General features: G+C 48.9%; 6 protein-coding genes across 10 annotated transcripts; all 6 read right to left on the reverse strand.

Moving 5' to 3' along the window:
- Positions 1-3,670: 3,670 nt before the first annotated feature.
- LOC142906484 (complement C1q tumor necrosis factor-related protein 5-like) lies at positions 3,671-7,785 on the reverse strand. The gene is made up of 3 exons (XM_076054365.1): positions 6,504-7,785; positions 6,117-6,179; positions 3,671-4,235 (listed from the first exon to the last, which is right to left on the reverse strand). The coding sequence occupies exons 1-3, from the start codon at positions 6,664-6,666 to the stop codon at positions 3,739-3,741; spliced, it is 723 nt and encodes a 240-aa protein (XP_075910480.1). The 5' UTR covers positions 6,667-7,785; the 3' UTR covers positions 3,671-3,738.
- A 7,260-nt stretch (positions 7,786-15,045) lies between these two features.
- LOC142906501 (complement C1q tumor necrosis factor-related protein 2-like) lies at positions 15,046-21,422 on the reverse strand. Its single transcript, XM_076054395.1, has 4 exons — positions 20,422-21,422; positions 19,626-19,797; positions 19,222-19,284; positions 15,046-17,098 (listed from the first exon to the last, which is right to left on the reverse strand). Exons 2-4 carry the CDS (start codon positions 19,795-19,797, stop codon positions 16,602-16,604), a joined length of 732 nt encoding a protein of 243 aa, XP_075910510.1. The 5' UTR covers positions 20,422-21,422; the 3' UTR covers positions 15,046-16,601.
- A 34,334-nt stretch (positions 21,423-55,756) lies between these two features.
- Positions 55,757-59,043, reverse strand: LOC142906522 (complement C1q tumor necrosis factor-related protein 2-like). The gene is made up of 3 exons (XM_076054526.1): positions 58,878-59,043; positions 58,491-58,553; positions 55,757-56,392 (listed from the first exon to the last, which is right to left on the reverse strand). The coding sequence occupies exons 1-3, from the start codon at positions 59,041-59,043 to the stop codon at positions 55,896-55,898; spliced, it is 726 nt and encodes a 241-aa protein (XP_075910641.1). The 3' UTR covers positions 55,757-55,895.
- A 21,612-nt stretch (positions 59,044-80,655) lies between these two features.
- On the reverse strand, positions 80,656-86,800 carry LOC116956596 (complement C1q tumor necrosis factor-related protein 2-like). The gene is made up of 3 exons (XM_076054396.1): positions 84,973-86,800; positions 84,586-84,648; positions 80,656-82,487 (listed from the first exon to the last, which is right to left on the reverse strand). Exons 1-3 carry the CDS (start codon positions 85,133-85,135, stop codon positions 81,991-81,993), a joined length of 723 nt encoding a protein of 240 aa, XP_075910511.1. The 5' UTR covers positions 85,136-86,800; the 3' UTR covers positions 80,656-81,990.
- Positions 86,801-90,080: 3,280 nt separating this feature from the next.
- LOC116956608 (complement C1q tumor necrosis factor-related protein 5-like) lies at positions 90,081-227,415 on the reverse strand. Of its 4 annotated transcripts, XM_076054398.1 has the most exons (5): positions 227,146-227,410; positions 109,545-109,577; positions 98,053-98,176; positions 97,666-97,728; positions 90,081-95,567 (listed from the first exon to the last, which is right to left on the reverse strand). In XM_076054398.1, the coding sequence occupies exons 2-5, from the start codon at positions 109,575-109,577 to the stop codon at positions 95,071-95,073; spliced, it is 717 nt and encodes a 238-aa protein (XP_075910513.1). In that variant the 5' UTR covers positions 227,146-227,410; the 3' UTR covers positions 90,081-95,070. The 4 variants fall into 4 exon arrangements, with proteins under 4 accessions (XP_075910513.1, XP_075910512.1, XP_032834306.1 ...); XM_076054397.1 differs by lacking the exons at positions 90,081-95,567; positions 97,666-97,728; positions 98,053-98,176 and adding exons at positions 103,161-106,232; positions 109,038-109,100 and having other exon boundaries at positions 109,406-109,577; positions 227,146-227,415; XM_032978415.2 differs by lacking the exons at positions 90,081-95,567; positions 97,666-97,728; positions 98,053-98,176; positions 227,146-227,410 and adding exons at positions 103,161-106,232; positions 109,038-109,100; positions 111,433-111,565 and having other exon boundaries at positions 109,406-109,577.
- Positions 137,038-146,380, reverse strand: LOC116956602 (otolin-1-like). 2 transcript variants are annotated; one of them, XM_032978315.2, is made up of 4 exons: positions 146,206-146,380; positions 143,891-144,053; positions 143,525-143,587; positions 137,038-140,539 (listed from the first exon to the last, which is right to left on the reverse strand). In XM_032978315.2, exons 2-4 carry the CDS (start codon positions 144,051-144,053, stop codon positions 140,043-140,045), a joined length of 723 nt encoding a protein of 240 aa, XP_032834206.2. In that variant the 5' UTR covers positions 146,206-146,380; the 3' UTR covers positions 137,038-140,042. The 2 variants fall into 2 exon arrangements, with proteins under 2 accessions (XP_032834206.2, XP_032834205.2); XM_032978314.2 differs by having other exon boundaries at positions 146,230-146,379.
- Positions 227,416-234,657: the final 7,242 nt, after the last annotated feature.

Consider the following 234,657-nt stretch of genomic DNA (forward strand, 5'->3'; position numbering starts at 1 on the left):
GTTATTTGTGATCGGGTATTACTGAGGCAGACTCCATCTCCTCAGCAACCCGTGACCAACACCCATCTTTGCAGCGCTGTATGGTTCTCCAAATCTATGAGAGAAGGCTGTGGTAAGCCTCCTCATTCTCTCAGCCAGCCTGAACACCTCCTCTGTCCGCCAGGGTCTCTGGGGAGATTTGGACAGTGCAGCCAAAGCAGCCATTGCAGCTGCATGAGCCACAGTCCAATAACTCGCCCATTTCCCCTCGGCATCAGGAATGGTGGAAGGTCAAAACCCCAGCTACAAGTGATCATGAAATTCTCACTTGCAACTTTCATGAGATAGCTGAGACCAGGCCGCTCTTTGTTCGAATAGGTCCCTGGATGTACACCCACTACCGGAGTGGAAGAATAGCATGCACATCTTAGAAATGATAAGCCGATGGTCAGTGGGCAGATCAGCCTCACGTTTGGGCCTGGTGTCAAGGAAATGGGCGCGTATCCACTTTTCCATCATTATGTAGTCCAGCAGATGTTCTTGATTGGACCCGGTATGCATCCATGATGCTGTGTGAATGCACCGATGCTGGAACAGCGTGTTGGTAATTACAAGCCCATGGGCTGCACAAAAAAATAGCAGCCTCCAACCGTTGTTTTTTAGATGATCTGTCCGATGACTTCCAATCACTCCAGACCAGGTGCCAGCATCATGACCCACTCGTGACTCAAAGCCACCTAACAAGAAGACTATATCTCAAGGGGTCACTTTAGCTAGCACCTGTAACAGGAGGTCTGTAAAGGCATCTGATTCATCGGCCTTGCCTGCATCCCTCCACTGATGTTCATCTTTGGTGGGGGCATAAATAACCACGACCACCATACCTTGCCTTTGATTGAAGGGAAGGAGAGCTCACAGTGGCCTGGGGCTTCCAGTTTCCCACACCTCACCTCTATGCTCCCATACCCCCTACATTCTTTTGTTCAGAAGAAAATGCACTCCCTGTTGTTTGGCAGTCTTCTGCCCCGAGTAGAGGACTGTCCACCCCTCATAGTGGCTGGAGCCAGTCCACCGGACCTCCTGAATGCCGCAGAGATCCAGGTGGTACCAGTCCAGCTCCCGACAGAGGAGTGGCAGCCTTTCCTCCACAGTGAGCGTTTGAACATTCCACGTGGCCACTCGCAATTGCTTCTTGCTGTTTCTGGAGGAACCCCAATGGTAATGATTCAGACCTCTGGCTCCAACAAATTGGGTTTGGCCAGGAGTTGTCATAGATACTTTTCCCCCCGGGACCTCCGGAACAAGATTAGTTAGATTTTTTACATGTATTTTAGTGGTATATGTATTGTATCATCCCCTCACACCCGTCCAAAACCCTGGTTTTGGACCTATGGTGGCTACAACCACCATTAACGGGTATCGGCAATTTTGGAATTGTCCTTTCCTGGATGGCATTGCTCACATCCACCACAGCGTTACCATCTGGCACCAGTGAGGAGATAGGTGGTGGTTTTTGCTGGAAACATGAACATGCACACACATGTACACACACAGGAACAAAGAAACATACAGATACATACACATGCACATATCATATATATACACACAACACATGAACATGCACACAACAACACCAACCGCCATTCGCCACTAAGTGACGGTGATGTCACCACGACGCTTGTGCCAGGCTATGTGCACCTTGAGGCCACGTGAAGTGTCGAACGCCTGCTGGCAGGAGGTCATGGGGCAGACCCAGCAGGTGCCACGGGTTGACTGACTGAGACGACTGGCTGATGCCCCCTACTATGCCAACTTGCTGTGATTTAGCCACCCGGTGCTTCGCTCGATATTGTGAGCATCGGTCCTGCACCCTCCGTTGTTGCAAGAGGGTGATTGTCTCCACTGCCCAGTAGCGTCCTTCACAAGCCTCCTCCACAGAGGCCGATCTTGACACCGCTGGTACCAGTCATCGGCAAGTCCACTCAGCTCCGCGTCCTCCTGTACCACATCACTCCATCTTTTCTCTAGCCCATGCCACGCCTGTTTACCCCCCTCTATCCGGCCGAACAAAAGCTGTTAAGGCATGCGGTGACTGGGCATGCAGGCTACATGGCCCAGCCAACGTAGCCTTGCCTGCCGGAGGAGCTCACCGATGGGACTTTGTCCACATCTTTCAAAGATTTTTGAGCTCCTTACACAATCCAGCCTGGTTCAACCCAGGATGGATCGTAAGCAGGCCAGCCTAAATATTTATCACGGGCGAAGATGTTCCATTAGGGGTGTTCACGTTTCGCAAGCATGGAAAAGGGAGGGAATGACTGTGGCCGAGAAGACCTGAAGCTTTGTGCGGAGCGACAGACCAGGTAGCTTCCACACAGCGTTATGCAACCGATTAAAATATATTGCCGCTCGACTGATTCGGAGTGAGACCTCTGCTGCTAAACAAGAGCCGGTCATGAGCACACTCGCCAGGTATGGGAAACTTTCCACTCTCTCCACAACTACCCCATCACCGATTGGGAGTTGTGGCCGTGGAGTGTCCGATGGTACAAAATACCCAGGCAGTTGCTTAGTATTGGTGGGGCTGATTGTAAGGCCCCACCTCTTAGCGGCAAGCTCCAGATTAAGCAGCAGTGTCTCCAACTCCTCCTCTGAATGAGCAGCAATTACCAAATCATCGGCATACATAACGTGGTTGACCAACAGGGAGCCATCCCTTGACCGCACCCGGGCATCGATCAGCCTCCCATTGCATCTTTACCAAGTTTAAATTTCTCCGGTACAGCTATTGAAGGCTTCATGAACTGCGTGTTCAAAATAGATGTTGAATAATGTGGGAGTGAGAGGACATCCCTGTCGCACCCATGACTATGTAGTCGACCTCGACGGTGAATTTGCATATCCTGGGCTTCTGGTGCGTTGCCTCGTCACCCAGGAGTGGAGGCGTGCGTCAGGGTTGTTGTGAACGTTCCTCGCGGTGGTCTCTATCTGTTTAAGTCGATGCGGTGTTCCGTCATTGTCGACACGCGGGGTCGTTGGGTGAAGTCGGTGAACTGCAGGGTTTTGTACTCGCGTGCTATTACAGTCGCTGAGAGTTTTAAGAGTTGGTTGTACTTGGTTGTCAATGAAGTATTATCCGCCACAGTTTGTTCACGTCCTTGTGCATAACGAACCAAGGCATAATCAATACATTCCAAATCTTGTTAAAATGATCAGAATTCCAGATCAAGCTATTGTCCTTCTTTCTGTTGCCGTGAAATAAAAAAAATTGAGGAATTGCACGGGAGAGAAAATGGATCCGAACTCCTCTCTCTCCCTTGTTAGAAATGAGCAACCCTCACAGCTATCAGCTGGAATTGAAATATTTCCTCCTTCACTGCCGATGCCGGATGGGAAAATTGCTGAGGTTTCAGGACTTTTTCAGTTGGTGCAAGCTGCTATGCCTCTCTGCGTTGTCTAACCGATTAATATATCGCCCAGACACCCTGGAGGACAAGGAGAAAGGTGGCTGAGAAAAGTGCCAGGCCTATTTTTCCTCTGGTGAGAAAATTTCCCTTCCGAAAATTAGCAGTCATTACCACAGCATTGGGCAAGCCGAGCACATTTGCAGATTTTTGCTGGGTATTTTTCCGAGATATTGCCCAAAAGCTTTGTTTAATACGTGGGGGGGGGGGGGGGGGGGTGGGTGCATGCGTGTGCGTGTGAGTGAATGTGTTCCCAATCTGTTTTCTCAGATGCGCTGATGGAAACAAAAACGATTCACTCAGGGTACAGGAAAAAGCCGCTGAACACGGCGTCTCTGTGCACGTTGAAGAACAAATTAATGTACGGAGCCTCCAACTCCAGCCAAACCTCGTCTCCGGCCTTGAGACTCAGCACGACGCTGCCGCTTATTGCGTCGTATTTTTCACCGCACACCTTAGAGATGACCTTCCCGTTTTTCATGATCATAACCACGAGATAGTGTTCTTGGGAATGCGCGGACAGCGTGAAATAGTAAACGCCTGGGTGGGCGCAGGTGAACTTCCCCGTGCCGGCATTGTAGTGGCCCTGCGGGTTGGTGATGATGACGTTGAACGTCACGGGGGAGCCGGCCGCCGGCGTGTAAGCGTCCACCTTCGCGGAGAAGGCCGACCTGGGCCCCACGCCGCTCTCTCCCCGCTCGCCTTTCTCGCCTCTTTCGCCCTGCTCACCTGGGACTCCCGAAGTCCCCACGCGCCCCGGTTGGCCAAGAGGGCCCAGCTTTCCCGGCAGACCTAGGTGGACCACACGGTCCAAACGCATCGGTGCTCACGAACAGCACTTGCGACAACAGTTTGATAAGGCTATATAGAGGATCTTTGATTTTTGTGTGTTTATCCCAACAATTGAGTCGTGTCCTGTGACAAATGTCTTTGTTTTTTTACAGGAAAACCTTGCACGACGTGTCTGTATGGAACACGTGTTTCAGCTCTACATGGTGTACTGAGTGAGTTCTGTTTTCCAGAATATGTGGGTCATGTTCTGGCTATACACGGTGTACCTAATGAGGTATATTTTCCAGAGCATAGGGTGATGTTACAGCTATACACGGTATACCGAGTGAGCTCTAATTTCCAAAACATGAAGATACATAGAGACCCATGACTAAACTTGGAACTAAACTATTTGTTATTTTACCAGGTGTAAGGTCCACTGAGCTGCTGTGTTGCCATTTTTTTAGAAGTGACCTGCCTGTCGACAATGAAAAGGCTGATATCATCACGTGGCATTTTGTAGCAGCCAAATACTCTGAAGTCTAAACGTTGAAGGGAAAACGAGAGGACCCGAAGAAAAAATTACATGACCACGGAGAGAACATGCAAACACCGAATTAACATCAGGAATTGTCAGGGTTGTGATCGAATCGACGACCTCCTGTGTACCAGACGAGGGAGTTAACATCTCCAAGCTACCGCAGTGAAATAAATAGAGCAGTGAGCTCGGTTATTTCCTACCTCGATTATATTGAGTTGCTTGGCCCCTTCTCGTGTCTTTTAACTTCACGTAAAAATAATAAGAGAAGTGATGAATCGCTCTGTGACACATGCAGCCTGTCGGTGGCTAGATCTTAACTACCTCACTTGGTTTACAGGACGTCGTGTGCTTGATCACAATCCTGACACCTGCTGTTATAATGGAGTTTGCATGCGTCTCTCCCCGTGGTTGCGTGAATTTTTCACCGAATCCTCTGAATTTTCTTCCTTCCATATTTAGAAATTGATTTAGTAGACTAAATGTCCACGTGATGATGAGTCCACTTCGTCGAGCTAACATTACGTGTGGCCAGGTCGCTTCTGAACAAGAGTTACATTTGTCGTGTGGTGGTTATTCACGTCTAAAACTTAGTCTATTTTTGCTGTGTTACTTTATTGGCAGCATCCCACACGGATGCTCCTCACGTTCAGCAACACGCACTCTTGTAGCGAACTCTTGCTTTTTTCCTCCGCTAGCCTGCTACTTCGAGCTTACTCTCTCTTGCTCCACTAGCCTGTTACTCCCCGCTCTCCTAGCCTGTCACGGACACTCTATCTGTATACTCTGATAGCTTCTCACCCCTTTAGCCTATCACACTCAGGCTAAAGATTCTGCTCGCCTCTCCTCTGCTAGCGTGTCTTGCCCGTGCCCACCAGCGGGGGCTCAGCCATCACCGCTGGCGAGGACGAGGTGTGGAGGGCAAGGTCCCGGACTTCTCTTGAAAAGTGTTCACTGCTTCATCTCCAACCAACTTAACCCCGTTGCTTCACACGTTTCCCATTTATCGCCCTCCTCATTAAGTGCCCTCAGATGGCCCTCATTAAGCCGGCGTCCTCCACCTTATCGCCACTGTCTCGCGCCTCCGTAGCGCCTACCCCGCGTTTGAATTTGCAGCCAGCCAATCGTTGCCTCGGTCACTAATTGCTGGCGTCTCTCTGTCTGCTGTCACCCAGGCCACGCGCCTGCACCTGCTCGTCCTGAGGTGACCTCACTGTCTGCAACCCGTACATAAATGCAAATGTTGTTTGCAATCTCTGCGCACGTTATGCCACTACACATAGCTCAGTGAGGATTACTTGGTAAATCAAATAAGTATATGGAATCAGCTGCTAGGAGCACACGAGTCAGTGTCACAGTCCCACCTGGGTCCCCAGTCAAGCCTCGAGCCCCGACGTCTCCCTTGGCTCCGGGTGCTCCGGTAGTGCCTGCGAGAAGAACAAAGCATGGCTCGTCCACTCCTCAAGCCACTCTCAATTCACTCCACTCCCCTCCACGCACTCTCCTGCCTCTCCCCTCTCACCTCACTCTACTCCACACGAACCACTCTCCTTCGAGAATGAGCGAGTGAACGATTGAGTGAATGAGTGAGTGAACTATTGAGTGAGTGAACGTGTGAGCGAATGAGTGAGCGGGTGAACGATTGAGCGAACGAGTGAGTGAATGAATGAGCGAGTGAACGAGTGCGCGAGCGAGTGATCGCGTCGCACCACGAGCGCACCGTGGGGAGTCTCTGGGACCCGACCCCTCACCGTCTCTGCCGTCCCTCCCAGGGACCCCAGGAGTCCCGTGCTGCCCTGGGGCTCCGGGCTGCCCGGGGATCCCGTTGATGCCCGCGCAGATGGTCCTCTCCTGCTGGGCTCCCACCACCACCACCAGCAGCAGCAGCAACAGCGGCAGGGCCGAGATTGACATCTGGGGACAGCAGTGGCGAGATGTTAACTAGCTTGCCCGGTATACAGGATGGATCTAAACTACGAACTATTATTTTATCTTACCAAGTGAATTACAAATGAGCTGCTATATAGTCGCTCTTTTTTTCACAAGCGCACTGCCCCTCACAAATGAAAGTTCAATGATGTAGTGTTATCATCGTCACGTGAAAATGTACTCGTCTCTGTGCGAGTCTGTGGGTCATTGTGTGAGTCTGCTCGTCTCTATGTGAGTTTATGGGTCTCTTTGTGAGTCTATGGGTCTTTCTGTGAGTCTGTGGGTCTCTGTTTGAGTCTATGGGTCTCTTTGTGAGTCTAAGGTCGTTTTGTGAGTCTATGGCTCTCTGTGTGAGTCTGTGCGACTGGTTGAGGAGTTTATGGCCTTTGCGTGAGTCTGTGGGTCTATGTGTGAGTTAACTCGTCTTTATGTGAGTCTACGGGTCTCTGTGTGCGACTTTGAATTTTTGTGTGCGTCTATAGGTCTGTGTGAGTCTACGGGTCCCTGTGTGAGTCTGTGGGTGTATGTGTGATGAGTCTATGGGTCTCCCAGTGAGTCTATGGGTTTCTGTGTCAAGCTATGAATCTCTGTGTGCATCTATGGGTCTGTGTGAGTCTGGGGGTCTATGTGTGAGTTTGTGGGTCTATGTGTGAGTTTACTCGTCTCTATGTGAGTCTATGGGTCTTTTTGTGAGTCTATGGGTCAGCGTGTGATGATTCTTTGGGTCTGGTGTGATGAGTCTATGGATCTCTGTGTGAGTCTTTATACTTACGGTACGCTGAATTTTCTTTCGGACCACCGTATGTAGCAGCTGAGCGTCCTGCTAATCGGAGGTTGTCGGTGCTCAGCGTTCGTCACCAAGTCACTGGAATCCTCTCCCCCGTCTCCTCTTTTAAACATTACTTGAGTCACGTGGTCCTCCATTTCTAACTTGGTCCAGACCTCCCACATGTGACGTCACAGTCAACACGCACGAGCACAAACAAGAAAGACAAAGATCCCTCGTGTAGCCTTTAACAGACTGCCGGGGTCAAGTGGCTGTTAGAGCGAGAAGTAGCAGCGCCTATGAAGGCCGGCACTGTGGCACACGAGGGGGTGGGTGGCCAGCACTACCACGCCCATTCGCCTTCATCTCCCTTAGTGGTGATATTTAGCAGTGACGTGCGGTGAGGTCAATGGGTGGGGAGGCACTGGCTAGTATCAGTGCCAGATCTCCAAACTGAGGGGTGGAGTGTCCTCACTGAGGGCGTGTGTCCTCACTGAGGGGGGCGTATCCTCACCGAGGGGGCGTGCCCTCACTGAGGAGGGCGTGTCCTTAGTGAGGGGGCGTGTCATCATTGAGGGGGGCGTGTCTGACACGTCCCCGTCAGTGAGGCAGATGTGATAGCTGCCTCCCCTGGTGCTTTTTCAATACAGTTTCATGACGAGACCAGCGAGCCTAAATATCTTTATACACATAATACGTGAAATAAGTTACCTGGACTATGGAAGGTTACATACAATGAAGGGGTCTACAAACATTACATTGGTGACATACTGAGATAGTAACAGGCATGCGCTTATTGCCTGCGCTCCATCCAGTTTCTGAGGGGTTGCGCAATCAGAGGGGAGGCTGAGCTCGTCGCTGCCTCACATCTCGTCTCTTCCTGCATTTGCAGCAGAGCTCAGCAAAATTGGCGATTTTAACTATAAAAATTATTGGCTTCATACAGAAATTATATTTATAACACAGATCAGTGTGGAAATCATACTATTTATTCTATTTCATGATTTTTTTTGTACTTGAAGTAAAGCTATTTTCATTGCAGTTTGACAGGTGAGGCTCTGACTCCCCTGCCTCGCCTTACCGCACGTGACTGCCCCTGTATAGCCTGTAATAGACTGTAGGGGCAAGAGCTGTTCGCGAGCACGTATGAAGGCCGGCATGGCACATGAGGGGGTGGGTGGTCAGCACCACTCCCGGTCGCCTTTGTCTCCCCAGCAGCGATGATTTTATGTCCCAGGTACTCATTTGAGACTGAGGCGACTTCGCGGAGGCTCAGGGCCAGTTTAGATTCTCGAAAGAGCCAATGTTGGCCGTGATTTGAACTCGGGTCGTCGGGTTCGCAGCGTGGCGTAGAGCTAACCGCTACACTATCGCGCTCTCACGCGCTCACTTTGACAGCAACACAGAGAACACGTGATGGAGTTAGTGTGACCCTGTCCGCTTATTGCATTTCTCGATTTGGAACCAAAACACGCACGCGCGTGCGTGCGTTTGTGTGTGATATCTCACCCTTGCCACTACTGCTATCATCATCACCATCTGCCAGGGACTATCCGCTGCTGGATGAAGGCCTCTGTAATCAGCCGCCGCCACCTCTTTCCATGCTGTGACACGTGTGTATGCACGTTCAACTTCTTTCGCACCATGCGTAGTCAACCGTGCTAATCGAAGGTGCGGGGGAAGGAAACTTTCACACACACACACGTGTGCTTGCACGTGCACAACAACAACCGCCTTTCGCTACTAAGCGGCGGTGACATCACCACCGCGCTCGCGCCAGGCTATGTGCACCTTGAGGCCACGTGAAATTTCGAACTCCCGCTGGCAGGTGATCACGGGCAGATCCAGTGGGTGCCATGGGTCGACTAACTGAGATGACTGGCTGATGCACCATCTGTGCCCTTTTATGTGCAAACTTCTTGTGTTTGAGCCACCCAGTGCTCCGCGTGTTGTTGTGAGCATCGCTCCTCTGCCCTCCGTTGTTGCTGGAGTGCAATTGCCCAATAGCATTCTTAACAAGCCTCCTCCTTAGATGCCCATCTTGACACCGCTGGTACCAGCCATCGGCAAGTCCACTCAGCTCCGCATCCTCTTGTACCACATGACTCGATCTCTTTTTTCACCTTTGCCACGCCGTTTAGCCTCCTCTATCCGGCCGAATAAAAGCTGTTTAGGCATTTGGTGGCTGGGCATGCGGGCTACATGAACCAGCTAATGCAGCCTTGCGTGCCAGAAGAGCTCACCGATGGATTTTTTCCAGATCTTTAAAGATTTTTTGTGAGCTCCTCACACAATCCACCCTGTTTAAACCCAGGATGGATCATAGGCAGGTCAGCCTAATGTTTCTAACCTGGCAAGATGTTCCGTAAGGGGGGGTCCACGTTTCGCAAGCGTAAAGAAGGGATGGCATGACTGGCCGAGCCGATGGGAAGGTTCGTGTGGAGCAACAGACCAGGTAGCTTCCACAGAGCATTACATAACCAATGAAAAGATAATGCCGCTCGACTGATTCAGAGTGAGACATCTGCTGTGAATCCGAAGCTGGTCATGTGCTCACTGCCCAGGTATGGGAAACTCTCCACTCTCTCCACAACTGCCCCATCAACAATTGCGAGCTGTGGGGGTGAATTGTCCAATTGCACAAAATAGCCAGGCAGGTGCCTAGTTTTGGTGGGGCTGATGGTAAGGCCCCACCTCTTAGTGGCAAGCTCCAAATTAAGCAGCAGCGCCTCCAACTCCTTCTCTGAGTAAGCAGAAATCACCAGATCATCGGAATACATAACATGGTTGACCAGTAGGGTGCCATCCCTTGACCTCACGTGGGCATCGATCAGCCTCCCATTGTATCTGTACCAGAGAGAAATTCCTCCGGTACGGCCATCGTTGGCATCACAAACTACGTGGTAGAAATAGATGTTAAATAATGTTAGAACCAGAGGACATTCCTGTCATACCCCAAGGTGAACAGCGAAAAGCTCCGACTCCTGGCCACGTAGTTTTACTAGGGCCTGCCCACATTCATGAAGACCCTTAATAATTTTGAGCAGAGAGTCACGGACTTCAAAAGCATAGAAGAACAACCGAGAGCCCAGGCCTACTGATAGTATCATAGGCCTTGACCAGGTCAATTAAGGAGAGATGTAGGTTTTGTTGGAATCCCCTACACCTCTGTTGTAGCAGACGGACAGAAAATATAGCATCTGTGCATACGGCCCTTTCCTGAAACCACATTGGGCTCCACAAGCCTCACCTCAGCATGCCTGGCTGATTAATCCTTGCCAGGACCTCTCCCGCAACACTGAAGAGGGAATTGCCCCTGTAGGGCATCCTTCCAATCCTGCAGAACCCGTCAGCTTGTCCAGACTGTTATTATGATGTCATGTAAGTTTTCTCACAAACGCCACCATCCCTCAGAATTTCGCTTGGGAGATCATCTCTGGCTGGTGCTTTTCTTGTTCTCAGATTTTGGATCACCTTCTGTACTTCTTCAACAGATAGCACCTTAGCCAGCCACTCACAGGAGATGACTTCTTCTATACTCTTTGGTTCTTTCGGTAAAGTTACGTAGGTGGAAATAAAACAAAATAAATAACGACGTTTCGATCTCAACACATGCAATCGTCATCAGGTGAATATCTGATGACTATTGCTCGTGATTTTACCTAAATAACCAAACAGTATTTATTCCTGCAGTCACGAAAGCATCAAATCAAGATGACTACTTCTTCCAATATCTGAGGCACGACAGCCTCAGCATGGTCATTCCTATTTTTCCCGATGATGTTTTCCAGGCTGAGGGACTTACCCTCCCCTAAGACCTCACAGAAATGCTCAGCAAATCTACAAACCTGTTCCTGGGGGTCGTAGATCATATCACCTTTTTTCCCTGTTGCAAATATTGTGATTTAAAAAATATAATAAATAAAAAATAGGTACAATTATGAAATAAAAATGTACTATTGGCTCTCTCGTTGTCTCGGGCTATGTTTCACCAATCGTGATAATGCCAATGATTCTTGCTTCAACATGTACGATTCTTGCTTTAACGTTAATGGTTCTTAGCTTTAACAATTACCTGTGCAATTGTGTCAGGTCTTGGGATTCAGATCTCACCGCAGGATACAGTTCGTTATTACGACAATGATGCACGAGTTTAGGAAAGAAGCACACAGAAACCTGTTTTTAATCTAAGTAACTTTAATGTCAACTTCCCCGAACACATTATCATCAAAACACCAACAATATTGCCCATGCAAATGTAGTGTATCAGAGCCGACTGGCGACTAGAAGTAGCAATTGCGGGTGTTTCCACCCAAGGGGAAGAACTGGGTCAAGGGTCATGGAAGCAATCCATGTTTGAGCTCTCAGAACCAGCTAGAAGGTTCGAGAAGGGGGGCGTGGCCAGGGCGTGGCCAGATCCCGCTGGAAGTATAAAAGGGGGCGAGAGAGGGAGCTCGGGGCTGTCCGTGGGAATCAGGGTCGTCTCGCCGTGGAAGTCGTCCTCGTCGTCGACGTCGTCGCTGCTGTCATCTTTGTCATCGCCCGACGCCGCCACTGCTGGATAGTCAGCCAGCTATGCAGTCAGTTAGCGTCGTCGAGCTGGGTGGTCAGGTTAAATTTCCCACACTAACACAGCCACCTCGCACGCCGAGCTCGACATTGCTGCTCTGCGATCTGCCATTAACATGCTAATATCTCACATTAACATAGCCGCCTCCGCTCCCTCATTGTGGAGGCCACTGTCCGGTCACATTAACATAACTAGCCCTGCCCACTTCGTTTATGACCCTTGGGCTACACCCATTTCAAACCTTTTAAAACAGTCTGCATCAGCAGCTTTCCCCCTCTCTCCTCCACCTGATCACGATTGCTTGTGTTGTGATCAAAAAACATTATTTTTCTTTCAACCGATCTTCGTGACTTTTCCGAAAGACCCAATAATATTAATTCCTGCAGTCACGAAAGCTTTAAGTCAAGATTTCTGCCAAATAGTCACTATGAAAACCTTTTGCTCCTGGGCTGCACCGCCATATAACAGCACATTCTATCATCAAGCTAACGTTTAATACCATAATGTTGGAAAATATTCCTTCACGGTGGTGGTCAATCCAAACATTATAACTTTTCAAGCAAAGGCTTGTGAGTAAGTAACCTCTACGATGCCCGTCTCCTTTGTGTTCGGGACGCTGCTAAAGCAGCAGGGGGTGCGCCTTTTGCCCTTGTTGTTTCAAGGGAGGAGTTCACAGGCCTCAGTTACTGGGTGTTTTTTTAGAACACGCTAAATCCATATATATGTAAAAAGATAACTATTACGTGAAAAGTAGGCGATATCACTCTTCATATAATTTCTTGAAAATGGCATATACAACACCCTAATGATGGTGATAGGTGTGGCACTAGAAGTTACTTCTTCATGGAGTTGAACAGTTATTTGTGATCGGGTATTACTGAGGCAGACTCCATCTCCTTAGCAACCCGTGACCAACACCCATCTTTGCAGCGCTGTATGGTTCTCCAAATCTATGAGAGAAGGCTGTGGTAAGCCTCCTCATTCTCTCAGCCAGCCTGAACACCTCCTCTGTCCGCCAGGGTCTCTGGGGAGATTTGGACAGTGCAGCCAAAGCAGCCATTGCAGCTGCATGAGCCACAGTCCAATAACTCGCCCATTTCCCCTCGGCATCAGGAATGGTGGAAGGTCCAAACCCCAGCTACAAGTGATCATGAAATTCTCACTTGCAACTTTCATGAGATAGCTGAGACCAGGCCGCTCTTTGTTCGAATAGGTCCCTGGATGTACACCCACTACCGGAGTGGAAGAATAGCATGCACATCTTAGAAATGATAAGCCGATGGTCAGTGGGCAGATCAGCCTCACGTTTGGGCCTGGTGTCAAGGAAATGGGCGCGTATCCACTTTTCCATCATTATGTAGTCCAGCAGATGTTCTTGATTGGACCCGGTATGCATCCATGATGCTGTGTGAATGCACCGATGCTGGAACAGTGTGTTGGTAATTACAAGCCCATGGGCTGCACAAAAAAATAGCAGCCTCCAACCGTTGTTTTTTAGATGATCTGTCCGATGACTTCCAATCACTCCAGACCAGGTGCCAGCATCATGACCCACTCGAGACTCAAAGCCACCTAACAAGAAGACTATATCTCAAGGGGTCACTTTAGCTAGCACCTGTAACAGGAGGTCTGTAAAGGCATCTGATTCATCGGCCTTGCCTGCATCCCTCCACTGATGTTCATCTTTGGTGGGGGCATAAATAACCACGACCACCATACCTTGCCTTTGATTGAAGGGAAGGAGAGCTCACAGTGGCCTGGGGCTTCCAGTTTCCCACACCTCACCTCTATGCTCCCATACCCCCTACATTCTTTTGTTCAGAAGAAAATGCACTCCCTGTTGTTTGGCAGTCTTCTGCCCCGAGTAGAGGACTGTCCACACCTCATAGTGGCTGGAGCCAGTCCACCGGACCTCCTGAATGCCGCAGAGATCCAGGTGGTACCAGTCCAGCTCCCGACAGAGGAGTGGCAGCCTTTCCTCCACAGTGAGCGTTTTAACATTCCACGTGGCCACTCGCAATTGCTTCTTGCTGTTTCTGGAGGAACCCCAATGGTAATGATTCAGACCTCTGGCTCCAACAAATTGGGTTTGGCCAGGAGTTGTCATAGATACTTTTCCCCCCGGGACCTCCGGAACAAGATTAGTTAGATTTTTTACATGTATTTTAGTGGTATATGTATTGTATCATCCCCTCACACCCGTCCAAAACCCTGGTTTTGGACCTATGGTGGCTACAACCACCATTAGCGGGTATCGGCAATTTTGGAATTGTCCTTTCCTGGATGGCATTGCTCACATCCACCACAGCGTTACCATCTGGCACCAGTGAGGAGATAGGTGGTGGTTTTTGCTGGAAACATGAACATGCACACACATGTACACACACAGGAACAAAGAAACATACAGATACATACACATGCACATATCATATAGATACACACAACACATGAACATGCACACAACAACACCAACCGCCATTCGCCACTAAGTGACGGTGATGTCACCACGACGCTTGTGCCAGGCTAGGTGCACCTTGAGGCCACGTGAAGTGTCGAACGCCTGCTGGCAGGAGGTCACGGGGCAGACCCAGCAGGTGCCACGGGTTGACTGACTGAGACGACTGGCTGATGCCCCCTACTATGCCAACTTGCTGTGATTTAGCCACCCGGTGCTCCGCTCGATATTGAGAGCATCGATCCTCCACCCTCCGTTGTTGCAAGAGGGTGATTGTCTCCACTGCCCAGTAGCGTCCTTCACAAGCCTCCTCCACAGAGGCCGATCTTGACACCGCTGGTACCAGTCATCGGCAAGTCCACTCAGCTCCGCGTCCTCCTGTACCACATCACTCCATCTTTTCTCTAGCCCATGCCACGCCTGTTTACCCCCCTCTATCCGGCCGAACAAAAGCTGTTAAGGCATGCGGTGACTGGGCATGCAGGCTACATGGCCCAGCCAACGTAGCCTTGCCTGCCGGAGGAGCTCACCAATGGGACTTTGTCCACATCTTTCAAAGATTTTTGAGCTCCTCACACAATCCAGCCTGGTTCAACCCAGGATGGATTGTAAGCAGGCCAGCCTAAATATTTATCACGGGCGAAGATGTTCCATTAGGGGTGTTCACGTTTCGCAAGCATGGAAAAGGGAGGGAATGACTGTGGCCGAGAAGACCTGAAGCTTTGTGCGGAGCGACAGACCAGGTAGCTTCCACACAGCGTTATGCAACTGATTAAAATATATTGCCGCTCGACTGATTCGGAGTGAGACCTCTGCTGCTAAACAAGAGCCGGTCATGAGCACACTCGCCAGGTATGGGAAACTTTCCACTCTCTCCACAACTACCCCATCACCGATTGGGAGTTGTGGCCGTGGAGTGTCCGATGGTACAAAATACCCAGGCAGTTGCTTAGTATTGGTGGGGCTGATTGTAAGGCCCCACCTCTTAGCGGCAAGCTCCAGATTAAGCAGCAGTGTCTCCAACTCCTCCTCTGAATGAGCAGCAATTACCAAATCATCGGCATACATAACGTGGTTGACCAACAGGGAGCCATCCCTTGACCGCACCCGGGCATCGATCAGCCTCCCATTGCATCTTTACCAAGTTTAAATTTCTCCGGTACAGCTATTGAAGGCTTCATGAACTGCGTGTTCAAAATAGATGTTGAATAATGTGGGAGTGAGAGGACATCCTTGTCGCACCCATGACTATGTAGTCGACCTCGACGGTGAATTTGCATATCCTGGGCTTCTGGTGCGTTGCCTCGTCACCCAGGAGTGGAGGCGTGCGTCAGGGTTGTTGTGAACGTTCCTCGCGGTGGTCTCTATCTGTTTAAGTCGATGCGGTGTTCCGTCCTTGTCGACACGCGGGGTCGTTGGGTGAAGTCGGTGAACTGCAGGGTTTTGTACTCGCGTGCTATTACAGTCGCTGAGAGTTTTAAGAGTTGGTTGTACTTGGTTGTCAATGAAGTATTATCCGCCACAGTTTGTTCACGTCCTTGTGCATAACGAACCAAGGCATAATCAATACATTCCAAATCTTGTTAAAATGATCAGAATTCCAGATCAAGCTATTGTCCTTCTTTCTGTTGCCGTGGAATAAAAAAAAAATTGAGGAATTGCATGGGAGAGAAAATGGATCCGAACTCCTCTCTCTCCCTTGTTAGAAATGAGCAACCCTCACAGCTATCAGCTGGAATTGAAATATTTCCTCCTTCACTGCCGATGCCGGATGGGAAAATTGCTGAGGTTTCAGGACTTTTTCAGTTGGTGCAAGCTGCTATGCCTCTCTGCGTTGTCTAACCGATTAATATATCGCCCAGACACCCTGGAGGACAAGGAGAAAGGTGGCTGAGAAAAGTGCCGGGCCTATTTTTCTTCTGGTGAGAAAATTTCCCATCCGAAAATTAGCAGTCATTACCTCAGCATTGGGCAAGCCGAGCACATTTGCAGATTTTTGCTGGGTACTTTTCTGAGATGTTGCCCAAAAGCTTTGTTTAACACGGGGGGGGGGGGGTGCATGCGCGTGCGTGTGAGTGAATGTGTTCCCAATCTGTTTTCCCAGATGCGCTGATGGAAACAAAAACGATTCACTCAGGGTACAGGAAAAAGCCGCTGAACACGGCGTCTCTGTGCACGTTGAAGAACAAATTAATGTGCGGAGCCTCCAACTCCAGCCAAACCTCGTCTCCGGCCTTGAGACTCAGCACGACGCTGCCGCTTATTGCGTCGTATTTTTCACCGCACACCTTAGAGATGACCTTCCCGTTTTTCATGATCATAACCACGAGGTGCTTTTCATGGGCATGCATGTACAGCATGAAATAGTAGACGCCTGGGTGGGCGCAGGTGAACTTCCCCGTGCCGGCATTGTAGTGGCCTTGCGGGTTGGTGATGATGACGTTGAACGTCACGGGGGAGCCGGCCGCCGGCGTGTAAGCGCCCACCTTCGCGGAGAAGGCCGACCTGGGCCCCACGCCGCTCTCTCCCCGCTCGCCTTTCTCGCCTCTGTCGCCCTGCTCACCTGGGACTCCCGGAGTCCCCACACGCCCCGGTTGGCCAAGAGGGCCCAGCTTTCCCGGCAGACCTAGGTGGACAACACGGTCCAAACGCACGGCGTGTGCATGTGTATGTGTCACCCCACGGTAGTGTAGCGGTTACCGCTATACACTCGGCAGAGACCCGAGTTCGATTCCCGCTCATGGTCAACACGAGTGATGATTATCTGAACCGGTCCTGGGACTCCTTCCCTCGGTCGACTCATCCTCAAATTATTACCAAGTGTGATGTGTTAACAACGCCACTTTGGAGACAAAGGCGTGCCGGCCTTCATCGGTGCTCACGAACAGCACTTGCCACAACAGTCTGATAAGGCCATATAGGGGGTCTTTGATTTTTGTGTGTTTATCCCAACAATTGAGTCGTGTCCTGTGACAACCGTCTTTGAATTTTCTACAGGAAAACCTTGCCCGACGTGTCTGTATGGAACACGTGTTTCAGCTCTACATGGTGTACTGAGTGAGTTCTGTTTTCCAGAATATGGGGGTCATGTTCTGGCTATACACGGTGTACCTAATGAGGTATATTTTCCAGAGCATGGGGTGATGTTACAGCTATACACGGTATACCTAGTGAGCTATACTTTCCAAAACATAAGAACACATAGAGCCCATGGACTAAACTTGGAACTAAACTACTTGTTATTTTACCAGGTATAAGGTCCACTGAGCTGCTGTGTTGCCATATTTTTAGAAGCGACCTGCCTGTCGACAATTAAAAGGCTGATATCATCACGTGGCATATTGTAGCAGCCAAATACTCTAAAGTCTAAACGTTGAAGGGAAAACGAGAGGACCTGAAGAAAAATCCACATGACCATGGAGAGAACATACAAACGCCAAATAAACATCAGGAATCGTCAGGGTTGTGTTCGAATCGACGACCTCCTGTGTACCAGACGAGGGAGTTAACATCTCCAAGCAACCGTAGTGAATTAAATAGAACAGTGAGCTCGGTCATTTCCTACCTCGATTATATTGAGTTGATTGGCCCCTTCTGGTGTCTTTTAACTTCGCGTAAAAAATAATAAGAGAAGTGATGAATTGCTCCATGGCACATGCAGCCTGTTGGTGGCTAGACATTAACTACCTCGCTTGGTTTACAGGAGGTCGTGTGCTTGATCGCAATCCTGACACCTGCTGTTTATTTGGAGTTTGCATGCGTCTCTCCCCGTGGTTGCGTGGATTTTTCACCGGATCCTCCGAATTTTCATCCTTCCATACTTAGAAATGTATTTAGTTGACTAAATGTCCACGTGATGAAAAGCCCGCTTCATCGAGCTAACATTACGTGTGGCCAGGTCGCTTCTGACCAAGAGCTACATTTGTAGTGTGGTGTTTATTCACGTGGAAAACTTCGTCATTTTTTCCTGTGTTACTTTATTCACAGAATCCCACACAGATGCTCCTCACGTTCAACAACACGCACTCTTGTAGCGAACTCTTCCTCTCTTCCTCCGTTAGCCTGCTACTTCGAGCTTACTCTCTCTTGCTCCACTAGCCTGTTACTCCCCGCTCTCCTAACCTGTCACAGACACTCTAATTGTATGCTCTGCTCGCTTCTAACCCCTTTAGCCTATCACACTCAGGCTAAAGATTATGCTCGCCTCTCCTCTGCTAGCGTGTCTTGCCTGTGCTCACCAGCGGGGGCTCAGCCATCACCGCTGGGGAGGACGAGGTGTGGAGGGCAAGGTCCCGGACTTCTCTTGAATACTGTTCACTGCTTCATCTCCAACCAACTCAACCCCGTTGCTTCACACGTTCCCCTTTTATCCCCCTCATCATTAAGTGCCCTCAGATGGGCCTCATTAAGCCGGCATCCTCTGGCGTCTCTTGAAAGTGTTCTCCCCCTTATCTCCACTATCTCTCGCCTCCGTGGCACCTACCCCGCGTTTGAATTTGCAGCCAGCCAATCGCTGCCTCTTTCTCTAATTGCTGGCGTCTCTCTGTCTGCTGTCACCCAGGCCACACGCCTTCACCTACTCGTCCGGAGGTGACCTCACTGTCTGCAACCCGTACATGAATGCAAATGCTGTTTGCAATCTCTACGCACGTTATGCCACTACACATAGCTTAGTGAGGATTACTTGGTAATAAAATAAATATATGGAATCAGCTGCTAGGACCACACGAGTCAGTGTCACAGTCCCACCTGAGTCCCCAGTCAAGCCTCGAGCCCCGACGTCTCCCTTGGCTCCGGGTGCTCCGGTAGTGCCTGCGAGAAGAACAAAGCATGGCTCGTCCACTCCTCAAGCCACTCTCAATTCACATCACTCGCCTCCACGCACTCTCCTGTCTCTCCCCGCTCATCTCACTCCACTCCACACGAGACACTCTCCTACGAGAATGAGCGAGTGAACGATTGAGTGAATGAGTGAGTGAACTATTGAGTGAGTGAACTATTGAGTGAGTGAACGTGTGAGCGAATGAGTGAACGAGTGAACGATTGAGTGAACGAGTGAGTGAATGAGTGAGCGAGTGAACGAGTGAGCGAGCGAGTGATCGCGTCGCACCACGAGCGCACCGTGGGGGGTCTCTGGGACCCCGACCCCTCACCGTCTCTGCCGTCCCTCCCAGGGGCCCCAGGGGTCCCGTGCTGCCCCGGGGCTCCGGGCTGCCCGGGGATCCCGTTGATGCCCGCGCAGATGGTCCTCTCCTGCTGGGCTCCCACCACCACCACCACCTCCAGCAGCAGCAGCAGCAACAGTGGCAGGGCCGAGATGGACATCTGGGGGCAGCATTGGCGAGATGTTAACTAGCTCGCCTGGTATACAGGATGGATTTAAACTACGAACTATAATTTTATCTTACCAAGTAATTTACAAATGAGCTGCTATATAGTCGCTCTTTTTTTCACAAGCGCCCTGCCCATCACAAATGAAAGTTCAATGATGTATCATCGTCACGTGAAAATGTACTCGTCTCTGTGCGAGTCTGTGGGTCCTTGTGTGAGTCTACTCGTCTCTATGTGAGTTTATGGGTCTCTTTGTGAGTCTATGGGTCTTTCTGTGAGTCTGTGGGTCTCTGTTTGAGTCTATGTGTCTCTTTGTGAGTGTAAGGTCGTTTTGTGAGTCTACGGGTCCCTGTGTGAGTCTGTGGGTGTATGTGTGATGAGTCTATGGGTTTCCGTGTGAGTCTATGGGTTTCTGTGTCAAGCTATGGATCTCTGTGTGCATCTATGGGTCTGTGTGAGTCTGGGGGTCTATGTGTGAGTTTGTGGGTCTATGTGTGAGTTTACTCGTCTCTATGTGAGTCTATGGGACCTTTTTTTGAGTCTATGGGTCTGTGTGTGATGATTCTTTGGGTCTGGTGTGATGAGTCTATGGATCTCTGTGTGAGTCTTTATACTTACGGTACGCTGAATTTTCTTTCGGACCACCGTACGTAGCAGCTGAGCGTCCTGCTAATCGGAGGTTGTCGGTGCTCAGCGTTCGTCACCAAGTCACTGGAATCCTCTCCCCCGTCTCCTCTTTTAAACATTGCTTGAGTCACGTGGTCCTCCATTTCCAACTTAGTCCAGACCTCCCACGCGTTACGTCACAGTCAACACGCGCGCGGACAAACAAGAAAGACAAAGATCCCCCGTGTAGCCTGTAACAGACTGCCGGGGTCAAGTGGCTGTTAGAGCGAGAAGTAGCAGCGCCTATGAAGGCTGGTACTGTGGCACACGAGGGGGTGGGTGGCCAGCACTACCACGCCCACCCGCCTTCATCTCCCTTAGTGGTGATATTTAGCAGTGACGTGCGGTGAGGTCAATGGGTGGGGAGGCACTGGCTAGTATCAGAGCCAGATCTACACACTGAGGGGTGGCGTGTCCTCACTGAGGGGGTGTGTCCTCACTGAGGGGGGCGTATCCTCACTGAGGGGGCGTTCCCTTACTGAGGAGGGCGTGTCCTTAGTGAAGGGGCGTGTCCTCATTGAGGGGGGCGTGTCTGACACGTCCCCCTCAGTGAGGCAGATGTGATAGCTGCCTCCCCTGGTGCTTTTTCAATGCAGTTTCATGACGAGACCAGCGAGTCTAAATATCTCTATACACATAATACGGGAAATAAGTTACCTGGACTATGGAAGGCGAGGACATGCAATGAAGGGGTCTACAAACATTACATTGGTGACATACTGAGATAGTAACAGGCATGCGCTTATTGCCTGCGCTCCATCCAGTTTCTGAGTGGTTGCGCAATCAGAGGGGAGGCTGAGCTCGTCGCTGCCTCACCTCTCGTCTCTTTCTGCATTTGCAGCAGAGCTCGGCAAAATTGGCGATTTTGACTATGAAAATTATTGGATTCATACAGAAATTATATTTATAACACAGATCAGTGTGGAAATCATACTTTTCATTCTATTTAATGATTTTTTTTTGTACTTGAAGTAAAGCTATTTCCATTGCAGTATGACAGGTGAGGCTCTGCCTCCCCTGCCTCGCCTTACCGCACGTGACTGCCCCTGTATAGCCTGTAATAGACTGTAGGGGCAAGAGCTGTTCGCGAGCACGTATGAAGGCCGGCATGGCACATGAGGGGGTGGGTGGTCAGCACCACGCCCGGTTGCCTTTGTCTCCCTAGCGGCGATGATTTTACATCCCGCACCAGCTACTCACTTGAGACAGGCGACTTCGCGGAGGCTGCGGGCCAGTTTAGATACTCGAAATCACCGATGTTGGCCGTGATTTGAACTCGGTTCGCCGGGTTCCCAGTATGGCGTAGACCTAACCGCTACACTACCGCTCCTTATACACTCACTTTGATAGAAACACACTGAGAACACGCGATGGAGTTAGTTTGATCCTGTCCGCTTATTGCATTTCTCGAATTGTGACCAAAACACGCACGCGCGGGCTCGTGTGTGTGATATCTCACCCTCGCCTCTACTGCTACCGTCATCACCATCAGCCAGGGACTATCCGCTGCTGGATGAAGGCCTCTGTAATCAGCCGCCGCCACCTCTTTCCATGCTGTGACACGTGTGTATGCACGTTCAACTTTTTTCGCAACATACGTAGTCAACCGTGCTAATCGAAGGTGCGGGGGAAGGAAACTTTCACACACACACACGTGTGCTTGCGCGTGCACAACAACCGCCTTTCGCCACTAAGCGGCGGTGACATCACCACCGCGCTTGCGCCAGGCTATATGCACCTTGAGGCCACGTGAAATTTCGAACTCCCGCTGGCAGGTGATCACGGGGCAGATCCAGTGGGTGCCATGGGTCGACTAACTGAGATGACTGGCTGATGTACCATCTGTGCCCTTTTATGTGCAAGCTTCTTGTGTTTGAGCCACCCAGTGCTCCACGTGTTGTTGTGAGCATCGCTCCTCTGCCCTCGGTTGTTGCTGGAGTGGAACTGCCCAATAGCATTCTTAACAAGCCTCCTCCTTAGATGCCCATCTTGACACCGATGGTACCAGCCATCGGCAAGTCCACTCAGCTTCGCATCCTCTTGTACCACATGACTCGATCTCTATTTTTCACCCTTGCCACGCCGTTTAGCCTCCTCTATCCGGCCGAATAAAAGCTGTTTAGGCATTTGGTGGCTGGGCATGCGGGCTACATGAACCAGCTAATGCAGCCTTGCGTGCCAGAAGAGCTCACCGATGGATTTTTTCCAGATCTTTAAAGATTTTTTGTGAGCTCCTCACACAATCCACCCTGTTTAAACCCAGGATGGATCATAGGCAGGTCAGCCTAATGGTTCTAACCAGGCAAGATGTTCCGTAAGGGGGGGTCCACGTTTCGCAAGCGTAAAGAAGGGATGGCATGACAGGCCGAGCCGATGGGAAGGTTCGTGTGGAGCAACAGACCAGGTAGCTTCCACAGAGCATTACATAACCAATGAAAAGATAATGCCGCTCGACTAATTCAGAGTGAGACATCTGCTGTGAATCCGAAGCTGGTCATGTGCTCACTGCCCAGGTATGGGAAACTCTCCACTCTCTCCACAACTGCCCCATCAACAATTGCGAGCTGTGGGGGTGAATTGTCCAATTGCACAAAATAGCCAGGCAGGTGCCTAGTTTTGGTGGGGCTGATGGTAAGGCCCCACCTCTTAGTGGCAAGCTCCAAATTAAGCAGCAGCGCTTCCAACTCCTTCTCTGAGTAAGCAGAAATCACCAGATCATCGGAATACATAACATGGTTGACCAATAGGGAGCCATCCCTTGACCTCACGTGGGCATCGATCAGCCTCCCATTGTATCTGTACCAGAGAGAAATTCCTCCGGTACGGCCATCGTTGGCATCACGAACTACGTGGTAGAAATAGATGTTAAATAATGTTAGAACCAGAGTACATTCCTGTCATACCCCAAGGTGAACAGCGAAAAGCTCCGACTCCTGGCCACGTAGTTTTACTAGGGCCTGCCCACATTCATGAAGACCCTTAACAATTTTGAGCAGAGAGTCACGGACTTCAAAAGCATAGAAGAACAACCGAGAGCCCAGGCCTACTGATAGTATCATAGGCCTTGACCAGGTCAATTAAGGAGAGATGTAGGTTTTGTTGGAATTCCCTACACCTCTGTTGTAGCAGACGGACAGAAAACATGGCATCTGTGCAGTACGGCCCTTTCCTGAATCCACATTGGGCTCCACAAGCCTCACCTCAGCATGCCTGGCTGATTAATCCTTGCCAGGACCTCTCCCGCAACACTGAAGAGGGAATTGCCCCTGTAGGGCATCCTTCCAATCCTGCAAAACCCGTCTGCTTGTCCAGACTGTTATTATGATGTCATGTAGGTTTTCTCATAAACGCCACCATCCCTCAGAATTTCGCTTGGGAGATCATCTCTGGCTGGTGCTTTTCTTGTTCTCAGATTTTGGATCACCTTCTGTACTTCTTCAACAGATAGCACCTTAGCCAGCCACTCACAGGAGATGACTTCTTCTATACTCTTTGGTTCTTTCGGTAAAGTTACGTAGGTGGAAATAAAACAAAATAAATGACGTTTCGATCGCAACACAAGCAATCGTCATCAGGTGAACATCTGATAACGATTGCTCGTGATTTTACCTAAATAAGCAAACAGTATTGATTCCTGCAGTCACGAAAGCATCAAATCAAGATGACTACTTCTTCCAATATCTGAGGCATGACAGCCTCAGCATGGTCATTCCTATTTTTCCCGATGATGTTTTCCAGGCTGAGGGACTTACACTCCCCTAAGACCTCACAGAAATGCTCAGCAAATCTACAAACCTGTTCCTGGGGGTCGTAGATCATATCACCTTTTTTCCCTGTTGTAAATATTGTGATTAAAAAAATATAATAACTAAAAAATAGGTAAAATAATGAAATAAAAATGTACTATTGGCTCTCTCGTTGTCTCGGGCTATGTTTCACCAATCGTGATAATGTCAATGATTCTTGCTTCAACATGTACGATTCTCGCTTTAACGTTAATGGTTCTTTGCTTTAACAATTACCTGTGCAATTGTGTCAGGTCTTGGGATTCAGATCTCACCGCAGGATACAGTTCGTTATTACGACAATGATGCACGAGTTTAGGAAAGAAGCACACAGAAACCTGTTTTTAATCTAAGCAACTTTAATCTCAACTTCCCCGAACACCTTATCATCAAAACACCAATAACATTGCCCATGCAAATGTAGTGTATCAGAGCCGACTGGCGACTAGAAGTAGCAATTGCGGGTGTTCCCACCCAAGGGGAAGAACTGGGTCAAGGGTCATGGAAGCGATCCATGTTTGAGCTCTCAGAACCAGCTAGAAGGTTCGAGAAGGGGGGCGTGGCCAGGGCGTGGCCAGATCCCGCTGGAAGTATAAAAGGGTGCGAGAGACGGAGCTCAGTGGCTGTCTGTGGGAATCAGGGTCCTCTCGCCGTGGAAGTCGTCCTCGTGGTCGCCATCGCTGCTGTCATCTTTGTCATCGCCCGACGCCGCCACTGCTGGATAGTCAGCCAGCTATGCAGTCAGTTAGCGTCGTCGAGCTGGGTTGTCAGGTTAAATTTCCCACACTAACACAGCCACCTCGCACGCCGAGCTCGGCATTGCTGCTCTGCGATCTGCCATTAACATTCTAATATATCACATTAACATAGCCACCTCCGCTCACTCGTCGTGGAGGCCACTGTCCGGTCACATTAACATAACTAGCCCTGCCCACTTCGTTTATGACCCTTGGGCTACACCCATTTCAAACCTTTTAAAACAGTCTGCCTCAGCAGCTTTCCCACTCTCTCCTCCACCTGATGACGATTGCTTGTGTTGTGATAAAAATTTTTTATTTTTCTTTCAACCGATCTTCGTGACTTTACCGAAAGACCCAAGAATATTAATTCCTGCAGTCACGAAATCTTTAAGTCAAGATTTTTGCCAATTAGTCACTATAAAAACTATTTGCTCCTGGGCTGCACCGGATATAACAGCACATTCTATCATCAAGCTAACGTTTAATACCATAATGTTGGAAAATAGTCCTACGCGGTGGTGGTAAATCCAAACATTACAACTTTTCAAGCAAAGGCTTGTGAGTAAGTAACCTCTACGATGCCCGTCTCCCTTGTGTTCGGGACGCTGCTAAAGCAGCAGGGGGTGCGCCTTTTGCCTTTGTTGTTTCAAGGGAGGAGTTCACAGGCCTCAGTTACTGGATGTTTTTTTAGAACACGCTAAATCCATATGTGTGAAAAGATAACTATTACGTAAAAAGTAGGCGATATCACTCTTCATAAAAATTTTTGAAAATGGCATATACAACACCCTAATGATGGTGATAGGTGTGGCACTAGAAGTTACTTTTTCATGGAGTTGAACAGTGATTTGTGATCGAGTATTACTGAGGCAGACTCCATCTCCTCAGCAACCCGTGACCAACACCCATCTTTGCAGCGCTGTATGGCTCTCCGAATCTATGAGAGAATGCTGTGGTAAGCCTCCTCATTCTCTGACATGGGTTGCTGTAGACTGTGAAAGTGGACTTCGTTTTTTATCAGCCAGCCTGAACACCTCCTCTGTCGGCCAGGGTCTCTGGGGAGATTTGGACAGTGCACCCAAAGCAGCCATTGCAGCTGCATGAGCCACAGTCCAATAACTCGCCCATTTCCCCTCGGCATCAGGAATGGTGGAAGATCCAAACCCCAGCTGCAAGTGATCATGAAATTCTCACTTTCAACTTTCATTAGATAGCTGAGACCAGGCCGCTGTTTGTTCGAATAGGTTCCTGGATGTACACCCACTACCGGAGTGGAAGAATGGCATGCGCATCCTAGAAATGATAAGCCGATGATCAGTGGGCAGATCAGCCTCACGTTAGGGCCTGGTGTCAAGGAAATGGGCGCGTATCCACTTTTCCATCATCATGTAGTCCAGCAAATGTTCTTGATTGGACCCGGTATGCATCCATGATGTTGTGTGGATGCACCGATGCTGGAACAGCGTGTTGGAAACTACAAGACCATGGGCTGCACAAAAATATAGCAGCCTCCAACTGTTGTGTTTTAGCTGATCTGTCCGATGACTGCCAATCACTCCAGACCAGGTGCCAGCATCATGACCCACTCGAGACTCAAAGCCACCTAACAAGAAGACTATATCTCAAGGGGTCACTTTAGCTAGCACCTGTAACAGGAGGTCTGTAAAGGCATCTGATTCATCGGCCTTGCCTGCATCCCTCCACTGATGTTCATCTTTGGTGGGGGCATAAATAACCACGACCACCATACCTTGCCTTTGATTGAAGGGAAAGAGAGCCCACAGTGGCCTGGGGCTTCCAGTTTCCCACACCTCACCTCTATGCTCCTATACCCCCTACATTCTTTTGTTCAGAAGAAAATGCACTCCCTGTTGTTTGGCAGTCTTCTGCCCCGAGTAGAGCACTGTCCACCCCTCATAGTGGCTGGAACCAGTCCACGGGACCTCCTGAATGCCGCAGAGATCCAGGTGGTATCAGTCCAGCTCCCGACAGAGGAGTGGCACGCTTTCCTCCACAGTGAGCGTTTGAACATTCCACGTGGCCACTCGCAATGGCTTCTTGCTGTTTCTGGAGGAACCCCAATGGTAATGATTCAGACCTCTGGCTCCACCAAATCGGGTTTGGGCAGGAGTTGTCATAGATACTTTTCCCCCCGGGACCTCCGGTACAAGATTAGTTAGATTTTTTTACATGTATTTTAGTGGTATTTGTATTGTATCATCCCCTCACACCCGTCCAAAATCCTGGTTTTGGACATATGGTGGCTACAACCACCATGAACGGGTATCGGCGATTTTGGAATTGGCCTTTCCTGGTTGGCATTGCTCACATCCACCACAGCGTTACCATCTGGCACCAGTGAGGAGATAGGTGGTGGTTTTTGCTGGAAACATGAACATGCACACACATGTACACACACATGAACAAAGAAACATACAGATACATACACATGCACATATCATATAGATACACACAACGCATGAACATGCACACAACAACACCAACCGCCATTCGCCACTAAGTGACGGTGATGTCACCACGACGCTTGTGCCAGGCTAGGTGCACCTTGAGGCCACGTGAAGTGTCGAACGCCTGCTGGCAGGAGGTCACGGGGCAGACCCAGCAGGTGCCACTGGTTGGCTGACTGAGACGACTGGCTGATGCCCCCTACTATGCCAACTTGCTGTGATTTAGCCACCCGGTGCTCCGCTCAATGTTGTGAGCATCGGTCCTGCACCCTGCGTTGTTGCTAGAGGGTGACTGTCTCCAACTGCCCAGTAGCGTCCTTCACGAGCCTCCTCCACAGAGGCCGATCTTGACACCGCTGGTACCAGTCATCGGCAAGTCGACTCAGCTCCGCGTCCTCCTCTACCACATCACTCCATCTTTTCTCTAGACCATGCCACGCCTCTTTAGCCCCCTCTATCCGGCCGAACAAAAGCTGTTAAGGCATGTGGTGACTAGGCATGCAGGGTACATGGCCCAGCCAAAGCAGCCTTGCCTGCCGGAGGAGCTCACCGATGGGACTTTGTCCACATCTTTCAAAGATTTTTGAGCTCCTCACACAATCCAGCCTGGTTAAACCCAGGATGGATCGTAGGCAGGCCAACCTCAATATTTCTCACTGGCGAAGATGTTCCATTAGGGGTGTTCACGTTTCGCAAGCATGGAAAAGGAAGGGAATGACCATGGCCGAGACGACCTGAAGCTTCATGCGGAGCGACAGACCAGGTAGCTTCCACACAGCATTATGCAACCGATTAAAATATATTGCCGCTCGACTGATTCGGAGTGAGACCTCTGCTGCTAAACAAGATCCGGTCATGAGCACACTCGCCAGGTATGGGAAACTCTCCACTCTCTCCACAACTACCCCATCACCGATTGGGAGTTGTGGCCGTGGAGTGTCCGATGGTACAAAATACCCAGGCAGTTGCTTAGTATTGGTGGGGCTGATTGTAAGGCCCCACCTCTTAGCGGCACGCTCCAGTTTCAGCAGCAGTGTCTCCAACTCCTCCTCTGAATGAGCAGCAATTACCAAATCATCGGCATACATAACGTGGTTGACCAATAGGGAGCCATCCCTTGACCGCACCCGGGCATCGATCAGCCTCCCATTGCATCTTTACCAAGTGGAAATTTCTCCGGTACAGCTATTGAAGGCTTCATGAACTACGTGTTCAAAATAGATGTTAAATAATGTGGGAGCGAGAGGACATCCCTGTCGCACCCATGACGCTGTAGTCGAACTCGACGGTTAATTTGCATATCCTGGGCTTCTGGTGCGTTGCCTCGTCACCCAGGAGTGGAGGCGTGCGTCAGGGTTGTTGCGAACGTTCCTCGCGGTGGTCTCTATCTGTTTAAGTCGATGCGGTGTTCCGTCCTTGTCGACACGCGGGGTCGTTGTGTGAAGTCGGTGAACTGCAGGGTTTTGTACTCGCGTGCTATTACAGTCGCTGAGAGTTTTAAGAGTTGGTTGTACTTGGTTGTCAATGAAGTATTATCTGCCACAGTTTGTTCACGTCCTTGTGCATAACGAACCAAGGCATAGTCACGACATTCCAAATCTTGTTAAAATGATCAGAATTCCAGATCGAGTTATTGTCCTTCTTTCTGTTGCCGTGGAATAAAAAAAATTGAGGAAATTGCACGGGAGAGAAAATGGATCCGAACTCCTCTCTCTCCCATGTTAGAAATGAGCAACCCTCACAGCTATCAACTGGAATTGAAATATTTCCTCCTTCACTGCCGATGCCGGATGGGAAAATTGTTTAGGTTTCAAGACTTTTTCAGTTGTTGCAAGCTGCTATGCCTCTCTGCGTTGTCTAACCGATTCATATATCGCCCAGACACCCTGGATGACAAGGAGAAAGGTGGCTGAGAAAAGTGCCGGGCCTATTTTTCCTCTGGTGAGAAAATTTCACATCCGAAAATTAGCAGTCATTACCACAGCATTGGGCAAGCCGAGCACATTTGCAGATTATTGCTGGGTATTTTTCCGAGATATTGCCCAAAAGCTTTGTTTAACACGGGGGGGGGGGGGGGGGGTGCATGCGTGTGCGTGTGAGTGAATGTATTCCCAATCTGTTTTCCCAGATGCGCTGATGGAAACAAAAACGATTCACTCGGGGTACAGGAAAAAGCCGCTGAACACGGCGTCTCTGTGCACGTTGAAGAACAAATTAATGTGCGGAGCCTCCAACTCCAGCCAAACCTCGTCTCCGGCCTTGAGACTCAGCACGACGCTGCCGCTTATCGCGTCGTATTTTTCACCGCACACCTTAGAGATGACCTTCCCGTTTTTCATGATCATAACCACGAGGTGGTTTTCATGGGCATGCATGTACAGCGTGAAATAGTAGACGCCTGGGTGGGCGCAGGTGAACTTCCCCGTACCGGGGTTGTAGTGGCCCTGCGGGTTGGTGATGATGACGTTGAACGTCATTGGGGAGCCGGCCGCCGGCGTGTAAGCGCCCACCTTCGCGGAGAAGGCCGACCTGGGCCCCACGCCGCTCTCTCCCTGCTCGCCTTTCTCGCCTCTTTCGCCCTGCTCACCTGGGACTCCCGGAGTCCCCACGCGCCCCGGTTGGCCAAGAGGGCCCAGCTTTCCCGGCAGACCTAGGCGGACAACACGGTCCAAACGCACGGCGTGTGCATGTGTATGTGTCACCCCACGGTAGTGTAGCGGTTAGCGCTATACACTCGGCAGAGACCCGAGTTCGATTCCCGCTCATGGTCAACACGAGTGATGATTATCTGAACCGGTCCTGGGACTCCTTCCCTCGGTCGACTCATCCTCAAATTATTACCAAGTGTGATGTGTTAACAACGCCACTTTGGAGACAAAGGCGTGCCGGCCTTCATCGGTGCTCACGAACAGCACTTGCCACAACAGTCTGATAAGGCCATATAGGGGGTCTTTGATTTTTGTGTTTATCCCAACAATTGAGTCGTGTCCTGTGACAACCGTCTTTGAATTTTCTACAGGAAAACCTTGCCCGACGTGTCTGTATGGAACACGTGTTTCAGCTCTACATGGTGTACTGAGTGAGTTCTGTTTTCCAGAATATGGGGGTCATGTTCTGGCTATACACGGTGTACCTAATGAGGTATATTTTCCAGAGCATGGGGTGATGTTACAGCTATACACGGTATACCTAGTGAGCTATACTTTCCAAAACATAAGAACACATAGAGCCCATGGACTAAACTTGGAACTAAACTATTTGTTATTTTACCAGGTATAAGGTCCACTGAGCTGCTGTGTTGCCATATTTTTAGAAGCGACCTGCCTGTCGACAATTAAAAGGCTGATATCATCACGTGGCATATTGTAGCAGCCAAATACTCTAAAGTCTAAACGTTGAAGGGAAAACCAGAGGACCTGAAGAAAAATCCACATGACCATGGAGAGAACATACAAACGCCAAATAAACATCAGGAATCGTCAGGGTTGTGTTCGAATCGACGACCTCCTGTGTACCAGACGAGGGAGTTAACATCTCCAAGCAACCGTAGTGAATTAAATAGAACAGTGAGCTCGGTCATTTCCTACCTCGATTATATTGAGTTGATTGGCCCCTTCTGGTGTCTTTTAACTTAGCGTAAAAAATAATAAGAGAAGTGATGAATTGCTCCATGGCACATGCAGCCTGTTGGTGGCTAGACATTAACTACCTCGCTTGGTTTACAGGAGGTCGTGTGCTTGATCGCAATCCTGACACCTGCTGTTTATTTGGAGTTTGCATGCGTCTCTCCCCGTGGTTGCGTGGATTTTTCACCGGATCCTCCGAATTTTCTTCCTTCCATACTTAGAAATTTATTTAGTTGACTAAATGTCCACGTGATGAAAAGCCCGCTTCATCGAGCTATCATTACGTGTGGCCAGGTCGCTTCTGACCAAGAGCTACATTTGTAGTGTGGTGTTTATTCACGTGGAAAACTTCGTCATTTTTTCCTGTGTTACTTTATTCACAGAATCCCACACAGATGCTCCTCACGTTCAACAACACGCACTCCTGTAGCGAACTCTTGCTTTTTTCCTCCGCTAGCCTGCTACTTCGAGCTTACTCTCTCTTGCTCCACTAGCCTGTTACTCCCCGCTCTCCTAGCCTGTCACGGACACTCTATCTGTATACTCTGCTAGCTTCTAACCCCTTTAGCCTATCACACTCAGGCTAAAGATTCTGCTCGCCTCTCCTCTGCTAGCGTGTCTTGCCCGTGCCCACCAGCGGGGGCTCAGCCATCACCGCTGGCGAGGACGAGGTGTGGAGGGCAAGGTCCCAGACTTCTCTTGAATACTGTACACTGCTTCATCTCCAACCAACTCAACCCCGTTGCTTCACACGTTCCCCTTTAATCTCCCTCCTCATTAAGTGCCCTCAGATGGCCCTCATTAAGCCGGCGTCCTCTGGCGTCCTCTTGAAAGTGTTCTCCCCCTTATCTCCACTGTCTCGCGCCTCCGTGGTGCCTACCCCGCGTTTGCATTTGCAGCCAGCCAATCGCTGCCTTGTTCACTAATTTCTGGCGTCTCTCTGTCTGCTGTCACCCAGGCCACGCGCCTGCACCTGCTCGTCCTGAGGTGACCTCACTGTCTGCAACCCGTACATAAATGCAAATGCTGTTTGCAAACTCTGCGCACGTTATGCCACTACACATAGCTCAGTGAGGATTACTTGGTAATCAAATAAGTATATGGAATCAGCTGCTAGGAGAACACGAGTCAGTGTCACAGTCCCACCTGGGTCCCCAGTCAAGCCTCGAGCCCCGACGTCTCCCTTGGCTCCGGGTGCTCCGGTAGCGCCTGCGAGAAGAACAAAGCATGGCTCGTCCACTCCTCAAGCCACTCTCAATTCACACCACTCGCCTCCACGCACTCTCCTGTCTCTCCCCTCTCATCTCACTCCACTCCCCTCCACACACTCTCCTGCCTCTCACCTCACTCTACTCCACACGAACCACTCTCCTACGAGAATGAGCGAGTGAACGATTGAGTGAATGAGTGAGTGAACTATTGAGTGAGTGAACGTGTGAGCGAATGAGTGAGCGGGTGAACGATTGAGCGAACGAGTGAGTGAATGAATGAGCGATTGAACGAGTGCGCGAGCGAGTGATCGCGTCGCACCACGAGCGCACCGTGGGGAGTCTCTGGGACCCGACCCCTCACCGTCTCTGCCGTCCCTCCCAGGGACCCCAGGAGTCCCGTGCTGCCCTGGGGCTCCGGGCTGCCCGGGGATCCCGTTGATGCCCGCGCAGATGGTCCTCTCCTGCTGGGCTCCCACCACCACCAGCAGCAGCAGCAACAGCGGCAGGGCCGAGATGGACATCTGGGGACAGCAGTGGCGAGATGTTAACTAGCTCGCCAGGTATACAGGATGGATCTAAACTACGAACTATTATTTTATCTTACCAAGTGAATTACAAATGAGCTGCTATATAGTCGCTCTTTTTTTCACAAGCGCACTGCCCCTCACAAATGAAAGTTCAATGATGTAGTGTTATCATCGTCACGTGAAAATGTACTCGTCTCTGTGCGAGTCTGTGGGTCATTGTGTGAGTCTGCTCGTCTCTATGTGAGTTTATGGGTCTCTTTGTGAGTCTATGGGTCTTTCTGTGAGTCTGTGGGTCTCTGTTTGAGTCTATGGGTCTCTTTGTGAGTCTAAGGTCGTTTTGTGAGTCTATGGCTCTCTGTGTGAGTCTGTGCGACTGGTTGAGGAGTTTATGGCCTTTGCGTGAGTCTGTGGGTCTATGTGTGAGTTAACCCGTCTTTATGTGAGTCTACGGGTCTCTGTGTGCGACTTTGAATTTTTGTGTGCGTCTATAGGTCTGTGTGAGTCTACGGGTCCCTGTGTGAGTCTGTGGGTGTATGTGTGATGAGTCTATGGGTCTCCCAGTGAGTCTATGGGTTTCTGTGTCAAGCTATGGATCTCTGTGTGCATCTATGGGTCTGTGTGAGTCTGGGGGTCTATGTGAGTTTGTGGGTCTATGTGTGAGTTTACTCGTCTCTATATGAGTCTATGGGTCTTTTTGTGAGTCTATGGGTCAGCGTGTGATGATTCTTTGGGTCTGGTGTGATGAGTCTATGGATCTCTGTGTGAGTCTTTATACTTACGGTACGCTGAATTTTCTTTCGGACCACCGTATGTAGCAGCTGAGCGTCCTGCTAATCGGAGGTTGTCGGTGCTCAGCGTTCGTCACCAAGTCACTGGAATCCTCTCCCCCGTCTCCTCTTTTAAACATTACTTGAGTCACGTGGTCCTCCATTTCTAACTTGGTCCAGACCTCCCACATGTGACGTCACAGTCAACACGCACGAGCACAAACAAGAAAGACAAAGATCCCTCGTGTAGCCTTTAACAGACTGCCGGGGTCAAGTGGCTGTTAGAGCGAGAAGTAGCAGCGCCTATGAAGGCCGGCACTGTGGCACACGAGGGGGTGGGTGGCCAGCACTACCACGCCCATCCGCCTTCATCTCCCTTAGTGGTGATATTTAGCAGTGACGTGCGGTGAGGTCAATGGGTGGGGAGGCACTGGCTAGTATCAGTGCCAGATCTCCAAACTGAGGGGTGGAGTGTCCTCACTGAGGGCGTGTGTCCTCACTGAGGGGGGCGTATCCTCACCGAGGGGGCGTGCCCTCACTGAGGAGGGCGTGTCCTTAGTGAGGGGGCGTGTCATCATTGAGGGGGGCGTGTCTGACACGTCCCCGTCAGTGAGGCAGATGTGATAGCTGCCTCCCCTGGTGCTTTTTCAATACAGTTTCATGACGAGACCAGCGAGCCTAAATATCTTTATACACATAATACGTGAAATAAGTTACCTGGACTATGGAAGGTTACATACAATGAAGGGGTCTACAAACATTACATTGGTGACATACTGAGATAGTAACAGGCATGCGCTTATTGCCTGCGCTCCATCCAGTTTCTGAGGGGTTGCGCAATCAGAGGGGAGGCTGAGCTCGTCGCTGCCTCACATCTCGTCTCTTCCTGCATTTGCAGCAGAGCTCAGCAAAATTGGCGATTTTAACTATAAAAATTATTGGCTTCATACAGAAATTATATTTATAACACAGATCAGTGTGGAAATCATACTATTTATTCTATTTCATGATTTTTTTTGTACTTGAAGTAAAGCTATTTTCATTGCAGTTTGACAGGTGAGGCTCTGACTCCCCTGCCTCGCCTTACCGCACGTGACTGCCCCTGTATAGCCTGTAATAGACTGTAGGGGCAAGAGCTGTTCGCGAGCACGTATGAAGGCCGGCATGGCACATGAGGGGGTGGGTGGTCAGCACCACTCCCGGTCGCCTTTGTCTCCCCAGCAGCGATGATTTTATGTCCCAGGTACTCATTTGAGACTGAGGCGACTTCGCGGAGGCTCAGGGCCAGTTTAGATTCTCGAAATAGCCAATGTTGGCCGTGATTTGAACTCGGGTCGTCGGGTTCGCAGCGTGGCGTAGAGCTAACCGCTACACTATCGCGCTCTCACGCGCTCACTTTGACAGCAACACAGAGAACACGTGATGGAGTTAGTGTGACCCTGTCCGCTTATTGAATTTCTCGATTTGGAACCAAAACACGCACGCGCGTGCGTTGCTTTTGTGTGTGATATCTCACCCTTGCCACTACTGCTATCATCATCACCATCTGCCAGGGACTATCCGCTGCTGGATGAAGGCCTCTGTAATCAGCCGCCGCCACCTCTTTCCATGCTGTGACACGTGTGTATGCACGTTCAACTTCTTTCGCACCATGCGTAGTCAACCGTGCTAATCGAAGGTGCGGGGGAAGGAAACTTTCACACACACACACGTGTGCTTGCACGTGCACAACAACAACCGCCTTTCGCCACTAAGCGGCGGTGACATCACCACCGCGCTCGCGCCAGGCTATGTGCACCTTGAGGCCACGTGAAATTTCGAACTCCCGCTGGCAGGTGATCACGGGCAGATCCAGTGGGTGCCATGGGTCGACTAACTGAGATGACTGGCTGATGTACCATCTGTGCCCTTTTATGTGCAAGCTTCTTGTGTTTGAGCCACCCAGTGCTCCGCGTGTTGTTGTGAGCATCGCTCCTCTGCCCTCCGTTGTTGCTGGAGTGCAATTGCCCAATAGCATTCTTAACAAGCCTCCTCCTTAGATGCCCATCTTGACACCGCTGGTACCAGCCATCGGCAAGTCCACTCAGCTCCGCATCCTCTTGTACCACATGACTCGATCTCTTTTTTCACCTTTGCCACGCCGTTTAGCCTCCTCTATCCGGCCGAATAAAAGCTGTTTAGGAATTTGGTGGCTGGGCATGCGGGCTACATGAACCAGCTAATGCAGCCTTGTGTGCCAGAAGAGCTCACCGATGGATTTTTTCCAGATCTTTAAAGATTTTTTGTGAGCTCCTCACACAATCCACCCTGTTTAAACCCAGGATGGATCATAGGCAGGTCAGCCTAATGTTTCTAACCTGGCAAGATGTTCCGTAAGGGGGGGTCCACGTTTCGCAAGCGTAAAGAAGGGATGGCATGACTGGACGAGCCGATGGGAAGGTTCGTGTGGAGCAACAGACCAGGTAGCTTCCACAGAGCATTACATAACCAATGAAAAGATAATGCCGCTCGACTGATTCAGAGTGAGACATCTGCTGTGAATCCGAAGCTGGTCATGTGCTCACTGCCCAGGTATGGGAAACTCTCCACTCTCTCCACAACTGCCCCATCAACAATTGCGAGCTGTGGGGGCGAATTGTCCAATTGCACAAAATAGCCAGGCAGGTGCCTAGTTTTGGTGGGGCTGATGGTAAGGCCCCACCTCTTAGTGGCAAGCTCCAAATTAAGCAGCAGCGCCTCCAACTCCTTCTCTGAGTAAGCAGAAATCACCAGATCATCGGAATACATAACATGGTTGACCAGTAGGGAGCCATCCCTTGACCTCACGTGGGCATCGATCAGCCTCCCATTGTATCTGTACCAGAGAGAAATTCCTCCGGTACGGCCATCGTTGGCATCACAAACTACGTGGTAGAAATAGATGTTAAATAATGTTAGAACCAGAGGACATTCCTGTCATACCCCAAGGTGAACAGCGAAAAGCTCCGACTCCTGGCCACGTAGTTTTACTAGGGCCTGCCCACATTCATGAAGACCCTTAATAATTTTGAGCAGAGAGTCACGGACTTCAAAAGCATAGAAGAACAACCGAGAGCCCAGGCCTACTGATAGTATCATAGGCCTTGACCAGGTCAATTAAGGAGAGATGTAGGTTTTGTTGGAATCCCCTACACCTCTGTTGTAGCAGACGGACAGAAAATATAGCATCTGTGCATACGGCCCTTTCCTGAAACCACATTGGGCTCCACAAGCCTCACCTCAGCATGCCTGGCTGATTAATCCTTGCCAGGACCTCCCCCGCAACACTGAAGAGGGAATTGCCCCTGTAGGGCATCCTTCCAATCCTGCAGAACCCGTCAGCTTGTCCAGACTGTTATTATGATGTCATGTAAGTTTTCTCACAAACGCCACCATCCCTCAGAATTTCGCTTGGGAGATCATCTCTGGCTGGTGCTTTTCTTGTTCTCAGATTTTGGATCACCTTCTGTACTTCTTCAACAGATAGCACCTTAGCCAGCCACTCACAGGAGATGACTTCTTCTATACTCTTTGGTTCTTTCGGTAAAGTTACGTAGGTGGAAATAAAACAAAATAAACAACGACGTTTCGATCTCAACACATGCAATCGTCATCAGGTGAATATCTGATGACTATTGCTCGTGATTTTACCTAAATAACCAAACAGTATTTATTCCTGCAGTCACGAAAGCATCAAATCAAGATGACTACTTCTTCCAATATCTGAGGCACGACAGCCTCAGCATGGTCATTCCTATTTTTCCCGATGATGTTTTCCAGGCTGAGGGACTTACCCTCCCCTAAGACCTCACAGAAATGCTCAGCAAATCTACAAACCTGTTCCTGGGGGTCGTAGATCATATCACCTTTTTTCCCTGTTGCAAATATTGTGATTTAAAAAATATAATAAATAAAAAATAGGTAAAATTATGAAATAAAAATGTACTATTGGCTCTCTCGTTGTCTCGGGCTATGTTTCACCAATCGTGATAATGCCAATGATTCTTGCTTCAACATGTACGATTCTTGCTTTAACGTTAATGGTTCTTCGCTTTAACAATTACCTGTGCAATTGTGTCAGGTCTTGGGATTCAGATCTCACCGCAGGATACAGTTCGTTATTACGACAATGATGCACGAGTTTAGGAAAGAAGCACACAGAAACCTGTTTTTAATCTAAGTAACTTTAATGTCAACTTCCCCGAACACATTATCATCAAAACACCAACAATATTGCCCATGCAAATGTAGTGTATCAGAGCCGACTGGCGACTAGAAGTAGCAATTGCGGGTGTTTCCACCCAAGGGGAAGAACTGGGTCAAGGGTCATGGAAGCGATCCATGTTTGAGCTCTCAGAACCAGCTAGAAGGTTCGAGAAGGGGGGCGTGGCCAGGGCGTGGCCAGATCCCGCTGGAAGTATAAAAGGGGGCGAGAGAGGGAGCTCGGGGCTGTCCGTGGGAATCAGGGTCGTCTCGCCGTGGAAGTCGTCCTCGTCGTCGACGTCGTCGCTGCTGTCATCTTTGTCATCGCCCGACGCCGCCACTGCTGGATAGTCAGCCAGCTATGCAGTCAGTTAGCGTCGTCGAGCTGGGTGGTCAGGTTAAATTTCCCACACTAACACAGCCACCTCGCACGCCGAGCTCGACATTGCTGCTCTGCGATCTGCCATTAACATGCTAATATCTCACATTAACATAGCCGCCTCCGCTCCCTCATTGTGGAGGCCACTGTCCGGTCACATTAACATAACTAGCCCTGCCCACTTCGTTTATGACCCTTGGGCTACACCCATTTCAAACCTTTTAAAACAGTCTGCATCAGCAGCTTTCCCCCTCTCTCCTCCACCTGATCACGATTGCTTGTGTTGTGATCAAAAAACATTATTTTTCTTTCAACCGATCTTCGTGACTTTTCCGAAAGACCCAATAATATTAATTCCTGCAGTCACGAAAGCTTTAAGTCAAGATTTCTGCCAAATAGTCACTATGAAAACCTTTTGCTCCTGGGCTGCACCGCCATATAACAGCACATTCTATCATCAAGCTAACGTTTAATACCATAATGTTGGAAAATATTCCTTCACGGTGGTGGTCAATCCAAACATTATAACTTTTCAAGCAAAGGCTTGTGAGTAAGTAACCTCTACGATGCCCGTCTCCTTTGTGTTCGGGACGCTGCTAAAGCAGCAGGGGGTGCGCCTTTTGCCCTTGTTGTTTCAAGGGAGGAGTTCACAGGCCTCAGTTACTGGGTGTTTTTTTAGAACACGCTAAATCCATATATATGTAAAAAGATAACTATTACGTGAAAAGTAGGCGATATCACTCTTCATATAATTTCTTGAAAATGGCATATACAACACCCTAATGATGGTGATAGGTGTGGCACTAGAAGTTACTTCTTCATGGAGTTGAACAGTTATTTGTGATCGGGTATTACTGAGGCAGACTCCATCTCCTCAGCAACCCGTGACCAACACCCATCTTTGCAGCGCTGTATGGTTCTCCAAATCTATGAGAGAAGGCTGTGGTAAGCCTCCTCATTCTCTCAGGCAGCCTGAACACCTCCTCTGTCCGCCAGGGTCTCTGGGGAGATTTGGACAGTGCAGCCAAAGCAGCCATTGCAGCTGCATGAGCCACAGTCCAATAACTCGCCCATTTCCCCTCGGCATCAGGAATGGTGGAAGGTCCAAACCCCAGCTACAAGTGATCATGAAATTCTCACTTGCAACTTTCATGAGATAGCTGAGACCAGGCCGCTGTTTGTTCGAATAGGTTCCTGGATGTACACCCACTACCGGAGTGGAAGAATGGCATGCGCATCTTAGAAATGATAAGCCGATGGTCAGTGGGCAGATCAGCCTCACTTTAGGGCCTGGTGTCAAGGAAATGGGCGCGTATCCACTTTTCCATCATTATGTAGTCCAGCAGATGTTCTTGATTGGACCCGGTATGCATCCATGATGCTGTGTGGATGCACCGATGCTGGAACAGCGTGTTGGTAATTACAAGCCCATGGGCTGCACAAAAATATAGCAGCCTCCAACCGTTGTTTTTTAGCTGATCTGTCCGATGACTTCCAATCACTCCAGACCAGGTGCCAGCATCATGACCCACTCGAGACTCAAAGCCACCTAACAAGAAGACTATATCTCAAGTGGTCACTTTAGCTAGCACCTCTAACAGGAGGTCTGTAAAGGCATCTGATTCATCGGCCTTGCCTGCATCCCTCCACTGATGTTCATCTTTGGTGGGGGCATAAATAACCACGACCACCATACCTTGCCTTTGATTGAAGGGAAGGAGAGCTCACAGTGGCCTGGGGCTTCCAGTTTCCCACACCTCACCTCTATGCTCCCATACCCCCTACATTCTTTTGTTCAGAAGAAAATGCACTCCCTGTTGTTTGGCAGTCTTCTGCCCCGAGTAGAGGACTGTCCACCCCTCATAGTGGCTGGAGCCAGTCCACCGGACCTCCTGAATGCCGCAGAGATCCAGGTGGTACCAGTCCAGCTCCCAACAGAGGAGTGGCAGCCTTACCTCCACAGTGAGCGTTTGAACATTCCGCGTGGCCACTCGCAATGGCTTCTTGCTGTTTCTGGAGGAACCCCAATGGTAATGATTCAGACCTCTGGCTCCACCAAATTGGGTTTGGCCAGGAGTTGTCATAGATACTTTTCCCCCCGGGACCTCCGGAACAAGATTAGTTAGATTTTTTTCATGTATTTTAGTGGTATATGTATTGTATCATCCCCTCACACCCGTCCAAAACCCTGGTTTTGGACCTATGGTGGCTGCAACCACCATTAACGGGTATCGGCAATCTTGGAATTGTCCTTTCCTGGATGGCATTGCTCACATCCACCACAGCGTTACCATCTGGCACCAGTGAGGAGATAGGTGGTGGTTTTTGCTGGAAACATGAACATGCACACACATGTACACACACAGGAACAAAGAAACATACAGATACATACACATGCACATATCATATAGATACACACAACACATGAACATGCACACAACAACACCAACCGCCATTCGCCACTAAGTGACGGTGATGTCACCACGACGCTTGTGCCAGGCTATGTGCACCTTGAGGCCACGTGAAGTGTCGAACGCCTGCTGGCAGGAGGTCACGGGGCAGACCCAGCAGGTGCCACGGGTTGACTGACTGAGACGACTGGCTGATGCCCCCTACTATGCCAACTTGCTGTGATTTAGCCACCCGGTGCTCCGCTCGATATTGTGAGCATCGGTCCTCCACCCTCCGTTGTTGCAAGAGGGTGATTGTCTCCACTGCCCAGTAGCGTCCTTCACAAGCCTCCTCCACAGAGGCCGATCTTGACACCGCTGGTACCAGTCATCGGCAAGTCCACTCAGCTCCGCGTCCTCCTGTACCACATCACTCCATCTTTTCTCTAGACCATGCCACGCCTGTTTAGCCCCCTCTATCCGGCCGAACAAAAGCTGTTAAGGCATGCGGTGACTGGGCATGCAGGCTACATGGCCCAGCCAACGTAGCCTTGCCTGCCGGAGGAGCTCACCGATGGGACTTTGTCCACATCTTTCAAATATTTTTGAGCTCCTCACACAATCCAGCCTGATTCAACCCAGGATGGATCGTAAGCAGGCCAGCCTAAATATTTATCACCGGCGAAGATGTTCCATTAGGGGTGTTCACGTTTCGCAAGCATGGAATAGGGAGGGAATGACTGTGGCCGAGAAGACCTGAAGCTTTGTGCGGAGCGACAGACCAGGTAGCTTCCACACAGCGTTATGCAACCGATTAAAATATATTGCCGCTCGACTGATTCGGAGCGAGACCTCTGCTGCTAAACAAGAGCCGGTCATGAGCACACTCGCCAGGTATGGGAAACTTTCCACTCTCTCCACAACTACCCCATCACCGATTGGGAGTTGTGGCCGTGGAGTGTCCGATGGTACAAAATACCCAGGCAGTTGCTTAGTATTGGTGGGGCTGATTGTAAGGCCCCACCTCTTAGCGGCAAGCTCCAGATTTAGCAGCAGTGTCTCCAACTCCTCCTCTGAATGAGCAGCAATTACCAAATCATTGGCATACATAACGTGGTTGACCAATAGGGAGCCATCCCTTGACCGCACCCGGGCATCGATCAGCCTCCCATTGCATCTTTACCAAGTTTAAATTTCTCCGGTACAGCTATTGAAGGCTTCATGAACTGCGTGTTCAAAATAGATGTTGAATAATGTGGGAGTGAGAGGACATCCTTGTCGCACCCATGACTATGTAGTCGACCTCGACGGTGAATTTGCATATCCTGGGCTTCTGGTGCGTTGCCTCGTCACCCAGGAGTGGAGGCGTGCGTCAGGGTTGTTGTGAACGTTCCTCGCGGTGGTCTCTATCTGTTTAAGTCGATGCGGTGTTCCGTCATTGGTGACACGCGGGGTCGTTGGGTGAAGTCGGTGAACTGCAGGGTTTTGTACTCGCGTGCTATTACAGTCGCTGAGAGTTTTAAGAGTTGGTTGTACTTGGTTGTCAATGAAGTATTATCCGCCACAGTTTGTTCACGTCCTTGTGCATAACGAACCAAGGCATAGTCAATACATTCCAAATCTTGTTAAAATTATCAGAATTCCAGATCAAGCTATTGTCCTTCTTTCTGTTGCCGTGGAATAACAAAAAAAATGAGGAATTGCACGGGAGAGAAAATGGATCCGAACTCCTCTCTCTCCCTTGTTAGAAATGAGCAACCCTCACAGCTATCAGCTGGAATTGAAATATTTCCTCCTTCACTGCCGATGCCGGATGGGAAAATTGTTGAGGTTTCAGGACTTTTTCAGTTCGTGCAAGCTGCTATGCCTCTCTGCGTTGTTTAACCGATTCATATATCGCCCAGACACCCTGGCTGACAAGGAGAAAGGTGGCTGAGAAAAGTGCCGGGCCTATTTTTCCTTGGTGAGAAAATTTCACATCCGAAAATTAGCAGTCATTACCACTGCATTGGGCAAGCCGAGCACATTTGCAGATTTTTGCTGGGTATTTTTCCGAGATATTGCCCAAAAGCTTTGTTTAATACAGGGGGGGGGGGGGTGGGGGGGGGGTGCATGCACGTGCATGTGAGTGAATGTGTTCCCAATCTGTCTTCCCAGATGCGCTGATGGAAACAAAAACGATTCACTCAGGGTACAGGAAAAAGCCGCTGAACACGGCGTCTCTGTGCACGTTGAAGAACAAATTAATGTGCGGAGCCTCCAACTCCAGCCAAACCTCGTCTCCGGCCTTGAGACTCAGCACGACGCTGCCGCTTATTGCGTCGTATTTTTCACCGCACACCTTAGAGATGACCTTCCCGTTTTTCATGATCATAACCACGAGATAATGTTCTTTGGAATGCGCGGACAGCGTGAAATAGTAGACGCCTGGGTGGGCACAGGTGAACTTCCCCGTGCTAGCATTGTAGTGGCCCTGCGGGTTGGTGATGATGACGTTGAACGTCACGGGGGAGCCGGCCGCCGGCGTGTAAGCGTCCACCTTCGCGGAGAAGGCCGACCTGGGCCCCACGCCGCTCTCTCCCCGCTCGCCTTTCTCGCCTCTTTCGCCCTGCTCATCTGGGACTCCCGAAGTCCCCACGCGCCCCGGTTGGCCAAGAGGGCCCAGCTTTCCCGGCAGACCTAGGTGGACCACACGGTCCAAACGCACGGTGTGTGCATGTGTATGTGTCACCCCACGGTAGTGTAGCGGTTAGCGCTATGAACTCGGCAGAGACCCGAGTTCGATTCCCACACATGGTCAACACGAGTGATGATTATCTGAACCGGTCCTGGGACTCATTCCCTCGGTCGACTCATCCTCAAATTATTACCAAGTGTGATGTGTTAACAACGCCACTTTGGAGACAAAGGCGTGCCGGCCTTCATCGGTGCTCACGAACAGCACTTGCGACAACAGTCTGATAAGGCTATATAGAGGATCTTTGATTTTGTGTGTTCATCCCAACAATTGAGTCGTGTCCTGTTACAACCGTCTTTGCTATTTTGCAGGAAAACCTTGCCCGACGTGTCTGTATGGAACATGTGTTTCAGGTCTACACGGTGTACTGAGTGAGTTCTGTTTTCCAGAATATGGGGGTCATGTTCTGGCTATACACGGTGTACCTAATGAGGTATATTTTCCAGAGCATGGGGTGATGTTACAGCTATACACGGTATACCGAGTGAGCTCTAATTTCCAAAACAAGAAGATACATAGAGACCCATGACTAAACTTGGAACTAAACTATTTGTTATTTTACCAGGTGTAAGGTCCACTGAGCTGCTGTGTTGCCATTTTTTAAGAAGTGACCTGCCTGTCGACAATGAAAAGGCTGATATCATCACGTGGCATTTTGTAGCAGCCAAATACTCTAAAGTCTAAACGTTGAAGGGAAAACCAGAGGACCCGAAGAAAAATTTACATGACCACGGAGAGAACATGCAAACGCCGAATTAACATCAGGAATCGTCAGGGTTGTGTTCGAATCGACGACCTCCTGTGTACCAGACGAGGGAGTTAACATCTCCAAGCAACCACAGTGAAATAAATAGAGCAGTGAGCTCGGTTATTTCCTACCTCGATTATATTGAGTTGCTTGGCCCCTTCTGGTGTCTTTTAACTTCACGTAAAAAATAATAAGAGAAGTGATGAATCGCTCCGTGACACATGCAGCCTGTCGGTGGCTTGACATTAACTACCTCGCTTGGTTTACAGGACGTCGTGTGCTTGATCACAATCCTGACACCTGCTGTTATAATGGAGTTTGCATGCGTCTCTCCCCGTGGTTGCGTGGATTTTTCACCGAATCCTCCGAATTTTCTTCCTTCCATACTTAGAAATTGATTTAGTTGACTAAATGTCCACGTGATGATAAGTCCACTTCGTCGAGCTATCATTACGTGTCGCCAGGTCGCTTCTGAACAAGAGTTACATTTGTCTTGTGGTGTTTATTCACGTGGAAAACTTCGTCATTTTTTCCTGTGTTACTTTATTCGCAGCATCCCACACGGATGCTCCTCACATTCAACAACACGCACTCCGCTAGCCTGCTACTTCGAGCTTACTCTCTCTTGCTCCACTAGCCTGTTACTCCCCGCTCTCCTAGCCTGTCACGGACACTCTATCTGTATACTCTGATAGCTTCTCACCCCTTTAGCCTATCACACTCAGGCTAAAGATTCTGCTCGCCTCTCCTCTGCTAGCGTGTCTTGCCCGTGCCCACCAGCGGGGGCTCAGCCATCACCGCTGGGCAGAACGAGGTGTGGAGGGCAAGGTCCCGAACTTCTCTTGAAAAGTGTTCACTGCTTCATCTCCAACCAACTCAACCCCGTTGCTTCACACGTTCCCCTTTAATCTCCCTCCTCATTAAGTGCCCTCAGATGGGCCTCATTAAGCCGGAGTCCTCTGGCGTCTCTTGAAAGTGTTCTCTGCCTTATCGCCACTGTCTCGCGCCTCCGTAGCGCCTACCCCGCGTTTGAATTTGCAGCCAGCCAATCGCTGCCTCTTTCCTTAATTGCTGGCGTCTCTCTGTCTGCTGTCACCCAGGCCACGCGGCTGCACCTGCTCGTCCTGAGGTGACCTCACTGTTTGCAAGCCCGTACATAAATGCAAATGCTGGTTGCAATCTCTGCGCACGTTATGCCACTACACATAGCTCAGTGAGGATTACTTGGTAATCAAATAAATATATGGAAACAGCTGCTAGGAGCACACGAGTCAGTGTCACAGTCCCACCTGGGTCCCCAGTCAAGCCTCGAGCCCCGACGTCTCCCTTGGCTCCGGGTGCTCCGGTAGTGCCTGCGAGAAGAACAAAGCATGGCTCGTCCACTCCTCAAGCCACTCTCAATTCACACCACTTGCCTCCACGCACTCTCCTGTCTCTCCCCTCTCATCTCACTCTACTCCACACGAAACACTCTCCTACGAGAATGAGCAAGTGAACGATTGAGCGAATGAGTGAGTGAATGAGTGAGTGAACTATTGAGTGAGTGAACGTGTGAGCGAATGAGTGAGCGAGTGAACGATTGAGTGAACGAGTGAGTGAATGAGTGAGCGAGTGAGCGAGCGAGTGATCCCGTCGCACCACGAGCGCAGCGTGGGGGGTCTCTGGGACCCGACCCCTCACCGTCTCTGCCGTCCCTCCCAGGGGCCCCAGGAGTCCCGTGCTGCCCCGGGGCTCCGGGCTGCCCGGGGATCCCGTTGATGCCCGCGCAGATGGTCCTCTCCTGCTGGGCTCCCACCACCACCACCAGCAGCAGCAGCCACAGCGGCAGGGCCGAGATGGACATCTGGGGGCAGCAGTGGCGAGATGTTAACTAGCTCGCCAGGTATACAGGATGGATTTAAACTACGAACTATCATTTTATCTTACCAAGTAATTTACAAATGAGCTGCTATATAGTCGCTCTTTTTTTCACAAGCGCCCTGACCATCACAAATGAAAGTTCAATGATGTAGGCTTATCATCGTCACGTGAAAATGTACTCGTCTCTGGGCGAGTCTGTGGGTCCTTGTGTGAGTCTGCTCGTCTCTATGTGAGTTTATGGGTCTCTTTCTGAATCTATGGGTCTTTCTGTGAGTCTGTGGGTCTCTGTTTGAGTCTATGGGTCTCTTTGTGAGTCTAAGGTCGTTTTCTGAGTCTATGGGTCTCTGTGTGAGTCTGTGCGACTCTGTTTGAGGAGTTTATCGCCTTTGCGTGAGTCTGTGGGTCTATGTGTAAGTCAACTCGTATTTATGTGAGTCTATGGGTCTCTGTGTGTGGCTTTGAATTTTTGTGTGCGTCTATAGGTCTGTGTGCATCTACGGGTCCCTGTGTGAGTCTTTGGCTGTATGTGTGATGAGTCTAAGGGTCTCCGTGTGAGTCTATGGGGTTCTGTGTCAAGCTATGGATCTCTGTGTGCATCTATGGGTCTGTGTGAGTCTGGGGGTCTATGTGTGAGTTTGTGGGTCTATGTGTGAGTTTTCTCGTCTCTATGTGAGTCTATGGGTCTTTTTTTGAGTCTATGGGTCTGTGTGTGATGATTCTTTGGGTCTGGTGTGATGAGTCTATGGATCTCTGTGTGAGTCTTTATACTTACGGTATGCTGCATTTTCTTTCGGACCACCGTACGTAGCAGCTGAGCGTCCAGCTAATCGGAGGTTGTCGGTGCTCAGCGTTCATCACCAAGTCACTGGAATCCTCTCCCCCGTCTCCTCTTTTAAACATTACTTGAGTCACGTGGTCCTCCATTTCCAACTTAGTTCAGACCTCCCACGTGTGACGTCACAGTCAACACGCGCGTGCACAAACAAGAAAGACAAAGATCCCCCGTGTTGCCTGTCACAGACTGCCGGGGTCAAGTGGCTATTAGAGCGAGAAGTAGCAGCGCCTATGAAGGCCGGCACTGTGGCACACGAGGGGGTGGGTGGCCAGCACTACCACGCCCACCCGCTTTCATCTCCCTTAGTGGTGATATTTAGCAGTGACGTGCGGTGAGGTCAATGGGTGGGGAGGCACTGGCTAGTATCAGTGCCAGATCTCCAAACTGAGGGGTGGAGTGTCCTCACTGAGGGCGTGTGTCCTCACTGAGGGGGGCGTATCCTCACCGAGGGGGCGTGCCCTCACTGACAAGGGCGTGTCCTTAGTGAGGGGGCGTGTCATCATTGAGGGGGGCGTGTCTGACACGTCCCCCTCAGTGAGGCAGATGTGATAGCTGCCTCCCCTGGTGCTTTTTCAATGCAGTTTCATGACGAGACCAGCGAGCCTAAATATCTCTATACACATAATACGGGAAATAAATCACCTGGACTATGAAAGGCGAGTACATGCAATGAAGGGGTCTACAAACATTACATTGGTGACATACTGAGATAGTAACAGGCACGCGCTTATTGCCTGCGCTCCATCCAGTTTCTGAGCGGTTGCGCAATCAGAGGGGAGGCTGAGCTCGTCGCTGCCTCACCTCTCGTCTCTTCCTGCATTTGCAGCAGAGCTCGGCAAAATTGGCGATTTTGACTATGAAAATTATTGGATTCATACAGAAATTATATTTATAACACAGATCAGTGTGGAAATCATACTATTTATTCTATTTCATGATTTTTTTTGTACTTGAAGTAAAGCTATTTTCATTGCAGTATGACAGGTGATGCTCTGCCTCCCCTGCCTCGCCTTACCGCACGTGACTGCCCCTGTACAGCCTGTAATAGACTGTAGGGGCAAGAGCTGTTCGCGAGCACGTATGAAGGCCGGCATGGCACGTGAGGGGGTAGGTGGTCAGCACCACGCCCGTTCGCCTTTGTCTCCCTAGCAGCGATGATTTTACGTCCCGCACAAGCTACTGACTTGAGACTGAGGCGACCTCGCGGAGGCTGCGGGCCAGTTTAGGTACTCGAAATCACCGATGTTGGCCGTGATTTGAACTCGGTTCGCCGGGTTCCCAGTATGGCGTAGACCTAACCGCTACACTACCGCTCCTTATACACTCACTTTGATAGAAACACACTGAGAACACGCGATGGAGTTAGTTTGATCCTGTCCGCTTATTGCATTTCTCGAATTGTGACCAAAACACGCACGCGCGGGCTCGTGTGTGTGATATCTCACCCTCGCCTCTACTGCTACCGTCATCACCATCAGCCAGGGACTATCCGCTGCTGGATGAAGGCCTCTGTAATCAGCCGCCGCCACCTCTTTCCATGCTGTGACACGTGTGTATGCACGTTCAACTTTTTTCGCAACATACGTAGTCAACCGTGCTAATCGAAGGTGCGGGGGAAGGAAACTTTCACACACACACACGTGTGCTTGCGCGTGCACAACAACCGCCTTTCGCCACTAAGCGGCGGTGACATCACCACCGCGCTTGCGCCAGGCTATATGCACCTTGAGGCCACGTGAAATTTCGAACTCCCGCTGGCAGGTGATCACGGGGCAGATCCAGTGGGTGCCATGGGTCGACTAACTGAGATGACTGGCTGATGTACCATCTGTGCCCTTTTATGTGCAAGCTTCTTGTGTTTGAGCCACCCTGTGCTCCACGTGTTGTTGTGAGCATCGCTCCTCTGCCCTCGGTTGTTGCTGGAGTGTAACTGCCCAATAGCATTCTTAACAAGCCTCCTCCTTAGATGCCCATCTTGACACCGATGGTACCAGCCATCGGCAAGTCCACTCAGCTTCGCATCCTCTTGTACCACATGACTCGATCTCTATTTTTCACCCTTGCCACGCCGTTTAGCCTCCTCTATCCGGCCGAATAAAAGCTGTTTAGGCATTTGGTGGCTGGGCATGCGGGCTACATGAACCAGCTTATGCAGCCTTGCGTGCCAGAAGAGCTCACCGATGGATTTTTTCCAGATCTTTAAAGATTTTTTGTGAGCTCCTCACACAATCCACCCTGTTTAAACCCAGGATGGATCATAGGCAGGTCAGCCTAATGTTTCTAACCAGGCAAGATGTTCCGTAAGGGGGGGTCCACGTTTCGCAAGCGTAAAGAAGGGATGGCATGACAGGCCGAGCCGATGGGAAGGTTCGTGTGGAGCAACAGACCAGGTAGCTTCCACAGAGCATTACATAACCAATGAAAAGATAATGCCGCTCGACTAATTCAGAGTGAGACATCTGCTGTGAATCCGAAGCTGGTCATGTGCTCACTGCCCAGGTATGGGAAACTCTCCACTCTCTCCACAACTGCCCCATCAACAATTGCGAGCTGTGGGGGTGAATTGTCCAATTGCACAAAATAGCCAGGCAGGTGCCTAGTTTTGGTGGGGCTGATGGTAAGGCCCCACCTCTTAGTGGCAAGCTCCAAATTAAGCAGCAGCGCCTCCAACTCCTTCTCTGAGTAAGCAGAAATCACCAGATCATCGGAATACATAACATGGTTGACCAATAGGGAGCCATCCCTTGACCTCACGTGGGCATCGATCAGCCTCCCATTGTATCTGTACCAGAGAGAAATTCCTCCGGTACGGCCATCGTTGGCATCACGAACTACGTGGTAGAAGTAGATGTTAAATAATGTTAGAACCAGAGTACATTCCTGTCATTCCCCAAGGTGAACAGCGAAAAGCTCCGACTCCTGGCCACGTAGTTTTACTAGGGCCTGCCCACATTCATGAAGACCCTTAACAATTTTGAGCAGAGAGTCACGGACTTCAAAAGCATAGAAGAACAACCGAGAGCCCAGGCCTACTGATAGTATCATAGGCCTTGACCAGGTCAATTAAGGAGAGATGTAGGTTTTGTTGGAATTCCCTACACCTCTGTTGTAGCAGACGGACAGAAAACATGGCATCTGTGCAGTACGGCCCTTTCCTGAATCCACATTGGGCTCCACAAGCCTCACCTCAGCATGCCTGGCTGATTAATCCTTGCCAGGACCTCTCCCGCAACACTGAAGAGGGAATTGCCCCTGTAGGGCATCCTTCCAATCCTGCAAAACCCGTCTGCTTGTCCAGACTGTTATTATGATGTCATGTAGGTTTTCTCACAAACGCCACCATCCCTCAGAATTTCGCTTGGGAGATCATCTCTGGCTGGTGCTTTTCTTGTTCTCAGATTTTGGATCACCTTCTGTACTTCTTCAACAGATAGCACCTTAGCCAGCCACTCACAGGAGATGACTTCTTCTATACTCTTTGGTTCTTTCGGTAAAGTTACGTAGGTGGAAATAAAACAAAATAAATGACGTTTCGATCGCAACACAAGCAATCGTCATCAGGTGAACATCTGATAACGATTGCTCGTGATTTTACCTAAATAAGCAAACAGTATTGATTCCTGCAGTCACGAAAGCATCAAATCAAGATGACTACTTCTTCCAATATCTGAGGCATGACAGCCTCAGCATGGTCATTCCTATTTTTCCCGATGATGTTTTCCAGGCTGAGGGACTTACACTCCCCTAAGACCTCACAGAAATGCTCAGCAAATCTACAAACCTGTTCCTGGGGGTCGTAGATCATATCACCTTTTTTCCCTGTTGTAAATATTGTGATTAAAAAAATATAATAACTAAAAAATAGGTAAAATAATGAAATAAAAATGTACTATTGGCTCTCTCGTTGTCTCGGGCTATGTTTCAATAATCGTGATAATGTCAATGATTCTTGCTTCAACATGTACGATTCTCGCTTTAACGTTAATGGTTCTTTGCTTTAACAATTACCTGTGCAATTGTGTCAGGTCTTGGGATTCAGATCTCACCGCAGGATACAGTTCGTTATTACGACAATGATGCACGAGTTTAGGAAAGAAGCACACAGAAACCTGTTTTTAATCTAAGCAACTTTAATCTCAACTTCCCCGAACACCTTATCATCAAAACACCAACAACATTGCCCATGCAAATGTAGTGTATCAGAGCCGACTGGCGACTAGAAGTAGCAATTGCGGGTGTTCCCACCCAAGGGGAAGAACTGGGTCAAGGGTCATGGAAGCGATCCATGTTTGAGCTCTCAGAACCAGCTAGAAGGTTCGAGAAGGGGGGCGTGGCCAGGGCGTGGCCAGATCCCGCTGGAAGTATAAAAGGGTGCGAGAGACGGAGCTCAGTGGCTGTCTGTGGGAATCAGGGTCCTCTCGCCGTGGAAGTCGTCCTCGTCGTCGCCATCGCTGCTGTCATCTTTGTCATCGCCCGACGCCGCCACTGCTGGATAGTCAGCCAGCTATGCAGTCAGTTAGCGTCGTCGAGCTGGGTTGTCAGGTTAAATTTCCCACACTAACACAGCCACCTCGCACGCCGAGCTCGGCATTGCTGCTCTGCGATCTGCCATTAACATTCTAATATATCACATTAACATAGCCACCTCCGCTCACTCGTCGTGGAGGCCACTGTCCGTTCACATTAACATAACTAGCCCTGCCCACTTCGTTTATGACCCTTGGGCTACACCCATTTCAAACCTTTTAAAACAGTCTGCCTCAGCAGCTTTCCCACTCTCTCCTCCACCTGATGACGATTGCTTGTGTTGTGATAAAAAATTTTTATTTTTCTTTCAACCGATCTTCGTGACTTTACCGAAAGACCCAAGAATATTAATTCCTGCAGTCACGAAATCTTTAAGTCAAGATTTTTGCCAATTAGTCACTATAAAAACTATTTGCTCCTGGGCTGCACCGGATATAACAGCACATTCTATCATCAAGCTAACGTTTAATACCATAATGTTGGAAAATAGTCCTACGCGGTGGTGGTAAATCCAAACATTACAACTTTTCAAGCAAAGGCTTGTGAGTAAGTAACCTCTACGATGCCCGTCTCCCTTGTGTTCGGGACGCTGCTAAAGCAGCAGGGGGTGCTCCTTTTGCCTTTGTTGTTTCAAGGGAGGAGTTCACAGGCCTCAGTTACTGGGTGTTTTTTTTAGAACACGCTAAATCCATATGTGTGAAAAGATAACTATTACGTAAAAAGTAGGCGATATCACTCTTCATAAAAATTTTTGAAAATGGCATATACAACACCCTAATGATGGTGATAGGTGTGGCACTAGAAGTTACTTTTCCATGGAGTTGAACAGTGATTTGTGATCGAGTATTACTGAGGCAGACTCCATCTCCTCAGCAACCCGTGACCAACACCCATCTTTGCAGCGCTGTATGGCTCTCCGAATCTATGAGAGAATGCTGTGGTAAGCCTCCTCATTCTCTGACATGGGTTGCTGTAGACTGTGAAAGTGGACTTCGTTTTTTATCAGCCAGCCTGAACACCTCCTCTGTCCGCCAGGGTCTCTGGGGAGATTTGGACAGTGCACCCAAAGCAGCCATTGCAGCTGCATGAGCCACAGTCCAATAACTCGCCCATTTCCCCTCGGCATCAGGAATGGTGGAAGATCCAAACCCCAGCTGCAAGTGATCATGAAATTCTCACTTTCAACTTTCATTAGATAGCTGAGACCAGGCCGCTGTTTGTTCGAATAGGTTCCTGGATGTACACCCACTACCGGAGTGGAAGAATGGCATGCGCATCCTAGAAATGATAAGCCGATGATCAGTGGGCAGATCAGCCTCACGTTAGGGCCTGGTGTCAAGGAAATGGGCGCGTATCCACTTTTCCATCATCATGTAGTCCAGCAAATGTTCTTGATTGGACCCGGTATGCATCCATGATGTTGTGTGGATGCACCGATGCTGGAACAGCGTGTTGGAAACTACAAGACCATGGGCTGCACAAAAATATAGCAGCCTCCAACTGTTGTGTTTTAGCTGATCTGTCCGATGACTGCCAATCACTCCAGACCAGGTGCCAGCATCATGACCCACTCGAGACTCAAAGCCACCTAACAAGAAGACTATATCTCAAGGGGTCACTTTATCTAGCACCTGTAACAGGAGGTCTGTAAAGGCATCTGATTCATCGGCCTTGCCTGCATCCCTCCACTGATGTTCATCTTTGGTGGGGGCATAAATAACCACGACCACCATACCTTGCCTTTGATTGAAGGGAAAGAGAGCCCACAGTGGCCTGGGGCTTCCAGTTTCCCACACCTCACCTCTATGCTCCTATACCCCCTACATTCTTTTGTTCAGAAGAAAATGCACTCCCTGTTGTTTGGCAGTCTTCTGCCCCGAGTAGAGCACTGTCCACCCCTCATAGTGGCTGGAACCAGTCCACGGGACCTCCTGAATGCCGCAGAGATCCAGGTGGTATCAGTCCAGCTCCCGACAGAGGAGTGGCACGCTTTCCTCCACAGTGAGCGTTTGAACATTCCACGTGGCCACTCGCAATGGCTTCTTGCTGTTTCTGGAGGAACCCCAATGGTAATGATTCAGACCTCTGGCTCCACCAAATCGGGTTTGGGCAGGAGTTGTCATAGATACTTTTCCCCCCGGGACCTCCGGTACAAGATTAGTTAGATTTTTTTACATGTATTTTAGTGGTATTTGTATTGTATCATCCCCTCACACCCGTCCAAAATCCTGGTTTTGGACATATGGTGGCTACAACCACCATGAACGGGTATCGGCGATTTTGGAATTGGCCTTTCCTGGATGGCATTGCTCACATCCACCACAGCGTTACCATCTGGCACCAGTGAGGAGATAGGTGGTGGTTTTTGCTGGAAACATGAACATGCACACACATGTACACACACATGAACAAAGAAACATACAGATACATACACATGCACATATCATATAGATACACACAACGCATGAACATGCACACAACAACACCAACCGCCATTCGCCACTAAGTGACGGTGATGTCACCACGACGCTTGTGCCAGGCTAGGTGCACCTTGAGGCCACGTGAAGTGTCGAACGCCTGCTGGCAGGAGGTCACGGGGCAGACCCAGCAGGTGCCACTGGTTGGCTGACTGAGACGACTGGCTGATGCCCCCTACTATGCCAACTTGCTGTGATTTAGCCACCCGGTGCTCCGCTCAATGTTGTGAGCATCGGTCCTGCACCCTGCGTTGTTGCTAGAGGGTGACTGTCTCCAACTGCCCAGTAGCGTCCTTCACGAGCCTCCTCCACAGAGGCCGATCTTGACACCGCTGGTACCAGTCATCGGCAAGTCGACTCAGCTCCGCGTCCTCCTCTACCACATCACTCCATCTTTTCTCTAGACCATGCCACGCCTGTTTAGCCCCCTCTATCCGGCCGAACAAAAGCTGTTAAGGCATGTGGTGACTAGGCATGCAGGGTACATGGCCCAGCCAAAGCAGCCTTGCCTGCCGGAGGAGCTCACCGATGGGAATTTGTCCACATCTTTCAAAGATTTTTGAGCTCCTCACACAATCCAGCCTGGTTAAACCCAGGATGGATCGTAGGCAGGCCAACCTCAATATTTCTCACTGGCGAAGATGTTCCATTAGGGGTGTTCACGTTTCGCAAGCATGGAAAAGGGAGAGAATGACCATGGCCGAGACGACCTGAAGCTTCATGCGGAGCGACAGACCAGGTAGCTTCCACACAGCATTATGCAACCGATTAAAATATATTGCCGCTCGACTGATTCGGAGTGAGACCTCTGCTGCTAAACAAGATCCGGTCATGAGCACACTCGCCAGGTATGGGAAACTCTCCACTCTCTCCACAACTACCCCATCACCGATTGGGAGTTGTGGCCGTGGAGTGTCCGATGGTACAAAATACCCAGGCAGTTGCTTAGTATTGGTGGGGCTGATTGTAAGGCCCCACCTCTTAGCGGCACGCTCCAGTTTCAGCAGCAGTGTCTCCAACTCCTCCTCTGAATGAGCAGCAATTACCAAATCATCGGCATACATAACGTGGTTGACCAATAGGGAGCCATCCCTTGACCGCACCCGGGCATCGATCAGCCTCCCATTGCATCTTTACCAAGTGGAAATTTCTCCGGTACAGCTATTGAAGGCTTCATGAACTACGTGTTCAAAATAGATGTTAAATAATGTGGGAGCGAGAGGACATCCCTGTCGCACCCATGACGCTGTAGTCGAACTCGACGGTTAATTTGCATATCCTGGGCTTCTGGTGCGTTGCCTCGTCACCCAGGAGTGGAGGCGTGCGTCAGGGTTGTTGCGAACGTTCCTCGCGGTGGTCTCTATCTGTTTAAGTCGATGCGGTGTTCCGTCCTTGTCGACACGCGGGGTCGTTGTGTGAAGTCGGTGAACTGCAGGGTTTTGTACTCGCGTGCTATTACAGTCGCTGAGAGTTTTAAGAGTTGGTTGTACTTGGTTGTCAATGAAGTATTATCTGCCACAGTTTGTTCACGTCCTTGTGCATAACGAACCAAGGCATAGTCACGACATTCCAAATCTTGTTAAAATGATCAGAATTCCAGATCGAGTTATTGTCCTTCTTTCTGTTGCCGTGGAATAAAAAAAATTGAGGAAATTGCACGGGAGAGAAAATGGATCCGAACTCCTCTCTCTCCCATGTTAGAAATGAGCAACCCTCACAGCTATCAACTGGAATTGAAATATTTCCTCCTTCACTGCCGATGTCGGATGGGAAAATTGTTTAGGTTTCAAGACTTTTTCAGTTGTTGCAAGCTGCTATGCCTCTCTGCGTTGTCTAACCGATTCATATATCGCCCAGACACCCTGGATGACAAGGAGAAAGGTGGCTGAGAAAAGTGCCGGGCCTATTTTTCCTCTGGTGAGAAAATTTCACATCCGAAAATTAGCAGTCATTACCATAGCATTGGGCAAGCCGAGCACATTTGCAGATTATTGCTGGGTATTTTTCCGAGATATTGCCCAAAAGCTTTGTTTAACACGGGGGGGGGGGGGGGGGTGCATGCGTGTGCGTGTGAGTGAATGTATTCCCAATCTGTTTTCCCAGATGCGCTGATGGAAACACAAACGATTCACTCAGGGTACAGGAAAAAGCCGCTGAACACGGCGTCTCTGTGCACGTTGAAGAACAAATTAATGTGCGGAGCCTCCAACTCCAGCCAAACCTCGTCTCCGGCCTTGAGACTCAGCACGACGCTGCCGCTTATTGCGTCGTATTTTTCACCGCACACCTTAGAGATGACCTTCCCGTTTTTCATGATCATAACCACGAGATAGTGTTCATTGGAATGCGCGGACAGCGTGAAATAGTAGACGCCTGGGTGGGCGCAGGTGAACTTCCCCGTGCCGGCATTGTAATGGCCGTGCGGGTTGGTGATGATGACGTTGAACGTCACGGGGGAGCCGGCCGCCGGCGTGTAAGTGTCCACCTTCGCGGAGAAGGCCGACCTGGGCCCCACGCCGCTCTCTCCCTGCTCGCCTTTCTCGCCTCTGTCGCCCTGCTCACCTGGGACTCCCGGAGTCCCCTCGCGCCCCGGTTGGCCAAGAGGGCCCAGCTTTCCCGGCAGACCTAGGTGGACAACACGGTCCAAACGCACGGCGTGTGCATGTGTATGTGTCACCCCACGGTAGTGTAGCGGTTAGCGCTATACACTCGGCAGAGACCCGAGTTCGATTCCCGCTCATGGTCAACACGAGTGATGATTATCTGAAACGGTCCTGGGACTCCTTTCCTCGGTCGACTCATCCTCAAATTATTACCAAGTGTGATGTGTTAACAACGCCACTTTGGAGACAAAGGCGTGCCGGCCTTCATCGGTGCTCACGAACAGCACTTGCGACAACAGTCTGATAAGGCTATATAGAGGATCTTTGATTTTGTGTGTTCATCCCAACAATTGAGTCGTGTCCTGTGACAACCGTCTTTGCTATTTTGCAGGAAAACCTTGCCCGACGTGTCTGTATGGAACATGTGTTTCAGGTCTACACGGTGTACTGAGTGAGTTGTGTTTTCCAGAATATGGGGGTCATGTTCTGGCTATACACGGTGTACCTAATGAGGTATATTTTCCAGAGCATGGGGTGATGTTACAGCTATACACGGTATACCGAGTGAGCTCTAATTTCCAAAACATGAAGATACATAGAGACCCATGACTAAACTTGGAACTAAACTACTTGTTATTTTACCAGGTGTAAGGTCCACTGAGCTGCTGTGTTGCCATTTTTTTAGAAGTGACCTGCCTGTCGACAATGAAAAGGCTGATATCATCACGTGGCATTTTGTAGCAGCCAAATACTTTGAAGTCTAAACGTTGAAGGGAAAACGAGAGGACCCGAAGAAAAAATTACATGACCACGGAGAGAACATGCAAACACCGAATTAACATCAGGAATTGTCAGGGTTGTGATCGAATCGACGACCTCCTGTGTACCAGACGAGGGAGTTAACATCTCCAAGCTACCGCAGTGAAATAAATAGAGCAGTGAGCTCGGTTATTTCCTACCTCGATTATATTGAGTTGCTTGGCCCCTTCTGGTGTCTTTTAACTTCACGTAAAAATAATAAGAGAAGTGATGAATCGCTCTGTGACACATGCAGCCTGTCGGTGGCTAGATCTTAACTACCTCACTTGGTTTACAGGACGTCGTGTGCTTGATCACAATCCTGACACCTGCTGTTATAATGGAGTTTGCATGCGTCTCTCCCCGTGGTTGCGTGAATTTTTCACCGAATCCTCTGAATTTTCTTCCTTCCATATTTAGAAATTGATTTAGTAGACTAAATGTCCACGTGATGATGAGTCCACTTCGTCGAGCTATCATTACGTGTGGCCAGGTCGCTTCTGAACAAGAGTTACATTTGTCGTGTGGTGGTTATTCACGTCTAAAACTTCGTCTATTTTTGCTGTGTTACTTTATTCACAGCATCCCACACGGATGCTCCTCACGTTCAGCAACACGCACTCTTGTAGCGAACTCTTGCTTTTTTCCTCCGCTAGCCTGCTACTTCGAGCTTACTCTCTCTTGCTCCACTAGCCTGTTACTCCCCGCTCTCCTAGCCTGTCACGGACACTCTATCTGTATACTCTGATAGCTTCTCACCCCTTTAGCCTATCACACTCAGGCTAAAGATTCTGCTCGCCTCTCCTCTGCTAGCGTGTCTTGCCCGTGCCCACCAGCGGGGGCTCAGCCATCACCGCTGGCGAGGACGAGGTGTGGAGGGCAAGGTCCCGGACTTCTCTTGAAAAGTGTTCACTGCTTCATCTCCAACCAACTTAACCCCGTTGCTTCACACGTTCCCCATTTATCGCCCTCCTCATTAAGTGCCCTCAGATGGCCCTCATTAAGCCGGCGTCCTCCACCTTATCGCCACTGTCTCGCGCCTCCGTAGCGCCTACACCGCGTTTGAATTTGCAGCCAGCCAATCGTTGCCTCGGTCACTAATTGCTGGCGTCTCTCTGTCTGCTGTCACCCAGGCCACGCGCCTGCACCTGCTCGTCCTGAGGTGACCTCACTGTCTGCAACCTGTACATAAATGCAAATGTTGTTTGCAATCTCTGCGCACGTTATGCCACTACACATAGCTCAGTGAGGATTACTTGGTAAATCAAATAAGTATATGGAATCAGCTGCTAGGAGCACACGAGTCAGTGTCACAGTCCCACCTGGGTCCCCAGTCAAGCCTCGAGCCCCGACGTCTCCCTTGGCTCCGGGTGCTCCGGTAGTGCCTGCGAGAAGAACAAAGCATGGCTCGTCCACTCCTCAAGCCACTCTCAATTCACTCCACTCCCCTCCACGCACTCTCCTGCCTCTCCCCTCTCACCTCACTCTACTCCACACGAACCACTCTCCTTCGAGAATGAGCGAGTGAACGATTGAGTGAATGAGTGAGTGAACTATTGAGTGAGTGAACGTGTGAGCGAATGAGTGAGCGGGTGAACGATTGAGCGAACGAGTGAGTGAATGAATGAGCGAGTGAACGAGTGCGCGAGCGAGTGATCGCGTCGCACCACGAGCGCACCGTGGGGAGTCTCTGGGACCCGACCCCTCACCGTCTCTGCCGTCCCTCCCAGGGGCCCCAGGAGTCCCGTGCTGCCCTGGGGCTCCGGGCTGCCCGGGGATCCCGTTGATGCCCGCGCAGATGGTCCTCTCCTGCTGGGCTCCCACCACCACCACCACCAGCAGCAGCAGCAACAGCGGCAGGGCCGAGATGGACATCTGGGGACAGCAGTGGCGAGATGTTAACTAGCTTGCCCGGTATACAGGATGGATCTAAACTGCGAACTATTATTTTATCTTACCAAGTGAATTACAAATGAGCTGCTATATAGTCGCTCTTTTTTTCACAAGCGCACTGCCCCTCACAAATGAAAGTTCAATGATGTAGTGTTATCATCGTCACGTGAAAATGTACTCGTCTCTGTGCGAGTCTGTGGGTCATTGTGTGAGTCTGCTCGTCTCTATGTGAGTTTATGGGTCTCTTTGTGAGTCTATGGGTCTTTCTGTGAGTCTGTGGGTCTCTGTTTGAGTCTATGGGTCTCTTTGTGAGTCTAAGGTCGTTTTGTGAGTCTATGGCTCTCTGTGTGAGTCTGTGCGACTGGTTGAGGAGTTTATGGCCTTTGCGTGAGTCTGTGGGTCTATGTGTGAGTTAACCCGTCTTTATGTGAGTCTACGGGTCTCTGTGTGCGACTTTGAATTTTTGTGTGCGTCTATAGGTCTGTGTGAGTCTACGGGTCCCTGTGTGAGTCTGTGGGTGTATGTGTGATGAGTCTATGGGTCTCCCAGTGAGTCTATGGGTTTCTGTGTCAAGCTATGGATCTCTGTGTGCATCTATGGGTCTGTGTGAGTCTGGGGGTCTATGTGAGTTTGTGGGTCTATGTGTGAGTTTACTCGTCTCTATGTGAGTCTATGGGTCTTTTTGTGAGTCTATGGGTCAGCGTGTGATGATTCTTTGGGTCTGGTGTGATGAGTCTATGGATCTCTGTGTGAGTCTTTATACTTACGGTACGCTGAATTTTCTTTCGGACCACCGTATGTAGCAGCTGAGCGTCCTGCTAATCGGAGGTTGTCGGTGCTCAGCGTTCGTCACCAAGTCACTGGAATCCTCTCCCCCGTCTCCTCTTTTAAACATTACTTGAGTCACGTGGTCCTCCATTTCTAACTTGGTCCAGACCTCCCACATGTGACGTCACAGTCAACACGCACGAGCACAAACAAGAAAGACAAAGATCCCTCGTGTAGCCTTTAACAGACTGCCGGGGTCAAGTGGCTGTTAGAGCGAGAAGTAGCAGCGCCTATGAAGGCCGGCACTGTGGCACACGAGGGGGTGGGTGGCCAGCACTACCACGCCCATCCGCCTTCATCTCCCTTAGCGGTGATATTTAGCAGTGACGTGCGGTGAGGTCAATGGGTGGGGAGGCACTGGCTAGTATCAGTGCCAGATCTCCAAACTGAGGGGTGGAGTGTCCTCACTGAGGGCGTGTGTCCTCACTGAGGGGGGCGTATCCTCACCGAGGGGGCGTGCCCTCACTGAGGAGGGCGTGTCCTTAGTGAGGGGGCGTGTCATCATTGAGGGGGGCGTGTCTGACACGTCCCCGTCAGTGAGGCAGATGTGATAGCTGCCTCCCCTGGTGCTTTTTCAATACAGTTTCATGACGAGACCAGCGAGCCTAAATATCTTTATACACATAATACGTGAAATAAGTTACCTGGACTATGGAAGGTTACATACAATGAAGGGGTCTACAAACATTACATTGGTGACATACTGAGATAGTAACAGGCATGCGCTTATTGCCTGCGCTCCATCCAGTTTCTGAGGGGTTGCGCAATCAGAGGGGAGGCTGAGCTCGTCGCTGCCTCACATCTCGTCTCTTCCTGCATTTGCAGCAGAGCTCAGCAAAATTGGCGATTTTAACTATAAAAATTATTGGCTTCATACAGAAATTATATTTATAACACAGATCAGTGTGGAAATCATACTATTTATTCTATTTCATGATTTTTTTTGTACTTGAAGTAAAGCTATTTTCATTGCAGTTTGACAGGTGAGGCTCTGACTCCCCTGCCTCGCCTTACCGCACGTGACTGCCCCTGTATAGCCTGTAATAGACTGTAGGGGCAAGAGCTGTTCGCGAGCACGTATGAAGGCCGGCATGGCACATGAGGGGGTGGGTGGTCAGCACCACTCCTGGTCGCCTTTGTCTCCCCAGCAGCGATGATTTTATGTCCCAGGTACTCATTTGAGACTGAGGCGACTTCGCGGAGGCTCAGGGCCAGTTTAGATTCTCGAAATAGCCAATGTTGGCCGTGATTTGAACTCGGGTCGTCGGGTTCGCAGCGTGGCGTAGAGCTAACCGCTACACTATCGCGCTCTCACGCGCTCACTTTGACAGCAACACAGAGAACACGTGATGGAGTTAGTGTGACCCTGTCCGCTTATTGAATTTCTCGATTTGGAACCAAAACACGCACGCGCGTGCGTTGCTTTTGTGTGTGATATCTCACCCTTGCCACTACTGCTATCATCATCACCATCTGCCAGGGACTATCCGCTGCTGGATGAAGGCCTCTGTAATCAGCCGCCGCCACCTCTTTCCATGCTGTGACACGTGTGTATGCACGTTCAACTTCTTTCGCACCATGCGTAGTCAACCGTGCTAATCGAAGGTGCGGGGGAAGGAAACTTTCACACACACACACGTGTGCTTGCACGTGCACAACAACAACCGCCTTTCGCCACTAAGCGGCGGTGACATCACCACCGCGCTCGCGCCAGGCTATGTGCACCTTGAGGCCACGTGAAATTTCGAACTCCCGCTGGCAGGTGATCACGGGCAGATCCAGTGGGTGCCATGGGTCGACTAACTGAGATGACTGGCTGATGCACCATCTGTGCCCTTTTATGTGCAAGCTTCTTGTGTTTGAGCCACCCAGTGCTCCGCGTGTTGTTGTGAGCATCGCTCCTCTGCCCTCCGTTGTTGCTGGAGTGCAATTGCCCAATAGCATTCTTAACAAGCCTCCTCCTTAGATGCCCATCTTGACACCGCTGGTACCAGCCATCGGCAAGTCCACTCAGCTCCGCATCCTCTTGTACCACATGACTCGATCTCTTTTTTCACCTTTGCCACGCCGTTTAGCCTCCTCTATCCGGCCGAATAAAAGCTGTTTAGGCATTTGGTGGCTGGGCATGCGGGCTACATGAACCAGCTAATGCAGCCTTGCGTGCCAGAAGAGCTCACCGATGGATTTTTTCCAGATCTTTAAAGATTTTTTGTGAGCTCCTCACACAATCCACCCTGTTTAAACCCAGGATGGATCATAGGCAGGTCAGCCTAATGTTTCTAACCTGGCAAGATGTTCCGTAAGGGGGGGTCCACGTTTCGCAAGCGTAAAGAAGGGATGGCATGACTGGCCGAGCCGATGGGAAGGTTCGTGTGGAGCAACAGACCAGGTAGCTTCCACAGAGCATTACATAACCAATGAAAAGATAATGCCGCTCGACTGATTCAGAGTGAGACATCTGCTGTGAATCCGAAGCTGGTCATGTGCTCACTGCCCAGGTATGGGAAACTCTCCACTCTCTCCACAACTGCCCCATCAACAATTGCGAGCTGTGGGGGCGAATTGTCCAATTGCACAAAATAGCCAGGCAGGTGCCTAGTTTTGGTGGGGCTGATGGTAAGGCCCCACCTCTTAGTGGCAAGCTCCAAATTAAGCAGCAGCGCCTCCAACTCCTTCTCTGAGTAAGCAGAAATCACAAGATCATCGGAATACATAACATGGTTGACCAGTAGGGAGCCATCCCTTGACCTCACGTGGGCATCGATCAGCCTCCCATTGTATCTGTACCAGAGAGAAATTCCTCCGGTACGGCCATCGTTGGCATCACAAACTACGTGGTAGAAATAGATGTTAAATAATGTTAGAACCAGAGGACATTCCTGTCATACCCCAAGGTGAACAGCGAAAAGCTCCGACTCCTGGCCACGTAGTTTTACTAGGGCCTGCCCACATTCATGAAGACCCTTAATAATTTTGAGCAGAGAGTCACGGACTTCAAAAGCATAGAAGAACAACCGAGAGCCCAGGCCTACTGATAGTATCATAGGCCTTGACCAGGTCAATTAAGGAGAGATGTAGGTTTTGTTGGAATCCCCTACACCTCTGTTGTAGCAGACGGACAGAAAATATAGCATCTGTGCATACGGCCCTTTCCTGAAACCACATTGGGCTCCACAAGCCTCACCTCAGCATGCCTGGCTGATTAATCCTTGCCAGGACCTCTCCCGCAACACTGAAGAGGGAATTGCCCCTGTAGGGCATCCTTCCAATCCTGCAGAACCCGTCAGCTTGTCCAGACTGTTATTATGATGTCATGTAAGTTTTCTCACAAACGCCACCATCCCTCAGAATTTCGGTTGGGAGATCATCTCTGGCTGGTGCTTTTCTTGTTCTCAGATTTTGGATCACCTTCTGTACTTCTTCAACAGATAGCACCTTAGCCAGCCACTCACAGGAGATGACTTCTTCTATACTCTTTGGTTCTTTCGGTACAGTTACGTAGGTGGAAATAAAACAAAATAAACAACGACGTTTCGATCTCAACACATGCAATCGTCATCAGGTGAATATCTGATGACTATTGCTCGTGATTTTACCTAAATAACCAAACAGTATTTATTCCTGCAGTCACGAAAGCATCAAATCAAGATGACTACTTCTTCCAATATCTGAGGCACGACAGCCTCAGCATGGTCATTCCTATTTTTCCCGATGATGTTTTCCAGGCTGAGGGACTTACCCTCCCCTAAGACCTCACAGAAATGCTCAGCAAATCTACAAACCTGTTCCTGGGGGTCGTAGATCATATCACCTTTTTTCCCTGTTGCAAATATTGTGATTTAAAAAATATAATAAATAAAAAATAGGTAAAATTATGAAATAAAAATGTACTATTGGCTCTCTCGTTGTCTCGGGCTATGTTTCACCAATCGTGATAATGCCAATGATTCTTGCTTCAACATGTACGATTCTTGCTTTAACGTTAATGGTTCTTCGCTTTAACAATTACCTGTGCAATTGTGTCAGGTCTTGGGATTCAGATCTCACCGCAGGATACAGTTCGTTATTACGACAATGATGCACGAGTTTCGGAAAGAAGCACACAGAAACCTGTTTTTAATCTAAGTAACTTTAATGTCAACTTCCCCGAACACATTATCCTCAAAACACCAACAATATTGCCCATGCAAATGTAGTGTATCAGAGCCGACTGGCGACTAGAAGTAGCAATTGCGGGTGTTTCCACCCAAGGGGAAGAACTGGGTCAAGGGTCATGGAAGCGATCCATGTTTGAGCTCTCAGAACCAGCTAGAAGGTTCGAGAAGGGGGGCGTGGCCAGGGCGTGGCCAGATCCCGCTGGAAGTATAAAAGGGGGCGAGAGAGGGAGCTCGGGGCTGTCCGTGGGAATCAGGGTCGTCTCGCCGTGGAAGTCGTCCTCGTCGTGGACGTCGTCGCTGCTGTCATCTTTGTCATCGCCCGACGCCGCCACTGCTGGATAGTCAGCCAGCTATGCAGTCAGTTAGCGTCGTCGAGCTGGGTGGTCAGGTTAAATTTCCCACACTAACACAGCCACCTCGCATGCCGAGCTCGACATTGCTGCTCTGCGATCTGCCATTAACATGCTAATATCTCACATTAACATAGCCGCCTCCGCTCCCTCATTGTGGAGGCCACTGTCCGGTCACATTAACATAACTAGCCCTGCCCACTTCGTTTATGACCCTTGGGCTACACCCATTTCAAACCTTTTAAAACAGTCTGCATCAGCAGCTTTCCCCCTCTCTCCTCCACCTGATCACGATTGCTTGTGTTGTGATCAAAAAACATTATTTTTCTTTCAACCGATCTTCGTGACTTTTCCGAAAGACCCAATAATATTAATTCCTGCAGTCACGAAAGCTTTAAGTCAAGATTTCTGCCAAATAGTCACTATGAAAACCTTTTGCTCCTGGGCTGCACCGCCATATAACAGCACATTCTATCATCAAGCTAACGTTTAATACCATAATGTTGGAAAATATTCCTTCACGGTGGTGGTCAATCCAAACATTATAACTTTTCAAGCAAAGGCTTGTGAGTAAGTAACCTCTACGATGCCCGTCTCCTTTGTGTTCGGGACGCTGCTAAAGCAGCAGGGGGTGCGCCTTTTGCTTTTGTTGTTTCAAGGGAGGAGTTCACAGGCCTCAGTTACTGGGTGTTTTTTTAGAACACGCTAAATCCATATATATGTAAAAAGATAACTATTACGTGAAAAGTAGGCGATATCACTCTTCATATAATTTCTTGAAAATGGCATATACAACACCCTAATGATGGTGATAGGTGTGGCACTAGAAGTTACTTCTTCATGGAGTTGAACAGTTATTTGTGATCGGGTATTACTGAGGCAGACTCCATCTCCTCAGCAACCCGTGACCAACACCCATCTTTGCAGCGCTGTATGGTTCTCCAAATCTATGAGAGAAGGCTGTGGTAAGCCTCCTCATTCTCTCAGGCAGCCTGAACACCTCCTCTGTCCGCCAGGGTCTCTGGGGAGATTTGGACAGTGCAGCCAAAGCAGCCATTGCAGCTGCATGAGCCACAGTCCAATAACTCGCCCATTTCCCCTCGGCATCAGGAATGGTGGAAGGTCCAAACCCCAGCTACAAGTGATCATGAAATTCTCACTTGCAACTTTCATGAGATAGCTGAGACCAGGCCGCTGTTTGTTCGAATAGGTTCCTGGATGTACACCCACTACCGGAGTGGAAGAATGGCATGCGCATCTTAGAAATGATAAGCCGATGGTCAGTGGGCAGATCAGCCTCACTTTAGGGCCTGGTGTCAAGGAAATGGGCGCGTATCCACTTTTCCATCATTATGTAGTCCAGCAGATGTTCTTAATTGGACCCGGTATGCATCCATGATGCTGTGTGGATGCACCGATGCTGGAACAGCGTGTTGGTAATTACAAGCCCATGGGCTGCACAAAAATATAGCAGCCTCCAACCGTTGTTTTTTAGCTGATCTGTCTGATGACTTCCAATCACTCCAGACCAGGTGCCAGCATCATGACCCACTCGAGACTCAAAGCCACCTAACAAGAAGACTATATCTCAAGTGGTCACTTTAGCTAGCACCTCTAACAGGAGGTCTGTAAAGGCATCTGATTCATCGGCCTTGCCTGCATCCCTCCACTGATGTTCATCTTTGGTGGGGGCATAAATAACCACGACCACCATACCTTGCCTTTGATTGAAGGGAAGGAGAGCTCACAGTGGCCTGGGGCTTCCAGTTTCCCACACCTCACCTCTATGCTCCCATACCCCCTACATTCTTTTGTTCAGAAGAAAATGCACTCCCTGTTGTTTGGCAGTCTTCTGCCCCGAGTAGAGGACTGTCCACCCCTCATAGTGGCTGGAGCCAGTCCACCGGACCTCCTGAATGCCGCAGAGATCCAGGTGGTACCAGTCCAGCTCCCAACAGAGGAGTGGCAGCCTTACCTCCACAGTGAGCGTTTGAACATTCCGCGTGGCCACTCGCAATGGCTTCTTGCTGTTTCTGGAGGAACCCCAATGGTAATGATTCAGACCTCTGGCTCCACCAAATTGGGTTTGGCCAGGAGTTGTCATAGATACTTTTCCCCCCGGGACCTCCGGAACAAGATTAGTTAGATTTTTTTCATGTATTTTAGTGGTATATGTATTGTATCATCCCCTCACACCCGTCCAAAACCCTGGTTTTGGACCTATGGTGGCTGCAACCACCATTAACGGGTATCGGCAATCTTGGAATTGTCCTTTCCTGGATGGCATTGCTCACATCCACCACAGCGTTACCATCTGGCACCAGTGAGGAGATAGGTGGTGGTTTTTGCTGGAAACATGAACATGCACACACATGTACACACACAGGAACAAAGAAACATACAGATACATACACATGCACATATCATATAGATACACACAACACATGAACATGCACACAACAACACCAACCGCCATTCGCCACTAAGTGACGGTGATGTCACCACGACGCTTGTGCCAGGCTATGTGCACCTTGAGGCCACGTGAAGTGTCGAACGCCTGCTGGCAGGAGGTCACGGGGCAGACCCAGCAGGTGCCACGGGTTGACTGACTGAGACGACTGGCTGATGCCCCCTACTATGCCAACTTGCTGTGATTTAGCCACCCGGTGCTCCGCTCGATATTGTGAGCATCGGTCCTCCACCCTCCGTTGTTGCAAGAGGGTGATTGTCTCCACTGCCCAGTAGCGTCCTTCACAAGCCTCCTCCACAGAGGCCGATCTTGACACCGCTGGTACCAGTCATCGGCAAGTCCACTCAGCTCCGCGTCCTCCTGTACCACATCACTCCATCTTTTCTCTAGACCATGCCACGCCTGTTTAGCCCCCACAATCCAGCCTGATTCAACCCAGGATGGATCGTAAGCAGGCCAGCCTAAATATTTATCACCGGCGAAGATGTTCCATTAGGGGTGTTCACGTTTCGCAAGCATGGAATAGGGAGGGAATGACTGTGGCCGAGAAGACCTGAAGCTTTGTGCGGAGCGACAGACCAGGTAGCTTCCACACAGCGTTATGCAACCGATTAAAATATATTGCCGCTCGACTGATTCGGAGCGAGACCTCTGCTGCTAAACAAGAGCCGGTCATGAGCACACTCGCCAGGTATGGGAAACTTTCCACTCTCTCCACAACTACCCCATCACCGATTGGGAGTTGTGGCCGTGGAGTGTCCGATGGTACAAAATACCCAGGCAGTTGCTTAGTATTGGTGGGGCTGATTGTAAGGCCCCACCTCTTAGCGGCAAGCTCCAGATTTAGCAGCAGTGTCTCCAACTCCTCCTCTGAATGAGCAGCAATTACCAAATCATTGGCATACATAACGTGGTTGACCAATAGGGAGCCATCCCTTGACCGCACCCGGGCATCGATCAGCCTCCCATTGCATCTTTACCAAGTTTAAATTTCTCCGGTACAGCTATTGAAGGCTTCATGAACTGCGTGTTCAAAATAGATGTTGAATAATGTGGGAGTGAGAGGACATCCTTGTCGCACCCATGACTATGTAGTCGACCTCGACGGTGAATTTGCATATCCTGGGCTTCTGGTGCGTTGCCTCGTCACCCAGGAGTGGAGGCGTGCGTCAGGGTTGTTGTGAACGTTCCTCGCGGTGGTCTCTATCTGTTTAAGTCGATGCGGTGTTCCGTCATTGGTGACACGCGGGGTCGTTGGGTGAAGTCGGTGAACTGCAGGGTTTTGTACTCGCGTGCTATTACAGTCGCTGAGAGTTTTAAGAGTTGGTTGTACTTGGTTGTCAATGAAGTATTATCCGCCACAGTTTGTTCACGTCCTTGTGCATAACGAACCAAGGCATAGTCAATACATTCCAAATCTTGTTAAAATGATCAGAATTCCAGATCAAGCTATTGTCCTTCTTTCTGTTGCCGTGGAATAACAAAAAAAAATGAGGAATTGCACGGGAGAGAAAATGGATCCGAACTCCTCTCTCTCCCTTGTTAGAAATGAGCAACCCTCACAGCTATCAGCTGGAATTGAAATATTTCCTCCTTCACTGCCGATGCCGGATGGGAAAATTGTTGAGGTTTCAGGACTTTTTCAGTTTGTGCAAGCTGCTATGCCTCTCTGCGTTGTTTAACCGATTCATATATCGCCCAGACACCCTGGCTGACAAGGAGAAAGGTGGCTGAGAAAAGTGCCGGGCCTATTTTTCCTTGGTGAGAAAATTTCACGTCCGAAAATTAGCAGTCATTACCACTGCATTGGGCAAGCCGAGCACATTTGCAGATTTTTGCTGGGTATTTTTCCGAGATATTGCCCAAAAGCTTTGTTTAATACGGGGGGGGGGGGGGGGGTGGGGGGGGGGGGTGCATGCACGTGCATGTGAGTGAATGTGTTCCCAATCTGTCTTCCCAGATGCGCTGATGGAAACAAAAACGATTCACTCAGGGTACAGGAAAAAGCCGCTGAACACGGCGTCTCTGTGCACGTTGAAGAACAAATTAATGTGCGGAGCCTCCAACTCCAGCCAAACCTCGTCTCCGGCCTTGAGACTCAGCACGACGCTGCCGCTTATTGCGTCGTATTTTTCACCGCACACCTTAGAGATGACCTTCCCGTTTTTCATGATCATAACCACGAGATAATGTTCTTTGGAATGCGCGGACAGCGTGAAATAGTAGACGCCTGGGTGGGCACAGGTGAACTTCCCCGTGCTGGCATTGTAGTGGCCCTGCGGGTTGGTGATGATGACGTTGAACGTCACGGGGGAGCCGGCCGCCGGCGTGTAAGCGTCCACCTTCGCGGAGAAGGCCGACCTGGGCCCCACGCCGCTCTCTCCCCGCTCGCCTTTCTCGCCTCTTTCGCCCTGCTCACCTGGGACTCCCGAAGTCCCCACGCGCCCCGGTTGGCCAAGAGGGCCCAGCTTTCCCGGCAGACCTAGGTGGACCACACGGTCCAAACGCACGGTGTGTGCATGTGTATGTGTCACCCCACGGTAGTGTAGCGGTTAGCGCTATGAACTCGGCAGAGACCCGAGTTCGATTCCCGCACATGGTCAACACGAGTGATGATTATCTGAACCGGTCCTGGGACTCATTCCCTCGGTCGACTCATCCTCAAATTATTACCAAGTGTGATGTGTTAACAACGCCACTTTGGAGACAAAGGCGTGCCGGCCTTCATCGGTGCTCACGAACAGCACTTGCGACAACAGTCTGATAAGGCTATATAGAGGATCTTTGATTTTGTGTGTTCATCCCAACAATTGAGTCGTGTCCTGTTACAACCGTCTTTGCTATTTTGCAGGAAAACCTTGCCCGACGTGTCTGTATGGAACATGTGTTTCAGGTCTACACGGTGTACTGAGTGAGTTCTGTTTTCCAGAATATGGGGGTCATGTTCTGGCTATACACGGTGTACCTAATGAGGTATATTTTCCAGAGCATGGGGTGATGTTACAGCTATACACGGTATACCGAGTGAGCTCTAATTTCCAAAACAAGAAGATACATAGAGACCCATGACTAAACTTGGAACTAAACTATTTGTTATTTTACCAGGTGTAAGGTCCACTGAGCTGCTGTGTTGCCATTTTTTTAGAAGTGACCTGCCTGTCGACAATGAAAAGGCTGATATCATCACGTGGCATTTTGTAGCAGCCAAATACTCTAAAGTCTAAACGTTGAAGGGAAAACCAGAGGACCCGAAGAAAAATTTACATGACCACGGAGAGAACATGCAAACGCCGAATTAACATCAGGAATCGTCAGGGTTGTGTTCGAATCGACGACCTCCTGTGTACCAGACGAGGGAGTTAACATCTCCAAGCAACCGCAGTGAAATAAATAGAGCAGTGAGCTCGGTTATTTCCTACCTCGATTATATTGAGTTGCTTGGCCCCTTCTGGTGTCTTTTAACTTCACGTAAAAAATAATAAGAGAAGTGATGAATCGCTCCGTGACACATGCAGCCTGTCGGTGGCTTGACATTAACTACCTCGCTTGGTTTACAGGACGTCGTGTGCTTGATCACAATCCTGACACCTGCTGTTATAATGGAGTTTGCATGCGTCTCTCCCCGTGGTTGCGTGGATTTTTCACCGAATCCTCCGAATTTTCTTCCTTCCATACTTAGAAATTGATTTAGTTGACTAAATGTCCACGTGATGATAAGTCCACTTCGTCGAGCTATCATTACGTGTGGCCAGGTCGCTTCTGAACAAGAGTTACATTTGTCTTGTGGTGTTTATTCACGTGGAAAACTTCGTCATTTTTTCCTGTGTTACTTTATTCGCAGCATCCCACACGGATGCTCCTCACATTCAACAACACGCACTCCGCTAGCCTGCTACTTCGAGCTTACTCTCTCTTGCTCCACTAGCCTGTTACTCCCCGCTCTCCTAGCCTGTCACGGACACTCTATCTGTATACTCTGATAGCTTCTCACCCCTTTAGCCTATCACACTCAGGCTAAAGATTCTGCTCGCCTCTCCTCTGCTAGCGTGTCTTGCCCGTGCCCACCAGCGGGGGCTCAGCCATCACCGCTGGGCAGAACGAGGTGTGGAGGGCAAGGTCCCGAACTTCTCTTGAAAAGTGTTCACTGCTTCATCTCCAACCAACTCAACCCCGTTGCTTCACACGTTCCCCTTTAATCTCCCTCCTCATTAAGTGCCCTCAGATGGGCCTCATTAAGCCGGCGTCCTCTGGCGTCTCTTGAAAGTGTTCTCCGCCTTATCGCCACTGTCTCGCGCCTCCGTAGCGCCTACCCCGCGTTTGAATTTGCAGCCAGCCAATCGCTGCCTCTTTCCTTAATTGCTGGCGTCTCTCTGTCTGCTGTCACCCAGGCCACGCGGCTGCACCTGCTCGTCCTGAGGTGACCTCACTGTTTGCAAGCCCGTACATAAATGCAAATGCTGGTTGCAATCTCTGCGCACGTTATGCCACTACACATAGCTCAGTGAGGATTACTTGGTAATCAAATAAATATATGGAAACAGCTGCTAGGAGCACACGAGTCAGTGTCACAGTCCCACCTGGGTCCCCAGTCAAGCCTCGAGCCCCGACGTCTCCCTTGGCTCCGGGTGCTCCGGTAGTGCCTGCGAGAAGAACAAAGCATGGCTCGTCCACTCCTCAAGCCAACTCTCAATTCACACCACTTGCCTCCACGCACTCTCCTGTCTCTCCCCTCTCATCTCACTCTACTCCACACGAAACACTCTCCTACGAGAATGAGCAAGTGAACGATTGAGCGAATGAGTGAGTGAATGAGTGAGTGAACTATTGAGTGAGTGAACGTGTGAGCGAATGAGTGAGCGAGTGAACGATTGAGTGAACGAGTGAGTGAATGAGTGAGCGAGTGAGCGAGCGAGTGATCCCGTCGCACCACGAGCGCAGCGTGGGGGGTCTCTGGGACCCGACCCCTCACCGTCTCTGCCGTCCCTCCCAGGGGCCCCAGGAGTCCCGTGCTGCCCCGGGGCTCCGGGCTGCCCGGGGATCCCGTTGATGCCCGCGCAGATGGTCCTCTCCTGCTGGGCTCCCACCACCACCACCAGCAGCAGCAGCCACAGCGGCAGGGCCGAGATGGACATCTGGGGGCAGCAGTGGCGAGATGTTAACTAGCTCGCCAGGTATACAGGATGGATTTAAACTACGAACTATCATTTTATCTTACCAAGTAATTTACAAATGAGCTGCTATATAGTCGCTCTTTTTTTCACAAGCGCCCTGACCATCACAAATGAAAGTTCAATGATGTAGGCTTATCATCGTCACGTGAAAATGTACTCGTCTCTGGGCGAGTCTGTGGGTCCTTGTGTGAGTCTGCTCGTCTCTATGTGAGTTTATGGGTCTCTTTCTGAATCTATGGGTCTTTCTGTGAGTCTGTGGGTCTCTGTTTGAGTCTATGGGTCTCTTTGTGAGTCTAAGGTCGTTTTCTGAGTCTATGGGTCTCTGTGTGAGTCTGTGCGACTCTGTTTGAGGAGTTTATCGCCTTTGCGTGAGTCTGTGGGTCTATGTGTAAGTCAACTCGTATTTATGTGAGTCTATGGGTCTCTGTGTGTGGCTTTGAATTTTTGTGTGCGTCTATAGGTCTGTGTGCATCTACGGGTCCCTGTGTGAGTCTTTGGCTGTATGTGTGATGAGTCTAAGGGTCTCCGTGTGAGTCTATGGGGTTCTGTGTCAAGCTATGGATCTCTGTGTGCATCTATGGGTCTGTGTGAGTCTGGGGGTCTATGTGTGAGTTTGTGGGTCTATGTGTGAGTTTTCTCGTCTCTATGTGAGTCTATGGGTCTTTTTTTGAGTCTATGGGTCTGTGTGTGATGATTCTTTGGGTCTGGTGTGATGAGTCTATGGATCTCTGTGTGAGTCTTTATACTTACGGTATGCTGCATTTTCTTTCGGACCACCGTACGAAGCAGCTGAGCGTCCTGCTAATCGGAGGTTGTCGGTGCTCAGCGTTCGTCACCAAGTCACTGGAATCCTCTCCCCCGTCTCCTCTTTTAAACATTACTTGAGTCACGTGGTCCTCCATTTCCAACTTAGTCCAAACCTCCCACGTGTGACGTCACAGTCAACACGCGCGCGCACAAACAAGAAAGACAAAGATCCCCCGTGTAGCCTGTAACAGACTGCCGGGGTCAAGTGGCTGTTAGAGCGAGAAGTAGCAGCGCCTATGAAGGCCGGCACTGTGGCACACGAGGGGGTGGGTGGCCAGCACTACCACGCCCATCCGCCTTCATCTCCCTTAGTGGTGATATTTAGCATTGACGTGCGGTGAGGTCAATGGGTGGGGAGGCACTGGCCAGTATCAAAGCCAGATCTCCAAACTGAGGGGTGGCGTTTCCTCACTGAGGGGGTGTGTCCTCACTGAGGTGGGCGTATCCTCAACGAGGGGGCGTGCCCTCACTGAGGAGGGCGTGTCCTAGTGAGGGGGCGTGTCCTAATTGAGGGGGGCGTGTCTGACACGTCCCCCTCAGTGAGGCAGATGTGATAGCTGCCTCCCCTGGTGCTTTTTCAATGCAGTTTCATGACGAGACCAGCGAGTCTAAATATCTCTATACACATAATACGGGAAATAAGTTACCTGGACTATGGAAGGCGAGGACATGCAATGAAGGGGTCTACAAACATTACATTGGTGACATACTGAGATAGTAACAGGCATGCGCTTATTGCCTGCGCTCCATCCAGTTTCTGAGGGGTTGCGCAATCAGAGGGGAGGCTGAGCTCGTCGCTGCCTCACCTCTCGTCTCTTCCTGCATTTGCAGCAGAGCTCGGCAAAATTGGCGATTTTGACTATGACAATTATTGGATTCATACAGAAATTATATTTATAACACAGATCAGTGTGGAAATCATACTATTCATTCTATTTAATGATTTTTTTGTACTTGAAGTAAAGCTATTTCCATTGCAGTATGACAGGTGAGGCTCTGCCTCCCCTGCCTCGCCTTACCGCACGTGACTGCCCCTGTATAGCCTGTAATAGACTGTAGGGGCAAGAGCTGTTCGCGAGCACGTATGAAGGCCGGCATGGCATATGAGGGGGTAGGTGGTCAGCACCACGCCCGGTTGCCTTTGTCTCCCCAGCGGCAATGATTTTACGTCCCGCACAAGCTACTCACTTGAGACTGAGGTGACCTCGCGGAGGCTGCGGGCCAGTTTAGATACTCGAAATCACCGATGTTGGCCGTTATTTGAACTCGGTTCGCCGGGTTCCCAGTATGGCGTAGAGCTAACCGCTACACTACCGCTCCTTATACACTCACTTTGATAGAAACACACTGAGAACACGTGATGGAGTTAGTTTGATCCTGTCCGCTTATTGCATTTCTCGAATTGTGACCAAAACACGCACGCGCGGGCTTGTGTGTGTGATATCTCACCCTCGCCTCTACTGCTACCATCATCACCATCAGCCAGGGACTATCCGCTGCTGGATGAAGGCCTCTGTAATCAGCCGCCGCCACCTCTTTCCATGCTGTGACACGTGTGTATGCACGTTCAACTTCTTTCGCAACATACGTAGTCAACCGTGCTAATCGAAGGTGCGGGGGAAGGAAACTTTCACACACACACACGTGTGCTTGCGCGTGCACAACAACAACCGCCTTTCGCCACTAAGCGGCGGTGACATCACCACCGCGCTTGCGCCAGGCTATGTGCACCTTGAGGCCACGTGAAATTTCGAACTCCTGCTGGCAGGAGGTCACGGGGCAGATCCAGTTGGTGCCATGGGTCGACTAACTGAGATGACTGGCTGATGCACCATCTGTGCCCTTTTATGTGCAAGCTTCTTGTGTTTGAGCCACACAGTGCTCCGCGTGTTGTTGTGAGCATCGCTCCTCTGCCCTCCGTTGTTGCTGGAGTGCAACTGCCTACAACTGCCCAATAGCATTCTTAACAAGCCTCCTCCTTAGATGCCCATCTTGACACCGCTGGTACCAGCTATTGGCAAGTCCACTCAGCTCCGCATCCTCTTGTACCACATGACTCGATCTCTTTTATTACCCTTGCCACGCCGTTTAGCCTCCTCTATCCGGCCGAATAAAAGCTGTTTAGGCATTTGGTGGCTGGGCATGCGGGCTACATGAACCAGCTAATGCAGCCTTGTGTGCCAGAAGAGCTCACCGATAGACTTTTTCCAGATCTTTAAAGTTTTTTGTGAGCTCCACACACAATCCACCCTGTTTAAACCCAGGATGGATCATAGGCAGGTCAGCCTAATGTTTCTAACCTGGCAAGATGTTCCGTAAGGGGAGGTCCACGTTTCGCAAGCGTAAAGAAGGGATGGCATGAGTGGCCGAGCCGATGGGAAGCTTCGTGTGGAGCAACAGACCAGGTAGCTTCCACAAAGCATTACATATCCAATGAAAAGATAATGCCGCTCGACTGATTCAGAGTGAGACATCTGCTGTGAATCCGAAGCTGGTCATGTGCTCACTGCCCACGTATGGGGAACTCTCCGCTCTCTCCACAACTGCCCCATCAACAATTGCGAGTTGTGGGGGTGAATTGTCCAATGGCACAAAATAGCCAGGCAGGTGCCTAGTTATGGTGGGGCTTATGGTAAGGCCCCACCTCTTAGTGGCAAGCTCCAGATTGAGCAGCAGCGCCTCCAACTTCTCCTCTGAGTAAACAGAAATCACCAGATCATCGGAATACATAACATGGTTGACCAATAGGGAGCCATCCCTTGACCTCACGTGGGCATCGATCAGCCTCCCATTGTATCTGTACCAGATAGAAATTCCTCCGGTATGGCCATCATTGGCATCACGAACTACGTGGTAGAAATAGATGTTAAATAATGTTAGAACCAGAGGACATTCCTGTCATACCCCAAGGTGAACAGCGAAAAGCTCCGACTCCTGGCCACGTAGTTTTACTAGGGCCTGCCCACATTCATGAAGACCCTTAATAATTGTGAGCAGAGAGTCACGGACTTCAAAAGCATAGAAGAACAACCCAGAGCCCAGGCCTACTGATAGAATCATAGGCTTGACCAGGTCAATTAAGGAGAGATGTAGGTTTTGTTGGAATTCCCTACACCTCTGTTGTGGCAGACGGACATAAAATATGGCATATGTGCAGTACCGCCCTTTCCTGAAACCACATTGGGCTCCACAAGCCTCACCTCAGCATGCCTGGCTGATTAATCCTTGCCAGGACCTCTCCCGCAACACTGAAGAGGGAATTGCCCCTGTAGGGCATCCTTCCAATCCTGCAGAACCCGTCTGCTTGTCCAGACTGTTAATATGATGTCATGTAGGTTTTTCTCACAAATGCCACCATCCCTCAGAATTTCGCTTGGGAGATCATCTCTGGCTGGTGCTTTTCTTGTTCTCAGATTTTGGATCACCTTCTGTACTTCCTAAACAGATAGCACCTTAGCCAGCCACTCACAGGAGATGACTTCTTCTATACTCTTTGGTTCTTTCGGTAAAGTTACGTAGGTCGAAATAAAACAAAATAAATAACGACATTTCGATCGCAACACAAGCAATCGTCATCAGGTGAACATCTGATGACTATTGCTCGTGATTTTACCTAAATAACCAAACAGTATGGATTCCTGCAGTCACGAAAGCATCAGATCAAGATGACTACTTCTTCCAATATATGAGGCACGACAGCCTCAGCATGGTCATTCCTATTTTTCCCGATGATGTTTTCCAGGCTGAGGGACTTACCCTCCCCTAAGACCTCACAGAAATGCTCATCAAATCTACAAACCTGTTCCTGGGGGTCGTAGATCATATCACCTTTTTTCCCTGTTGTAAATATTGTGATTAAAAAAATATAACAAATAAAAAATAGGTAAAATAATGAAATAAAAATGTACTATTGGCTCTCTCGTTGTCTCGGGCTATGTTTCACCAATCGTGATAATATCAATGATTCTCGCTTCAACATGTACAATTCTCGCTTTAACGTTAATGGTTCTTCGCTTTAACAATTACCTGTGCAATTGTGTCAGGTCTAGGGATTCAGATCTCACCACAGGATACAGTTCGTTATTAGGACAATGATGCACGAGTTTAGGAAAGAAGCACACAGAAACCTGTTTTTAATCTAGGCAACTTTAATCTCAACTTCCCCGAACACCTTATCATCAAAACACCAACAACATTGCCCATGCAAATGTAGTGTATCAGAGCCGACTGGCGACTAGAAGTAGCAATTGCGGGTGTTCCCACCCAAGGGGAAGAACTGGGTCAAGGGTCATGGAAGCGATCCATGTTTGAGCTCTCAGAACCAGCTAGAAGGTTCGAGAAGGGGGGCGTGGCCAGGGCGTGGCCAGATCCCGCTGGAAGTATAAAAGGGTGCGAGAGACGGAGCTCAGTGGCTGTCGTGGGAATCAGGGTCGTCTCGCTGTGGAAGTCGTCCTCGTCGTCGCCATCGCTGCTGTCATCTTTGTCATCGCCCGACGCCGCCACTGCTGGATAGTCAGCCAGCTATGCAGTCAGTTAGCGTCGTCGAGCTGGGTTGTCAGGTTAAATTTCCCACACTAACACAGCCACCTCGCACGCCGAGCTCGGCATTGCTGCTCTGCGATCTGCCATTAACATTCTAATATATCACATTAACATAGCCACCTCCGCTCCCTCGTCGTGGAGGCCACTGTCCGGTCACATTTACATAACTAGCCCTGCCCACTTCGTTTATGACCCTTGGGCTACACCCATTTCAAACCTTTTAAAACAGTCTGCCTCAGCAGCTTTCCCACTCTCTCCTCCACCTGATGACGATTGCTTGTGTTGTGATCAAAAAATATTATTTTTCTTTCAACCGATCTTCGTGACTTTACCGAAAGACCCAAGAATATTAATTCCTGCAGTCACGAAAGCTTTAAGTCAAGATTTTTGCCAAATAGTCACTATAACAACTCTTTGCTCCTGGGCTGCACCGCCATATAACAGCACATTCTATCATCAAGCTAACGTTTAATACCATAATGTTGGAAAATAGTCCTACGCGGTGGTGGTAAATCCAAACATTACAACTTTTCAAGCAAAGGCTTGTGAGTAAGTAACCTCTACGATGCCCGTCTCCTTTGTGTTCGGGACGCTGCTAAAGCAGCAGGGGGTGCGCCTTTGCCTTTGTTGTTTCAAGGGAGGAGTTCACAGGCTTCAGTTACTGGGTGTTTTTTTAGAACACGCTAAATCCATATGTGTGAAAAGATAACTATAACGTAAAAAGTAGGTGATATCACTCTTCATAAAAAAAATTGAAAATGGCATATACAACACCCTAATGATGGTGATAGGTGTGGCACTAGAAGTTACTTTTTCATGGAGTTGAACAGTGATTTGTGATCGAGTATTACTGAGGCAGACTCCATCTCCTCAGCAACCCGTGACCAACACCCATCTTTGCAGCGCCGTATGGCTCTCCAAATCTATGAGAGAATGTTGTGGCAAGCCTCCTCATTCTCTGACATGGGTTGCTGTAGACTGTGAAAGTGGACTTCGTTTTTTATCAGCCAGCCTGAACACCTCCTCTGTCCGCCAGGGTCTCTAGGGAGATTTGGACAGTGCACCCAAAGCAGCCATTGCAGCTGCATGAGCCACAGTCCAATAACTCGCCCATTTCCCCTCGGCATCAGGAATGGTGGAAGATCCAAACCCCAGCTGCAAGTGATCATGAAATTCTCACTTGCAACTTTCATTAGATAGCTGAGACCAGGTCGCTGTTTGTTCGAATAGGTTCCTGGATGTACACCCACTACCGGAGTGGAAGAATGGCATGCGCATCCTAGAAATGATAAGCCGATGGTCAGTGGGCAGATCAGCCTCACGTTAGGGCCTGGTGTCAAGGAAATGGGCGCGTATCCACTTTTCCATCATTATGTAGTCCAGCAAATGTTCTTGATTGGACCCGGTATGCATCCATGATGTTGTGTGGATGCACCGATGCTGGAACAGCGTGTTGGAAACAACAAGACCATGGGCTGCACAAAAATATAACAGCCTCCAACTGTTGTGTTTTAGCTGATCTGTCCGATGACTGCCAATCACTCCAGACCAGGTGCCAGCATCATGACCCACTCGAGACTCAAAGCCACACAACAAGAAGACTATATCGCGAGGGGTCACTTTAGCTAGCACCTGTAACAGGAGGTCATAAAAGGCATCTGATTCATCGGCCTTGCCTGCATCCCTCCACTGATGTTCATCTTTGGTGGGGGCATAAATAACCACGACCACCATACCTTGCCTTTGATTGAAGGGAAGGAGAGCCCACAGTGGCCTGAGGCTTCCAGTTTCCCACACCTCACCTCTATGCTCCCATACCCCCTACATTCTTTTGTTCAGAAGAAAATGCACTCTCTGTTGTTTGGCAGTCTTCTACCCCGAGTAGAGGACTGTCCACCCCTCATATTGGCTGGAGCCAGTCCACCGGACCTCCTGAATGCCGCAGAGATCCAGGTGGTACCAGTCCAGCTCCCAACAGAGGAGTGGCAGCCTTTCCTCCACAGTGAGCGTTTGAACATTCCACGTGGCCACTCGCAATGGCTTCTTGCTGTTTCTGGAGGAACCCCAATGGTAATTATTCAGACCTCTGGCTCCACCAAATTGGGTTTGGCCAGGAGTTGCCATAGATACTTTTCCCCCCGGGACCTCCGGTACAAGATTAGTTAGATTTTTTTACATGTATTTTAGTGGTATATGTATTGTATCATCCCCTCACACCCGTCCAAAACCCTGATTTTGGACCTATGGTGGCTACAACCACCATTAACGGGTATCGGCGATTTTGGAATTGGCCTTTCCTGGATGGCATTGCTCACATCCACCACAGCGTTACCATCTGGCACCAGTGAGGAGATAGGTGGTGGTTTTTGCTGGAAACATGAACATGCACACACATGTACACACACATGAACAAAGAAACATACAGATACATACACATGCACATATCATATAGATACACACAACACATGAACATGCACACAACAACACCAACCGCCATTCGCCACTAAGTGGCGGTGATGTCACCACGACGCTTGTGCCAGGCTAGGTGCACCTTGAGGCCACGTGAAGTGTCGAACGCCTGCTGGCAGGAGGTCACGGGGCAGACCCAGCAGGTGCCACGGGTTGACTGACTGAGACGACTGGCTGATGCCCCCTACTATGCCAACTTGCTGTGATTTAGCCACCCGGTGCTCCGCTCGATATTGTGAGCATCGGTCCTCCACCCTCCGTTGTTGCTAGAGGGTCACTGTCTCCACTGCCCAGTAGCGTCCTTCACAAGCCTCCTCCACAGAGGCCGATCTTGACACCGCTGGTACCAGTCATCGGCAAGTCCACTCAGCTCCGCGTCCTCCTGTACCACATCACTCCATCTTTTCTCTAGCCCATGCCACGCCTGTTTAGCCCCCTCTATCCGGCCGAACAACAGCAGTTAAGGCATGCGGTGACTGGGCATGCAGGCTACATGGCCCAGCCAACGTAGCCTTGCCTGCCGGAGGAGCTCACCGATGGGACTTTGTCCACATCTTTCAAAGATTTTTGAGCTCCTCACACAATCCAGCCTGGTTCAACCCAGGATGGATCGTAAGCAGTTCAGCCTAAATATTTCTCACCGGCGAAGATGTTCCATTAGGGGTGTTCACGTTTCGCAAGCATGGAAAAGGGAGGGAATGACTGTGGCCGAGAAGACCTGAAGCTTTGTGCGGAGCGACAGACCAGGTAGCTTCCACACAGCGTTATGCAACCGATTAAAATATATTGCCGCTCGACTGATTCGAAGTGAGACCTCTGCTGCTAAACAAAAGCCGGTCATGAGCACACTCGCCAGGTATGGGAAACTCTCCACTCTCTCCACAACTACCCCATCACCGATTGGGAGTTGTGGCCGTGGAGTGTCCGATGGTACAAAATACCCAGGCAGTTGCTTAGTATTGGTGGGGCTGATTGTAAGGCCCCACCTCTTAGCGGCAAGCTCCAGATTAAGCAGCAGTGTCTCCAACTCCTCCTCTGAATGAGCAGCAATTACCAAATCATCGGCATACATAACGTGGTTGACCAATAGGGAGCCATCCCTTGACCGCACCCGGGCATCGATCAGCCTCCCATTGCATCTTTACCAAGTGGAAATTTCTCCGGTACAGCTATTGAAGGCTTCATGAACTACGTGTTCAAAATAGATGTTGAATAATGTGGGAGCGAGAGGACATCCTTGTCGCACCCATGACTATGTAGTCGACCTCGACGGTGAATTTGCATATCCTGGGCTTCTGGTGCGTTGCCTCGTCACCCAGGAGTGGAGGCGTGCGTCAGGGTTGTTGTGAACGTTCCTCGTGGTGGTCTCTATCTGTTTAAGTCGATGCGGTGTTCCGTCATTGTCGACACGCAGGGTCGTTGGGTGAAGTCGGTGAACTGCAGGGTTTTGTACTCGCGTGCTATGACAGTCGCTGAGAGTTTTAAGAGTTGGTTGTACTTGGTTGTCAATGAAATATTATCCGCCACAGTTTGTTCACGTCCTTGTGCATAACGAACCAAGGCATAGTCAATACATTCCAAATCTTGTTAAAATGATCAGAATTCCAGATCGAGCTATTGTCCTTCTATCTGTTGCCGTGGAATAAAAAAAAATTGAGGAATTGCACGGGAGAGAAAATGGATCCAAACTCCTCTCTCTCCCTTGTTAGAAATGAGCAACCCTCACAGCTATCAGCTGGAATTGAAATATTTCCTCCTTCACTGCCGATGCCGGATGGGAAAATTGTTGAGGTTTCAGGACTTTTTCAGTTGGTGCAAGCTGCTATGCCTCTCTGCGTTGTCAAACCGATTCATATATCGCCCAGACACCCTGGATGACAAGGAGAAAGGTGGCTGAGAAAAGTGCCGGGCCTATTTTTCTTCTGGTGAGAAAATTTCCCATCCGAAAATTAGCAGTCATTACCTCAGCATTGGGCAAGCCGAGCACATTTGCAGATTTTTGCTGGGTATTTTTCTGAGATGTTGCCCAAAAGCTTTGTTTAACACGGGGGGGAAGGGGGGGTGCATGCGTGTGCGTGTGAGTGAATGTGTTCCCAATCTGTTTTCCCAGATGCGCTGATGGAAACAAAACCGATTCACTCAGGGTACAGGAAAAAGCCGCTGAACACGGCGTCTCTGTGCACGTTGAAGAACAAATTAATGTACGGAGCCTCCAACTCCAGCCAAACCTCATCTCCGGCCTTGAGACTCAGCACGACGCTGCCGCTTATTGCGTCGTATTTTTCACCGCACACCTTAGAGATGACCTTCCCGTTTTTCATGATCATAACCACGAGATAGTGTTCATTGGAATGCGCGGACAGCGTGAAATAGTAGACGCCTGGGTGGGCGCAGGTGAACTTCCCCGTGCCGGCATTGTAATGGCCGTGCGGGTTGGTGATGATGACGTTGAACGTCACGGGGGAGCCGGCCGCCGGCGTGTAAGCGTCCACCTTCGCGGAGAAGGCCGACCTGGGCCCCACGCCGCTCTCTCCCCGCTCGCCTTTCTCGCCTCTGTCGCCCTGCTCACCTGGGACTCCCGGAGTCCCCTCGCGCCCCGGTTGGCCAAGAGGGCCCAGCTTTCCCGGCAGACCTAGGTGGACAACACGGTCCAAACGCACGGCGTGTGCATGAGTATGTGTCACCCCACGGTAGTGTAGCGGTTAGCGCTATACACTCGGCAGAGACCCGAGTTCGATTCCCGCTCATGGTCAACACGAGTGATGATTATCTGAAACGGTCCTGGGACTCCTTTCCTCGGTCGACTCATCCTCAAATTATTACCAAGTGTGATGTGTTAACAACGCCACTTTGGAGACAAAGGCGTGCCGGCCTTCATCGGTGCTCACGAACAGCACTTGCGACAACAGTCTGATAAGGCTATATAGAGGATCTTTGATTTTGTGTGTTCATCCCAACAATTGAGTCGTGTCCTGTGACAACCATCTTTGCTATTTTGCAGGAAAACCTTGCCCGACGTGTCTGTATGGAACATGTGTTTCAGGTCTACACGGTGTACTGAGTGAGTTCTGTTTTCCAGAATATGGGGGTCATGTTCTGGCTATACACGGTGTACCTAATGAGGTATATTTTCCAGAGCATGGGGTGATGTTACAGCTATACACGGTATACCGAGTGAGCTCTAATTTCCAAAACATGAAGATACATAGAGACCCATGACTAAACTTGGAACTAAACTACTTGTTATTTTACCAGGTGTAAGGTCCACTGAGCTGCTGTGTTGCCATTTTTTTAGAAGTGACCTGCCTGTCGACAATGAAAAGGCTGATATCATCACGTGGCATTTTGTAGCAGCCAAATACTCTGAAGTCTAAACGTTGAAGGGAAAACGAGAGGACCCGAAGAAAAAATTACATGACCACGGAGAGAACATGCAAATACCGAATTAACATCAGGAATTGTCAGGGTTGTGATCGAATCGACGACCTCCTGTGTACCAGACGAGGGAGTTAACATCTCCAAGCTACCGCAGTGAAATAAATAGAGCAGTGAGCTCGGTTATTTCCTACCTCGATTATATTGAGTTGCTTGGCCCCTTCTGGTGTCTTTTAACTTCACGTAAAAATAATAAGAGAAGTGATGAATCGCTCTGTGACACATGCAGCCTGTCGGTGGCTAGATCTTAACTACCTCACTTGGTTTACAGGACGTCGTGTGCTTGATCACAATCCTGACACCTGCTGTTATAATGGAGTTTGCATGCGTCTCTCCCCGTGGTTGCGTGAATTTTTCACCGAATCCTCTGAATTTTCTTCCTTCCATATTTAGAAATTGATTTAGTAGACTAAATGTCCACGTGATGATGAGTCCACTTTGTCGAGCTATCATTACGTGTGGCCAGGTCGCTTCTGAACAAGAGTTACATTTGTCGTGTGGTGGTTATTCACGTCTAAAACTTCGTCTATTTTTGCTGTGTTACTTTATTCACAGCATCCCACACGGATGCTCCTCACGTTCAGCAACACGCACTCTTGTAGCGAACTCTTGCTTTTTTCCTCCGCTAGCCTGCTACTTCGAGCTTACTCTCTCTTGCTCCACTAGCCTGTTACTCCCCGCTCTCCTAGCCTGTCACGGACACTCTATCTGTATACTCTGATAGCTTCTCACCCCTTTAGCCTATCACACTCAGGCTAAAGATTCTGCTCGCCTCTCCTCTGCTAGCGTGTCTTGCCCGTGCCCACCAGCGGGGGCTCAGCCATCACCGCTGGCGAGGACGAGGTGTGGAGGGCAAGGTCCCGGACTTCTCTTGAAAAGTGTTCACTGCTTCATCTCCAACCAACTTAACCCCGTTGCTTCACACGTTCCCCATTTATCGCCCTCCTCATTAAGTGCCCTCAGATGGCCCTCATTAAGCCGGCGTCCTCCACCTTATCGCCACTGTCTCGCGCCTCCGTAGCGCCTACACCGCGTTTGAATTTGCAGCCAGCCAATCGTTGCCTCGGTCACTAATTGCTGGCGTCTCTCTGTCTGCTGTCACCCAGGCCACGCGCCTGCACCTGCTCGTCCTGAGGTGACCTCACTGTCTGCAACCCGTACATAAATGCAAATGTTGTTTGCAATCTCTGCGCACGTTATGCCACTACACATAGCTCAGTGAGGATTACTTGGTAAATCAAATAAGTATATGGAATCAGCTGCTAGGAGCACACGAGTCAGTGTCACAGTCCCACCTGGGTCCCCAGTCAAGCCTCGAGCCCCGACGTCTCCCTTGGCTCCGGGTGCTCCGGTAGTGCCTGCGAGAAGAACAAAGCATGGCTCGTCCACTCCTCAAGCCACTCTCAATTCACTCCACTCCCCTCCACGCACTCTCCTGCCTCTCCCCTCTCACCTCACTCTACTCCACACGAACCACTCTCCTTCCAGAATGAGCGAGTGAACGATTGAGTGAATGAGTGAGTGAACTATTGAGTGAGTGAACGTGTGAGCGAATGAGTGAGCGGGTGAACGATAGAGCGAACGAGTGAGTGAATGAATGAGCGAGTGAACGAGTGCGCGAGCGAGTGATCGCGTCGCACCACGAGCGCACCGTGGGGAGTCTCTGGGACCCGACCCCTCACCGTCTCTGCCGTCCCTCCCAGGGACCCCAGGAGTCCCGTGCTGCCCTGGGGCTCCGGGCTGCCCGGGGATCCCGTTGATGCCCGCGCAGATGGTCCTCTCCTGCTGGGCTCCCACCACCACCACCAGCAGCAGCAGCAACAGCGGCAGGGCCGAGATTGACATCTGGGGACAGCAGTGGCGAGATGTTAACTAGCTTGCCCGGTATACAGGATGGATCTAAACTACGAACTATTATTTTATCTTAGCAAGTGAATTACAAATGAGCTGCTATATAGTCGCTCTTTTTTTCACAAGCGCACTGCCCCTCACAAATGAAAGTTCAATGATGTAGTGTTATCATCGTCACGTGAAAATGTACTCGTCTCTGTGCGAGTCTGTGGGTCATTGTGTGAGTCTGCTCGTCTCTATGTGAGTTTATGGGTCTCTTTGTGAGTCTATGGGTCTTTCTGTGAGTCTGTGGGTCTCTGTTTGAGTCTATGGGTCTCTTTGTGAGTCTAAGGTCGTTTTGTGAGTCTATGGCTCTCTGTGTGAGTCTGTGCGACTGGTTGAGGAGTTTATGGCCTTTGCGTGAGTCTGTGGGTCTATGTGTGAGTTAACTCGTCTTTATGTGAGTCTACGGGTCTCTGTGTGCGACTTTGAATTTTTGTGTGCGTCTATAGGTCTGTGTGAGTCTACGGGTCCCTGTGTGAGTCTGTGGGTGTATGTGTGATGAGTCTATGGGTCTCCCAGTGAGTCTATGGGTTTCTGTGTCAAGCTATGAATCTCTGTGTGCATCTATGGGTCTGTGTGAGTCTGGGGGTCTATGTGTGAGTTTGTGGGTCTATGTGTGAGTTTACTCGTCTCTATGTGAGTCTATGGGTCTTTTTGTGAGTCTATGGGTCAGCGTGTGATGATTCTTTGGGTCTGGTGTGATGAGTCTATGGATCTCTGTGTGAGTCTTTATACTTACGGTACGCTGAATTTTCTTTCGGATCACCGTATGTAGCAGCTGAGCGTCCTGCTAATCGGAGGTTGTCGGTGCTCAGCGTTCGTCACCAAGTCACTGGAATCCTCTCCCCCGTCTCCTCTTTTAAACATTACTTGAGTCACGTGGTCCTCCATTTCTAACTTGGTCCAGACCTCCCACATGTGACGTCACAGTCAACACGCACGAGCACAAACAAGAAAGACAAAGATCCCTCGTGTAGCCTTTAACAGACTGCCGGGGTCAAGTGGCTGTTAGAGCGAGAAGTAGCAGCGCCTATGAAGGCCGGCACTGTGGCACACGAGGGGGTGGGTGGCCAGCACTACCACGCCCACCCGCCTTCATCTCCCTTAGTGGTGATATTTAGCAGTGACGTGCGGTGAGGTCAATGGGTGGGGAGGCACTGGCTAGTATCAGTGCCAGATCTCCAAACTGAGGGGTGGAGTGTCCTCACTGAGGGCGTGTGTCCTCACTGAGGGGGGCGTATCCTCACCGAGGGGGCGTGCCCTCAATGAGGAGGGCGTGTCCTTAGTGAGGGGGCGTGTCATCATTGAGGGGGGCGTGTCTGACACGTCCCCCTCAGTGAGGCAGATGTGATAGCTGCCTCCCCTGGTGCTTTTTCAATGCAGTTTCATGACGAGACCAGCGAGCCTAAATATCTTTATACACATAATACGTGAAATAAGTTACCTGGACTATGGAAGGTTACATACAATGAAGGGGTCTACAAACATTACATTGGTGACATACTGAGATAGTAACAGGCACGCGCTTATTGCCTGCGCTCCATCCAGTTTCTGAGGGGTTGCGCAATCAGAGGGGAGGCTGAGCTCGTCGCTGCCTCACCTCTCGTCTCTTCCTGCATTTGCAGCAGAGCTCGGCAAAATTGGCGATTTTGACTATGAAAATTATTGGATTCATACAGAAATTATATTTATAACACAGATCAGTGTGGAAATCATACTATTCATTCTATTTAATGATTTTTTTTTGTACTTGAAGTAAAGCTATTTCCATTGCAGTATGACAGGTGAGGCTCTGCCTCCCCTGCCTCGCCTTACCGCACGTGACTGCCCCTGTATAGCCTGTAATAGACTGTAGGGGCAAGAGCTGTTCGCGAGCACGTATGAAGGCCGGCATGGCACATGAGGGGGTGGGTGGTCAGCACCACGCCCGGTCGCCTTTGTCTCCCCAGCAGCGATGATTTTACGTCCCGCACCAGCTACTCACTTGAGACTGAGGTGACCTCGCGGAGGCTGCGGGCCAGTTTAGATACTCGAAATCACCGATGTTGGCCGTGATTTGAACTCGGGTCGCCGGGTTCCCAGTATGGCGTAGAGCTAACCGCTACACTACCGCTCCTTACACACTCACTTTGATAGAAACACACAGAGAACACGTGATGGAGTTAGTGTGACCCTGTCCGCTTATTGCATTTCTCGATTTGGAACCAAAACACGCACGCGCGTGCGTGCGTTTGTGTGTGATATCTCACCCTCGCCACTACTGCTATCATCATCACCATCAGCCAGGGACTATCCACTGCTGGATGAAGGCCTCTGTAATCAGCCGCCGCCACCTCTTTCCATGCTGTGACACGTGTGTATGCACGTTCAACTTCTTTCGCAACATACGTAGTCAACCGTGCTAATCGAATGTGCGGGGGAAATAAACTTTCACACACACACACGTGTGCTTGCGCGTGCACAACAACAACCGCCTTTCGCCACTAAGCGGCGGTGACATCACCACCGCGCTTGCGCCAGGCTATATGCACCTTGAGGCCACGTGAAATTTCGAACTCCCGCTGGCAGGTGATCACGGGGCAGATCCAGTGGGTGCCATGGGTCGACTAACTGAGATGACTGGCTGATGCACCATCTGTGCCCTTTTATGTGCAAGCTTCTTGTGTTTGAGCCAACCAGTGCTCCGCGTGTTGTTGTGAGCATCGCTCCTCTGCCCTCCGTTGTTGCTGGAGTGCAACTGCCTACAACTGCCCAATAGCATTCTTAACAAGCTCCTCCTTAGAGGCCCATCTTGACACCGCTGGAACCAGCCATCGGAAAGTCCTCTCAGCTCTGCATCCTCTTTTAGCACATCACTCGATCTCTTTTTTTACCCTTGCCACGCCGTTTAGCCTTCACTATCCGGCCGAATAAAAGCTGTTTAGGCATTTGGTGGCTGGGCGTGCGGGCTACATGAACCAGCCAACGCAGCCTTCGGTGCCAGAAGAGCTCACCGATGGGACTTTTCCAGATCTTTAAAGGTTTTTTGTGAGCTCCTCACACAATCCACCCTGTTTAAACCCAGGATGGATCATACTCAGGTCAGCCTAATGTTTCTAACCAGGCAAGATGTTCCATAAGGGGGGGTCCACGTTTCGCAAGCATAAAGAAGGGATGGCATGACTGTGGCCGAGCCGACGGGAATCTTCATGTGGCGCAACAAACCAGGTAGCTTCCACATAACCAATGAAAAGATAATGCCGCTCGACTGATTCAGAGTGAGACATCTGCTGTGAATCCGAAGCTGATCATGTGCTCACTGCCCAGGTATGGGGAACTCTCCACTCTATCCACAACTGCCCCATCAACAATTGCGAGTTGTGGGGGTGAATTGTCCAATGGCACAAAATAGCCAGGCAGGTGCCTAGTTTTGGTGGGGCTGATGGTAAGGCCCCACCTCTTAGTGGCAACCTCCAGATTGAGCAGCACCGCCTCCAACTCCTCCTCTGAGTAAGCAGAAATCACCAGATCATCGGAATACATAACATGGTTGACCAATAGGGAGCCATCCCTTGACCTCACGTGGGCATCGATCAGCCTCCCATTGTATCTGTACCAGATAGAAATTCCTCCGATACGGCCATCATTGGCATCACGAACTACGTGGTAGAAATAGATGTTAAATAATGTTAGAGCCAGAGGACATTCCTGTCATACCCCAAGGTGAACAGCGAAAAGCTCCGACTCCTGGCCACGTAGTTTTACCAGGGCCTGCCCAGCAGAGAGTCACGGACTTCAAAAGCATAGAAGAACAACCCAGAGCCCAGGCCTACTGATATTATCATAGGCCTTGACCAGGTCAATTAACGAGAGATGTATGTTTTGTTGGAATTCCCTACACCTCTGTTGTAGCATACGGACAGAAAATATGGCATCTGTGCAGTACGGCCCTTTCCTGATACCACATTTGGCTCCACAAGCCTCACCTCAGCATGCCTGGCTGATTAATCCTTGCCAGGACCTCTCCCGCAACACTGAAGAGGGAATTGCCCCTGTAGGGCATCCTTCCAATCCTGCAGAACCCGTCTGCTTGTCCAGACTGTTATTATGATGTCATGTAGGTCAGTTTTCTCACAAACGCCACCATCCCTCAGAATTTCGCTTGGGAGATCATCTCTGCCTGGTGCTTTTCTTGTTCTCAGATTTTGGATAACCTTTTGTACTTCCTCAACATATAGCACCTTAGCCAGCCACTCACAGGAGATGACTTCTTCTATACTCTTTGGTTCTTTCGGTAAAGTTACGTAGGTCGAAATAAAACAAAATAAATAACGACGTTTCGATCGCAACACAAGCAATCGTCATCAGGTGAACATTTGATGACGATTGCTCGTGATTTTACCTAAAGAACCAAACAGTATGGATTCCTGCAGTCACTAAAACATCAAATCAAGATGACTACTTCTTTCAATATATGAGGCACGACAGCATCAGCATGGCCATTCCTATTTTTCCCGATGATGCTTTCCACGCTGAGGGACTTACCCTCCCCTGAAACCTCACAGAAATGCTCAACAAATCGACAAAACCTGTTCCTAGGGGTCATAGATCATATCACCTTCTTTCCCTGTTGTAAATATTGTGATTAAAAAATATAATGAATAAAAAATAGGTAAAATAATGAAATAAAAATGCACTATTGGCACTCTCGTTGTCTCGGGCTATGTATCAACAATCGTGATAATATCAATGATTCTCGCTTCAACATGTACGATTCTCGCTTTAACGTTAATGGTTCTCGCTTTAACAATTACCTGTGCAATTGTGTCAGGTCTCGGGATTCAGATCTCACCACAGGATACAGTTCGTTATTAGGACAATGATGCACGATTTTAGGAAAGAAGCACACAGAAACCTGTTTTTAATCTAAGCAACTTTAATCTCAACTTCCCCTAACACAATATCATCAAAACACCAACAACATTGCCCATGCAAATGTAGTGTATCAGAGCCGACTGGCGACTAGAAGTAGCAATTGCGGGTGTTCCCACCCAAGGGGAAGAACTGGGTCAAGGGTCATGGAAGCGATCTATGTTTGAGCTCTCAGAACCAGCTAGAAGGTTCGAGAAGGGGCGCGTGGCCAGGGCGTGGCCAGATCCCGCTGGAAGTATAAAAGTGTGCGAGACAGGGAGCTCAGTGGCTGTCTGTGGGAATCAGGGTCGTCTAGCCGTGGAAGTCGTCCTCGTCGTCGCCATCGCTGCTGTCATCTTTGTCATCGCCCGACGCCGCCACTGCTGGATAGTCAGCCAGCTATGCAGTCAGTTAGCGTCGTCGAGCTGGGTGGTCAGGTTAAATTTCCCACACTAACATAGCCACCTCGCACGCCGAGCTCGGCATTGCTGCTCTGCGATCTGCCATTAACATTCTAATATATCACATTAACAGGCCACTGTCCGGTCACATTAACATAACTAGCCCTGCCCACTTCGTTTATGACCCTTGGGCTACACCCATTTCAAACCTTTTAAAACAATCTGCCTCAGCAGCTTTCCCACTCTCTCCTCCACCTGATGACGATTGCTTGTGTTGTGATCAAAAAATATTATTTTTCTTTCAACCGATCTTCGTGACTTTACCGAAAGACCCAAGAATATTAATTCCTGCAGTCACGAAAGCTTTAAGTCAAGATTTTTGCCAAATAGTCACTATAACAACTCTTTGCTCCTGGGCTGCACCGCCATATAACAGCACATTCTATCATCAAGCTAACGTTTAATACCATAATGTTGGAAAATAGTCCTACGCGGTGGTGGTAAATCCAAACATTACAACTTTTCAAGCAAAGGCTTGTGAGTAAGTAACCTCTACGATGCCCGTCTCCTTTGTGTTCGGGACGCTGCTAAAGCAGCAGGGGGTGCGCCTTTGCCTTTGTTGTTTCAAGGGAGGAGTTCACAGGCTTCAGTTACTGGGTGTTTTTTTAGAACACGCTAAATCCATATGTGTGAAAAGATAACTATAACGTAAAAAGTAGGTGATATCACTCTTCATAAAAAAAATTGAAAATGGCATATACAACACCCTAATGATGGTGATAGGTGTGGCACTAGAAGTTACTTTTTCATGGAGTTGAACAGTGATTTGTGATCGAGTATTACTGAGGCAGACTCCATCTCCTCAGCAACCCGTGACCAACACCCATCTTTGCAGCGCCGTATGGCTCTCCAAATCTATGAGAGAATGTTGTGGCAAGCCTCCTCATTCTCTGACATGGGTTGCTGTAGACTGTGAAAGTGGACTTCGTTTTTTATCAGCCAGCCTGAACACCTCCTCTGTCCGCCAGGGTCTCTAGGGAGATTTGGACAGTGCACCCAAAGCAGCCATTGCAGCTGCATGAGCCACAGTCCAATAACTCGCCCATTTCCCCTCGGCATCAGGAATGGTGGAAGATCCAAACCCCAGCTGCAAGTGATCATGAAATTCTCACTTGCAACTTTCATTAGATAGCTGAGACCAGGTCGCTGTTTGTTCGAATAGGTTCCTGGATGTACACCCACTACCGGAGTGGAAGAATGGCATGCGCATCCTAGAAATGATAAGCCGATGGTCAGTGGGCAGATCAGCCTCACGTTAGGGCCTGGTGTCAAGGAAATGGGCGCGTATCCACTTTTCCATCATTATGTAGTCCAGCAAATGTTCTTGATTGGACCCGGTATGCATCCATGATGTTGTGTGGATGCACCGATGCTGGAACAGCGTGTTGGAAACAACAAGACCATGGGCTGCACAAAAATATAACAGCCTCCAACTGTTGTGTTTTAGCTGATCTGTCCGATGACTGCCAATCACTCCAGACCAGGTGCCAGCATCATGACCCACTCGAGACTCAAAGCCACACAACAAGAAGACTATATCGCGAGGGGTCACTTTAGCTAGCACCTGTAACAGGAGGTCATAAAAGGCATCTGATTCATCGGCCTTGCCTGCATCCCTCCACTGATGTTCATCTTTGGTGGGGGCATAAATAACCACGACCACCATACCTTGCCTTTGATTGAAGGGAAGGAGAGCCCACAGTGGCCTGAGGCTTCCAGTTTCCCACACCTCACCTCTATGCTCCCATACCCCCTACATTCTTTTGTTCAGAAGAAAATGCACTCTCTGTTGTTTGGCAGTCTTCTACCCCGAGTAGAGGACTGTCCACCCCTCATATTGGCTGGAGCCAGTCCACCGGACCTCCTGAATGCCGCAGAGATCCAGGTGGTACCAGTCCAGCTCCCAACAGAGGAGTGGCAGCCTTTCCTCCACAGTGAGCGTTTGAACATTCCACGTGGCCACTCGCAATGGCTTCTTGCTGTTTCTGGAGGAACCCCAATGGTAATTATTCAGACCTCTGGCTCCACCAAATTGGGTTTGGCCAGGAGTTGCCATAGATACTTTTCCCCCCGGGACCTCCGGTACAAGATTAGTTAGATTTTTTTACATGTATTTTAGTGGTATATGTATTGTATCATCCCCTCACACCCGTCCAAAACCCTGATTTTGGACCTATGGTGGCTACAACCACCATTAACGGGTATCGGCGATTTTGGAATTGGCCTTTCCTGGATGGCATTGCTCACATCCACCACAGCGTTACCATCTGGCACCAGTGAGGAGATAGGTGGTGGTTTTTGCTGGAAACATGAACATGCACACACATGTACACACACATGAACAAAGAAACATACAGATACATACACATGCACATATCATATAGATACACACAACACATGAACATGCACACAACAACACCAACCGCCATTCGCCACTAAGTGGCGGTGATGTCACCACGACGCTTGTGCCAGGCTAGGTGCACCTTGAGGCCACGTGAAGTGTCGAACGCCTGCTGGCAGGAGGTCACGGGGCAGACCCAGCAGGTGCCACGGGTTGACTGACTGAGACGACTGGCTGATGCCCCCTACTATGCCAACTTGCTGTGATTTAGCCACCCGGTGCTCCGCTCGATATTGTGAGCATCGGTCCTCCACCCTCCGTTGTTGCTAGAGGGTCACTGTCTCCACTGCCCAGTAGCGTCCTTCACAAGCCTCCTCCACAGAGGCCGATCTTGACACCGCTGGTACCAGTCATCGGCAAGTCCACTCAGCTCCGCGTCCTCCTGTACCACATCACTCCATCTTTTCTCTAGCCCATGCCACGCCTGTTTAGCCCCCTCTATCCGGCCGAACAACAGCAGTTAAGGCATGCGGTGACTGGGCATGCAGGCTACATGGCCCAGCCAACGTAGCCTTGCCTGCCGGAGGAGCTCACCGATGGGACTTTGTCCACATCTTTCAAAGATTTTTGAGCTCCTCACACAATCCAGCCTGGTTCAACCCAGGATGGATCGTAAGCAGTTCAGCCTAAATATTTCTCACCGGCGAAGATGTTCCATTAGGGATGTTCACGTTTCGCAAGCATGGAAAAGGGAGGGAATGACTGTGGCCGAGAAGACCTGAAGCTTTGTGCGGAGCGACAGACCAGGTAGCTTCCACACAGCGTTATGCAACCGATTAAAATATATTGCCGCTCGACTGATTCGGAGTGAGACCTCTGCTGCTAAACAAAAGCCGGTCATGAGCACACTCGCCAGGTATGGGAAACTCTCCACTCTCTCCACAACTACCCCATCACCGATTGGGAGTTGTGGCCGTGGAGTGTCCGATGGTACAAAATACCCAGGCAGTTGCTTAGTATTGGTGGGGCTGATTGTAAGGCCCCACCTCTTAGCGGCAAGCTCCAGATTAAGCAGCAGTGTCTCCAACTCCTCCTCTGAATGAGCAGCAATTACCAAATCATCGGCATACATAACGTGGTTGACCAATAGGGAGCCATCCCTTGACCGCACCCGGGCATCGATCAGCCTCCCATTGCATCTTTACCAAGTGGAAATTTCTCCGGTACAGCTATTGAAGGCTTCATGAACTACGTGTTCAAAATAGATGTTGAATAATGTGGGAGCGAGAGGACATCCTTGTCGCACCCATGACTATGTAGTCGACCTCGACGGTGAATTTGCATATCCTGGGCTTCTGGTGCGTTGCCTCGTCACCCAGGAGTGGAGGCGTGCGTCAGGGTTGTTGTGAACGTTCCTCGTGGTGGTCTCTATCTGTTTAAGTCGATGCGGTGTTCCGTCATTGTCGACACGCAGGGTCGTTGGGTGAAGTCGGTGAACTGCAGGGTTTTGTACTCGCGTGCTATGACAGTCGCTGAGAGTTTTAAGAGTTGGTTGTACTTGGTTGTCAATGAAATATTATCCGCCACAGTTTGTTCACGTCCTTGTGCATAACGAACCAAGGCATAGTCAATACATTCCAAATCTTGTTAAAATGATCAGAATTCCAGATCGAGCTATTGTCCTTCTATCTGTTGCCGTGGAATAAAAAAAAATTGAGGAATTGCACGGGAGAGAAAATGGATCCAAACTCCTCTCTCTCCCTTGTTAGAAATGAGCAACCCTCACAGCTATCAGCTGGAATTGAAATATTTCCTCCTTCACTGCCGATGCCGGATGGGAAAATTGTTGAGGTTTCAGGACTTTTTCAGTTGGTGCAAGCTGCTATGCCTCTCTGCGTTGTCAAACCGATTCATATATCGCCCAGACACCCTGGATGACAAGGAGAAAGGTGGCTGAGAAAAGTGCCGGGCCTATTTTTCTTCTGGTGAGAAAATTTCCCATCCGAAAATTAGCAGTCATTACCTCAGCATTGGGCAAGCCGAGCACATTTGCAGATTTTTGCTGGGTATTTTTCTGAGATGTTGCCCAAAAGCTTTGTTTAACACGGGGGGGAAGGGGGGGTGCATGCGTGTGCGTGTGAGTGAATGTGTTCCCAATCTGTTTTCCCAGATGCGCTGATGGAAACAAAACCGATTCACTCAGGGTACAGGAAAAAGCCGCTGAACACGGCGTCTCTGTGCACGTTGAAGAACAAATTAATGTACGGAGCCTCCAACTCCAGCCAAACCTCATCTCCGGCCTTGAGACTCAGCACGACGCTGCCGCTTATTGCGTCGTATTTTTCACCGCACACCTTAGAGATGACCTTCCCGTTTTTCATGATCATAACCACGAGATAGTGTTCATTGGAATGCGCGGACAGCGTGAAATAGTAGACGCCTGGGTGGGCGCAGGTGAACTTCCCCGTGCCGGCATTGTAATGGCCGTGCGGGTTGGTGATGATGACGTTGAACGTCACGGGGGAGCCGGCCGCCGGCGTGTAAGCGTCCACCTTCGCGGAGAAGGCCGACCTGGGCCCCACGCCGCTCTCTCCCCGCTCGCCTTTCTCGCCTCTGTCGCCCTGCTCACCTGGGACTCCCGGAGTCCCCTCGCGCCCCGGTTGGCCAAGAGGGCCCAGCTTTCCCGGCAGACCTAGGTGGACAACACGGTCCAAACGCACGGCGTGTGCATGAGTATGTGTCACCCCACGGTAGTGTAGCGGTTAGCGCTATACACTCGGCAGAGACCCGAGTTCGATTCCCGCTCATGGTCAACACGAGTGATGATTATCTGAAACGGTCCTGGGACTCCTTTCCTCGGTCGACTCATCCTCAAATTATTACCAAGTGTGATGTGTTAACAACGCCACTTTGGAGACAAAGGCGTGCCGGCCTTCATCGGTGCTCACGAACAGCACTTGCGACAACAGTCTGATAAGGCTATATAGAGGATCTTTGATTTTGTGTGTTCATCCCAACAATTGAGTCGTGTCCTGTGACAACCATCTTTGCTATTTTGCAGGAAAACCTTGCCCGACGTGTCTGTATGGAACATGTGTTTCAGGTCTACACGGTGTACTGAGTGAGTTCTGTTTTCCAGAATATGGGGGTCATGTTCTGGCTATACACGGTGTACCTAATGAGGTATATTTTCCAGAGCATGGGGTGATGTTACAGCTATACACGGTATACCGAGTGAGCTCTAATTTCCAAAACATGAAGATACATAGAGACCCATGACTAAACTTGGAACTAAACTACTTGTTATTTTACCAGGTGTAAGGTCCACTGAGCTGCTGTGTTGCCATTTTTTTAGAAGTGACCTGCCTGTCGACAATGAAAAGGCTGATATCATCACGTGGCATTTTGTAGCAGCCAAATACTCTGAAGTCTAAACGTTGAAGGGAAAACGAGAGGACCCGAAGAAAAAATTACATGACCACGGAGAGAACATGCAAATACCGAATTAACATCAGGAATTGTCAGGGTTGTGATCGAATCGACGACCTCCTGTGTACCAGACGAGGGAGTTAACATCTCCAAGCTACCGCAGTGAAATAAATAGAGCAGTGAGCTCGGTTATTTCCTACCTCGATTATATTGAGTTGCTTGGCCCCTTCTGGTGTCTTTTAACTTCACGTAAAAATAATAAGAGAAGTGATGAATCGCTCTGTGACACATGCAGCCTGTCGGTGGCTAGATCTTAACTACCTCACTTGGTTTACAGGACGTCGTGTGCTTGATCACAATCCTGACACCTGCTGTTATAATGGAGTTTGCATGCGTCTCTCCCCGTGGTTGCGTGAATTTTTCACCGAATCCTCTGAATTTTCTTCCTTCCATATTTAGAAATTGATTTAGTAGACTAAATGTCCACGTGATGATGAGTCCACTTTGTCGAGCTATCATTACGTGTGGCCAGGTCGCTTCTGAACAAGAGTTACATTTGTCGTGTGGTGGTTATTCACGTCTAAAACTTCGTCTATTTTTGCTGTGTTACTTTATTCACAGCATCCCACACGGATGCTCCTCACGTTCAGCAACACGCACTCTTGTAGCGAACTCTTGCTTTTTTCCTCCGCTAGCCTGCTACTTCGAGCTTACTCTCTCTTGCTCCACTAGCCTGTTACTCCCCGCTCTCCTAGCCTGTCACGGACACTCTATCTGTATACTCTGATAGCTTCTCACCCCTTTAGCCTATCACACTCAGGCTAAAGATTCTGCTCGCCTCTCCTCTGCTAGCGTGTCTTGCCCGTGCCCACCAGCGGGGGCTCAGCCATCACCGCTGGCGAGGACGAGGTGTGGAGGGCAAGGTCCCGGACTTCTCTTGAAAAGTGTTCACTGCTTCATCTCCAACCAACTTAACCCCGTTGCTTCACACGTTCCCCATTTATCGCCCTCCTCATTAAGTGCCCTCAGATGGCCCTCATTAAGCCGGCGTCCTCCACCTTATCGCCACTGTCTCGCGCCTCCGTAGCGCCTACACCGCGTTTGAATTTGCAGCCAGCCAATCGTTGCCTCGGTCACTAATTGCTGGCGTCTCTCTGTCTGCTGTCACCCAGGCCACGCGCCTGCACCTGCTCGTCCTGAGGTGACCTCACTGTCTGCAACCCGTACATAAATGCAAATGTTGTTTGCAATCTCTGCGCACGTTATGCCACTACACATAGCTCAGTGAGGATTACTTGGTAAATCAAATAAGTATATGGAATCAGCTGCTAGGAGCACACGAGTCAGTGTCACAGTCCCACCTGGGTCCCCAGTCAAGCCTCGAGCCCCGACGTCTCCCTTGGCTCCGGGTGCTCCGGTAGTGCCTGCGAGAAGAACAAAGCATGGCTCGTCCACTCCTCAAGCCACTCTCAATTCACTCCACTCCCCTCCACGCACTCTCCTGCCTCTCCCCTCTCACCTCACTCTACTCCACACGAACCACTCTCCTTCCAGAATGAGCGAGTGAACGATTGAGTGAATGAGTGAGTGAACTATTGAGTGAGTGAACGTGTGAGCGAATGAGTGAGCGGGTGAACGATAGAGCGAACGAGTGAGTGAATGAATGAGCGAGTGAACGAGTGCGCGAGCGAGTGATCGCGTCGCACCACGAGCGCACCGTGGGGAGTCTCTGGGACCCGACCCCTCACCGTCTCTGCCGTCCCTCCCAGGGACCCCAGGAGTCCCGTGCTGCCCTGGGGCTCCGGGCTGCCCGGGGATCCCGTTGATGCCCGCGCAGATGGTCCTCTCCTGCTGGGCTCCCACCACCACCACCAGCAGCAGCAGCAACAGCGGCAGGGCCGAGATTGACATCTGGGGACAGCAGTGGCGAGATGTTAACTAGCTTGCCCGGTATACAGGATGGATCTAAACTACGAACTATTATTTTATCTTAGCAAGTGAATTACAAATGAGCTGCTATATAGTCGCTCTTTTTTTCACAAGCGCACTGCCCCTCACAAATGAAAGTTCAATGATGTAGTGTTATCATCGTCACGTGAAAATGTACTCGTCTCTGTGCGAGTCTGTGGGTCATTGTGTGAGTCTGCTCGTCTCTATGTGAGTTTATGGGTCTCTTTGTGAGTCTATGGGTCTTTCTGTGAGTCTGTGGGTCTCTGTTTGAGTCTATGGGTCTCTTTGTGAGTCTAAGGTCGTTTTGTGAGTCTATGGCTCTCTGTGTGAGTCTGTGCGACTGGTTGAGGAGTTTATGGCCTTTGCGTGAGTCTGTGGGTCTATGTGTGAGTTAACTCGTCTTTATGTGAGTCTACGGGTCTCTGTGTGCGACTTTGAATTTTTGTGTGCGTCTATAGGTCTGTGTGAGTCTACGGGTCCCTGTGTGAGTCTGTGGGTGTATGTGTGATGAGTCTATGGGTCTCCCAGTGAGTCTATGGGTTTCTGTGTCAAGCTATGAATCTCTGTGTGCATCTATGGGTCTGTGTGAGTCTGGGGGTCTATGTGTGAGTTTGTGGGTCTATGTGTGAGTTTACTCGTCTCTATGTGAGTCTATGGGTCTTTTTGTGAGTCTATGGGTCAGCGTGTGATGATTCTTTGGGTCTGGTGTGATGAGTCTATGGATCTCTGTGTGAGTCTTTATACTTACGGTACGCTGAATTTTCTTTCGGATCACCGTATGTAGCAGCTGAGCGTCCTGCTAATCGGAGGTTGTCGGTGCTCAGCGTTCGTCACCAAGTCACTGGAATCCTCTCCCCCGTCTCCTCTTTTAAACATTACTTGAGTCACGTGGTCCTCCATTTCTAACTTGGTCCAGACCTCCCACATGTGACGTCACAGTCAACACGCACGAGCACAAACAAGAAAGACAAAGATCCCTCGTGTAGCCTTTAACAGACTGCCGGGGTCAAGTGGCTGTTAGAGCGAGAAGTAGCAGCGCCTATGAAGGCCGGCACTGTGGCACACGAGGGGGTGGGTGGCCAGCACTACCACGCCCACCCGCCTTCATCTCCCTTAGTGGTGATATTTAGCAGTGACGTGCGGTGAGGTCAATGGGTGGGGAGGCACTGGCTAGTATCAGTGCCAGATCTCCAAACTGAGGGGTGGAGTGTCCTCACTGAGGGCGTGTGTCCTCACTGAGGGGGGCGTATCCTCACCGAGGGGGCGTGCCCTCAATGAGGAGGGCGTGTCCTTAGTGAGGGGGCGTGTCATCATTGAGGGGGGCGTGTCTGACACGTCCCCCTCAGTGAGGCAGATGTGATAGCTGCCTCCCCTGGTGCTTTTTCAATGCAGTTTCATGACGAGACCAGCGAGCCTAAATATCTTTATACACATAATACGTGAAATAAGTTACCTGGACTATGGAAGGTTACATACAATGAAGGGGTCTACAAACATTACATTGGTGACATACTGAGATAGTAACAGGCACGCGCTTATTGCCTGCGCTCCATCCAGTTTCTGAGGGGTTGCGCAATCAGAGGGGAGGCTGAGCTCGTCGCTGCCTCACCTCTCGTCTCTTCCTGCATTTGCAGCAGAGCTCGGCAAAATTGGCGATTTTGACTATGAAAATTATTGGATTCATACAGAAATTATATTTATAACACAGATCAGTGTGGAAATCATACTATTCATTCTATTTAATGATTTTTTTTTGTACTTGAAGTAAAGCTATTTCCATTGCAGTATGACAGGTGAGGCTCTGCCTCCCCTGCCTCGCCTTACCGCACGTGACTGCCCCTGTATAGCCTGTAATAGACTGTAGGGGCAAGAGCTGTTCGCGAGCACGTATGAAGGCCGGCATGGCACATGAGGGGGTGGGTGGTCAGCACCACGCCCGGTCGCCTTTGTCTCCCCAGCAGCGATGATTTTACGTCCCGCACCAGCTACTCACTTGAGACTGAGGTGACCTCGCGGAGGCTGCGGGCCAGTTTAGATACTCGAAATCACCGATGTTGGCCGTGATTTGAACTCGGGTCGCCGGGTTCCCAGTATGGCGTAGAGCTAACCGCTACACTACCGCTCCTTACACACTCACTTTGATAGAAACACACAGAGAACACGTGATGGAGTTAGTGTGACCCTGTCCGCTTATTGCATTTCTCGATTTGGAACCAAAACACGCACGCGCGTGCGTGCGTTTGTGTGTGATATCTCACCCTCGCCACTACTGCTATCATCATCACCATCAGCCAGGGACTATCCACTGCTGGATGAAGGCCTCTGTAATCAGCCGCCGCCACCTCTTTCCATGCTGTGACACGTGTGTATGCACGTTCAACTTCTTTCGCAACATACGTAGTCAACCGTGCTAATCGAATGTGCGGGGGAAATAAACTTTCACACACACACACGTGTGCTTGCGCGTGCACAACAACAACCGCCTTTCGCCACTAAGCGGCGGTGACATCACCACCGCGCTTGCGCCAGGCTATATGCACCTTGAGGCCACGTGAAATTTCGAACTCCCGCTGGCAGGTGATCACGGGGCAGATCCAGTGGGTGCCATGGGTCGACTAACTGAGATGACTGGCTGATGCACCATCTGTGCCCTTTTATGTGCAAGCTTCTTGTGTTTGAGCCAACCAGTGCTCCGCGTGTTGTTGTGAGCATCGCTCCTCTGCCCTCCGTTGTTGCTGGAGTGCAACTGCCTACAACTGCCCAATAGCATTCTTAACAAGCTCCTCCTTAGAGGCCCATCTTGACACCGCTGGAACCAGCCATCGGAAAGTCCTCTCAGCTCTGCATCCTCTTTTAGCACATCACTCGATCTCTTTTTTTACCCTTGCCACGCCGTTTAGCCTTCACTATCCGGCCGAATAAAAGCTGTTTAGGCATTTGGTGGCTGGGCGTGCGGGCTACATGAACCAGCCAACGCAGCCTTCGGTGCCAGAAGAGCTCACCGATGGGACTTTTCCAGATCTTTAAAGGTTTTTTGTGAGCTCCTCACACAATCCACCCTGTTTAAACCCAGGATGGATCATACTCAGGTCAGCCTAATGTTTCTAACCAGGCAAGATGTTCCATAAGGGGGGGTCCACGTTTCGCAAGCATAAAGAAGGGATGGCATGACTGTGGCCGAGCCGACGGGAATCTTCATGTGGCGCAACAAACCAGGTAGCTTCCACATAACCAATGAAAAGATAATGCCGCTCGACTGATTCAGAGTGAGACATCTGCTGTGAATCCGAAGCTGATCATGTGCTCACTGCCCAGGTATGGGGAACTCTCCACTCTATCCACAACTGCCCCATCAACAATTGCGAGTTGTGGGGGTGAATTGTCCAATGGCACAAAATAGCCAGGCAGGTGCCTAGTTTTGGTGGGGCTGATGGTAAGGCCCCACCTCTTAGTGGCAACCTCCAGATTGAGCAGCACCGCCTCCAACTCCTCCTCTGAGTAAGCAGAAATCACCAGATCATCGGAATACATAACATGGTTGACCAATAGGGAGCCATCCCTTGACCTCACGTGGGCATCGATCAGCCTCCCATTGTATCTGTACCAGATAGAAATTCCTCCGATACGGCCATCATTGGCATCACGAACTACGTGGTAGAAATAGATGTTAAATAATGTTAGAGCCAGAGGACATTCCTGTCATACCCCAAGGTGAACAGCGAAAAGCTCCGACTCCTGGCCACGTAGTTTTACCAGGGCCTGCCCAGCAGAGAGTCACGGACTTCAAAAGCATAGAAGAACAACCCAGAGCCCAGGCCTACTGATATTATCATAGGCCTTGACCAGGTCAATTAACGAGAGATGTATGTTTTGTTGGAATTCCCTACACCTCTGTTGTAGCATACGGACAGAAAATATGGCATCTGTGCAGTACGGCCCTTTCCTGATACCACATTTGGCTCCACAAGCCTCACCTCAGCATGCCTGGCTGATTAATCCTTGCCAGGACCTCTCCCGCAACACTGAAGAGGGAATTGCCCCTGTAGGGCATCCTTCCAATCCTGCAGAACCCGTCTGCTTGTCCAGACTGTTATTATGATGTCATGTAGGTCAGTTTTCTCACAAACGCCACCATCCCTCAGAATTTCGCTTGGGAGATCATCTCTGCCTGGTGCTTTTCTTGTTCTCAGATTTTGGATAACCTTTTGTACTTCCTCAACATATAGCACCTTAGCCAGCCACTCACAGGAGATGACTTCTTCTATACTCTTTGGTTCTTTCGGTAAAGTTACGTAGGTCGAAATAAAACAAAATAAATAACGACGTTTCGATCGCAACACAAGCAATCGTCATCAGGTGAACATTTGATGACGATTGCTCGTGATTTTACCTAAAGAACCAAACAGTATGGATTCCTGCAGTCACTAAAACATCAAATCAAGATGACTACTTCTTTCAATATATGAGGCACGACAGCATCAGCATGGCCATTCCTATTTTTCCCGATGATGCTTTCCACGCTGAGGGACTTACCCTCCCCTGAAACCTCACAGAAATGCTCAACAAATCGACAAAACCTGTTCCTAGGGGTCATAGATCATATCACCTTCTTTCCCTGTTGTAAATATTGTGATTAAAAAATATAATGAATAAAAAATAGGTAAAATAATGAAATAAAAATGCACTATTGGCACTCTCGTTGTCTCGGGCTATGTATCAACAATCGTGATAATATCAATGATTCTCGCTTCAACATGTACGATTCTCGCTTTAACGTTAATGGTTCTCGCTTTAACAATTACCTGTGCAATTGTGTCAGGTCTCGGGATTCAGATCTCACCACAGGATACAGTTCGTTATTAGGACAATGATGCACGATTTTAGGAAAGAAGCACACAGAAACCTGTTTTTAATCTAAGCAACTTTAATCTCAACTTCCCCTAACACAATATCATCAAAACACCAACAACATTGCCCATGCAAATGTAGTGTATCAGAGCCGACTGGCGACTAGAAGTAGCAATTGCGGGTGTTCCCACCCAAGGGGAAGAACTGGGTCAAGGGTCATGGAAGCGATCTATGTTTGAGCTCTCAGAACCAGCTAGAAGGTTCGAGAAGGGGCGCGTGGCCAGGGCGTGGCCAGATCCCGCTGGAAGTATAAAAGTGTGCGAGACAGGGAGCTCAGTGGCTGTCTGTGGGAATCAGGGTCGTCTAGCCGTGGAAGTCGTCCTCGTCGTCGCCATCGCTGCTGTCATCTTTGTCATCGCCCGACGCCGCCACTGCTGGATAGTCAGCCAGCTATGCAGTCAGTTAGCGTCGTCGAGCTGGGTGGTCAGGTTAAATTTCCCACACTAACATAGCCACCTCGCACGCCGAGCTCGGCATTGCTGCTCTGCGATCTGCCATTAACATTCTAATATATCACATTAACAGGCCACTGTCCGGTCACATTAACATAACTAGCCCTGCCCACTTCGTTTATGACCCTTGGGCTACACCCATTTCAAACCTTTTAAAACAATCTGCCTCAGCAGCTTTCCACCTCTTTCCTCCACCTGATGACGATTGCTTGTGTTGTGATCGAAAAATAATATTTTTTTCAACCGATCTTCATGACTTTACCGAAAGACCCAATAATATTTATTCCTGCAGTCACGAAAGCTTTAAGTCAAGATGTATGCCAAATAGTCACTATGAAAACCTTTTTGCTCCTGGGCTGCACCGCCATATAACAGCACATTCTATCATCAAGCTAACGTTTAATACCATAATGTTGGAAAATATTCCTACGCGGTGGTGGTCAATCCAAACATTACAACTTTTCAAGCAAAGGCTTGTGAGTAAGTAACCTCTACGATGCCTGTCTCCTTTGTGTTCGGGACGCTGCTAAAGCAGCAGGGGGTGCTCCTTTTGCCTTTGTTGTTTCAATGGAGGAGTTCACAGGCCTCAGTTACTGGGTGTTTTTTTAAGAACGCGCTAAATCCATATGTGTAAAAAGATAACTATTACATAAAATATAGGCGATATCACTCTTCATATAATTTTTTGAAATTGGCATACATACAACACCCCTAATGATGGTGATAGGTGTGGCACTAGAAGTTACGTTTTGATGGAGTTAAACTGTGATTTGTGATCAGGTATTACTGAGGCAGACTCCATCTCCTCAGCAACCCATGACCAACACCCATCTTTGCAGCGCCGTATGGCTCTCCAAATCTCTGAGAGAAGGCTGTGGTAAGCCTCCTCATTCTCTTACATGGGTTGCTGCAGACTGTGACAGTCGACTTCGTTTTTTCTCAGCCAGCCTGAACACCTCCTCTGTCTGCCAGGGTCTCTGGGGAAATTTGGACAGTGCACCCAAAGCAGCCATTGCAGCTGCATGAGCCACAGTCCAATAACTCGCCCTTTTCCCCTCGGCATCAGGAATGGTGGAAGATGCAAACCCCAGCTGCAAGTGATCATGAAATTCTCACTTGCAACTTTCATTAGATAGCTGAGACCAGGCCGCTATTTGTTCGAATACGTTCCTGGATGTACACCCACTACCGGAGTGGAAGAATGGCATGCACATCTTAGAAATGATAAGCCGATGGTCAGTGGGCAGATCAGCCTCACGGTATGGCCTGGTGTCAAGGAAATGGGCGCAAATCCACTTTTCCAGAAGATGTTCTTGCTTGGACCCGGCATGCATCCACATTGTTGTGTGGATGCACCGATGCTGGAACAGCGTGTTGGTAATTACAAGCCCATGGGCCACACAAAAATATAGCAGCCTCCAACCGTTGTTTTTGATCTGATCCGATACCTTCCAATCACTCCAGACCAGGTGCCAGCATCATGCCCCACTCGAGACTCAAAGCCACCCAACAAGAAGACTATATCTCGAGGGGTCACTTTAGCTAGCACCTGTAACAGGAGGTCATTAAAGGCATCTGATTCATCGGCCGTGCCGAATCTTGTTAAGATTCTCAGAATTCCAGATTGAGTTATTGTCCTTCTTTCTGTTGCCGTGCAATAAAAAAAATGAGGGAATTGCACGGGAGAGAAAATGGATCCGAACTCCTCTCTCCCATGTTAGAAATGAGCAACCCTCACAGCTATCAGCTCGAATTGAAATATTTCCCCCTTCACTGCCGATGCCGGATGGGAAAATTGTTGAGGTTTCAAGACTTATTCAGTTGGTGCAAGCTGCTATGTCTCTCTGCGTTGTCTAATCGATTCATATTCGCCCAGACACCCTGGCTGACATGGAGAGAGGTGGCTGAGGAAAAGTGCTGGGCCTATTTTTCCTCTGGTGTGAAAATGTCACATCCGAAAATTAGCAGTCATTACCACAGCTTTGGGCTACCCAAGTAAATTTGCACATTTTTGCTGGATATTTTTCTGAGATGTTGCCCAAAAGCTTTTTTAACACGGGGGGGGAGGGGGTGCATGCGCGTGCGTGTGAGTGAATGTGTTCCGTTGGAAACAAAAAATATTCACTCGGGGTACAGGATATAGCCGCTGAACACGGCGTCTCTGTGCGCGTTGACAAAAAAATTAATGTACGGAGACTCCAACTCCAGCCACACCTCGTCCCCGGCTTTGAGACTCAACACGACGCTGCCGCTTATTGCGTTGTAGTTTATACCACACATCTTAGAAATGACCTCCCCGTTTTTCATGATCATAACCACGAGGTGCTGTTCACTGGGATGCGCGTACAGCGTGAAATAGTAGACGCCTGGGTGGGCGCAGGTGAACTTCCCCGTACCAGGGTTGTAGTGGCCCTGTGGGTTGGTGATGATGACGTTGAACGTCACAGGGGAGCCGGCCGCCGGCTTGTAAGCATCCACCTTCGCGGAGAAGGCCGACCTGGGCCCCACGCCGCTCTCTCCCCGCTCGCCTTTCTCGCCTCTTTCGCCCTGCTCACCTGGGACTCCCGGAGATCCCGTGAGCCCCGGTTGGCCAAGAGGGCCCAGCTTTCCCGGCAGACCTAGGCAGACAACACGGTCCAAATGCAAGGCGTGTGCATGTGTATGTGTCACCCCACGGTAGTGTAGCGGTTAGCACTATGAACTCGGCAGAGACCCGAGTTCGATTCCCACTCATGGTCAACACGAGTGATGATTATCTGAACCGGTACTGGGCCTCCTACCCTACGTCGACTCAGTCTCAACTGATTACCTGGTGCGATGTTTTAACAATGCCACTTGGGAGACAAAGGCGTGCCGGTTTTCATAGGTGCTCACCAACAGCACTTGCCACAACAGTATGTTAAGGCTATACGGGGATTTTTGTTTTTTGTGTGTTCATCCCAACTCTCAAACGGAGAGATGGGGCAATTCTGCATCTATGTTGATGACGGTGAGCCAAACCTGCACAATTGTGTGGTGTCCTGTGACAAACGTCCTTGTTTTGTAACAGGAAAACCTTGCCCGACGTGTCTGTATAAAATGCATATTTCAGCTCTACATGGTGTATTGAATGGGTTCTGTTTTTCCAGAACATGGGGTGATGTGTGGTGCCACGACCACGGAGCAACTCCGCAAACGCCGCACTCCCCTCCCGGCCCCCACACTAAACAGACACCCACACACAGTGCACCCACGTAGTAGTGTCCTGACGGGGGGTTGCCTGGCACATAGGGTTTTAATTCGAAGGGCCCCTAGAGGGGGAGTCCCATGGTTTCCCGGTGCCGGGAGATTGGCTGACCCTCATCATCAAGCTACATTGCGGTGCCTCTAAATTGGCTTAGATTTGTTTTGGCCCAGAACTAAAAGTTTCATTGGGCCAACCATAATGAGTTACTCACGACACTGGGAGAGGCGCAGGGTGGAATATTAGGCCAGAAGGGCAGATCAGTGGGTTAGAATTAATGAGCACGGGAGGACAATGGGTGAGGGGCCGCAGCAGCAGCAGAAGCAGCAGACCCCGTGGCCCTCCATGTAGACGGCGCAGATGAGCACGCAATTGGCTGTGCAGTGCAATGCCTCCCTGGGCCTTTGAAGTGAGCGGATTAGGCCACGGTAGAGTCGGTGGAGAGGGACGATGACGGGAAGAATGGGTAAGCGAACGATTGGCTGCGCGGTATGATGTCACCCTGAGCCTTTGAAGTTTAGAGAATGAAGATAGGTGCCCCGGGATGGTGATTTCAAATGCAGCTATCTTGCTGTGACTGTTCCACCTGAAGACGGAAGCTTGTGTTGCCTCCGAAACGTCGCGATTTAAGTTAGTTCTTTTCTTTTATTTTACATTTTATTTTACCTACGTGACTTTACCAAAAAAACCAAAGAGTATGAATCCTTGCAGTCACGAAAGCTTCAAATCTAGAATTAGAGTTCAGTTGTCTTCAACCTCCGGGCGATCCAGACCCCTCCCTGCCGTCCTGCCTCCTTGAGCCACTCGCAGCACCGGTGTGATGCCAGCGAGTGCCGCTACGAGGCAGCGATAAGCGAGGGTGTCGCTCGTCCTTCTCCCTCCGACTCTCACAGCGTCCGTGCGACTCCGTGAGTACAGCTGCGAGGTACGTGGCAGGACGTTTGGGTAACTGGGTTCATAGGCAGAGTTTACGCTAGGCTCTCATCGCGAAATGTTCCTCCTCCAGGTAAAGCATATTGGCGTCATTAATAAACTTTAGCACAGAGGATCCGTGTGGTGTGATTTCTGTGTGGGTGGGGAGAGCGTAGGTGTGGTGCGGGTACGTGCGGGCGTGTGAAGCGCTCGTACATCATCATCAACCCGGCCGTAGTTTTGCCCGCGTGCCCGTGCCCACGTGCGTGTTTGCACAGCGGATTAAAGCCGACGCACAGGAGGGGGGGGGAGAGGGGCGCGTGCATATTCATACGGCTATTTTTAGCCCGAGCCGTTGCAAGCGGAGATGCGGCTCCTCGGGCACGCGCGTGCACGCAGCCACCTCCGCATTAGTGGTGGTGTACGTGGGGAATGTCTGGGATAACTCCAGGCGGTGGGGAGCCAGCCACTAGCCATATCCCACAGAGAGGACGCTGGTGCGGGGAGGCCGATCACTCGATTGGCGGCAGCCCGGCGAGAAGGGGCGGAGAAGGAGGTGGGAGAAGAGGAGGGGGGCGTCAGCCCCCACAGATGTTACAGCCATACACGGTATATCTCGTGAGCTCTGTTTTTCAAAACATGGAGATATATAGAGACCCATAGACCAAACTAGGAACTAAACTATTTGCTAAATTCCCAGGTGCAAGGTCCACTGAGCAGCTGTGTTGCCGAATATACATCAGGCATCGTCAGGGTTGGGATCTAATCGACGACCTCCTGTGGACCAGATGAGGGAGTTAACATCTCCTAGCAACCGCAGTGAAATAAATAGAGCAGTGAGCTCGGTTATTTCCTACCTCGATTATATTGAGTTGCTTGGCACCTTCTGGTGTCTTTTAACTTCACGTTAAAAAAAATAAGAAAAGTGATGAATCGCTCCGTGGCACATGCAGCCTGTCGGTGGTTAGACGTTACCTACCTCGCCTGGTTTACAGGAGGTCGTGTGCTCGATCGCAATCCTGACACCTGCTGTGTATTTGCAGTTTGCATGCGTCTCTCCCCGTGGTTGCGTGGACTTTTCACCGGGTCCTACGTTTTTTTCCCTTCCACATTTAGAAATTTATTTGGCTGAATAAATGTCCACGTGATGATGAGACCACTTCGTCGAGCAATCATTACCAGGTCGCTTCTGAATAAGATTCACATAGCTCAGTCAGCTTTACTTGGTTACAAAATAAATATATAGAATCAGTTTCTAGGAGCACACGAATCAGTGTCACGGTCCCACCTGGGTCCCCAGTCAAGCCTCGAGCCCCGACGTCTCCCTTGGCTCCGGGTGCTCCGGTAGTGCCTGCGAGAAGAACAAAGCATGGCTCGTCCACTCCTCAAGCCACTCTCAATTCACACCACTCGCCTCCACGCACTCTCCTGTCTCTCCCCTCTCATCTCACTATACTCCACACGAGACACTCTCCTACGAGAATGAGCGAGTGAACGATGGAGTGCATGACATGGCGAGTTAACTTTTGAGTGAGTGAACGAGTGAGCGATTTGAGTGAGTAAGTGAACGATTGAGTAAGTGAATGAGTGAGTGAATGAGTGATCGCGTCGCACCACGAGCGCACCGTGGGGGGTCTCTGGGACCCGACCCCTCACCGTCTCTGCCGTCCCTCCCAGGGGCCCCAGGGGTCCCGTGCTGCCCCGGGGCTCCGGGCTGCCCGGGGATCCCGTTGATGCCCGCACAGATGGTCCTCTCCTGCTGGGCTCCCACCACCACCACCACCTCCAGCAGCAGCAGCAGCAACAGCGGCAGGGCCGAGATGGACATCTGGGGACAGCAGTGGCGAGATGTTAACTAGCTCGCATGGTATACAGGATGGAGTTAAACTACGAACTATTATTTTATTCTACAAATTAGGGTACAAATGAGCTGCTATATAGTCGCTCTTTTTTCACAAGCGCCCTGCCCATCACAAATGAAAGTTCAATGATGTAGGCCTATCATCATCATTTGGAAATTTATAGCATAACTCTAAACACGTGGTGATGTTGATTCTAATTGTGAATGAGAAAAACCGGAGGACCCGGAGAAAAATCCACGCGACCACAGAAAGACACGAAATATACAGCAGACATCAGGGTCGGGATCGAACCCACGACCTAATTTATACAATGGCAGCTAATTAACATCTTCACGGAGAGAGAGAGAAACACACATTCCAAATATACTGTATAGTAACAGGAATTGTCAGGGTCTGGTCCAACCCACGACCTACTATACACCAGGCGAGGTAATTAACATCTCCACAGGGAGGGACAGAGAGAGAAGCAAACTCCAAATACACAGCATCAGGCATCATCAGGGTCTCGATCGAACCCACGATTTCCTGTATACCAGGCGAGGTCGTTAACATCTCCACGGGGAGAGACAGAGATAGATTGACGCAAATTCAAATAAGGAGCAGCAGGCATCGTCAGGGGTCCGGGGATGGAACCTGACGAGGAAGAATCAGAGACAAGCGAGGAGACAGCAGCCAGAATCAGAATGTATTGCCACTGCAGGATAAATCTGATGAGCTATGAAGCTCTTTGCTCGTCACAGATGCTCCGGTAAGGAGGCCACGAGGTCAGAACGTTTCAACAACAAACCACACGATGCACAAACAGGATAGGAGGGCAAAGTGTAGGCAAGGTAAACAAATAACGTAAAACAATATAAACAAAAACATCTAAATTATTTTTTATCGTCTCAAGTTATACCCCAACTGAGCTATTAACTTATTTTCAGAAGAGACCTCTCCATCACAAATCATGGCAGCTCGACAAAGTGGCCTATCATCGTTGTCGTGGACATCACGTGGACATTTATAGCAGCAGCCAAACATAGAGACAAGTAGAGATGGAAAGAGACTCTTGGAGACTCATAGTGATACATGTGTGGGTCTATGGGTTTCTGAGTGTGTTTATGAGTCTGCGTGAGTCTATGGTTTTCTGTGGGATCTATGGGTCTCTGTGTGAGTCTATGGGTCTCTGTGCATCTGTGGGTCTCTTTGTGTGTCTAAATGTCTCTGTGTGAATCTATGCGACTCCGTGTGAGTCCATGGATTTCTGTGTGTGTCTATGGGTCTCTTGTGATGAATCTATTGGTCTCTGTGTGATGAGTCGATGGGTCTCCATATGAGTTTATGGGTCTCTGTGTGAGGCTATGGATCTATGTGTGTCTACGGATCCCAGTGTGAGGTTTTGGGTCTATGTGTGAGTCTGTGGGTCTCTGTGTGAGTATGTGGGTCTACGTGTGAGTCTATGGGTCCCTGTGTGAGTTTACGGGTCTCTTTATGAGTCTTTGGGTCTCTTTGTGAGTCTTTGGGTCTCTGTGTGAGGCTATGGATCGTTGTGTGTCTACGAGTGCCTGTGTGATTTTGTGGGTCTATGTGTGAGTGTACTCGTCTCTATGTAAGTCTATGGGTCTTTTTGTGAGTCTATGCGTCTCTGTGTGAGAAGTCTATGGCCTCTGAGTGAGTCTATGGGTCTCTGTGAGTAATATATGGGTCTATGTGTGAGGAACCTATGGGTTTCTGTATGAGGCTATAGGTCTCTGTGTGAGTCTATGGGTCTGGTGTGATTAATCTATGGATCTCTGTGTGAGTCTTTGTACGTACGGTACGTTGAATGTTCTTACTCACCACCGTACGTAGCAGCTGAGCGTCCTGCTAATCGGAGGTTGCGGGACTGTTGCGTGTTGGTGCTCAGCGTTGGTCACCGAGTCACTGGAATCCTCTCCCCCGTCTCCCCTTTAAACATTACTCAGGTCACGTGCTCCTCCATTTCCCACTTGGTCGACCGTGACCTGCCCGTGACCTCTCTTGCCGCCAGCAGGAAAAAACAAGTGGAAAAAAACTGAAAAATCCGACCGCTACCGCCAGAGACCAATGCGCGATATTGACAAAGGTGGGTGGGCAGGTACGCAAAAGCAGCGAGGAGACGGCTTCTCGATCTCCAGGAAGGGGGCCTCGACAGGGCCCTGTTATTCAATACGCCACAGTAGTGGGCACGTTGACCTAGGTGCCGACTCACTCACTCATTCACCTACAGTGAAGGAAAAAAGTATTTGATCCCCTGCTGATTTTGTACGTTAACCCACTGACGAAGAAATGATCAGTCTATTATTTTAATGGTAGGTTTATTTGAACAGTGAGAGACAGAATAACAATAAAAAAAATCCAGAAAAACGCATATCAAAAATGTTATAAATTGATTTGCATTTTAGTGAGGGAAATAAGTATTTGACCCCCTCTCAATCAGAAAGATTTCTGGCTCCCAGGTGTCTTTTATATAGGTAACGAGCTGAGATTAAGAGCACACTCTTAAAGGGAGTGCTCCTAATCTCAGCTTGTTACCTGTATAAAAGACACCTGTTCACAGAAGCAATCAATCAATTAGATTCCATACTCTCCACCATGGCCAAGACCAAAGAGCTCTCCAAGGATGTCAGGGACAAGATTGTAGACCTACACAAGGTTGGAATGGGCTTCAAGACCATTGCCAAGCAGCTTGGTGAGAAGGTGACCACAGTTGGTGCGATTATTCGCAAATGAAAGAAACACAAAAGAACTGTCAATCTCCATCGGCCTGGGGCTCCATGCAAGATCTCACCTCGTGGAGTTTCAATGATCATGAGACGGTGAGAAATCAGCCCAGAACTACACGGGAGGATCTTGTCAATGATCTCAAGGCAGCTGGGACCATAGTCAACAAGAAAACAATTGGTAGCACACTACGCCGTGAAGGACTGAAATCCTGCAGCACCCGCAAGGTCCCCCTGCTCAAGAAAGCACATATACATGCCCGTCTGAAGTTTGCCAATGAACATCTCAATGATTCAGAGGACAACTGGGTGAAAGTGTTGTGGTCAGATGAGACCAAAATGGAGCTCTTTGGCATCAACTCAACTCGCCGTGTTTGGAGGAGGAGGAATGCTGCCTATGACCCCAAGAACACCATCCCCACCGTCAAACATGGAGGTGGAAACATTATGCTTGGGGGTGTTTTTTATGCTAAGGGGACAGGACAACTTCACCGCATCAAAGAGACGATGGACGGGGCCATGTATCGTCAAATCTTGGGTGAGAACCTCCTTCCCTCAGCCAGGGCATTGAAAATGGGTCGTGGATGGGTATTCCAGCATGAAAATGACCAAAAACACACGGCCAAGGCAACAAAGGAGTGGCTCAAAAAGAAGCACATGAAGGTCCTGGAGTGGCCTAGCCAGTCTCCAGACCTTAATCCCATAGAAAATCTGTGGAGGGAGCTGAAGGTTCGAGTTGCCAAACGTCAGCCTCGAAACCTGAATGACTTGGAGAAGATCTGCAAAGAGGAGAGGGACAAAATCCCTCCTGAGATGTGTGCAAACCTGGTGGCCAACTACAAGAAACGTCTGACCTCTATGATTGCCAACAAGGGTTTTGCCACCAAGTACTAAGTCATGTTTTGCAGAAGGGTCAAATACTTATTTCCCTCGTTAAAATGCAAATCAATTTATAACATTTTTGAAATGCGTTTTTCTGGATTTTTTTGTTGGTATTCTGTCTCTCACTGTTCAAATAAACCTACCATTACAATTATAGACTGATCATTTCTTTGTACAAAATCAGCAGGTGATCAAATACTTTTTTCCCTCACTGTACTCACCCACTCACTCATTCACCCACCCACTCAGCCACCCACTCACTCACCCACTCACCTAGCAACGCACTCACTCATTCACTCACTCACGCAACAACCCACTCACTCATTCTCCCACCCACTTACTCAGCCATCACCCATTCAACCACCCACTCACTCAGCCACTCATTCACTCATTCACCCATTCACTCACTCTCTCATTCTCCCAATCACCCACCCACCCACTCACCCACTCAACGACCAACTCACCCATTCACCCAGCAATCCACTCACTCATTTACTCACTCACGCATCAACCCACTCACTCATTCATTCACCCACTCACTCACTCACCCACTCACCCACCGAGCAGCGCCGTATTATCCAGTAGGCACAGTAGTAGGCACTGTCTCTAGGGCCTACTCATTCAACAACAACAACAACCGCCATTCGCCAGTAAGTGGCGTTGACGTAACCACGACGCTTGTGCCAGGCCATGTGCACCTTGAGGTCACATGAAGGGTCGAACGCCCGCGGGCAGGAGGTCACGGGGCAGACCCAAGTGCCACGGGTCGACTGACTAACATGACTGAGATGACTGGCTGATGCACCACCTGTGCCCCCTACTGTGCCAACCTGCTGTGCTTTAGCCACCCAGCGCTCCGCTCGTTGTTGTGAGCGTCGCACCTCTGCCCTCCGTTGTTGTTTGAGGGCGACTACCTCCAACTGCCCAGTAGCGTCCTTCACGAGCCTCCTCCACAGAGGCCGATCGTGACACCGCTGGTACCAGCCATCGGCAAGTCCACTCAGCTCCACGTCCTCCTGCACCACATCACTCCATCTCTTCTCGAGCCCGTGCCGCGCCCATTTAGCCCCCTCAATCCGGCCGAACAAAATCTGCTTGGGCATCCGGTGGCTGGGCATGCAGGCTATTTGACCCAGCCATCGCAGCCTTGCCTGCCGGAGGAGCTCACCGATGGGACCTTGCACAGATCTTTCAAGGATTTGTGAGCTCCTCACACAATCTAGTCTGTTTAAACCCAGGATGGATCGTAGGCAGGCCAGCCTAAATGTTTCTAACCGGCGAATATGTTCCATTAGGGGGGTTCACGTTTCGCAAGAGTAGAGAAGAGAGGGAATGACCGTGGCTGAGAAGACCTGAAGTTTAGTGCGGAGCAACAGACCAGGTAGCTTCCACACAGCGTTACGAAACCGATGAAAATATATTGCCACTGGAATGATTCGGAGTGAGACCTCTACTGTTAAACTGGAGCCGGTCATAAGCACACTGCCCAGATATGGGAAACTCTCCACTCGCTCCACAACTGCCCCATCACCGATTGGGAGTTGTGGGGGTGGAGTGTCCGATGGTACAAAATAGCCAGGCAGGTGCTTAGTTTTGGTGGGGCTGATGGTAAGGCCCCACCTCTTAGTGGCACGCTCCAGTCTCAGCAGCAGCGTCTCCAACTCCTCCTCTGAATGAGCAGCTATTTCCAAATCATCAGCATACATAACGTGGTTGAGCAATAGGAAGCCATCCCTTGACCGCACCCGGGCATCGATCAACCTCCCATTATATCTGTACCATATGGAGAATCTCCCGGTACAGCTATTGAAGGCTTCACGAACTACGTGGTCAAAATAGATGTTAAATAATGTGGGAGCCAGAGGACATCCCTGTCGCACCCCAAGGTGTACAGGGAATGGCTCTGACTCCCGGCCACGTAGTTTTACCCGTGCCCGCTCACCATCATGAAGGTCCTTAATGATCGTGAGCAGACGGTTAGGTACTCCAAAAGCACGAAGAACAACCCAGAGCCCACGCCTACTGATGGCATCATAGGCCTTGACCAGGTCAATGAAGCAGAGATGTAGGTCTTGTTGGAATTCCCTACACCTCTGCTGTAGCAGACGGACAGAAAATATGGCATCTGTGCAGGACCGCCCTTTCCTGAAACCGCATTGGGGCTCCGCAAGCCTCTCCTCAGCGTGCCTGGCAAGGCGATATTGAATAATCTTTGAGAGGACCTTTCCTGGCACACTGAGGAGTGAGATGCCCCTGTAGTTATTACAGTCTGTGCGGTCCCCCTTCTTAAAAAGGGGGACCACCAGGGTATCCCTCCAATCCTGCGGAACCCGTCCAGTGGTCCAGACTGTTGTTATGATGTCATATAGGGCAGTCAGTGCACAAACGCCACCCTCCCTCAGCATTTCGCTTGGGAGATCATCTCTGCCCGCTGCCTTTCCTGGTCTCAGACTCCGGATCGCCTTCAGTACTTCCTAAACAGATGGCACCTCAGCCAGCCACTCACAGGGGGTGACTTCTTCCAATATTTGAGGCACCGCAGCATCAGCAGGGTCATCCTCACTTTGTGCCACGATGTTTTCCTGGCTGAGGGATTTTCCCTCCCCCAGGACTTCACAGAAATGCTCAGCAAATCTGCAAACCTGTTCCTGTAGGTCGGAGATTGGATCACCGTTTTTTTCCCCTCATGATGGTAATAGGTGTGGCGCTGCAGGTTACTTTTTGATGGAGTTAAATTGAGATTTGTGATCACGGGCCACTGAGGCAGACTCCATCTCCCCAGCAACCCGGGACCACCACCCATCCTTGCAGCGCCTCACGGCTCTCCGAACCTCCGAGCGAAGGCTGTGGTAAGCCTCCTCATTCTCTGACGTGGAATTCTGTAGCCGATGTCGCTTTTTCTCAACCATCCTGAATACCTCCTCTGTCAGCCAGGCTCTCTGGGAAGGTCTGGACCGCTTTCCCAAAACAACCATTGCAGCTGCATGAGTCACAGTTCTAAACCTCGCCCATTTACCCTCGACATCAGGAGGAGTCGGGGACGATGCCAATCCCAGCCGCAAGCGATGATGAAATTCTCGCTTGCAACTTTCATCAGATAACTGAGAACAGGCCACTTTAGGTTGGAATGGGGTCCTGGGTGTACACCCACCGCCGGAGTGAAAGAATGGCAGGCGCATTCTACAGATGACTAGTCGATGGTCAGAGGGCAGATCACCTCCACGGTAGGTCCTGGTGTCAAGGACATGGGCTCGCATCCGCTGGTCCGTCACTATCTAGTCCAGCAGATGTTCTTGCTTGGACCCGGCATGCATCCATGATGTTGTGTGGATTCGCCGATGTCAGAACAGCGTGTTGGTAATTACAAGCCCATGGGCTGCACAAAAAATCTAGCAGCCTCCTACCATGCCCTCCAATCACTCCAGACCAGGTGCCAGCATCATGACCAACTTGGGCATTGAAGTCACCCAATATGATGGCTCTATCCCGAGGGGCAACTTTAGCCAGCACCTGTGACAGGAAGTCATAGAATGCATCTGACTCATCGGCTTTGCCTGCATCCCTCCACGGATGTTCATCTTTGGTGGGGGCATAAGTAACCACGACCACCATTCCTCACCTCCGGTTGATGGGAAGGTGATCCCAAAGTAGCCTGTGGCTTACACCTTCCCACACCTCACCGCCACGCTCCCACGCCCCCTTCATTCTTTTGTTAAAAAGAAGAGCCACACCCTGTTGTTTGGCAGTCTGTTGCCCCGAGTAGAGGACTGTCCACCCCTCAGGGTGGCAGGAGCCACAACCGGTCCACCGGACCTCCTGAATGCCGCATAGATCCAGGCGGAACCGGTCCAGCTCCCGACAGAGGAGTGGCAGCCTCTCCTCCGCAGTGAGCATTCGAACATTCCACGTGGCCACCCGTAGTGGTTTTTCGTTGTTTCTGGAGGAGCCCCGAGGGTAGATATTCAATCTCCTGGCTCCGCCAATTGGGGTTTGGCCAGGAGACGTCATAGACGCCTGCCCCCCCGGGGCCTCCGGCACAAGCTTATTAGTTATATACTTAATTCGCGGTTTAGTGGTAATTAATTGAAGTTGGAGGGGTTACCAGCCCCTCACACCCGTCCAGAGCCCCCGTTTAGCCCCTGTGGTGGACACAGATGCCATGAGGGGAGGAGGCAATCGAAATTGGACCTCCCCCCAAAGCACTGTCCACGACAGAGTTGCCCGTCCGGCATCGCGAGGAGGTAGGGGGTTGTTTTGCCGATACACACACATGAACAAGCATACACACACAGATCGACACCTATGAAGGCTGCAAAGGTACACGAGGGGGTGGGTGGCCAGCACCACGCCCGGCCGCCTTTGTCTCCCCATTGGCGATGTTTACACATCGCACCAGGTACTCATTTGAGGCTGAGTCGACCTAGAGGAGGCCCAGGACCGGTTCAGATAATAGTCACCGGTGTTTGCTGTGAGCAGGAATCGAACCCGGTTCGCCAGGTTCGTAGCGCAGCGCGCTAACCACTACACTACCGCTCCCCATTATGCACCCACACATACAGAGACACACATGAACACTCACACACACAGATACAAAGACAAAGATCCCCGTATAGTCTTAGCAGACTGTAGGGGCAAGTGCTGTTAGCGAGCACCTATGAAGGCCGGAACGGTACACGAGGGGGTGGGTGGCCAGCACCACGCCCGACCGCCTTTGTCTCCCTAGTGGCAATGTTTACACACCGCACCAGGTACTCATTTAAGGCTGAGTCGACCTAGGGGAGGCCCGGTTCAGATAATCGTCACTGGTGTTGGCCGTGAGCAGGAATCGAACCCGTGTCGCCGGGTTCATAGCGCAGCGCGCTAACCGCTACACTATCGCTCCCCATACACACATACACACACATGAACACGCGCGCACATATATAGAGACACAAGGACGCGCACACAACAGATACACACACATGAACACAAACACACAGTGTCACACCGGTCTCTCCAGACAATAACCCCTAAGGAGTTCACCCCCATCGATGGCTATGATGTCAGAAGAGGAAATTCATTCCACGTGTGCTGTTATTGTTGTTGCTGATGATGATTGAATGAATCCCGAAAAGAGGAGTGGAATTCTTGTAGAAAATAAGGGTTTTCTCAGCTGATAAAAACACACAGAGTCCATCAATCATTCAGAGCTTGCTACTATTCCCCTGCATGGGGTGTATGGCAGCGTTATGTAATGCATGGGAGAGAGTGGAGAGGTTTTACACACACAGATACCCATAGACGCAGATACCCATAGACTCACACAGAGACCCATAGACTCATTACACAGATACCTATAGACTCACAGAGACCCATAGACTCACACAGGGACCCATAGACTCACGCAGAGATCCATGAACTCACGCAGAGACCTAAATACTCACACAGAGACCCATATATTCACACAGAGACCCACAGACTCATCACACAGAGACCCATAGACTCATCACACAGAGACCCTAGACTCACACAGAGACCCATATACTCACAAAGAGACCCATAGACTCACAGAGACCCATATACTCACACAGAAACCATAGACTCACTCAGCCCATAAACTCCTCACACAGAGACCCATTGATTTAAAGAGACCCATAGACTCACAAAAAGACGAATGTACTCACACAAAGTTCCATAAACTCACACAGAGACCCATAGACTCATCACACAGATACCTATAGACTCACAGAGACCCATATACTCACACAGAGACCCATAGACTCACTCAGCCCATAAACTCCTCACACAGAAACCCATTGATTTAAACAGAGACCCATAAACTCACAAAAAGACCAATGTACTCACACAAAGATCCATAAACTCACACAGAGACCCATAGACTCATTACACAGATACCTATGCTCACAGAGACCCATAGACTCACAGAGACCCATAGACTGACATTGCCTGTGTCAGCTGATATTTGGAAGAATTTGCTTAGCTGCAGCTAGTAGCCATTTGCACAGCGTCTTGAGAGCATTTAGCGTCTTGTCATATGCGGTACATTTGTATTTGGTGAGGGCAATGCGCTTTTCTTTCAGAATTGGTGTTAGGTCCATTGAATTAGCTTCGAACCAATCGTTTTACTTTCTAAACTTCTTGCCAAAATCTGTCAAGACCGTGCTGTGCATGATGTCCAGTAGATTGTCCCATTTCTGCTGAGCACAGTGGGATTTGGGGACGTGGGAAAGTAAATCACCTAGGGCACAGAGGAAGGCTGCAGCTTTTAGTTGGGTCAGCTGTTTTGCCGCTGTCGATGCAGGGGGATATTTCCTGTTTGGCTCTGTGAGGGAATGGTCAGTGTCGCAGTCTGCACTGTCGACACTGCGGGTTTGGAGAATGCCTCAAAGTTGATTTGAAGCTTTCGTGACGGCAGGAATCCATACTCTTTGGTTCTTTCGGTAAAGTCACGTAGGTATACAAATAAAATAAAATAAATCACGACATTTCGGGCGCAACACAAGCGTCCGTCATCAGGTACACCCGTCTATCAAATTCACCATGGAAGTGGAAAAGGATGGCAAGCTACCATTCCTGGATGTTTGGATCAAGAAGAGACCTGATGGCTCGTTGGGGCATTCGGTCTACAGGAAAGCCACCCACACGGATGCCTATCTCATAGTTCATAGTTCCATTTATTTGGTACAGCCCTATGAGCCATTTGGCTCTTGAATCGGGTGCAACCGCAACAAACAAAAAACAAAAACATGAACAAGAAAACATCTTAAAGTGACTATGTGACTGTCCAAACAGAAAATCCAGGAAAACAACATCAACATATTCCTGAAAGAGCACCGTACACCAACGCTGTGTGCAAAAATCCCAGTGGGATGCAAGTCAAACAACAACAACAACAACCACAAGACAGCTAAAATTAAGGCCATCAGTCTAACTGGCCAAACCAAAACACGTTTTCGAAATCACCAAAATAAAGCCATAAATGCAATGTAGCAGTGATCATAGGGACTGTGACCGCATTTTTAACAATAAACTACATAAAAAGGCATGTAATACCAAACCCTAGAGCCATAGCTGGCTGCATGAGTCACTCCACAACAACAGGAGCATCTAAAGCCTGACTCCCACCACCATCCAGCCCAGAAGAATCAGAAGAATTCCCTCATCAAAACACTACACCATAGGGCCCGTTGCATCTCCGACCAGCACCACCTATCCAGTGAGTTGGAGTACGTACACCAAGCCCTCAGGATGAACGGATACTCGGACCATACAATCCGCAAAACTGCTTCCCCAGCCATGGGGAGACAACCTTCTGAGGAGCCAACCAAAACCATCACTTTGCCATACATAGCAGACGTTGCCAAAAAGGATTTCCAAAATCTTGAACAAACACAGGATCCAGGTTCGTTTCAACACAGTACACAAAATCCGTGATTTAATCCCATCTGTAAAGGATGTGATTCCTGCCATGCTGTACCCTGGTGTCTACAAACTGAGTTGTGGTTTTGGAAGCAGTTACATTGGGGAAACGAAAATCAATATCTCGGACCGCGTTCGTAAACACAAGGCAGATCTGAAACACAGTAGGACCAAAACATCGGCCGTTGCCGATCATTGTTTTAATGCTGTGGGCTCACACGAAATTGATTTTTCTAAGGCGGAGGTACTCTGTAAACCTACCTGAAGCCATCCAGATATATAAACACAGACACAACTTCAACCGAGATGATGGGTACAAACTGAGCAAGCATTTGAAGGACGTTATTAACCAGGTAAATTATTAACTAACTGTGATGTTTTCATACTACCTGCCTATGTCAGCTGTTTTTTCATGCTATTCTCTCACTTTAACATAGCTACTTTCGTGCCCAGTTACATGCTAATTCCTCACATTAACATCATGCTAATCTCTCACATTATCATAGCTACTTCCGTGCCCAGTTACATGCTAATTCCTCACTTCAACATCATGCTAATCTCTTACATTATAGCTACTGCCGTGCCTAGTTACATGCTAATTCCTCACGTTAACATCATGCTAATCTTTCACATTATCATAGCTACTTTCGTGCCCAGTTACATTCTAATTTCTCACTTTAACATCATGTTAATCCTTCACATTATCATAGCTACTTCCGTGCCTAGTTACATGCTAATTTCTCATATCAACATCACTAGACCCAGCTCTTTTATAACCCTTGGGCTACACCCATTTCAAACCTTTAAACAGTCTGCATCAGCAGCAGGCCATGCTTTCCCACCTGATGACGGACGTAGGGTTTCTCCAGGAGACTTTGCGGTGGGGTTTGGTCTGGAAGTATGAGTTGGTAATGCATAAGTTGTGGCATGTGCATAACTCGAGGAGTCGTTGCCCGTTCTTATCCATCTTACCAATGCCATGGTGTCCCAAGCAAGATGGCCAGGAGTCATGGTCTGCGCTGACTCTTGCATTGAGATCACCGAGCAGACAAAGATGTTCATGTTTGGAGATGTTGTTTACAGTTGCCTCGAGCTTATCACAGAACTCGTCCTTTGTTTTTTGACGGAAGCCAAGCATTGGAGCGTACACGCTCACCAGGTGGACAGGCACAATGGTCGTGTTCAAGCGGAGGGATATAATTCTCTCCGAGCCACCTGTGGGTGGTACTTTTGCTTCCTGCAGGGTGTTCGTGAAAGCCAAACCCACTCCATATTCCCTGATTTCCTTGGGGGGGGGGGGGGGGGGGGGGCTAAAACCCTGCCAGAAAAAGCTGTAGTCCTTTTCGCTCAGGGTCCAAGATGTGAACACAAGGCAGATCTGAAACACGGTAGGACCAATACCTTGGCCGTGGCAGATTATTGTTTTAATGCTGTTGGCTCACGCTAAATTTATTTCTCTAAGACAAAGGTACTTTGCAAGCCCTACTGGCTATCAACAAAGATTCGTTCATGAAGCCATCCATATATATGTAGACACAGACACAATTTCAACCGAGAAGATGGGTACAGACTGAGCAATCATTGGAAGGACGTTATCAACCAGTTTAAGTCATAATTGGCTATGATGTTCCCATCCTACCACCTTCCGATGTTAGTTGTGCTTTACGCCCATTGCAAACTTGCGCTTTCACAGGGTTCTCACCAACACAGTCACTTCGCGTGCCGACTCCTTGGTTGCGGCTCTACAGTCTTCCATTAACATGCTAATCTCTCATTAACATGCTAATTTCTCATTAACATGCTAATTTTCACCTGGCAGCCCTTTGATTGGTGGAAAACCAACCACCGTCAGGTTGGCTGCCCACCACTTACATTAACTTTTTCTGCTGACATTTGGGCTACGCCCATTTCAAACCCTTAAAAACAGTTTGCCTTAGAAGCTAACCCCCCTTTTCCTGAAGACGACCGTTTGTGTTGTGATTGAAACATCGAGCTTCTTTGCTCATTGGATTCCTCCCGTAGTAATACTTGCATATTGTCATTCTGTCTCAATGGAATCACTCCAACTGGCAGTGCTCTCACCACGTCCAGACAGAACCCCTTCCACCCCTCCCACCCCTCCCACCCCCCCAGGGTCATTGGCTCCTGGGGGGGGGGGGGGGGTGGAGTCACCACACGCGGCACTGAGGCCTAGGGCTGTATGAGGGTTCATGTAGGCCCCTAGGCCACTTCTGTTTTGTAGGCCTTTAGCGATAGCTTTATATACTTGGTACTGCTGGCCATGTTGCTACCGCCACTGTCATTTTGCTTATTTCACACGTAGGTACTTTGTCTCGCCGCTGGGAAAGATTTCGTTACTGATGGTACTCCAGTATTTAGTCGGTGCCCTCATTCGATGGGATCGCGCTGTGTGGTGCAGATAAGCAGATTTTATTTGAAGTTATTTAAAGCTTAAACGAGGTTAGCCTAAAACTTTTCGAAGCGAAAATGTCTTCAACTATTATTTTTGTTTGCTATGATTTTAATATGCCTACTTTTCCTCCACTCTCCTGGAATCACGTGGAAATGCCAATATTTTCTGGAAAACAATCAAATGTATTGAAAAGGCATCCAAAACAGACAATCTGCCCGCTGAGCTTAACCGAAATGGGGAATCTTTTTCAGATCCCCAAAAAATAGTTGAAGATTTTAACCTTCATTTTTCTGAAGCTGGTAATCTTTTTGATAATGTATTGGGAGTCACCCCTGCTCATGCAAATTTCTACACCCCTGTCCAAACATTAAACGAATTTACTTTCCAGCCAATCCACGAAAGTAATGTTCTGAAACAACTGTCCTACCTCAAAGGGTCCTCCTCTACCGGAGCAGATAGTATTCCCGTCTTTGCTCTACTAACTGTTGGTCACCTAATATACAAACCTATAGCCCATATGTTCAACCTGTCCATCAAAGAAGCATCAGTTCCTCTAGAATGGAAACATTCCTATGTCCATCTACTTCACAAAAGGGGCCCAAAAGATAATCCAAATAACTACCGACCTATCTCAATTTTGTCCCCGTTGATGAAAATTTTTGAAAAATTATTGACCTACCAAATTAGCAGTTTCCTGTCCACCAACAATCTACTACATCTAAATCAATCTGGGTTCTGAAAAAAATACAGCACCACATCTGCTGCATTAGACTCTCTGAATCACATTTATAGTAGCCTTCATAATAAGCAGTACTGTGCCTGTCTTTTTCTAGACCTGTCCAAAGCTTTTGAAACAGTAGACCACAACACCCTGCTAAGTAAACTAAGTTGCCTCGGTTTTTCCGAAAACGCAGTAAAATGGTTACAAAATTACCTATTTTCTCGCACCCAAACTGTATTCACAGATTGTTGGAGGTCAAACAGTGTTAAGATAATAAAAGGGGTTCCACAGGGTTCCATCCTTGGCCCCCTCTTGTTCTCTCTTTATGTCAATGACTTGGGCACTGACCTGGGTCATTCCAGGGTAAATCTTTTTGCAGATGACACGATACTGATTACTGCTGGCCGCTCTCCGGATGACGTGATTGCTAAGCTACATGGTGATTTCAACAAACTACAACATCAGCTAGTTGCTCTTAAACTAGTCTTGAATACCTCCAAAACCAAGGTGCTATGCTTCTCACCAGGACTAAAGCAGGAAGTTACTTTTCCCCAATTACATTCCTTAAATAATTATCAAATAGAGCAAGTCAAGATTCAAAACTGAATTTATATGATCACATTGATTATATTGGTAAAAAGACAAAAATAAAAATTGGTTTTCTGTATCGACACAAGCACTGCTTCCCCCCAACGTTCCGTTTGGAATTGATAAAAGCTACCATACTGCCTCTACTCGACTCCTGTGACATCGTGTATAAATCAGCCCCAAGTACTGTACTGAAGAACCTTGATTCCATCTATCACTCGGCCTTAAGATTTACATTGAACTGCCCATATAGGACTCACCACTGTGATCTCTACATTGGGTCAAACTTAACATCTCTTAATGTTCGACGGCTTGTGCACCAGATCTTGTTTATTCACGATGTACTTACAACAAAAATCCGCAGACTACCTGTGGGATCTCCTCTCTGTTTCAAAGAACAAATTTGACCTCAGGTCTTCGCTCATTTACCAGCTTCACATTCCCTATTGCCATTCAAAAACTGAAGGGCCTTTGCTATTGATGCACCCAGGGTCTGGAATGCTATTGACAATAAACTGAAACTTAAATCGCTACCAATGAGATAGTCTCTCAAAACTGCTCTAGAGGAGTTGTACACCCCTAGCTGCCACTGCTATTCATTGGCATAAAATAAAATGTTTCACTCCGGATGACGCTGCAAAGTATTATCTGTATTTTTATTTAGCATGCTGATCTTAAAGGTGCATTGAAAAATTTGATACTCCGACTGATGCTTATGTTGTTGTGGAGAAACTCATGCAGCCAGCTATGGCTCTAGGATTTGGTGTTACATGTTATTTATGTAGTTTATTGTAAAAATTCGGTCACAGTCCCTGTGATAACTGTTACGTTGCAATTATGGCTTTATTTTTTGGTGATTTCGAAAAGTTTTTTGGTTTTGCCATATTTATTTGTTGTAGTACGGAGTTAGACTGATGGCCTTAATCTAAGTTTTCTTGTAGTTGTTGTTGTTTGACTTGCATCCCACTGGGATTTTTTGCACACAGCGTTGGTGTACGGTGCTTTTTTCAGGAATATTTTTTATGTTTTTTTCATGGATTTTCCGTTTGCACAGTCAACACATAGTCACTTTAAGATGTTTTTCTTGCTCGTGGGTGGACAGTCAAGCCCCAGCGTGGGCTGCGCTACGGAAAGAACCCGAGTTCGAATCCCGCTCACGGCCAACACCATTGACGATTCATCTGAACCGGTCCCTAGCCCACTATAGGTCAACTCGGCCCGGTGCGGTGTGCGCGTGCGTCTAAATATCACCGCTAAAGGGAGATGAAGGCGGGTGGGCGTGGTAGTGCTGTCCACCCACCCCCTCGTGTGCCACAGTGCTGGCCTTCATAGGCGCTGCTACTTCTCGTTCTAGCAGCCACTTGACCCTGGCAGTCTGTTACAGGCTACAAAGCGGGTTCTTTGTCTTTCTTGTTTGTGCGCGTGCGTGTTGACTGTGACTTCACACGTGGGATATCTGGACCAAGTGGGAAATGGAGGACCACGTGACCCGAATAATGTTTAAAAGGGGAGACGGAGGAGAGGATTCCAGTGACTTGGTGACCAACGCAGAGCACCGACAACCTCCGATTAGCAGGACGGTCAGCTGCTACGTACGCTGGTGCGAAAGAAAATTCAACGTACCGTACAAATACTCACACGGAGATCCATAGACTCACACAGGGACCCATAGCCTCATCACACGGAGATCTATAGCCTCACACAGAGATCCATAGCCTCACACACAGAACCATATATTACTCACAGAGACGCATAGACTCACTCAGAAGCCATAGACTCCTCTCACAGAGACGCATAGACTCACATAGAGACAAGGAGACTCACACAGACCCATAGACTCACCCAAAGATTAATATCCTCACACAGATCCATAACCTCACGCAGAGACCCATAGATTCATCGCACAGAGACCCATAGAATCACACAAGACCCATAGATCACACGAAACCCATACACTCACGTAGACTCATAAACACACCCAAAAACCCATATATCCGCACATCTATCACTATGGGTCTCCAAGCGTCTCTCTCCATCTCCATGTGTCTCTATGTTTGGCTGGTGCTATAAATGTCCACGTGATGTTCACGACGATGATGATAGGCCACTTTGTCGAGCTGCCATTATTTGTGATGGAGAGGTCTCTTCTGAAAATAAGTTAATAGCTCAGTTGAGGTTTAACCTGAGACGAAAACAAATAATTTAGATGTTTTTGTATACATTGTTTTACTTGATTTGTTTACCTTTCCTATACTTTGCCCTCCTATCCTGTTTGTGCATCGTGTGGTTTGTTGTTGAAACGTTCTGACCTCGTGGCCTCCTTACCGGAGCATCTGTGATGAGCAAAGAGCTTCATAGATCATCAGATTCCTCCTGCAGTGGCAATACAACATTCTGATTCTGGCTGCTGTCTCCCCGCTTGTCTCTGATTCTTCCTCGTCAGGTTCCATCCCCGGACCCCTGACGATGCCTGCTGGTCCTTCTTTGGAGTTTGCGTCAATCTCTCTCTGTCTCTCCCCGTGGAGATGTTAATTACCTCGCCTGGTATACAGGAAGTCGTGGGTTCGATCGAGACCCCGATTATACCTGCTGCTGTGTATTTGGAGTTTGCTTCTCTCTCTGTCCCTCCCTGTGGAGATGTTAATTACCTCGCCTGGTATATACGAGGTCGTGGGTTCGAGCCCGACCCTGATGTATGCTGTATATTTCGTGTCTCTCTGTGGTCGTGTGGATTTTTCTCCGGGTCCTCTGTTTTTTCTCATTCACAATTAGAATCAACATCACCACGTGTTTAGAGTTATGCTATAAATTGCCACGTGATCATCATTAGACTACCGTCTCTGGTGTGGACCAATCAGTTTCAAGGACAATGCATATGTTAGCAGAGTGTGTGTTTTGTTCGCATTTTGACCACAAGTATCGTGGTTAATGCGCACGTGATTCGTCCTAAAAAAGGTTTCAGTTTTGTTGCCAGAAAAAAGGGGAAAACACCTATTATTCCACATGATGATGAGTCTAGATCACTCACAAAGAGACCCATAAACTCACATAGAGACGAGTAAACTCACACAAGGACCCACAGACTCGCACAGAGACGAGTAAATGTTCACGTGACAATGATAAGCCTACATCATTGAACTTTCATTTGTGATGGGTAGGGCGCTTGTGAAAAAGAGCGACTATATAGCAGCTCATTTGTAAATTACTTGGTAAGATAAAATAATAGTTCGTAGTTTAAATCCATCCTGTATACCAGGCGAGCTAGTAAACATCTCGCCACTGCTGTCCCCAGATGTCCATCTCGGCCCTGCCGCTGTTGCTGCTGCTGCTGGTGGTGGTGGTGGGAGCCCAGCAGGAGACGACCATCTGCGCGGGCATCAACGGGATCCCCGGGGCAGCACGGGACCCCTGGGGCAGCACGGGACTCCTGGGGCCCCTGGGAGGGACGGCAGAGACGGTGAGGGGTCGGGTCCCAGAGACCCCCGACGGTGCGGTCGTGGTGCAACGCGATCACTCGCTCGCTCACTCGTTCACTCACTCACTCATTCACTCACTCAATCGTTCACTCACTGACTCATTCACTCAGTCGTTCACTCACTCAAACGTTCACTCGCCATGTCATGCCCTCGATCGTTCACTCGCTCATTCTCGTAGGAGAGTGTCTCGTGTGGAGTAGAGTGAGATGAGAGTGGAGAGGCAGGAGAGAGCGTAGAGTGGAGTAGAGATGAGAGTGGAGATGCAGGAGACTGCGTGGAGGGGAGTAGAGATGAGAGGGGAGAGGTAGGAGAGTGCGTGGATGTGAGTGGAGTGAGATGAGAGGGGAGAGGCAGGAGAGTGTGTGGAGGGGAGTGGTGTGAGATGAAGTGGAGAGGCAGGAGACTATTCTAGATTTAAAGCTTTCGTGACTGCTAGGATCCATACTCTTTGGTTGTATTGGGTAAAGTCACGTAGGTGAACATAAAATAAATAAAAAATCACGACTTTTCGGCCACAACACAAGCGGCCTTCATCAGGTGAAGGGACGAGACTCTCTGGAGGACAGCGCTGGAGTGGAAGAAGCCACGCTTAGATCACGACATTTAAGCTGTGTGAGAAGAAAAAGACCACGCTCCTTGACAAAGGAATTAGCATATAATTTAGCATTGAAATGGCTCATTGAAATAGCTAAGTTAAAGTATACACATCCGCAGAGGTACCCCTTGACAAAGGAATTAGCGCTGGAGTGGAAGAAGCCACCCTTAGATCACGACCTTTAAGCTGTGTGAGAAGAAAAAGGCCAAGTGCTTTGACAAAGGAATTAGCATATAATTTAGCATTGAAATGGCTCATTGAAATAGCTAAGTTAAAGTATACACATCCGCAGAGGTACCCCTTGACAAAGGAATTAGCATCGAATTTAGCATTGAAATAGCTGAGTGATTAGCTTGTAACTGGTCACAGAAATAGCTATGTTAAAGTTAGAGCATATACATTCACCGAGGCACCTAGTACTCATCAAACAGGAGAATTTAGCGAAACACAACCACGCTCAGACATCGGACCTGTGTGCGAGCAAACAAGGTGTTCTGACAAAGAAATTAGCATAAAAATTAGCATTTGATTGGCGGATTTTAGGAAAGAGGTGGTGTACGTGCCGGTGGACTCGCAGTTTGGCGTGGGGGGGGGGGGCGAAGGGGGGAGGAGGGAGTTTACCTATTGATGGTGTGAAAAGGGGGAATTTATAAGAGCTGCGAAAGTTAACTTTAACTTAGCTATATCAATGAGCCATTTCAATGCTAAATTATATGCTAATTCCTTTGTCAAGGCGCGTGGTCTTTTTCTTCTCACACAGCTTAAAGGTCGTGATCTAAGCGTGGCTTCTTCCACTCCAGCGCTGTCCTCCAGACAGTCTCGTCCCTTCACCTGATGAAGGCCGCTTGTGTTGTGGCCGAAACGTCGTGATTTTTTGTTATTTTATTTTCACCTACTTGACTTTACCCAATAGAACCAAAGAGTATGGATCCTAGCAGTCACGAAAGCTTTAAATCTAGAAATGACTACTTATTCCAATATATGAGGCACAACAGCCTCAGCATGGTCAATCCTATTTTTCCCGATAATGTTTTCATACTGAGGGACTTACCCTCCCCTAAGACCTCACAGGAATGCTCAACAAATCTACAAACCTGTTCCTGGGCGTCGTAGATCATATTACCTTTTTTCCCTGTTGTACATATTGTGATTTAAAAATATATTTAATAAAATATAGGTAAAATAATGAAATAAAATTGTACTCTTGGCTCTCTCGTTGTCTGGGGCTATGTATCACCAATCAGGATAATATCAATGATTCTCGCTTCAACATGTACGATTCTCGCTTTAACGTTAATGGTTCTCGCTTTAACAATTACCTGTGCAATTGTGTCAAGTCTCGGGATTTAGATCTCACCGCAGGACACAGTTCGCTATTACGACAATGATGCACGAGTTTAGGAAAGAAGCACACAGAAACCTGTTTTTAATCTAAACAACTTTAATCTCAACTTCCCCTAATATCCAAAAATGATTATCATCAGAACACCAACAACATTGCCCATGCAAGTGTAGTGTAGCAGCTTCGACTAGCAACCAGGAGTAGCAATTTCGGGAGCACCCATCCAAGGGGAAGAACTGGGCCAAAGGTCATGGAAGGGATCCATCTTTGAGCTCCCAGAACGAGCTGGAAGGTTTGAGAAGGGGGGCGTGGCCAGGGCGTGGCCAGATCCCGCTGGAAGTATAAAAGGGGGCGAGAGAGGGAGCTCAGTGGCTGTCTGTGGGAATCAGGGTCGTCTCGCCGTGGAAGTCGTCCTCGTCGTCGACATCCAGCATCATCGGGCAAATTCGCCAGAATGGTATAGCCCTCGCTTGCTTCCGGTCTTAAATAGAGCAGCAGGGTGACGTCAGGTTAAATTTCCCACACTAACACAGCCACCTCGCACGCCGAGCTCGACATTGCTGCTCTGCGATCTGCCATTAACATTCTAATATCTCACATTAACATAGCCACCTCCGCGCCCTCGTCGTGGAGGCCACTGTCCGGTCACATTAACATAACTAGCCCTACCCATTTCGTTTATGACCCTGGGGCTACACCAATTTTAAACCTTTAAAACAGTCTGCCTTAGCAGTTTCCCCCTCTTTTTTCCTCCTGATGACGATCGCTTGTGTTGTGATCGAAACGTTGTAGTTTTTTCTTTGAACATATCAACGTGACTTTAACGAAAGACCCAAAGAATATGAATTACTGCTGTCACAAAAGCTTTAAGTCAAGATTTATGTCAAATAGTCAGCATAAAAACCTTTTGCTAGTGAGCTGCATCGTCATATAACAGCACATTCTATCATCAAGATAACGTTTAATACCATAATGTTGGAAAATATTCCTACGCGGTGTGGTCAATCCAAACATTACAACTTTTCAAGCAAAGGCATGTGAGTAAGTAACCTCTACGATGTCCGTCTCCGTTGTGTTCGGGACGCTGCCGAAGCAGCAGGGGGTGCTCCTTTTGCCTTTGTTGTGTTTTTTTTTATAGAACACGCTGAATCCAGATATATTGTGAAAAGATAACTATTACATAAAAAATAGGCGACATCACTCTTCATAGCATGGTGATAGGTGTGCCACTCGAAGTCACTTTTAGATGGAGATAAACAGTAATTTGTGATTTGGTATTACTGAGGCAGACTCCATCTCCTCAGCAATCCGTGACCAACACCCATCTTTGCAGCTACGTATGGCTCTCCAAACCTCTGAGAGAAGTCTGTGGTAAGTCTCCTGATTCTCTGACATGGGATGCTGTAGACCGTGAGAGGTGACATGTCGCGTTTTCTCCTCCAGCCTGAAAACCTGCTCTGTCCGTCAGGGTCTCTGGGGAGATTTGGACAGTGCACCCAAAGCAGCCATTGAAGCTGCATGAGCCACAGTCCTATACATCGCCCATTTCCCCTCGGCATCAGGAGTGGTGGAATATGCAAACCCCAGCTGCACGTGATCATGAAATTCTCGCTTGCAACTTTCATTAGGTAGCTGAGACCAGGCCGCTGTGTGTTCAAATGGGGTCCTGGATGTGCGCCGATGTTGGAACAGCGTGTTGGTAATTACAAGCCCATGGGATGCACAAAATCGAGCAGTCTCCAACCGTTGTTTTTGAGCTGATTTGTCCGATGTCTTCCAATCACTCCAGACCATGTGCCAGCATCATGACCCACTCAGGCCTCAAAGCCACCCAACAAGATGACTCTGTCCCGAGGGGCCACGTTGACAAGCACCTGTGACAGAAGGTCATAGAAGGCATCTGATTAATCGGCCTTGCCTGCATTCCTCCACTGATGTTCATCTTCGGTGGGAATATAAATAACCACGACCACCATACCTCGCCTCTGATTGAAGGGAAGGCGAGCCCACAGTAGCCTGGGGCTTACTGTTTCCCACACCTCATCGCTATGCTCCCACACCACCTTTATTATTTTGTTTGGCGGCAGTCTTCTGCCCCGAATAGAGGACTATCCACCCCTCATAGTGGCTGAATCCAGTCCACCAGACCTCCTGAATACCGCAGAGATCCAGGCGGTACCAGTCCAGCTCCCGACAGAGGAGTGGCAGCCTTTCCTCCGCAGTGAGCGTTCAAACATTCCATGTGGCCACTCGCAATGGCTTCTTTCTGTTTCTGGAGGAGCCCCAATTGTAATGATTCAGTCCCCTGGCTCCGCCAAATCGGGTTTGACCAGGATATGTCATAGATGCCTGTCCCCCCGGGGTACCAACCCCTCACACCGACCAGAGCGCCGGTTTTGCCGCTATGGTGGCTATAACCACTATTAACAGGTATCGCCGATTTTGGAATTGGCCCTTCCTGGATGGCATTGCTCACATCCTCCACAGTGTTACCATCTGGCACCAGTGAGGAGATAGGGGGTTGTTTTTGCTGGACACATGAATACACACACACATACAATTCAATGAATAGGCACACACACACGTACACACACATTGACACGGGCACATACAGATACATACCTATGAAAATATTATATAGATACAAACACAACACATGAACATGCACATACATATATGGACATTCACATATATACACATGAACACGCACACACAGGTACGCACGCATGAACAGACACACACAATGTCAAACCAGTCTGAGCAGTTGACCCCCCAACCGGTGGCTCTGATGTCAGAAGAGGAAATTCATTCCACGTGTGCTGTTGTTGCTGCTGGTGATTGAGTGAATCCCCAAAACAGGAATGGTTATTTTTAGAAAGTAACAGATTCTAGGCCGATAAAACAAAGAAACACACGGAGGTCATAAATCATTCAGATTCAGGAGCTGCTGCTGCTACTCCCCTGCTTTGGGGTATAAGGCAACGTTTTGCGATGCATGGGAGAGAGTGGAGAGGTTTCATACGCACCTGCGATTAGCACGGTTGGCTACATACGGTGCGATAGAAGTTCAACATAAATACATAAACTCACACAGAGACCCATAAACTTACACAGAGATCTATAGACTCACATAGAGACCATAGACTCACACAGACACTCAAAGACTCACATAGAAACCCATAAACTCACATAGAGACCCATAGACTCACACAGAGACCCATAGATTCACACAGACGCAAAAAAACTCGCACAATGACCTATAGACTCATGCAGAGCCTCAATGGCTCACACAGACTCAAAGACGAACATAGAAGCCCTTAAACAAACACAAAGACCTATGGACTCGGACAGAGACACGGAAACTCACACAGAGATACATAGTTTGTTGTCCTCCCGCACCTCCGGTTATATAAATAGTTATAGCCTACATAGTGTATATACGGAGGTAAAAAAATACATGAGTAGCTATTTGAGTAAAAGTGAGCCGTAACTTGCAAAGCCACCCCATCAACGTTGAGATAACGAATCGGTCGTTGCGCCACCTGGGAGCGTGTTGCATGGGCTGGGACTTTGTGCAGCTGTCTTGAACTCACGACGCGAGAGAGAGAGCCGCTCTCAATCTCCAATGCTCCGGTATTTAAGACCCCGTGGGCTGAACACAACATCCGGCTGTGATGGTTCACCGGGCTGCAGTGCCGACTTGGGTTCTGAAGCCTTAACGCTCAACTCTGGTCCTTTAACTGGACGGTGACCGGTGCTTTATGAATTTCAATTTAACGCAAAGAGGGAGCAGGCTTTTGCCACCAATCTTATTCGTGATGTTTTTTTTATTGGAGTAAGATCAGGGTAAGTATAAATGTCGTTAACCCGACACAGCCCATTCAGGATGGGTTTGTCACGTCAACAAAACGTGGCCAATTAGTTTATACTGCAGCACTAGCTGGTTGTGTGTTGGTTGAGTAAATCCACTGCAACATTTACAATCTTGCGTTACCGTGACGTTTCGCTAATAATTGACATCAACCATCATCATCATCATCGGGCGACTTTTGCCAGAATGTGAAGAGATATCTACCTTACTTCCGGTCTTAAATAGAGAAAAGTGGCGTCGTCACTGTGAGCCAATCAGAGAGCAGAGGGTGTTTATTGTAATCCTATAACAATGGATTATGTTAATCTGGAACAGATGGCTTAATCACAGTTAATCGGTATTGTGATGCCTTTACAAGGCATACAATTGCAAGGTGTATTACTTAATAATATGCTTCCAAGCAGCGCTAAGCCTGAAGCAGTCAGAATGGTCAAAGTTATTTGTATTTCTCTCAATTTCAATGGCTTCTCGAAATAGTTTTGGCAAATGATAATTAGTGTTAGACAACCAAATCAACGTTATCAGAATCAATTGAATGCTCTTGTTAGCAAGCTTATTCTGAAAATGCCGACAGTTGTTTGCAAGTACTTAATATTTCTTCGTTGTTCTTTTAGTCTCATAAAAAATATTTTGTCCCGTGTGTTCAACATAGCATTTAACTACGAGAGCAATTAATCCGGTACACACCTTCTGTTGATAATTTCGGCAGCTCCTCTTTAGTACAAGATTTTAGTTTTTGTATGTTTCACCATCGTGATCATCATCGGCGCATGTGAGTTCATTGTGAGTGAGTGAGCGAATGGAGTGGAGATTTGTTTATTCTCCCCCTTGTTCTGTGCTGGGATTTCCTCTGGACTCTCCGGTCTTATTTTTTCTCCTCCTGTAGCTAAAAAGGAAACAGGCAAAGTGTGAATCTGGCATTGAGGAACAACATATCAGGTTAACTAGCAGTAAGCTTTCGTGACCAATATTAGCCATGAGAGGTTTTTGGGTTAGATCGCATGAATATAAACCGCTAAAAAAGACCCGATACAGCCAATTACTAAGGTTTGTCACATACACAAAACATTCCAAATCGTTACTAGTTCAGTGTTGGAGAGTAAACCCACTACGTTTTGTTTACGTTACAAACCTTTACTAAATAAATTATACATTTATATTTATCCGATTTCGCGTCAAAAAACCTCTATTTCCAAAATCATTAGAAAATTTTGATTTAAAGCTTTCGTGACTGCATGGATTCATATTCTTGGTTCTTTCGGTAAAGTCACGTAGAAAGGAAACAATAAAATAATAAAAATAAAAAAAGAATACAATTCTCACGACGTTTCGACTGCAACACAAGCAATCATCATCAGGTGTGAAAACCACAGCAAGAAAATTTGAAAAAAGTGGCGTTTTTTAACGTTAGCACCACGGAGAGCGATTTGGCAGTTATTCAGATGAACGAGTCCATCTATGTTTGGAAAAGAGGAGGGGGGAGACGAAAATAATGGATGCGGTCTGAAAGCCACCGTAAGCGTGAACAATCAATTAAGACCCGAAATGGTTTATCAAATCCTTCCAATGATTGCTAAGCCAGAATCCATCTTCTCGGTTTAAATTCTCTCTGTGTTTGTATATGTGGATAGCCTCATGAACGAATCGCTCATAGTAGCCAGATGGTTTGCAAAGAACCTCTGTATTGGAGAAGTCAATGTCATGTGAGCCTACTGAAAGCCTATTGAAAGGCTCCTCAAGAGGGTCCTTCTTCATGGTTGGATAGCGTTGCGGATTGTGTAGTCGGAGTAACCATTAGTCTGCAGAGCTTGGTGTACGTGTTTGAGTTCACTGGCTATGTGTTCCTGGTCGGATATGCATTGGGCTCTATGGTGCAGAGTCTTGATAAGGGAATTCTTCTGGGATGGATGGTGGTGGGAATCTGGTTTCAAGTAAGCATCCGTATGGGTAGCTTTCCTGTAGACAGACTGGCTCATTGAACAATCAGGTCTCTTTTTTATTAGGACATCCAAAAAAGGTAGCTTGCCATCTTTTTCGACTTCCATGGTAAATCTGATGGCTGGGTGTATGGAATTGATGTGGTCGAAATTTATGTTTTCCAAGACAAAGGTACTCTGCAAACCCACTGGCTATCAACGAAGATTCGTTCATGAAGCCATCCAGATATATAAACACAGACACAATTTCAACCAAAAAGATGGGTACAAACTGAGCAATCATTGGAACGACGTTATTAATTAGTTTAAGTCATAACTGGCTGTGATATTTCCATCCTGCCTGCCGATGTTAGCAGTTGTTTCCGACTCTCTGAGTTACATTCAGAGAAAATGTCTCACTAACACAGCCACCGTTGCTCCTTGTCCTCGAGTTGGTGGTGTCCCTCGTTTTTTAACGAGCTGGATGTCTCACTAGCACAGCCACTGTTGCGGCGGTTCGCTTACATTGACATACTAATCTCTCACAATACAATGGCCACCTCCACAGCTGCGACGACGTAGAGGTATAATCATCTCTCCGATCTTACATTGACATGCAAATTCCATCACTAGCCCCGCCCACTTACCCTTGGGCTACGCCCATCTCAAACCTATATAAAATCCTGCTTAAGCAGCTCTCTCACTATATTTTTTTTCACCTGATGACGATTGCTTGTGTTGCGATCGAAACATGGCTTTATGGAAAGACCCAAAAAATACTTGTAATGAAGTTTTCCAAGAATAGTATAATTATACTCTTTGGTTCTTTTGGTAAAGTCACGTAGGTAGAAAAATAAATAATAAATCACGACGTTTCGATCGCCACACAAGCAATCATCATCAGGTGGAAAGATACAGCAGTATAACTGTTTTTAGATGATTAATTTCGGCTTAAGGGGAACTCCATGAGTTATTAATTTACGCCATCCCTGTGCGGACAAACCCGCACAGGGATGATCGAGAGTCTACCGCATGAGTTTAAATACATTTTTAAAAGTTCACCATTATGCATAGAATTGGATTTAGTCCTTCGGTTAACATATTTTCTTCCATTCCAACGAAAACTACTGGTTAACTGAAATAACTACGAATCGAATATAGGAATTACACGTTATAAGTAAAACATCGCTGAGTCTGCAAGAGAGTAGCTGTTATTCCACTGCCCAAAAACAGAAAACCGTACATAGATCATCGATTATACAGTGGATTATCGATTATCCGGTGGCTTCACATGAAAAAATGGCGCCGGATTTTCAAAAACGCCAGATAATCACTAAATCATAATTACATTAAATAGCTTATTTTTTCAACATTCTTGCATAACCTTAGGTTTTTAGAAGTTGTGTCTATGCTTTTTTGTGTTTTACATGTGTTTGCTTGTTTGAAATTGGCATAAATAAACATTCATGTTGACGCAAAATAAATATCCACACGATTACAGATCCTTTATTTATGGCAGACGAAAAACCCCGTGGAAATTAAGAAAAAAAGCCTCCTTCCTTTCGGTAGCGCACAGAAGCACGCGACGAGAAGTCCGAATCAACGTCACACGCTGGGGCCCTAGGGAATCAACGTGGGAGGTGCTCTCTTAAAAAGTAGTTCCGCGTCAACCGACGGGCGTAGCGTCGCCGTGTCACCGTATCACTCCGCGTTACCGCTTCACCATAACCGCTCAGCCATGCAGTCTTGAGAAAGTACTTCGCCCGTCGACCTCTCAGAAACCGCGTTACAGCAACGGTGGCGCACGTTTTGAGTTATAACGGCACACACGTTCTGAGTTATAACGGCACACATGTTCCATGTTATAATGGCACACACGTTCCGTGTTATAATGGTAAGCGTTCTGTGTTATAATGGTAAGCGTTCTGTGTTATAACGTTGTGCACGTTACGCGTTGTAACGTTGCATGCCTTCAGCATTATAACGGCGTGCGTATTCCTTATTACGGTGCGTGCGTTTTGAATTATAACGGTTTGCATTTTGCATTATAATGGTGTGCGCATTCCATGTTATAATAGTTACGTGCATTCCACGTCATAACAGTCAGCGTGTTACACATTGTAACGGCGATTGTTCTGTGGTATAATATAATGGTGTGCATTCCGCATTGAGTGAAAAGTGTTTTGAAATGGAAGAAGCGCGTTATGTAGTGGAAGGGCGCGTTAAGCGAGGACTCACCACACGTGTAACTTTGAGCAAATAATATGTAGGCAGGCTTAATCAGAACATTTACAAGTTCCAAAAAATTGAATCACTTTCAAGGTGTTCTATTGCAGTAGGAGTCACGTGAACCTACTTGATAGATGGTGCAGTGAAAACTATTGACTACAATCCCATTTCTAACTTCGGGGCTAAGTCACAAATAATTCCCAACAAATGTGCCCTGTGTGTGCATGTGTATGTATGCACGTTGAACTTCTTTCCACCATACATAACCAACCGTGCTAATCAGAGGAGAGAGGCGAAGGACCACAAACTATGGGTCTCTGTGGGAGTCTATGGGTCTCTGTGTGAGTCTACAGTTCTCTGTGTGAGTCTATGTGTTTCTGTGTGAGTCTACGGGCCTCTGTGTTCTGTGTGAGTCTAAGGATCTCTGCGTATCTACAGGTCTTCGTGTGAGTCTATGGGTCTCTGTGTGATTTTATGGGTCTATATGAGAGTCTATGGGTCTCTGCGTGATTTTTATGGGTCTCTATGTGAGTCTATGGTTCTCTGTGTGAGTCTACAGGTCTTTGTGTGAGTCTATGGGTCTTTATGTGAGTCTATGGGTCTCAGTGTGATTTTATGGGTCGCTATGTGAGTCTATGGTTCTCTGTGTGAGTCTACAAGTCTTTGTGTGAGTCTATGGGTCTCTGTGTGAGTCTAGGTCTCTGTGTGATTTTTTGGGTCTCTATGTGAGTCTATGGTTCTCTGTGTGAGTCTACAGGTCTTTGAGTCTATGGGTCTCTGTGTGAGTCCATGGGTCTCTGTGTGAGTCAATGGTTTTTTTTGTGAGTCTGCAGGTCTCTGCGTGAGTCTACGGGCCTCTGTGTGAGTCTATGGGTCTCTGTGTGAGTCTAAGTATCTCTGTGTGCGTCTTTGGGTCTCTGTGTGAGTGATCCAAATGTGTGTATAGGTGACCCCCGACCTGCGACGGCTCCACTTGCGACCCCCCGCTGTTATCACCTTTCTTATCGTAATACCCCCCACATTAACGACAAAAACGCGTATCTATGACCGCCTAATGACTGCTCACTGCGACAAAGGGACTCCTGGAGAAGACCAGCTGTTACTGCAGGGCAGGTGGCTCAGTCACTGAGGCTGCGATTGTGTTGAGTTGTTCAGACCACTGTTGGAATTTCCAGCCAGGCCCTTAGACTGTCGCTGCATGGGGTCACTCAGAGCGCTGCTGGAAGCGCAAAAACAAACCCCGAGACTGCCGCTGCATAGATCCCTTAAGAGCGCTGCTGTGAGTGCAATGCAAGACCGAGGTTGATTCTGCGTTGAATTTTGGGAGTGAGGCACTACTGGGGGGGATCCCTGACGCTGTAGTCGACCTCGAGGTTGAATTTGCATATCCTGGGCTTCTGGTGCGTTGCCTCGTCACCCAGGGTTGGAGGCGTGCGTCAGGGTTGGTGCGAACAGTCCTCTCGGTTGTCTCTATCTGTGTAAGTCGACGTGGTGTTCTGTCATTGTCGACACGCGGGGTCGCTGTGTTAAGTCGGTGAACTGCAGGGTTCTGTAGACGCGTGCTATTACTGTCGCTGAGAGTTTTAAGAGTTGGTTGTACTTGGTTGTCAATGAAGTATTATCCACCACAGTTGGTTCACGTCCTTGTGCGTAATGATCCAAGGCATAGTCACTTCATTCCAAATCTTGTAAAAATTTTCAGAATTCCAGATCGAGTTATTGTCCTTCTTTCTGTTGCCATCAAAGCACGTTTAAAAATCCGTGTTGGTGTCCAATAAAAGAGAGAAAATGGATCGGAACTCCTCTCTCTCCCATGTTAGAAATGAGCAACCCTCACAGCTATCAACTGGAATTGAAATATTTCCCCCTTCACTGCCAATGCCGGATGGGAAAATTGTTGAGGTTTCAGGACTTTTTCAGCTGGAGCAAGCTGCTATGCCTCTCTGCGTTGTCTAACCGATTAATATTCGCCCAGACACCCTGGCTGACATCGAGAGAGGTGACTAAGAAAAAGTGACGGGCCTATTTTTCCTCTGGTGAGAAAATGTCACATCCGAAAATTAGCAGTCATTACCACAGCTTTGGGCAACCCGAGTATATTTGCAGATTTTTGCTGAACATTTTTCTGAGATGTTGCCCAAAATCTTTGTTTAACACGGGGGGGGGGGGGCAGCAGGGGTGGGTGCATGCGCGTGCGTGTGAGTGAATGTGTTCCCAATCTGTTTGCCCAGATGCGCCGTTGGAAACAAAAGTGATTCACTCGGGGTACAGGATATAGCCGCTGAACACGGCGTCTCTGTGTGCGCCGAAATGGAAATTAATGTACGGAGACTCCAACTCCAGCCACACCTCGTCCCCGGCTTTGAGACTCAACACGACGCTGCCGCTTATTGCGTTGAAGTTCATACCACACATTTTAGAGATGACCTGCCCGTTTTTCATGATCATAACCACGAGGTGCTGTTCACTGGGATGCGCGTACAGCGTGAAATAGTAGACGCCTGGGTGGGCGCAGGTGAACTTCCCCGTGCCGGGGTTGTAGTGGCCCTGCGGGTTGGTGATGATGACGTTGAACGTCACGGGGGAGCCGGCCGCCGGCGTGTAAGCGCCCACCTTCGCGGAGAAGGCCGACCTGGGCCCCACGCCGCTCTCTCCTCGCTCGCCTTTCTCACCTCTTTCGCCCTGCTCACCTGGGACTCCCGGAGATCCCGCGAGCCCCGGTTGGCCATGAGGGCCCAGCTTTCCCGGCAGACCTAGGCAGACAACACGGTCCAAATGCATGGCATTTGTGGTGTGTGTTACCCCACGGTAGTGTAGCGGTTAGCGCTATGAACCCAGTAGAGACTCATGTTCGATTCCCGCTCATGGTCAACACGAGTGATGATTATCTGAACCGGTAATGGGCCTCCTACCCTACGTCGACTCAGTCTCAACTGATTACTTGGTGCGATGTTTTAACAACGCCACTTGGGAGACAAAGGCGTGCCGGTTTTCATAGATGCTCACCAACAGCACTTGCCACAACAGTATGTTAAGGCTATACGGGGATTTTTGTTTTTTGTGTGTTCATCCCAACTCTCAAACGGAGAGATGGGGCAATTCTGCATCTATGTTGATGACGGTGAGCCAAACCTGCACAATTGAGTCGTGTCCTGTGACAAACGTCCTTGTTTTGTAACAGGAAAACCTTGCCTGACGTGTCTGTATAAAATGTGTATTTCTGCTCTACATGGTGTATTGAATGGGTTCTGTTTTTCCAGAACATGGGGTGATGTGTGGTGCCACGACCACGGAGCAACTCCGCAAACGCCGCACTCCCATCCCGGCCCCCACACTAAACAGACACCCACACACAGTGCACCCACGTAGTAGTGTCTTGACGGGGGGTTGCCTGGCACATCGGGTTTTAATCTGAAGGGCGCCTAGAGGGGGAGTCCCATGGTTTCCCGGTGCCGGGAGATTGGCTGACCCTCATCATCAAGCTACATTGCGGTGCCTCTAAATTGGCTTAGATTTGTTTTGGCCCAGAACTAAAAGTTTCATTGGGCCAACCATAATGAGTTACTCACGACACTGGGAGAGGCGCAGGGTGGAATATTAGGCCAGAAGGGCAGATCAGTGGGTTAGAATTAATGAGCACGGGAGGACAATGGGTGAGGGGCCGCAGCAGCAGCAGAAGCAGCAGACCCCGTGGCCCTCCATGTAGACGGCGCAGGTGAGCACGCAATTGGCTGTGCAGTGCAATGCCTCCCTGGGCCTTTGAAGTGAGCGGATTAGGCCACGGTAGAGTCGGTGGAGAGGGACGATGACGGGAAGAATGGGTAAGCGAACGATTGGCTGCGCGGTATGATGTCACCCTGAGCCTTTGAAGTTTAGAGAATGAAGATAGGTGCCCCGGGATGGTGATTTCAAATGCAGCTATCTTGCTGTGACTGTTCCACCTGAAGACGGAAGCTTGTGTTGCCTCCGAAACGTCGCGATTTAAGTTAGTTCTTTTCTTTTATTTTACATTTTATTTTACCTACGTGACTTTACCAAAAAAACCAAAGAGTATGAATCCTTGCAGTCACGAAAGCTTCAAATCTAGAATTAGAGTTCAGTTGTCTTCAACCTCCGGGCGATCCAGACCCCTCCCTGCCGTCCTGCCTCCTTGAGCCACTCGCAGCACCGGTGTGATGCCAGCGAGTGCCGCTACGAGGCAGCGATAAGCGAGGGTGTCGCTCGTCCTTCTCCCTCCGACTCTCACAGCGTCCGTGCGACTCCGTGAGTACAGCTGCGAGGTACGTGGCAGGACGTTTGGGTAACTGGGTTCATAGGCAGAGTTTACGCTAGGCTCTCATCGCGAAATGTTCCTCCTCCAGGTAAAGCATATTGGCGTCATTAATAAACTTTAGCACAGAGGATCCGTGTGGTGTGATTTCTGTGTGGGTGGGGAGAGCGTAGGTGTGGTGCGGGTACGTGCGGGCGTGTGAAGCGCTCGTACATCATCATCAACCCGGCCGTAGTTTTGCCCGCGTGCCCGTGCCCACGTGCGTGTTTCCACAGCTGATTAAAGCCGACGCACAGGGGGGGGGGGGAGAGGGGCGCGTGCATATTCATACGGCTATTTTTAGCCCGAGCCGTGGCGAGCGGAGATGCGGCTCCTCGGGCACGTGCGTGCACGCAGCCACCTCCGCATTAGTGGTGGTGTACGTGGGGAATGTCTGGGATAACTCCAGGCGGTGGGGAGCCAGCCACTAGCCATATCCCACAGAGAGGACGCTTGTGCGGGGAGACCGATCACTCGATTGGCGGCAGCCCGGCGAGAAGGGGCGGAGAAGGAGGTGGGAGAAGAGGAGGGGGGCGTCAGCCCCCACAGATGTTACAGCCATACACGGTATATCTCGTGAGCTGTTTTTCAGAACATGGAGATACATAGAGACCCATAGACAAAACTAGGAACTAAACTATTTGCTAAATTCCCAGGTGCAAGGTCCACTGAGCAGCTGTGTTGCTATTTTTTTTCAGAAGCGACCTGCCTGTCGAAAATGACAGCTGAAGGAAGTGGCAGATATCATCACGTGGACATTTATAGCAGTCAAATACTGTGAAGTCTATACGCATGTTTCTAAATGTGGAAGGGAAAACCAGAGGAACCCGATGGAAAATCCACACGACCACGGGGAGAAAATGCAAACGCCGAATATACATCAGGCATCGTCAGGGTTGGGATCTAATCCATGACCTCCTGTGGACCAGACGAGGGAGTTAACATCTCCTAGCAACCGCAGTGAAATAAATAGAGCAGTGAGCTTGGTTATTTTCTTCCTCGATTATATTGAGTTGCTTGGCACCTTCTGGTGTCTTTTAACTTCACATTAAAAAAAATAAGAGAAGTGATGAATCGCTCCGTGGCACATGCAGCCTGTCGGTGGTTAGACGTTACCTACCTCGCCTGGTTTACAGGAGGTCGTGTGCTCGATCGCAATCCTGACGCCTGCTGTGTATTCGGAGTTTGCATGCGTCTCTCCCCGTGGGTGCGTGGACTTTTCACCGGGTCCTACGTTTTTTTCCCTTCCACATTTAGAAATTTATTGGGCTGAATAAATGTCCACGTGATGATGAGACCACTTCGTCCAGCAATCATTACCAGGTCGCTTCTGAATAAGATTCACATAGCTCAGTCAGCTTTACTTGGTTACAAAATAAATATATAAAATCAGTTTCTAGGAGCACACGAATCAGTGTCACGGTCCCACCTGGGTCCCCAGTCAAGCCTCGAGCCCCGAGGTCTCCCTTGGCTCCGGGTGCTCCGGTAGTGCCTGCGAGAAGAACAAAGCATGGCTCGTCCACTCCTCAAGCCACTCTCAATTCACACCACTCGCCTCCACGCACTCTCCGCCTCTCCCCTCTCACCTCAGTATACGCCACACGAGACACTCTCCTACGAGAATGAGCGAGTGAACGATGGAGTGCATGACATGGCGAGTTAACTTTTGAGTGAGTGAACGAGTGAGCGAATGAGTGAGTAAGTGAACAATTGAGTAAGTGAATGAGTGAGTGAATGAGTGATCGCGTCGCACCACGACCGCACCGTGGGGGGTCTCTGGGACCCGACCCCTCACCGTCTCTGCCGTCCCTCCCAGGGGCCCCAGGGGTGCCGTGCTGCCCCGGGGCTCCGGGCTGCCCGGGGATCCCGTTGATGCCGGCACAGATGGTCCTCTCCTGCTGGGCTCCCGCCACCACCTCCAGCAGCAGCAGCAACAGCGGCAGGGCCGAGATGGACATCTGGGGACCGCAGTGGCGAGATGTTAACTAGCTCGCATGGTATACAGGATGGAGTTAAACTACGAACTATTATTTTATTCTACAAATTAAGGTACAAATGAGCTGCTATATAGTCGCTCTTTTTTCACAAGCGCCCTGCCCATCACAAATGATAGATCAATGATCTAGGCCTATCATCATCATGTGGAAATTCATTGCATAACTCTAAACACGTGGTGATGTTGATTCTAATTGTGAATGAGAAAAACCGGAGGACCCGGAGAAAAATCCACGCGACCACAGAGAGACACGAAATATACAGCAGACATCAGGGTGGGGATCGAACCCACGACCTAATTTATACAAGGGCAGCTAATTAACATCTTCACGGAGAGAGAGAGAAACACAAATTCCAAATATACTGTATACTAACAGGAATTGTCAGGGTCTGGTCCAACCCACGACCTACTATACACCAGGCGAGGTAATTAACATCTCCACAGGGAGGGACAGAGAGAGAAGCAAACTCCAAATACACAGCATCAGGTATAATCAGGGTCTCGATCGAACCCACGATTTCCTGTATACCAGGCGAGGTCGTTAACATCTCCACGGGGAGAGACAGAGATAAATTGACGCAAACTTCAAAGAAGGAGCAGCAGGCATCGTCAGGGATCCGGGGATGGAACCTGACGAGGAAGAATCAGAGACAAGCGAGGAGACAGCAGCCAGAATCAGAATGTTGTATTGCCACTGCAGGATAAATCTGATGAGCTATGAAGCTCTTTGCTCGTCACAGATGCTCCGGTAAGGAGGCCACGAGGTCAGAACGTTTCAACAACAAACCACACGATGCACAAACAGGATAGGAGGGCAAAGTGTAGGAAAGGTAAACAAATAACGTAAAACAACATAAACAAAAACATCTAAATTATTTTTTATCGTCTCAAGTAATACCCCAACTGAGCTATTAACTTATTTTCAGAAGAGACCTCTCCATCACAAATCATGGCAGCTCGACAAAGTGGCCTATCATCGTTGTCGTGAACATCACGTGGACATTTATAGCAGCAGCCAAACATAGAGACAAGTAGAGATGGAAAGAGACGCTTGGAGACTCATAGTGATACATGTGTGGGTCTATGGGTTTCTGAGTGTGTTTATGAGTCTGCGTGAGTCTATGGTTTTCTGTGGGATCTATGGGTCTCTGTGTGAGTCTATGGGTCTCTGTGCATCTGTGGGTCTCTTTGTGAGTCTAAATGTCTCTGTGTGAATATAAGCGACTTCGTGTGAGTCCGTGGATTTCTGTGTGTGTCTATGGGTCTCTTGTGATGAATCTATTGGTCTCTGTGTGATGAGTCGATGGGTCTCCATATGAGTATATGGGTCTCTGTGTGAGGCTATGGATCTATGTGTGTCTACGGATCCCAGTGTGAGGTTTTGGGTCTATGTGTGAGTCTGTGGGTCTCTGTGTGAGTATGTGGGTCTACGTGTGAGTCTATGGGTCCCTGTGTGAGTTTACGGGTCTCTTTATGAGTCTTTCGGTCTCTTTGTGATTCTTTGGGTCTCTGTGTGAGACTATGGATCGTTGTGTGTGTCTACGAGTGCCTGTGTGATTTTGTGGGTCTATGTGTGAGTCTGTGGGTCTATATCATTCTACGGGGCTCTCTGTGAGTCTAAGGATCATTTTGTGAGTCTATGGGACTATTTGTGAGTCTATGGTACTCTTTCTGAGGAGTTTATGGTCTTTGAGTGAGTCTGCAGGTCTATGTGTGAGTGTACTCGTCTGTATGTGAGTCAACAGGTCTCTGTGTGAGTCTGTGGGTCTTTGTGTTAGTCTGTGGGTCTATGTGTGAGGCAACGAATCTCTGTGAGTCTATTGATCTGTGTCAGTCTACAGATCCCTGTGTGAATCTGTGGGTTTATATGTGAGTTTGTGGGTCTATGTGTGAGTGTACTCGTCTCTATGTAAGTCTATGGGTCTTTTGTGAGTCTATGCGTCTCTGTGTGAGGAGTCTATGGCCTCTGAGTGAGTCTATGGGTCTCTGTGAGTAATATATAAGTCTATGTGTGAGGAACCTATGGGTTTCTGTATGAGGCTATAGGTCTCTGTGTGAGTCTATGGGTCTGGTGTAATGAATCTATGGATCTCTGTGTGAGTCTTTGTACGTACGGTACGTTGAATGTTCTTACGCACCACCGTACGTAGCAGCTGAGCGTCCTGCTAATCGGAGGTTGCGGGACTGTTGCGTGTTGGTGCTCAGCGTTGGTCACCGAGTCACTGGAATCCTCTCCCCCGTCTCCCCTTTAAACATTACTCAGGTCACGTGCTCCTCCATTTCCCACTTGGTCGACCGTGACCTGCCCGTGACCTCTCTTGCCGCCAGCAGGAAAAAACACAAGTGGAAAAAAACTGAAAAATCCGACCGCTACCGCCAGAGCCAATGCGCGATATTGAGAAAGGGGGGTGGGCAGGTACGCAAAAGCAGCGAGGAGACGGCTTCTCGATATCCAGGGAGGGTGCCTCGACAGGGCCCTGTTATCCAATAGGCCACAGTAGTGGGCACGTTGGCCTAGGGGCCGACTCACTCACTCATTCACCTACAGTGAAGGAAAAAAGTATTTGATCCCCTGCTGATTTTGTACGTTTACCCACTGACAAAGAAATGATCATTCTATAATTTTAATGGTAGGTTTATTTGAACAGTGAGAGACAGAATAACAATAAAAATCCAGAAAAACGCATGTCAATAATGTTATAAATTGATTTGCATTTTAGTGAGGGAAATAAGTATTTGACCCCCTCTCAATCAGAAAGATTTCTGGCTCCCAGGTGTCTTTCATACAGGTAACGAGTTGAGATTAGGAGCACACTTAATATCAGCTTGTTACCTGTATAAAAGACACCTGTCCACAGAAGCAATCAATCAATCAGATTCCAAACTCTCCACCATGGCCAAAACCAAAGAGCTCCCCAAGGATGTCAGGGACAAGATTGTAGACCTACACAAGGCTGGAATAGGCTACAAGACCATTGCCAAGCAGCTTGGTGAGAAGGTGACCACAGTTGTTGCGATTATTCGCAAATGGAAGAAACACAAAAGAAATGTCAATCTCCATCGGCCTGGGGCTCCATGCAAGATCTCACCTCGTGGAGTTGCAATGATCATGAGACGGTGAGGAATCAGCCCAGAACTATACGGGAGGATCTTGTCAATGATCTCAAGGCAGCTGGGACCATAGTCAACAAGAAAACAATTGGTAGCACACTACGCCGTGAAGGACTGAAATCCTGCAGAACCCGCAAGGTCCCCCTGCTCAAGAAAGCACATATACATGCCCGTCTGAAGTTTGCCAATGAACATCTGAATGATTCAGAGGACAACTGGGTGAAAGTGTTGTGGTCAGATGAGACCAAAATGGAGCTCTTTGGCATCAACTCAACTCGCCGTGTTTGGAGGAGGAGGAATGCTGCCTATGACCCGAAGAACACCATCCCCACCGTCAAACATGGAGGTGGAAACATTATGCTTTGGGGGTGTTTTTTATGCTAAAGGGACAGGACCGCATCAAAGAGACGATGGACGGGGCCATGTACTGTCAAATCTTTAGTGAGAACCTCCTTCCCTCAGCCAGGGCATTGAAAATGGGTCGTGGATGGGTATTCCAGCATGACAATGACCAAAAACACACGGCCAAGGCAACAAAGGAGTGGCTCAAGAAGAAGCACATGAAGGTCCTGGAGTGGCCTAGCCAGTCTCCAGACCTTAATCCCATAGAAAATCTGTAGAAGGAGCTGAAGGTTCGAGTTGCCAAACGTCAACCTCGAAACCTGAATGACTTGTAGAAGATCTGCAAAGAGGAGAGGGACAAAATCCCTCCTGAGATGTGTGCAAACCTGGTGGCCAACTACAAGAAACGTCTGACCTCTATGATTGCCAACAAGGGGTTTTCCACCAAGTACTAAATCATGTTTTGCAGAAGGGTCAAATGCTTATTTCCCTCATTAAAATGCAAATCAATTTATAACATTTTTGAAATGCGTTTTTATGGATTTTTTTTGTTGGTATTCTGTCTCTCACTGTTCAAATAAACCTACCATTAAAATGATAGACTGATCATTTCTTTGTCAGTGGGCAAACGTACAAAATCAGCAGGGGAACAAATACTTTTTTTCCCTCACTGTACTCACCCACTCACTCATTCACCCACCCATTCAGCCACCCACTTACTCACCCACTCACCCAGCAACCCACTCACTCATTCACTCACTCACGCAACAACCCACTCACTCATTCTCCCACCCACTCACTCAGCCATCACCCATTCAACCACCCACTCACTCAGCCACTCATTCACTCATTTACCCATTCACTCACTCTTTCATTCTCCCAATCACCCACCCAACCACTCACCCACTCAACCACCCACTCACCCATTCACCCAGCAACCCACTCACTCATTTACTCACTCAGGCAACAACCCACTCACTCATTCATTCACCCACTCACTCACTCACCCACCAACCAGCGCCGTATTATCCAGTAGACACAGTAGTAGGCACTGTCTCTAGGTCCTACTCATTCAACAACAAAAACCGCCATTTGCCACTAAGTGGCGGTGACGTCACCACGACGCTTGTGCCAGGCCATGTGCACCTTGAGGCCAAATGAAGTGTCGAACGCCCGCGGGCAGGAGGTCACGGGGCAGACCCAAGTGCCACGGGTCGACTGACTAACATGACTGAGATGACTGGCTGATGCACCACCTGTGCCCCCTACTGTGCCAACCTGCTGTGCTTTAGCCACCCGGCGCTCCGCTCGTTGTTGTGAGCGTCGCTCCTCCACCCTCCGTTGTTGTTGGAGGGCGACTGCCTCCAACTGCCCAGTAGCGTCCTTCACGAGCCTCCTCCACAGGGGCCGATCTTGACACTGCTGGTACCAGTCATCGGCAAGACCACTCAGCTCCACGGCCTCCTGTACCACATCACTCCATCTCTTCTCTATCTCGTGCCGCGCCCGTTTAGCCCCGTCGATCCGGCCGAACAAAAGCTGTTTCGGCATGTGGTGGCTGGGCATGCGGGCTACATGACCCAGCCAACGCAGCATTGCCTGCCGGAGGAGCTCACCGATGCGACCTTGCCCAGATCTGTCAAAGATTTGTGAGCTCCTCACACAATCCAGCCTGGTTAAACCCAGGATGGATCGTAGGCAGGCTAGCCTAAATGTTTCTAACCGGCGAAGATGTTCCATTAGGGGGGTCCACGTTTCGCAAGCGTAGAGAAGGGAGGGAATGACCGTAGCCGAGAAGACCTGAAGCTTAGTGTGGAGCGACAGACCAGGCAGCTTCCACACAGCGTTACGCAACCGATGAAAATATATTGCCGCTCGACTGATTCGGAGTGAGACCTCTGCTGTTAAACTGGAGCCGGTCATAAGCAGACTGCCCAGGTATGGGAAACTCTCCACTCTCTCCACAACTGCCCCATCACCGATTGGGAGTTGTGGAGATGGAGTGTCCGATGGTACAAAATACCCAGGCAGGCGCTTAGTTTTGGTGGAGCTGATGGTAAGGCCCATCTCTTAGTGGCACGCTCCAGTCTCAGCAGCAGCGTCTCCAACTCCTCCTCTGAATGAGCAGCTATTACGAAATCATCGGCATACATAACGTGGTTGAGCAATAGGGAGCCATCCCTGGACCGCACCAGGGCATCGATCAGCCTCCCATTATATCTGTACAAAATGGAGATTCCCCCGGTACAGCTTCACGAACTACGTGGTCAAAATAGATGTTAAATAATGTGGGAGCCAGAGGACATCCCTGTCGCACCCCAAGGTGTACAGGGAATGGCTCTGACTCCCGGCCACGTAGTTTTACCCGAGCCCGCTCACCATCATGAAGGTCCTTAATGATCGTGAGCAGGGGGTCAGGGACTCCAAAAGCATGGAGAACAACCCAGAGCCCAGGCCTACTGATGGCATCATAGGCCTTGACCAGGTCAATACAGCAGAGATGTAGGTCTTGCTGGAATTCCCTACACCTCTGCTGTAGCAGACGGACAGAAAATATGGCATCTGTGCAGGACCGCCCTTTCCTGAAACCGCATTGGGGCTCCGCAAGCCTCTCCTCAGTGTACCTGGCAAGGCGATGTTGAATCATCCTTGCCAGGACCTTTCCCGGCACATTGAAAGTGAGATGCCCCTGTAGTTGTTAAAGTCTGTGCGGTCCCCCTTCTTAAAGAGGGGGCCCACCAGGGTATCCTTCGAATCCTGCGGAACCCGTCCAGTGGTCCAGACTGTTGTTATGATGTCATATAGGGCAGTCTGTGCACAAACGCCACCCTCCCTCAGCATTTCGCTTCGGAGATCATCTCTGCCCCACTGCCTTTCCTGGTCTCAGACTCCGGATCGCCTTCAGTACTTCCTCAACAGATGGCACCTCAGCCAGCCACTCACAGGGGGTGACTTCTTCCAATATTAGAGGCACTGCAGCCTCAGCAGGGTCATCATCACTTTGTGCCATGATGTTTTCCTGGCTGAGGGATTTTCCCTCCCCCAGGACCTTACAGAAATGCTCAGAAAATCTGCAAACCTGTTCCTGGGTGTCGGAGATTGGATCACCGTTTTTTCCTCTAATGATGGAAATAGGTGTGGCACTGCAGGTTACTTTTTTGATGGAGTTAAATAGAGATTTGTGATCGCGGGCCACTGAGGCAGACTCTATCTTCTCAGCAACCCGCGACCACCACCCATCCTTGCAGCGCCTCACGGCTCTCCGAACCTCCGAGCGAAGGCTGCGGTAAGCCTCCTCATTCTCTGACGTGGGATTCTGTAATCGATGACAGTGGGCCTGTCGCTTTTCCTCAACCATCCTGAACACCTCTTCTGTCAGCCAGGGTCTCTGGGGAGGTCTGGACCGCGTACCCAAAGCAGCCATTGCAGCTGCATGAGTCACAGTCCTAAACCTTGCCCATTTACAATCGACATCAGGAGGAGTGGGGGACTAGGCCAACCCCAGCCGCAAGCGATGATGAAATTCTCGCTTGCAACTTTCATCAGATAATTGAGACCAGGCCACTTTAGGTTGGAATGGGGTCCTGGGTGTACACCCACCGCCGGAGTGGAAGAATGGCAGGCGCATTCTACAGATGACTAGTCGATGGTCAGAGGGCAGATCAGCTCCACGGTACGTCCTGGTGTCAAGGACATGGGCTCGCATCCGCTGGTCCGTCACTATGTAGTCCAGCAGATGTTCTTGCTTGGACCCGGTATGCATCCATGATGTTGTGTGGATGCGCCGATGCCGGAACAGCGTGTTGGTAATTACAAGCCCATGGGCTGCACAAAAATCTAGCATCCTCCTACCGTTGTTATTGAGCTGATCTGGCCTATGCCCTCCAATCACTCCAGACCAGGTGCCAGCATCATGACCAACTCGGGCATTGAAGTCACCCAACAAGATGACTCTATCCCGAAGGGCCACTTTAGCCAGCACCTGTGACCGGAGGTTATAGAAGGCATCTGACTCATTGGCTTTGACTGCATCCCTCCATGGATGTTCATCTTCGGTGGGGGCATAAGTAACCACGACCACCACTCCTTGCCTCCGGTTGATGGGAAGGCGAGCCAAAAGTAGCCTAGGGCTTACAGCTTCCCACACCTCACCGCCACGCTCCCACGCCCCCTTCATTCTATTGTTCAAAAGAAGAGCCACACCCTGTTGTTTGGCAGTCTACTGCCCCGAGTAGAGGACTGTCCACCCCTGATGGTGGCAGGAGCTAGAACCGGTCCAGCGGACCTCCTGAATGCCACAAAGATCCAGGCGGTACCGGTCCAGCTCTCAACAGAGGTGTGGCAGCATCTCCTCTGCAGTGAGCGTTCGAACATTCCACATGGCCATCCGTAGTGGCTTTTCTTTGTTTCTGGAGGAGCCCCGAAGGTAGAGATTCAATCTCCTGGCTCCGCCAATTGGGGTTTGGCCAGGAGATGTCATAGACGCCTGTCCCCCCGGGGCCTTCAGCACAAGCTTATTAGTTACATATTTAAATCGTAGTTTAGTGGTAATTAATTGAAGGTGGAGGGGTTACCAGCCCCTCGCACCTATCCAGAGCCCCCGTTTAGCCACTGTGGTGGTCACAGACGCCATGAGGGGAGGAGCCAATCGGAATTGGCCCTCCTCCCACAGCACTGACCACGACAGAGGTGCCCGTCCGGCACTGCGAGGAGGTAGGCGGTTGTTTTGCCGGACTACTCATTCACACACTCATCCACCCACACACTCATCCACCCACACACTCACTCACCAACCCACTCACTCACCTTGTCACTCCCCCACTCGCCCACTCACTCATTCACACACTCATCCACCCACCCATTCACCCACTCACCCAGCCACCCACTCACTCACCAACCCACTCACTCACTTGGTCACTCCCCCACTCGTCCACTCATTCACCCACTCACTTACCCACCAAGGCCGTATTATTCAATAGGCCACAATACGCACTGTGCCTAGGGGCCTATTAAAAACTAAAAGCAGCCTACAAAACAAAAATGTTGACCATGTTTTTTTATGTTTGTTAAAAAAAAGCCACCAAAATATCTTCTTGAATAAATTTATTTTTAGCAAGGATAGGCAAAGTGTACATACAACGAGACAGAGTCATATCAATGTCAATCGTTTTTTTTATAAGGTACGAGAGAAATTAACCCCAGAGATGAACTTCGAGATATTTTTTTTTTATTACAGAATTAGCAATAACATCTTCAAATGGCGTTTTTCTCACAATCTCATTCATTCTTTTTGGCACTCCATTTGTTGGCTGCTCGTTGCAATTTTTTTTGCAGTGATAACAAAGGTCGTTGATTCGTTGTAAGCGTGGCGTATTACACCGAAAATAAGAGTCACATCTTGAAGCTTACACAAAGTAAAGCAACATGGCGCTCGCCATGCGGTCGTCCTGTCGGAACAATGAAAGCCGTCTCGGGTGTGGACCAATCAAATTCAAGGACACTGCCAATATTATTATCAGAGTTGTCTCTTTTTGTTTGCATTTTGACTGCTTGTGGTGTGGTTATTGCAGACATGATGCCTTGAATAAAGGTGTCAGTTTTTTGTGCCAGTTAAAAGGGTAAAACCTATTACTATATCTTGTTACTGGCAAAGGAGGTCTCATAATGAATTTGTTATCGATGGAAAACGAAAGCTGCGTCATCCGATATGACAATCATAGCAAACAAAAAATAGTTGAAGACATTTTCGCTTCGAAATCTCTTAGGCTTACCTCGTTTTTTCTCTCGATAACTTCAAATAAAATCTGCTTATGTGCGGCACACAGTGCGCTCCCATCGAATGAGGGCACCGACTAAATACTGGAGTACCATCAGTAACGAAATCTTGCCCAGCGGCGAGACAAAGTACTTACGCGTGAAACAAGCAAAGTAACAGCGGCGGTAGCAACATGGCCAGCAGTACCAAGTATAGAAAGTTATCACTAAAGGCCTACGAAACAGAAGTGGCCTAGGGGCCTACATGAACCTTCATACAGCCCTGGGCCTCAGTGCCGCGTGTGGTGAATAACAACTTGGCAACGAATCCTCGAGTTATGCACATGCCACAACTTATGCATCACCAACTCATATTTCCAGACGAAACCCCACCGCAAAGTCTCCTGGAGAAACCCGATGGTCAGGTCACTGGCACCAGCTGGACCTGATCCTAACACGACGAGCCGATCTTAGAGGCATTCTCCAAACCCGCAGTGTCGGCAGTGCAGACTGCGACACTGACCATTCCCTCGTGTGCTGTAGAGTCACGCTACAGATAAAAAAAAAAGATCCACAGAGCCAAACAGGAAATAGCCCCCTGCATCGACAGCAGCAAAACAGCTGACCCAACTAAAAGCTGCAGCCTTCCTCTGTGCCCTAGGTGATTTACTTTCCCACGTCCCCAAATCCCACTGTGCTCAGCAGAAATGGGACAATCTACTGGACATCATGCACAGCACGGTCTTGACAGATTTTGGCAAGAATTTCGATTTAAAGCTTTCGTGACTGCAAGGATTGATCTTCTTTGGTTCTTTCAGTAAAGTCACGTAGAATGAGAATAAAATAATAAATTGATAAAATAAAATAACACAATAAAATTCTCACGACTTTTCGGCCACAACACAAGCGGCCTTCATCAGGACGTTTCGGCCACAACACCAGCGGCCTTCACCTGATGAAGGCCACTTGTGTTGTGGCCGAAACGTCGTGAGAATTTTATTGTGTTATTTTATTTGATCAATTTATTATTTTATTCTCATTCTACGTGACTTTACCGAAAGAACCAAAGAAGATTTTGGCAAGAAGTTTAGAAAGTAAAACGGCTGGTTCGAAGCTTATTCAATGGACCTTACACCAATTCTGAAAGAAAAGCGCATTGCCCTCAAGAATTACAAATGTACCGCATATGACAAGACGCTAAATGCTCTCAAGATGCTGTGCAAATGACTACTGGCTACAGCTAAGCAAAGACATCCAAATATCAGCTGACACAGGCAATGTCAGTCTATGGGTCTCTGTGAGTCTATGGGAATCTGTGTGATGAGTCTGTTGGTCTCTCCTTAATGAGTCTATGGGTATCTGATTCAAGCTTGTCTTCCCAGTGGCGATGTTTACTGCACACCGCACCAGGTGCTCATTAGACGCTGAGTCGATGTAGGGGAGCCCCAGGACGGGTTCAGATAATCGTCACCGGTGTTGGGCATAAGTGGGATTCGAACTCGGGTCGGCAGGTTCGTAGTGCAGCACTCTGACCGCTACACTACCGCTCCCCACACACTCACTTACACACACACACTTACACACACACACTCACTTACACACACACACTTACACACACACTCACTTAAACACACACACACTTACACACACACTCACTTACACACACACTCACTTACACACACACTCACTTTCACACACACACTCACACACACACACTCACTTACGCACACACACACTTACACACACTCACTTACACACACACTTACACACACACTCACACACACACTCACTTTCACACACACACACTCACTTACACACACACACTTACACACACTCACTTACACACACTCACTTACACACACACACATTTACACACACACACACTCACTTACACACACACACTTACAACAACAACCGCCATTCGCCACTAAGTGGCGGTGACGTCACCACGACGCTTGTGCCAGGTTATGTGCACCCTGAGGCCACGTGAAGTGTCGAACGCCCGCTGGCAGGAGGTCACGGGGCAGACCCAGGTGCCACGGGTCGACTGACTGAGATGACTGGCTGATGCACCACCTGTGCCCCCTACTGTGCCAACCTGCTGTGCTTTAGCCACCCGGCGCTCCGCTCGTTGTTCTGAGCGTCGCTCCTCCGCCCTCCGTTGTTGTTGGAGGGCGACTGCCTCCAACTGCCCAGTAGCATCCTTCACGAGCCTCCTCCACAGAGGCCGATCTTGACACCGCTGGTACCAGTCATCGGCAAGTCCACTCAGCTCCACGTCCTCCTGTACCACATCACTCCATCTCTTCTCTAGCCCGTGCCGCGCCCACTTAGCCCCCTCAATCCGGCCAAACAAAAGCTGTTTCGGCATGCGGTGGCTGGGCATGCGGGCTACATGATCCAGCCATCGCAGCCTTGCCTGCCGGAGGAACTCACCAATGGGACCCTGCCCAGATCAATCAAGGATTTGTGAGCTCCTCACACAATCTAGCCTGTTTAAACCCAGGATGGATCGTAGGCTGGCCAGCCTAAATGTTTCTAACCGGCGAAGATGTTCCATTAGGGGGGTCCACATTTCGCAAGCGTAGAGAAGGGAGGGAATGACCGTGGCCGAGAAGACCTGAAGCTTAGTGCGGAGCGACAGACCAGGTAGCTTCCACACAGCGTTACGCAACCGATGAAAAGATATTGCCGCTCGACTGATTCGGAGTGAGACCTCTGCTGTTAAACTGGAACCGGTCATAAGCACACTGCCCAGGTATGGGAAACTCTCCACTCTCTCCACAACTGCCCCATCACTGATTGGGAGTTGTGGGGGTGGAGTGTCCGATGGTACAAAATACCCAGGCAGGTGCTTAGTTTTGGTGGGGCTGATGGTAAGGCCCCACCTCTTAGTGGCACGCTCCAGTCTCAGCAGCAGCGTCTCCAACTCCTCCTCTGAATGAGCAGCTATTACCAAATCATCAGCATACATAACGTGGTTGAGCAATAGGGAGCCATCCCTTGACCGCACCCGGGCATCGATCAGCCTCCCATTATATCTGTACCATATGGAGAATCTCCCGGTACAGCTATTGAAGGCTTCACGAACTATGTGGTCAAAATAGATGTTATATAATGTGGGAGCCAGAGGACATCCCTGTCGCACCCCAAGGTGTACAGGGAATGGCTCTGACTCCCGGCCACGTAGTTTTACCCGGGCCCGCTCACCATAATGAAGGTCCTTAATGATCGTGAGCAGACGGTTAGGTACTCCAAAAGCACGAAGAACAACCCAGAGCCCAGGCCTACTGATGACATCATAGGCCTTGGCCAGGTCAATAAAGTAGAGATGTAGGTCTTGTTGGAATTCCCTATACCTCTGCTGTAGCAGACGGACAGAAAATATGGCATCTGTGCAGGACCGCCCTTTCCTGAAACCGCATTGGGGCTCCGGAAGTCTCTCCTCAGCGTGCCTGGCAAGGCGATGTTGAATAATCTTTGCCAGGACCTTTCCCGGCACACTGAGGAGTGAGATGCCCCTGTAGTTGTTACAGTCTGTGCGGTCCCCCTTCTTAAAAAGGGGGACCACCAGGGCATCCCTCCAATCCTGCGGAACCCGTCCAGTGGTCCAGACTTGTTATGATGTCATATAGGGCAGTTTGTGCACAAACGCCACCCTCCCTCAGCATTTCGCTTGGGAGATCATCTCTGCCCACTGCCTTTCCTGGTCTCAGACTCCGGATCGCCTTCAGTACTTCCTCAACAGATGGCACCTCAGCCAGCCACTCACACGGGGTGACTTCTTCCAATATTTGAGGCACCGCAGCCTCAGCAGAGTCATCCTCACTTTGTGCCACGATGTTTTCCTGGCTGAGGGATTTTCCCTCCCCAGGACCTCACAGAAATGCTCAGCAAATCTGCAAACCTGTTCAAGTGGGTCGGAGATTGGATCACCGTTTTGTTCCCCTCATGATGGTAATAGGTGTGGCGCTGCAGGTTACTTTTTTGATGGAGTTAAATTCAGATTTGTGATAACGGGCCACTGAGGCAGACTCCATCTCCCCAGCAACCCGGGACCACCACCCATCCTTGCAGCGCCTCACGGCTCTCCGAACCTCCGAGCGAAGGCTGCGGTAAGCCTCCTCATTCTCTGACGTGGAATTCTGTAGCCGATGTCGCTTTTTCTCAACCATCCTGAATACCTCCTCTGTCAGCCAGGGTCTCTGTGGAGGTCTGGACCGCGTACCCAAAGCAGCCATTGCAGCTGCATGAGTCACAGTTCTAAACATCGCCCATTTACCCTCGACATCAGGAGGAGTCGGGGACGATGCTAATCCCAGCCGCAAGCGATGATGAAATTCTCGCTTGCAACTTTCATCAGATAACTGAGACCAGGCCACTTTAGGTTGGAATGGGGTCCTGGGTGTACACCCACCGCCGGAGTGAAAGAATGGCAGGCGCATTCTACAGATGACTAGTCGATGGTCAGAGGGCAGATCACCTCCACGGTAGGTTCTGGTGTCAAGGACATGGGCTCACATCCGCTGGTCCGTCACTATGTAGTCCAGCAGATGTTCTTGCTTGGACCCGGCATGCATCCATGATGTTGTGTGGATGCGCCGATGCCGGAACAGCGTGTTGGTAATTACAAGCCCATGGGCTGCACAAAAAATCTAGCAGCCTCCTACCGTTGTTATTGAGCTTATCTAGCCCATGCCCTCCAATCACTCCAGACCAGGTGCCAGCATCATGACCAACTCGGGCATTGAAGTCACCCAACATGATGACTCTATCCCGAGGGGCAACTTTAGCCAGCACCTGTGACAGGAAGTCATAGAAGGCATCTGACTCATCGGCTTTGCCTGCATCCCTCCACGGATGTTCATCTTCGGTGGGGGCATAAGTAACCACGACCACCATTCCTCGCCTCCGGTTGATGGGAAGGTGAGCCCAAAGTAGCCTGTGGCTTACACCTTCCCACACCTCACCGCCATGCTCCCACGCCCCCTTCATTCTTTTGTTCAAAAGAAGAGCCACACCCTGTTGTTTGGCAGTTTGTTGCCCCGAGTAGAGGACTGTCCACCCCTCATGGTGGCAGGAGCCACAACCGGTCCACCGGACCTCCTGAATGGCACATAGATCCAGGCGGTACCGACAGAGGAGTGGCAGCCTCTCCTCCGCAGTGAGCGTTCGAACATTCCACGTAGCCACCCGTAGTGGTTTTTCGTTGTTTCTGGAGGAGCCCCGAGGGTAGATATTCAATCTCCTGGCTCCGCCAATTGGGGTTTGGCCAGGAAACGTCATAGACGGGGCCTCCGGCACAAGCTTATTAGTTATATACTTAATTCGCGGTTTAGTGGTAATTAATTGAAGTTGGAGGGGTTACCAGCCCCTCACACCCGTCCAGAGCCCCCGTTTAGCCCCTGTGGTGGACACAGATGCCATGAGGGGAGGAGGCAATCGAAAATGGACCTCCCCCCAAAGCACTGTCCACGACAGAGTTGCCCGTCCGGCATCGCGAGGAGGTAGGGGGTTGTTTTGCCGATACACACACATGAACAAGCATACACACACAGATCGACACCTATGAAGGCTGCAAAGGTACACGAGGGGGTGGGTGGCCAGCACCACGCCCGGCCGCCTTTGTCTCCCCATTGGCGATGTTTACACATCGCACCAGGTACTCATTTGAGGCTGAGTCGACCTAGAGGAGGCCCAGGACCGGTTCAGATAATAGTCACCGGTGTTTGCTGTGAGCAGGAATCGAACCCGGTTCGCCAGGTTCGTAGCGCAGCGCGCTAACCACTACACTACCGCTCCCCATTATGCACCCACACATACAGAGACACACATGAACACTCACACACACAGATACAAAGACAAAGATCCCCGTATAGTCTTAGCAGACTGTAGGGGCAAGTGCTGTTAGCGAGCACCTATGAAGGCCGGAACGGTACACGAGGGGGTGGGTGGCCAGCACCACGCCCGACCGCCTTTGTCTCCCTAGTGGCAATGTTTACACACCGCACCAGGTACTCATTTGAGGCTGAGTCGACCTAGGGGAGGCCCGGTTCAGATAATCGTCACTGGTGTTGGCCGTGAGCAGGAATCGAACCCGTGTCGCCGGGTTCATAGCGCAGCGCGCTAACCGCTACACTATCACTCCCCATACACACATACACATACATGAACACGCGCACACATATATAGAGACACAAGGACGCGCACACAACAGATACACACACATGAACACAAACACACAGTGACACACCGGTCTCTCCAGACAATAACCCCTAAGGAGTTCACCCCCATCGATGGCTATGATGTCAGAAGAGGAAATTCATTCCACGTGTGCTGTTATTGTTGTTGCTGATGATGATTGAATGAATCCCGAAAAGAGGAGTGGAATTCTTGTAGAAAATAAGGGTTTTCTCAGCTGATAAAAACACACAGAGTTCATCAATCATTCAGAGCTTGCTGCTATTCCCCTGCATGGGGTGTATGGCAGCGTTATGTAATGCATGGGAGAGAGTGGAGAGGTTTCACACACACAGATACCCATAGACACAGAGACCCATAGACTCACACAGAGACCCATAGACTCATTACACAGATACCTATAGACTCACAGAGACCCATAGACTCACACAGGGACCCATAGACTCACGCAGAGATCCATAAACTCACGCAGAGACCTAAATACTCACACAGAGACCCATATATTCACACAGAGACCCACAAACTCATCACACAGAGACCCATAGACTCATCACACAGGGACCCTAGACTCACACAGAGACCCATATACTCACAAAGAGACCCATAGACTCACACAGAAACCATAGACTCACTCAGCCCATAAACTCCTCACACAGAGACCCATTGATTTAAAGAGATCCATAGACTCACAAAAAGACTAATGTACTCACACAAAGTTCCATAAACTCACACAGAGACCCATAGACTCATCACACAGATACCTATAGACTCACAGAGACGCATATGCTCACACAGAGACCCATAGACTCACTCAGCCCATAAACTCCTCACACAGAAACCCATTGATTTAAACAGAGACCCATAAACTCACAAAAAGACCAATGTACTCACACAAAGATCCATAAACTCACACAGAGACCCATAGACTCATCACACAGATACCTATACTCACAGAGACCCATAGACTCACAGAGACCCATAGACTGACATTGCCTGTGTCAGCTGATATTTGGATGTATTTGCTTAGCTGCAGCTAGTAGCCATTTGCACAGCGTCTTGAGAGCATTTAGCGTCTTGTCATATGCGGTACATTTGTATTTGATGAGGGCAATGCGCTTTTCTTTCAGAATTGGTGTTAGGTCCATTGAATTAGCCTCGAACCAATCGTTTTACTTTCTAAACTTCTTGCCAAAAGCTGTCAAGACCGTGCTGTGCATGAGTGGAATTTGGGGACGTGGGAAAGTAAATCACCTAGGGCACAGAGGAAGGCTGCAGCTTTTAGTTGGGTCAGCTGTTTTGCTGCTGTCGATGCAGGGGGATATTTCCTGTTTGGCTCTGTGAGGGAATGGTCAGTGTCGCAGTCTGCACTGTCGACACTGCGGGTTTGGAGAATGCCTCAAAGTTGATTTGAAGCTTTCGTGACTGCAGGAATCCATACTCTTTGGTTCTTTCGGTAAAGTCACGTAGGTATACAAACAAAATAAAATAAATCACGACATTTCGGGCGCAACACAAGCGTCCGTCATCAGGATCTCCTCTCTGTTTCAAAGAACAAATTTGACCTTAGGTCTTCGCTCATTTACCAGCTTCACATTCCCAAAAACTGAAGGGCCTTTGCTATTGATGCACCCAGGGTCTGGAATGCTATTGCCAATAAACTGAAACTTAAATCGCTACCAATGAGATAGTCTCTCAAAACTGCTCTAGAGGAGTTGTACACCCCTAGCTGCCACCGCTATTCATTGGCATAAAATAAAATGTTTCACTCCGGATGACGCTGCAAAGTATTATCTGTATTTTTATTTAGCATGCTGATCTTAAAGGTGCATTGAAAAATTTGATATTCAGACTGATGCTTATGTTGTTGTGGAGAAACTCATGCAGCCAGCTATGGCTCTAGGATTTGGTGTTACATGTTATTTATGTAGTTTATTGTAAAAATCCGGTCACAGTCCCTATGATCACTGTTACGTTGCAATTATGGCTTTATTTTTTGGTGGTTTCGAAGAGTTTTTTGGTTTTGCCATGTTTATTTGTTGTAGTACGGAGTTAGACTGATGGCCTTAATCTTAGTTTTCTTGTAGTTGTTGTTGTTTGACTTGCATCCCACTGGGATTTTTTGCACACAGCGTTGGTGTACGGTGCTTTTTTCAGGAATATATATTTTTTTCATGGATTTTCCGTTTGCACAGTCAACACATAGTCACTTTAAGATGTTTTTCTTGCTCGTGTTTTTGTTTTTTTGTGTGTTGTTGTCGTTGCACCCGATTCAAGAGCCGAATGGCTCACAGGGCTATACCAAAATAAATAAACTGAAAAAACTGAAAAAACGAATGCGGCCTATTGGATAACAGGACCCTGACGAGGTCCCCTCGTCGTCGATCGAGACGCCATCTCCTCGCTGCTGTTGTGCAGCCCCCCCCCCCTTCCCAAAATCCCGCATTGGCTTCGGCGTTAGCGGTTGGATTTTTCAGTTTTTTTTTCTGCTTGCTGTGTACTTGTTGTGCTTTACTGCTGGCCACAAGAGAGAGATAGATAGACAGGTCACGGTCGGCCAACGTTTCCGAGACGTTTGGGATACGCGAGTTGGAGGCCGGCGTGACGGGGCGGGAGGTGGGGGGGTGGACAGTCAAGCCCCAGCGTGGGCTGCGCTACGGAAAGAACCCGAGGTCGAATCCCGCTCACGGCCAACACCATTGACGATTCATCTGAACGGGTCCCTAGCCCACTATAGGTCAACTCGGCCCGGTGCGGTGTGCGCGTGCGTCTAAATATCACCGCTAAAGAGAGATGAAGGCGGGTGGGCGTGGTAGTGCTGGCCACCCACCCCCTCGTGTGCCACAGTGCCGGCCTTCATAGGCGCTGCTACATCTCGTTCTAGCAGCCACTTGACCCTGGCCGTCTGTTACAGATTACAAAGCGGGTTCTTTGTCTTTCTTGTTTGTGCGCGCGCGTGTTGACTGTGACGTCACGCGTGGGATATCTGGACCAAGTGGGAAATGGAGGACCACGTGACCCGAGTAATTGTTTAAAAGGGGAGACGGAGGAGAGGATTCCAGTGACTTGGTGACCAACGCAGAGCACCGACAACCTCCGATTAGCAGGACGGTCAGCTGCTACGTACGCTGGTGCGAAAGAAAATTCAACGTACCGTACAAATACTCACACGGAGATCCATAGACTCACACAGAGACCCATAGCCTCATCACACGGAGATCTATAGCCTCACACAGAGATCCATAGCCTCACACACAGAACCATATATTACTCACAGAGACGCATAGACTCACTCAGAAGCCATAGACTCCTCTCACAGAGACGCATAGACTCACATAGAGACAAGGAGACTCACACAGACCCATAGACTCACCCAAAGATTAATATCCTCACACAGATCCATAACCTCACGCAGAGACCCATAGATTCATCGCACAGAGACCCATAGAATCACACAAGACCCATAGATCACACGAAACCCATAGACTCACGTAGACTCATAAACACACCCAAAAACCCATATATCCGCACATCTATCACTATGGGTCTCGAAGCGTCTCTCTCCATCTCCATGTGTCTCTATGTTTGGCTGCTGCTATAAATGTCCACGTGATGTTCAAGACGATGATGATAGGCCACTTTGTCGAGCTGCCATTATTTGTGATGGAGAGGTCTCTTCTGAAAATAAGTTAATAGCTCAGTTGAGGTTTAACCTGAGACGAAAACAAATAATTTAGATGTTTTTGTATACATTGTTTTACTTGATTTGTTTACCTTTCCTATACTTTGCCCTCCTATCCTGTTTGTGCATCGTGTGGTTTGTTGTTGAAACGTTCTGACCTCGTGGCCTCCTTACCGGAGCATCTGTGACGAGCAAAGAGCTTCATAGCTCATCAGATTCCTCCTGCAGTGGCAATACAACATTCTGATTCTGGCTGCTGTCTCCCCGCTTGTCTCTGATTCTTCCTCGTCAGGTTCCATCCCCGGACCCCTGACGATGCCTGCTGGTCCTTCTTTGGAGTTTGCGTCAATCTCTCTCTCTGTCTCTCCCCGTGGAGATGTTAATTACCTCGCCTGGTATACAGGAAGTCGTGGGTTCGATCGAAACCCCGATGATACCTGCTGCTGTGTATTTGGAGTTTGCTTCTCTCTCTGTCCCTCCCTGTGGAGATGTTAATTACCTCGCCTGGTATATACGAGGTCGTGGGTTCGATCCCGACCCTGATGTCTGCTGTATATTTCGTGTCTCTCTGTGGTCGCGTGGATTTTTCTCCGGGTCCTCTGTTTTTTCTCATTCACAATTAGAATCAACATCACCACGTGTTTAGAGTTATGCTATAAATTGCCACATGATCATCATTAGACCATCGTCTCTGGTGTGGACCAATCAGTTTCAAGGACAATGCATATGTTATCAGAGTGTGTGTTTTGTTCGGATTTTGAGCACAAGTATCGTGGTTAATGCGCACGTGATTCCTCCTAAAAAAGGTTTCAGTTTTGTTGCCAGAAAAAAGGGGAAACACCCTATTATTCCACATGATGATAAGTCTACATCACTCACAAAGAGACCCATAAACTCACATAGAGACGAGTAAACTCATACAAGGACCCACAGACTCGCACAGAGACGAGTAAATGTTCACGTGGCGATGATAAGCCTACATCATTGAACTTTCAATTGTAATGGGCAGGGCGCTTGTGAAAAAGAGCGACTATATAGCAGCTCATTTGTAAATTACTTGGTAAGATAAAATAATAGTTCGTAGTTTTAATCCATCCTGTATACCAGGCGAGCTAGCAAACATCTCGCCACTGCTGTCCCCAGATGTCCATCTCGGCCCTGCCGCTGTTGCTGCTGCTGGTGGTGGTGGTGGGAGCCCAGCAGGAGAGGACCATCTGCATGGGCATCAACGGGATCCCCGGGCAGCGCGGAGCCGCGGGGCAGCACGGGACCCCTGGGGCCCTTGGGAGGGACGGCAGAGACGGTGAGGGGTCGGGTCCCAGAGACCCCCGACGGTGCACTCGTGGTGCGACGCGATCACTCGCTCGCTCATTCGCTCACTCGTTCACTCAATCGTTCACTTACTCATTCACTTCCTCGTTTACTCATTCATTCACTCACTCAATCGTTCACTCACTCACTCACTCGCTCACTCGTTCACTCACTTACTCAATCACTCATTCACTCAGTCATTTACTCACTCGTTCACTCACTCAATCGTTCACTCACTGACTCATTCACTCAGTCGTTCACTCACTCAAACGTTCACTCGCCATGTCATGCCCTCGATCGTTCACTCGCTCATTCTCGTAGGAGAGTGTCTCGTGTGGAGTAGAGTGAGATGAGAGTGGAGAGGCAGGAGAGAGCGTAGAGTGGAGTAGAGATGAGAGGGGAGAGGTAGGAGAGTGCGTGGAGGAAAGTGGAGTGAGATGAGAGGGGAGAGGCAGGAGACTGCGTGGAGGAGAGTGGAGTGAGATGAAGTGGAGAGGCAGGAGACTGCGTGGAGGGCAGTAGTGTGAGATGGGAAGGGAGAGGCAGGAGAGTGCGTGGAGGGGAGTGGAGTGAGATGAGTGGGGAGAGACAGGAGAGTGCGTGGAGGGGAGTGGTGTGAGATGAGAGTGGCTTGAGGAGTGGACGAGCCATGCTTTGTTCTTCTCGCAGGCACTACCGGAGCACCCGGAGCCAAGGGAGACGTCGGGGCTCGAGGCTTGACTGGGGACCCAGGTGGGACTGTGACACTGACTCGTGTGCTCCGAGCAGCTGATTCTATTTATTTATTTTATTTTTTCTAGATTTGAAGTTTTCGTGACTGCAATGATCCATACTCTTTGGTTCTTTCAAATCTAGAATGAACCGCCTCTACGGGGAGGGTTTCCACATGTCTGTTAGAGCTTTTAACAGACAACGGGACAAGAAATCACAGCTAATCGAGTCGCTAACCTTCCTCAGGAGATGCCGCGACAACAAGGTAATACCTATCGCATTTACACTCACATCTGCTGCTGTCACTTCACCGAACGCTAAACGGATTTTGTTTAAAGCTAGCCTATCACTAATCTCAGAGAGAATAGGATTGCTCCGATTTGAACTCGATAATTCAGACAAGATTCTCTTACAATCACACTTAACATTAACGGGAAAACTTCTGATTGGGACCGTGTAGATAACATGACTGTCTCCTCTGCTAATTCAACCAAAGGCAAAGCCAACTCGATTGCTAAATTCAAGTTAGATGTTAATAAGACTGTCATCAATCAGAGTAGCATCCCAATTTCTGACAACCTAAAATCGGTACTAGCCAAAGGGTTGAATTTTGCTATCACCCCCAAACATATCCCAGTGGATGATATAATTTCCCAGGTCGATGTAGCCCTAAAAGGCTTGGGACACATCCAGACTGATGTTGCTAGAGCTGAAATTGCTACCATCCTTAAAAATGCTAAGAAACCCGTTAGTAACATTAGCAAAGACGAGCACTTGGAACTCGCAAAATTTAAAAAGAGGGATGATATAGTCATCCTCTCAGACGACAAGGGCAATGCCACTGTCATCATGGATAAAACCACATACAACAACAAAATCCAGGACCTTCTTAATTATGGTAGCTACTCCAAAATCAACAAAGATCCCACTAACAGCCTGACTACAAAAACCAACAATATCATTACTAGTTCGACCTCTCTAACTGAACCAGCTAAACGGCTCTCCCTAAAACCTTCTGCTGCCAGACCACCCAGATTCAATGGTCTTCCTAAGATCCATAAAGAAGGCACACCACTTCGGCCCATCGTTTCCACTATCAACTCACCTACCTACAAACTGGCACGTTTTATGTCTGATACCTTGCTTCCATTCACTGGCAAGACCACCTCAGCAGTACTTAATTCAGCTCACTTAGTCTCTCTAATCAAGGGCATTTCACTGTCCCCAGATGATCTTCTCGTCAACTTTGATGTGGTTTCTCTGTTCACTAAGATGCCAGTGCCTGACACCTTATCAATAATTCAAGATTTAGTCCAACATGGACTGAACCCTGATGTCCCTACTCTTGTTAGGCACTGCCTTACTAACACTTACTTCACCTGGAATGGTACTTTCTACAAACAAAATGAAGGTACCCCCATGGGTTCCCCATTATTACCAGTGATAGCGAATGTTTTCATGGAGAAATTTGAAACAGATGCCATCCAGACATCTTCCCTACGTCCTTCCTTGTGGAAGAGATATGTGGATGACACTTTCGTCATTTGGCCACATGGCCTGCCAGCACTGAACCAATTCCTCAACCACATCAATTCCATACACCCATCCATCAACTTCACCATGGAAGTGGAGAAGGATGGTAAGCTGCCATTCTTGGATGTTTTGTTTGAGAAGAAACTTGATGGCTCTTTGGAACACTCTGTCTACAGGAAAGCCACCCACGCAGATTCCTATCTGAAACCTGAATCCCACCACCATCCGGCACAAAATAATTCCCTCATCAAAACACTGCACCATAGGGCCCACTGCATTTCTGACCAACACCACCTAGCCAGTGAACTGGAACACGTACACCAGGCCCTCAAGATGAATGGATACACGGACCACATCCGAAAAGCGGTTTGTCCAGCCATGGAGAAACAACCCCCTGAGACTCCGATCAAAACCATCACGTTACCATACATAGCAGGCGTTACCAAAAAAATTTCCAAAATCTTAAACAAACATAAGATCCAGGTCTGATTCAGTACAGTACACAAAATCCGTGATCTAATCCCATATGTAAAGGATGTCATTCCTGACTTGTAATACCCTGGTGTCTACAAACTTAGTTGCATATGTGGTGATTGTTACATTGGGGAAACGAAACGTCATGTCTCTGACCGTATCCGCGAGCATAAGTCAGATCTGAAACACGGCAGAACTAATTCCTCAGCCGTTTCTGACCATTGCTATAACGCTGTGGGCTCTCATGATATTGTTTTTTCCGAGACCAACGTGTTCTGCAAAACCATCTGGATACCACCAAAGGTTTGTCCATGAAGCCATCCAAATATACAAAAATAGACATAACTTCAAACCGAGAAGATGGATTCAAATTGAGCAATCATTGGAAAGATGTTATTAACCAAGTACAATTTTAACTGGTCATAGTTGTCCCATCTTATTTATTGGGCACTAGTGTATCTTGCCGAGCTAATTGCATCCCCAGCGTTTAGAAGTGCTGATATTTTGCTTTGGCTGCTACAAATTTCCACGTGATGATATCAGCCACTTAATTTAGCTGTCATTGTCGACAGGCAGGTCGCTTCTGAAAAAAAATAGCAACACAACTGCTCAGTGGAATTTACACCTTGGAATTTAACAAATATTTTAGTTCCTAATTTAGTCTATGGGTCTCTATGTATCTCCATGTTTTAGAAAATAGAGCTCACTAGGTATACCGTGTATAGCCAGAACATGACCCCCATACTCTGGAAAACAGAACTCACTCAGTACACTGTGTAGAGCTGAAACACGCATTCCATACAGCTACGTCTGGCAAGGCTTTCCTGTTACAAAACAAAGACGTTTGTCACAGGACACGGCTCAATTGTGCAGGTTTGGCTCACCGTCATCAACATAGATGCAGAATTGCCCCATCTCTCCGTTTGCGAATGGGAATAAATACACAAAAAACAAAGATCCCCCGTACAGCCTTAGCAAACTGTTGTGGCAAGTGCTGTTAGTGAGCACCTATGAAGTCCATCACGCCTTTGTTTCCCAAGTGGCGTTGTTAAAACATCGCACTTGGTAATCATTTGAGGCTGAGTCGACCTAGGGTAGGAGGCCCAATGCCGGTTCAGATAATCATCACTCGTGTTGACCATGAGCGGGAATCGAAATCGGGTCTCTGCTGGGTTCATAGCGCTAACCGCTACACTATCGTGGGGTAACACACACCACAAATGGCATTTGTGGTGTGTGGTGACACATACACATGCACACGCCGTGTGTTTTGACCGTGTTGTCCGCCTAGGTCTGCCGGGAAAGCTGGGCCCTCTTGGCCAACCGGGGCGCGTGGGGACTCCGGGAGTCCCAGGTGAGCAGGGCGAAAGAGGCGAGAAAGGTGAGCGGGGAGAGAGCGGCGTGGGGTCCAGGTCGGCCTTCTCCGTGAAGGTGGATGCTTACAAGCCGGTGGCCGGCTCCCCCGTGACGTTCAATGTCATCATCACCAACCTGCAGGGCCACCACAACCCCGGCATGGGGATGTTCACCTGCGCTCACCCAGGCGTCTACTATTTCACGTTTTATGGCATCCCAGTGAACCTCGTGGTTATGATCATGAAAACGGGGAGATCATCTCTAAGATGTGTGGTATAAACTACAACGCAATAAGCGGCAGCGTCGTGCTGAGTCTCAAAGCCGGGGACGAGGTGTGGCTGGAGTTGGAGGCTCCGTACATTAATTTTCATTTCGGCGCACACAGAGACGCCGTGTTCAGCGGCTATATCCTGTACCCCGAGTGAATCGTTTTTGTTTCCATCGGCGCGTCTGGGAAGACAGATTGGGAACACATTAACATGCACGCACGCGCATGCACCCCCCCCCCCCCCCCCCGTGTTAAACAAAGCTTTTGGGCAACATCTCAGAAAAATGTTCAGCAAAAATCTGTAAATGTGCTCGGCTTGCCCAAAGCTGTGGTAATGACTGCAAATTTTCGGATGTGAGATTTTCTCACCAGAGGAAAAATAAGCCCGGCACTTTTTCTCAACCCCCTCCCTCTATGCGAGCCAGGGTGTCTGGGCGAATATGAATCGGTTAGACAACGCAGAGAGACATAGCAGCTTGCTCCAACTGAAAAAGTCCTGAAACCTCACCAATTTTCCCATCCGGCATCGGCAGTGAAGGGGGAAATATTTCAATTCCAGCTGATAGCTGTGAGGGTTGCTCATTTCTAACATGGGAGAGAGAGGAGTTCGGATCTATTTTCTCTCTTTTATTGGACACCAACACGGATTTTTAAACGTGCTTTGATGGCAACAGAAAGAAGGACAATAACTCGATCTGGAATTCTGATAATTTTAACAAGATTTGGAATGTAGTGACTATGCCTTGGTTCGTTACGCACAAGGACGTGAACCAACTGTGGTGGATAATACTTCATTGACAACCAAGTACAACCAACTCTTAAAACTCTCAGCGACAGTAATAGCACGCGTCTACAGAACCCTGCAGTTCACCGACTTAACACAGCGACCCCGCGTGTTGACAATGACAGAACACCGCGTCGACTTTAACAGATAGAGACAACCGAGAGGACTGTTCGCACCAACCCTGACGCACGCCTCCAACCCTGAGTGACGAGGCAACGCACCAGAAGCCCAGGATATGCAAATTCAACCTCGAGGTCGACTACAGCGTCAGGGATCCCCCCCAGTAGTGCCTCACTCCCAAAATTCAACGCAGAATCAACCTCGGTCTTGCATTGCACTCACAGCAGCGCTCTTAAGGGATCTATGCAGCGGCAGTCTCGGGGTTTGTTTTTGCGCTTCCAGCAGCGCTCTGAGTGACCCCATGCAGCGACAGTCTAAGGGCCTGGCTGGAAATTCCAACAGTGGTCTGAACAACTCAACACAATCGCAGCCTCAGTGACTGAGCCACCTGCCCTGCAGTAACAGCTGGTCTTCTCCAGGAGTCCCTTTGTCGCAGTGAGCAGTCATTAGGCGGTCATAGATACGCGTTTTTGTCGTTAATGTGGGGGGTATTACGATAAGAAAGGTGATAACAGCGGGGGGTCGCAAGTGGAGCCGTCGCAGGTCGGGGGTCACCTATACACACATTTGGATCACTCACACAGAGACCCAAAGACGCACACAGAGATACTTAGACTCACACAGAGACCCATAGACTCACACAGAGGCCCGTAGACTCACGCAGAGACCTGCAGACTCACAAAAAAAAACCATTGACTCACACAGAGACCCATGGACTCACACAGAGACCCATAGACTCAAACAAAGACCTGTAGACTCACACAGAGAACCATAGACTCACATAGAGACCCAAAAAATCACACAGAGACCTAGACTCACACAGAGACCCATAGACTCACACAAAGACTTGTAGACTCACACAGAGAACCATAGACTCACATAGCGACCCATAAAATCACACTGAGACCCATAGACTCACATAAAGACCCATAGACTCACACAAAGACCTGTAGACTCACACAGAGAACCATAGACTCACATAGAGACCCATAAAAATCACGCAGAGACCCATAGACTCTCATATAGACCCATAAAATCACACAGAGACCCATAGACTCACACGAAGACCTGTAGATACGCAGAGATCCTTAGACTCACACAGAGGCCCGTAGACTCACACAGAAACACATAGACTCACACAGAGAACTGTAGACTCACACAGAGACCCATAGACTCCCACAGAGACCCATAGTTTGTGGTCCTTCGCCTCTCTCCTCTGATTAGCACGGTTGGTTATGTATGGTGGAAAGAAGTTCAACGTGCATACATACACATGCACACACAGGGCACATTTGTTGGGAATTATTTGTGACTTAGCCCCGAAGTTAGAAATGGGATTGTAGTCAATAGTTTTCACTGCACCATCTATCAAGTAGGTTCACGTGACTCCTACTGCAATAGAACACCTTGAAAGTGATTCAATTTTTTGGAACTTGTAAATGTTCTGATTAAGCCTGCCTACATATTATTTGCTCAAAGTTACAAGTGTGGTGAGTCCTCGCTTAACGCGCCCTTCCACTACATAACGCGCTTCTTCCATTTCAAAACACTTTTCACTCAATGCGGAATGCACACCATTATATTATACCACAGAACAATCGCCGTTACAATGTGTAACACGCTGACTGTTATGACGTGGAATGCACGTAACTATTATAACATGGAATGCGCACACCATTATAATGCAAAATGCAAACCGTTATAATTCAAAACGCACGCACCGTAATGAGGAATACGCACGCCGTTATAATGCTGAAGGCATGCAACGTTACAACGCGTAACGTGCACGACGTTATAACACAGAACGCTTACCATTATAACACGGAACGTGTGTGCCATTATAACATGGAACATGTGTGCCGTTATAACTCAGAACGTGTGTGCCGTTATAACTCTAAACGTGCGCCACCGTTGCTGTAACGCGGTTTCTGAGAGGTCGACGGGCGAAGTACTTTCTCAAGACTGCATGGCTGAGCGGTTATGGTGAAGCGGTAACGCGGAGTGATACGGTGACACGGCGACGTTACGCCCGTCGGTTGACGCGGAACTACTTTTTAAGTGCGCACCTCCCACGTTGATTCCCTAGGGCCCCAGCGTGTGACGTTGATTCGGACTTCTTGTCGCGTGCTTCTGTGTGCTGTTGAAAGGAAGGAGGCTTTTTTTCTTAATTTCCACGGGGTTTTTCGTCTGCCATAAATAAAGGATCTGTAATCGTGTGGATATTTATTCGTGTCAATTTGTACGTTTATTTATGCCAACTTCAAACAAGTAAACACATGTAAAACACAAAAAAGCATAGACACAACTTCTAAAAACATAAGGTTATGCAAAAATGTTAAAAAAAATAGCTATTTCATCTAATTATTATTTAGTGATTATGTGACGTTTTGGAAAATCCGGCGCCCAGGCTACTGTGGGCTCGCCCCCATCGAAGATGAACATCAGTGAAGGGATGAAGGTAAGGCCAATGAGTCAGATGACTTCTATGACCTCCTGTCACAGGTGCTAGCTAAAGTGGCCCCTCGGGATAGAGTCATCTTGTTGGGTGGCTTTGAGGCCTGAGTTGGTCATGATGCTGGCACCTGGTCTGGAGTGACTGGAAGGCATCAGACAGATCAGCTCAAAAACAACGGTTGGAGGTTGCTATGCTTTTGTGCAGCCATGGGCTTGTAATTACTAACACGCTGTTCCGGCATCCGTGCATCCACACAACATCATGAAAGCATGCTGGGTCCAAGCAAGAACATCTGATGGACTACATAGTGATGGAAAAGCGGATGCGGGCCCAGGTCCTTGACACCAGGACCTACGGTAGAGCTGATGTGCCCACTGACCATCCACTTATCTCTAAGATGCGCTTGCCATTCTTCCACTCCGGTAGTGGGTGTACATCCAGGACCCCATTTGAACACACAGCGGCCTGGTCTTAGCTACCTAATGAAAGTTGCAAGCGTGCATTTCATGATCACTTGCAGCTGGGATTTGCATCTTCACCCACTCCTGATGCCGAGGGGAAATGGACGAGGTAATGGACTGTGGCTCATGCAGCTTCAATGGCTGCTTTGGGTGCACTGTCCAAATCTCCCCAGAGACCCTGGCGGACAGAGGAGGTGTTCTGGCTTGCTGAGAAAAAACGACATGTCCACTTTCACGGTCTACAGCATCCCATGTCAGAGAATGAGGAGGATAACCGCAGCTGTCGCTCAGAGGTTTGGAGAGCCATACGGAGCTGCAAAGATGGGTGTTGGTCACGGGTTGCTGAGGAGATGGAGTCTGCCTCAGCAGCAACTGATCACAAATCACTGTTCAACTCCATCAAAAAGTTACTTCTAGTGCCACACCTATCACCATCATTAGGGGTGTTGTATATATGCCATTTTCCAAAAAATATATTCCGAGTAATATCGCCTATATTTTATGTAATAGTTATCTTGTTACATATCTCAGGATTTAGCGCGTTCTAAAAAAAACACAATAACAGAGGCCTGTAAACTCCTCCCTTGAAACAACAAAGGCAACAGGACCACCACCTGCTGCTTCAGCAGCGTCCCGAACACAACGGAGACGGGCACCGTAGAGGTTACTTACTCACAAGCCTTGGCTTGAAAGTTGTAATGTTTGAATTGACCACCACCGCGTAGGAATATTTTCCAACATTATGGTATTAAACGTTAGCTTTCGATTTAAAGCTTTCGTGACTGCAATGATTCATCTTCTTTGGTTCTTTCGGTAAAGTCACGTAGAATGAGAATAAAATAATAAATTGATAAAATAAAATAACACAATAATATTCTCACGACGTTTCGGCCACAACACAAGCGGCCTTCATCAGGTGAAGGGGGCGAGACTGTCTGGTAGGACAGCGCTGGAGTGAGAGAGCCACGTTCAGATCACGGCTTTTAAGCTGTGTGAGAGGAACAAAGAGCCTTGACACAGGAATTAGCATAAAATTTAGCATTGAAATGGCTGAATGATTAGCTTGTGACTGGTCACAGAAATAGCTATGTTAAAAGTTAAAGCATACACATCCGCAGAGGCACCCATTGTTAAAAGGAATTAGCATAGAATTTAGCATTGAAATAGCTAAGTTAAGGCATACACATCCGCAGAGGCACCCCTTGACAATGGGATTAGCATAGAATTTAGCATTGAAATGGCTGAGTGATTCGCTTGTAACTGCTACAGAAATAGCTACGTTAAAGTCAGAGCATACACATTCACCGAGGCACTTAGTACAAATCAAACAGGAGAATTTAGCATTGAAATAACTAGGCGAATTTAGCATTGAAATAACTGGGTGATTTGCTAGTGACTGGTCACAGAAATGACTACACATCTGAGCTATTCACAGTACTATATAGTGAACCAATAAAAACTAAAATATAAATTACCTTCATGTTATCAATAAACTCTATATTCTCCAATCAGCTAAGCTACCAACCATAAGTCGTTATATATCACAATGCTATATGGCGAAAAAATGGGTGGATTCTTACCCTCAAATTTCCACCCATGCAAATGCTGTCTTAAGGTACGCGTGTAATGTGGTTATAAATATTAGATTAACAGTAATGTTTAACGGTAATGTTCATCTCCTTTACTCGTTAGAGATGTAATTTTGGTGAGTTATTCTAGTTGTTTGTAGTCATAGATAGTGATGTTGTTGTTAATTCGTGCGTGGACACCACTAAGCCAAGATTGCTGCCAAGTCATTCTGCAAAGTTTGTGATAACATATTTTGAAAATTTAAACGGGAATATTTTCATAAGATAAATGACTGATGTTAAATGCTGTTTACTTATAAGATGTTCATGTTGATTTGATGATGAAGTGCCACATTTAACATAGTTATAGTAGTTTTAGTTTTTTTTTATATTTTCTTTGAACCTATTAACGTGACTTTACCGAAAGACCTTAAGAATATAGCAATATACAAACACAGAATGTACAATTATTGCTGTTAAATTATAAAATGTTATACACTTGTTTTATAATTAATCCATGAGAGCTCAAAGTTGTGTTATTTGTGCATTTAAGGTTATGCCAACCCTAAACGCCAACCCTTAAACGCCAACCCTGAAACACCAAACCCTTAAACACCAACCCTTAAACGCCATCCCTTAATTGCCAACCCATAAACTCCAACCCTTAAACACCAACCCTTAAACACCAACCCTTGAACTCCAACCCCTGAATTCCAACGCTTGAACTCCAACCCTTGAACTCCAACCCTTGAACTCCAACACTTGAACTCCAACCCTTGAACTCCGACCCTTGAACTCCAACCCTTAAACACCAACCCTTTAAACTCCAACCCTTGAACTCCAGCCCTTGAACTCCAACCCTTGAACTCCAACCCTTGAACTCCAACCCTTGAACTCCAACCCTTGAACTCCAACCCTTTAAACACCAACCCTTGAACTCCAACCCTTGAACTCCAACCCTTGAGCTCCAACCCTTGAGCTCCAACCCTTGAGCTCCAACCCTTGAACTCCAACCCTTGAACTCCAACCCTTGAACTCCAACCCTTGATCTCCAACCTTTAAACACCAACCCTTTAAACACCAACCCTTGAACTCCAACCCTTGAACTCCAACCCTTGAACTCCAACCCTTGAACTCCAACCCTTGAACTCCAACCCTTGAACTCGAACCCTTGAACTCCAACCCTTGAATTCCAACCCTTGAACTCCAACCCTTGAACTCCAACCCTTGAAATCCAACCTTGAACACCAACCCTTGAACTCCAACCCTTGAACTCCAACCCTTGAACTCCAACCCTTGAACTCCAACCCTTGAACTCCAACCCTTGAACTCCAACCCTTGAACTCCAACCCTTGAACTCCAACCCTTGAACTCCAACCCTTAAACACCATCCCTTAATTGCCAGCCCATGAACACCTACCCTTAAAACACCAATCTTTATCAATCGACCCTTAAACACGAACCCTTAATCACCAACCCTTTAACGTCAACCCTTAAACGTCAACCGTTAAACGCCAACACTGAAATGCCAACCATGAAACGCCAACCCTTAAACACCAACCCTTAAACACCAACGCTAAAACACCAACCTTTAAACACCAACGCTTAAATGCCAACCTTTAAACAACAACCCTTGAACGCCAACCCTTAAGTGCCAACCCTTAAATGCCAACACTTAAACACGATGGAAAATGATTAAATGTGTAAAGTGTGTTTCAGCGTTACCTCAAGATATTAATAATTAATTATCATTCAGTACAGTGCTACTCATTTAATTAATTCATAGTGCAGTATAGTTACTTCTGACTTATTGGTTAATATGTGGGAAAGAAGTCACTGATATATATTTTTTTAAATTACAACGTTAAAAGTATTGATCAGATTGCATATTCAAATAAATAGATTATGCATTGTAATAACTTGATATTCCTGGGGTAAAGTGAAAGTGTATTTTGGTGATGAGTTGCTAAAGAGAGGTAATGCACATTTATGGTAAATTTGGAGTAAGGGGCCGTCCATAAATGACGTCACGCGATTTTGGACGATTTTTGACCCCCCCCCTCGTCACACGGCGTCACAAAAGTCAGACCCCCCCTCAAATATGACGTCACAAAGCTTTGCCCCACCCCCCCCCCCAAAAAAAAAAACATGCTTCAAATCGCTTTAAACTATTGTCATTGTAGTGCGTATATAATGTGGCGCTGCACTCTGATGTTGTAGGAGAAAACATTTATTAAAAAGTATATTTAATTAAGTAGAACGTGTTGTCTATATGTATTTAAAGTTGCGCATTTTTACGTGACGTCACATTTCTCAAACCCCCACCTCGTCACACATCGTCACAAATGTCTGACCCACCCCCCCCCCCCAGGTGCGTGACGTCATTTATGGACGGCCCCTAAAGGAAATGCACGTGTTATGGTTGTGGTGTTTTAGCGGGGAATGCCGAATTGTCCCGTTAATGTTAAGCAGTACGCATTTAGTGGCTGGGCATGGCCAGACACAGCCAAGCACCCCGTGTGATCGGAAGACGTGAACACGTGCCGCGGTGTGCGTTAGTGGGAGTCCCAGTATGCACGTGCTGTGGTGGAGTTGTGCACGTGCTGTGGTGGAGTTGTGCACGTGACGTCTTGCAGTGTGCACGTGCCGTCTTGCAGTGTGCACGTGCCGTGGTGGAGCTGTGCACGTGACGTCTTGCAGTGTGCACGTGCCGTCTTGCAGTGTGCACGTGCTGTGGTGGAGCTGTGCACGTGACGTCTTGCGGTGTGCACGTGCCGTCTTGCAGTGTGCACGTGCTGTGGTGGAGTTGTGCACGTGCCGTCTTGCGGTGTGCACGTGCCGTCTTGCAGTGTGCACGTGACGTCTTGCAGTGTGCACGTGCCGTCTTGCAGTGTGCACGTGCTGTCTTGCAGTGTGCACGTGCTGTGGTGGAGTTGTGCACGTGACGTCTTGCAGTGTGCACGTGACGTCTATCAGTGTGCACGTGCTGTGGTGGAGTTGTGCACGTCCCGTCTTGCAGTGTGCACGTGCTGTGGTGGAGTTGTGCACGTGCCGTCTTGCAGTGTGCACGTGCTGTGGTGGAGTTGTGCACGTGCCGTCTTGCAGTGTGCACGTGCCGTAGATAAGAAAAAAATAACAGATCACGACATTTCCAATCGCAACACAAGCAATCGTCTTCAGGTGAGAGAGTATATTTAAAATAGTTTTCTATCGACGTTACTTTACTGAACAGAACAAAGAGTAGCAATGCAAGTATCAGGGCATTTATAGTTCGGGTTGAGCTACAAATGGCACCATCAAAGTATGAAAACTAAGAATAGGTTTGATCCTTTTTGCCAATAAAACAGGTTTCTATTTCGTGGTTGAACATCTTAACACCTTCGATTTGAAGCTTTCGTGACTGCAGGGATTCACATTCTGGGTTATTGCGGTAAAGTCACGTAGGAGGGAAATAATAAAATAAATAAACAATATAAAACGATAACAAATTATCACAACGTTTCGATTTCAATACAAGCAATCATCATCAGGTGTGAAAACCACAGCGAGAAAATTTGAAAAAAGTGGCGGTCAAACGTCGGTGAGAATTTAATTATGTTTATTTGTATTATTTTAATATTTCCCTTCTACGTGACTTTACCGAAAGAACCAAGAATATCTTAACACCTGTTTTATTGCCAGAAAAGGCAAAACCTATTCTTAATTTTTCAGAATAATTTTCAATAATCGGTTGCTTTTCGTATCGCACGTGTGTGTTCTGTTTTTTTTGTAAGGCGCTTCACGCGAGTTTAGATTAAACTAATTTTTTTAAAAGACAAATGTAAAAAAAAAACCGCTCACCTGTTTTATTTCCGGAAAGGTTAAAGCATGTTCTGATTTTTTTTTACATTATTTTGATAGTACTCGCAAAAAAATATAATCTTGGTATAACTGCTCAAGCCGAGCTATTAATATATTTGATACGGGAGGGGGGGGGCATAAATTACAAACCATAATAATCGGCTGTGTCGGGTCGTGGCGGTTTGAATACATTCATATTTACGAGATCTCACGCAAGAAAAAAAACCTCCCATGGATATATCATGCCTGAAATCTGTAAAAACCACCCACAGGCGAGCTTGAATGGTTTCACACTCTGCCGCTTCTTCCTCTCCCAAATAATTGTTCAAGTCCCTCGTACAAGCTCAGGGCGTTCTCCTGAATGAGGCGGTAAGCCAACTGGCGCGTTCTTGTTTGTGCAATATCCTCGATCCATAACGCCAGCAATCATTCAATTTTTTTTTATTGTCCCACGACAACGCTTTCTTTGCTGTGTAATGTTAACTTCCGAATGCATCAAAGCGTGCTTAGCTCTACTTTCCATTTCATCAGCATGCATCACTATCGTACGTGTGCACTGGTTAAAATAAGATGTATTTGAAGGGCGTCACGGTGGTGTGATGTTAACCTCCTCGCCTGGTATGCAGGAGGTCGGAGGTTCGATACCAATCGTGACACCTGTATATTTGACGGTTGCATTCGTCTCTTTCTTACATGGTCGTGTAGATTTTTTCTCCAGATTTTCCCCTCCACATTTGGAAACGTGCATTAAAATGTAGTTAGATTATTTTGATGCCATAAATGTCCTAATGATGGGCCAATTTGTTGAGCTAGCATTTATGGCCAGGTCGCTTCGGTAAAATAAGTTAGTCCCTCAGTGGGATTTGCCTGGTAGGATGGGAATGGTTTAGTTTTATGAGTATGTGTTTAGGTGATTTCATATTCTTTGGTTCTTTCGGTAAATTCATGTAGACAGAAATTAATAATAAAATAACAATAAAATATTCAAAAAATTAAAACCAAAAACTCACCAGGTTTCGATCGCAACACATGAGGTCGTCATCAGGCGCTTGTGTTGCGATCGAAACGTCATGATTTTTAAACTTATTTTATTTGTTTAATTTGTATTATTTTCTATCTACGTGACTTTACAGAAATAACCAAAGGATATGAATTCCTGCAGTCACGAAAGTTGTAAGTCAAAATTTGGGTGATTCGTTTACCTTGTGCCGTCAAACAGGATCCGTGGGTTGTGATGGGGCGTTTCCGTACGGCTGATTTGCTTTTATCATAATCCCGTTCATTTTCTCTACTTGCTCCCCTTGCACTGGAACAAACTTCCCCTCCACATTAAGCAAGCTCCCTCCCTTTCTAGTTTCCGCTCCTATCTCAAGACCCCCGCCTCTATTCACTGGCCCATCCTTATCTCCATCCCCAGGTACCCCCATAATTCCCATACCTACTAAAGTCCCTCTCCATACCCCATCCCTATTCATATACCAATTTTAACTACCGTTCATACGTTGCACTAATTATATATTTTTGCATTGTTTGTTGTTGTAACGTTCTGACGCCGTGCCTCTACTGGACATCTGTGAAAAAAATACTGCTTGATAGCTTATCGGATTTCTCCTGCAGTATAAATACTGATTCTCATTCAAATGGTGCCCAAGATCAACTGCACGTGCACCTTTCCTGGTACTCTTTATCACTTCACATTTGAACACCACCGTCCTTTTTCTTACGCTCACTGCGTGCACATGAGCACCACGCTCGCCCCTCTCATTGTTGAAGTGGTCGCGACGATCATTTGCGACAAAGCCCGTGCCCATCGACAAAGCGAGCACTCGTAGCTATGCACGACGCGTGAGAACACGATGAGACCGTGAAGGTGGCGGCACTTGTGCGAGATACGAGTTGTTGCAGTACGTTGAGTGAGTTGTACGGTTTGTGAGTTGTTTGCAGTACGTTGAGTGAGTTGTACTGTTTGTGAGTTGTTGCAGTACGTTAAGTCAGTTGTACGGTTTGCGAGTTGTTGCAGTACGTTGAGTGAGTTGTACGGTTTGTGAGTTGTTTGCAGTACGTTGAGTGAGTTGTACTGTTTGTGAGTTGTTGCAGTACGTTAAGTCAGTTGTACGGTTTGCGAGTTGTTGCAGTATGCTGAGTGAGTTGTACGGTTTGCGAGTTGTTGCAGTACGTTGAGTGAGTTGTAAGGTTTGTGAGTTGTTGCAGTACGTTGAGTGAGTTGTACGGTTTGCGAGTTGTTGCAGTACGTTGAGTGAGTTGTACGGTTTGCGAGTTGTTGCAGTACGTTGAGTGAGTTGTACGGTTTGCGAGTTGTTGCAGTACGTTGAGTGAGTTGTACTGTTTGCGAGTTGTTGCAGTACGTTGAGTGAGTTGTACGGTTTGCGAGTTGTTGCAGTACGTTGAGTGAGTTGTACGGTTTGCGAGTTGTTGTAGTACGTTTAGTGAGTTGTACAGTTTGCGAGTTGTTGTAGTACGTTAAATGAGTTGTACGGTTTGCGAGTTGTTGCAGTACGTTGAGTGAGTTGTACGGTTTGCGAGTTGTTGCAGTACGTTGAGCGAGTTGTACGGTTTGCGAGTTGTTGCAATACGTTAAGTGAGTTGTACGGTTTGCGAGTTGTTGCAGTACGTTTAGTGAGTTGTACGGTTTGTGAGTTGTTGCAGTACGTTGAGTGAGTTGTACGGTTTGTGAGTTGTTGCAGTACGTTGAGTGAGTTGTACGGTTTGTGAGTTGTTGCAGTACGTTGAGTGAGTTATACGGTTTGCGAGTTGTTGCAGTACGTTGAGTGAGTTGTACGGTTTGTGAGTTGTTGCAGTACGTTGAGTGAGTTGTACGGTTTGCGAGTTGTTGCAGTACGTTGAGTGAGTTGTACTGTTTGTGAGTTGTTGCAGTACGTTTAGTGAGTTGTACGGTTTGTGAGTTGTTGCAGTACGTTGAGTGAGTTATACGGTTTGCGAGTTGTTGTAGTACGTTTAGTGAGTTGTACGGTTTGCGAGGTGTTGTAGTACGTTGAGTGAGTTGTATGGTTTGTGAGTTGTTGCAGTACGTTTAGTGAGTTGTACAGTTTTCGAGTTGTTGCAGTACAAATTTTGATTTAAAGCTTTCGTGACTGCAGTAATTCATATTCTTAGTTCTTTCGGTAAAGTCACGTTGAAGGGTAAACAACAAAATAATAAAATATATATAAAACAATAAAAATTCTCACGACGTTTCGACCATAACACAAACGGTCGTCTTCGGGTGTGTTGGTTTGCATTAATTTGTTTTTATTTTTAAACGGTGTATTTATTTATATTAAAAAAAACCCCCGTTAGCGCCACGCGCAGCGATTTGGCAGTTTATTTAGGACTAGTCCATCTACATTCTGAAAAGAGGAGGGGGGAGACGATTTTTTTTTAATGTATGCTGTCTGAAAGCCACTGTAAGCGTGAACAATCAATTAAGACCTGAAATGGTTTATCAAATCTTTCCAATGATTGCTAAGATAGAATCCATCTTCTCGATGGACTAGTCCTAAATAAACTGCCAAATCGCTGCGCGTGGTGCTAACGTTCCCTTCACCTGATGAAGGCCGCTTGTGTTGTGGCCGAAACGTCGTGAGAATATTATTGTGTTATTTTATTTTATCAATTTATTATTTTATTCTCATTCTACGTGACTTTACCGAAAGAACCAAAGAAGAAAAATAAATACATCGTTTAAAAATAAAAATAAATTTATGCAAACCAACACACCTGAAGATGACCGTTTGTGTTATGGTCGAAACGTCGTGAGAATTTTTATTGTTTTATATATATTTTATTATTTTGTTGTTTTCCCTTCAACGTGACTTTACCGAAAGAACTAAGGATATTGTTGCAGTACGTTGAGTGAGTTGTATGTTTTGCGAGTTGTTACCGTATGTTTAATGAGCTGTACAGTACGTTTAGTGAGTTGTACAGTTTGAGTTGTACAGTACGTTTCTTGAGTTGTACAGTACATTTTGTAAATTGTACAGTTTACGAGTTATGGTACGTTCAGTGAGTTGTAGAGTTTACGAGTTGTACCGTACGATAACGCCATAACGACGCATGTCTGAGTAGGGAAAATTTGACATCGGATTCCTCAAAAGAGTCAGCGACATTAGCGCGAAACGGCGTACAATATCGGGGCGACGTAGGTCTCGGAACCCCCTGTACTTGCATTGCCTTTTCTACCATTAGCCTTTTTCGGCGAATGGTAGTTTGGTTTGACCGACGTTTCAGGCGCACACACAGACCCCCCGTCAACTCACCGGGACCTTGGACAGTGCCTGCACATTGGAGGCCGTGACCTTGACGCTGAAGACTGACCGTGGAGCTTCCGTCCCCTCTCCCCTCGACCCCTTTTGTCCCGGGGGCCCCTCCGGACCCATGGGCCCTGTGAGACCCAGCGGCCCCATCTTACCCGGCTGGCCTGTACAGGGTGGGGGGAAGTGTGGGTAAAGGGTATGGTGCGTTATGTCGTTGTCGTCGCATTGCTGCGGCGCTTTCAGATTGCGCTGCTTCTGCGGTCCGTGTGGAACACTCTTCACGTTCCGATGTAATTAAGCAAGTGGGGAGCAATGCCACTTTTAAATCATAATCTAGATTGTTGTCGTCCTTCCCTCCCGTTCCTCCAATTAGCACGGTTGGCTACATACATTGTGAAAGAGGTTCAATATACCTACACACATAGACTCACACAGAGACCCATAGACTCACACCGAGACTCATAGACTCACACGGAGACCCATAGACTCACACCGAGACCCATAGACCCACACAGAAACCCATAGACTCACAGAGAGACCCATATACTCACATGGACACCACTCTGCTATACACTACACTACTCCTTCTTTAGAACTGCTCATTATGTTCAGTTTGTTGTCCTCCCACTCCTCCAATTAGCATGGTTAGATACATATGGTGCAAAAGAAGTTTAGCATACATACTTACATACGTGATCTCTCATTAAGTTGAGTTGTATGGAAAAGTGAATGGAATTTCGTTAATTTTGTATTATAATTTTTTCCGAGGAGCGGTTACCCAACAAAATCTCGCCAGGTAAGGCCCCACGGAGCTGCCATGTTGCTCTATCAGAAGCGACCTGGCGATAACAAATAACAGCCCAATGAAGTGGCTTATCATCAGCCAAATACACGAAGCGCGTGCTGTTTCTAAAATGTGGGAGGGAAAAACCGGAGGACCCGGAGAAAAATCAACGGGGAGACAGAAAGAGAGGTCGTAAACTCCAAATCTACAACAGGCATTGTCAGGGTTAGGATCGAAGCCACGGCATCCTGTAAACCAGGCGAGGTAGTTAATATCTCCTTGCCACCATTGCGTCATGGTCACGATTGAACCCATGGCCTCCTGTATACCAGGCGAGGCGGTTAACATCTCACCATCGTGCGGCCATCCCGAACATCTCGCAACTGGTTGTTGGGGCAAGGCTTTGTTGCCGAGAGCCTCTAAAGGCCAGCATAGCGCACGAAGGGGTGGCACAAAGACAAAAAAAAGGTAAATATCCCCCATATAGCCTTTAACAGGTTGTCCAGGAAACTGCTATTAGCAAGCACCTAAAACGGTGCACGAGGGCCAACGCCCGGCCGCCTTTGTCTCCCCAGTGCTAATGTTAACACACCACAGCACGTACTAATTTGAGGCTGAGTCGACCTAATGGAGGCCCAGGACCGGTTCAAATAATCGTCACTGTTATTGGCCATGAGCGGGAATCGAACTCGGATAGCAGGGTTCGTAGCGCAGCGTAGCGCTAACCCGCTACACTGCCAATCGCCACACACGCTCGTTCGCGTGCAAACACGCAAACACGTGCCCAACACCAGCGCATAAAGTGCATGGGGCGGACACGCAAGGCAAGGCACCACCCTTCCGTCCAGCAACAGGGATAATGGGACAGCAGCATGACTCGCCGCTTGATAGTGAGTTCAGCATCATCGGAGCGGTGACCTGGCCTCCCCGGTAGCGGGGAGGCCAGTCAGAACGAGTAGGCCCATTGTGTACTGGTGTCATAGTCCAAATTTGCTATCAAGTCCCTGCAAATCACTTGATTGTGATGGCACTCAGCAGCGTCGCCCCCTGCTGAGTAACGACTGCAGACTCTGTGGCTGTGAATCAAAGCAGCAGCGCCTTCCTTCGTCAGCGTTCCTGTAACATCAGATTTCGACTGGAAAAGAGTTTCATAGCCCATCGGATTTCTCCAGGACAAATATAGATTTTGAGATTGGCGTGAATACCACGTTATTATTATTGTTGTTAAATGAGCGTTAACGTGGCGATACTCGTGTCTTCTGGTGGTCCCCGAGACAAGAGTGGAATATTTCACGTGCTCATGATGGAGCCAGTCTGCTCCAGCAAGGACAGGCCACGTGGAGGGGGCAAGGTCAGAATGGTTTAGATTTTTTGTGACCCCCATTTAATTCTCTCAAACTTAATATTTGAAACCAAGGCTTATTTTAAATAAAGTGAATATGCAAAGGGAAACACATTTTAGGGGTCAATTAATTGGGGGTAAGAGGACATCTGGACCACCCTGTACAGCATCTTTTCCCCGATGGCAAAAATATCGGGCTCGTGCTCCTATGACAACCACTGCTGCCTCGCCACAATTCGGTACTTGTTTTCCCGACCCTGGATTGATGATTGGTTGAAATTACCTCCGACCCATTTTACTTATAAGCCAAATATTCAAAGTCAGCATCGTGGCGCTTGATCATCTGTTCACAGCCCTGAGCCAGTGGTGGACATTCCACATTCCTATGGCAGGGTGGGGAATGCGATGGGGGTGATTTTATACAAAGGAAGGATCACTGTTTACTTGCCCCGAAAGTAGTTAATATTTTTATCGACCCGGAGGGCTGATGAGTCGAGTGATTCCCCGACCACGATTTGAATTGGCGACTCTCCGATTGCGAGCCACTCGCTCAACCCGCTACGTTGATGATGGACGGCTGAGAAACACGGCCCAGTGAAACGAAGGCAGCACAGTCCAGTACAGAGTGGTCCAGATGTCTTGTGACCACCCCCCTCCCCCCCCAATTAATTGACTCCAGAACAGACCGTACAACATATAACGACGAAATGCCGGGTTGGTACCGAACCCACGACCCCTGTATACCAGGCCATGTATCGTTACGAATGTACGTACCTAGAAATCCTCGTTCACCTTTCACACCTTGGGTTCCCATATCTCCCTTTTGACCGGGTTCACCTGAATCACACAGAGACATCGGTCTGTCAACTGCTGGATTAAGGTACCCTCCAATCTGTCACCATCAATCACAGTACATACACACACGGATGCATACACACACCTCTAATTAGCACGGTTGGCTACGTCCGGTGCGAAATAAGTTCAACATACGTACAGACTTATACACACAAAAACGACGCCAAAATCCCCCCGTAGAGCCTTAAGAGACTCTTGGGACAAGTGCTGTTAGCCAGCCCCTATGAAGGCCGGCACAGCACACGAGGGGGTGGGTGGCCAGCGCCACGTCCAGCCGCCTTTGTCCCCCCAGTAGCGATTTTTACTACACACCGCTACACCAGGTACTTGTTTGAGGTTGATTTGACGTAAGGGAGGCCCTAGGACCTGTTCAAATAATCATCACTGGTGATGTTGGCCCTGAGTGGGACGCGAACTCGTGTTCGCCAGGCTCCTAGCCCAGCGTAGCGCTAACCGCTGTACCGCCGCTCCCCACTCTCGCATACACAAACACACACTCACTCCAAAAAAACACTGCAGAAAAGGGGGAGAATATTCGAGCTCCACTCACGAACACTATCACTTTGCAGAACGGGGAGCAAGCATACAAACGCCACACATACATAGATTCCCTGCTAACGCATGTTTTTTTTTACTTATTTCACCCCACCGTACGAAAGCCAACTGCGCTAATCAGAGGTGCGGAAGGACAACACACTATAAAAATCTAAAAAGAGTACTAAATAAGTGAGTTTTCAATGTTTGATGATTTAAAAAAGTGCATAGCTCCCAGCAGCTTCCGAATATCAGAAGGAAGAGTATTCCAGACGGCCGTAGAAGCGCATCCTAGATCACACGATGCAGCGTGTGAGTCCATGGGTCTCTGTGTGTGAGTCCATGGGTCTCTGTGTGACGAATGTATGAGTTTTTTTTTGTGTGAGTCTATGGGTCTCTATCTATGTATGTTGAACTTCCTTCGCACCGTACGTAGCCAACTGCGCCAATCAGAGGTGCGTTGGAAGGACAATCAACTGAACGCACAGAAAGCAGTCCTAGAGAAATGAGTTTGTCAATCTAGACGATGATTTGAAAGTGGCTTTGCTTCCCAGTGGCTTCGGAATGTCCGGAGGAAGAATGCAGAACCGCATCCAAAAGCGCCCCGCGATGGCCGGCCATCTTTTGTTCGATGGCTGAGCCTGAAGCTACCGCCGCTGCGAGGACACCCCGGAGTTCGCGCGGCCTATTGAGAAGACTTCACCCAGCAGTGGGTAGACCACGGCGGCGATGACGATCACCGTGGCGACCTTGCAAAGTCTTACCCTTCATCCCCGAAATTCCACTGCCACCTGCAAGAGACAACATGGACGCACGTTAGTAACGATACGGATCCCGTCACAGTAGCGTCGAGTGTTCAGCGCTCAGTGTCCACCTTGCTTTTTTTTTCCGGGTGGATACGTGCGAAATCAGGTGATCGCGATGCACTTTCTTCTTCAGGCACAAGGGTCTCTACATTAAAATAGAAATGTAATTCTCGATTTGAAGCTTTCGTGACTGCAGGAATCCATACTCTTTGGTTCTTTCGCTAAAGTCACGTGGTAGGTAGAGAATAAAATAAATCACGACGTTTTGGGCGCAACACAAGCGTCCTTCATCACCTGATGCACACATGTCGTCGTGCAAGCTGGATGATGATGATGGACGTTTGTGTTGCGCCCGAAACGTCGCCTCATGATGGACGCTTGTGTTGCGCCGGAAACGTCGTGATTGATTTTATTTTCAACCTACGTGACTTTACCGAAAGAACCAAAGAGCATAGAATGTAATAAGGAGGAAAAGCAGCTATTTTTTCCTCCTGATGACGATCGCTTGTGTTGTGATCGAAACGTTTTCGTTTTTTGTTTATTTTATTTTATTAGTTTGAACCTACCTACGTGAATTTACCGAAAGACCCAAAGAATAGAAATGTGTGCATGCAGTCTGAACTTCTTCTTTCGCGCCGTAGGTTTTCCAACCGTGCTAAGCGGAGTTGCGGGGGAAGGACAACAAACGATGCGTCTCTGTGTGAATCTATGGGTCTCTGTGTGAGTCTATGGGTCTCCGTGTGATTCTATGGGTCTCTGTGTGAGTCTATGCGTCTTCGTGTGATTCTATGGGTCTCTGTGTGAGTCTATGGAGCTCTGTGTGAGTCTATGAGTCTCTATGTGAATCTATGGGTCTCCGTGTGATTCTATGGGTCTCTGTGTGAGTCTATGGGTCTCCGTGTGATTCTATGGGTCTCTGTGTGAGTCTATGCGTCTTCGTGTGATTCTATGGGTCTCTGTGTGAGTCTATGGAGCTCTGTGTGAGTCTATGAGTCTCTATGTGAGTCTATGGTCTCCGTGTGATTCTATGGGTCTCTGTGTGAGTCTATGGGTCTCCGTGTGATTCAATGGGTCTCTGTGTGAGTCTATGGGTCTCTGTGTGAGTCTATGGGTCTCTGTGTGTGTCTATGGGTCTCTGTGTGAGTCTATGGGTCTCTGTGTGAGTCTATGGAGCTCTGTGTGAGTCTATGGTTCTCTGTGTGAGTCTATGGGTCTCCGTGTGATTCTATGGGTCTCTTTGTGAGTCTATGGGTCTCCGTGTGATTCTATGGGTCTCTGTGTGAGTCTATAGGTCTCTGTGTGAGTACTCTTTGGTTCTATTCGGTAAAGTCACGTAAGTAAAAAATAAAACAACAAAAATCACGACGTTTCGGCCACAACACAAGCGGCCTTCATCAGATGAAGGGACCAGGCTGTCTCGAGGACAGCGCTGGAGTGAAACACAGCCACGCTCAGACCGCGACCTTTAAGCTGTGTGAGTCTATGGAGCTCTGTGTGAGTCTATAGGTCTCTGTGTGAGTCTATGGGTGTGTGAGTTTATGCGTCTCTGTGTGAGTCTATGGGTCTCTGTGTGAGTCTATGGGTCTCTGTGTGTCTATGGGCCTCTGTGTGAGTCTATGGGTCTCTGTGTGAGTCTATAGGTCTCTGTGTGAGTCCATGAGTCTCTGTGTGAGTCTATGGGTCTCTGTGTGAGTCTATGGGTCTCTGTGTGAGTCTATTGTGGATAGAAAAAGGCTGTCGAGATGTTGACCACCTCGCCTGATGGACGGGAGATCGTGGGGTTCGATGCCGACCCTGACGCCTGCTGTATATTTGGAGTTTGCATCTCTTTCTCTCCTCGTGGTCTGGTGGATTTTTCTCCTGGTCCTCCGTTTTTTTCCTCTCCACATTTAGAATCGACGTCACGCGTTTAGAGTAATTTGTCTCCTGCTACATATTCCCACGTGATGATAATGAACCGCCAATTCGTTGAGATTATATCATTTTTCACAGCCTATGCCGCCTCTGAAAAAGAGCTGTATAGCTGGTAAAATAAAATTGAAAAAAGGTTTAGTTCTAAGTTTGATGATGACTCACCTGGTTCTCCATGGCTACCTTTGATTCCCGGGTTCCCCATGTCTCCTTTGAGGGCCTGGGCTCCCGGAATCCCTGCGGAGAGGATCAACTCGTCTCTTTTTTTAGGCTTCAATGGTTTGGCTCAGCTCAGCTCTGTCCGTCCGTCCCTCTGTCCAACCGTCCGTCCGACCGACTGACCATCTATCTGACCGACTGACCGAACGACTGACCGACTGACCGTCCATCCATCTGACCGACTGACCGACTGACTTACCGAACGTCCATCCATCTGACCGAATGACCGACCAACTGACTGATCGTTCATCCATCTGACCGACTGACCGACTGACTGACCGACCGTCCATCCATCTGACCAACTGACCGACCGACTGACCGACCGTCCATCCATCTGACCGACTGACCGACTGACTGACCGACCGTCCATCCATCTGACCGACTGACTGACCGACTGACCGTCCATCCATTCGACCGACTGACTGAATGACCGACCGTCCATACATCTGACTGACTGACCGACTGACCGTCCATCCATCTGACCGACTGACTGACCGTCCGACCGTCCATCCGTCTGACCGACTGACTGACCGACCGTCCATCCATCTGACTGACTGACCGACTGACTGACCGACCGTCCATATATCTGACCGACTGACTGACTGACCGTCCGACCGTCCATCCGTCTGACCGACTGACTGACTGACTGACCGACCGTCCATCCATCTGACCGACTGACAGACTTACTGACCGACCGTCCATACATCTGACCGACTGACCGACTGACCGACCATCCATCCATCTGACCGACTGACCGAACGACTGACTAACCGTCCATCAATCTGATCGACTGACCGAACGACTGGCCGACCGTCCATACATCTGACTGACTGACCGACTGACCGTCCATACATCTGACTGACTGACCGACTGACCGACCGTCCATCCATGTGACCGACTGACCGACCGACCGTCCTTCTGTGTGTAATGCCGGGTCACGGTGACGAGTAGAGTTGATGAAACTCTGGTTTGGTGACCGTTCGCTGACACTCCCGGGAAAAAAAAACGGCCAACTTCATCAAAGGGTAACTACGTGTGGTTTTATCCGATTTGCAGATTAACCGCGCAACCTGAGATTTCAACGTGATTTAATAATCTCTCTCAATCTCACTCTCTACTATCACCTCGCTCCCAACTCTCCCCTCTCTCTATTTCCTCTCGCTACTCCTATCTGTCCTCGCTCTACTCTCCCTCTCTCCTCCCACTCACGCCCCCCTCTCTCTCCACCTCGCTCTACTCTCCCTCTCTCCTCCCACTCACGCCCCCCTCTCTCTCCACCTCGCTCTACTCTCCCCTCTCTCCTCCCACTCACGCCCCCCTCTCTCTCCACCTCGCTCTACTCTCCCTCTCTCCTCCCACTCACGCCCCTCTCTCTCCACCTCGCTCTACTCTCCCCTCTCTCCTCCCACTCACGCCCCCCTCTCTCTCCACCTCGCTCTACTCTCCCTCTCTCCTCCCACTCACGCCCCCCTCTCTCTCCACCTCGCTCTACTCTCCCCTCTCTCCTGACTTTATTTCACCGTCTCCTTCCCTGCTCTCTCACAGTGTCTTCCATCTCACGCCCTCCTCTCTCTTCCATATCTCCTCGCTCTCCCCCACCCCGCTCCCCCTCTCTCTCTCTCTCCCATCTTTCCTTTAATTCTCCCCCTTCTCTGTCTCAATCTTTCTCTCCATCTCTTTCTCTCTCCATTCCCCATCTCTCCTCGGTCACCTCATCCCCCATCTCTTCATCCATCTCTCTCGCCTCTCTTTCTCTCTCTTTCTCTTTCACCATCTCTCCCCCCTCCCCCTTCTCTCTCACCATTCTCCATCTCTCTCTCTCTATTCATTTCTCTCAAATCTCACTCTCCCCACCTCTCCTCTCTCTGACTTTCTCTCCAGCTCCCCTCTATCCTCTCCCTCACCATCTCTCCCCATCTCTCCTCTCTCTCGCCTCTCTCACCATCTCTTACATGTTTCCATATCTCTCTCTCTCCATCTGTCTCAGTCTAACTTTCCCCATCTCTCTCTCCTCGCTCTCTCTCACCACCTCTCCCATTTTTCCATCTCTCACCATCTTTTACTCTCTCCTCTCTCTCTCTCCACTCTCCTACCATCTCTCCCATCTCTCCCGGGCAATCCTGGCGTCCCAGGGACCCCGGGAAAGCCGTTAACGCCGGCTACACAGCGACTCTCCGATCCATCTCCTAAAACCTGCCCGCTGGAGGCCACGGGTGTCCCCAGCAAGAGCAGGAGGAGCCACGCGTGGTGACACGGGGACACCTGTCACACAGAGAGGGAGACACGGGGACATTCGTCTCAGAAAGGGAGACACGGAGACACCTGTCACACAGAGAGGGAGACACGGGGACATTCGTCTCAGAAAGGGAGACACGGAGACACCTGTCTCACAGAGAGGGCGACACGGAGACACCTGTCACACAGAGAGGAACAAGTGGTGTTAGCGAGCAACTATTAACGCTGACACGGTACACGAGGAAGTGGGTGGTCAGCACCACACCCGACCGCCTTTGTATCCCCAGTGGCGATACTTACACATCGCACCAGGTACAGGACTGATTTAAGGTTGAGTCGACCTAGAGGAGGCCCTTGACCTGTTCAAATAAGCGTTGCGCTAATCACTACACTACCGCTCCCCACACACACTGACACGTACACACACACTGACAGCAACAACCGCCATTCGACACCGCCGTGTCGAACGCCCGCTGGCATGAGGTCGACTGACTGAGATGACTGGCAGATGCACCACCTGTGCCCCTTACTGTCCTAACTTGCTGTGTTTAGCCACCCGGCGCTCCGCTCGTTGTTGTGAGCGTCGCTCCTCCGCTCTTCATTGTCGCTGGAGAGCGACTGCCTCCAACTGCCCAGTAGCAGCAGCGTCCTTCACGAGCCTCCTCCACAGAGGTCGATCTTGACACCGCTGGTACTAGTCATCGGCAAGTCCACTCACCTCCACATCCTATTTCACCACATCACTCCATTTCCTCTCTAGCCCATGCCGCGCCCGTTTAGCCGAACAAAAGCTGTTTTAGGCATGCGGTGGTTGGGCATGCGGGCTACATGACCCAGCCAACGCAGCCTGGCCTGCCGGAGGAGCTCACAAATGGGACTTTGTCCAGATCTTTCAAGGATTTGTGAGCTCCTCACACAATCGAGCCTGGTTAAACACACACAGACACTGACACACACGTACACACACTCTGACACACACGCGCGCACACACTGATACGCAGAACACACATGCGTGTGCGCGTGACACCGCTCGTTACGTACCGACATTGCCCTTAACAGCGCTGAACCACCACCCACCAACTCCAAGTCGCTGGCTTCAGTTGCCGTGCGGGTTTGATCATCTGGGTATTTATGAGGTGTGTTGGATGTAAAAAAAAAGACTTCGAGCAAAGAAAACTCTAAAATCAACCAGGCGGACGTCTCTCCCACTCCTCGTCGTATCTCAAAATCAACAACAAACGCCCCCCAGCAATTACTTTTAATTGAAAAATTGCTCCCACGTGTAGCCCAGACAATTATTATTTGGGTAAGATAGAAGGAGGAATTCTCTCCACAACTGTGGGCTGTCGGCTAACGAGGCTGCTTGTGGTTGTTGCAATCACTGGCGAAACGCCACCAGGCTACTAGAATGTGTAAATCTTATCTAGGATTTTATATCGCGCTTTTATCAATGCGCTGGGCAACAATTACAGAGTGGTACATTAGTTATTGGCTGATGGGGGGAAAAGATGCGATTTGATTATTGGGGAGGGGGGAAGGGATGGTAAAGAAGGTTGATAGGGAAAGGGAGAGTGGTGTGGTTAGTAAGGGGGAGGATGGTGAGGGAGGGTGGTGGTAGGCAGAGGGAGAGTGGTGTGGTTGGTAAGGAGGAGGATGGTGAGGGAGGGTGGTGGTAGGGAGAGGAAGGGTGGTGTGGTTAGTAAGGGGATGGGGGAGGATGGTGAGGGAGGGTGACGGTAGGGAGAGGGAGGGTGGTGAGGGAGGGTGATGATAGGGAGAGAGAGAGTGGTGTGGTTAGTAAGGGGGAGGGTGGTGAGGGAGGGCGGTGGTAGGGAGAGGGAGAGAGGTGTGTTTAGTAAGGAGGAGGATGGTGAGGGAGGGTGGTGGTAGGGAGAGGGAGAGTGGTGAGGTTAGTAAGGGAGAGGATGGTGAGGGAGGGTGGTGGTAGGGAGAGAGAGTGGTGTGGTTAGTAAAGGAGAGGATGGTGAGGGAGGGTGGTGGTAGGGAGAGAGAGAGTGGTGTGGTTAGTAAGGGGGAGGGTGGTGAGGGAGGGTGGTGGTAGGGAGAGAGAGAGTGGTGTGGTTAGTAAGGTGAAGGGGAGAATGGTGAGGGAGGGTAATGGTAGGGAGAGAGAGAGTGGTGTGGTTAGTAAGGTGAAGGGGAGGATGGTGAGGGAGGGTGACGGTAGGGAGAGGGAGGCTGGTGGTAGGGAGAGAGAGAGTGGTGTGGTCAGTAAGGGGGAGGATGGTGAGGGAGGGTAATGGTCGGGAGAGAGAGAGTGGTGTGGTCAGTAAGGGGGAGGATGGTGAGGGAGGGTGATGATAGGGAGAGTGGTGTGGTTAGTAAGGAGATGGGGGAGGATGGTGAGGGAGGGTAATGGTCGGGAGAGAGAGAGAGAGTGGTGTGGTCAGTAAGGGGGAGGATGGTGAGGGAGGATGATGGTCGGGAGAGGGAGAGTGGAGGTTGGCAAGGGGGAGGATGATTAAGAGGTTTGAAGGGACGAGGATAGGAAGTAGTTACAGGGATGCGCTAATTTAATAAAGATGAGTCTTTTAGCGAGGAACAACAAATGGTGGGTGAAATGTCGTGAGTTTAACTGTCAAACACGCAGCAACTGGTTAATGCTGAACTAGTCACTAATTTATGCACGTTTTGTGTGCTGAGTGCTGATTGGGTGGGGGGGGTAACGACACATCTACTTTCACGAGATCAAACACAAATACCTCAGTCATGGAGATTGTTTTATTTTTACAACTGGCTTCAGCGACTTTGTAATCATAACTTAAACTACAAAATAAATTATTGCTTTTCATTTCATAGTTCATTTACTTCATAGTTCATTTATTAGGTATAGAGCCCTGTGAGCCATTCGGCTCTTGAATCGGGTGCAACCGCAACAAACAAAAAAACATGAACAATAAAAACATCTTAAAGTGACTATGTGTTGACTGTGCAAACAGAAAATCCAGGAAAAAAAAAAAAACATCAAAAATATTCCTGAAAAAGCACCGTACACCAACGCTGTGTGCAAAACAATCCCAGTGGGATGCAAGTCAAAATAACAACAACAACAACAACCACAAGACAACTAAGATTAAGGACATCAGTCTAACTCCGTATACATTAAACAAAATCATGGCCAAAACAAAAAAAACCGTTTTCGAAATCACCAAAATAAAAGCCATAAATGCAATGTAATCAACCAATGTAGCAGTGATCAACCAGGTAAGGCCCACTGAGCTCTGTACCTCTTTTTCAGAAGCGAAATGGCCATCACAGATGATAGCTGAGCGAAAATTGGCTCTTCCATCGTGGGGAAATCTACAGCAGCTGCAGCCCAAACACTCTAAATGCGTGTTTGTTGATTCTGAACGTTAAAGGAGAAATCGGAGGACACGAAGAAAATCCACACGAACACGGGAAAAGAGAGATAGAGAGACACGCGAACTCCAAATATACAGCAGGCATCATCAGGGTTGGGATCGAAACCACGAACCCCCTGTATACCAGGCGAGGCAGATAACATCTCAACACTAGGTTGACTCAGCCTCAAATGGGTACCTAGTGGGGTGTGTGAACACCGCCTTTGGGGAGACAAAGGCGGTCAGGCGTGGTGCTGGCCACGCACCCCTTCGTGTGCCGTTCCAGCTTTTATAGGTGCTCGCTAACAGCACTTGCCCCAACAGTCTGTTTAGACTATAAAGGGGATCTTTGTCTTTGTGATGATGGTGGTCATGATGATGGTGATTGTGAAGGTGGTGATGATGTTAGTGGTGAAAGTGGTGGTGATGATGCTATTGGTGGTGAAGGTGGTGGTGGCGATGATGATGGTCGTGGCGGTGATAATGGTGGTAGTGTTGGCGTTTGTAGCCAACACTGAAGCCAATGGGGTCTCTGGCGAGTGCGAAGGGCTGGTAACACCTCCACCTTCAATGTTATTACCACTAAACTACGTGGAAAAAATCTAACTAAGCTTGTACCAGAAGCCCCCGGGGGGGGGGGGGACAGGCATCAATGACGTCTACTGGCCAAACCCTACTTGTCGGGCTTCCTCCTTAAACGGCAAAGAAACCACTGCGAGTGGCCACGTGTCACCGCCTCACGTGGTCTTATAGTGCACATAGCCTGGCACAAGAGCCGTTGTGAGGCGACTGCCACTTAGTGGCGAATGGCGGTTGCAAAGTCACACCGATTACCATCATTCAGGAAAATAAACATTGATCCAATCTCCGACCCCTAGGAACTGGTCTGCAGGTTTGCAGAGCATTTCTGTGAGGTCTTCGGTAGGGGAATTCCCTCAGCCCAGAAAGCATCAAGGGGCAAGTTGAGGACGACCCTGCTGGTGCTACCGTGCCCCAAATATTGGCAGTAGTAATCACCCCCTGTGCGTGGCTGGCTGAAGTGCCATCTGTTGAGGAAGTACGGAAGGCGATCCAAAATCTAAGATCAGGAAAAGTGCCGGGCAGAGATGACCTTACCAGCGAAATGCTGAGGAAGGGTGGCATCTGTGTGCAGATAGCCCTATATGACATCATCACAACGGTCTGGACCACTGGACGGGTTCCGCACGATTGGAAGGATGCCCTGGTGGTCTCCATCTATAAGAAGGGGGACCACATAGACTAACAACTACAGGGGCATCTCCCTCAGTGTGCCGTGAAAGGTCCTGGCAAGGATTATTTAACATTGCTTTGCCAGGCACGCTGAGGAGAGGCCTGCACAGATGCCATATTTTCTGTTCGTCTGCTTTAGTAGAGGTGTGAGCAATTCCAACAGGACCTACATCGACTTGGCCAAGGCCAATGAAATCATCTGTAGACCAGGGATCTTGGTTTTCTTTGTGCTTTCGGAGTCCCCGTATCGCTGCTCACAATAATTAAGGACCTTCAGGATTGTGGGCAGGCCCGGGTAAAGCTGCATAGCTGACAGTCAGAGCCATTACCTGTTTATCTTGGGGTGCGACAGATGATCACTGTTACGTTGCTTTTATAGCTTTATTTTGGTGATTTCGAAAACGTTTTGGTTGAGCCATATTTTGTTTGTTGTAGTACAGAGTTAGACTGATAACTTTAATTTAAATTGTCTTATGGTTGTTATTGTTTGACTTTCATCCCGCTGGGATTTTTGCACACAGCATTGAAATACGGTGCTTTTTCTGGAAGACTTTGCTGTTTTTTCCTGGATTTTTCTGTTTGTGTGTAGTCACTTTAAGATGTCTCCTGTTCATGTTTTTGTTTGTTGTGGTTGCACCCGATTCAAGAGCCGAATGGCTCACAGGGCTATACCAAATAAATTAAAGTGAAACTGAATGTGTGCTCTGGCTCCCACGTTATGTAACATCCTTGGCTTTACCAATGACATGCCGATCTGGTACAGATTCAATGGGAGGATGATCGTTGCCCGGGTACGGTCGATGGATGACTCCCTAATGGTCAACCACATTATGTACGCTGATGATCTGGTAGTTTCTGCTCACTCTGAGAAAGAGTTTGAGGTTCTTCTGCTAATCCTGGAGAATGCTGCAAAGAGACGGGGGTCTACCATCAGCCTCACAAACACTAAGCACCTGCCTGGGTGTTTGTGTCATCAAATACCCCACTCCCTCAACTCTCCAAGAGTGATGGGGCAGCTGTGGAGAGAGTGGGAACATTTCCGTACCTGTGTAGTGTGCTGATGAATCATTCCGATTTGCCAGCAAATGTCTCACTCCTAATCAGCTGAGCAGGATTTTCTTTTCGTCAGCTGCATGATGCTGGGTGGGAGATACCTGGTCTGTCGCACCACACGAAGCATTGGGGCCTTCTCGGCTACAGTCATACCATCCCTTCTCTATGCTTTCAAAATGTGGACCCCTCTCATGGAACATCTGTACCAGTTATAAACATTCAGGCTGGCCTGCCTTCGATTCTACCTGGTTTTAACCAGGCTGGATTGTGTGAAGAGCTCACAGATCATTGAAAGATCTGAACACAGTCCCATCAGTGAGCTCCTCTGGCAGGCAAGGCTCCATTGCCTGGGTCTTGTATCCCGCATTCCTAGCCCCCACGTGCCCAAGCCATTCCTGATTGGCCGGATAGTGGGAGACAAATTAGCGCAGCTCAGGCTAGATGAGAGGTGGGCTAATGTGGTACGCAAAAATATCGAGCTGAGTGGACTTGGCAAAGACTGTTACCAGCGGTACTCTTTGGTTCTTTCGGTAAAGTCACGAAGGTATAAAATAAAATAAATCACGACGTTTCGGGCGCAACACAAGCATCCGTAATCAGGTGGGAAAGCATAGTCTGATTTATTTTATTTTATACCTACGTGACTTTACCGAAAAAACCAAAGAGTAATGCTTCCTGCAGTGACGAAAGCTTCAAATCAAGATTGGTACCAGCGGTGTCAAAATCGGCCTCTTTGGAGGATCATGAAGTACGCTTCTGCTACTGAGCAGCTGGAGGCGGTCGAACTCCATCAACAACAGAGGGCACAGGAGCGACGCTCACAACAACGAGCGGAGCACCGGGCACATAAAACGCAGCAAATTGTCACAATGGTGAGCACAGGTGGTGCATCAACCCATGGCACCACCTGAGCCTGTACCGTGACCTCAACGAGACTTCGATACGTCGATACATGTTATTTATGTAGTGTATTGTTAAAAAATCGGTCACATTTCCTATGATCACTGTTACATTGCATTTATGACTTTATTTTGGTGATTTCTAAAAGTTTTTTGGTTTGGCCATGTTTTTGTTTATTGTAGTACGGAGTTAGACTGATGGCCTTAATCTTAGTTGTCTTGTGGTTGTTGTTGTTGTTTGACTTGCATCCCACTGGGATTTTTGCACACAGCGTTGGTGTACGGTGCTATTTCAGGAATATTTTGATGTTTTTTCCTGGATTTTCTGTTTGCACATGCACAAAGTCACTTTAAGATGTTTTCTTGTTCATGTTTTTTGTTGTTTTTTGCGGTTGCACCCGATTCAAGAGCCGAATGGCTCACAGGGCTATACCAAATAAATGAAATGAAAACTAAACGTAGCATCAAAGTTCACCTGGCCTGGCACAGGCGCCGTGGTGACGTCACCACCACTTAGTGACAAATGGTGGTTGTTGTCGATGGCACATGGGAGACGCTTGAAACCGATTCATGGCCTTGTATGGCAATAGTTATAAGAGCAAGAAACAGAGATGGGGTGGGTGCAACTTATTACCTCAAAGTTCCATTTTCGCCTCATTTGAGACGATTTTCTTTCCACAAATTCCCACAGCGATAAGCGTGATACTGTTATGACACGTGTTTCAAATCATCGTTTGTGCGGCGTCAGCGCAGGAGCTAGAATGCCGGGAGAAATGGCACATTCCCAGGCCACTCGTATGTATGTTGAACTTGATTTGTGTCGTACATAGACAACCATTCTAATGTAAGGTGCAGGGGAAGGACAGCAATCTATGGGTCTCTGTGTGAGTCTATGGGTATCTGTGTGAGTCGATGAGTCTCTGAGTCGATGGGTCTCTGTGTGAGTCTATGGGTCTCTGAATCGATGGGTCTCTGTGTGAGTCTATGGGTCTCTAAGGCGATGGGACTCAGTGTGAGTCTTTGGGTCTGTGTGTGCGTCTATGAGTCTCTGTGTTAGCCAATGGGTCTTTGTGTGAGTCTATGGGTCTCTGAGTTGATGGGTCTCTGAGTGAGTATATGGGTCTCTGAGTCGATGTATCTCTGTGTGAGTCTATAGGTTTCTGAGTCTATGGGTCTCTTGTTGAGTCTATGGGTCTCGGTGTGAGCCGATGGGTCTTTGTGTAAGCCTATGGGTTTCTGTGTGAGTCTATAGGTCTCTGTGTGAGTATATTGGTCTCTGAGTCGATGAGTCTCTGTGTGAGTCTATTGGTCTCTGTATGAGTCTATGGGTCTCTGTGTGAGCCGATGGGTCTTTGTGTGAGTCTATGGGTCGCTGTGTGAGTCTATGGGTCTCTGAGTCGATGGGTCTCTGTGTGAGTCTATGGGTTTCTGTGTGAGTCGATGGGTCTCTGTGTGAGTCTATGGGTCTCTGTGTGAGCCGATGGGTCTTTGTGTAAGCAAATGGGTTTATGTGTGAGTTTATGGGTCTCTGTGTGAGTCTATGGGTCTCTGTGTGAATCTATGGGTCTTTGTGTGAATCTATGGGCCTCAGTGTGAGTCTATGGGTCTCTGAGTCGATGGGTCTCTGTGTGAGTCTATGGGTCTCTGAGGCGATGGGTCTCTGTGTGAGTCTATGGGTCTCTGAGTCGGTGGGTCTCGGTGTGAGTCTATTGGTCTGTGTGTGAGTCTATGGGTATCTCTGTTAGCTGATTGATCTTTGTGTGAGTCTATGGGTCTCTGAGTCGATGGGTCTCTGTGTGAGTCTTTGGGTCTGTGTGTGAGTCTATGAGTCTCTATGTGAGTCTATGGGTCTCCGTGTGATTCTATGGGTTGATGTTTGACTCGATGCGTTTCTCTGTGAGTGCGGGTCTCTGTGTGAGTCCATGGGTCTTTGTGTGAGTCTATGGATCTTTGTGTGAGTCCAGAGGGATCTGTGTGAGTCTATGGGTCTCGGTGTGAGCCGATGGGTCTTTGTGTAAGTCTATGGGTTTCTGTGTGAGTCTATGGGTCTCTGTGTGAGTCTATGGGTCTCTGTGTGAGCCGATGGGTCTCTGTGCGAGTCTATAGATCTTTGCGTGAGTCCAGGGGCCTCTGTGTGAGTCTATGGGGCTCTGTGTGCGTATATTGGTCTCTAAGTCGATGAGCCTCTGTGTGAGTCTATGAGTCTCTGTGTGAGTCTATGCAGCTCTGTGTGAGTTTATGGGTCTCTGTATGATGAGATCTTTGGGTCTCTGTGTGAGTTTATGGGGCTCTGTGTGAGTCTTTTGGTCGCTGTTTGAGTCTGTGGGTCTCTGTGTGAGTCTATGGGTCTCTATGTGAGTCTATGGGTCTCTGTGTGTGTCTATGAGTCTCTATGTGAGTCTATGGGTCTCCCTGTGATTCTATGGGTTGATGATTGACTCTATGCGTTTCTCTGTGAATGTGTGAGTCCATGGGTCTTTGTCTGAGTCTATGGGTCTCTGTGTGAGTCTATGTGTCTCTGTCTGAGCCAATAGGTCCTTGTGTGAGCCTGTGGGTTTCTGTGTAAGTCTATGGGTCTCTGAGTCGATGGGTCTCTGTGTGAGTCCATTGGTCTCTGTGTGAGTCTATGGGTCTCTGAGTCGATGGGTCTCAGTGTGAGTCTTTGGGTCTCTGAGTCGATGGGTCTCTGTGTGAGTTTATTGGTCTCTGTGTGAGTCTTTGGTTCTCTGAATCGATGGGTCTCTGTGTGAGTCTATGGGTCTCTGTGTGAGCCGATGGGTCTTTGTGTGAGGATTTGGGTTTATGTGTGAGTTTATGGGTCTCTGTGTGAGTCTGTGGGTCTCTGTGTGAGTCTATTGGTCTCTGTGTGAGTCTATGGGTCTCTGTGTGAGTCTATGAGTCTCTGTGTGAGTCTATGGGTCTCCGTGTGATTCTGTGGGTCGCTGTGTCTATGCGTCTCTGTGTGAGTCTATGGAGCTATGTGTGAGTTTATGGGTCTCTGTTTGATGAGTCTATGGGTCTCTGTGTGAGTTTATGCGGCTCTGTGTGTGTCTTTTGGTCGCTGTTTGTGTCTCTGGGTCTGTGTGTGAGTCTATGGGTCTCTATGTGAGTCTATGGGTCTCTGTGTGAGTCTATGAGTCCCTATGTGAGTCCAATGGGTCTTTGTGTGAGCCTATGGGTTTCTGTGTGAGTCTATGGGTCTCTGAGTCGATGGGTCTCTGTGTCAGTTTATTGGTCTCTGTGTGAGTCTATTGGTCTCTGTGCGAGTCTATGGGCCTCTGTATGAGTCTATGCCTCTCTCTGTGAGTTTATGGGCCTCTGTATGAGTCTATTAGTCTCTGTTTGAGCCGATGGGTCTTTGTGTGAGCCTATAGGTTTCTGTTTGAGTCGTTGAGTCTTTGTGTGAGTCCACGGATCTCTGTGTGAGTCTATGGGCCTTTGTATGAGTCTATGTGTGTCTGTATGAGTCTATGGGCCTCTGCATGAGTCTATGGGTCTCTGTGTGAGTCTATGGGCCGCTGTATGAGTCTATGGGCCTCTGTGTAAGTCAATTAGTCTATGTGTGAGCTTATGGGTTTGTGTGTGAGTCTATGGGTCTTTGTGTGAGTCTATGGGTCTTTGTGTGAGCCAATGGGTCTCTGTGCGAGTCTATGGGTCTCTGTGAGTCTATGGGTCTTTGTGTGAGTCCAGGGGCCTCTGTTTAAGGCTATGGGTCTCGGTGTGAGTCTATAGGTCTCTGCGTGAGCCGATGTGTCTTTGTAAGCCAATGAGTTTCTGTGTGAGTCTATGGGTCTCTGTGTGAATCTATAGGTCTCTGTGTGAGTCGACGAGTCTCTGTGTGAGTCTATGGGTCTCTGTGTGAGCCGATGGGTCTCTGTGCGAGTCTATGGATCTTTGTGTGTGTCCACGGGCCTCTGTGTGAGTCTATGGGTCTCTGTGTGAGTCTATGAGTCTCTGTGTGAGTCTATGGGTTTCCGTGTGATTCTATGGGTCGCTGTGTCTATGCGTCTCTGTGTGAGTCTATGGAAATCTGTGTGAGTTTATGGGTCTCTGTTTGATGAGTCTATGGGTCTCTGTGTGAGTTTATGCGGCTCTGTGTGTGTCTTTTGGTCGCTGTTTGTGTCTCTGGGTCTGTGTGTGAGTCTATGGGTGTCTATGTGAGTCTATGGGTCTCTGTGTGAGTCTATGAGTCCCTATGTGAGTCCAATGGGTCTTTGTGTGAGCCTATGGGTTTCTGTGTGAGTCTATGGGTCTCTGAGTCGATGGGTCTCTGTGTCAGTTTATTGGTCTCTGTGTGAGTCTATTGGTCTCTGTGCGAGTCTATGGGCCTCTGTATGAGTCTATGCCTCTCTCTGTGAGTTTATGGGCCTCTGTGTGAGTCTATTAGTCTCTGTTTGAGCCGATGGGTCTTTGTGTGAGCCTATAGGTTTCTGTTTGAGTCGTTGAGTCTTTGTGTGAGTCCACGGATCTCTGTGTGAGTCTATGGGCCTTTGTATGAGTCTATGTGTGTCTGTATGAGTCTATGGGCCTCTGCATGAGTCTATGGGTCTCTGTGTGAGTCTATGGGCCGCTGTATGAGTCTATGGGCCTCTGTGTAAGTCAATGAGTCTATGTGTGAGCTTATGGGTTTGTGTGTGAGTCTATGGGTCTTTGTGTGAGTCTATGGGTCTTTGTGTGAGCCAATGGGTCTCTGTGCGAGTCTATGGGTCTCTGTGAGTCTATGGGTCTTTGTGTGAGTCCAGGGGCCTCTGTTTAAGGCTATGGGTCTCGGTGTGAGTCTATAGGTCTCTGCGTGAGCCGATGTGTCTTTGTAAGCCAATGAGTTTCTGTGTGAGTCTATGGGTCTCTGTGTGAATCTATAGGTCTCTGTGTGAGTCGACGAGTCTCTGTGTGAGTCTATGGGTCTCTGTGTGAGCCGATGGGTCTCTGTGCGAGTCTATGGATCTTTGTGTGTGTCCACGGGCCTCTGTGTGAGTCTATGGGCCTCTGTGTGCGTATATTGGTCTCTGAGTCGATGAGTGTCTGTGTGAGTCTATGAGTCTCTGTGTGAGTCTATGAGTCTCCGTGTGATTCTATGGGTCGCTATTTGAGTCTATGCGTCTCTGTGTGAGTCTATAGAGCTCTGTGTGAGTTCATGGGTCTCTGTGTGATGAGTCTATGGGTCTCTGTGTGAGTTTCTGCGGCTCTGTGTGAGTCGTTTGGTCGCTGTTTGAGTCTATGGGTCTCTGTGTGAGTCTATGGGTCTCTATGTGAGTCTATGGGTCTCTGTGTGAGTCTTTGAGTCTCTATGTGAGTCCAAGGGTCTCCGTGTGACTCTATGGGTTGATATTTGACTCTATGCGTTTCTCTGTGAGTCTGTGGGTCTCTGTGTCAGTTTATTGGTCTCTGTATCAGTCTATGGGTCTCTGAGTCGATGGGTCTCTGTGTGAGTCTGTTGGTTTCCATGTGAGTCTATTCGTCTCTGTGCAAAGTCTATGGGCCTCTGTATGAGTCTATGCCTCTCTCTGTGAGTTTATGGGCCTCTGTGTGAGTTTATTAGTCTCTGTGTGAGCCGATGGGTCTTTGTGTGAGCCTATGGGTTTCTGTGTGAGTCTTTGGGTCTTTGTGTGAGTCCACGGATCTCTGTGTGAGTCGATGGGCCTTTGTATGAGTCTATAGGTCTCTTTGTGAGTCTATCGGCCTCTGTATGAGTATATGGGTCTCTGTGTGAGTCTATGGGCTGCTGTATGAGTCTATGGGCATCTGTGTAAGTCTATGGGTCTATGTGTGAGTCTATGAGTTTATGTCTGAGTCTATGGGTCTTTGTGTGAGTCTATGGGTCTTTGTGTGAGCCGATGGGTCTCTGTGCGAGTCTATGGGTCTCTGTGAGTCTATGGGTCTTTGTGTGAGTCTGTTGGTTTCCAAGTGAGTCTATTCGTCTCTGTGCGAGTCTATGGGCCTCTGTATGAGTCTATGCCTCTCTCTGTGAGTTTATGGGCCTCTGTGTGAGTTTATTAGTCTCTGTGTGAGCCGATGGGTCTTTGTGTGAGCCTATGGGTTTCTGTGTGAGGCTTTGGGTCTTTGTGTGAGTCCACGGATCTCTGTGTGAGTCCATGGGCCTTTGTATGAGTCTATAGGTCTCTTTGTGAGTCTATCGGCCTCTGTATGAGTATATGGGTCTCTGTGTGAGTCTATGGGCTGCTGTATGAGTCTATGGGCATCTGTGTAAGTCTATGGGTCTATGTGTGAGTCTATGAGTTTATGTGTGAGTCTATGGGTCTTTGTGTGAGTCTATGGGTCTTTGTGTGAGCCGATGGGTCTCTGTGCGAGTCTATGGGTCTCTGTGAGTCTATGGGTCTTTGTGTGAATCCAGGGGCCTCTGTGTAAGTCTATGGGTCTCTGTTTGAGTCTATGGGCCTCTGTGTGAGTATATTGGTCTCTGAGTCGAGACTCTGTGAGAGTCTATTGGTCTCTGTTTGAGTCTATGGGTCTCTGTGTGAGCGGATGGGTCTTTGTGTGAGTATATGGGTTGCTGTGTGAATATATGGGTCTCTGAGTCGATGGGTCTCTGTGTAAGTCGATGGGTCTCTGTGTGAGTCTATGGGTCTCTGTCTGAGCCGATGGGTCATTGTGTGAGCATATGGGTTTATGTGTGAATTTATGGGTTTCTATGTGAGTCTATGGGTCGCTGTGTGAGTCTATTGGTCTATGTGTGAGTCTATGGATATCTGTGTGAGTCTAGGGGTCTTTGTGTGATTCTATGGGCCTCTGTGTGAGTCTATGGGTCTCTGAGTCGATGGGTCTCTGTGTGAGTCTATGGGTCTCTGAGGCGATGGGTATTTGTGTGAGTCTATTGGTCTGTGTGTGAGTCTATGGGTCTCTCTGTTAGCTTTTGGGTCTTTGTGTGAGTCTATGGGTCTCTGAGTCGATTGGTCTCTGTGTGAGTCTATGGGTCTCTGAGTCGATGGGTCTTTGTTTGAGTCTATGGGTTTCTTAGTCGATGGGTCTTTGTGTGAGTCTATGGGTCTCTGTGCGAGTCTATGCGTCTCTGTGTGAGTCTGTGGGTCTCCATGTGAGTCTATGGAGCTCTGAGTCAGTTCATGGGTATCTGTGTGATGAGTTTTTGGGTCTCTGTGTGAGTTTATGGGGCTCTGTGTGAGTATTTTGGTCGCTGTTTTAATCTATGGGTCTCTGTGTGAGTCTATGAGTCTCTATGTGAGTCTATGGGTCTCCGTGTGATTCTATGGGTTGATGTTTGACTCTATGCGTTTCTCTGTGAGTCTGCGGGTCTCTGTGTGAGTCCATGGGTCTTTGTCTGAGTCTATGGGTCTCTGTGTGAGTCTGTGGGTCTCTGTCTGAGCCAATGGGTCTTTGTGTGAGCCTGTGGGTTTCTGTGTGAGTCTATAGGTCGCTGAGTCGATGGGTCTCTGTGTGAGTCTATTGGTCTCTGTGTGAGTCTATGGGTCTCTGGGTCGATTGGTCTCTGTGTGAGTCTATGGGTCTCTGAGTCGATGGGTCTCTGTGTGAGTCTATTGGTCTCCGTGTGAGTCTATGGGTCTCTGAGTCGATGGGTCTCTGTGTGAGTCTAGGGGTCTTTGTGTGAGTCTATGGGCCTCAGTGTGAGTCTATGGGACTCTGAGTCGATGGGTCTCTGTGTGAGTCTATGGGTCTCTGAGGCGATGGGTCTCTGTGTGAGTCTATGGGTATCTGAGTCTATGGGTCTCGGTGTGAGTCTATTGGTCTGTGTGTGAGTCTATGGGTCTCTGAGTCGATGGGTGTCTGGGTGAGACTATGGGTCTCTGAGTCGATGGGTCTCTGTGTGAGTCTATGGGTTTCTGAGTCGATGTGTCTCTGTGTGAGTCTTTGGGTCTATGTGTGAGTCTATGGTTCTCTGAGGCGATGGGTCTCTGTGTGAGTCTATGGGTCTCTGAGTCGATGGGTCTCTGTGTGAGTCTATTGGTCTCCGTGTGAGTCTATGGGTCTCTGAGTCGATGGGTCTCTGTGTGAGTCTAGGGGTCTTTGTGTGAGTCTATGGGCCTCAGTGTGAGTCTATGGGACTCTGAGTCGATGGGTCTCTGTGTGAGTCTATGGGTCTCTGAGGCGATGGGTCTCTGTGTGAGTCTATGGGTATCTGAGTCTATGGGTCTCGGTGTGAGTCTATTGGTCTGTGTGTGAGTCTATGGGTCTCTGAGTCGATGGTGTCTGGGTGGGACTATGGGTCTCTGAGTCGATGGTTCTCTGTGTGAGTCTATGGGTTTCTGAGTCGATGCGTCTCTATGTGAGTCTTTGGGTCTATGTGTGAGTCTAGGAGTCTCCATGTGATTCTATGGGTTGATGATTGACTCGATGCGTTTCTCTGTGAGTCTGCGGGTCTCTGTGTGAGTCCATTGGTCTCTGTGTGAGTCTATGGGTCTCTGAGTCGATGGGTCTCAGTGTGAGTCTTTGGGTCTCTGAGTCGATGGGTCTCTGTGTGAGTTTATTGGTCTCTGTGTGAGTCTTTGGTTCTCTGAATCGATGGGTCTCTGTGTGAGTCTATGGGTCTCTGTGTGAGCCGATGGGTCTTTGTGTGAGCATTTGGGTTTATGTGTGAGTTTATGGGTCTCTGTGTGAGTCTGTGGGTCTCTGTGTGAGTCTATTGGTCTCTGTGTGAGTCTATGGGTCTCTGTGTGAGTCTATGAGTCTCTGTGTGAGTCTACGGGTCTCCGTGTGATTCTATGGGTCGCTGTGTTTATGCGTCTCTGTGTGAGTCTATGGAGCTCTGTGTGAGTTTATGGGTCTCTGTTTGATGAGTCTATGGGTCTCGGTGTGAGTTTATGCGGCTCTGTGTGTGTCTTTTGGTCGCTGTTTGTGTCTCTGGGTCTGTGTGTGAGTCTATGGGTCTCTATGTGAGTCTATGGGTCTCTGTGTGAGTCTATGAGTCCCTATGTGAGTCCAATGGGTCTTTGTGTGAGCCTATGGGTTTCTGTGTGAGTCTATGGGTCTCTGAGTCGATGGGTCTCTGTGTCAGTTTATTGGTCTCTGTGTGAGTCTATTGGTCTCTGTGCGAGTCTATGGGCCTCTGTATGAGTCTATGCCTCTCTCTGTGAGTTTATGGGCCTCTGTGTGAGTCTATTAGTCTCTGTTTGAGCCGATGGGTCTTTGTGTGAGCCTATAGGTTTCTGTTTGAGTCGTTGAGTCTTTGTGTGAGTCCACGGATCTCTGTGTGAGTCTATGGGCCTTTGTATGAGTCTATGTGTGTCTGTATGAGTCTATGGGCCTCTGCATGAGTCTATGGGTCTCTGTGTGAGTCTATGGGCCGCTGTATGAGTCTATGGGCCTCTGTGTAAGTCAATGAGTCTATGTGTGAGCTTATGGGTTTGTGTGTGAGTCTATGGGTCTTTGTGTGAGTCTATGGGTCCTTGTGTGAGCCAATGGGTCTCTGTGCGAGTCTATGGGTCTCTGTGAGTCTATGGGTCTTTGTGTGAGTCCAGGGGCCTCTGTTTAAGGCTATCGGTCTCGGTGTGAGTCTATAGGTCTCTGCGTGAGCCGATGTGTCTTTGTAAGCCAATGAGTTTCTGTGTGAGTCTATGGGTCTCTGTGTGAATCTATAGGTCTCTGTGTGAGTCGACGAGTCTCTGTGTGAGTCTATGGGTCTCTGTGTGAGCCGATGGGTCTCTGTGCGAGTCTATGGATCTTTGTGTGTGTCCACGGGCCTCTGTGTGAGTCTATGGGCCTCTGTGTGCGTATATTGGTCTCTGAGTCGATGAGTGTCTGTGTGAGTCTATGAGTCTCTGTGTGAGTCTATGAGTCTCCGTGTGATTCTATGGGTCGCTATTTGAGTCTATGCGTCTCTGTGTGAGTCTATGGAGCTCTGTGTGAGTTTATGGGTCTCTGTGTGATGAGTCTATGGGTCTCTGTGTGAGTTTCTGCGGCTCTGTGTGAGTCGTTTGGTCGCTGTTTGAGTCTATGGGTCTCTGTGTGAGTCTATGGGTCTCTATGTGAGTCTATGGGTCTCTGTGTGAGTCTTTGAGTCTCTATGTGAGTCCAAGGGTCTCCGTGTGACTCTATGGGTTGATATTTGACTCTATGCGTTTCTCTGTGAGTCTGTGGGTCTCTGTGTCAGTTTATTGGTCTCTGTATCAGTCTATGGGTCTCTGAGTCGATGGGTCTCTCTGTGAGTCTGTTGGTTTCCATGTGAGTCTATTCGTCTCTGTGCGAGTCTATGGGCCTCTGTATGAGTCTATGCCTCTCTCTGTGAGTTTATGGGCCTCTGTGTGAGTTTATTAGTCTCTGTGTGAGCCGATGGGTCTTTGTGTGAGCCAATGGGTTTCTGTGTGAGTCTTTGGGTCTTTGTGTGAGTCCACGGATCTCTGTGTGAGTCCATGGGCCTTTGTATGAGTCTATAGGTCTCTTTGTGAGTCTATCGGCCTCTGTATGAGTATATGGGTCTCTGTGTGAGTCTATGGGCTGCTGTATGAGTCTATGGGCATCTGTGTAAGTCTATGGGTCTATGTGTGAGTCTATGAGTTTATGTGTGAGTCTATGGGTTTTTGTGTGAGTCTATGGGTCTTTGTGTGAGCCGATGGGTCTCTGTGCGAGTCTATGGGTCTCTGTGAGTCTATGGGTCTTTGTGTGAATCCAGGGGCCTCTGTGTAAGTCTATGGGTCTCTGTTTGAGTCTATGGGCCTCTGTGTGAGTATATTGGTCTCTGAGTCGAGACTCTGTGAGAGTCTATTGGTCTCTGTTTGAGTCTATGGGTCTCTGTGTGAGCGGATGGGTCTTTGTGTGAGTATATGGGTTGCTGTGTGAATATATGGGTCTCTGAGTCGATGGGTCTCTGTGTAAGTCGATGGGTCTCTGTGTGAGTCTATGGGTCTCTGTCTGAGCCGATGGGTCTTTGTGTGAGCATATGGGTTTATGTGTGAATTTATGGGTTTCTATGTGAGTCTATGGGTCGCTGTGTGAGTCTATTGGTCTCTGTGTGAGTCTATGGATATCTGTGTGAGTCTAGGGGTCTTTGTGTGATTCTATGGGCCTCTGTGTGAGTCTATGGGTCTCTGAGTCGATGGGTCTCTGTGTGAGTCTATGGGTCTCTGAGGCGATGGGTATCTGTGTGAGTCTATTGGTCTGTGTGTGAGTCTATGGGTCTCTCTGTTAGCTTTTGGGTCTTTGTGTGAGTCTATGGGTCTCTGAGTCGATTGGTCTCTGTGTGAGTCTATGGGTCTCTGAGTCGATGGGTCTTTGTTTGAGTCTATGGGTTTCTTAGTCGATGGGTCTTTGTGTGAGTCTATGGGTCTCTGTGCGAGTCTATGCGTCTCTGTGTGAGTTTGTGGGTCTCCATGTGAGTCTATGGAGCTCTGTGTCAGTTCATGGGTATCTGTGTGATGAGTTTTTGGGTCTCTGTGTGAGTTTATGGGGCTCTGTGTGAGTATTTTGGTCGCTGTTTTAATCTATGGGTCTCTGTGTGAGTCTATGAGTCTCTATGTGAGTCTATGGGTCTCCGTGTGATTCTATGGGTTGATGTTTGACTCTATGCGTTTCTCTGTGAGTCTGCGGGTCTCTGTGTGAGTCCATGGGTCTTTGTCTGAGTCTATGGGTCTCTGTGTGAGTCTGTGGGTCTCTGTCTGAGCCAATGGGTCTTTGTGTGAGCCTGTGGGTTTCTGTGTGAGTCTATAGGTCGCTGAGTCGATGGGTCTCTGTGTGAGTCTATTGGTCTCTGTGTGAGTCTATGGGTCTCTGGGTCGATTGGTCTCTGTGTGAGTCTATGGGTCTCTGAGTCGATGGGTCTCTGTGTGAGTCTATTGGTCTCTGTGTGAGTCTATGGGTCTCTGAGTCGATGGGTCTCTGTGTGAGTCTAGGGGTCTTTGTGTGAGTCTATGGGCCTCAGTGTGAGTCTATGGGACTCTGAGTCGATGGGTCTCTGTGTGAGTCTATGGGTCTCTGAGGCGATGGGTCTCTGTGTGAGTCTATGGGTATCTGAGTCTATGGGTCTCGGTGTGAGTCTATTGGTCTGTGTGTGAGTCTATGGGTCTCTGAGTCGATGGGTGTCTGGGTGAGACTATGGGTCTCTGAGTCGATGGGTCTCTGTGTGAGTCTATGGGTTTCTGATTCGATGTGTCTCTGTGTGAGTCTTTGGGTCTATGTGTGAGTCTATGGTTCTCTGAGGCGATGGGTCTCTGTGTGAGTCTATGGGTCTCTGAGTCGATGGGTCTCGGTGTGAGTCTATTGGTCTGTGTGTGAGTCTATGGGTCTCTGAGCCGATGGGTGTCTGGGTGAGGCTATGGGTCTCTGAGTCGATGGTTCTCTGTGTGAGTCTATGGGTTTCTGAGTCGATGCGTCTCTATGTGAGTCTTTGGGTCTATGTGTGAGTCTAGGAGTCTCCATGTGATTCTATGGGTTGATGATTGACTCGATGCGTTTCTCTGTGAGTCTGCGGGTCTCTGTGTGAGTCCATGGGTCTTTGTGTGAGCCTATGGATCTTTGTGTGAGTCCAGAGGCCTCTGTGTGAGTTTATGGGTCTCGGTGTGAGCCGATGGGTCTTTGTGTAAGCCTATGGGTTGCTGTGTGAGTCTACGGGTCTCTGTGTGAGCCGATGGGTCTCTGTGCGAGTCTATGGATCTTTGTGTGAGTCCAGGGGCCTATGTGTGAGTCTATGGGCCTCTGTGTGCGTATATTGGTCTCTGAGTCGATGAGTCTCTGTGTGAGTCTGTGGGTCTCTGTGTGAGTCCATGGGTCTTTGTCTGAGTCTATGGGTCTCTGTGTGAGCCTATGGGTCTCTGATTCGCTGGGTCTCTTTGTCAGTCTATTGGTCTCTGTATCAGTCTATGGGTCTCTGAGCCGATGGGTCTCTGTGCGAGTCTATGGGTCTCTGTGAGTCTATGGGTCTTTGTGTGAGTCCAGGGGCCTCTGTGTAAGTCTATGGGTCTCTGCTTGAGTCTATGGGCCTCTGTGTGAGTATATTGGTCTCTGAGTCGAGACTCTGTGAGAGTCTATTGGTCTCTGTTTGAGTCTATGGGTCTCTGTGTGAGCGGATGGGTCTTTGTGTGAGTCTATGGGTCGCTGTTTGAATCTATGGGTCTCTGAGTCGATGGGTCTCTGTGTAAGTCGATGGGTCTCCGTGTGAGTCTATGGGTCTCTGTCTGAGCCGATGGGTCTTTGTGTGAGCATATGGGTTTATGTGTGAATTTATGGGTCTCTATGTGAGTCTATGGGTCGCTGTGTGAATCTATTGGTCTCTGTGTGAGTCTATGGATCTCTGTGTAAGTCTAGGGGTCTTTGTGTGAGTCTATGGGCCTCTGTGTGAGTCTATGAGTCTCTGAGTCGATGGGTCTCTGTGTGAGTCTATGGGTCTCTGAGTCGATGGGTCTTTGTGTGAGTCTATGGGTCTCTGTGTGAGTCTATGCGTCTCTGTGTGAGTCTGTGGGTCTCCATGTGAGTCTATGGAGCTCTGTGTCAGTTCATGGGTCTCTGGGTGATGAGTCTTTGGGTCTCTGTGTGAGTTTATGAGGCTCTGTGTGAGTCTTTTGGTCGCTGTTTTAGTCTATGGGTCTCTGTGTGAGTCTATGAGTCTCCATGTGAGTCTATGGGTCTCCGTGTGATTCTATGGGTTGATGTTTGACTCTATGCGTTTCTCTGTGAGTCTGCGGGTCTCTGTGTGAGTCCATGGGTCTTTGTCTGAGTCTATGGGTCTCTGTGTGAGTCTGTGGGTCTCTGTCTGAGCCAATGGGTCTTTGTGTGAGCCTGTGGGTTTCTGTGTGAGTCTATGGGTCGCTGAGTCGATGGGTCTCTGTGTGAGTCTATTGGTCTCTTTTTGAGTCTATGGGTCTCTGAGTCGATGGGTCTCTGTGTGAGTCTAGGGGTCTTTGTGTGAGTCTATGGGCCTCAGTGTGAGTCTATGGGTCTCTGAGTCGATGGGTCTCTGTGTGAGTCTATTGGTCTCTGAGGCGATGGGTCTCTGTGTGAGTCTATGGGTCTCTGATTCTATGGGTCTTGGTGTGAGTCTATTGGTCTGTGTGTGAGTCTATGGGTCTCTGAGTCGATGGGTGTCTGGGTGAGACTATGGGTCTCTAAGTCGATGGGTCTCTGTGTGAGTCTATGGGTTTCTGAGTCGATGTGTCTCTGTGTGAGTCTTTGGGTCTATGTGTGAGTCTATGGGTCTCTGAGGCGATGGGTCTCTGTGTGAGTCTATGGGTCTCTGAGTCGATGGGTCTCGGTGTGAGTCTATTGGTCTGTGTGTTAGTCTATGGGTCTCTGAGTCGATGGGTGTCTGGGTGAGACTATGGGTCTCTGAGTCGATGGGTCTCTGTGTGAGTCTATGGGTTTCTGATTCGATGCGTCTCTGTGTGAGTCTTTGTGTCTATGTGTGAGTCTAGGAGTCTCCATGTGATTCTATGGGTTGATGATTGACTCGATGCGTTTCTCTGTGAGTCTGCGGGTCTCTGTGTGAGTCCATGGGTCTTTGTGTGAGTGTATGGATCTTTGTGTGAGTCCAGAGGCCTCTGTGTGAGTTTATGGGTCTCGGTGTGAGCCGATGGGTCTTTGTGTAAGCTTATGGGTTGCTGTGTGAGTCTACGGGTCTCTGTGTGAGCCGATGGGTCTCTGTGCGAGTCTATGGATCTTTGTGTGAGTCCAGGGGCCTATGTGTGAGTCTATGGGCCTCTGTGTGCGTATATTGGTCTCTGAGTCGATGAGTCTCTGTGTGAGTCTATGAGTCTCTGTGTGAGTCTATGGGTCTCCGTGTGATTCTATGGGTCGCTATTTGAGTCTATGCGTCTCTGTGTGAGTCTATGGAGCTCTGTGTGAGTTTATGGATCTCTGTGTGATGAGTCTATGGGTCTCTGTGTGAGTTTCTGCGGCTCTGTGTGAGTCTTTTGGTCGCTGTTTGAGTCTATGGGTCTCTGTGTGTCTATGGGTCTCTATGTGAGTCTATGGGTCTCTGTGTGAGTCTTTGAGTCTCTATGTGAGTCCAAGGGTCTCCCTGTGACTCTATGGGTTGATGTTTGACTCTATGCGTTTCTCTGTGAGTCTGTGGGTCTCTGTGTGAGTCCATGGGTCTTTGTCTGAGTCTATGGGTCTCTGTGTGAGTCTGTGGGTCTCTGTGTGAGCCAATGGGTCTTTTTATGAGCCTATGCGTTTCTGTGTGAGCCTATGGGTCTCTGATTCGCTGGGTCTCTGTGTCAGTCTATTGGTCTCTGTATCAGTCTATGGGTCTCTGAGTCGATGGGTCTCTGTGTGAGTCTGTTGGCTTCCAAGTGAGTCTATTTGTCTCTGTGCGAGTCTATGGGCCTCTGCATGAGTCTATGCCTCTCTCTGTGAGTTTATGGGCCTCTGTGTGAGTCTATTAGTCTCTGTTATAGCCGATGGGTCTTTGTGTGAGCCTATGGGTTTCTGTGTGAGTATTTGGGTCTTTGTGTGAGTCTATGGGTCGCTGTGTGAATCTATTGGTCTCTGTGTGAGTCTATGGATCTCTGTGTAAGTCTAGGGGTCTTTGTGTGAGTCTATGGGCCTCTGTGTGAGTCTATGAGTCTCTGAGTCGATGGGTCTCTGTGTGAGTCTATGGGTCTCTGAGGCGATGGGTATCTGTGTGAGTCTATTGGTCTGTGTGAGTCTATGGGTCTCTCTGTTAGCTGATGGGTCTTTGTGTGAGTCTATGGGTCTCTGAGTCGATGGGTCTCTGTGTGAGTCTATGGGTCTCTGAGTCGATGGGTCTTTGTGTGAGTCTATGGGTCTCTGTGTGAGTCTATGCGTCTCTGTGTGAGTCTGTGGGTCTCCATGTGAGTCTATGGAGCTCTGTGTCAGTTCATGGGTCTCTGGGTGATGAGTCTTTGGGTCTCTGTGTGAGTTTATGAGGCTCTGTGTGAGTCTTTTGGTCGCTGTTTTAGTCTATGGGTCTCTGTGTGAGTCTATGAGTCTCTATGTGAGTCTATGGGTCTCGGTGTGATTCTATGGGTTGATGTTTGACTCCATGCGTTTCTCTGTGAGTCTGCGGGTCTCTGTGTGAGTCCATGGGTCTTTGTCTGAGTCTATGGATCTCTGTGTGAGTCTGTGGGTCTCTGTCTGAGCCAATGGGTCTTTGTGTGAGCCTGTGGGTTTCTGTGTGAGTCTATGGGTCGCTGAGTCGATGGGTCTCTGTGTGAGTCTATTGGTCTCTTTTTGAGTCTATGGGTCTCTTGAGTCGATGGGTCTCTGTGTGAGTCTAGGGGTCTTTGTGTGAGTCTATGGGCCTCAGTGTGAGTCTATGGGTCTCTGAGTCGATGGGTCTCTGTGTGAGTCTATTGGTCTCTGAGGCGATGGGTCTCTGTGTGAGTCTATGGGTCTCTGATTCTATGGGTCTTGGTGTGAGTCTATTGGTCTGTGTGTGAGTCTATGGGTCTCTGAGTCGATGGGTGTCTGGGTGAGACTATGGGTCTCTGAGTCGATGGGTCTCTGTGTGAGTCTATGGGTTTCTGAGTCGATGTGTCTCTGTGTGAGTCTTTGGGTCTATGTGTGAGTCTATGGGTCTCTGAGGCGATGGGTCTCTGTGTGAGTCTATGGGTCTCTGAGTCGATGGGTCTCGGTGTGAGTCTATTGGTCTGTGTGTTAGTCTATGGGTCTCTGAGTCGATGGGTGTCTGGGTGAGACTATGGGTCTCTGAGTCGATGGGTCTCTGTGTGAGTCTATGGGTTTCTGATTCGATGCGTCTCTGTGTGAGTCTTTGTGTCTATGTGTGAGTCTAGGAGTCTCCATGTGATTCTATGGGTTGATGATTGACTCGATGCGTTTCTCTGTGAGTCTGCGGGTCTCTGTGTGAGTCCATGGGTCTTTGTGTGAGTCTATGGATCTTTGTGTGAGTCCAGAGGCCTCTGTGTGAGTTTATGGGTCTCGGTGTGAGCCGATGGGTCTTTGTGTAAGCTTATGGGTTGCTGTGTGAGTCTACGGGTCTCTGTGTGAGCCGATGGGTCTCTGTGCGAGTCTATGGATCTTTGTGTGAGTCCAGGGGCCTATGTGTGAGTCTATGGGCCTCTGTGTGCGTATATTGGTCTCTGAGTCGATGAGTCTCTGTGTGAGTCTATGAGTCTCTGTGTGAGTCTATGGGTCTCCGTGTGATTCTATGGGTCGCTATTTGAGTCTATGCGTCTCTGTGTGAGTCTATGGAGCTCTGTGTGAGTTTATGGATCTCTGTGTGATGAGTCTATGGGTCTCTGTGTGAGTTTCTGCGGCTCTGTGTGAGTCTTTTGGTCGCTGTTTGAGTCTATGGGTCTCTGTGTGTCTATGGGTCTCTATGTGAGTCTATGGGTCTCTGTGTGAGTCTTTGAGTCTCTATGTGAGTCCAAGGGTCTCCCTGTGACTCTATGGGTTGATGTTTGACTCTATGCGTTTCTCTGTGAGTCTGTGGGTCTCTGTGTGAGTCCATGGGTCTTTGTCTGAGTCTATGGGTCTCTGTGTGAGTCTGTGGGTCTCTGTGTGAGCCAATGGGTCTTTTTATGAGCCTATGCGTTTCTGTGTGAGCCTATGGGTCTCTGATTCGCTGGGTCTCTGTGTCAGTCTATTGGTCTCTGTATCAGTCTATGGGTCTCTGAGTCGATGGGTCTCTGTGTGAGTCTGTTGGCTTCCAAGTGAGTCTATTTGTCTCTGTGCGAGTCTATGGGCCTCTGTATGAGTCTATGACTCTCTCTGTGAGTTTATGGGCCTCTGTGTGAGTCTATTAGTCTCTGTGTGAGCCGATGGGTCTTTGTGTGAGCCTATGGGTTTCTGTGTGAGTCTTTGGGTCTTTGTGTGAGTCCACGGATCTCTGTGTGAGTCTATGGGCCTTTGTATGAGTCTATATGTCTCTGTGTGAGTCTATCGGCCTCTGTATGAGTATATGGGTCTCTGTGTGAGTCTATGGGCCGCTGTATGAGTCTATGGGCCTCTGTGTAAGTCTATGGGTCTATGTGTAAGTCTATGAGTTTCTGTGTGAGTCTATGGGTCTTTGTGTGAGTCTATGGGTCTTTGTATGAGCCGATGGGTCTCTATGCGAGTCTATGGGTCTCTGTGAGTCTATGGGTCTTTGTGTGAGTCCAGGGGCCTCTGTTTAAGTCTATGGCTCTCGGTGTGAGTTTATAGGTCTCTGTGTAAGCCGATGTGTCTTTGTAAGCCTATGGGTTTCTGTGTGAGTCTATGGGTCTCTGTGTGATTCTATGGGTCTCTGTGTGAGCCGATGGGTCTTTGTGTGATCATTTGGTGTATGCGTGAGTTTATGGGTCTCTGTGTGAGTCTATGGGTCTCTGAGAGTCTATGGGTCTCTGTGCAACTCTATGGGTCTCTGTGAGTCTATGGGTCTTTGTGTGAGTCCAGGGATCTCTGTGTGAGTCTATGGGTCTCTGTTTGAGTCTATGGGCCTCTGTTTGAGTATATTGGTCTCTGAGTCGATGAGACCCTGTGTGAGTATATGGGTCGCTGTGTGAGTCTATGGGTCTCTGAGTCGATGGGTCTCTGTGTAAGTCGATGGGTATCTGTGTGAGTCTATGGGTCTCTGTGTGAGCCGTTGGATCTTTGTGTGAGCATATGGGTTTATGTGTGAGTTTATGGGTCTTTATGTGAGTCTTTGGGTCTCTGTGTGAGTCTATTGGTCTCTGTGTGAGTCTATGGGTCTCTGTGTGAGTCTAGGGGTCTTTGTGTGAGTCTATGGGCCTCTGTGTGAGTCTATGGGTCTCTGAGTCGTCGGATCTCTGTGTGAGTCTATGGGTCTCTGAGGCGATGGGTATCTGTGTGAGTCTATTGGTCTGTGTGTGAGTCTATGGGTCTCTCTGATAGCTGATGGGTCTTTTGTGAGTCTATGGGCCTCTGTGTGAGTCTGTGGGTCTCTGTGTAAGTCTATTGGTCTCTGTGTGAGTCTGTGGGTCTCTGTGTGAGTCTGTGGGTCTCTGTGTGAGTCTGTGGGTCTCTCTCTCAGTCTATGGGTCTCTGTTTGAGTCTGTTGTTCTCTGTGTGAGTCTATGGGTCTTTGTGTGAGTCTAGGGGTCTTTGTGTGAGTCTATGGGCCTCTGTTTGAGTCTATGGGTCTCTGTGTTAGTCTATTGGGCTCTGTGTGAGACCCATAGTCTCACACAGAGGCCCATACTTTATCATCCTTCCCCTACACCTCCGATGAGCACGGTCGGTTATTTACAGTGCAAAAGAACTTCACTTGTACAACAATGGCCGCTACTGGGAGACTAATGCAGATAGACTTCTGCCACTCGCTAACAGCACTTGCCCCAACCATCTGTGAAGGCTATATGGGGTTATTTGTCTTTCATGGTGGCAGCCCCGTGTTATCACTCCAGGCTCCCCCAACCCCTCCCAACTCCCCCCTCACACCCACTTCCACCCCCTTCATGCTGTCCTCTGAAGCCCCAAGCGATGGTTCAACACTGCCTTGGCATGCAATGGGGCCGTCCATAAATAACGTCACGCGGTTTTGGACGCTTTTTGACCCCCCAGCCTCGTCACAAAAAAGTCAGACCCCCCCTCATATATGTTGTCTATATTTATTTAAAGTTGCGCATTTTGATGTGACGTCACATTTCTCAAACCCCCCCTCCCTCTCGTTACACATCGTCATTCATGGACGGCCCCAATGAGGTCGTGGTTTCTGCATGAGCCTCCTTCGCGTTTTCCAATTGCCTCCCTAAATTAAAAGACGAAGATCCCCCCCTTCCCCCGTGTATCCTTAACAAGCTGTTGGGGCAAGAGCTACCACGCCCTATGAAGTCTGAAATGATAGGCACGAGGGTGGGTGGTGAGCACTTGAGTCACGTGGTCCTCCATTTCCAACTTAGTCCAGACCTCCCACGTATGACGTCACAGTCAACACGCGCGCGCACAAACAAGAAAGACAAAGATCCCCCGTGTAGCCTGTAACAGACTGCCGGGGTCAAGTGGCTGTTAGAACGATAAGTAGCAGCGCCTTTGAAGGGCGGCACTGTGGCACACGAGGGGGTGGGTGGCCAGCACAACCGCGCCCACCCGCCATCATCTCCCCAGCGGCGATGGTTTTACGTCCCGCACCAGGTACTCACTTGAGACTGAGTAGACCTCGCGGAGGCTCTGGGCCAGTTTAGATACTCGAAATCACCGATGTTGGCCGTGATTCGAACTTGGGTCGTCGGGTTCGCAGCATGGCGTAGCGCTAACCGCCACACTACCGCTCCCCCACACACTCACGTTGACAGACGCACACAGAGAACACGCGAATTAGTTGGTGTGATCCTGTCCGTTTATTGCATTTCTTGATTTGTAATCAAAACACGCACACGCGCGTGTGTATGATATCTCACCCACGCCGCTACTGCTATCATCATCACCATCAGCCAGGGACTATCCACAGCTGGATGAAGGCCTCTGTAATCAGCCGCCGCCACCTCTTTCCATGCTGTGACACGTGTGAATGCACGTTGAACTTCTTTCGCACCATGCGGAGTCAACCGTGCTAATCGATGGTGCGTGGGAAGGAAACTTTCACAGACACACACACACGTGTGCTTGTGCGCGCACAACAACAACCGCCATTCGCCACTAAGTAGCGGTGACGTCACCACGACGCTTGCGCCAGGCCATGTGCACGTTGAGGCCACGTGAAGTTTCGAACGAAAACTGGCAGGAGGTTATGGGGCAGACCCAGCAGGTGCCATGGGTCCACTGAGTGAGATGACTTGCCGATGCACCGCCTGTGCCCTCGTCTGTGCGAACTTCTTGCGTTTTAGCCACCCGGCGCTCCGCGTGTTTTGTACGAGTCGCTACACCGCCCTTCGTTGTTGCTGGAGAGAGACTGCTGGTACAGCCATCAACAAGTCCACTCAGCTCCGCATCCTCTTGGACAACATCACTCCATCTCTTCTCTACCCGTGCCGCGCACGTTTAGCTCCCTCTATCCGGCCGAACAAAAGCTGTTTAGGCATTCGGTGGCTGGGCATGCGGGCTACATGACCCAGCCATCGCAGCCTTGCATGCCAGAAGAGCTCACTGATGAGTTTTTGCAGCTCCTCACACAATCCAGCCTGGTTAAACCCAGGATGGATCATAGGCAGGCCTGCCTAAATGTTTCTCACCGGGGAAGATGTTCCATTAGGGGGGTCCACGTTTTCCAGCGAAAAGAAGGGAGGGCATGACTGTGGCCGAGACGTCCCGAAGCTTTGTGTGGAGCAACAGACCAGGTATCTTCCAACAAGCATTACGTAACCGACGAAATGATAATGCCGCTGGACCTGAAGCTTCGTGTGGGCAGCAGACCAGGTAGCTTCCACGCAACATTGCACAGACGATGAAAAGATAATGCTGCTCGACTGATTCAGAGTGAGACATCTGTTGTCATTCCGAAGCTGTTCATGTGCACACTGCCGAGGTATGGGAAACTCTCCACTCTCTCCACAACCGCCCCATCACCAATTGCGAGTTGTGGGGATGGATTGTCCAATGGCACAAAATACCCCAGCAGGTGCCTAGTTTTGGTGGGGCCGACAGTAAGGCCCTACCTCTTCGTGGCATGCTCCAGGTTCAGCAGCAGCGCCTCCAACTCCTCCTCTGAGTGAGCAGAAATCAGCAGATCATTGGCAAACTTAACATGGTTGACCAATAGGCAGCCATCCCTTGACCTCACCTGGGCATCGATCAGCCTCCCATTGTATCTGTACCAGATAGAAATTATTCCGGTATGGTCATCATTGGCATCACGAACTACGTGGTATAAATAGATGTTAAATAATGTGGGAGCCAGAGAACATCCCTGTCGTACCCCAAGGTGAACAGCGAAAAGCTCCTACTCCTGGCCACGTAGTTTTACCAGGACCTGCCCACAATCATGAAGGCCCTTAATAATTGTGAGCAGAGAGTCACGTACTCCAAAAGCATGAAAAACAACCCAGAGTCCAGGCCTACTGATGGTATCATAGGCCTTGACCAGGTTAATTAAGGAGAGATGTAAATCTTGTTGTAATTCGCTACACCTCTGTTGTAAAAAAACGGACAAAATATGGCATTTTTGCAGGACCGCTTTTTCCTGAAACAACATTGGGGCTACACAAGCCTCACCTCAGCATGCCCGGCTATGTGATTGTGATTAATCCTTGCCAGGAACTTTCCCGCAACACGGAGGAGAGAGATGCCCCTGTAGGGCATCCTTCCAATCCTACAGAACCGGTATGGTGGTCCAGACCGTTATTATGATGTCATGTAGGTCAGTTTGCGCACACACGCCACCCTCCCTCAGCATTTCGCTTGGGAGATCATCTGTTTGGTGCTTTTCCTGTTCTCAGATTTTGGATCACCTTCTGTACTTCCTCAACAGATAACACCTAAGCCGGCCACTCACAGGGCATGACCTCTTATTCCAATATACAGTATGAGGCACGACAGCCTAAGCAGGGTCATCCATATTTTTCCCCATGATGTTTTAAACGCTAAGGGATTTCCCCTCTCATAAGACCTCACAGAAATGCTCAGTAAATCTACAAACCTGTTCCTGGGGGTCGTAGATCATATCACCTTTTTTCCCTGTTGTATATATTGTGATAAAAAAAATTCTCAACAAAAACATAGGTAAATAATAAAATAAAAATGTTATATTGGTTCTCTTGTTGTGATAATATCAATGATTCTCGCTTCAACATGTACACTTCTCGCTTTAACGTTAATGGTTCTCGCTTTAACAATTACCTGTGCAATTGTGTCAGGTCTCGGGATTCAGATCTCACCGCAGGATACAGTTCGTTATTACGACAATGATGCACGAGTTTAGGAAAGAAGCACACAGAAACCTGTTTTTGATCTAAGCAACTTTAATGTCAACTTCCCCTAACATCCAAAAAGAATTATCATCAAAACACCAACAACATTGTCCATGCAAATGTAGTGTAGCAGAGCCAACTGGCGACCAGGAGTAGCAATTTCGGGAGTAGCCACCCAAGGGTCAAGAGTCAAGGAAGGGATAAGAACTGGGCCAAAGGTCATGGAAGGAATCCATCTTTGAGCTCCCAGAACCAGCTAAAAGGTTCGAGAAGGGGGGCGTGGCCAGGGCGGGGCCAGATCCCGCTGGAAGAATAAAAGGGGGCGAGAGAGGGAGTTCGGGGCTGTCCGTGGGAATCAGGGTCGTCTCGCCGTGAAAGTCGTCCTCGTCGTCGCCATCGCTGCAGTCGTCTTTGTCATCGCCTGACGCCGCCACTGCTGGATAGTCAGCCAGCTATGGAGTCAGTTAGCGTCGTCGAGCTCGGCGGTCACCATTACGTGATGTGCTCAGTGAGTCGTGTAGTGTGAGTACGAGAAATATAAATTAAGAAGGTGCCTCTACAGTTAGTGTCTCCAGAGTCCTGCATTACACGAGTATACATACTCATCAATCCATACTAGGTGATCATAAAAGCATCAATGGCCACATCTCACGATCACTTTGTTAAGAAAGAACAATAATCTAGTGTCTAATGGCAACGTGACAATACAAGATTCGTTTGTTGTGGTGTTTGAGGCATGCAACTGAGATTCTTCTAAGCACCCAACCTGTACAAGGTACCGTTATCAATAGTGAGTGAGAGTAAGGTTAATATTCCTCCTTCTGCTTCTTTCTTCTTTGTTCGTTCTGAAGTTATAGTTCAAATCGGAGCAATCTTATTCTCGGCACTGAACAAGATCCGTTTAGGCAAGACTCTCAAGAAATCACTCTTAACATTGACGGAAAAAATATCTACATCTGATGGGGTACATGTTGATAACATGACAGCCTCTTAAGCCGCCTCAATGTATCAACAAAGATTCGTTTATGAAGCCATCCACTATACCGACACAGACACAGCTTCAATCGTGAAGATGGGTGTAAACTGAGCAATCGTTGGAAGGACATTATCAACCAGTTTAAGTAATAACTGGCTGTGATGTCCCCATTCTACCACCTTCCAATGTTAGTTGTTATTTTCGGCTCTCTGATTTTACATTAACAGGTTAAATTTCCCACACTAACACAGCCACCTCGCACGCCGAGCTCGTTGTTGCTGCTCTGCGATAATCCATTAACATTCTAATATCTCACATGAACAAAGCCACCTCCGCTGCCCTCATCGTGGAGGCCACTGTCCGATCACATTAACATAACTAGTCCTGCCCACTTCGTTTATGACCCTGGGGCTGCACCAATTCTAAACCGTTAAAACAGTCGGCCTCAGCAGTTTTCACCATCTTTTTTCCTCCTGATGACGAATGCTTGTGTTGTGATGGAAACGTTGTAGTTTTTTCTTTGAACCTATCTACGTGACTTTAACGAAAGACCCAAAGAATATGAATTCCTGCAGTTACGAAAACTTTAAGTCAATCTCAAACAAAAGTTTCGTCCCATCTGTCCAACAGATAGAGAGCAATTAATCCGGTACACACCTTCTGTTGATAACTTCGACAGCTCCTCTTTAGTACAAGAATCTAGTTTTTGTATGTTTCACCATCGTGATCATCATCAGCGCATGTGAGCTCATTGTGAGTGAGTGAGCAAGTGGAGTGGAGTTTTATTTATTCTCCCCCTTGTTCTGTGCCGGGATTTCCTCGGACTCTCCGGTCTTATTTTTTCTCCTCCTGTAGCTAAAACGAAACAGGCAAAGTGTGAATCTGGAATTGACCAACAACATCTCAGTTTAACATGCAGTAAGCTTTGGTGACCAATATTATCCATGATATAGTTTTTTTGGATTAGATCGCCTAAATATGAACCGCTGAATACCACCCGATTCAGACAATTACTAAGCTTTGTCACGTAAACAAAAGATGCGAAATCGTTACTCGTGCAGAACAGCGGTGTGTTGTAGAGCAAACCCACTACATGCGTCAGGGTTGGTGCGAACAGTCCTCGCGGTGGTCTCCATCTGTTTAAGTCATCGCGGTGTTCCGTCATTGTCAACACGCGGGGTCGCTGTGTTAAGTCGGTGAACTGCAGGGTTCTGTAGACGCGTGCTATTACTGTCGCTGAGAGTTTGAAGAGTTGGTTGTACTTGGTTGTCAAGAAATAATTATCCACCACAGTTGGTTCACGTCCTTGTGCATAACGAACCAAGGCATAGTCACTACATTTCAAATCTTGTTAAAATTCTCAGTATTCCAGATTGAGTTATTGTCCTTTCTGTTGCCGTCAAAGCGCGTTTAAAAATCTGTATTGGTGTCCGATAAAAAAATATTGAGAGAATTGCTCGCGGGAGAAAATGGATCCGAACTCCTCTCTCTCCCATGTTCGAAATGAGCAACCCTCACAGCTATCAGCTGGAATTGAAATATTTCCTCCTTCTCTGCCGATGCCGGATGGGAAAATTGTTGAGGTTTCAGGACTTTTTCAGTTGGAGCAAGCTGCTATGTCTCTCTGCGTTGTCTAACCGATTCATATTCGCCCAGACACCCTGGCTGACATGGAGAGAGGTGGTTGAGAAAAAGTGCCGATGCTATTTTTCCTCTGGTGAGAAAATCTCATATCCGAAAATTAGCAGTCATTACCACAGCTTTGGGCAAGCCGAGCATATTTGCAGATTTTTGCTGAGCATTTTTCTAAGATGTTGCCCAAAAGCTTTGTTTATCACGGGGGGGGGGGGGTGCATGCGCATGCGTGTTAATGTGTTCCCAATCTGTTTTCCCAGACACGCCGATGGAAATTTTTTTTTGATTCACTCGGAGTACAGCAAATAGCCGCTGAACACCGCGTCTCTGTGCAGGTTGATGAAAAAACTAATGTGTGGAGCCTCCAACTCCAGCCACACCTCATCCCCGGCTTTGAGACTCAGCACGACGCTGCCACTTATTGTGTCGTAGTTTATACCGCACATCTTAGAGATGACCACGCCGTTTTTCATGATCATAACCACGAGGTGCTTTTCACCGGGGTGCACGTACAGTGCGAAATAGTAGACGCCTGGGTGGGTGCAGGTGAATTTCCCCGTGCCGGGGTTGTAGTGGCCCTGCGGGTTGGTGATGATGACGTTGAACGTCACGGGGGAGCCGGCCGCTGGCGTGTAAGCGCCCACCTTCGCGGAGAAGGCCGACCTGGGCCCCACGCTGCTCTTCACCTGCTCGGCTTTCTCGCCTCTTCCGCCAGGTAGACCTAGGCGGACAACACGGTGCAAACGCATGGTGTGTGCGTGTGTGTGTCACCCGGTGTTGCTCGGGTCTTAAGAATATTTCAAAACTACTCTTAAAAATGCAACAGCAGTGCGTACTGACTGTGGTGGTACCTGCTATGATGACAGCAGTGCATACCGTGGTGGTACCTGCTATGATTACAGCAGTGCATATTGTGGTGGTACCTGCTATGATTACAGCATTGCATACTGACTGTGGTGGTATCTGCCATGATTACAGAAGTGGATACCGACTGTGGTGGTACCTGCTATCACTACAGTAGTACATGCTGACTCTATATCAGTATTTATAAACTCACCTGACAGAGTGGCGTGGTGAGGCCTAGTCTCGTGCAGAGCCTCCAGGCTCGCCTAGATTGTCCAGCCAGCCGAGGTGGCACCTTGGCAGTCTGGGGCTGGGCTGGTACCCCTGACCCCCCCCCCCGCCCCCCAGGCACGATGTCCCTGGACGCTCTGCAGTAATATCTACGGCCTATAGCGGTAGCATCTACCGACTGTATAGTAGTAATAACTGCACGCATCGTGGTGGGGGGGGGGGACATGAGAGAGTGGGGAATTTACCTGAGCGTTTAATGTATTTTTTAATAGGATTTTTAACGCGACCCTCACTCCCACTGGAGGCATGTGATTTGGCATGGGCGGCCCTTGCACACCAAAGACACGTGAGTTGCTTTGGTCATGTACGTGTCATAAATAAATGAATAAAAGCGAAGCGCATTAAAATCGCAGTAAATCGCTAATTAAACTCATTGACGGCGCTTGCTGACCGCGGGGCTTACGGCGTGGTACCTGGCTATTTTTTTCTTTTACGTAAATCCCACCGTTGGAGAGCCAAGCACGCGACCACACACAAACCCACACACAATGACTTATATATATAGAAGATAGATATATAGATAGATTTGGCTGAATAAATGTCCACGTGATGATAAGCCCACTTCATCGAGCTATCACTGCGTGTGGCCAGGTCGCTTCTGCACAAGATTCACATAGCTCAGTGAGCCCTACTTGGTTACAAAATAAATATATAGAATCAGCTGCTAGGTGCACACGAGTCAGTGTAACAGTCCCACCTGGGTCCCCAGCCAAGCCTCGAGCCCCGACGTCTCCCTTGGCTCCGGGTGGTCCGGTAGCGCCTGTGAGAAGAACAAAGCATGGCTCGTCCACTCCTCAAGCCACTCTCAATTCACACCACTCGCCTCCACGCACTCTCCTGTCTCTCCCCTCTCATCTCACTCTACTCCACATGAGACACTCTTCTACGAGAATGAGCGAGTGAACGATGGAGGGCATGACATAGCGAGTGAACGTTTGAGTGAGTGAACGACTGAGTGAATGAGTCAGTGAGTGAACGATTGAGTGAGTGAATGAGTGAGTGAGTGAACGAGTGAGCGAGCGAGTGATCGTGTCGCACCACGAGCGCACCATGGGGGGTCTCTGGGACCCGACCCCTCACCGTCTCTGCCGTCCCTCCCAGGGGCCCCAGGGGTCCCGTGCTCCCCCGGGGCTCCGGGCTGCCCGGGGATCCCGTTGATGCCCGCGCAGATTGTCCTCTCCTGCTGGGCTCCCACCACCACCACCAGCAGCAGTAGCAACAGCGGCAGGGCCGAGATGGACATCTGGGGACAGCAGTGGCGAGATGTTAACTAGCTCGCCTGGTATACCGGATGGATTTAAACTACGAACTATCATTTTATTTTGCCAGGTAATTTACGAATGAGCTGCGACATAGTAGCTTTTTTTCACAAGCGCCATGCCCATCACAAATGGTAGTTCAATGATGTAGGCTTATCATCATGTGGAATAATAGGGGTTTTCCCCTTTTTTCTGGCAACAAAACTGAAACCTTTTTTAAGAGGAATCACGTGTGCATTAACCACGATACTTGTGGTCAAAATCCGAACAAAACACACACTCTGATAACATATGCATTGTCCTTGAAACTGATTGGTCCACACCAGAGACGGAGGTCTAATGATAATCATGTGGAAATTTTTAGCATAACTCTAACAACGTGGTGATGTTGATTCTATTTGTGAATGAGGAAAAACAGAGGACCCGAAGAAAAATCCACGCGACCACAGAAAAACACGAAATATACAGCAGACATCAGGGTCGGGCTCGAACCGGCGACTTCTTTTAAATAATGGCAGCAAGTTAACATCTTCACGGGGAGAGAGAGAAATACAAATTCCAAATATATAGCAACAGGCATTGTCAGGGTATGGATCGAACCCACGACTTCCTGTATACCAGGCGAGGTAATTAACATCTCCACGGGGAGAGACGGAGAGAGATTGACGCAAACTCCAAATAAGGAGCAGCAGGCATCGTCAGGGATCCGGGGATCGAACCTGAGGAGGAAGAATCAGAGACAAGCGGGGAGACAGCAGCCAGAATCAGAATGTTGTATTGCCGCTGCAGGAGGAATCTGATGAGCTATGAAGCTCTTTGCTCGTCACAGATGCTCCGGTAAGGAGGCCACGAGGTCAGAACGTTTCAACAACAAACCACACGATGCACACAGGATAGGAGGGCAAAGTATAGGAAAGGTAAACAAATAACGTAAAACAATATAAACAAAAACATCTAAACTAGTTGTTATCTTTCCAGGTAAAACCCCAACTCAGCTATTAGAAGAGACCTCTCCATCACAAATAATGGCAGTTCGACAAAGTGGCCTATCATCGTCGTCGTGAACAGCACGTGAACATTTATAGCAGCAGCCAAACATAGCGACACATGGAGATGGAGAGAGAAGCTTGGAGACTCATGTGTTTTTGCGTGTGTTAATGAGTCTGCGTGAGTCTATGGGTTTCTGTGGGATCTATGGGTCTCTGTGTGAGTCTATGGATCTCTGTACGTCTGTGGGTCTCTGTGTGAGTCTACAGGTCTCTGTGTGAATCTACGCGACTCCGTGTGAGTCTATGGATTTATTTTTGTGTCTATGGGTCTCTCTGTGATGAGTATATGGGTCGATGTCTGTTGAGTCTATAGGTTTGTGTGCGAGTCTATGGGTCGCCGTGTGATTAGTCCATGGGTCTCTGTCTGATGAGTCTATAGGTTTCTGTGTGAGTCTATGGGTCTCTGTCGGAGCCTATGGATATCTGTGTAAGTCTACTCGTCTATGTGTGAGTCTGTGGATCTACGTGTGATTCTACAAGTTTCTGTGTGTATGTTTACGGTTCTCTGTGTGAGTCTATGGGTCTCTGTGTGAGGAGTTTATGGGCTGAGTGAGTGTATGGGTCTCTGTCTGAGTCTATGGATCTATGTTTGAGTCAATGGGTCTATGTTAAGTCTACAGGTCTCTGTGTGAGTCTGTGAGTCTAAATGTGAGGGCTTTATGGCATTTGAGTGAGTCTGCGGGTATATGCCTGAGTCTATTCATCTTTATATGAGCCTACGGGTCTCTGTGTGAGGCTTTGAATCTTTGTGTGAGTCAATGGGTCTGTGTGAGTCTACGGGTCCCTGTGTGAGTCTATGGATCTCTGTGTGAGTCTTTGTACGTACGGTATGTTGAATTTTCTTTCACACCAGCGTACGTAGCAGCTGAGCGTTCTGCTAATCGGAGGTTGTGAGACAGTTGTGCGTCGTTGCTCTGCGTTGGTCACCAAGTCACTGTAATCCTCTCCCCCATCTCCTCTTTTAAACATTACTCTGGTCACGTGGTCCTCCATTTCTCACTTGGTCCAGACCTCCCACGTATGACGTCACAGTCAACACGCGCGCGCACAAACAAGAAAGACAAAGATCCCCCGTGTAGCCTGTAACAGACTGCCGCGGTCAAGTGGCTGTTAGAGCGATAAGTAGCAGCGCCTTTGAAGGGCGGCACTGTGGCACACGAGGGGGTGGGTGGCCAGCACTACCACGTCCACCCGCCTTCATCTCCCCAGCGGCGATTATTTTATGTCCCTCTCCAGGTACTCAATTTGAGACTGAGTCGATCTAACCGAGGCTGAGGGCCAATTTACACAATCGATATCACCGGTGTTGGCCGTGAGTGGGATTCGAACTCGGGTCGCCGGGTTTGCAGCGCAGCTTAGCGCTAACCGCTACACTACCGCTCCCCCACACACTCACGTTGACAGACACACACAGACACACGAGAGAAGGAGTTGGTGTGACCCTTTCCGCGTATTGCGTTTCTCGATTTGGAATCCAAAACACGCAAGCACGCGCGTGTGTGTGTGATTTCTCCCCCACGCGACTACTGCTATCATCATCATCATCACAATCAGCTGGGGACTATCCACTGCTGGATGAAGGCCTCTATAATCACCCGCCGCCACCTCTTTCCATGCTGTTATACGTGTGAATGCACTTTCAACTTCTTTCGCACTATGCGTAGTCAACCGTGCGAATCGGAGGTGCGTGGGAAGGACACTTTCACACACACACACACGCGTGTGCTTCGCGTGCACAACAACAACCGCCATTCGCCACGTAGTGGTGGTGACGTCACTATGGCGCTTGTGCCAGGCTAAGTGCACGTTGAGGCCACGTGAAGTTTCGAACGCCCGCTGGCAGGATGTCACGGGGCAGACCCAGCAGGTGCCATGGGTCGACTGACTGAGATGATGAATGGCCCATGCACCACCTGTGCCCTCTACTGTGCAAACGTCTTGTGTTTTATCCACCCGGCGCTCCGCGTGTTATTGTAAGAGTCGCTACTCTGCCCTCCGTTGTTGCTGGAGAGCGGCTGCCTCAAACTGCCCAATATCGTTCTTCGCAAAGCCTCTTCCATAGAAGTCCAGCCATCAGCAAGTCTGCTCAGCTCTGGATCCTCCTGTGCCACATCACTCCATCTCTTCTCTACCCGTGCAGAGCCTGTTTAGCCCCCTCTATCCAGCCGAACAAAAGCTGTTTTAGGCATGCGACTTTGTCCAGATCTTTAAAGGGTTCGTGAGCTCCTCACACAATCCAGCCTGGTTAAACCCTGGATGGATCGTAGGCAGGTCAGCCTAAATGTTTCTCAATGGGGAAGATGTTACATTAGGGAGGTCCACGTTTCGCAAGCGTAAAGAAGGGAGGGCATGACCGTGGCCGAGAAGACCTGAAGCTTCGTGTGGAGCAGCAGACCAGGTAGCTTCCACACAACATTGCACAGCCGATGAAAAAATAATGCTGCTCGACTGATTCAGAGTGAGACATCTGATTTCAAACCGAAACTGGTCATGTGCACACTGCCCAGGTATGGGATACTCTCCACTCTCTCCACAACTGCCCCATCACCAACTGAGAGTTGTGGGGGTGTAGTGCCTGAAGGCACAAAATACCCAGGCAGGTGCTTAGTTTTGGTGGGGCTGATGGAAAGGCCCCACCTCTTCCTGGCACGCTGCAGTTTCAGCAGCAGTGCTCCAACTCCTCTGAGTGAGCAGAATCACCAGCTCATCGGCATACTTAACATGGTTGACCAATAGGGAACCATCCCTTGACCGCACATGGGCATCGATCAGCCTCCCATTGTATCTGTACCAGATGGAAATTCCTCTGGTATTGGCCATCATTGGCTTCATGAACTACATGGTAGAAATATATGTTTAATAATGTGGGAGCTAGAGGACATCCATGTTGCACTCCAAGGTGAACAGAGAAAGGCTCCGATTCTTGAGGTCGTAGTTTTACCTGTGTCTGCCCACAATCATGAAGGTCCTTAATTTTTGTAAGCAGAGAGTCACAGACTCTAAACGCATGAAGAACAACCCAAAACCCAGGCCAAATAATGGAATCATAGGCCTTGACCATGTCAATTAGGTCAGTTTGCCCACAAACGCCACCCTCCCTCAGCATTTCGCTTGGGAGATCATCTCTGCCTGGTGCTTTTCCTGTTCTCAGATTTTGGATCGCCTTCTGTACTTCCTCAATAGATAGCACCTTAGCCAGCCACTAACCGGGGATGACTTCTTCTTCCAATTTATGAGGCACGACAGCCTCAGCAGGGTCATCCCTATTTCCCCCCATGATGTTTTCCACGCTGAGAGAGTTCCCCTCCCCTAAGACCTCACAGAAATGCTCAGTAAATCTACAAACCTGTTCCTGGGGGACGTAGATCATATCACCTTTTTTCCCTGTTGTAAATATTGTGATTTAAAAATTATTAAATAAAATATAGGTAAAATAATACTTATTAATTATTGGCTCTTTTGTTGTCTCGGGGTATGTATCAGCAATCGTGATAATATCAATGATTCTCGCCTTAGTAATACGTTTTACCCTTTTAACTGGCACAAAAACTGACACCTTTATTCAAGGCATCATGTTTGCAATAACCACAACACAAGCAGTCAAAATGCAAACAAAAGAGACAACTCTGATAATAATAACATGCAATGTCCTTGAATTTGATTGGTCCACACCCGAGACGGCTTTTCTTAGAGCTTAGTCTCCACTGGTGTTGGACCAGAAGACGCCAAAAGGCGTACAACTCAAAAACAGCGCACTATCAGAGTATTGAGGGCTCGGGGAAGCATTTACATTATGAGACCTCCATTACCATTACTATATATTGTGACTGGTAAAGGAGGTATCATAATGTAAATGCTCACCCAAAGCCCTCAATACTCTGATAGTGTGCTGTTTTTGAGTTGTACGTCTTTTGGCGTCTTCTGGTCCAACACCAGTGGAGACTAGGCTCTAAGAAAAGCCGTCTCGGGTGTGGACCAATCAAATTCAAGGACATTGCATGTTATTATTATCAGAGTTGTCTCTTTTGTTTGCATTTTGACTGCTTGTCTTGTGGTTATTGCAAACATGATGCCTTGAATAAAGGTGTCAGTTTTTGTGCAAGTTGAAAGGGTAAAACCTATTACTTTATCTTGTTACTGGTAAAGGAGGTCTCATAATGATTCTCGCCTTAACATGTACGCTTCTCGCTTTAACGTTAATGGTTCTCGCTTTAACAATTACCTGTGCAATTGTGTCAGGTCTCGGGATTCAAATCTCACCACAGGATACAGTTCGTTATTACGACAATGATGCACGAGTTTAGGAAAGAAGCACACAGAAACCTGTTTTTAATCTAAGCAATTTTAATGTCAACTTCCCCTAACATCCAAAAATAATTATCATCAGAACACCAACAGCATTGCCCATGCAAATGTAGTGTAGCAGAGCTGACTGGCGACTAGAAGTAGCAATTTCGGGAGTACCCACCCAAGGGGAAGAACTGGGCCAGGGTTCATGGAAGGAATAAGAACTGGGCCAAAGGTCATGGAAGGGATCCATCTTTGAGCTCCCAGAACCAGCTCGAAGTGTCGAGAAGGGGGGCGTGGCCAGGGCGGGGCCAGATCCCGCTTGAAGTATCAAAGGGTGCGAGAGAGGGAGCTCGGGGCTGTCCGTGGGAATCAGGGTCGGCTCGCCGTGGAAGTTGTCCTCGTCGTCGTCGCCATCGCTGCTGTCGTCTTTGTCATCGCCCGACGCTGCCACTGCTGGATAGTCAGCCAGCTATGCAGTCAGTCAGCGTCGTCGAGCTGGGTGGTCAGCGTTACGTGATGTGCTCAGTGAGTCGTGTAGTGTGAGTATGAGAAATATAAATAAAGGTGTCTCTACAGTTAGTGTCTCCAGAGTCCTACACTAACACGAGTATATGTGTTCAATAACCCGTAACCGGGTGATCATCAAAACATCAATGGCCAAATCTCACGATCACGTTATTAAAACAGAACAATAATCTAACGTTTCATGGCAACTCGACAATACAACATTCTTTGTTATGGTGTCTGAGGCATGCAAACTGAGATTCTTCTAGGCACCCAACCTGTACAAGGTAACGTTAACAATGGTGCTTCTATCGTCTTTGTTTTTTTCTGAACAAGCCTCAAGTCCCACAACGATGTGTAGATCGGCAGGCTTGGTCCACAGCTGCAGTGGGCTCGCGGCCCCTCTGCCCCGTGCTCGATCGTGGCGTTGTCTGTGCATCATGCTCGATCCGCAGCTGGAGGGTGCTCTGGGGCTCCGGAGTCAGCACGCTCGTGGTCAGCCCTTAGCTGCTGCGCTGCACGCTCGCAGGTCATCTGCACGCCAGGCTCGATCTGCAGTTGGAGTGCTCTGTGGCCACGCTGCTCAACCCGTTGCCTTTCAGCAGAGCTGCCTGCTTCGCGCGAGCTCGCTTGCTGCCACCCCCCCCGACCTCCTGCTGTGCGGCGGCCAGGATCCTGCTCGCTCACTCTCCAAAACTCTCCAAAAATCATAGAACATCAGTCACTTGAACAACAGAGCTTTGCCAGCCTATAGCTTGGACAGCATTCAATGCACACTCGATATTGCCTTCACATCTGCCTGCCCGCCGTACCTTTCATCATTACTGACGACTTGCAGCTCAGCACACGGCAGATGCCTGCACAGCGCGACTCACGACCTCGTCTTGATACCAAGATCCAGGATGGTCATGTCAAAGCGCCGTTTCTTGGTGGTAGCCCCAACAGTCTGGAATGCCATCCCTCTGCACATTCGCAGCATCACCTTAATCGCCTCTTTCAAAAGACATTTAAAAACTCACCTCTACAGCCACGCTTTCGAGCCTCTGAGTTGTGGCCGTTACGTCTGCAAATTTGTGCGTGTTATAAATTGCATTATTATTATTATTGGTGTATTTCTCAAATCTCCACTTAACTTCTCACACGTCTTAGCTGATCACAGTATTATTTGAAAATGAATTCCCACACCTCTTAGCTTCTTACAACTCTTCGCTTTGTACAGGACAACTTCCCGATGTCATTGACTTTGCAAGTGACTCAATATATAAGTTGGAACGTAGAATAAAACTTTCAGGGATACTTAGAATCTGTCAGCGTAGAATTCAACACTAATAGACACAGCGCCTTTGACCCTGCAAGACTCAACACTGTTGTCAGCAACTGGTATTGATTACGACAATCATACACCGGAGTTTGCCATTGCAAGACTGGTTTGTGTGATTTTCGTATATTGTTAAATAAGAATTTCATCGCTAAGACACCTAAATAGTCCAAAGCTCCTCTCATTATCACGTCCCTTGCATTCATCTGGTCGGCGGAGTTGCCCCTTCGTTCTGGTTGCCTGGACCTCCTGATGCCAGTGGTTGTCACCTCGGCTATACTTCCTCCCGTCCTCCGGAGTTCATCCCAAGGCTTGTGTGGACGCAGATGTTCTTTATTGCCCAGTGGAATGTATTTTTGACACGTCGATGCTGACCCCCGGGAGTGTTGTGTTTCTGTGGCCATGTGTTTATTGTGAAACGACCTCTAGACTATCCATGTGGCATGCGAATGACCTCCTTTCCTCCCTCTCTCTCTCTGGGTTTTATATTTGTGTCCTCTCTGCAGTGGCTTGTTTACCCAGTTCGATTCTCTCTTAATAAATACAGTCGCCGTTATCTGCTCTGGCTATGATCCCCTCCTTAGGTCGACTCAGCCTAAATATGAATACCTGGCTGGCATGTTAAGATTGCCACTGGAGAGACAAAGGCGCGTAATACTAATTGTTAATACAAATGTAGTGAGTTCAACTGGGTTGCAGACGTACTCTTTCGAGGCAACACATTTATTAACACCAACACATGGGGTAACTGCCCCTTCACAAGATAACAACTTATGGTGGTGACCACCAGGCTAACTACACTAACTGCACTGTAATTAGCTACAACGGACCGGACCACAGTTTGGGTCCCAGTCCACGTGTTGGAGACTCTTGTAGGACATAGAACGTAGAATCTTCAGGATGAACATCAGCAGCCAGTCCCTCTCGGGGACCCGGCTTATATCCTCTGCGACGTGGCTGGCTCCGCCCTTAGTCACGCCCACATTCTAGAATCCTCGAGCAGGATGTCGACCCTGACACGTGACCACGACCACCCCTAGCCCCCAATTGGGGCCCCTGTGTAGACTCAACTGGTCACGTGTCCTCCGGAGTCAACCAGAGTGCCACGGCCCTTAGTAACCCCATTCCAGTGGCTGGCACTCTCGAACCCTACCCTGTAGGGGCCGGCAATGCACGCCGAGCGTGGCGCCATCCAGCGCTGTCAGTCAGCGCTCACCGGGCCCCACTAGGGCCGGTACTGCACTCATATCCAAGTGGTGTCCGCGATGACAATACCCAGCACGCCGTGCCACTCGAGGGCCGGCATTACACAGTGACATTTGCGATGTCACTACAAAAAATATGCCAAATAGTCACTATTAAAACCTTTTGCTCCTGAGCTGCATCGTCATATAACAGCACATTCTATCATCAAGCTAACGTTTAATACCATAATGTTGGAAAATATTCCTACGCGGTGGTGGTCAATTCAAACATTACAACTTTCAAGCCAAGGCTTGTGAGTAAGTAACCTCTATGGTGCCCGTCTCCGTTGTGTTCGGGACGCTGCTGAAGCAGCAGGTGGTGGTCCTGTTGCCTTTGTTGTTTCAAGGGAGAAGTTTACAGGCCTCTGTTATTGTGTTTTTTTAGAACGCGCTAAATCCTGAGATATGTAACAAGATAACTATTACATAAAATATAGGCGATATTACTTGGAATATATTTTTTAGAAAATGGCATATATACAACACCCCTAATGATGGTGATAGGTGTGGCACTAGAAGTAACTTTTTGATGGAGTTGAACAGTGATTTGTGATCAGTTGCTGCTGAGGCAGACTCCATCTCCTCAGCAACCCGTGACCAACACCCATCTTTGCAGCTCCGTATGGCTCTCCAAACCTCTGAGCGACAGCTGCGGTTATCCTCCTCATTCTCTGACATGGGATGCTGTAGACCGTGAAAGTGGACATGTCGTTTTTTCTCAGCAAGCCAGAACACCTCCTCTGTCCGCCAGGGTCTCTGGGGAGATTTGGACAGTGCACCCAAAGCAGCCATTGAAGCTGCATGAGCCACAGTCCATTACCTCGTCCATTTCCCCTCGGCATCAGGAGTGGGTGAAGATGCAAATCCCAGCTGCAAGTGATCATGAAATGCACGCTTGCAACTTTCATTAGGTAGCTAAGACCAGGCCGCTGTGTGTTCAAATGGGGTCCTGGATGTACACCCACTACCGGAGTGGAAGAAT

The sequence above is a fragment of the Petromyzon marinus genome, chromosome 66 (assembly GCF_048934315.1).
Source record: "Petromyzon marinus isolate PM22_M1 ecotype Great Lakes invasive population chromosome 66, UKy_Petmar_22M1.pri1.0, whole genome shotgun sequence".
Taxonomy (NCBI): Eukaryota; Metazoa; Chordata; class Hyperoartia; order Petromyzontiformes; family Petromyzontidae; genus Petromyzon; species Petromyzon marinus.

Coding starts and splice junctions, on each gene's coding strand:
- LOC142906484 (XM_076054365.1), bottom strand. CDS start 6,666: ATGTCAATCTCGGCCCTGCCGCTGTTGCTGCTGCTGCTGGTGGTGGTG. Junction 6,180..6,503: donor TGGGAGGGACGGCAGAGACG/GTGAGGGGTCGG, acceptor TTCTTCTCGCAG/GCACTACCGGAGCACCCGGA. Junction 4,236..6,116: donor AGGCTTGACTGGGGACCCAG/GTGGGACTGTGA, acceptor TGGTCCACCTAG/GTCTGCCGGGAAAGCTGGGC.
- LOC142906501 (XM_076054395.1), bottom strand. CDS start 19,797: ATGTCCATCTCGGCCCTGCCACTGTTGCTGCTGCTGCTGCTGGAGGTG. Junction 19,285..19,625: donor TGGGAGGGACGGCAGAGACG/GTGAGGGGTCGG, acceptor TTCTTCTCGCAG/GCACTACCGGAGCACCCGGA. Junction 17,099..19,221: donor AGGCTTGACTGGGGACTCAG/GTGGGACTGTGA, acceptor TTGTCCACCTAG/GTCTGCCGGGAAAGCTGGGC.
- LOC142906522 (XM_076054526.1), bottom strand. CDS start 59,043: ATGTCCATCTCGGCCCTGCCGCTGTTGCTGCTGCTGCTGGTGGTGGTG. Junction 58,554..58,877: donor TGGGAGGGACGGCAGAGACG/GTGAGGGGTCGG, acceptor TTCTTCTCGCAG/GCACTACCGGAGCACCCGGA. Junction 56,393..58,490: donor AGGCTTGACTGGGGACCCAG/GTGGGACTGTGA, acceptor TTGTCCACCTAG/GTCTGCCGGGAAAGCTGGGC.
- LOC116956596 (XM_076054396.1), bottom strand. CDS start 85,135: ATGTCAATCTCGGCCCTGCCGCTGTTGCTGCTGCTGCTGGTGGTGGTG. Junction 84,649..84,972: donor TGGGAGGGACGGCAGAGACG/GTGAGGGGTCGG, acceptor TTCTTCTCGCAG/GCACTACCGGAGCACCCGGA. Junction 82,488..84,585: donor AGGCTTGACTGGGGACCCAG/GTGGGACTGTGA, acceptor TTGTCCACCTAG/GTCTGCCGGGAAAGCTGGGC.
- LOC116956608 (XM_076054397.1), bottom strand. CDS start 109,577: ATGTCCATCTCGGCCCTGCCGCTGTTGCTGCTGCTGCTGCTGGAGGTG. Junction 109,101..109,405: donor TGGGAGGGACGGCAGAGACG/GTGAGGGGTCGG, acceptor TTCTTCTCGCAG/GCACTACCGGAGCACCCGGA. Junction 106,233..109,037: donor AGGCTTGACTGGGGACCCAG/GTGGGACCGTGA, acceptor TTGTCTGCCTAG/GTCTGCCGGGAAAGCTGGGC.
- LOC116956602 (XM_032978315.2), bottom strand. CDS start 144,053: ATGTCCATCTCGGCCCTGCCGCTGTTGCTGCTGCTGCTGGAGGTGGTG. Junction 143,588..143,890: donor TGGGAGGGACGGCAGAGACG/GTGAGGGGTCGG, acceptor TTCTTCTCGCAG/GCACTACCGGAGCACCCGGA. Junction 140,540..143,524: donor AGGCTTGACTGGGGACCCAG/GTGGGACCGTGA, acceptor TTGTCTGCCTAG/GTCTGCCGGGAAAGCTGGGC.